The sequence below is a fragment of the Stomoxys calcitrans genome, chromosome 2 (genome assembly GCF_963082655.1).
Source record: "Stomoxys calcitrans chromosome 2, idStoCalc2.1, whole genome shotgun sequence".
NCBI lineage: Eukaryota > Metazoa > Arthropoda > Insecta > Diptera > Muscidae > Stomoxys > Stomoxys calcitrans.
Window position 1 is genome coordinate 1,770,521 of NC_081553.1, and position 252,636 is coordinate 2,023,156.

The 252,636-nt window shown below is 37.0% G+C and overlaps 8 protein-coding genes and 4 long non-coding RNA genes across 49 annotated transcripts; 5 read left to right on the plus strand and 7 right to left on the minus strand.

Annotated features, from left to right (window-relative positions):
* Nucleotides 1-13,360: 13,360 nt before the first annotated feature.
* LOC106089421 (homeobox protein bagpipe) lies at nt 13,361-14,828 on the minus strand. The gene is made up of 2 exons (XM_013255264.2): nt 14,319-14,828; nt 13,361-14,196 (listed from the first exon to the last, which is right to left on the minus strand). The coding sequence occupies exons 1-2, from the start codon at nt 14,755-14,757 to the stop codon at nt 13,361-13,363; spliced, it is 1,275 nt and encodes a 424-aa protein (XP_013110718.2). The 5' UTR covers nt 14,758-14,828.
* Nucleotides 14,829-77,405: 62,577 nt separating this feature from the next.
* On the minus strand, nt 77,406-101,567 carry LOC106083503 (muscle-specific homeobox protein tinman). Its single transcript, XM_013246580.2, has 3 exons — nt 101,352-101,567; nt 82,667-83,421; nt 77,406-78,438 (listed from the first exon to the last, which is right to left on the minus strand). Exons 1-3 carry the CDS (start codon nt 101,528-101,530, stop codon nt 78,041-78,043), a joined length of 1,332 nt encoding a protein of 443 aa, XP_013102034.2. The 5' UTR covers nt 101,531-101,567; the 3' UTR covers nt 77,406-78,040.
* Nucleotides 101,568-106,274: 4,707 nt separating this feature from the next.
* On the plus strand, nt 106,275-108,797 carry LOC106083490 (uncharacterized). Its single transcript, XR_001220660.2, has 2 exons — nt 106,275-108,286; nt 108,359-108,797. It is a non-coding gene; the product is annotated as an uncharacterized LOC106083490 (long non-coding RNA).
* Nucleotides 108,798-113,126: 4,329 nt separating this feature from the next.
* LOC106083492 (modifier of mdg4) lies at nt 113,127-218,965 on the plus strand. Of its 33 annotated transcripts, none has more exons than XM_013246559.2 (7): nt 113,130-113,330; nt 113,624-113,923; nt 113,994-114,133; nt 115,717-116,659; nt 155,621-155,673; nt 155,760-155,919; nt 155,983-156,213. In XM_013246559.2, exons 2-7 carry the CDS (start codon nt 113,710-113,712, stop codon nt 156,114-156,116), a joined length of 1,644 nt encoding a protein of 547 aa, XP_013102013.1. In that variant the 5' UTR covers nt 113,130-113,330; nt 113,624-113,709; the 3' UTR covers nt 156,117-156,213. The 33 variants fall into 33 exon arrangements, 31 of the variants coding, with proteins under 31 accessions (XP_013101994.2, XP_013101998.2, XP_013101999.2 ...); XM_013246573.2 differs by lacking the exons at nt 155,621-155,673; nt 155,760-155,919; nt 155,983-156,213 and adding exons at nt 201,941-202,077; nt 207,540-207,658; nt 207,727-207,815 and having other exon boundaries at nt 113,132-113,330; XM_013246540.2 differs by lacking the exons at nt 155,621-155,673; nt 155,760-155,919; nt 155,983-156,213 and adding exons at nt 200,137-200,301; nt 200,506-201,184 and having other exon boundaries at nt 113,127-113,330.
* LOC131995130 (uncharacterized) lies at nt 144,167-144,575 on the minus strand. Its single transcript, XM_059363155.1, has one exon. The coding sequence runs from the start codon at nt 144,573-144,575 to the stop codon at nt 144,183-144,185; it is 393 nt and encodes a 130-aa protein (XP_059219138.1). The 3' UTR covers nt 144,167-144,182.
* LOC131995132 (uncharacterized) lies at nt 144,614-145,243 on the minus strand (the record flags this gene model as incomplete). Its single annotated transcript, XM_059363162.1, has 1 exon — nt 144,614-145,243. A coding segment is annotated over one exon (447 nt), but the record flags the coding sequence as incomplete, so codon positions are not given.
* On the minus strand, nt 146,333-147,370 carry LOC106083495 (uncharacterized). The gene is made up of 4 exons (XM_059363178.1): nt 147,367-147,370; nt 147,096-147,326; nt 146,695-146,906; nt 146,333-146,448 (listed from the first exon to the last, which is right to left on the minus strand). Exons 1-4 carry the CDS (start codon nt 147,368-147,370, stop codon nt 146,422-146,424), a joined length of 474 nt encoding a protein of 157 aa, XP_059219161.1. The 3' UTR covers nt 146,333-146,421.
* LOC131995387 (uncharacterized) lies at nt 147,420-152,255 on the minus strand. Its single transcript, XR_009397451.1, has 2 exons — nt 151,902-152,255; nt 147,420-147,867 (listed from the first exon to the last, which is right to left on the minus strand). It is a non-coding gene; the product is annotated as an uncharacterized LOC131995387 (long non-coding RNA).
* On the plus strand, nt 153,370-154,361 carry LOC106083496 (uncharacterized). Its single transcript, XR_001220666.2, has 2 exons — nt 153,370-153,541; nt 153,930-154,361. It is a non-coding gene; the product is annotated as an uncharacterized LOC106083496 (long non-coding RNA).
* Nucleotides 167,975-174,955, minus strand: LOC106083494 (uncharacterized). Of its 6 annotated transcripts, none has more exons than XM_059364161.1 (5): nt 174,884-174,955; nt 174,402-174,492; nt 174,157-174,329; nt 168,554-168,985; nt 167,975-168,448 (listed from the first exon to the last, which is right to left on the minus strand). In XM_059364161.1, the coding sequence occupies exon 5, from the start codon at nt 168,435-168,437 to the stop codon at nt 168,102-168,104; it is 336 nt and encodes a 111-aa protein (XP_059220144.1). In that variant the 5' UTR covers nt 168,438-168,448; nt 168,554-168,985; nt 174,157-174,329; nt 174,402-174,492; nt 174,884-174,955; the 3' UTR covers nt 167,975-168,101. The 6 variants fall into 6 exon arrangements, with proteins under 6 accessions (XP_059220144.1, XP_059220141.1, XP_059220143.1 ...); XM_059364158.1 differs by having other exon boundaries at nt 174,724-174,927; XM_059364160.1 differs by having other exon boundaries at nt 174,717-174,927.
* Nucleotides 218,962-222,197, plus strand: LOC131995386 (uncharacterized). Its single transcript, XM_059364154.1, has 4 exons — nt 218,962-219,096; nt 219,171-219,326; nt 221,492-221,554; nt 221,770-222,197. Exons 1-4 carry the CDS (start codon nt 219,054-219,056, stop codon nt 222,075-222,077), a joined length of 570 nt encoding a protein of 189 aa, XP_059220137.1. The 5' UTR covers nt 218,962-219,053; the 3' UTR covers nt 222,078-222,197.
* A 4,597-nt stretch (nt 222,198-226,794) lies between these two features.
* LOC106091102 (uncharacterized) lies at nt 226,795-227,605 on the plus strand. The gene is made up of 2 exons (XR_001221944.2): nt 226,795-227,480; nt 227,553-227,605. It is a non-coding gene; the product is annotated as an uncharacterized LOC106091102 (long non-coding RNA).
* The last annotated feature ends 25,031 nt before the right edge of the window (nt 227,606-252,636 follow it).

Below are 252,636 nucleotides of genomic sequence, written 5' to 3' on the forward strand. Positions count from 1 at the left end.
ATTTTCCATCAATTTTCACTAAATGTCTCAAAATATACTACATATGTCGATAACTTGGACTTTTGCCTACGAGTATTAATGATTAAACAAAAATTATTCTATTATTAAAAGAAATTAAAGTATTTATTTGCTTTCCATGCGAAAATGTGTGTACGCTCTAAAATAGCGTGTACGCTATAAAATAGCGTGTACGCTCTAAAATAGCGTGTACGCTATAAAATAGCATGCTCAATTTGCACTGCAGTTTGACCACATATATTGTGGAATATTTAATATTATATGACAAAAAGTGGCAATATATTTACAATTTATATTATGCTGCCTAAATATGGTTACGTTAACCATATTTTTTTCTCTGCGTGTGCTAAAATTCAACAAAAATCTCCCACTATACTCCACTACAGGATCTTGTTCATTGGGGAAATATTCCACATCAAATTAGTTATGAGTAACCAAAAAGAAATGAAATCGTTTAATATAATTCTCAAAAGATCAGCCAACAATACAAGTACTTTAAATTTTGGTAAATTAAATATTTTTCTGAATTCATTGCATATGGTCCCCAAAATCTCCACTTTAGGATGATGATGTCCATGAAAGAAATGCTCCAAATCAAATTTCACAAAAGGTTCCCGAAGAAAAAAATCTGTATTATTGGGTTGCCCAAAAAGTAATTGCGGGTTTTTTAAAAGAAAGTAAATGCATTTTTAATAAAACTTAGAATGAACTTTAATCAAATATACTTTTTTACGCTTTTTTTCTAAAGCAAGCTAAAAGTAACAGCTGATAACTGACAGAAGAAAGAATGGAATTACAGAGTCACAAGCTGTGAAAAAATTTGTCAACGCCGACTATATGAAAATTCCGCAATTACTTTTTGGGCAACCCAATAGTAAAATATTAGAAAGAGTTTCGTCATATTCGAACAAGCGTATTTATTTCTTGGTTTAGTTGCTTTTCGAGTGTCATGCAAACTCCACCATAGAATTGACAAGGACACTCAAGCAGAAGGCGAGGACCGAAAATAATATGGAAAGAGATTTGGGAGACATTTTCTGCGCTCAGCTGGCATTGCCTACCTACATAGGCAGATATTAATAAGACATTATCTACGAGTATATGTTTTATCTTATGCCAAACTCTGTTTAACCTGATATTTAAGTTTAAGCTTTAATGTAATGTTTTGTGTTTAGCTCATTTCCATTTTCCGCACACAATTGTAATCAAATAACAGCGTTTAAGCGTTTGAACACACTTTACACATTACATACAATAAACGACAATTCTATCACAACAAAAGACACTTGACACTTCGGCCTTTGAAATGACCAGAATGTCACCGGCCACACGCTGTGCTCTAAAGGACTTCGAGAAGCAAGCAATCATTGTGAAATTTCGGATCAGTGAAGACCCAGCATGTCTTTTAATATTCCAAATAATTCTTGCACCATTCTCAGTGTCTGATAGATAGTCTGTGAACAAAGTCGCAGACTAATTTGACATATTGAAGTACAATTTGGCAGCCATTAAGTGTCTGGGGACGCGTTTGCAGCACTTCAGAGTGCAACACAAATATTGCGGAAATTGGAGAAATGTCCGCAGGTTTATTCTTGGGTGGTCCCAGTCTACGTTGACATCAGTTAAGACCATGAATGAACTATAGGGCTCTTCATGTCCAATAATTTCTCTTAACCAGTGCTGCGAATGCTACCCCATCCAATGCCTTTTATCTGCTGCCATAAGCATTCGAATTATCAATTTACTATTTGCCTCCATTGTGGCAGGCTTTGGCAATTTGATGTAGTTTCAATTGCATTTCAGCTGTTTTGTTTGAAATCTGCTAGGGCCGTCTGCTTCAGTGATGATATGATTTGCAATTATTTTTGAAATTTTCAATAAGTAATTTTCCCCTGCTCTTATTGCCATCTCCAGTGGGCTGTTGTTGTATTCGATTTTAATTTACAATTAATTGCGTGTACAAGTACTAAAGGAACCATATTCATTTCGTACATTCACTTGTGGACCAGCATCTGCCCGTTGGCTATTGCTCTGGTCTATAGTTGTATTGGTCTTCATCCATCACAAATATTAGCCAAGTGTTATGAAGCAATCGAAAAAATGGATAAATAAAATTACTAAGCAGAAGTAAGCCAAAATCGAAGCCCTATCCAAAGGAAACGAACTATCCATAGTCGTCCATATAAGATAAATGGGGTGAAATTGAAAAAATATAAGAGGTCTTAAATAAATTAAAATCAAATACGGGACAAATTTAAAACCAAGGAATTAAAAACTTTTCAAATACGGTCAGGCTAAACTTTTGATACGAATAGCCCATGTTCACTTATTCGCTCAATTTGGTATTAGTGTCGAAATATCACAGATCGTATAAAACAATCCAGTAAAAATTGGTCTAATCACGCTCTCATGGAGCGAGTAGACTATCCTCAGATTTAGGCCCCATTTCAAGCCTACATAGTGCCCGTGGTGGGTTAAATTGGCCCAAGTTCGTCTTCCTCGTGAACAAACATATTTCAGTCTTCTATGGGTTAACATTGAGACCCCTGGGTCTAGCCCAGTCATATGCCATATGCAAGACCCTTTCGGCCCTTCTGCATTGCTGGTTCGGATCCTTACCTCTTAGAAGTATTATAACATCCTCAAATCCCTCCTCAGTCAGCATCCGTAATAGCTCATTTATGATGGCGATAAAATCCTGCGATTTTATCGCCACTCCTACAATTTAATCACCTGTTCCTTATCATATGATTTATCCAGTATCTAAGGACCAGGTCTACCCGGTAGTGGTGTAAGGATTGGATCAGTATGTCGGTAGCACATTGTTAAAAGCCCCCTCGATGTCAATGCATACAGCCAGTGTGTGCGTTTTAGCATCCAAGGTTCTTCTATCTTATGCACAACCTCGTGCCGGGCAGTCCCCACCTACTATCCCTAGTCACCGACCTTCCCTTAACACATAAACTTCCGCTTTTTTACGACGTGCTCTGTTAAAAAGTCTGCAGACCTCTTTCCCAAAATTGGAAATCTCCCCGGTCATCCAGAGTTTTTTCTTGGGCTGATTTCCTTTCCAGAAGAGGACTACTGTCTTCGAAAAACCCCACCAGCGCAGTCGTAATCCTGTTGACATTTTTGTCAATGTCTTCTTTGCTTGGACAATCTAAATTATCTTACCCAAGTCTTCTTCTGCGTAGCCTTCCGAATTTTGTCCAATTGGTTTCCAACTTATTCCGGAAGCTTATCGGATACGGCGTTGGCAGTGCTATTCTTAACCTAATGTATCGATGGTCTGAGAAGGAATGCTCTATAGAGACCGATCGATTAGATTTTCCAAACATGTTGTTAAATCTAAAACCTTCTCCCTAAACCTTTTAAGAGGTGAGAGTTCGCATCGCACCCTATTAGTACCTCGTTTCCTCCCTGTCTGTCTTTCCTCACCAGCCGTTGCGACTCTGTCGTGGGTGGCGATGTCGGAGAGTCGAAAGGCATACAAAGTGATGCCAGGTATGCTTCACCGTCTCCCTGTCTCACGACTGTTGCATCCGACGTTGACAGCTCTGGGGAAAATATATAATTCAAATTTTTATGACAAATAACGCAGGTTCTCTGGCCGAGTATCAGTGTTAGCATAGAATAATTGGTAGTTAATGTGGTTCAGTTCAGATACTTTGTTCCTGGATTAAGGCAATATGAATCTTGCCCTTGCTGATTTTCTCCATCAGAGCGTGTGTAGCAGTCCCGCTCCGGTGAAGGTTTATTTGGATTATCCAATAATTGGTCCTCCAGCAAATGGGCATCTTGGGAGTGGGTGATAATCTCATCGTCTGCTCGCTGTTCGTTAGACTGCATTGACTTTCCTTTCACTGCTGTCATTTTATTAGGTTTTTTGCCTATGGTAGTCTTCCGAATCTTCATAAAGTCGGAAATGGTAGGGTCCCTGTTCGTTAGGCTGTATTGAGTTTCCATTCCCTATACTGCATAATGTTTCAATACTAGGAACTTTGCCTATCTTAATCTTCCAAATCTTTAGTAAATGGGCTTCTTGGGAGTAGGTGATGGTACCATCGTCGGCTCCCTGTTTGTTAGGCTGCATTGAGACTCCTGTCGCTGCGCTGTCTAATGTTTTAATATGAGGATCTTTAGCTATTCTCATCTTCCGAATCTTGTCAGTATTGGATCCGTCATCGGGACCCTGTTTCTAAGGCTTCTTTGGGTCTCTTATCACTGCCTGATATTTTAGTATTAGGATCTTTGCTTATCCTAGTTTCCAATATTGAGGTGGCGGTAATTGTCTCGTCGTTAACCCCCTGTTTGTTGGGCGGTATTGAGTCACCTGCCACTGCACGGCCTGATGTCTCAATATGAGGATTCCTGCCTATTCCTGCCAATCTTAAAAAAGACAGTCTTGCTCCCGTAGTGCGCCATGCCTTTAGTCTTAGCCAAACTCGTCACGGAGACTTGATCATGCAACCACAAAGAGAGTTCCTTCCTCCTTCTTGATCAATGCCAACCACAAGGAGAGTTCCTTCCTCCTTCTCTTCCCTGTGGAAGACCTCCCACTTCTCTGCGACCAAACCTTGATTTTTCTTGCCCAAGAATCCAAGTGTACGTTCCGTCGCAAATTTATTGACACATCCCTTGATGAAGGCCGTCGCTCTTTGTGAGCTGGGAGATGTCCATCTTTCTCACCAGGTCGAGTTTTGCGCCGTCCCAGGGAGCGTGGATACCTCTGACAGTTTGACGGTATCAATACATTTCGTTGCAACGTAAAGATGTCCCCTCTACACTCGTAGCTCATCATTTGTATGGGTGGACCCTCTAGAGAGTTCCACACATGTTCGAATGTTCGAAAATCCGCTCGTTAACTAGATCCTCCACTTATGATCGATGATCTGGTGGAATCCTATCGGTGCTTTTCCGTCACTCTGTCGTAAGTGGGCGGCTACTATCCATTCTCAGCGACCATTTTCCCCTTCTTCTGATGGCTGTGGCATTCTTTCGGAAGTCACAGTCCTCCATGAAGACTCAGGGGCTGTGCGCGCTTTTTTCGATCCTTTTCCGACTTTGTCTCTAGAAGCATTACTTTTTTTTCTTTGAGGAGCGAAATAAAACACATCCGCTCCACTTAACGATTACTGATTTATTTACTAAATCCCCCAAACTGTTTTTAAGATAAAAGCACATACAAGTTTTCAAAATACAAGCTCCACGTTCATTTCACTTATTACCAAGGGATCCATTAAGCTTAAGTTATTTTACCTGGAGCTTGATAATCAATAGTAAAGCATAACTAGACACCTGATTTTTTATGCAATATTCAAATTTTGTATCTAGGGTAATTTTTGGAGTAATATTAAGAAAAAACAACGTTTGGAAAATGTTTGCGACAATATTTTTTTTATTGGGGAAGTTTGCCCTTGTTCCTTAGTGGAATGTTCATGGGCAAAATTTGCATTTTTACTATTTTTTGTAGAAACAGTGAAACATTTCCCTACTCCACACTGCGAATTTGCAATTCTTTGATGTAAAATTGCTTCGTTTATGATAAAACTTCTCCGGTGACAAAGGATGGCTCTACAAAAAAGGGTATTCTGTTCAGATTTCGGAGTATTTGCGAAAAAATTTTAATGAAAGAACTTTGATTACCCACCACCTCGGGTTTGTATTTTAACCATATTATGTCACAATCCGATGAAAAATGCATAATTTATGAACCCATCTCAACTATATGCAAATTAAGACCAAAGGAGGCCATGTCGGGGGGCCTAGCATAGCTCATTGTGCCAAATTTCAGTAAAATCGGGTAATAAATCAAGATGATACTTTTGATTTGTTTATCTTTGCGTCTTCTCCATAATTTTTTGCTTAGTACAAGGAATGCAACGGAACACAAGTGGAAGTATCAGCTAGCGCCACAAAGGGGCGAACTGGGTTAATGTCACTCTCTCTCTCTCTCATCGTAAACGCGTCTTCACAATAACTACAAGTGTACAGCCCTTGATTTATAAGTACCTAACTAGAACAAACGTTCTCCCTGTGGTTGATCAAGAATATACACCATTTTAACGGCCCCGTATAAGTACTTCGATGTGTTGTCAACGAAATGCTCTTAAAACCCCCATTTAAAAGTAATGTCTTGCACGTCTCTGTGAAATATTCCGCATTTACGATGAATTAATTTAGATCAAAACACTTTAAACAATAGCCAATCTTAGAAACTTAAATTGCTGAACAATGTGCAAAATTACAAAGCTTTTCACAGCATCAAGCGGATGCAGCAACAATTCAATTCAACGTCGCTTCGGGCAAAAAAATAAATTTAATAAATCCAAAAGATCTTAAAAACGATTTATGGAGCACATCAGTTCAGAATTATTGTAGAATTGGTTTCGAAAATGCATTCCACTGCAAAATGCAGATGTCTACCCACAGCCAATGTGATTACAAAAGGCCAGAATCTAATAATGGCTAATTATGGAGCATTCTCCTCCTTAAGACGCAAATGAAACACGGCACTTAAGTATTTTTTTAGTTCTGGTTAAGTGGCTCGCCTGATCGATCCACATTGGATGGGTCAAGGCTGTTTTTCGATACTTTGTTCCTCTTGGCTCGCAACTTACCCTTCCACCATTGGAAGGCTTTATATTCTGTCTGTTCTTCGGCGAGGCTCACATGGGAAAATCCACTTTAATTCTACTTAAGTGGGGACACTTAAGAGTTTCACTTTTAAGAGGCATTGCAAAAACATTGAAGCGATTTTTCTTCTTCTTCTTTGAAAGCATTGTGCTAGGCATTTGGCCATTGGTCTGAAGATTTCTCAGAACTGTGGTGCTTTTCTTTTCGCAAGATTTTGATTAGCAAAGATACATTGTTTAAAACATATGCTGCCATTGCTGCTATGTTGTGTTGTAAATCTGGACAAACGTGAATTTTTTAGCTGTGAACTTTGGTTATTTAGCACATACTTTTTTTTTAAAGGCAAAGGGGAATTTTCCTATGAACATTCCATGGAGGAACAGCGGGAATACTTCCCTCATATCAAAAGTGCTACTGGTTGCGCTGCTATAAGCAAACATTTTATGTTTTTTTTTTTTTTAAATCTTATTATTAAAATTACAATTTTTGAAGACTATAAACTATACCTAGTGAGAGAGTCATCGTTATTTACATGGTTTACTTTATTACTGTTATGTTTACAAAAGATTTATTATTACATTTTTACTCAGTAACAGCATTTTCATTTAATGGAAAATAACTCGTCTGGTCAAGCTGGATCAAATAATGTTTTGCATCGAAAGAAAGGTGAGAATGCCCTCTTCAAACGCATATATACTTTGTACCCCTACAGAATTGTATGTTGAACACTTTTTGAATTTTAATAAAAAAAAGTCAAGGAAAAAAATTTGATTTTTTATCTGTTTATATTTATATTCATTTATAGGTAAGCTGTGTGTTGTATCTAGGCTTGCCAGGTCCTTAAAGCATGAAGTCAGGAAACTCTAGTTGATATTCGGTCTAGGCGTGAATAGCATAAAAATGCTTTACATTCATTCCATTTTATATGGGAGCTGTATCCATATCAGAACTAACATCGCGAATAGTTGGGAGTCGGAATAGCCACAGAAAGTCCAGAGTTGTATCAAATAGTTACTGATAAACGTATTTTGCCCAGTTTTTAATATTTGAAAGGCTTTATTCACAAAACTTATTGAAACCTTAAAATAGGTTTATTTTAAAGTTCTAGAAAGGAAAACTGTTAAATAAAACTAGTTCAAATCTACATTAAGTTTTGTGAATGCCGTTGAAAGTTTCATGGTAAAATCATATATAAGGTATATATATTAATATATATATTTAGAAGTGTGGTTTTTATCTCTACATAGTACGAAATTTTTATACCCTCCACCATAAGATGGGGGGTATACTAATTTCGTCATTCTGTTTGTAACTACTCGAAATATTCGTCTGAGACCCCATAAAGTATATATATTCTTGATCGTCGTGAAATTTTATGTCGATCTAGCCATGTCCGTCCGTCTGTCCGTCCGTCCGTCCGTCCGTCCGTCCGTCTGTCTGTCGAAAGCACGCTAACTTCCGAAGGAGTAAAGCTAGCCGCTTGAAATTTTGCACAAATACTTCTTATTAGTGTAGGTCGGTTGGTATTGTAAATGGGCCATATCGGTCCATGTTTTGATATAGCTGTCATATAAACCGATCTTGGGTCTTGACTTCTTGAGCCTCTAGAGTGCGCAATTCTTATCCGATTGGAATGAAATTTTGCACGACTCGTTTTGTTATGATATCCAACAACTGTGCCAAGTATGGTTCAAATCGGTCCATAACCTGATATAGCTGCCATACAAACCGATCTTGGGTCTTGACTTCTTGAGCCTCTATAGGGCGCAATTCTTATCCGATCAGAATGAAATTTTGCACGACGTGTTTTGTTATGATATCCAACAACTGTGCCAAGTATGGTTCAAATCGGTTCATAAACTGATATAGCTGCCATATAAACCGATCTTGGGTCTTGACTTCTTGAGCCTCTAGAGTGCGCAATTCTTATCCGAATGGAATGGAATTTCGCACGACGTGTTTTGTTATGATACCCAACAACCTTGCCAAGTATGGTTCAAATCGGTCCATAACCTGATATAGCTGCCATATAAACCGATCTTGGGTCTTGACTTCTTGAGCCTCTAGAGGGCACAATTCTTATCCGATTTGAATGAATTTTTGCACGACGTGTTTTGTTATGATATCCAACAACTGTGCAAAGTATGGTTGAAATCGGTCAATAACCTGATATAGCTGTCATATAAACAGATCTGGGGATTTGACTTCTTGAGCTTCTAGAGGGCGCAATTCCTATCCGATTTGGCTGAAATTTTGCATGACGTATTTTATTTTTACTTTCAACAACTGTGTCAAATAAGGTTCAAATCGGTTCACAACCTGATATAGCTGCCATATAAACCGATCTGGGACCTTGACTTCTTGACCCCAAGAGGTCGCAATTATTATCCGATATGCCTGAAATTTTGTACGATGGATCCTCTCATGACCATCAACAAACGTGTTTATTATGGTCTGAATCGGTCTATAGCCCGATACAGATCCCATATATACCGTTCTCTCTATTTTATTTCGTGAGCCCCAATGGGCGCAATTCTTATACGAATTGGCTGACATTTTACCGGACCATATCTTGATATCGTTTTAATAGCAGAGCAACTCTTTTCTTATCTCCTTTTTTGCCTAAGAAGAGATGCCGGGAAAAGAACTCGACAAATTCGATCCATGGTGGAGGGTATATAAGATTCGGCCCGGCCGAACTTAGCACGCTTTTACTTGTTTTTATTATATTTTTAAAGTAAAACAAATTTGTTTAAAGTAAAACAACATTTGTGAAAAATGTTGCGTTGGATTAGTTTAATGCAGAAAAAAGTCGGGTATTTAAAAATAGAATGAATAAATTCCAAACGCAACATATTAGAGGGCATTGTAGAATGTAGACGTGGTATTTATATTGTATATAATCCTCTGTGAGGGACAGAGGGTTGCCTTCAATCAACTTGCTCATTGCGAACCTCTGTAGGGCGACTGTGTACGCCAAGTTAAGAGGGAACGCGACTTTCATGTATGTACCACTGCGAGGCAGTGAAACTGTCGGAAAGACGACGAAAATTCTCTTCAGAGAATCGAAGTGTAGAAGTTGATGAACAATGCTTTCTGAAGCATTTCCTATACCAACGACAGGCTTTCGTGGCTAACAAATACCAACACAGGGTGTGGACCAACTAAGAGCCAGCCAGGACAGCCTGTTCTTTTTAAAATAAAATAAATTTGTGCCACAAAACGTTTTTTTTTACTTCTTCAAATGTCTTCAATTTTTAATTTGAAGTTACAGTTTGTCGCTAAGATCATTTATTTGAAGTGTGGTTGAGTTCTGTGACTTTCAATATGTGTCTTGTTATGGTCAGAAACTCTTCAAGTTCATATAAGTCGTATTGCGATGTAACCAAAAAAAACCCTGGAGGTCTCAATTTCTGTCCGTTTTGGCAACAGGCCTGCCAAGTATGGTCGGTATTAGGGCATAAGCCGCATCGCAACCGCATTATTTTTCAACGTTACAAAATACACACGGACAGACGTAGATAGTTAAATGTATGTGTAATAAAAAAATTTCCATTGATGGTACTCTTGCATTTTATGAAATTTCTTCCATAAGTATGTACGGACAATGTTTTTCCATGTTATTCGCTACTTTCTATGTGTCTCAAAATCTGCGTAAATGATATTCATAAGTTGACATAACCAAATAAAAATAACCTTAATGGTCGCTATTATAATGCTTCCGATGATACATTCCTTAACCAGTCAATTTGTCTTCCATAAATCGTCCATAAAATTCACAAATTGTCGATAGTTAATTTTAAAGATTCCTCAGAAATAATCATTAAAGTCGCACCAGATTTTTATGGGCATTCCTCTCTCTCTCTCTCTCTCTCTCTGGTATTCTTTGCTCTGGAGATTGTTTATCCAAACATCGCTTCGAACGCCAAGAACATTACAATTTATTTGCTTTGTGTTTGCATTTCATCAAATCAGCACAATTTAATTGTCCCCATAATCATCTTCGAAAATCATTCCCCTTCCCACCCATCATGTGTGTGTGCAAAGGTCTTTCCCCTTTCCGACCCTTGGATTCCCCCCATTTAAACTGAAACTCTTCATTTCATCATGAAAATTGGAGTTGAGATATGATTTGATTTGATTTACGTTCTTGGTGTTTATGGCATTATCTTTATTTTTCATTCCATTGGTTGTTTGTTGTTCTAGGCCTTATTTATCCCCATCCATCCATGGCGATTTTCCTAATCGATGATGTTGTTGTCATGATTTGAGATGGTTCCCTCAGATCAACAAAAGTAAAATCAATACGCCTCAAGGACTGCCTGCAACTGTGGCTGTATATCGGATCTGTCCGCTTATTTGTTGTTATTACGGAAAATATTTCAAACAAAATAAATGCAGATTTGGCTTCCAGTAGTTGATAAATGTATCTTAATATGTTATTATTTATGATTGGCAAAGCAAATTATGTATACAAACCACAAAATATTGAAAAAATAAAACGAACATTAGAAATCAATTATGGATGCAATCATGGCACATAGGTCAGCATTTACGCAAAATGCCTAATTCCCGATAAAAAAAACAGAAAAAAAACTTGAGAAAAATAAGCTGAAGTTAACTGTTCACCAATGCTGGTAAAAAGTACTCAGCACACTTACAATTGTGGACAATTGGAAAAAATAAAAATAAAAAAAACCTATTCCAATTAATTTTAATATAATTTAGTTAAAACTTTTTAAAACAAATTAAAATGACTATAATTTACTTCATCTTAAATCAGTGGCAAAGAGCTCATTAGATTGAAGTTGGCATATTATTTTACTAAACCAAATTTCTGTTCAGCAGTTAAAATATTCTTTTGATAGAAAATGTTTTTATTAACTTATCATTAAAATTTCGTTATTTTGAGTTTAATTCACCATAAAACCTATTTGCTGCGGATTTAATAAACATTTGGACAAAATTTGTTCAATAAATTTTTTAAAACTTTATAATTTCGTTCAACTTAAATGAACTAAGAAAAACCACTAAACCAAAAGCCAGCCAAAGCATCATTCATAACGAATACCTAGTTTTGTTTTATGGAATAATAAATTTCTTAATACAATTGTTAGAGCATGCATGCCCAACTCTTCAAAAATGCCGAATTTTGTATCGTCCAGCTGGCATATCAAAGTATATAACGATGTGCTGTATAATTATTTCTGGCATTCAATTCTGCATTTGTTCTTAATATTATAATCCAAGGGTAACATTTCGATAAAATCTCACAATAACAGATCTTCCAATTTGAGGTTTTGGGCACAGAGGGCGCATTTTTCGAAGAAGTTCGTCATAATTTAAAATTGTATGTTGTGTTTTCGCTTTTGACATCAGCGAAAAATTCGTTACAAATTGATTCTATGTTCCAATAACCCCCGATTTCTTGGTCCACAATGTATTTTGTGGCCTATAGAGAAAACCTACAGAGATTGGGAGAAATCGGTACATATTGAAATAAAACTCCATTTACAATATATACTCACACGCTTTGAACTAATATTGTAATGATATGGAGATGTTCATCCTCAAAGGCTCTGAACTAATATGGCGATAATATGAAGATTTTCAATGAAAGCTTGTTAATTTTAACTAAGCCATCACTTATTTGTAGTGTACGAAGTGATATCGCTCAGCGACAAGGTGCATAGTGGTTCAGAATCGTTTTTTAGTACTCAAAACGCTGTTACTTTTGAACCGATAGAGATATTCTAATAATATCTTAATGGAAGAGAATACACCTCAACTTTTTTTTCCAGTTTCAAGTTATTTGAAATTGGTTCAGCTGTTTTTTTAAGGACAAAGTTAAACTCTTTATTAAAAAAAGACTTAATTTGCGTCTTTTTTTAATTTCATTTTATTAACTCATAATGAGAATGACGTAAGATGACAAATAAATCGTTTTAATAAAAAAAAAAATAATTATTAATGATTGGATAACAAATGCGAGCTTTACCTTTGTTTCATAAAAACAAACTGACAGGCGGTCATGGCTAAATCAGACCAGAAAGTGATTGAGAGTCATTGACGCATCAGTGGTGCAGGATAACATACATGTTTCAACGAAAAGTGACACATTAATATGTAATAGGTGTTGAACTTGCATTTAAAAGTATCCCTTGAAACGTACCATATCCAGTTTTAGAAGTCGTGTTGAATAACACATTAACCAAAGGATGATATGTGTTCTCTATCTGCAAAAGTGTTCTTCTTTATTGCGTGGTGTGGCCAAATACAACCATGGCGGTCGGTGGTCACGGTCCCTCCTTGCTGAAATCCGTTTTTATATACTTACCCTTAATCAAAAAACCAATTTACATAAAAATTTAAAATTTTTTCTAACTATAGTTCCCGTTAAAAGACCTTCTAACCTTTAAAATTTCATGTATCAATCATAGTTTATTTCAATAAACATTCACTTTTAATGCGAATAGACTCACAGTTATCTTAGAAACTAAAACTGCATATACACTTAAAATTATGCTATCTAAAACTGCATTCGTAAAACTAATCTTTGGGGTATTAAGCTGTAGATATTGAACGATTAAGACAAAATTTTACTAAACTTAAAAATTAGTTCAAACATTAAAACTTTTTTCTATCACAAGCCACACGTTGTCTTAACAAGTGGCCTTCTTCATTCCTTCCCATCCTTATGAGCTCTTTAGTCAATTTCTACATTTTCTTCACAATCTTCGGACCCCGACTGTGTTTCACTATCCTGTTCCATAGCCAGATCATAATTGGCAGGATTACAGCGGGTCGTTCCCTGGGAGTTGGTTCCGTTGGCGGTGGGGTTGTTCGCAGGACTTGAACTCGGACTACAATGGTTGAGATGTGTTGGAGATGACGATGCTGATGACTGATTCAAATAATGACTTGCAGAATTGTTCATGGTAGGGACCTGTTGGCCGTGTCCATTGGAAGGTGGCGGTATGGGTTGAGGAATTTTTCCATTGCCCGCCGCCGCATGCGAATAGGGAAAGTAGGGAAAAGGCATTTGGGGTACCCCCACTCCATAGGCCATTTGTAACTGATGCCGGTAGATATTCAAGAGCGTGGGATCCAAGCTATGTGGGTAGCCGGCAGCATGGGGAAACATATGGGCATAAGTGGTGGTGCCATCCTCCCTTACCAGCACCTGAACAGGTACCCGTTTGCTGGCCGCCACATTCATAAGAGCTGCCTCGTGTTGCTGAATCTGCTTGCGTTTGGTTTTGTAGCGGCGGTTTTGAAACCATATTTTCACCTGGGTCTCTGTCAAACGCAATGACTTGGCCAGTTCGGAACGTTCGGGACCACTAAGATAACGTTGCTGAGCAAAACGCCGTTCCAATTCAAACACCTGAGCGTGGCTGAATGCGGCGCGGGAACGCTTTTTGCGAGCCATGCTGCCCGATTGTATGTCATCTGGCAGAGGTGACATAGAACCATCGTTGACGGGAGATGTGTAACGTCCTGATGAAGTGTTGCCAGTTGAAGGAGGTGGAGAATCGCAATCTAAAATAGAAGCGAAGGGAAAAAGCGGCTAATTAGTAAAAAAATTTTGAATATAAGGCGTTTGTTGTGGACACATGCACATTTCATTATGGATTGACCCTTCAATATTCAGTTCAACTTACCAGAATCGTTGCTGGCACAACGTCTCATATCCAATGGGCACTCGGAGCGTCCACCGGCCAATACAGCGGCTGCTGCGGCAGCACCAAAATAGCCCAATTTGTGTGATACGTAATCCGAGTGGTGATGCGCATTGGATGCCGCTGCGGCCGCTGAGGCATAGAAATGAGATCTATAGCCTCCGGACCTCAAAGACGATTCAATTTTTACATCGGATGGACTTGGATTCGAGACATTATCGGACAACGATAGATTGCACTTAAAACTTGAATCACTGCCTCTCATATTCACGGCGGACAATTCCAACTCGGAGTCGGTGCGCGATAGGCGGCGTTCGTTGGCGTGGTTGCGCGTCAATATGTCATTTATCGAGAAGGGGGTGGTGAGCACCTTACCGATACCGGATATAGCACTGTTGGCACTTTCCATATTTGTTAACATTTTTCTTCTCTTTAATTGTTCCACTTTCTTTTAGATGTTTTTTTTTTATTTTGTCTGCTACTCGTGATTCTGTGTTCCGTCACTTGTCTTTGCTTTGCAAGGAACTCTCAGCGTTTGATGGCTGTTCTCTGGCAGGGACCGCTTTAAATACTGATCGTACTCCCCAAGGAAAATTACTCAAAACGCATCGCTCTTGAGTATCATGCCATGCTAAAGGAACATTTGTCTTCCTCTCCAACTATTCGGAGGCTGTTCTATTTTTAATACCCTTTGCTCTTTAGCCTCATCTCAGTGTATCAGTGTGCCAATGCCAGACCTCCCCTTTGAGTTGTTTTCCTGAGAACAGCACGAACCACACATGTGCGCGCAATCTATGTATGCAGTCGATGGCCGACTCAACTGAGAGAGAGTCACATATTTCACATTGTGAACGGTGGTTGGCTGATTATTTTGATTGTGAAATGGCTGCAAGTCAACAAGTGTCATAGAAATTTTCTTCGATTACCTCGAAGTGATTTATTAAAACTCTGCTGAAGTAATACGATGGCATCATGCTAAAGGAAGGCAGTGTTTGTTGGTGACTATGGTTGCCAATGCATGCCCTTGATACATCAACGTACATCGCCCAAAGGATATGTGTCCTTTCTGTTGGAAAACTGTTTATATTACAAAAGAAATGTTGTTTACATTACATCAATTCGATGTCTATACTCCAATTTTTAAGTTTAGTACAGTTTCTTGATGTTTGATCTGTTATGCGATAGTACAGCAAACAATTGACGCCAGAAGCCACGCCTAAGGACATATTAATAGGGTATCTATTAAAGCTTTCAAGCTGGATACACTTGTTCCGGTTTTCGAAATCGCAAAATGTAATATTCTCTTTGCCTTAAATCTAATGAAATGATTTCAAGAAGATTGAGAAAATAAAGGCAAAACATTTTTTTGCCTGTGGTGAATTCGAAAACCGTAACAGGTCAGATAAATGCATAATTCCACGAACACTCCATAAGGCGTACTGCTCTCATATCAATTAAGGCAGTCCAATTAAAGTTGAAGATCTATGATAAAGCGTCTCCTCTTATAGGCAGAGACCGAACGGTGTGCCACACTGCGACACCACTTAGTAGAGAAGTTTTAACATGGCAGGATACATCACAAATGTCCCCAACATGAGTAAGGGGATTTCTGATGTTCACCTCTGTTCAACCTCTGCGCCACCGAGGCCTCCAATTACAACAAGACAAAATGTGGAGCTATTTGTTAATAAAGATTGCGGTAAATATGCGTCTCAACAAAAAAAAGGACACTGATTTCGACCTGTAAAAGATCTTGAAAGAGTAATTTTGATTTTTTATTTAGAGAAATTGGTTAAAAGTTGACAACTCTACATACTCGACAAAGCAAATCGTTTGATTGGTTCATTTGACATAGATCCTGTATTCTTGCAAAGAGTAGTCTAGTTATTCATCTTCTTCCACCATAAATCCATAAATTCCACCACTGACAGGCGTCAGTTACATAGCACGCAATTCAAAGATGCCATCTGAAGTCGTTAAGTTTCTGATGGAAGCAACTTCTACAGGAAAAATTACTTCAGTGTGAGTAGTGATGGTAATGCACATCACAAATGAAAGCCACAAGGATATCACAAATATTTATAAATAAAAAGAGAATAATATTTAAGCTTCGCTATATGCGAGCTTTTTCAGGTGTTTGTTATTTCGGCTCATAATAGATATATTTTTACTAATAAACAAATACATACATCATTTAAATGATTCATTATTTCAATCATTCAAATTGCCGATACTTGATGGCGTTACAACAGAAGGAAGCGGAATACTTGGCGCCTCAACTGATCGCTACATTCACACCGTGCCTAACATTTACATATCCTCACGCTCGGAAAACCACGGACTTATTATGGATAACATGCTAAAGAGTAGACCATCCAGCGAATTTCACGGATACAAGCAGCATGTCTATGTCAATGGAAGGGCTGGGAGGTTGTGCATAAAATAGAAAAGCATTCGATGCCAAGACATACACATTGGCGGTATGCATTGACAACGAGGAGACTTTTAACATTGCGAGGACCGGTAGGGATAACAATCAGATACGAAAATATATTTGGATTATGGCATTCTATCGCAATTTGTTACCATTTTGCACAGCATTGCCAGCATCAAAACAAACAGGAAATATTTAGTTGGCTTGCAGTCGCTTTTGGAGTAAAAATCAGTCGATATACATATATGACAGCTATATCAAAATCTCTGGGCCGATTTCTATGAATCATAAGAAAAAGAAAATCCTTCCTGCTCAATTTCGAGAGAATCGGTTAGAAATGACTATTTTATTGTATTATTACTGCAAATCGAACGAACATTTATATGGGAGCTATATCTAAATTTGAACCGATGTTTTCCAATTTCAATAGGCGTCGTCTCTAGGCCGAAAAACATGCCTGTACCAAATTTTAAGACGATCAGATGAAAACTGCGACCTGTAGTTTGTACACAAAATAACATGGACAGACAGACGGAGATAGCTAAACTGAATTAGAAAGTGATTCTTCTTTCTGGGTGTTAAAAACAAATGCACTATCTTATGATACTGAAACGATTGATCTCGATATCGACTCTCTTGATTCGAAAAATGTACAATTTCATGGAAAAAATCTTGAAATCGAATTCCGGCTATGCGGAATGGCCTAAAGGAAATCTGAAATCTGCCTGTTCACAAAGAAGATGAAGTTTGGCCTATTAGAAGCGCCACGTTTCCTCATCAGTAGGTAAACTATCGATGTTCGCAACATTCGATATTTCTAATAATAAATATCGATGGTATCGATACTAACGTTAATTTCCTATCAACTATATTCAAAACAAAAATGACAAATAAAAGTCAGGAGATCGGTTTATATAAAAGCAATTTCAATGCATTGACCGATTAAATCCAAATTTAGTAAAGTCAGTTGGAAATACTGAGAGAAATCATTGTATAAAATTGTAGCCTAATCGGATGAAAATTGAGCCCTCTTTACGCTCAAGATGTGAAATCGGAAGATTTAATAACGGAGCTAAAGCTGGTTATGGGTCGAGCAATACTTAAAATGCTCAAAGCAAAGGACCATTGGAAAATGTATGATTGCGATAAATTCAGGAACGAATCAATAATTATACCCTCCACCATAGGATGGGGGGGGGAGTATACCAGTTTTGTAATTCCGTTTTTAACACTTCGAAATATTGACCTGAGACCTAACAAGGTACATATATATTCTTAATCTTAAGTAGATTTAGCCCTGTCCGTCTTTCGAAAGCACGCTAACTTTCGAAGGAATAAAGCTAGGAGCTTAAAATTTTGCACTAATGCCTTCTAGTAGTGTAGGTCAGTTGGGAATGTAAATGGGCTATATCGGTCCATGTTTTGATACATCTGCCATAAAAACCGTTCCTGGATCTTGACTTCTTGAGTTTCTAGAGGGCGCAATTATTATCCGATTAGGCTAAATTTTGTTTGAGGTGTTTTGTTATGACTTCCAACTGTGCTTAGTATGGTCCAAATCGCTTCAAAACTTTATATAGCTGCCATATACACCGATTTTGGATCTTGACACCCTGAGCCGCTAGAGGGCGCAATTATTACCCGATTTGACTTCCAACAACTGCGCCAAGTATGGCCTTAATCGGTTCACAACCTGATATAGCTCCCATAAAAACCGATGTCCCGATTATACTTCTTGAGCCTCTACAGGTTGAGCCTCAGCAGATTTGGTTGACATTTTACACTGGGTCTTCCACACAATCAGGACGGTAAGACCACGAACTGTCTTGAACTGTAAAATGGAGTTTACGTCATCTCTGAGGATGGCACGAACGGCATTGTTTGGGTGCCGGGCCATAGCGGAGTCAAAGGGAAGGAAATAGTAGCCGATTTGGCCGTGGGGGCCAGAGGACTGCCGCCAGCAAACTTGATTAATCCAAAGCCTTTCGCTGCTATGCAGTCCGAGTTAATGGCATGGGCGAAGAACGCATGTAGCATTATGAAACAGGACGACGAATATACTATGGGGAAATCCGGATCGTGGGAAAACAGAAAGGAAGTAAGACGGAGTACAGTATGGATTGAGATGACATAACGAAACATACAGGACTGCTGGTGCACTTAAGCAGAATAGATGCGGCAAGTAAATAGCATATGTAGGGTATGTGGGGAAGATGATGAAACGTTCGAGCATTTCCACTGGCAACTAAGTAGAGATACAATACTAGGCTTGAACCGATTTAGGGGCGTTTAGTGTTAAGAGCGCATAACAACCCGATTACTGGCTTAGGTGATTGTCCATGGTGGCATGGGGCGGATTAATATCCACACCCCCTTTTCACAACCCTATCTAACCTGAAAAATATATATAATACATATATATAATTACAGTTGTCTACACTCTCTGCAGTGGGTTGATCTAGTAATTATAATAATTTTGATTCCATACCTTTTTCTTATAAATTATATATATATTTTTTTAATGTTAGGTTAAGAAAAGTGTTAGGTTAAAAAAAGACATATACAACAAGATGATTGTGGACTTTCGAACAACCTTTATTTTGAATACCCTAAAAGTTTTAGTCGTCTCTTAGGGTTCTCCTTTTATCAATTCTTTATACATGGGAAAGTTTAGGAATAATGGAACTGTCTGGCATGCAATTTATTTTGTTTTGATAGAGAAATTTATTTAAGTTTATTATCATACGCTATACTTTATTGACAATTTTGTCACCAAACGCATATATAATACTCGTAATATCATCTGCTGATCCAATAAATTTCAGTGTCCTATTCAATAAATCGTGTATATATTTACATAACAAGCCACAAAAAAAAACTGTGAATTTCTATTAATTCCCCCTCCTTTAAGTCAATTGAATAAATGGCGCCATTTCCACTTCACTTAGGATACTTAGTTGCTCACCACTCACATCTACACATTTTCCCCATTCAGTTTTTTTAAAAGAACTCATATTCAAGCACAAAACACTCAAACAATTCTCCTAAATTGAGAAAGGAGAGTCATTCTCCCAAACAAACAACAAGTGATTGGTGCTATTGCCACAGTCAAGAAGACCCATGATTGGATAAATAAAAACGATTTCCGAGAATCTACAAAAATGGTTGAGGGTTAAGTGGAATTTAGGCAATGAACAGCAACAACAAAATATTGGAAGCAGAATGTTCAAAGTGAGTGTGGGTGGTGGTGGAAGTGTGAGTGTGTATCTTTCTTGAGTAAAGTGTATTTGAGCACATTTGTACTGAGAACGAAAACATTGAAAATAGGTGTGAAACAGTAATGCATGATAAGTATTTGGTTGGAGACGTATATCTTGGATTATTGATACGAGTAGCAAACAGCAGCAAAATTGGCCACGATTTGATTTGGGACTTTCGAAAAGCAACAATTAATTCAAGCGATGAGAAAAAGGCAAGTGTCTACATTGCCAGATCCTACTATGAGTCCGATTGTAGTGCCAGACAAAATATCGATCTAGGAAACCTGTCAATGCTATTAATGACAACACATTTTCTGCCTAACTTTAAAAATAAGGTTTTTGTTTTTCTGTTTGTAATAGAAACAGAGAGCCCTAACGTAGCAGAGCTTTTTCGATGTTAAAGAAATTTTACATGACTTACGAAGTTAACCTGAATTATAAAGAACCAGGAATCAAACTTATGCGAGCAGCGTTGTAGGCAAACATACTAATGCAATGCACAACAATTAGGTTCTTGATTGTTGTAGCTGTGTGTTGTGTTCTTTTTTTCGTCTGCTAGATTCTGTTGAATATCCAGATCCAGGAACTCTGCGACTAAGATGGGTTGTGTCCGAAGGGAGCTGGGTCTCAGAAGAGTTGGTCTGGCTGCGTAGTTAAAAAGTTGACGTGTGTCGTGAGGTCTCTGGTCACAATCGGAACATACATTCTGCACGTTACCATCAATCGTTGCTCTGTAGGAATTCAGGCGGCTGCATCTGCTGGATCGTAATTGAGCCGGAACAACTCTGTTTTGCCGGAGAGGTCAATTTCTTCAGGTGCATTGGAAGGCGATCGTTCTCCAAGGTCCACATTCATCCGGTAGCTATTCACCGCATCTGCTACCGTTTCTGCATGAATGTTGTCTAGGCCCGCCTGATACGCCGCTTGATCTAGAGGTTCTCTATTGCAGCGCTGGACCTCTCGCTCTGTTCTTGGTATTACATATTTGTGATGTAAATCATGTTTAATATCTTCGGAAATCTCGTGTTTCGCAACCTTTCCATACATATTAAGTGTGAGTTAATCTACTTATTTGAGGAGATATTCAGCAAATCTCCTTCGAAATTCAAATGCAATACTGCGTTTTCATTGAATACCAGTTATTAAAGATAGTTTTGTTTAGCACTTTTTCTCACCGTCTGACAATTTCTTATTGCAATTATAAAATTTTGTAGTCAAATTTAAAAAATCGTTTAACCAATTAAATTGCTGACCACATTGTACGTATACGCTGAACACAAAAGAAATGGAGATCACAATAAAAAATGCTGTCAAAAACATCCCTGTTGACAAGTAGAAATCACTTGAATCGTAGTGTAAACGGGCTATGGAGATTAACTTAAATCAAGTGAATTTGGGTTATAGTGTTACCATGATTCAAGCTATATAGCTTAAAAATACGGGTTTTTGAATTCCCGAGGCAGTTACGCGTTACTTACAATACTATACAGTAATACATCGATTTACGCCGCACAGTGGGCCAAATGGCAAAAAAATTGGAAATAAGTCTACAACTTTTTATCTGTTGATTTTAGCCATACAAAATGTTCTAGACATTTGTAGAGGAGGACATAGGCTTTCAGAAAAGTGCTGTTGTTGGTCCATATCTTTAATACAGGGTGAGCTACAGGGTGTCAAAGTTGACCACTTTTGACTTCTCCAAGCTTCTGGGGGCCATAACTTTTGATCTACTCAACCGATTTACATGATTTAGGACTCTAGAGAAAGAGCTTGACAAGATCTAAAAAACTTATGCATAAAGTACCATGCCATCGTGTACTGTTAAGGAGTTATGAATTGTTTAATTTTAAAATATGAAAATTTGGCCTTGGTTTTTTTCAGTGTTTTTTAAATAACTCCGTCAATTTTAAAGCTATAAACTTCATACTTCACACAAATTATGCCAGCATATGTGTGCATAAAATACAAAAGGAATCACGTGAATATCTTTGGCGGTTTAAAAATGGCATCGTTTTCAATATGAAAAATATTTTTTTTGTCAAAAAATTGCAAAATTTTTCAAAAAAGATACTCCCATTTCCTTTAAGTTTTCGCAAACTTTGGCCGTCAAAGCATTATCATTTCTTTCCATTTTCACAAAGTCGAGGTATTAAGAAAAGTTTTAAGTGCTAATTTGGCTAATTTCGATATCAAACAACACCGTTATCTTAAGACCAAAATGGCCAATTTTTTTACTAAACTTCAAAAGTTTCTCACTGGAAAAAAAGTTCCACGGGGATTTTTTCGCTTTTTTTGAACTTAAATGAAAGCTTAAAATGTTCCCAACATTTTAAGGTATGTCTCGCCATATCCTAGCCATAAATGAGATCGTAGCGATCAAAATACTGAAAAAAGTCAATTTTCAAGTAGTGCTATATTCATTGCTAAAAAACAAGTATTACGTCACATTTTATTGCAAAGATGTTAAATAAACTTTTATTTGGTAACACTTCTTCTACAAAACACAAAAAGAATCATGGAAATATCTCTATTGTATTCCATTTTATGGAACCGGCAATAAAAAAGTCAATTTTTCAAAAAAGTCGAATTTCCCAAATTTTGTTTTTGTTGTCCTAATTGCACATGACACACTATAGCCATATTTACGCAACATACCTTATCGTAAAGGAAATTTTCATACCTTTCCAACAATGTATAAAACATTTCTCAACTCGGATTCTATCTACTCTAAAATTCATTTACACTTCATTAAACTCTATATAAAAATGTCTATTTGTGAAATGGAACCTTATATGGGGCCTACACTAAAACATTGATAGATTTGCCCAGGGTTTACAATACAAATGTGTTAGAATAAAAAAAGGTCTCCTGCCAAAGTTTAAAAAAATTGGAATAAAAATATGTGTTTTAGAGCGAAAACACTTCGCATCGGCGTGCGTTTGTATAGTACCTACATCTATTTTTAATGTAAGCTGATGATTTTTGAATAAAAAGTAACCTAGAAATATACCTGCATATATATATATATTTGTGTTAAGATTTGATGCAGACAAATGTTACCTGTTTCGCTATGTCGAATTCCCAGGAAATCCACCGTATCAATGAATGTGAAAAAACCTACCCATAAAAAATTCATTGTCATTTTTTTTAACCAAATTCGAGTCCAGGTAAATAATTATAGAAGAGTAAGTAAAAAGAGGCACTTTGGACCCCTTTTTACGATTGCGTCTGATACCTGAAATGGGTCATTAATTGTGAATATATTGCATAAATATTTGAACAAAATCCAAATTTTCTTCATTATATTTTGTAGAGGCGTAAAGGACATTTATAAGTTATGGAAGTCATACTGAAGTATTCCACTCTTTCGAAAATTGTATGGGACATCAAAAATGATTCCAAATCATACACGGAGTCATTTAAGGAACTTGTTTACACTTTGGACCACATATATGGAATAAGGCTAAATAAAGACGCTTTAGACAAACTTGAAAAATTCTACAAATCATTTGAGAGAAGGTTGCCAGAATGTTCATTCGCAAAAATCAAGTTTTTCAAAATGTATGAGAAGTGGCTGAAATCGGATCTACTTATTGAAATTAAACCGCTGATTCCCGGCCGGCCTAGCAAAGCATACGACGAAGTTACGGAGAAAACCAAAAAGAAAAAACAAGAGGAACTATTGGCGGCACATCCGCCAAATTTAATAAAAGATACGTTCAAAACAGCATTGTTAAAAACACAACCAAAAAATGTTGGACGAATTGTCGATGTTTTACCATTAGCATCTCCGAAAAGGGTAAAGAGAATGGTAGAAAGTATTCCAACTCCAAAATCGACTACAGAATTCACGGAGGAAGATGCACTGGCCCTGATTTTGAACCTAGGCCTCTCAAGAAACAAATACTCAACAATGAGGAAGGCTCTTCGTGAAAAAGGATGGGGTTGTTTACCCTCAAAACATAAATTGTACAACACCAGGACGAAAATGGTGCCATCAAATATATACGTGGACGAATTAAAAGCAAGAGTGAAACTTGCTGATCTTGTTGAAAATACAGCTGTTAGAATTATTTCTAATTTTACTGAAGAACAGTTGAACACATGTAATAATTCCGAAGTGGTTTTGATCAGCAAATGGGGTTGTGATGGATCATCTGGATTTTCCGAATATAAGCAACAAACAGAAATAGATACCAACTTCGCATCAATTTTCATGGCATCATTAGTACCATTGAGAATGAGATTGTACAAGGACCAATCTTCATCATCGAAAGAAAATGCATTTCAAGATATATGGATAAATAGAACACCTGGGTCAAAATATTTATGTCGCCCAATTCGGTTTGAGTATACAAAGGAAGACCGGAACACAACACGATCTTTGGTGAACGAAATAAAGGAAGAAATTGCTGCATTACCCATGATTGTTATAAACCAATTGGGAAGAAATATAAAAGTTTCGTTTCAACTACAACTCACTATGATCGATGGAAAGGTGGCAAACGCATTAACTGGCGTTATGTCCAATTGGAGATGCAATATTTGTGGCAAGAAGAATGGGCAATTCGAGGACAAGTCTGATGAAAATTTAGTAAACGAAAATGCGCTCAATTTCGGTATTTCGCCCCTGCACTGTAGAATTCGATTCATGGAGTATTGTTTGCATTTATCGTATGACCTTAAATATCGGACTAGCCCTGGAAACCGCGATGTCTCTGCTAGAAACAACCAAGATCTTCACAAAATGAGGCAGGAAGAGAAGAATCGAATCCAGTTGCAGTTTAAACAAAAGGGACTTATAATAGATAAACCTCTTTACGGATACGGAAGCACAAATGATGGCAACTCGGCAAGGCGGTTTTTTGAGGACCCCGTATCGACATCTAAAATAACCGGTCTTGATGAACACTTGCTAAGACGATTCAAAGTGATTTTGGCTGTAATCAATAGCAAAAAGATGATAAATTCAACCAAATTTGAAGCTTATAGTAATGACACAAAAAACATTTTATCTGATTTATATTCGTGGAAAGCTTTAACACCGACAGTACATAAAGTCTTACATCATGGCAAGGAAATTGTGGAATACAACATACTTCCGTTAGGAGAACTTACAGAAGAAGCTCAGGAATCCCGTAATAGAGATGTTAAACAGTTCCGGCTTTTCAATACCCGAAAGAGCACCAAATTTAACCAAAATTATGATTTACTTCAATATTTATTGTTATCGTCTGATCCGGTACTATACAGCATCAGAACTAAATGGCTACCAAAAATATGTGACGATATAGATAAGGACGATCCCGATGCCATTCAAATTAAAGAGCTTTTAAATTTTGATACCTTAGATTATTTGGTAGAGAATAAAATCAAATAATACAAAACTAAAATGCTTTTTTATTTTGGGAGTAGCTAATATACATATAAACGCACGCCGATGCGAAGTGTTTTCGCTCTAAAACACATATTTTTATTCCAATTTTTTTAAACTTTGGCAGGAGACCTTTTTTTATTCTAACACATTTGTATTGTAAACCCTGGGCAAATCTATCAATGTTTTAGTGTAGGCCCCATATAAGGTTCCATTTCACAAATAGACATTTTTATATAGAGTTTAATGAAGTGTAAATGAATTTTAGAGTAGATAGAATCCGAGTTGAGAAATGTTTTATACATTGTTGGAAAGGTATGAAAATTTCCTTTACGATAAGGTATGTTGCGTAAATATGGCTATAGTGTGTCATGTGCAATTAGGACAACAAAAACAAAATTTGGGAAATTCGACTTTTTTGAAAAATTGACTTTTTTATTGCCGGTTCCATAAAATGGAATACAATAGAGATATTTCCATGATTCTTTTTGTGTTTTGTAGAAGAAGTGTTACCAAATAAAAGTTTATTTAACATCTTTGCAATAAAATGTGACGTAATACTTGTTTTTTAGCAATGAATATAGCACTACTTGAAAATTGACTTTTTTCAGTATTTTGATCGCTACGATCTCATTTATGGCTAGGATATGGCGAGACATACCTTAAAATGTTGGGAACATTTTAAGCTTTCATTTAAGTTCAAAAAAAGCGAAAAAATCCCCGTGGAACTTTTTTTCCAGTGAGAAACTTTTGAAGTTTAGTAAAAAAATTGGCCATTTTGGTCTTAAGATAACGGTGTTGTTTGATATCGAAATTAGCCAAATTAGCACTTAAAACTTTTCTTAATACCTCGACTTTGTGAAAATGGAAAGAAATGATAATGCTTTGACGGCCAAAGTTTGCGAAAACTTAAAGGAAATGGGAGTATCTTTTTTGAAAAATTTTGCAATTTTTTGACAAAAAAAATATTTTTCATATTGAAAACGATGCCATTTTTAAACCGCCAAAGATATTCACGTGATTCCTTTTGTATTTTATGCACACATATGCTGGCATAATTTGTGTGAAGTATGAAGTTTATAGCTTTAAAATTGACGGAGTTATTTAAAAAACACTGAAAAAAACCAAGGCCAAATTTTCATATTTTAAAATTAAACAATTCATAACTCCTTAATAGTACACGATGGCATGGTACTTTATGCATAAGTTTTTTAGATCTTGTCAAGCTCTTTCTCTAGAGTCCTAAATCATGTAAATCGGTTGAGTAGATCAAAAGTTATGGCCCCCAGAAGCTTGGAGAAGTCAAAAGTGGTCAACTTTGACACCCTGTAGCTCACCCTGTATTAAAGATATGGACCAACAACAGCACTTTTCTGAAAGCCTATGTCCTCCTCTACAAATGTCTAGAACATTTTGTATGGCTAAAATCAACAGATAAAAAGTTGTAGACTTATTTCCAATTTTTTTGCCATTTGGCCCACTGTGCGCCGTCTTGGTTAACTTCGCACATTGGACTAAACGGAAAAAAAATTGGAAATAAGTCTACAACTTTTTATCAGTTGATTTTAGTGGTACAAAGTGTTCTAGACATTTGTAGAGGAGGACATAGGCTTTCAGGAAATTGCTGTAGGTCCATATCTTTAATATAGGGTGAGATACAGGATGTCAAAGTTGACCCGACTGACTTCCCCAACCTTCTGGGGCCACCGTAGCGCAGAGGTTAGCATGTCCCCCTATGACGCTGAATGAATGGGTTCGAATCCTGGCAAGACCATCAGAAAAAATTTTCGGCAGTGGTTTTCCGCTCCTAACTTCTTTCCAAAGATCGCAGTGCGACGTAGTGCACGCCGTTTGTACTCGGCTATAAAAAGGAGGCCCCTTATCATTGAGCTTAAATCGGACTGCATATATTAATATGTGAGAAGTTTGCTCCTGTTCCTTAGAGGAATGTTCATGGGCAAAATTTGCAATTTGCAATTTACAACATTCTGGGGGTCATAACTTTTGATCTATTGAACTGATTTGCTTGATTTCGGACTCTAGAGAAAGAGCTTGATATTGAAAAAAATATGCTATCATGTACCGTTATGTACCTCGTGTACCTCGGTATGAATTGTTTTATATTAAAATATCAATATTTTGACTTGAATTATTTCAGTGTTTTTTTTAATAACGTCGTCAATTTTTGAGCTATAAATTTCAAATTTCACACAAACTGCGCCAGTACATGCACCAAATAACTAAGAATCATGTCAGCATCTTTAGCCGTTTAAAAATGTCATCGTTTTCAATATGAAAAATATTCGTTGTCAAATGTTTGCAGCATTTTTCCAAAAAAGATACCCTCATTTCCTTCAAGTTTTCGCAAACTTTGGTCATGAAAGTATTATCATTTCTTTCCATTTTCACAAAGCAGAGGTATTGAGAAAAATTTAAGTGCTTACTTAACTCATTTTGATATCAAACCAATAATTTAACCATGAATCGTCCTACAAACGAATAACGCTTGAAAATTATTGAATTTTATCATCAAAATGGGTGCTCTCGTAAGAAAGTTCATCGCGAGCTTCTTCCGTTGAGCGACGAAGCTCTTTTTTGGCTCAATGGGTACTTAAATAAGCCGAATTGTCGATTTTGGAGTGGAGATCAGCCAGAAGCATTGCAAGAGAGTTTATGGGTTGGTGGCATCATTGGACGTACTTCTTCAAAGATGATGCAAATTGTAACGTAACTGATAATGTCCAACTTTTTTTTGTCCAAAATGTAAGAGCTTGCCTTCGGTGAACATTTTATTTCACGTTCGGGAACGGTCAATTGGCCGCCTATATCGTGCGATTTAACGATTTAAGACTATTTTTTGTGAGGCTATGTTAACGCCAAGGTTTATACAGATAAGCCAGCTTCAGATGAATCTTTACTGTAAACAACGGAAATAGCGCTCGTGTGTCCAAACGCTCTGAGTACGTATAACCTCAAAAATGCCAAGCTTTACGATGGAGCTGTCAGTTGGCGAATTGCAACACAAGGGTTGTCCAATCCCGAAATATAAAAGACAATCCTCGTACATCACAGGATGCATGTTTTAAGAAATCTTCCCTTGTTATTCAGCACAGTTTTTTATTTTATTTTTTTTTGAAGCGATAAACAGCAACAGTATTGGACTACTACTAATTGTGTGACCCATAGTTAGATTAGGTAAGGTTAGGTTTAAGTGGTAGTCTGCCATCAGACTTACTTGCGTTGGGTAACCCATGCGTAAACGTGAAAAATACGAATTTGTTCTTAGCCCATAGGTTTATTTGACAGTTCTATAGAGGAAATCTGTCATATACATCTATTTCACATCTACATTATGTTTTAGATATGTTAGAGAATTAAAAAATTTGCTGTCAAAAATTTATTTGAAAATAACGGAAATATTTTTTTACTCTGCGCTCACACTAATCTCTATTCGGATAGTGTTTACTTGATTGTTGGCCTTCTTATTCCCAAATCACCGGCAATGCTAATCAAGTTCTTTTCCCGATCCCGAAAGGACCTTAGGTGGTATTCGATAATGTGTGAAATTTGACAAATTTTTATTGTTTCGAATAGCTCCAAGCTAAATATGCTCTGCGCTTTGCTTTATTGGCATTTAAATAACTTTGTGGCAGTTGATTGTCTGCCGCGTCCCGTGGAGAGGACGTAACTTTCGTCGCCCAGGGGCATTATTAATTCATTACATTCTAGAGCGAAAAATCCTTGAATCGTTAGTATCGACCACATCAGTGAGTGGTTGGTTAGCTGACTGGTTATTTGGTTTGTTTGTTTGTGTTGCGGTCACCTTCCTAGTGTGTCTCAGTCACCATCGCCCATTGTTTCCACTGCTTTTAGTGGCTGATTGCCTGCCGCTGAAGTTGTGAGGTGAAACAAGAAAAGTGTGCCTTTTTGTTAAGTCCTAAAAAGGGGATGTTTAATAGGATTGAGTGTAACAACTTTTTTTCAAGCAGAAATTTAACCACTCGACTGTCGGCCGGCATAGTTAGCTGTTTAAACAGTTTGTACGAAACGAAGCATAAGTAGACAATGTGGTGAATTCTAGAAGCTTTTCTGAAACATACACGCAAAAAATTAAATTGGAATATCTGTTTTATTAGGTAAATTGTATTCTTATAGTAACTGTGTAACATTTTCCTCCGCGATTGAACGTTAGACGTGAGTTGCCATTTTTTGATATAAAAGTCACTTTGCTTGTAATAAAACCTTTAGAAACTTCGTCTGCGGTTAAGGGTGGCTTTTTAACTCATAAATTCAAAATTCTTCAAGCCAACAATGTTTTGTTAAACGAAAAATATTTGTTAATTTTATTTATTACTTGTTTCTCTTCCATTTGGCAGAAAGTGGAGCTCGTTAGTGTAAAACACTAGTTTTTGTTATTTTTTCATTGAGTTGTGATCAGTCAGTCAGCCTGCAGTCAGTTTTGTTTGATAATATAAAATAAATTTTTCTTCATAAGAAAATACAAAGATCCAAATGAAATATTTGTTAATTAAGCTGCCATAAACATTTTAGTTTTTCAACGTCTGAAATTGTGTTTTACAGAAAATATTTTGTATAAATATACATATTAAAAAAATTTCCAATATCCAATCATAATTTTTTCCCCAATTTCAATCGATAAAAAACCTGATTTGGTTAAAAGTGTTTATCACTTTTTAAAATCGTTAAACAAATGTGTAAAATAAAAAACTGATTTCATGGGGAACGGATTGAAAATGGCAACATTTAAAACAAAATATATTATCTCATCAAAAATTTACCAAATTTTCAAAAAGGGTCGTCTCAATCCCACCCTGTTTTTGAATACTTGGACCATAAAACATCATGCTTATGTTTTATCAAAAGATATGTATACGACTCCGGTTAATAGTTTAAAAGTTGCGTACTATTTCCACTTTTTTCGATGTTGACCAATAAAAATGATCAAAGTTTAGAGCAAAAACTTTATGTAGGGAAATTAAGTGACTTTCGTCAAGAAACCATGAGTCTAAAATGATGGCGCAAATCGTTTTCAAAATTGCTCTAATTAATTTAAAGATGTGTTGATGAAGTCGGAAATTATACTCGATCATCAACAAAATTAGCACAGACATCTCTTTTTATACCCACCACCATGGGATGGGGGTATACCAATCTAGTCATTCCGTTTGTAACACCTCGAAATATTGATCTGCGTTCGCATAAAGTATATATATTCCGGATCGTCTCCACATCTTGAGTCTATCTAGGCATGTCCGTCCGTCTTTCGAAATCACGATAGCGGTCGAAATTTTGCACAGATACTTCTTATTGATGAAGGTCGTTCGGTTAAGATTTGGATATAGCCCACATACAAACCGATCCCCCGATTTGACTTTTTGAACCCCTAGAAACCTCAAATATCGTCCAATTAGGCTAAAATTTGGAACAAGTCTTGAGTTATGACTTCCAACATCCATGCCAAGCATAATCCGAATCGGTCTATAAACAGATACAGCCCCATATAAAACGATCACCCGATTTGACTTCTTCCGCCCTTAGAATCCAAAATTTTCACCTGATTTGGCTGAAATTTGGCCCAAAACCATATCTTATGACTTATAACATCGAAATTTGGCTATTTTTCATAAAATAATCAAAATTTCCAAAAAAAATAATAACGGCCATTGGATAACAGCTATATGACAGCTCAATCTAAACTTGAGCTAATATACGGCAAATATAAGAAATTTGGTACAATTTTACGACTAACGAAATACTTTTGTTACGAAGGTTTTCTTTTATTGTAAATGTGTAACTTTCGTTCAACATATTAAAAGTTTGTTGTAATAGTAATATTATTGTACGAAACTAATTTGTTCATTGTTAAACATTTAGCAGCTTCGCCTACGGTTATAAACGGACATTTTGTTTTGTTGTAAAACGAATAACTCTTTAATGGCAAAAGGGTTTCGATAGCCGCATTAGTTTACCGGACACATATTTATTCTCTTGTGTCTCTTCTGATAGAGAGAGAGAGAGAGAGTTGATTATTTGAGCGCAGGCAAAAATACTCACATTACAGCTCATTACTGTGCACGTACGCTAGAAAATAGTCCCAAGCGGGCACATGTGCTTGCAATAACACAATTTTTTTCTTTATTTTATTGAGCAAAGCGCAGTCAGTATGTTGAAATCCTCGGTCAAGTGCGGATGGTAAACTCGGATAATGACCATTTTCGCCTTAAATGCAAAAATGCTGGTATGTCAGATGACTAAATTCATTAGATCAACACGCAAATGGCTGCCAGATACAAGAATTTCCAAGGCACATACATTGTTTGGTAATATTTACACAATAAAAAAACATCCACCCCAAAGTAGATATTTAAATAGCGCCCCAAAGATTTTTTTATTTACAATAAATCGAATAAAGCAAAAACAGAATGGATATGATAGAGGGCTTTTAATATGATTGTGTTTCAAAACATCGATAATGCCACGTTTTTGGATAACGCCACGTTAAGCGAAACAAAGACAAAAAACTTTTTTGTGGTAAGCAAAGGTGCTCTGTTTATAATGAAGTTCAAAGATTGTGTTTATGATAAAAATCGTGGATAACCAAATTTTTTAGCTATTATCTTTTTGGCAACACTGGTTTAAACAGCTCACGCACGTTTCGTGTTTTGTTTCACTATCAAACATGTTCAGTAAATAAGCAAAATTGTCAATTTCGGAGTGAAGATCAGCCAGAAGAATTGCAAGAGCTATTAATGCATCCAGAAAAAGTCAAGAATTGGGGCGGTTTATGTGCTGGTGGCATCATTGGACCGTATTTCTTCAAAGATGATGGCAATCGTAACGTAACTGTGAGTGGTAAGCCATATCGATGATATCCAACTTTTTTGCCCAAAATGCAAGAGCTTGAATTGCATGACATGGGGTATCAACAAGACGGCGCCACATGCCTCATAGCACGCATAACAACGGACTTATTGAGAGGCGAGTTCGGTGAAAATTTTATTTTAAATTCTGGACCGGTCAATCGGCCGCCTAGATCGGGCGATTAAACGCCTTTAGACTATTTTTTGTGGGGCTTTACTAAATATATTTCTATACAGACAAGCCCGCATTGAAATACAACATTGAAGCATTTATTCGTGAGATACCTGCCAAAATGTTGGAAAGAGCATGTCAAAATTGGAATAAGCGGACTGATCATTTGAGGCGCTGTCTGGTCAACATTGCATGAAATAATCTTCAAACATTAAAATATTTGGACCGTACTGTCGATTCAAAAAAGATTTCATGCATTTGTCTGTATTTTATGTGCTTTGTTTTTGAAAAACTTTCCTATAGCTCTTAAAAAATCACCCTTTATATGTTATTGTTGCCCAAATACTCCATTTTGCTCTTCTGTAGTGTGTCCCTGGTTTATATTATGCTTTTTGTTGCATTCCTTTTTCATTTGCTTTCCATAAAGAACAAAATAATTTCAGGCAAATGAAAGTACATAAACCACTTTGGTTAGAGTGACAGTCTATTTTCTAAACACACTCACTGAGAATATTTTAGCCCACTGTGATACCACAGTAGCGACTCACAAGGCCTATGGTGGGAATCGAACCCACGACCCCCGCACTGGTAATCCGAGCTCGCTACCAACTCAGCTACCATGGCGACCTGCTATTTTACTTATTTAGAAATTCAATCGTTTCTGGATTCAGTATTCTCCAGTCACGAGCTATGTCTTTTGCCCTAGTGTGTTATGATTTTGCTACGGTACATATTTTTTTTATCTCAAGCCCATTTGAAAATATAACACTCTTTCTCACACAAGCATTTTTCTACAAATACTGCTGACTGACTTTCACTCAATGGAAAAAAATTAATTTCAAGAGATTTGTAAGTTATGCTCAATTTTGACCCATGGTTTCGTGGGCAAAACTTCTTAGAATTTGTCGTAGATTATGATTTTGATAAGCTCTTATTGAGTATTTTTTGGCCCTAATAAATTGACCATCCTAGTTCCCAATTTGCACGATACTCCAGGTAAGCGCTATGGCAGGATTGTTAGCACATTTCGAAGGCGACCTATATCACTTCGATGTTAGCGCACAATCATGCTCGCATTTAACTGTTTGCTGTGGTTGTTGATGTTGTTATTATTATTTTGTTTTGTTGTAATAGGATTTGTGTGCTTGTTAATTACGTTACAATTCAGTGGCTTTCAATAATACTTGAGTAATTAGGATACGATTATTTCCATTGTATTCGTGCTAGGTTTTTGGAGGAATCGCAGACGACACCACATTTGCAATTCCTTATGTGCGAACTCTTGCAGCTCTCACTGTGACAAGATGGATTTAATGACATTTACTGCTGGTGCCTGAGAACGTTGCTGGGATGATGACTCCATCAAAAGGTTCCGCATGACTGGATGCCGACTTCAAATCTGAGTTTTTGGTGGCACTGACTGAGGTCACTTGGCTCTTGATTTAAGTTAAACAGGAAGTTTAACGTATGCGCACTCTTGAGTAGGCAAATGAATAGAATGAGAACGAAGCAGATACTCGCTTGTATCCTTTAACGCCTTGCAGAATTAGCAACCATCAACAAATCGGCTTACAAGGTAATCGTGGCATTATCGAATGTGATGCGGACGTGTGCCGAAAGTATGTCCTCTGTATGGCTTTGTGTATTCACTTCACACCGCTGACTGTCATAATACCCACGTAATCCGTATACGCACATAATGGCTCCCTTGAAAAGAGATGCCTTTGCTTACTGTATGATGCTCTTGTTGAGATTTATTTTTTTGACTTTGTCGTAGTGCTAATGCTCTTTGTTCGGCTTTGCTGTACGTATACATTCTATTGGCTTGTTTCTTGTTTGTTTGTGATATCCGGTTCCGGTTGCTTCTTAATGATGTATTATCATTTTCAATTAACGCACTTGTCTTTTACTTTAGCCAAAAAGCAAAGTAAATAAATATTTTCCCCTGGAGTGTCTCTTTCTCTTCTGTTGACTCCCCTTTTCATTTTGGCATCTGACATTCCCGTTTGGCACTTAACAAACGGTCCTCTCCCTCCCCAGCTCGTGTCGGTTCATGAGGCGCTTAATGCCCCTGTTAACATTCATTGCTTCTATTGCTTGCATTTTAGCACTGAAAACATATTTTTGGTATTTATTTTGATGAAATTTAATACCGCAAACAAAATATTCTTAGCAAACAAATCATCAATATTAACAAGTGACTCTTAGCGGTAAAAGCATACTTTATAGAGCAAGATTTTCCTCGATTCATTTTGGTAAGGTGACTTCCACCCTCGTCCAATGCTCTGTTCATAAACCATAAGTTTGTAATTTAGGGTTTCTTCGATTTATTTTCGTAGCCAAGTGATATTCATATGAAATCAATATCAAAAGGCTGACAATGCGTTCAGCTTTTGGAGTAGCGGTGACAAGTTAACACAATTGACTTAGTACCTAACCAAAAGAAATACTTTTTTTGTAACGACATGAACCTTCATTCGTATTAAAAGTTACTATTTAGTTTCTATTTCCGAGCGAGTGATAATTTTTCATTTCCATTTTAGATCTTCATTTAAGAAAAGGAACAGAGGCCGGACATAAGTGGGCGCAAACGAAATAACTTAATACATAGCTCTGGTTTTTCCGGATTAGGAGTCGAACAATTTTTAACTATGCATTCATATCCCACCACCATAAGGTGGGGGATACTAATCTGGTTATTCCATTTGTTACATCTAGAAATAATGTTGACCACCTGCGTTACTTTTGTGCAGCTCTTTAAAGATTTGACCATTTTTATTACCCTTCTCGAAATGTATGTTATGCCTGAATACCCATTCTTGTTTTATTTAATATATGTAAATGAGCTTTGAAAAATGGAAATGGTTTGTGTCAACTTTTGTCTAAAAATCCTTGTGTAGTTAAGCTTTTTTACAAGCTTGGAATACCAGTGCAAAACATTTTTACCAGAGACCCGGAAGTCTGATTTTAAATGGCCATCTTTACCTCATAACCTACCATTTTGTTTGGAAAAAAAAGTTCCCCATACTCAAATTTCCTTTAAGGTTACGCTAATCATATCTGGTCATATACGGATAAACCGATCCCATATGGAATTCTTGAGTCCCTAGAAGTCTTACTTTTTATTCGCTTGGGCAAAAATTTGGTACATAAAGCACTTAACAACCCACCCAAGGTATGGTTCTGATGCCTCCTTAAAAAATGTAGCCCTTCTATTAACCTCCTAACCGCCAAAGAGATGCAAGTGCCAAAATCATTTTATTTAATAAACCATAGCAAAGCGCAGATTGAAATGTAATTATACCCTACACCCCTACTGTGGTACAGGTATTATAACTAAGTGCATTTGTTTGTAACACCCAAAAGGAAGAGAGATAGACCCATGATAAGTATACCGATCGACTCAGAATCACTTTCTGATTCGATTTAGCTATGTCCGTCTGTCTGTCTGTTCATGTTAATTTGTTTACAAAGTACAGGTCGAAATTTTCATCCGATCGTCTTCAAATTTGCTGTGGACATGTTTTTCGGCCTAGAGACGAAGCCTATTGAAATTGGAAAAAATCGGTTCAGATTTGGATATAGCTTCAATACATATGTTCGTCCGATTTGCAGTAATAATGCAATAAAATGGTAATTTGTTAACCGATTCTCTCGATTCGACAGGAAGGATTTCCTTACGACTCTCGATGTTACTGGTGAATTTCATAAAAATCGGTTCAAATTTGGATATAGCTCCCATATATATGTTCGTCCGATTTGCAGTAATACACTAATAAAATGGCTATCTGTAAACCGATTCTTTAGCAATTTGGGAGGAAGGATATTCTTATGACTTTCGATATTACTGGTAAATTTCATAGAAATCGGTTCAGATTTGGATATAGCTCCCATATATATGTTCGTCCGATTTGCAGCAATACAGCAATAAAATGGTCATTTGTTGACCGATTCTCTGGAAATTTGGCAGGAGGGATTTTCTTATGACTCTCCATAATATGGTGAATTTCATAGAAATCGGTTCAGATTTAGATAAAGGTCTCATATATATATATCGCTCGATTTTCACTCCTAGACCCACTGCAAGCGCATTTTTTGACCAATCTTCCCAAAATTTTGTACAACGGTTTCCTCGACGACTTCCACAATATCCATAAAATTTGGTCGAAATCGGTTCAGATTTAGACACAGGTCCCATATATATGTTCGTCAGATTTGTCATTTGTCAACCGTAGTAATTACATTTTGAACATAAAGAGTGATTTGTTAAGAGCTTGATAACTTTTTTAAAAAAAAAAACGCTTAAAATTTGCAAAATCTCATCGGTTCTTTATTTGAAACGTTAGATTGGTCCACGACATTTACTTTTTGAAGATAATTTCATTTAAATGTTGACCGCGGCTGCGTCTTAGGTGGTCCATTCGGAAAGTCCAATTTTGGGCAACTTTTTCGAGCATTTCGGCCGGAATAGCCCGAATTTCTTCGGAAATGTTGTCTTCCAAAGCTGGAATAGTTGCTGGCTTATTTCTGTAGACTTTAGACTTGACGTAGCCCCACAAAAAATAGTCTAAAGGCGTCAAATCGCATGATCTTGGTGGCCAACTTACCGGTCCATTTCTTGAGATGAATTGTTCTCCGAAGTTTTCCCTCAAAATGGCCATAGAATCGCGAGCTGTGTGGCATGTAGCGCCATCTTGTTGAAACCACATGTCAACCAAGTTCAGTTCTTCCATTTTTGGCAACAAAAAGTTTGTTAGCATCGAACGATAGCGATCGCCATTCACCGTAACGTTGCGTCCAACAGCATCTTTGAAAAAATACGGTCCAATGATTCCACCAGCGTACAAACCACACCAAACAGTGCATTTTTCGGGATGCATGGGCAGTTCTTGAACGGCTTCTGGTTGCTCTTCACTCCAAATGCAGCAATTTTGCTTATTTACGTAGCCATTCAACCAGAAATGAGCCTCATCGCTGAACAAAATTTGTCGATAAAAAAAGCGGATTTTCTGCCAACTTTTCTAGGGCCCATTCAGTGAAAATTCGACGTTGTGGCAGATCGTTCGGCTTCAGTTCTTGCACGAGCTGTATTTTATACGGTTTTACACCAAGATCTTTGCGTAAAATCTTCCATGTGGTCGAATAACACAAACCCAATTGCTGCGAACGGCGACGAATCGACATTTCACGGTCTTCAGCAACACTCTCAGAAACAGACGCAATATTCTCTTCTGTACGCACTGTACGCATTCGTGTGGTTGGTTTAATGTCCAATAAAGTAAACTGAGTGCGAAACTTGGTCACAATCGCATTAATTGTTTGCTCACTTGGTCGATTATGTAGACCATAAATCGGACGTAAAGCGCGAAACACATTTCGAACCGAACACTGATTTTGGTAATAAAATTCAATGATTTGCAAGCGTTGCTCGTTAGTAAGTCTATTCATGATGAAATGTCAAAGCATACTGAGCATCTTTCCCTTTGACAACATGTCTGAAATCCCACGTGATCTGTCAAATACTAATGCATGAAAATCCTAACCTCAAAAAAATCACCCTTTATTTGCTTTGCATCAAAATTGGTTCAGAATTAGATATAGCCCCCCTTTTGTTTTTATAGGGTAGGTGTAGTGATTACTGATGTCCTTACAGATTTTTAAATATATATGCGTCACATCTTCAGCTGATGCATTTAAAGCCAAAAAATTTGCTTGCATTTAAACCGGTACTTTTGTCACTTGAATCTTTTTCGCTATCACATATTTTTTTTGATATAAATGTCTTAATTTTAAATTATTTAAAGTGAAGCGCAATTAATAGCACTGATTGAATGTGAGCTAGAAGACTTAATTTTAATCTGATTTGAATGCAATTTGGAACAGAGTCATATTACACACCTACACATTTTTGCCAACTTTTGTACATATCCGACCATATACCATATATAGCGGGCCTTACAATTAAGCGTTTGATTCCTCTGAATTTTGGAACAATCAGCTGTAATGAGCCTCCTGACGTCCGAAACGATTATGGTTCAGACTGTAGCATATTTGGATATAGGTGCCGTATAGGCCTATTTCCCAATATAGGGTCGTGGGTCCGTTGTTACAATTTCGCTGAAACTTAGAAAATAGATTTGTGTTGGGTCCACTTTGTGAATGTGCTCTAGTTTGGGATTATTTATTTATTTTTCTGTATCTGGCCTACAGAAGATCTCCAGATTAAGGTCGAAAACATAAACGCAAATTGTAATTATATATAATATATTTGAAACTGTGACTTGATTTTGCCGACTCAAAACCTAGTCCGATTTGTTCTACATCGGACCATAATGTGAAATAACGGTATATACACGCAAAAAATAAAATGTTCGAAACAAACAAAATATTGTACTTTTGTCTAAAAGTATTTATTTTATTGTAATCCTATAACATTTCCCTTCAACATATGAAACGTTAGCCATAAACGTAGCATTTTTGAACGTAACCAACTTTGTTTATTGTAAAACCTTTCACAGCTTCACCTACGACCTCACCTTCAAAGAACCTTTCTTTTGTTGTAAAACCAAAAACTCTTTGAAAGTGTTTTGATAGCCGCAAAAAAATACATGCATTGGCAAAAGTACAGCTAATAGACAGGATTGTCGAACGTGGTTAATGTGGTAATTGTATCATCGATCCGTTTTCGCAATTATTACGATTCAAATACAACATACCAACGCACGGCCCTTGAAGCCATCACACCTAATATGGTTGAAAAGTCTTCTAACCAAAAATGAAACGCGTGCCATAGTGGTTGGTGTGTGTTGCTATCTTTGGCTTTCCTTTTCTAAAGGGTGATTTTTTTGAGGTTAGGATTTTCATGCATTAGTATTTGACAGATCACGTGGGATTTCAGACATGGTGTCAAAGAGAAAGATGCTCAGTATGCTTTGACATTTCATCATGAATAGACTTACTAACGAGCAACGCTTGCAAATCATTGAATTTTATTACCAAAATCAGTGTTCGGTTCGAAATGTGTTCATTCACCGTAACGTTGCGTCCAACAGCATCTTTGAAAAAATACGGTCCAATGATTCCACCAGCGTACAAACCACACCAAACAGTGCATTTTTCGGGATGCATGGGCAGTTCTTGAACGGCTTCTGGTTGCTCTTCACTCCAAATGCGGCAATTTTGCTTATTTACGTAGCCATTCAACCAGAAATGAGCCTCATCGCTGAACGGTGAATGAACACATTCCGAACCGAACACTGATTTTGGTAATAAAATTCAATGATTTGCAAGCGTTGCTCGTTAGTAAGTCTATTCATGATGAAATGTCAAAGCATACTGAGCATCTTTCTCTTTGACACCATGTCTGAAATCCCACGTGATCTGTCAAATACTAATGCATGAAAATCCTAACCTCAAAAAAATCACCCTATATTTGCAATCTCCGATCATTGAGCTCGTCTCAAAAGAGAAACAAGCAAAAAATTGTAAAATGATCTTCGCCCTAACAGGCAAATAAAAACTTGAAAAAAGATAATTTTTTGCCGAACAATTAATTATTATCTTGTGTGTATTCTAATAGAGACAATGTGTGAGTTTTTGAGCGTTTATACCATTGATGAGCACATGCACATTACTGTGTACTTGCACCAGAAAATAATCCCAAGCAAGCCCATGGGATTGCACATATTTGCTAGTGTGTACTCGTCACTGGTATAGACACATTCTCCTTGTTCCCCTTTTTTGTTTTGACTGAGCAAAGAGTCAGTACATTGAGCAGCTCGGTGCGGAGTGCGAATGGTAAACTTGGAAGCACAATTTTTAAAGTTTCACTATAGAAACAAAAATGCCAAAAATCATTGGAGCAACGGACAAGAACTTCTAAGGCATATAAATTGTTTGGTAATATTTACGGGATAAAGGAATGTCCATCCCAAAGTAGGTATTTAAATGTGCGAAAAAAACAACTACCATTAGTAATTTTTGTTTTCTTCATAGCATAACGAATGCAGCAGATCATAATACAAAACCGTAATGGAGTTTTGCAAAAATTATATCTTTAAACATTATTGTATATCAAATTGTGTTGTGAAATAGTCAACCGAGATCTATATATAATTGGTAAAAATTTGAATTAAAATTATCTTTCACCATTAAATTGAACTTGGTATCGTTTTGAATATGCATAAGAATGACGTTTAATTAATTCATAAATAAAGAAAAACTGGTTGAAATCCCAAATAGGAGTGTTGCCTTTTATATTTCGGGATTAGACAACAAAAATAAATATTAATCATCGAAAAGCGATTTAATGTTTTTCAAATATTCCTAATTCAGATCTAGACACTTTTGCATGCGTTCGAACCAATTGTCGAAGCACTTTTGCCACTCAGCTTCTTTCCGCTTCTTCAGGTGTCGAAAAACGTTGACCTCTCATTTTATTTTTTACGTACGGGTAAAAAAAGAAGACATTCGGTGCCGAGTTAGGACTATATGGCGGATGACTCATCATATCGAGTTTTAAGAGCTCAAAAATGCCGTTTTTTTGAGCCGATTTGTGAGAGTTCGCATTGTCGTGGTAAAGAGTGATCCGTCCTCGACGGTTGGTATTCCTGATTTCTTGGAAGACAACTGGCAAACAAATGGTTGTGTACCACTCAAAATTTACTGTTCTGCTTTGTTTTAGTGGTACGATTGCGACAGATCCAGTTTTTGCGAAAAAAAACAGACGATCACTTGTTTGGTAGTGCTTCGAGCGCGAGCAACTTTTGTTAGATTTGGCTAATCTTGAAACACCCATACAGTCGACTGCGGTTTACTTCGTGCTCATACGCGTAAGTCCATGATTCATCACCTGTCACGATGTCATAGACGTATTTCGAAGCACCACGATCGTATTTTTGGAGCATTTCTTTCGACCAATCTACACTCGCTTTGTTATGAGCGATTAGCAAATTGTGTGGGATCCAACGCCAACAAATTTTTTTGGCGGTCAAATGTTCATGCAATATTGAATGTATGCTGGTCCCACTAATGCCTAAGATTGTCTCAATCTCACGATAGGTCACATGACGATCTTGTAATATTGCAATGGCGCACAGCATCAATGGTTTTTGGAACAACAACTGATTTTGGTCGACCTCCACGAAATTCGTCTTGGAGTGAACCACAATCTCAGTTGAATTCACCATACCATCGATAAACACTGCCAAATTTCGATATCACCTTTGTACTTTACTCCTATAGGCCTTTAATTTGTGCCCCAATATTTCCATTTGTCCGTATGGGGTTATTAGGGGGACCCAAATTTGAATATTAAATTCGCATTGTACTGCCAAAGACTTTCCATTTGAGTCCAACTTTGTTCCGGTCGTCCAATATGTCGTTTTGCTTGGTGTTGGGTCGCCCCTCAGACATATAGCCCAAAATTTAAACATCCGATTCGTTCTCTACATCCAAATATATAACGTTTGATTATGATTATTTACATCTTTTTTTACAGTTTTGGCTTGAGGTACTTGTGAATGTTAAAACTTCTTAAACATGTGGTGTCGCTAAACGGCAAGCCGTTCGTACTCAGTCTCAGTCAACCAAAATTAAAACGGCACTTATATCATAAATGTTTTTCTTGTGGAATCAAAACGGTTTGCACTCTCGACATAAATTTTGAAATGAAGTTGGAGTAGCAAATTATCGATTTTTTTATTTTTAACGAAAATTTCAAAATTTGGCGCTTATGTACATCTTCTTTGCGGTTGAGGGTCGATATTAAGGCTATACCAAAACATGGATAATAAAAATAATAAAAAAAAAGTTTATACTCAATCCTAAATAAAGTCAAATCTGTCCTGAGACCTCCAAACACTAAATTATAAATACCACCACATAACACTTATCAAGCAGTTCAGTTTGCAATGGGCTAAAACCAAACAAAACTTTGGTTATTAACAATTCCAAAAGTCTATGGCAATGCTTGCGTAATTGAATGAGATGTATACTAAATGCCTTACTGCCTCCAATTGCGTATTTTTAAGGTAAACGCCAAGAGATGTCCATAGCGCATTAGTCTATGAACGAACCAGTAAAAACAATCACTGTCAGATGTCGCTAGTGAGGGAAATTCCATTTTTAAAAGAATATGTGTATTAGGGCGGGTCGATGTTTATGATTGTGTTATGATAAACAAATATAATAAAACCCTTTCATATTGCTCTAAAAATTTTTGTCATTGGACGTACCTATGGCTAAGCTTTAAAAATTGTCAATTTCCGAGTTTACCATCCGCCCATCACTTTTTATCCATCACTTGTCTATACGTTTAAATACTCACCCTCTCCCTCTCACTAGTTGGAGAGGCACAAGAGAAAAATTATTGGTCCTTTGAACGAATAATCGTTCGCAGCTATCGAAAGACTTTTGCCATTACAGAGTTTTTGCGAAGATTCTAAAGGGTTTAAAATGAACAAAGTTACATTCCATAATGCTACGTTTATAGCTAGCCTAAACACATCAAGAGGCGAAACGTTAGAAAGTTGCAGAAAAACTTCCTAATAAAAATATTTTGTTTCTCGTAAAAATCTCTCAAACAAATGATTTTTTTGCGTGTAGATAGCCGATTTGTAGACATTGGTTTCTTTTAACTTGCTATTAGTTTTACCATTTCGATTTTGACCGATTATGAGGTCAATTGTGTCTTTGGGAAAACCGTTTTTATGCCAATCTATTTCTTACTTTCTTGGTGTTTTCTGCGTGGTATTCTGTAAAGTTGGCAGCAAGGACCTATTTATTTATGTTCCAGTTATTGAATTGTAAGTGCAGCATCATACCCTTTTCTTAATATTTATTTTATTATATTTTTATTATTTTCTGTTTGTCAGCGAGCTCTATCTACATTTCGATATTTTTTTAACATCTACTGCCTTGCGAAGAATAGAAACACTAGGTACGATACTGAGTTTGCATAATGATGCGTTTTGCTCAGTTTTGCTATCGAACACACGATGGAGCTGCTGTCGTGTGGTTGCTGTCTATGCTAAATTTCTGTATTATATGTTAAATTCACCACTATTTACATTCGTTGCTGTTGAATTATCTTAGTGAAATTGCTTTGTGGAACGCAATGAATTCAAGGAGTAGGAGCACTGAGCAAAAATAAGGCATGGCGTAAATGTACACTGACACTCCAAGCACGCTACTAACTCGGCCACCAAAAACTACAAAGTGCACAACGTGGAAACGATGAAAATTATAAATAGCTTTTCGCTCGAAATTCTTCGTAATTTAATTTGAAAACATTGAAAATGTAAATAAAATGTACACGCTTATTAATTAATTCTCCCCTTGTTCCGAAACGTTTTAATAAAAACAAAAAACAAGAGAAAAAATACTCAAAATAATAGTAAATAATTATTTATTTTCTAGTTGTTTTGCCTGTTAGAGCGAGGATCATTTGTTTCATAATTGTCGTTTGTTTATCTTTCAAAACGAGCTTACTGTCCGAAGATTTTTTGCAATGGAAAAAAAAAGCCAGAGACACAACACACCAACCACTGTGGGACGCGTTTCGTCCTTGGTCAGGGGGCGAAGGGGACTAGCCGTTCCTTTCCACCGCATGTGTTTTTCCTTTACCCTAATGGACTTTTTTTCCTAAGACTCCAATTGTTTCCATTGTATACACATGTTACTGTGCATCTTTTGGAAATTGTTTTGGTGGCTTCGAACGTTAGACAACGGCTCTCGCTGTTGCTTCGTGTTTACTGGTATCGATGTCGAATCGTACGCATTTTCTTCGTCTCCAGGGACTACAGGGTTGGTTAAACTTGTTAATGCTGGTGACATTTGTGAGGTATTCAGCCGTGAGTTCATTTCTTTCAAGTGGTGTCGCTCTGCGTCGCGCCGCACAGTGTTGCCTCTTCATATGCTCTGTGGACTAAAGTTAGAGTTGACAGAGTTGGAGTGTAGTATAGAAAAAAGTGGGTTATGTTTCAAATTGGTTTATAACCTGATATAGCTCCCATATTAACCGATCTCCCGATTTAACAACTTTAGTCTCCAGAGGGTGCAATTATTATCCGACTTGGCTGAAATTCTTCCCAATGACTTCCGCTATGAGTCTCACAAACTTCAGCTAGGTGTGGTCCAAATCGGTATATGACCTGATATAGCTCCTATATAAACCAATCTCTTGGTTTGAGTTCTTAACCCTATTGAAGGCGTACGACTTTATAATGTGTTTCCCGTTTTACTGATTTCCGACGTCTATGTTAAGTTTTGTGTTTTGGTGTATTCAGAGGACTGTAGTAAAATTTTCCGCCAAACATTTTCGTTGGATATTTTGATATGCTGGAATCCCATTTTAAATGAGGTTTTAAACCTCTCTTTAAAAATGTGTCAACAATTTTTTTTCTCAATTATCCAAAATATTCTTATGGTATAAGTTTGAGCTTTCTATTCAGGAAACTTCACTGAATAACACTGAAAAAGAATTAGGGTGGACCAAATATAACTTTTTTATATCCACTCTGCCGAAATTTTCAATTTTAACAGTTATGGTGTATTTTTGCATCTTGTTTAAAAGTAACGGTACTAACCGTATGTTAATTTCTGTGACGTTTCTCTTTAACGGTTGGTATTCTATAAGGCATTTCAAGTAAACAACTGTCAACCTCCATATAAAAAATAAACGTAGCGTAAGTACTCCTAAGTTTGGCATGTATCAGCATGTCTGCACTTTTGTTTTTTTAAACTCAAATAACTAAGAATATATAAAACTTTTTATTTAAAAAATGCTTATTAAAAATCAATAATACCCTCGGCTCTCCTTGTAAACAAAAATATTTGAACTGAGATTACAGATTACGGCCTACATTCGCTTTTTGTTGTGAGGATCTCCATCAACAAGTGCAAAAGTGCATTTTCTTAAGAAAAAAATTAGTGGAAGTATCGTCTTTATAAGTTAAAAGAGCGTAGATGAATGCAATATTTTTAATCACCAATAATTTTTAATGGTAAAGGACAACCAAAAGAATATTTTAGTTACAAAAATTATTTAAAAAAATATTTGTTTCTATTTTTTTAATTCGATGTTGCCTGTAAATTGAATTGATCAGCGCCGAGTAAAAAAGGGTTATTCCGCGGCCTTCAGAAATCGAATTGGCAGATCGGTTTATTAGAAAGATATATCACTATATTGACCGATGTAGCCTATCTTCGAAGTTACCCTGCCTATGGACGAAATAGTAATCTGTACTACACCGTGTACCGTGGCAAAGAGGTTACTTGTCCGCCTATGAATTTCAATATCCGGGCTCGAATCCTGGCGAGAAACTCCGAAAATATATCTCTTAACTGATATAATCACGCCATGGCCTTTTAATAATAAGAGCTGCAACTTGATAGAGATTATTTTTTTACCCAGTGTGGGGGGTTCAATTCGATTATATTTATGTCCCATTTTCGAACTACATCTTCATACAACCCCTTTGTAACCGATCACCCTGTTTACCGTCTTTAGCTCAGAAAAGGAAAATTGTTTACACAATTTGTACGAAATTACAAAAAATGTGTTAAATAAGATCTCCTTTTATTCGAAAATGGGCTATATCGTATCAGATTTTGATAAAGCTGCCACATAGATCGGTTTCGCAATTTAAGGTTTTGACCATTTAAAAGGCGAATTTTGTAGCGATTTCGCAAAATTTTGCATGAATGAGTTATAGAGAGAAAGGGGTATGATGTCCTCTATATTCACGTCGAATACCATCCATATCGCACCGTATTTGGATAAACCTTCTATATAGATATACCTCTCGATTGAGCTTCATGGCCTTTTAAATTGCTTAATTTTTAATCGATTTCCCTGATTGTTCGGACGGTCCAGAACAAATCTAAGTTAAATATTGCTTTTATATATACCTATCTCCAGATGAGAAATATGCCTATGATTGTGGATATCTAATTTTTGGCTAGGGCGAGCTTATAAATTTATTTTTGGGTTTTCCTTAAGTACGCATCGGGGGTTTTCCTTAAGTACCAAAATACTATATACCAACTTCAGGAACAGGCCATACCAAACATTGCAAAATGGTGCCGACTACGGGTAAAAAATCACTTTTTTTAAAAATATTTAAAATTTCACAAAATTAATAAAAGAAATTAGAAATTTTGGTAAATACGTCTAAAACAAAACAAAATGTTTAAATGTAAAAACCAAATATGGAAAAATTAAAAGAGCTGACTTTTGGCATATTTTTTATTTGTGTTTCTTTATTTGAAGGATCCCAATATGTATGTAAATATGCAAGAAGATGATTGCTTTTCTACAATAAACAAAGAAATGTCCAGCTAGGAACTGTAAATTGATTCCACGTGTCTTGGAGCTATTATTACAAAATGGACTAGGCCAACACGATAAAATAGCTGCATCACGGCCAATTACCAACAGCTTAGCTATGCAGGCTTATACAATAAACTCAGTGAGCTCTTCGTTATGATGTGCGCGAATTGAAATACACACTTCTAAAACTTTTACCTGGTATAATTATTTAAGGCTATACTGAACATTTACTTTTGCAAGCAAGCAAGAACAACTGATTTCGAAAACTGTAAATCCCTTCGCAGAATTTCTTTTGGGCCTATTGTTATGTCACATAGCTCTCCCTGCAATGTTGTGCGTGTCGTAGCATAGCCCCAATCCAGTCCTAGTCTCCTGAAACCCTCCTCAGTCTGCCCACCGCATCCATAGTGTCCAGAAGGGAAACTTGGCCTTATTCTGTCTCCCCGTCCGGCTCAGGGCGGTGACTGTCGACCCATCTCCTCGTTGTTAAATACCCTCTCAATATTCGACGAAGCCGCAACTATTCCCAAGGCTTAACAGAGCGTTCTCCTTCAGTCTCAACTTCTCGCATCGCTGCGTCTATGGCCGTCTTCTCCGACCTGCCTTGAGTGAAGTTCTTCGCCGTCAGATCTCAATCACCTTCAAAACTTTTTTTGTTAAAAAAATTTTTTTGTTTGAAATGTCAAATGCTAAGTTTGGTAATAAGCATAATTGGACCATTACATTTACGATACACTTGTTCTACATTTACACTACAGCATAACCAGGCTTTAAGATTGACATCGTAGTTGAGCTAACTCTTTGCTTATGTTCCGTTAGGAATTTTCAAATAATAATAAGTTGATACAACAACTAGAGGCAAAACAAATTTACTTATGGCACAAAAAATTTCATGAAATTATGTTTAAAAAAAGATTTAATATATTGTTAAAGTTTTCGCAACTATTCCGAAAGCTTAACAGAATACACTCCTTAAGATATTTTGTTTCCATTTTGTTTACATAAACAAAAATTTTAATTTTTGAAAATAAATTTGTAGCATTCATTTTGTAACCAACGAAAACATTGATTAGCTGAAGAGGCTCCTCAAATATAAATATTTCTTATTTAAGATTAGTAAATGATTTCATTTTCACCAGGGCAACACTCTGCGCCATTCGAACTCGGGAATTAAAAGGAGGTTCCTTATATTGGACCATAAACTTGAAGCGGACAACACTTATTGATAAGAGCGAAGTTTTTCCACTGTTCCTTAATGGAATATTCATGGGAAAATTTGCATCTAGTAGTACCACACCCCATGAGATGGGATACATTTTGAACGACCCACATGTTGGCAAAACACTTGAAACCAAATATAAAATACGTACTCTACTCCTTAGTGCTTGTTATTTAAATACCATACTGTCGAGATCGGCCTATGGTACATATTTATTTGGAGGGCTTTTTTTGTTACAGGGTTAGAGTTCAAATTGTTTGTTTCGCGGTCCCACAAATATTTCAACCCACATTTGGTTGTCAGATCCGTACTCTAAATAAAACGGGATTTAAAAGGGGATTTCGAATCCCGTTTATAGAAATATATCGAGAAATTATGAACCCTATTTTCTTCGGAGGACCAAACTCTGTGTGATTTCATCAAATTCGTTTCAGCCTATACGAAACAATATTCTTGGTCGACATGGCCGATTTAACCATGTCCGCTCATCTGCACATTTTAACAAATCTAAAATATTATTGCTAATTATAAGCGCCTAAAGGCTGACGGGGTTGTTGGCTTAGTGTCGTCCAGTGTAAAATACAGAGGCACTGAGTAATGCGCTTTACCCCATTCATATTTCATTCATATCAATACATATGCCTTTCATTTGAATACCAAAAGTGATTGAAGCACAAGACTGCCCGCACTGATGTGAACAATGTGATGTCTGATGAACATGGCCTGCAGTTTAACATGCGATAAATTTGAAAGCATTTCGTGCGGATGTTGTGATATTTGGCAATTTATCTTAGGGTTCAAGCAATTTTCTGCTTTTGCCAGTCTATCACATTTTTATTGCGCTCGCTCTCTTCAGCCGGCCGGGGGGATCATCTTCGGTGGCAATGCCGACACCATGGCCGCAACCACCGCCACCCATCACAATTAACCGGGGAGGCAGGCAACATCGCCAATCGTAGGCGAGGAGGCATGAAAATGCCAGAGATCACTTCCATATCAGGTCCATCCATTAGCTGCTGGAATATCGTTTTGTCTGTTGGTAGTCAGTCTGTGATCTGGCAGCGTTAAAACGTTCTACTGAAGGAGGATGGGTACATCTGCGGTGGTTAATTGCAATGAGAGTGCTTCTGTCTGTCTACCCAGTCTGTCCATCTGTCCGTCCCTCTGTGTTTTTGTTTGCGATTCAATTATAAATCAATATTATCAGAAGAAACGATCAGTTTTTATTTGAAGGAAATATTTCCTCTTTTTATTCTCATTGTCGTCGTTGTTATTCTTGTTGTTGTAGCGTTTTCATATTACTGCTCCTGTTGTTATTGAGGGCTTAATATTATTGTTGCTGCCTCGGTAATTGTTGTTTGTATAACTAAACGTTCTTGAATGGGGTGAACTTTGGTTTTTGTCTGCTACTCGCGCATTGTGATACCGAACGAAGTTGGTTGGTTGAATGGATGGATGGTGTTATTGTTGTGGTTGGTAGCTGTTCTGCCCAGATTCCACATTCTCCCTTTGGCACAGTGTGACGACATGGGGCGACAATGTGTTAATAACTCCGGATTAAATCGAGGAACAAAGCCAACATTTTATTACCAATTTTTGAATGCCATGCCTTGTGCACACAAACACACGCACTGAAGTATGTGTGTGTATGTGTGTGTGTGTGCATCAGACACCGAAGTTGATTATCAGAAGCAGATTCGTTGCAGATTAATCGAAAAATACTTCAATAAACCGCGACGCATCTTTTCTACCCTCAACCATGAGGTGCATTTATCATGAATCGCATATAAAATAAATTTAATACTCCTATGTAAACTATATCTTAACAAGGTTTGATCCCAACCAACCTACCTGCGTCGGTAATAAAGTTATATTGATTACAGAAGGCTAAGTAAACATACATTCTCCTATTTGTGGGGTTTTTTAAGTTAGCGTTACAAGAAAGTACAAGGGCGGACTGAGAAAGGCTCCGAACAAATCCTGGGTGGAATTTTGCAGCTCCGTGGAGGGCACATCTGAGGCCTCTAGGCTAAGGAAGATCTTATCCACGAAAACTATTATGTTGGGATATAGTCAGAAGTCAGAGAATTTATGCACAATGTGTGGTGAGGAAACACTAGAACTACTCATTGAAACACATTTCCCGAGAAACTCTCCAACGGACAACGTGGCGTCAGAAGAGGTTGTCCCTTAAACGCATTCGTCGGAGGCTATTTGGGGCAATTGTGTCTCAGTCGAAAATCCTTTGGACGATAAAAACTTTCGATTCCTATAAGTCGACAGGCCCTGATGATGTATCACCGGTAGAATTACATTGTCGTATATACCTGTGGGATGGAGGGACACAAAAGTTTTTCATTTTCATTCCAAAAGCAGGAAAACCTTACCAAAGATTTTAGTGTGTCATCCTTTGTGCTGAAGATACTAGATAGATTGATAGAAAGATACCTGGATACCTGTCTCGGCAACAGCATGCATATCGTAAGGTAAAGTCCTCATCAACAGCCTATCACTACCTAGTCGCCTACACAGAGAGTTCTCGTACTGTCAAGGAATATACAATGGTAGCATTTCTGGCCATTAAAGGTGTTTTCTATAATGTAAAACCGACGTCAATCATGAAATGGTTGGAGTTTTAAGGCATCAATACTACCGTAAAAAAGACAGTTTTTTATAACTTTCTTATTAATAGAAGCAATAGGCTAGCGAACTTTCATCTCATGTCATGTGGGGGCTACGGTCACTGTGTTTACCTTAACACAATGTCCGATATTCAAAGCAGTTTGTATTACAAATTGCCTGATCCGCGTTTTGATAAAAAGTACTGTATCACTATTCCGGATAGAGCAGATTGGAACTACGATATCCCTGGTAGTAGAAGTTATGTAGACTTCGAGCTTGCGAGACTAGCAACTAACTTAATCTAGACTCGAAAGGGTCAACCGCCTTGCTGTCGCTGGCTAAAACAAACGTCTCAGTCATTACAGGTCACTATCTAATTGGAAAACATGCTGACGGACAGAAGGTTGGAAGTAACTACTGTTGTAGAAGCTGTGAGGACGTTGAGGAAGCAGAAACTATAGAACATCTTCTGTGTGTGTGTCAGAAGGAGTTTTACATTAGGTTCTCATTCATTTGGGAACTTGTCTGATTTAGCGGATGTGAACATGCGCAAGTTGTTGGGCTTTTAAAGCGATCTGGGTGGTCCAACGATACACGCAGAGAAAAGTTGATACCAAATGTGCTCTTTTCAGTACCATAGGGTATTTATAGTAAATCAACACTATATTGTAACCAAAGTATTGTAATACTGCATTGTATGGATGAAATTTAAAATGAGTAGTACCGTTTGGTACTAGCTTTATTACCGAACTTCTATTGGTTTCAATACTAATCTGTTACTGGTTTTTGTACAAATCCGTTATCAGATTTAGAACCAAACCGTTATTAAATACTCCAACCGCTAGTGAACCAAAATAAAATATCATTGACATTACTTTTATTGTTATTTTATTTCGATTATTATTATGTTAAAAACTATGTATGTATTTATAGAAAAGAGTTGCGTAACTGATAGAAAGTACCAAAAAGTACGAAATGGGATCAAATTAAAAAGCGTCTCGAAAAAATTGGGGTCTGGATTAAAAAAATGGAAAATCGTACCGGTGGGAGAAAGTGGGAGAAATAGTAAGTTTAATACAGCAATTGGTACTATTTGGTACTTTCTTTGTAAATTGAACTAAAGTTCTGAATTTTGAAAATTAGGTACACTATGGCAACCTTAATTGGGTGGCTATAGTAGGTTTTGGAAATTTGTACATTTAGGTACTGAAAAAAGTACCAAAAAGTTACGAAATGGATAAACGTTGCTCAGGGCAGATAGATAGAGGAAGAATTTTGAAATTTGGTGCAAAACGATAAGGATGAAAAAAAAAATGGAAAAATAGTACTGGTAACGGGAGAAAACGTACGTTTAGTACCATTACTTTCTTTACAGATGGAGCTAAAGGTCCAAAAGTTAGCATGTTGATGCAACTAATCTATTCAAAATTCGTACATTTTGGTACCAAATTGGTACCATTTGGTACTTTCTTTACAGATGAAACTAGAAGTCTAAATTTTGTCATTCAGGTTCAACTAGGAACAATTTGATGGGTGACTATGATTTCTTTACATTTCGTACATATAGGTATCAATATTGGTACCATTTGGTACTTTGTGTGCAGATAGAGCTAATTTGCATAGTAAAAAAATTATAAATATATAATGTGGTCGCCCATTTTATATATTTATAAGTTTAATGATTTTTTCACATTTTCAACATTTAAGTCCCAAATTTGGTACTATTTTGTACTTTCTGTTCAGATGGAAATTGAGATCTGAAATTTGGTATGTAGGTCCAACTAAGAAATATATGATGGGTGGCTTAATGATCTATTCACTATTCGCACATTTCAGTACGAAAATTGGTACCATTTTGTACTTTCTTTACAAAAGGAGCTTGAGGTCTGAAATTTAGCATGTAGGTACAACAAAGAGATATATGATTGTTGACTAAATGATCTATTAGAAATTCATAGATTTTGGCACCAAAATTGGTACCATTAAGTACTTCCTTTGCAAATGGAGATAGAGGTCTGAAATTTAGCATGCAGGTACAACTAGGAAAAATATAATGGGTGACTAAATAATCTACTCACAACTCGCACATTTTGGCACCATTTGGTACATTCTTTACACATGGAGCTAGAGGTCTAAAATTTAGCATGTTGGTACAGAAGGATATATTGTATGTAGTGGGTGACTATATAATCCATTCAAAATTCGTACAGTTTGGTACCAAAAAGTGCAAAATAGTACGAAATAGCTTATCTTCGCCTACAGCGAACGATGGCTGAGAAAATAAAGCAATTTGACAAATATTTTCACAGTCTTAACAAAAATACGACAAGTGGAAGAAAACGTACTTATTGTGGTGCAATTGGTACATTGAAAGAATATATTGGGGAACTAGAAGATATTTTTTATTTGAATGTTTAGGTACTCAAACGTACAAAATGGTACTTTCTTAACGAAGTAAACTAAAGCTCTCAAAATTTGGATACAAGTACACCTTGAGGGTAAAATTTTGTGTCACTAGAAGATTATTCAAAATCGTACATTTAGTTATTAAAACGTACAAAATAGTACATATTTTACAAATTGAGCTAACGCACTCTAAATTAGGATATGATTACACCTTAACAGTACATATTGGGCGGTTAGGAGATTTGTTTTAATTCTTGCATTTGGATACTAAAAAACATAAAATTTTATTTTGTTAAGAAATTGGAATTCATTTAAACGTTGACAATATATATTAGGCGACTTAATGATTTTTCTCATGTATTGTTATTCTTGGTACTATTTGGTACTTTCTTTAGAGAAGGCGACAGATTTCTGAAATTTTATACCCAATTATTACAACACTTCATAATCTTATATACGGAGTGACTACCTTGGTTTTTGTAAGACCTACACTATAAAAGGGGTAACAAAACCGGGGGAAGCGAAGCGGATGCTAGTAAATTAAAAATTACAAAAAATAATGTTACACCGCGACCAACCTCGATTGATTTTATTCATCGACCAACCTCGATTGATCAATTCCATATCCATTTATTCCCAAAATATGTTTTTTTTTATGAAAACACCAACACAGCATCGTATAGAGTTTTTGCTACTTCTATTTTCACCACTATCTACTATTTGACCACACTTTTACGCACACAAATGGTATTAAAACATTTTATTAATTTACAACAAATATTTTATGATGGCGTCAATATTTTTAGGTACAAAGCTTAACAACACTTTTGCCGCAGTGACAAGAATACAAATGTGACGCCGTCAATTCTTAATACTGGTCTGGTATTAAATTGATATCAAATGGTTTAAAACTATTTGCCAATAACACGAATAAAATAATACCAACTGGTATTGGCAGACTGCCACTTAAACCTAACCTATAGACAACAACAAAAATTCTACAGTCTAACTTCTCTATAACGAAAACCTACTTGAACTTCCCGATTCTTTTAAAGCTCAAGTTTATATTCTCACACAAACTACCTCTCTATAACGAATTTTTGGCAAACCCTTTTTTATTCAATTTCACACAAGAATTTGTGGTTATTCATAAACTTATGTTAATTGTTTTATTTTTACACTTCAGTCAAACAAAACCAAAATTTTCTCAGTTTCTCTATAACGAAAATATGGATTTATCTCTTTGTTTAAAATATTTTTGTTGATCAATACCATGTTTATTTGGTCAAGAAACAAAATCATCGATCATTGAGCTCGTCTCGAAAGAGATATGGAAATGAAAATTATAAAATAAAATGATCTTTGCCTTAACAGGCAAACAAATTTGAGAAAAAATTAAATTCGGCGCAGCCCAGGCGAGACTCAAACCTGGACACTCGGAGCTACAGCGAGAGTCGCTGCCGTTGTCTAGCGTTCGAAGCTTTGGCCACAACTTCCGAAAGATACAAAGAAACATGTGTATGCCGTGGAAGTAATGTTGATAAATAGAAATAAAGACTGCCACTACAAACACAAACAAACAAATAGTGCACGGGGATGACCTTCCATAACCAAAAGGTCGAAATGCATTACACTATGATTGGTGTTGTTGTATCTTCTGGCTTTACTTGAGTTCGTCTCGAAACAGAAATAAAAATCAGGTGAATATTTTTTGTGTGCATTTAATCTTTGCTAAATACAGTAAAAAATTTTGGTTTAGGAACCTCCTTACATGCAAAAAATAAAACGTTTGGGAAATTTTTACGACAAACAAAATACTTTTGTCAAGAAGTTTTTCTTTTATTGTAACTGTGTAACGTTTCGCTTCAACATATCAAACGTAGTATTATTGAACGTAACTAAATTTGTTTGTTGTTAAACCTTTAGCAGTTTCGCCTATGGTGGAAGGATCTTTCTTTTGGTATAAAACCAAAAACTCTTTTATGGCAAAAGTGTTTCGATAGTCGCAAATGATTGTTCCTTTACTGGACCAATAACTATTTTCCTGTGTATCCCCCACTAGAGAGAAAGGTTGAGTATATGATCGTAAAAACCAGTGATGAGAAACATTAATCACACTATTGCCCATTACAGTATACGTACACAAGAAAATAATCTCAAGCAGGCCCTTGGGCTTGCGCATAATTGCTATTATTTGCTTGTCCGTGGCGAAGACATATTGGCACGCACAACATTTTCACTTTTTTTATTGAGTAAAGAGCAGCTGGTTTTGTTGAGAAGCTACGTTGGTGCGGATGGAAACTTCGAATTATGAAAAATTTTTAAGTTTCTCCTTAAGTAAAAAAAATTATGGTATGTTCAATGACAAAAATCAGACAAATGGTTTCAGATACAAGAAAACAAAACAAAAAATTATAAGGCGCATACATTGTTTGGTAATATTTACGAGATAAAGAAATATCCATCCCAAAATAGGAATTTTAATGTGCGAAAACACATTGCAAGAATTAATCTATAAAAAACATGTTTTTTCATCTTAAGTCCAAAGTTTTTAACAAAAAAGTTTGCTTGTTGAAAATTTCCTTTGTGTGAAACAAATTTTTTTTTGCATGTAGTCATTATATGGTAACAAAATGTAATTTTATCGCAAAATTTAGTTTATGGATAAAAATTCGGACTCTACATTTAAGTTACTGGCTTGTTGGACAAATATCCCCATTGATGTCATGAAAGTCATGTGAATGAAGTTTTTGTAAAAATTTATTTGTTCGAAAATGAAGAAAAACTTCCCATGTGGTGCGATAGTGTGCCAAAAAAAATGCCCAGGCTTTTTCTTTGAATCTATTGTGTCTAATAAAAAGCAACGATCATTGTAGGTAATAAAAAAATGCACCACAAACCGTAGAGAGGCAGGGTAGGAGAAAATAAAGCATGGATAATTGAATGGATGCTACCAAGCATGAATGAAATGCAACAACCTTTGCATTTTGTATATAAAGACATGCCGTTTTAGTGGTTATTAACTTTGGAACTGTTATAATGCGTTTAAGAACCCCTCAAAATTGAATGGAATTGAATTGATAAACACGTGATCATCACGCAAGTACAAAGTAAATGATGACAGGATTAACAAATCCCTGTGACCGGCTATGTCACACACACGCATACACGAAGTAGCAAGGACTTGTATGCAGTATATCCAGAATAGGGGATGCAGTAGACAAACTGGCACACATCTGTCAAATGAAAGCTATCGCCTTCGTGTCGTCGCCGTCGACGTCGTCGTCGTAGTTGCCGCTGTGGTCGCAAACAATGACATTTAAGTTTGCCTAGATTTACTTTACATGTGGGCCCACTTTTAAAATCCATGCACCGTGAAAGCCTTTGTAAATACAAAAAAAAACTTTCAATTGTTTCATTTTTTCGAAGAGGGAAAATTTCGATTTTGACATGCTTCATTCGCAAATAAAGCAACGACGAAGAGTAGAACTGCCTGTTTGTTTAAGCGACAGTCTCAGAAGTGTTTTTTTTTTTTAATTTTGAACATTGCAAGGAACCGGTGAAGTTATTTTATGCCGGTTGGCAACAAACTCTCGCTTTGGGACATCGCATTTACAATTTAATGAATTGTGAAATGTAAGAGAAATTCTTTGCGTTAAATGGTGTTCAAAGGTAGTCTTTTTTCTGAATATAAGGAGGTGGCCATCTGTTGGTCTGTTAAATTTTGTAATAAATATACAATACTAGCTGACCCGGGCCCGCTCCGCTGCGCCTTCTTTTACTTTATATGGAACAGTTTCCTTGGAATATCTATTTTCGACATTTAGAGATATTTTAGTGGAATACCATGCCAACTTGACTAACAGTTTAACAATATAAGTGCCTCTATCTGAATCCCATATGATCTTTATTGGTCTACGAACTTAAGTTTGGATATAAGGTGTACTCCATTCTTAAAATACTTAATTTCAGCCCGATATTCTCATGATGTCTGATTTAGTGGTGTTTTCGGGGGAGGGGTGGTCCCCCAGATACTTGGCCCTGAAAAAATATCAGCATCGTGCTCTTCTCTCAAATACCATTTATTTAAACCCCATATTGCCATTGGCTTAAGAGGATTTTAAAGAATGAGGCGTCCCCCAAACACATGGCGACAAAATAGGTTATCACATTCGTTTTCTAATCTCAAATACCTTTCATTTGAGCCATATATTGGCATGGTCGAAAATTTTTTTCGCTTTGGGGGGTGTTTTGGGAAACGGGTGATGCCCTAAATATATGGTCCTACATTTGGATATCAAAGTCGTATTCTACTCCCAAATACCTTTATTTGAGCCCCATATTGCGATGGTAACTAAAAAATTGCTGTTTGTGGGGTATTTTGGGAAAGGGGTAGACCCCCGGAAAATTGGTCCCGAAAATGGGTATCAATTCTTGCTCTACCCCCCAAAAGCTTTCATTTAAGCTCGACATCTACGTGGTCGGTCAATATGCCCGATTTAGGGGTGTTTTGGGGATCAGGGTGGTCCCCCAAACACTAAGCCCGGAAAATATATCAGCAACGTGCTCTATTCTCATATAACTATATATCATTTATTTGAACTCCATTGCCCTCAAAATTGGATATCAAATTCGTTTTCTAATCCCATTTAAACTCCTTATTGCAAACGTCAGCAAATATGTCCGGTTTGGGGTATTGGCCCTAAAAACTATGAATATTTTGTTCCCCTCTCTTTAAGAACCAAATTGTCTTGGTGAGCAAATACGTCCTATTTGGAGGTTGTTATGGTGGTGGGACGTCCGCTAGACAGTTGGCCCCTAATGTTGATACCAGATACGTAGTCTACTCCCACATACCTTTAGTTTGAGCCCCATATTTCCATTGTCGGCAAACATGACTGGCCTGGGGGTATTTTGGGGGATGGGCGGCCACTGAGTGAGTTGGCCTTGAAAATATTTATCGGATTCGTGTTCCACCTTAAAAACCCTCTTATTTGAGCCTCATATTGCAATAGTTAGAAAATACTTACTATATGGGTGGTGTTGTGGGGGTGGGGTGGGCCAATACACACTTGTCCCGAATATTAACATCAAATTCGTACTTTACTCCCAAAGACCTTTCCTTTACGCCCATATTGCTATGGTCGTAAATTTGTCCCCTTTGGGGGATGTTTTTGGGGAGAGGCGGCCCCCAAAATAATTGGTCCCATATTTGGATATCAGATTAGTATGCTACATTCAAATACCTTTTATTTAAGCCCCATATTCCCGTGGTCAGTTAATAAGTCTTGTTTGGGGGGTGTTTTGGGAAAGGATTGGACCCCCAGAAACCTGGTCCCACATTTGGATATCAGATTCGTATGCTACTCGCAAATACCTTTCATTTGAGTTCCATATTGAAATTGTCGGTAAATGTATCCTATTTAGGGGTGTTTTGGGGCTTGGGATGGTCCCCCTAGCACTTGGTCCGACAATTGGATATCATATACGTTTTCTTATCCTAAATGATTTTTATATATAAGATTAACGTCCCGAACTAGGTTGTCTGGTGCAGTAAAACCTCCTTCAGGCGTATTCTTTCTGCTTTGGACAATTATAAGAAAACGTAGCAATTGAATCTAGATTTAGGTCACATGGTGATTCTAATATGTATCAATATTAATGGAGTTGAAATGCATTTATTTTAAGTAAGCGCAAGATTAATTGTGGTTTCTCTTACGTCCAAAATGTCAATAAAATTTTCTCTTACGACAAAAATTTGAAAGAAATTACCTGCAACAAGCGAAAATAAAGCACAAACTTATGGAAAAAATCGGCCCATAATATCAAACACTAGCCCTTGGCAAAAATGTACCTTATAGGGCGCATCTCCGATTGCACTGACATTTGATATGTAGATGCGTGTTGAAGTTCTTTTTTAGAGCAAAGGCCTGTGGACCCCCTAGCGGCCGAAAACCCACTCGATGGGAAGTGCTCGACTATGCATACAAATGTCTAACGAATAAGAAAAGGCAAATTCGGGCGGTGCCAACTGTATAATAAGTACTAAGTGGGAGCTATATTTTATTCTGAACCAATTTTGAAGGACCTCGCCGGATGTTTTCAATGGGTTATAAAACAATCCGTATCACATTCCGAGCAAATATATTCAAACTGTTGTAAGTACGGTTAACAAATGACAACATTATTGCAAGTTACCAAAAAATTGATGAACTTACCTTTGGGAGCTGAACCGATTTCAAACGATGGCAGCTATATCTAAATCTGAACCCATTTCTATGAAATTCACCAGTAATATTAGGAGTCATAAAAAAAGCCATCCTGCCAAATTTCCAGAGAATCGGTTAACAAATCAGCACTTTATTGCAATATTTGATAAAATCGGGCGAACATATATGTGGGAGCTATATCTAAATTTGAACCGATTTCGACCAAATTCTACAGATATTGTAGTAGTCGTCGTGGAAAGTGGTGAACAAAATTTTTTGAAATTTTTGAACCATCCTAACCTATGCAATAGAGGTATTAAATGAAAGCGATTGACGAGTAGATTACTAATGTGATAAAGATATTGTTCCAACACAAATATGGTTTTCCATTTTTGAAAATTTATTTTTTCCTAATTCGTTCTCGATGGCGATGCTATTTCACCTCACTGTGGATTTTGGTAGATTTTTCCACGCAATGCACTAACAAAGGTTGTTTTATATTCATTGTCTCGATGGGTCTCGTTGTTGTTATTGTTGTGGTCTCATAAATGAGTTCAATTCATTCATTGCTCCCTTATTCATTCAATAAAGATAAAGTGTTTTAAATGTTTTTCATCTCTTTAGATTTTTCCGTTTATATTATTTTGTTTTGTTGTGAATAGGATAGCTCATAACCTAAACGCCCTGGAATAGCATCATAACAACAACAACAATACCAGAAAATGCAACTTTAAAACGAAAATGCGAAGAGTGCACAAACCATTCAAACATTCATAATTACCTAAATCGGGGGGCACCAGGGAGAGCACCATGAGCAAGAGGGCAAGAGGATTTCCAAAGGCCCTAAGAAGATAAAAGCAACGTTTACCTAATAACCATTTCACCTGCCCATGCAAGGTAGTAGGAGTAAAGTGACACATTCATATCCGATGTGGCAGTCTCATCAGTAAAAACAATTTTTTGAAACTTTAAAGTAGTCTCTATTAGGCGTACCTTATATCCTCCTCTAGAGGGCCCCATAAGAAAGAATAGTTTTTAATCATTTGGTGCCCGGACATGTGCGAATGTATAAAAAAGCGTAACAAAAGAGAAAAAAAGAAAACATGACGATCTTCATTCTCAAACAAACGATTAAACGATTCACATCCATATCCGCATCCCCATTCAAATTCAGCCAAGCAACCGACATTTAGACATTTCTTATGACAGCTTATTTGGAAAAAGATATTGGCGGGCCATAGTTTGTTGTTATTTGGTTTATTTAGTAGCCCGAGAACAACGAGCCCTCCGCCGAAGGGGCAGAACGAGAGGGTAAATGAGACGCAGGGACAGACAGCAGCAGCGACACTGAAAAGTAGTGCCAGAGTATGTCAGAGTGGCATATCAATTACAAAACAAACACAAATGATTGGTGATTGCGGCTGTGCTTGTGGTTGTGGTTGAGGCTAGAGGGCGGCGAAGAAGGAGTATCTGGAGGCCGACATAAGTCAGGCAGTCAGTGAGGGAGGAGGGTATCATTGGGGTGATGGTGTCAGTGGTATAATTGCTGTTCCAAAGCGATTGATATGGTTGCACTTGCTCTGCCCCCATCTTATCCATTGGGTGGGGGTGTTGCGTTGTTTGTTTGGCCCGAGTATTGAATTGCAACCGAACTGAAGCGATTTAATCCATAGATGAATGATTTGTCTTCTTCCTCTTTCCGTAGACAAGGGTGTTTTCTTTATCCAGACACTGTAACAGGCATATTATCATTAATGGACACATGAATGCGATTTGTGGCTCTTTAAATTCCTTAACTCCCTACATGTCATGTGGTGCCATACACATGGAATTTAAGTCCGGTGGCGAAAAAGGTCATTCAGTGAATTGGTCCATATGTATGTGCTTACCATGATTTTAACAATGTTCAACAAACGCCCACAGCGCCCGGCAGATATTCAAACAAAACGCCTTAAACGTCGTCTGGACGGTGGTCGGATGGTCCTTAGGCATGCTTGACTCTTAGTCCGCAACCTTCAAATATGATGCTAATGTTCATTTAATGCCTCATTTTTCAAAATCCATAACATGAAATTGTATTTGTTTTTTTTTTTCTTATTGTCAAAGTTGTTCCTGTTGTCGTGTTTTAATTGTCCAGCGTAACTTCCTTTAATGTTTCCCATATGTGTCATGGTGTCCGGGTCTCGTTTAAGGACACACATGGCAGCGCCCTCACACCCTCTCTCTGTACGCGGCGGAGATGACCGCACACACTCAGTTCTTCTTCTACATTCGTACCAAAGCATTTTTTGTTGTTGCCTCCGATTTTGTTAGTCTGCGCTTCAGATTTCATGTCGTCAATGTGGTGCGTTAAACGGCGTCCTCCGGTTAGGCCCTCAACATCCTTATTGACGACATTTACCGTTAACAACGCGACACTCGCATGCATCCCAACACTCCATATTTATTGTCTCATGGTCTTTCCTTAGCCAGAAGAACACTCTAATTGTAAAGGATGAAGTCTAGACTTGGGTTTGTCATGTGGGTTATTGGTTGCCAAGTAGACTCTCTTTTTAAGCACTCATCATTGCGCAGTGGAAGAGATTAAACCAAATATTTAGAAAAATGGTCTTATTAAGGATTACTACGAATGATATTAGGCTTTGTAAAAAGCAATTCGTAATTGTCCTTATTCAGCGATGGTCTGTCGGAAACTATGTAGTATGTGACATGCATTTCTTCCGATGCACTAAGCATGTATCAAGGGAAGCGAGTGGATGTTTTACTTTTTGCCGTCGAAGTCGAATACGTTTTGTTACTAAAAATTTAAAGAAGGCCCCACAAAAAATAATAAACAAAATTGGCATATGCACTCAGTTTTGCACTATTAGAATAATTTTAGAAAAAGCTTTGTTTTCGATACATTATTCATTAGCCACTATTTTGTTAGAATATAATTAAGTTTATATGTAAAATTTTGCTTATAACCAATTTAATATAACGTGGTTTGTTTTTATGCATAACAAAGTGATGATTCTCAATTTTCCATGAGGTTTTTGTTGGAGATAGGATCCTTTCTATCAACAGAGGTATTTTATTTACCCATTAGCCGGATTTTATCGCTTAGTTTGTATGGAAAAATGCGGCTTGGCTTATCCCCGCATAACGTCGCCGTTTGTTAAAACACGTGGTGTCATCTCTCACGCACCCAGAGAAATCTTTGTACAAATTGATATTAATGGTATATAATTTTTAATTGTCAGCACCAAAGATCGGTAATTTTCTTAGTTCAGGAATTATAACTTAAATAAAGATTTTTATAATCGATTGTTTGGTTGAGCCAACCATTTGCATAAAAAATACTTTTGTTTTGCCTGTAGTTGTTGTATCAACTACCTATTATTTGAAAATGCTTAACGAAGCATAAACAAATATTTGACACAACTACGATTTCAGTCATATGCATAGAATTTTGTTATAGTTAGTACTACAATCAATCAGTTACTTGAATCGAATGTGTTATTGTCATTTATTTTCGAAATGTTATTAAAGTTATTTCTTCTCGGTGTTAAGGGAGACAGTATTTGTTAGTGCAAAAGTCTAGTCTGGACTTATTTGTTTGTTTCTCTTTCGAGACGAGCTCAATGATCGGAGATGCAAATGGAAGAGGAAAGCCAAAGAAAGCAATATACACCAACCACTATGGCACACGTTTCGTCTTTGGTTAGAAGACTTTTCAGCCATATTAGGTGTGATGGCTTCAAGGGCCGTGCGTTGGTATGTTGTATTTGAAACGTATTAATTGCGAAAACGAATCTATGATACAATTACCACATTAACCAAGCTCGACAACCCTGCATATTAGCTGTACTTTTCCCAATGCATGTATTTTTGTGTAATGGCAGACATTCTTTCTGTGACAAATTACACTTCTTCCGTACTACACGTGATTTTGCGCATCTGTTGGAAGTTGTATTGATGGCTTCGAACGCTAAGATAACGGCAATGGCTCTCGCTGTTGGTCCGTGTGCCGAGGTTCGAATCCTGGCCGGAATTGTGCGAAAATGGAAGGTTTTTAATACAATTTTGTATCATAACATTGAAATAAATCTAAATATACTCTGAAAGAGTTGAATTACCAACTGAGATCGGCTTCGTTAAAACTTTTTTGCGTGTACGATTCTAAGAAGTCGAATAACTTCAAGATTTCGTCGAAAATAACTTCACTTGAATATTGAATAAACCCCCGACTCTGATAGAATCACATTGTTCCTGATGGAAACTTAAACAACAATGTTAACATGTCAATACAAATCCACAATTTTATTGTTAAAAGAAAAGAATAATAAAGTTTGTATCCTATTTCCAACAAAAACCTCATAGAAAATTGCGAACGGTCCATTAAATCTTCATGAAACGGTCTACGTCAAGTTAAATGGCTAACAGACAAAATTTCAGTAGTACAAATAATAAATTTCTCAAGTTTAGATATAGCTTCTATATAATTTGGCGGACATTTTACTTTTTCTTTGACATTTAACAGATGTACCAGGTACGGTCTAAATTGGTCGGTAACCTGATAAAGCTCCCAATTAAGCCCATCTCCCGATTTGACATCATGAGCCCCTGAAAACCGCAATTGTTACCCGATTTAGCTGAAACAGATATTTGGTGCTTAAAGTAAAAACATTTAATTCAACTTAGTTGATTTTGTGTAAATTTCCAGCAAAATTCATGGTGGTGGGTTCTTAAATCTATTGTATTGGAGATGTACTATTTTTATATTAATTGTGCAAAAGTTGTCTGCACCTTTGAAAGTAAGTCTCGAATTTGCCACATTTTGATGTTGAAGTGACATCGGTTATGATAAAACGTTTACCAACTTCGTTTGTGGTTAAGGATGGTTATTTTCCGTAAATATTCGAAACTTCTCGTAAGCCTCAAATGTTTCGTTTACAGCAAAAGATGAATTATTACACGAAAGGATCAGTCTCCTAGCAGTCAGTATTGAGAATTTCGCGATCGTGTGAAGATTTAAACTCTAATCGTGAAAATTTTTAAATTTACCACAAAAACAACAAAAAAAAACTCACCAAACGGTGCTTGGTTGTAGAAAACAAGAATTTCTACAGCGCATAGATTTTTTGAGAATATTTTGCGCCTTAAACAAATATCCACCCTTTGTATCGTCAAAAATGCTTGCAATTTTATTGTAAAAAAGTCCCAACGTTTTCCATAAAAGATGTTTGCAAATGCAAATTTCCCATTCACGTTCCATTAAGGAATAGGGGCAAACTTCTCACATATCAATGATTGCTGTTCGATTCAAGTTTAAGTTTAACGATAAGGGAAATGTAGACGAAATGGCTAAAGCCAGAAATTTTTCATGAGAGTAACAAATGAGTGAGAAAGAGCTGTATAGGCACGACATGTATATTTTCTACGCCACTGCAATAAATGGAACAAGAAATCTGAAATTTGGTTTACACGCGGTATTTCGTTATGGTTTCTAGCAATCATGGCAAGTGCTTTGATTCAAAGCGATTCTCAAATCGACTTTTTATACCCACCTCAATTAGATGAGGGGTATACTTGTCTAGTCTAGGTATACTAGTCTGCATGCCTAAAGGTACACTGAAAAAATGTTTGTCTTAATTTTAAAGATTCGAGCCAAACTTAGTTTAAATATGACAATTTTTCTAACTGTTTGAACAAAATTTTCCCTCGGCGATATTGTACTTGATATTAAAGATTTTTTTTATTAATAACTCCATAACTTTGATTTTTGAAGTTAGGAAATTGACCTTGGGACAAGACAACACTGTACCTTAGTTAAAGAAAAATAGTACCTTAGTTAAATTAAAAATAGCCTTAAAGACTATTCTATTAATCTTTAAATGTTTAATTTTTTTAAGTTAAGATGCTAAGGATATAATTTTTTAATTATAAGTAGACACTCATCTGTGAAATAAAGTAAGAATCAATTAGCGATCGAAATTTGAAACGGATGGTCGTATCCGTTAGTAAATGGAAATTAAATTTAAAGATAGTATATTTATCTGTTTGCGCTTTCTTTTTTTTTGGTATTCCTGCAATGGAATCTAGATAGCTTCTTTATTTTAAAGATCTTTGGCTCGTTTTTATTGCTAAAATCCTACGAATAAGGAAAAATCTTAAATATTCGGTCAACTTTTTTTCTGTGTATATTCATATATTCTTGATTGTCTTGGCATCTATCGATGTAGCAACGCCCGTCTACCTTGCGGCATAGAAATGGGTCATTAGGTTGTTACTTGAACATTGCCTCATATAAAATTATCCAGCCATAGTTATTTTTTCGCTTTGAATGAAATTGTATATGTGCATTTATGACCCGCGAAGCCAACACCAAATTCAACCATTATGGACCCCTACATAGGTAAAGCGGATATTTGACTCTTTTTTTTATTCGTTAATTTGCTCAATTATCAGTCAAATTTTCCAAGAACGAAGCGTCGGTAATTACCGATTTTCAGTCTTGTACTGGTATATGACATTATTGACTTTTTTTGGGTCTAAACAACTATTTTGCTAAATCGTTTTTAATTAAAAAAAACTATGGATACTTGATATTGACACTTCATCCACCCTCCCTCACAGTGGGCTTAAGGGTAAAAGAGCGGAAAATTGTTGTTTTCCATAATAAGGGACACTTTACCAACTCAAGTATTTAAATACTGAATTTAATAACAACAATAGAAAGTGAAATGTTTATAATACGCAAAACTTAAATAACAAATATAATTCTTGTTATATTCAAAATATCTTTGACACATCCGGTATAGGTCTGTGTCTGAAAGTAGTTACACGTGTCCTGGTCTGCTACCGAATGCCAAGCATACATCACAACCACCACCATTAGTTTATTGCTCCATTCTGTTTGTCAACAATGACAAGCGGCCGTCCATAAACCGAAAACCTAACAAAATGTTTTGTCTCAGTCCTAACCCTTAGAGAACAATAACTACGCGTACGGGCAAAGGTATTACTCGCAGTTCCATATGCAAGGAGGCAAACCTTATATGCGAGTGGCATAAACGGTTTGCCAAAGTTCGAAACTCAACTAAACAGTTCCAGTAATTTGTTTGTTTGGCATTGGCCTCAGACAAGTTTCCCATTGAGAGTGGACTTGTCACTTTAGTTATCGGCAACAATAATTCCCACTTCGATGTACCCAACATATGGGAGCAGTGGTGTTGGCATTAAAGGGATTTGTGTCAATGCCAGCAATGCGTACAAACCTTTGTACTGCTGCAAGAACCCCAAAGTTCAAGACTTAAATGAATTTAAACTTGTATGGCCAATAAATACATTTAAGTAGACCAGACCAACAGAAACTTTCCTTATACTGTAGCAGACTTTTCATTGTCGCCAGACGGAAATTGTAGGTTATTCGTTTGAGCAAATATACAAACAAATATGAATAAATGCAGATGCTCCTATTTCAGTACATATAAACCTACAGCCATGGATGTTAGGTGTGCTTGTCTGGAGAGCTTCTAAATTGGCATTTTAATATTTCTTCTTATTAAAAAGCCGGTGCCAGGTGTATCAAGACATTCTGGCCCATTGGTCTTTCCCAAATTTAAATGATTTAATTTGTCTACGGTATCTTTTTATTTGCTTCCAATACTTGTTTTATAAGTACCATATCCCATAGAATATCTACCGTAGCTTTATCTCCTCCTTATGCTGGCGGCATTTATGGGGAACTATGCCATGCCATATCCCAAAGAGGTGTCATTAGGACTCGGCTACAAAAACGAAGTCAACATGCCCGTTTGGGGCATTTCTCGATAACGATACTTATATTGTCTTGATCGGTCAATATGGGACTCATCAAAAGTCTTATTGCGTCTCATTGAATGTTGTTCGATTGGAGTTTTAACTCAATGTAAGGGGACCTTTTTTATAGCTGAGTGCGAACGGAGTTCGTTACTTGTTCGAAAGTTGGCGTACTTTCGACAACATCATTAATTCCATTTTATTATTTTTCACATTTTCATCAAAATCACATAGAAAATTTGTTGGGTTCTCCCGGTTCAAATATGTCATATACCCACAACAGAAGAGTTCCATAAGTTTTTCGGTTTTATTGACAATATACGAGCATTCTAGAAGTAGTACTAGGTTTCAAAAAATGCGATTCATATTTTAATATTCTTAGACCCATATGTTTAAAGAGTTGTCGCTGTGGCTCTCCGTTCGGAGTCGGATGCTAAAAGAGGTCCCTTATCATTTAGCTTAAAGTAGAATCGGGCGGCACTCAATGGTATGCAAGAAGTCTCTGCCTGTTCCTTAATGGAATATTCGTGGGCAATTTCTCAAAAATACTTGGCTCCCCATTTGGCAGCATTAAGTCTACAGGAGTAGGAATAAATTTATAAGTCGCTTTTCAGCACTACTATGTCCAACAGCTGTCCCAACCACCGAGAAAAGCGGCCGACGCCCTGAAATGTCGATTAGATCTCCAAGTTCTAGCTCCATAAAGTAGGATTTTAGATTTATCAGCGTATCATGAAGACCATCACAGGAGAGAAGGAGAAGCAAACCCCTATACTACACACTAAAGTATTCTGCACAAGAACGATCCGGTAGATTCAGCCACCTTAACTCCTTTTGGCAAGGGAAAACGCCAACATGCAGGATATCTGTGAGCACCACACAGGCCGGAACATTGGGCGCCGATTTGTGTGATGTTCATTGCTTTCGCGAGAAGCATAGCGGCGAGCTACCGGGTGCGTCCACAGGTTGCGGATATTGGAATGCTCCATACGGAGTAGCTGCAACGGCAGTCGTGAACAATCATCGGTGTCGAGCGGAGAGTCTCAGTGAGAGGTCGGGCAGCACCGGCTCTTGCACAAATACTGAGTGCCTATGATGCTCGGTATGACAAGGTGAGTTAATGTCGCCTTTAAATAACCAATGGCCAACTTGTTCCCGCAGCGATCGGTCCTTGGACCACATCTTTAAAAGGCCATATCGGATAAATAATTATATGGGAGTTATATCGAAAACTGTGCCAATTTTAATGACACATGCTGACTCATGAAATAGAACATCTCACGCCCTATATTGCAGAGATGTGACCAAAATTGTGGATTTTACTGCCTTAAAAGTCCATATCGGATGAAGTATACACATTGGAGTCTGAAGTATGAATTAGGATTGATTTTAATGAAATTTTGCGCACATATTGGAATGTCCATTTAAACGTCTCATGCTAATTCGGACAAAAATTGTGGATTCTACAGCCTTAAAAGGTCATATCGGAAGAACGATATATATAGGAACTATATCTAAAGCTAAACCTATTTTTATTAAATTTTGCACACATATGAGGACGTTAAATAAAACACCTCTGGCTAAATTTTGTAAAGATCGGACCATTGTGGCTTCTACAGCCCCTTTTAAGGCTGTAGAAGCCAACTCGGATGAAAGATATATATAGGAGATATATCTAAATCTGAAACGATTTTGATGAAACTTTCCAGATATGTTTAGATCAGTAACAAAACAGTCCGTGCCAAATTTTGTGCAGATCGGTTGAAAATTTTAGCTACTACGGCCATTTAAGTGCAAATCGGGCGATACATATATATGGAAAATATATCTAAATCTGAACCGATTTTTATGAAAATTTGCACACATATGTAGACCTCAAATAAAATACCCATTGCCAAATTTTGTAAAGAAAATTGTGGCTTCTACAGCCTTAAAAAGCCATATCGGATGAAAGATATATATGGGAGCTATATCTAAATCTGAACCGATTTTTTCAAAATCAATAGCGTTTGTCCTTGGGCCAAAAAAGTGGCATGTGCAAAATTTCGTGAAACTCGGACAACAAATACGACCTGCACTTTGATTACAAGAATACATGGACCCACAGACGGACATGGCTAAATCGAATCAGAAAGTGATTCTGAGTCAATCTGTATACTTATCAATGTGTCTAGCTCTTCTCCTTAGCGTTGCATACAAATGCACAAATCTATAATACCCTGTACCACAGGGGTGGTGTGGGCTATAAAAAGGATTTATAATATGCATATAGGAAGCCAATTTATTAATCATTAACTCAAACAAATACATTTTTTGATTAATGTCACTCTTCGAGTACATGAGCGATGTATTTATGTAGCCGACCTAAACTCAAAGAAGCTATAGAGCCAATTTCGGCCCTTCTCAAACATACCGCTTAGAACATACCAATCGCATGACAAAAGACCATCTCAGTATGGCGGATGCTAAATAACTTCAAAGGGACTTATTTGAACTTCATTTGAATTTTTTTTTTACAGAAACTGCCTTCTTGAATTATTTTATCGTAACAGAACTCAACATGCTAAAATTAGACCAAATCGGATAAGAAATATCCGCTGTCGAAATAATGCTTGCCAGCTTACAAATACTCCTCATAGCCATTCATAGAAAGTTTTGAAATCCTAGCTGGCTTCCTGGATTTGTTGCCTTAGAAACTGGTCATTAGGCCCATAGTACGATATAGTGTTGTAAGATATAAACACCAAAACATATCTACTTATTTTGTTATTCGCTTTCCAATACATTGCAATATCTCTTTCCGAAAATTGCAAAAACTTTTCTAAAGAGCAAATTGCCGGCAATATAGGGTTGCTATAATCCATGAATGGAGTACCAATATCAGTGACGGGACAACTGACATTAAAATAGATTTATTGGGATTTGAATCCAAAAGAAATAATTTAATTAATTTTTAAACTGGCGTCCCATAGAAAGATTATCATTGTGATGTGTTCAAGTGTGGCGGTATGAAACAAAGACTAACTCCATAATTAAATTGTAGGCAACAATCCAAGTAGATAATTAATTGGGAAATTGAAATATTCCGTTTCCGATCGTATTTCATAATATTTACTTACACCAATTGTGATAAACACACCCCCCCCCCCCCCCCCCCCCTCCCGTTCGAAAAAGAAAGAAGTAACAACAAACAAAATACGTGTGGAGAAGAAATTTTGAAATGGAAAACCCCTAAAGAAATCTGAAAAGTGCCACAAGTGCTGCCTAGGCATTAATTTATATTTAATTGTCACAAACAACTCGGATTTATTTACGAGTGAGTATCCCTTGTCGCATTTTCAGTGCGCTATTCTTTCAGCCGTTCACTCATTGGCTTGGCTCCTCAGCAATCTCCGTCTGAGATGTCAAGTGGCGCAAAAACAAGTGAATGACAAAGGCCGAAACACGCTCCAAAATGAAACAAAACAGAAAGCCAGAGCAGAAGTCTGAGACGCAACGCAAATACCAAACGAAAACGAAATTTCCAAGTGAAATTGTCAATTGGAATGCCACCAACGAAAAGTTCCCACATCAAAATCAAATAAAATTCAATCTCAAACTGATGGACTGGATTAAAGCAAACCCCCCCACACCAGCAAATGTCAGCGCGGATCAATAAAAGTCCCATGGCAGGGCGAACGCGGCCAAATAAGAAACGCACTCCCCCCACTCCTTGGGTATACTCAAGTGTCAGCTGGGGAAAAATCATGAAAATTGAAATACTGAGTAATAAACATCCATTCCTCTGGTCGAGTTGAATTGCGGCGTTGATTAAAACCATTTGAACTTTGCCATCGGTTGCAGTGCAATATGATAAAATTTAAAAATGCATTAAATTTTGGGTCACATTCCACATACATACATATGAATGGCAATTCGAAATCTAGACCTTGTTGCTGGTAATTTGCTTATTTACAAAATGACATTTGAACTAGAACGCAATCCTGTGCGAACCCTCTTTAACGTTTGGCGCTTCACACCCTCAAAACCCCATAAGATAATTAAGGAAACGTTTAATGGAGGCAGTGAAATACAAAGGATGGATTGAGATGGCAAGTAACAAGGACATCGCCACAAATGACAAATCGCGGGACACGGCTTTTGGCTCTTTGATCCTTTAGCACAATTACCCACAAATATTTCTTCGTCTGATGCCATTTCCTTGTCTGCAGCCAATGCCGCGGCGGCGCTTCGACAAAGGATTTTTTGTCATATTTGTTGGTTGTGTTGTGTGTTGTGTGTGTGTTTTTTTTTACTTCAACTAATCGACAGAAAGTAGGAGGAAGTTTGTATCGACAAACCAAGCGCCATTTGTTAATTCAAGGGCTTCGTTCGATCCAATGCCTGGTGGCGACGGTATCTATGCCATTGGAATGAAACTATTTCTTCGGCAATGATTGTTGCATGACTCCACACTCCACTGGCAACTGTGCACGTAGGTAGATGGGCGAACATGTAGCAGGGCCATGAAGAGGAGCTGCGCCATAACCAGACTCGAAATCGGAGCAATGCCATCGTCAGCCATGTATGTAAGACGGAGACCACTTGAGTCGTGGAATTGTTCATTCACCGGCATTACTCAATGACAATTTGTTTAGCGATTGCCCGTGGAAGACCCACTAACAACAACAACATCAACAGCAGCAGCAACAGCCCACCTCGTTGGAGATAGTGAGAGATCATTTAAAGTGAATTGTAATAATGAAAGTCAAGTTTGGGACGACACACTCGCATGTATTTATATGGAGCATAGATAAATGTATGGACATGGCTATGCCACAACATATGCATATTCATAATTTCTGTTGAATTTTTACATTAAAAAAAAACGTAAACACTTATCGTAAAATAAGACAACATTTAACATAGGTTGTATGTATATACAAACATTCCTTTTTCCCATCCCACTACATAGTACAGAAAAGCGTAGAAATGAACCCCTACATCAAAGGGTTACTCAATTTCAAGCAAATTTCGATCGAAATTTAGACTTAGTTTTACATCACTTCAATTTTTAAATGTAAACTTAAATAATTTAACACTTAATTGAGTTTAAAGACAATTAAATTAGATAATTAAGTCCGGTTCGATCCCAAAATTTTGTTATTGCATTTTTATAATAAAGAGCAAACTAATGAGAACACCGTCTCGAACTTTGGATACCCACCTACCCTATATTCACGCTTCGAAATTTCAGTGGAATTAGGTAAAATGCGCTCATGTTAAAAGCATCAATTGAGAGGTCAATCCATATGGCACATATACCTGAATATGCTCCAATTTGAACCGTATTTGTGAAGAGTATTAATGGGTCTCGTACAAATGACAGTTGGATGAAAGAAGTTTTCCACCCCGTCATATTCCAAATGGCCAAAATTGCAGTTTATTGGATTGGAAAAATTGTCGGAGGCTATCGTTGGACAGTGTTTAGTCAGCATGTCCGCCTATTGCGCTGAACCCCTGGGTCCGATCATGGTGAGAACTTTACTTTATTTTAATTTGCTATGGCAGAACATTTGTCCCATTATCCGAAAGTAGAATAGCTTTCCAAGCGCCTCGATCTTCTGCGCTTATTCTTAAATCTCTGGGACCAAGTTTCGAGGTGTCTAACACCACTTGATCTTTCCATTAGGCTTTTGGTCGTCCCGGTTTGCATGTACCACCGTGATTGCCTTCAAAAGACTTCTTTGCTGGAGCTTCTTTATCCATTCTGCCAACATGACCTAACTATGCTGTCTCATCATACAGCTCGAGATTCATACGTCGCCTATATTCTCCATTAACCCAAACTTGTCCATATATTTTACGACCAATCTTACTCTCAAATACTCCGAGCGCTGCCTCTTTCGCTTCCACAAGTACCCATGCCTCGGAACCATATAACAACACGTATAGTATCTGTATTATCTTCGTATATCGAGAGGGGGCCTTGTTTCTAAACTACCTACTTAATCCAAATTAGAATCTGTTTGCCAACATTATTCTTTGCTTTATTTCAAAACTGGTGTTGTTCGTTGCGGTTACGGCGGTACCGAGGTACATAAAGTTTCTGACATCTCTTAGCTGTGGTTCCCAACTTTCTCGTTTGGTATTGAATGGTTCGGCGATATTCTTTCCATGGCTTGAAATACCTTTGAATGTATAGGACTATCAAAAGCGGCTTTTTAGTCAACAAAGAGATGGTAGGCGTTGGTTTGTCCTTCTAGGTGCTTTTCCAGGACTTGGAAAAGAACCGGTTCTTTTCCAGACCAGATAGTGTGACTATCTGGTCTATGGTGGATTTACTATGTCTAAAGCCACATTGTTAGGGCCCAATTATCCTATTGACTTTAGGTTTTAATCTTTCACACAGTACACTCAAGAGTATCTTGTATGCGATGAGGAGGAGACTTATTCCTCTGTAATTGGCACATTCCGTCTTGTCTCTTTTCTCATGTACGGGACATAGTATGCTGAACTTCCATTCATCGGGTATGCGTTCTACTAGCCAGATAGCGCAGAAAAGCTGATGCATACGCCTTATCATCGTGTCTCCTCCGGTGTTACAGTTCAGTGGGTAACTCGTCTGCTCCTGCTGCCATGTTGTTCTTCAGTCGGGTCACAGCTACTTGTACCCTATTCTGACTAGGAGGTAAACCATATTCGATACCATAACCAGGGATTGGTTCTACGGTATCTTCTTCGCCGCCAACGTCGAACAATAGCAGTTAGATAAAATGTTCTTTCCATATCTCCAGCACACTATATGTGTCAGTTACCTGATTTCCTTCTTCCTGCAGACAGGAGGAAGTCCATGCACCAACGCCATCGGTTTGATGTTTGGTGGAATTTCCGGACTTCATTCTAACTACTGAACATTTCAATTCGCTCACACTCAGGCCTTTCCATTTTTTTATTCTTTCTGCAAAATAGACGTGTCTCCTCCCTTCTTTGCTCCCTATACCACGCCTTCATCTGGCGCCTTCGCGTTCTTGGCTTCAGTGGCATTTGGACACTCTTGGTCGTACCAAGGTTTCTTTGGCTTCCTGTACTCAAGTACATATTTCGCCGCATTTTCCATGGAGTGGGCAAAGGATTGCCACTGCGCCGTTATATCATCAGGTGAAGATGTGCTTCCATCAAGCAGTTGGATCAGTTGAGTGGAGTATGCTGTCGCCATCTGCTGTGTTTGCAGCTTTTCAATGTCCAGCTTCTGATCGTACGTTTCTCGCCACTCTAGGACGGGTGCGAACCTTTGCTGCAACATGGTAATGATCCTAATCGAATCCTGGCGAGAACGCCAGAAAAAAACGGTCGGTGGTGGTTTTTCCCTCCTAATGCTGGCGACATTCGTGAGGTACTATGTCATGCATAGAAGCCACATAAAGACTTCTCCCCCAAAAAGGTGTTAGGTGTTGGAATTTGCATACCCAACGTGGACCGATGTAACCCATTTGCTATACCGAGGATCCCCGGTATCCTCATACACAATCTAAATTGAAACATTAACAGATGTGGTTCTTTTTAATACCAAGGACTTGTAATATAAATGTCTCCGTCAAATTTCGAAGCATAAAATATTGAGGACCCTTTATCTTCATAAAACATTATGGGCCTAGGAATACCAAAGTCTCTTTGGCTTTGCTCTACGCACCATAACGCGGACCATATTTCTCAATGGAAAGGCAGATAAACATACTTAAGATATTTAATTTGTGCAATTGTTGCAAACAAACAAAAATTAGTTCACATAAAAGGCATTTTCGCTACGTAAACTTTTTTTCTGAAAAACATTAGACTTTGTTTACGATGTGACAACATATAGAACATGTTACTCGGGGCTTTATCTAGTTTTTTTTTTCATACATAAATTAATTTGACGTCGTGCTTATGAACATGTATATTCTTTTTAAATTCAAATTAGATTGTGCATGAATGCCAAGTTCAATTTAATGTTTAACATAATTCAAACTCAAATTTTTACCAATCTTAAGCAGATCTTAGTCGATAATTCAAATTCTTTCAAAGTTTATTTGGAATTAATTCGATGTTATGATACACAATTGTTGTTTTCGCACATTTGAGATGGATGATTCTTTATCTCGTATATATTACCAAACAATGTAAGTGCCCTAGAAGCTCCACATATTGACTGTTCTATGCTCAGTCAAAATAAAGGAAAAAATGTTGTGTTTGAGAATATGTATATACCAGTGACGATCATACAATTGTAGTTATATGCAAGCCCATGGGCTTCCTTGGGATTATTTTCTTAAGTACATACACCGCAATGTGCAATTAGGTCAGCATTTTTCCCGTCTCTGGTCTCAAAAAATGGCTGTTTCTCTCCAGTAAGAGAGGCAAAAGATAATAATTATTGGTTCGGTGAACGAATAATAGTTTGCGTCTATCGAAACACTTTTGCCATTAAAGAATTTTTGGCTAATAGAAAACGAAAGGTCCTTTTGCCGTAGGCGAAGTTGCTAAAGGGTTTACAATAAACAATGTTAGTTGCCTTCAATAATTTAGATTCGATTGCAGGATATTGTCCGGCTATAGAGCGTTCAATGCTTTTTATTCAATGAATAGCACAGCAAAGGTCTTTCAAAAGTTAGGCAAAATGTGTGATGTTGCTTAAAAGAATTTGACCGGCTGCGTTTATCGCGATTTATGTTTCGCCAGAAAGTTTTGTTCAGTGGGAATTTATGAAGTCGCGTAAACGTCATTCCTTTGCCATAAAAAAGTGGTTTTTACACCAACAAGTGGCAAGTTCACAACTAGCATTCAACGGTGTTTGTAGCACAGATATTCAAAAAGTTATAGGGATCGATTAGGGTTCAACTAGGGTTGCGTTGTCAGAAGATAAAATCATGAAATAAAACTTTGTATTAGGTTGGAAATTTTTATCAGTTTCATTCAATATCAGTGTTTTGAACGTTCAGCTATTAAGTAAATTGTAAAAAATTATGCAATTCAATACAGAAATTAAAATTTCTTTAACAAATTCGTCCGTTGGCAACTCAACTAACGTGGGGCTGCAATCCATAATCGAAAGAGTAATGTAGAGATCCACTTTTCAAATTCATTAAAATAATACATTCCGCAATAACGACAGCCAGAGAGAGCTATCAGCCTTTTAAAAAGTTTTTGCTTTTTCAAATGAAAGCCGCACGCAATTAATCTGAAGCTATTTTCATAAAATTCTCTTGAGAATTCTTCGAGTCAAATTGAACCGATTTCTTTCAGTTTCAAAATGATTCGCCTCTATGTCTATGTCAAATCTGAAGATGATCGGATGAAGATTGCGGCAGACGGTTCGTATACTTATCTGACAAACAAATTCATAAAACCGTCGACCACAGTAGTCCTGTAGGGTATAAATACCACAAAATTGGTGTAGGGGTATAAGCGCCACAGTAGTGGTGAAAGACTTAACTGAAGCCATTCATTCGCGAACGAATCCAAGCATGTTCTGTTGCATCCCTTGTGTCACAAGTCACAAGAGATAAAAAAATCAAACGAATCATTTTAACAAGGCGTGTTTTAGGGTAAACAAAACATTTTTGGCTCAAAAAAATTTGGAATTTTCTCATAATAGAACCAGCGTTTTTCACAGCGGTTTTACCATAAACCAACAGTGAAAACGCTAAACGGTTTGGTAAGTAATAAAAATATTCCAAACGTTTTAATTTTTTGCATGTAAAAACACCAAATGGGCTAAATGGTTGGACAATACCAAGTTACAGCTACATTTTTTAAATCAGTTTCAAATGAACTCAGTTTTGCATACTGAAATTGCGAGACATTTCATTACTCATAAACACTGTGCGGGAAATTATACACTGTGCGTTCCTTTACACTCGTACAAGTCAGTTCAATTGATCCACAATATTGAGAAGGCACGTTGCTGTTGACAGCAATTAAATGTCCTCACTCATTTCCAAATGTGTAACAAAGGTTAAATCGCACACATTCTCAGAAGGGCTGTGAGACTGCAATTTCTTCTTATCCGAAAATCCTAAAAGTCAAATAGTTTCAAATCGTTCCGCAACATATGCCAAAGAAATGTTGGTATTTAAATTTACAAGATCAGCGATAACATTTGGAACGTAAACTCAATTCGTAATTGCTAAAGATGAGATCTCGCTATACAACAATCCAAGGGAACCAAGCAACCAACAAGGACATTAGCCAGCTGCTGCTGCTGTTGAGAAGCATCCTTTGTTGCATGTGTAAGCAATGCAAGGCGGAAAAGTGGAAATGGATTGGGCTGCTTTTAATTGCTCCTAATCTGAAGTGGCATTGTTTTTGGGTAAATGAAAATTCAATAATGCAGTAGTTGTTGTTTCTTATCAAATTTATTTGTTTTTTTTCGTTCTTTATTCAATGACTGAGTCGCTTCAGCATCTATAAGAGCGTTTGTGTGTATGTACAATAACAAATTGCATTAAGATTTAATAATACACATGTAGTATGACTAATGTATGGCTAAGGATCTATGCTAAACGCCGGCCCAGACCCATGGGACCAACCGGCTTCCTAATAATAGTTTTAACATATTTAGGCACAATTTGTTTATGACTTACAATGGTAATAATACAATTACACTTATTAGATAGGTAGCTAGTAAGTATGTATATCGATTGAATTATAATTTATTACAGCTAAGTCCATTGCTACAAAAATAATTTGTTTAAATTCTTGAGAGGTACACACGATTCGCATTGTGGGCGTATGCGAAGGAGTTGCTTATTGGCTATTGGCTCCTCCTTACCTTAGAATGCTACGAAAAATGACTAAATTGTTGTTGCTTCTGCTACTTGTGCTTGGTGGACCACACATGTCCCCTTCTGGCTTGCCATTAAACTAACACTGAACATTCGAAAATAAATAGAAGACTAATTTTGTAAAAGCAAAAAAAAAAAATTATCAAAAAGATAAATAAAATAAGTAACACGCCAGAATGCCTCTGCTTCACATTGGATGCTGCACCAGGTGATGGGGATGTGCGTGATGCGCCGTCGTCTGCTGCATTAGATGATTTGCCGCCTGGGCGGCATGACCCCACATAGAAATGTTCTGCGGTGGTAGTTCGGCGACTTTGTGCTTAAGAGATGCCGGTTCCTCAATTTCTCCGCGTTTCGATTTATAACGGCGATTTTGAAACCAAATTTTTACTTGTGTAGGCGAGAGGTTCAGCTTTTGTGCTATGGCCTCCCGTTCGGCCCCTGTTAGATATTTCTTCATGCGAAATCTACACTCAAGCTCAAGGACCTGGGCCTGAGAAAAGAGTACGCGTGGTTTACGTTTCGAACGGGGCTTTCCGTTTTTCCTTAACTCCGATTTTGAGGATGTGACTTGAGAAATATCTTCTGAAAGCAAAAGAAGAGGAGAACAGGTAAAAAGGATGCTTATTTATACAAAAATATATATATTTTTTTATAAAAATCAGAACTAGGATTCTGACAGTAACTGCACAACGTTTCCGTCAAAAAATTTTGAAAACAGACAAAACAAGTAAAAACGTGTTAAGTTCGGGCGGGCCGACTTGTTGAAACACACCACCATGGATTCTTCGTTAAATGTACACAAAATTAAATTTGTTGAAAGGCATAATTTTACTTTACATACCAAATTTCTGCCAAACCAGGCCAAGCTTCTAGGAACCGAACAAGGATAATCGAGAGATCGGGTTATATGGGAGCTACATCAGATTAAAGATCGATTTGGACCGTACTTGACACAGAACTCGGAGAAATCAGACAAAAATTACGGGGCACAAGATGTCATCAATAAGATGTATCTGTGCAATATTGTAGGCGGCTAGCTTATATGTTGAACCGCTATTGTGCTTCGCGGACGGACGCACATGGCTAGATAGACTCAAAATGTCCAGACGATGAAGAATATATAAGAACATTATGGGGTCGCAGATCAATATTTCGAGTTTTTACAAACGGGATAACTAGGTTAGTATACCCCCATCCTATAGTGGTGGATATAAAAATCGGACTGCTTTTAAAAGGCAACAAAAATAAAGTCAAACATTACATCGGGAGATCGATATATATGGCACCTATATCCAAATATATACCGATCTAGGCTATATTGAAGAACCTTATACGAACAACCTATTTCCTATAAAGCTAGCGATCTGAAATTTGCACTACAGGCTTCTAGTAGGTAAAAAACTCTATCACAGAATTATCGTGAACATTGTTCCATGTTTAGGTATAGCCCCCATATAGCGAGTTCACCTATTTTGAAGAGTTTGGCCGTATTTTTCAAACGAATGCTTCTGTAATTTGGCATTTTGGCTTTTCAGAGAACAAAAAATATGTGAACCAAATGTTATCAAGATAGGCCTATGTTTTGTTATAGCCCACATTAAGCGCTACCACTCGATTTCACCCATTTCGCAAGATATGACCGCATTTTTCTTAAAATTATCGCTATAAAGTGGCATTTTGGCTTCTCAGAGAGCAAAAAATATGCCAACCAAAAATTATCCAAATAAATAGGTTTATGTTTTGATATAGCCCACATTTAGCGGTACCACTTGATTGCACCTATTTTGAAGGGTTCGGCAGTGTTTAGAAAAAAATGTTACAACAATGCCTTCCGATTTGGAACATTTTTAATAGTTTGTATTCTTTAAAGAAATTTGAATGTTTAACTGGTAAACAAACGGGTGAATTAAGCAAATTTAATGAAATTTTCAACAGGGACGATAGGGACAGGAAACGATGCCATATTTTTTTCCGCTCTTTTGACATTTCTCTTCAGTAAGTTTAGCCATTTCATGATGGAAATATTTACGAGCCAACAACCAGTGGACATTGTTATAATTTACTATAGAAATTCGGAGTCAGTGGCCTCAACGTTAAGAGCGCAACGTCCAATTAATGGTCGTCATAATTGTCCTACCAGATCAATAATTAAGCGGCTAGTGGAAAAATTGTAATCCACAGGCCCAGTACAAAATATATAATATGCGTTATTGGGCAGACAGCAATCAACACGTACTCCCGAACAAATTACGGTTTGGTGCGATTTATATTATACAAATTGACGGATATGGCTAAATCGACTCGAATGTCAAGACAATCGAGAATATATATACTTTATGGGGTCTCAGATCAACATTTCGATCTGAGCCCTATCCTATGGTGGTGAATTGAAAATAAGCAGCAAAATTACAAAATAATACAGTCAAAATTTAATTTTTTCTAGGAAAAGCATTTATCGAAATACTGTTTTTAGAGAAAATTTATAAAAGGACAACATATATTTCAGGCGTTTCGGAGACATTTGGTAACTCCAACATTTACAACAAGGACTGGCTCTAAAAAGCGGCAATACCGTCAATAGCCTATTTAGCAAGACTAACACCTGGATAAGGAAAGAGGAAAAATCTAACGTGGTGTACTCGATAAGCTGCGATGGGGACAAGTCCAATTTATGTCCAATGGCATATCTTGGCACTACAAAAACATAACTAACACCCCAACTGAATGGGGTGAACCACACAAAACGGATACAGACCATTGTGCACCAATGTATAGAAACTCAATACAAAAATATAAGCAATAGACAAATATAAGCAATAAACAATAAGCTTCAGTCATTCTTGTGTGGTGTAAGAAATAAGTTCATCTGTTTTAAAATGTAATTTCTGTTTCAAAAGTTACATTTTAATCAAATTTATATTTTTGTTTCGGTAAATGCAAATGCAAATTTCGCCCATGAACATTCCATTAAGGAACAGGGGCTAACTTCACACATATCAATGAGTGCAGTCCGATTTAAGTTTAAGCTCAATGATAAGGGGCCTCCTTTTTTATAGCCGAGTCCGAACGGCGTGCCGCAGTGCGACACCTCTTCGGAGAAAAGTTTTACATGGCATAGTACCTCACGAATGTTGCCAGCATTAGGAGGGGAAAACCGCCGCTGAACATTTTTTCTGATGGTCTCGCCAGGATTCGAACCCAGGCGTTCAGCGTCATAGGCGGACATGCTAACCTCTGCGCTACGGTGGCCTGTGCTTTTGTTAAATTCTGTTTTATGTTACTATTTATAATCTTTTTAGTTATCCATTCCCTGATGAAGATTGCCTATGGTAATCGAAATACAGGATAAATTTTAAATAAAACAATTGATAAAAAAAGCAACGATATCTGTTTTTAGTAATTGTAATGGCCTCAAGCCGAACTATCCACGAAATTATAATAAAAAGGTCAACAATACGCAATATAATAACAAAATGTTTTTGTTGTGTTGTCTTTAAAGAATCTTTCAATAATATTTTCACAAAACTATCCTTGAAATTTAAAAAAAAATAGAAAATTTAACAAAAGTTTTGTCTTAAAAAAATCATTAAAATGTTGTCTTAAGAAAAAATGTCATAAAATTTTGTCTGTCTTTTTTAAAATTGCATAGAAATTCTGTTTTTGAAATAATTGTATTCAAATCTTGTCAATATGTAGAATTTCGACCAAAAGCCATACATATTTTAGGAGTCATAGAGGAGATATACGTTCAAAATTTTTAGAAGATCGGTTGATAAATGCTCTTGAGTAGGCTCTAGAAGTGAAAATTAAATTCTCTGGTGATCAGAAGAGTCATAAGAGAAACCTTTGTGCTTAGTAGCACGAGGATCGGTTGACAAATGACGATATAATAGCAGTATTAATCTAAATAAGACGAACATATATGTAAAATGGGAGCTATATCCAAATACGGACCGATTTCTTCTAATTTCAAAAGAGACAGATGGAGTAGGCTCTAGAAGTGAAAATTAAATTCTCTGGTGATCAGAAGAGTCATAAGAGAAACCTTCGTGCTTAGTAGCACGAGGATCGGTTGACAAATGACGATATAATAGCAGTATTAATCTAAATAAGACGAACATATATGTAAAATGGGAGCTATATCCAAATACGGACCGATTTCTTCTAATTTCAAAAGAGACAGATGGACAGACCGACAAACTAACTAACGGACCCATAGACAGTAAGTAAAAATTAAAACCTCATCTAAACTGTAAGTATCGACAAGGCTTCGAGCATCTACAAACTCTATGTTAGAACAAGCGCACAAGTCCAAAGGGCATTAAGAAAAATATTTCTGATTTTAAAAATAAATTATAACAGTCGTATATTTATAAATAGATCTAATGTGCAATTGACAAAGATATCGCAATTTAAAAAAGTCCGACAAAAATGCATTTGATCTTAAACAAATAAAAACGTGCTAAGTTCGGTCGGGCCCAATCTTATAAACCCTCCACCATGGGTCGCATTTGAGCTATATCGTGTTTTGAAAAGATTTGGGCCAAACTTGGCTTGGATGTTGGTGCCCATAGTGAATGCCATTGCGCAAAACTTCAACCAAATCGGATAAGATTGCGCCCTAAAGGGACTCAAGAGGTAACATCGGGAGATCGGTTTTATGAGAGCTATGTATTTATATCAGGTTATGGACTGATTCAGACCATATTAGACAAGTATGTTAGAGGTCATAAAAATGCCATCTATGGCCGCGCACACTTTCATATGGAAAAGTTATCGCTGCCAATTAACATTTTAAGCAAATACTCACTTTTTCGACTTAAATCCGCTGTTCTCGCTACCAATGATGCCTGATCGTATAGGGGGCCACCTGTAAGGCCTGCCGAAATATTTCGCAACGAATTTGAATTGTTGGCCGTTTCCATTAGAGAGTGTAACGAGGTGGGTGCAGGATTGACTGGAGACTTCTTTTGACCCGATGAGGGAGTATTCAAATCCACCTCAGTCGAACTGTTGAGATCCAGTGTGGGCGAGGGCGTCACATAGGGCGTGGGGACATATTCACTTTTCACACTATTTGACTGCGTCAAATCGATGTGGGCCATGTGCGGAGGTAGCGAAGTTGAGAGATTCTGTGTTCCATTGTGACTGGGGAAAGGTTCAGCTCCGTAACCGGGATACTGATGATATATGGACTGGGCGTTTTGGGCGGCAGGATAACCAGGTGGCTGATATGTGGCAGTGGGGGGAACATAATATTGGTGGGCGGCCGCAGCGGCTGCAACAGCTGCCGTGTTGTAGCCCTGATAGCTTTGATGGTGATGTGTTGAGGAAGCAGCGATTGCGGCAACAGCCGTAGCGGCAGTCTGATGCGTATGAGGAGCATGTGTTATGAGGGGCGTTGTGTTGTAGTCCTGATAGCTGGGATAAAACTGGGCCGGTGAGTGGCCGCTACTCGCAGGCGGTAGGTGGTGACCATGTGGCACCATGGGTGACAATGTGTGGGCAGGATCGTAGCCACGGGTATCGTAGTCGTTCGAGTAACCAGAGTTGGCCTGTAAAGGGCTAAAAAAACAAGACAAGAACAATTTAAACAAATATTGAATGGGAAATCTGTAACAAAATGTTTTCCCAGTTTCCTGGGAAATTTTATAATTTAACCCGCTGAGAACACATGGTGATTGGCCAAGCGCCCACACATGTCCAACAGCACGCACAACCGCACCATAGGCACCAAAATAAGAAAGTCTTGCGAAAATGTTGTCACTTTTGTCGCACGGTTTTGGGCAATTGTTTGATAGATGCTTACTCGAACATCGTTTCACGCTTAATCATGGCTTTTTGTTTGTGAATGACATTCCATCACTCACAACCGCCTATTTAGAAAACAACAGAGCGACAATGAAAGTTGGGAAAAGTAACAGCAACCAGGGCGCAGGCGCACAAGAAGCAACGCACCAACATGTGCCTATGAATGGGCTGCTGCTGCTGGAGAGTGATCGTTCAATACTAACCGTCCGTCTTTGGTCGCAACAACAACCAAACTGGTCATCTCCGGCCAAAAAACCTCGTCGACTACCTTCGTTCGGTGATCAATGTTATTTCTAGTGTGATCTACCCATGCATATGTGTGGCTGGGCTCACTCACTGCCTGACTGGCTTAGTGTCCGTCTCTTCGTCGGTCCGTCCGGCACTCTCTGAGGGTGTATGAGATGTCTACTCGCATATACGTGCATGTGCGGCTGTGTATTTGTATATTATTTTTATTATTATTATTTTTTTTTGTGTTTCTTCCAAAAGATCAGCAGAAACAAAAATTATTATAATTCTCCCATAATGATTTGACAAAAATTAAAAGTAAACATTCATAAAACCCAAAAACCAAAAATAAACGTTTATGGCACAAAATGATTTTGGACGTCTGTTGTCGTTGCCGTTGCCATTGCCATTGTCGTCACATTCTCAGTCTTCGATGTTGATGTATCTTTTCTTCCATCCGATTCTTTGCAGCGTTTTCTGTTGCTGGCTACGTTTGACTGACGTCCTTTCTCCTGCTCGTTAGCATACTGTCATAGTACAGTGGTACGGAGGAGGCAAGGCAACAAAGCATTGATATACTCTCAGGTGAAGCTTCGGGGTAAGTTAAACCTTCACAGTGCATATATTCATATCTACAGTTCCGCGAATTAGTGTTCGCATGGAAGTTCATATAGGGCTACTTTTTGTGCGATTTTTGAAAGTAGTTATTACTTGCGTCGCTTTTTTACTCTTCCCTAAATGATTGACAAATATATTCAAAAAATATTTTTCGCATTATTTTGGATAATATTTTTGGCTGTGGAGCTTTCTGAGCACGAAGGCCCCTGGACCTCCCTGGGATCAAAAATGCCCTTTTGAGGGGAAGTTCTCCAACCTTGGCCCCGTAGGTCATTCCCGAGTCCATGTTTTTGAATATTCCTAATCGACTCGCCAATACGTTTCATTCTCACATATCAATGAGTGCTGCCCGATTCAAGTTTTTACATGGTAACTATGACCATATAAGTGTGAGCCAGGCGATACATCATTTTGGGGCTAATATATTAATTTTAATCTTAAGTGTTCTTAGCTAATTTTCCCAATTACATTTTTCAATCACGAAAATATCAATCACAGATTTTAAAAAGGTGATTTAAAATTTTTGGAATAAAAAAATTGCTTATTAAAATTTTTTGAAATGTTCAATTAATTTTTTAATTGATGCAATTAAAAAGTTATTGAAATTTCCGAAAGAAAATTTAATTGGATCTATTTAGAAATTAATAATAGAAATAGGTAAATGATATGTTCAAATTTTTGCGAAAAGCACGCTGTATATGACGCATTCTCGGTTTCGGTGGAACTTGGTACACATACTCGTATGTTAACCACGAATTTGAGTTTTATGTTTGGGTCCATGAGCACTCCTAAGACAAAAAACAACCCCGAGGGATTTTCCATAAATTCCGGATGTCGGGAATGTGTTGATATAAATTTCGCCGATATGTAGGACTACCGTAGGAGTACCGGTCTTCAATATACCCTTCCAATTATATGTTATATGATGCTTAAAATAAAACAAACGTGCTAACTTCGGCTGGGCCGAATCTTAGGAACCAATTACCATGGATTCTGCTTAAATCAAAAAAAAAAAACTGAAAAAAAGTTCATAATTATACTTTACGTAGAAAATTTCTGCCAAACCAGGCAAAATGGAAGCTTCTAGGAGATGTTGAAAGCTGATCGGCTGATGGATTCATATGGGAGACCATAGACTGATTTGGCCAATATTTAACATGGATGTTGGAAATCGTAACAGAACATCACGTGCAAAATTTCAAATTTCCCAATCGGATAAAAATTGAGGTTTCTAGAGGCTCAAGATGTCATATCTGGAGACCAGTTAAATGATTTGCACCATACTTAACATTCTGGTTGAAAGTCGTAACGGAATACTACGTGCAAAATTTCAGCCCAATCAGATAATAATTGCAGCTTCTAGGGGCTCAATAAGTCAAACCGGGGGATCGGTTATATGGGGAGCTATATCCAAATCTGAATTATGTGTGCAAAATTTCAAGCGGATATCTTTATTCGTTCGACCGCTATCGTGATTTTCACAGACGAACCGGCAGACGCTAGATCGACTTAGAATGTATACATTTTATAGGCTCCCAGACTATTATTTCAATGTGTTTCGAACAGAATGACTTGATTAGTATACCCCCATGCTATCATGGTGAGGTTACATTGTCTATATTTAGCGAAAAATATGTTACCACGATTTATACTGGCAATAAATAATATGTTATAGCATTGATATGCATACTTTTTATATGTAGATAGGATTGCGCCTAGAGATTTAATAATCTAATCGAAAAAGTGTTTATATTGAAGCTTTATCTTATACACTCAACCAAATTTGTTATTCAAAACAGCAGGAGCCATTTTCAATAGGATGGACGATCTAGCCATCAAATCACGCTGCAGTCTTTAAAAAGAGAGATATTAAGCTCAAACTTTGCACATATTCTTTTTTGTCATCCGACATCCTTCATTAAATTTGGCCTCGATCGGTCCAGATTTGAATATAGCGGCCATATAGACCGATCTCTCGATTTAAAGTCTTGGCGGCATAAAAGACGCATTTATAATCCGATTTCGCCGAAATTTGACACAGTGACTTATGTAAAGCTTTTCGACATCCATGTCGTATACGGTTCAGATCAATCTACATTTCGATATAGCTACCAAAAAGACCAATAATTTGCTCTACAAAACTGAACAATAACTTGTACTTATTAGACTACAATGTCCGTGCCGAATTTGGTCCAAATCGGACCATATTTCGATATAGCTGCTATAGGGGCATATATTATGCATTTTCACCGGATTATGACAAGACGTGGTTTACCCGAGGTGGTGGGAATCCAAAGTTCGGCCCGGCTGAACTTTGGATACCCACCAATTTTTTGTTTAATTAAAAATTGCTTTTATTGTTTAATTAAAAATTGACGAAATCTCAATCATGAATGCTGCAGGTTAAACGTTATTTATTATTACATTAAAGCGGAGTTCGCTAAACGGGTAAATACATTACATCAAAATTCACTTAAGTTTTAAATCCAATCTGAAAAAATTCAATTAGAATCGGGATTGAAATTTTTTTATTTTTCAATCAAAAAATTAATTGAATAAATATTTTTTTTATTGAATCTGAAAGTTTTATCAATCACAATCATGTTGGAAAACTTTGCCATTTTCAATTAAAAAATTAATTGATTAGATATATTTTTTTCTGAATCTCAAAACATTTTTATTAAAAGAAGTGACTGAAAATGTTATCTTCTCCACTTAAAAATGTATTGCTTCAATCATTTTTTTATTTAAATCGAAACACCATACCAACACGTCGTGTTTTGTCATTATCTTCTAATTTTGGAAGCATTTTCTTCTTGGGAAACTACTGCGAAACAGTTATGTACTCAAAAGAAAATAAATCACAGCTATTGTACATTTTTAGGGGCATTTTCTCCTTAGAAAACCACTGTGTAACAGTTATATACTCATTTAATGTAGCAACGATACCAGTTAGGAGCACAATGCCAAGTACCAGATATTCAACACACACGATGATGAGGTAGAAGACGGGGAAGCAAAAGAAGATGCATATGATAGTTGGCCTGTCATCATGTTTTTATAGGATTTCTCATCATTCGGGTTATTTTGAATATTTATTCAAGAAAAAAAAACGTATTTGTCAGTTTGCGTACGGGGTATGGTGTCCGTCTGTCTGTCTGTCCGTCTGTCTGGTCCAGTATAGTGTGGTTTGGTGTAAAGCAAATATTATTTTCTTAGGAATTATTCGTGTTGTTCAACCGTTTGTTCAAGCAGCAGCAGCACCACCACCAGCACCAACAGCGATGATCACTCGATCCAACTGTCCGTCCAACTGTCTAATGTCGTTTGTTAATACACGTTAGAAAAGGCGTTATTATTATATTATGGGTAAATAATGGTGCTGTGTTAGATAGACGAATGGATAGATAGGTGGACGGCAAACCACAACAACAACACTATACGCACACAAAACAGAAAGTAACAAGATCATCTGGATTTGGTTCCAAAAACGAAACGAAACGTAACTATTGCTGACCACAACGACCATGGTGGTGTTACTTACTACTTCAGTCACTACCATGTTTTGCTGCCGCTTCTTGGCTGCTGCTGGCTTACCATTGGATAAATATTAACTTTTCGACAAGATTTATGATGAAAAAACAATGATGATCGGCCAGTCCGTTGGAGGGATAGATGGATGGGTGATGGGCTCACAGGCTGTCCACTCTTAATTTTTTTTTCCTTTTGTTTTCCAATAATTTCTGGGAGGTAGTTTGTTAAATGTTTTATATACATATATAATTATTATGTGCATGCTTACATACTTATAGCCAAATTTGAGCGATGCACACACAGAGCTACAGATGATATACCTACATCGAAACTAACATTTAAATACCCACAAATAATGGTGGCGATGATGATGACGATGGAGATGGCGATGATATGCCGACATTGTATGCAGACAATGGCGTCTTGTCATCATGGCCTTTTTTATTCGTAAGGCATTGTGACGCAGAAATGTCAGTATAAATTTCCTAGAAACCTTTTGTATTTGTTTTCCCTCCGTATCCCCCCTTGTGTACCTCACCAGCATGGGTTGAAAGTATACTCTGGACCATTTTTTTGTCTCAAAAAAACTTGTGTTATGTTAATACGTTCTATACGAATGTATGGAAAAACAAATTGGATAATTATGAAAATATTGATCTATACACGCTTGCAACAAATAACCTTCCTCCCATCCCATCTGTTCCATGGAAGCATGAGTTTTAGTCCCAAAATTCCCCAAAAACTACGAACGTTTAAAATCAAGATGTGTGTACATAGATTTAAATTTTTTGTACCCATCACCAAAGAATGGGATGGTCACACTAATTAAGTCGTTCCGTTTGTAACAATTCGAAATACAAATCTGCGATTCCATAAAGCATGTAGTATATAGTCTGGATCATACTAGACATTATAAGTCGATCTAGCTATATCCGCCCATCCGTCTATTGAAATCTGTACATATATTTTTACCGGTGCCGTTTGGGTTATAGTGCCCATATAAACTTGTCCTTTGATTTTACTTCTTGAGTTCCGTGAAGCGTTTAATACCTTCCGAACTTCATATATTAAACCTATCCTCCTATACACCCTCGTCAAATCCCGTCTAAACAGGGCCATAAATAGACAAATCGATCCCCTCATAAAAAGTAAAAAAATATATAATTTCCCCAAATTCATTTCCCCACATAGCATTGGTGTGCGACATGAAAAAAAAAATATTTTTTCGGACGAGAAAAATTTAAACTTGGTTGGTCCGTATAGTTAAAACTTTTAGTTCCACGGTATTCGCAAGGAAGAAAATTGTAAAATTGTACTACGAAACTTTTGACCTAGTCATACAATGTACCACTAACATGACAAGGTACGGCATAGACTAACGGCCTCATTCACAAAATTTTGTGAAGCGTTAAGATGGGTTTTTGACAGTTCTATAAAGGAATTTTATCAAATAATTATATTTCAAATCTACGTTAAAGCTATGTTCAGATTTATCAAAAAAAAAATTTACCAAATTTTATTTTATTATTTTTGCCCAAAATTTGTCGTATTCAAACATTCTTGATTTTGTATTCACATTAGACACATATTGTTTGTCCAAAATCAAATCAAAAAGTGTTAACCTTTAGATCAAAAAAAGACTTTAAATTTTCCCTACAATCGATTGCATATAAAACTTATGTTTTCTTGTTTGATCTCACAAAAAATTTTAAAATCAAACAATGAAACACAAATTTTACATGCAATCGAATGTAGGGCCAATGAAAAGTCTTTTTTGATTTAATGTTTACCGCTTTTTTATTTGTCTTTTGACAAACAAAAGAAAATGTGTCTAATGTGAATACAAAATCAAGAAGGTTCGAATTTGACATGCTTCGGGCAAAAATGATAAAACAAGTTGGGTCAAATATTTGACTAATCTGAACGTACCCTAAGTTTTGTGAATAAGGCCGAATAATGTTCAGTATAAGGGAATTGAAGGAATGCCAATGAAATGGGCAGAAAATTTATTTCCGACCCAATTCGGGTCATTGTCATATAGACCGATCCCCAATTTAGGGTCTTGAGCCTATATACGGCGCACCATGTTATTTGAGGACATCGGCGGCCTCTTGCTACTTAGTATTCAGAATTTCACTGCAGTATTCCTTTTAAACCCAATCATATGAATGTTTTTTGTCCTCTGCACCAAAGAACGATATCACAACGGAATCAAATGCATGAGCCTACGATAGTCTTGCTTTTAATAAGCCAGTTCGTAATAATTCAGTTCGTATTTGAATTATTCTACAGCATTCAAATCGGAAATTCCTCGCGGGAGCTATGGTCTCAAGCAGTCATATCGGTATTTAAGGGGCCTTTATCAGTATATAGAACAATTCGGATCATGGTCTGGATGCTGGAAGTCATCGCAGGTGTCTTTAGGAGAAATTTCAGCCAAATTAGGTGAAAACTGAGGCTTCTAGGAGACCAACAAGTTAAATCCGGGGATTGGTTTATATGGCATGAATGTTGGAAGACATAGCAGACCTCCAAATTTCAGTCAGTTTATTGAACGATTTGGATCATAATGGGGGCTAAATCCAAATCTGAACCGATATAGTCCATTTGGAAGCTTCAACTACCTATGTACATTGATATGAAAAATTTCATAATTACATACAAAATTACATAATTACATAGAGATATCTTTATTCGTTGGAACGGTATTGAAGTTCAGAAATTCCATTTGAAATTCAGAAATTCCATTTGAAATTTAGAAATTCCATTTGAAATTCAGAAATTTCATTTGAAATTCAGAAATTCCATTTGAAGTTCAAAATATTTCATTTAAAATTCAGAATATTTCATGTGAAATTCAAAATATTTCATTTGAAATTCAGAATATTTTAATTGAAATTCAGAATATTTTAATTGAAATTTTGAATATTACAGAATTTCTAACCACATGTTATATTGGATCAGGAAGCTGAAGAAATACTAACGCGGATGGAAGCGGAAACCAACATTACCTTAAAATTCATCAAGGAAAAAATACTGGCTCATTTAAAAATTTAGCTATTTCCACCATATCCAACAGAATCCACGGGAAAGTGATCGGCATCAAGCGGGTGCACCATCAACCGGAGTCTGTGAATTCCCAGATAAACAAACAAAAGATGTCTGAATTTGTGCAAAAACTTAACGAACTTATTCGTGAGGGGAAGCAAGTGGTCTATGTGAAGGACACAAATTTCAACCCGCTCTTCAGAAAAAATACGGATGATCTCGTAGGGGTACCAAAGCTGTACAGACTCCAACAAAAGAAGTGGTTCCAGTCAGTTTTCTCAAAGTGGGTGGACATGGGGAACCAGTTGTCAGAACTTGTTTTAGTTGTTGACAACACTCCATGTCACAATGCATAGATTGGAGAGATTGAATGGAGCGCCATACAACATTCTTTAACATTCCAGGAAAAAGCCTAATCTCTGCAAGATATACCTGTTGGACGTTTGTCATTTTCTTTTTAATTTCTTCTTCCAAAAATTTATTGTTCATATTTTTATTATTCTTGTTGATGTCTTAATTTTAATTTATTATTGTTAATTGTATTCATTTTTCTTCATTTTTTTGTTTCATGGAATTACTTGTAATCTTAGAAAATAAATATAAATACATATGTATGTTGATCACATGAGCAAAAAACTTCTTAATTATTTCATACTTCATAGTTTTTATACCCTCCACCATAGGATGGGAGTATACTAATTTCGTCATTCTGTTTGTAACTCCTCGAAATATTCGTCTCAGACCCCATGAAGTATATATATTTTTGATCGTCATGACATTTCATGTCGATCTAGCCATGTATGTCCGACTGTCAATCAAAAGCACGCAAACTTTCGAAGCTTGAAGCTAGCCGCTTGAAATTTTGTAAAAATACTTCTTATAGGTGTAGGTCCGTTGGGATTGTAAATGGGCCATATCGGTCCATGTTTTGATATAGCTGCCATATAAACCGATCGTGGATCTTGACTGCGCCTCTACAGGGCGCAATTTTTATCCGATTCGGCTGAAATTTTGCAATATGTGTTTTGTTATGATTACCAACAACTGTGCTAAGTGTGGTTGAAATCGGTTCATAACCTGATATAGCTGCCATATAAACCAATATTGGATCTTGACTTCTTGAGCCACCAGAGTTGCGTCCTCTATTGGCTCAATCCTTATCCGATTTGGCTGAAATTTTGCACGAAGTGTTTTGTATGATTTCCAACAACTGTGCCAAGTATGGGTGAAATCGGTGCATAACCTGATATAGCTGCCTTATAAACCGATCTGGGGTTTTGACTTCTTGAGCCTTTAGAGGGCACAAATCCTATCCGATTTCGTTGGAATTTTGCATGACGTGTTTCGTTATGACTTTCAACAACTGTGCAAAGTAGGGTTCAAATCGGTCCATAATCTGATATAGCTGCCATATAAACCGATCTGGGATCTTGATTTCTCGAGCCTCTATAGGGCGCAATTATTATCTGATTTGGGTGAAATTTTGTTCAACAGATTCTCCCATGACCTTCAACATAAGTGTCTATAAAACGATCTCCCTAAAGAGGGGCTCAAAAAGTAAATTAGTTTTGGCTGAAATTTTACACAATGACATCTACTGTGAAATGAAATATATCCATACTTTGTAAATGGCGAAGTTTGTATACACGAATTCTATGGCGTGGGTACAGAAACGTAGCATTTTAAGTGCTCTGAGTCGACTCCGGAGTCGGTTTATTGGTCTAGCAGTTTTCCTAGAGTCGGAGTCGCAGTCGAGTCAAAGTCGCTCAACTCCGCATCCCTGGTAACATCAATTTTTTTCTGATTTTACAAACAAAATTTCTTTGAGTGTAGCCTATTTTGAAAAAATTTGTCATAACTGTGCTGGAAACCGACATTCCGATATGAGTTCCCGGATTCGATTGTACTTCTTAAGCACTTCAGGGCACATCTCTTATACCATGTTCAGACCAAAGCTTTTTTGAGCAAACGACTCGTTTTCCCTTTATAATGTTCTGTTTATATTCCTTTATAATTTATTAGGTAAAAACGAGTCATTCAAAACATGTGACCCAAATAAATGCCTAAATTGTGATAAATAAACACAGCCTGAATAATGTAAAAAAACCGGTGCAAGATTTAGTATTAGTATACGCTACACCATTATAGTGGTACAGGGAAGAGATATAGACCCATCAATAAACATACCAATCTACTCACAATCACTTTCTGATTCGATCTAGTTATGTTCGTCTGTTCTTCTCACAATTTTTACGTGTCTGTATTTCTTTCTGTCCACTTTTAATTGTGTACAAAGTACAGGCCGCAATTTCACAATTTCACACCATCGCCTTCAAATTTAGTACAGTCATCTTTTTTGGCATAGAGACGAAGCCTTTCGAAATTGGAAGAAATCGGTTCATATTTGGATATAGCTCCCATATACGTTTTCGTCTGATTTGGACTACTACTGCAATAATATGGTCTTTAGCGAACTGATTCTCACGAAATTTGGAACAAATGATTCTCTTTCGACTCTGCTGTTGAATTTCATAGAAATCGGATAAGATTTAGATATAGCTTCCCTACATATGTGTTCGCCTTTTTTAGTGTATTTCGTAACAGATTTTTTCAAAATTTCTCTATGACTCCTAATGAATGAACTGATTTCGATCGAAATTCTACATTTCAAATTACAATATATCTAATTTCTACGAAATAGACTGTATTATTATTTGTTAAATGCGAAAAAACGGGAAGAATACATTTTTCACTAAAAACAAGAAAAATTTGTTATTCTGAAAGATAAGACATTAATTAAATTAAAAAAAAAAATTTAAGTTTCTTTAAGACAATAAGACATCAATAAAATTTTCTACACAAACAAAATTTCGATAAAAGTTTCTCCTAGAAAAATTTTCCAGGATACGATATGATATATTTAAATGAGAAACAAAACACGATTTTCATATACGAAATATCAATAAATAATTTAGAATTGCTCGACTCCGCAGCCCTGGATGTAACCACAGAAAATCTGCTGAAAATGGAGCAGCATTAATTTTAGCTAAAACAGTAAAAACTCTCTGCTGTTTTCAGAAAATAAAATGTTAAACGCAGCCTAAGCAAGTCCAAATTTGCCCATGAACATCCGCAGTGCGACACCTCTTTGGGAAGAAGTTTTTACATGGCATAATACATCACAAATGTAGCCAGCATTAGGAGTGAATAACCAGCGTGAACATTTTTTTAATGTTCTCGCCAGAATTCGAACCCGGCGTTCAGCGTCTTAGGCGGACATGATTACCTCTGCGCTACGGTGGTCTCCTGCAGCCTAAGAATTATACTTATACATAAAATAGCTGTATATCTTATCTCCTAATTATGGAATATGGGGTAAATAGCGTGAAATTTTTAAAATTATCTACAAGTTGATCACTTTCTAACTATTTCAAATAACAGCAAACAAAATATCTACATTCATAAGTTGGGACTGCTTCATAAATTTTGAGAGATTTATTCATGATTTTTATACTTGAGTTTTATTCAAGATTTGCAGATATTGTTTGCTGACATCAGCAGTCTTTATATTCTGGATATAAGAATTAAGTCGTCCAGATGGTAAAGAAAAATGGGAGATCAGAAGAGATAAACCATGTACTTAATATAAACAGTTAAGTTTAAAAATTATCTTAACGTGTGACCCAATTTAGTGTAGAATAACTCTACAAACTTGGCAGTAAAGAACCGCCACTCATTAATTACCTTCCACCATAGGATAGGGAGTACCAACTTCGTTATACAACCACAACACAAGGCGTCAAAATGTTGATCTGAGATCCTACAAGGCATGTAGATTATCATGATGCTACGTCGTTTTGACTTCTTGAGCATCTGGAGGTTGCAATTTTTAGCCCATTTGGCAATACAAACATAGGGATATTTACTTTTCAACCCTGGGAATTCCGATTTTTTTCCCGTTGTAGTTGTAATGCTTATCATATCGATATTTGAATGCATGTTGTAGTTAGATGTCAATACAGCACGGGGAACACGGCGATTGACCATTTTCTCGAGTAAAGCGCGTATTAGGTACAGGAAAATAAGTTATTCGTTTTGCGATTAGTAAACTACAAATTGGGGATATCTCATATTTACAATGGCATTCCGCAATGGCAATCCTCATTTTAACCGATTGCCCGATTGACATCCCTTATTTTGATTAGATTTGGCTAAAATGGCGTCTCCTATCCAAAAGGGTAGAAAGGGCTCTGGCGGTGGGCTATGCACCCCCCAGAAAAGTTTTAAAAAACAATATAAAATTGCACTCGTTTAAGTTTCTGCCGTAGTGGAGGGTATATTCGATTCGACAAGGCCGAAATGAACGCTCTTTTACTTGTCTAATAATCATATGCTGTAGTGCGAAAATGGCAAAACCGTAATTGCAGTGCTCATATTTCTTGCCCGTACTCAGACTGTGACTGTTGTCTTTGAGTTGGAGATGAGCATATTTGCCTTTGCACCACAACGTTTCCTGCTTCTAATACATAATATGTACAACATTTCACAAACGAAATCCAATAAAAATGCAAACGAGTTCGCCATCTCCCCTTTGAGGAGGAGACCAGCGACCAATTGGAAATTGGTTATAAATGCGAAACTGAAGTACAGCACTTGAAACATGTTTTGACATTTGAAAAAAGTACTTGAGTGAACCAAACTGTGGTTTATGAAATAACTCGAGTTTCGATCAGTCCGTCCAACGTCTGTTACAGCCACAGTAGGAAGAAATATTGGCATATTTCGTTCACTTGGCATTTGGGCTTGTTTCTCTTACTTGATGGGAAATATTCTCATGGAGGCCACTATTGGAGGTTTGAAAGTAAAAGTGAAGTAAAACAAATATTTTTAGCCATCACAAAATGAGGTTTCTTCTTTCGATAATTGGGGTAGTTTTGTGAGATTAATCTAAGCATTGTTCTAATCCGAGAGTAATATTTATGTATGTATGTTAGGGTGAAGACTTTTTGAGTTTCTTTCTCAAAAGGAAATAATCCTGGTGCCCGTATGAGATAACTTTTGTCTATCAATGACGTAAATTAAAATGTATTTTGTTCTACTAGTGAAAAAAGTCACGCACAAACCACTTTGAAAAAAAAACATTTTGTGAAATTTTCTAAATCATTTTGTGCGTGGGGTTTTTATGATCAAAATATGATGCGGGGATATGAGGTTGTAAAAAAATCATAACCCCCTAATGTTTGTATGTACAAGAAAAGCAATTATTCCAAATAAAATATTATGTCAAAAATCACATAACATAACAACATGATAATTCAAGTTACTCAGGTTCGTTTCTATGTCTTAAAATAAATCAACAATAGCCCAGAAAAAATTGGTTAGCACATGACATAATTTTTGACATGTAAAATAATAAATAATTCATTATCCTTAGATAGACTAGCTGCTAAAACATAACATAAACACAAAAGCATAACCATTTTTGATGAAAAAGAATTAAAGTTTCCTTTTGTGTTGTTAGCAGATATTGAAAGGGGAAAATAGTGCCTCATTCAAACAATAGTAATGTGTATGAACGCGTAGAGCTGACATCATGTTCTCTATCGCCCAGTTGCTGTGAATAAGAGTTATTTTAGTAATTTTGTAATTTTGATTTACAATATAAAGGTCTCGAATCCGAATCTCGGAACAACAAAATAATTTTAAAATTTTTTATAACTTCAAAATTACACCCCACAAACAAAAAATTTAATATTTTTTATCTTAAATAACGCCACAGTCTTTCCCATTAGGTAATAAAAATTAAAAAATGTGAAATAAATATGACGCTGAGCGACGTGAACATGAGAAAAATTTTCATCTGTGGTTATCCCCTCCTAGTGACTACTAGAACTACTAAGTGTCTTTGCAAGCATGTTTAATAAACCAACTGAACATTTGCTGCTGTTTTCAGGTTGAAAGTAGCCTACATTTTCAAAAAAAATACTTTAAAAATGTGTATGTTGCATCTTATCATTTATTTTTAGAGGTATATATGGTACATTTAGTTTTAATTTCTTACAATTTGATAATTTTTTAACGATTTAAAAGACAAAATATCTACTGAAAATCATAATTATGCGATTCGAGAAGAGTATTTCCCTAAAATGACCCAAAATGTACATTGACATATAGGAAATGCCCAAAATTTTAGCTAGTTTCCTTCACCTGATCAACAGCTTCTTCGTACACATGACATCGCACCCATTAGTATACATTTCAAAAGGTGTCTGAATATGCTCACAATTTTTTTGCTTTTGCCTATGTGTACATGACTTTGCCAATAAGCATAGACTAAGACACACATTTCCATTTGCCTACTGGTCAGCTTCTCAGCCATGAAACTTCCTTAAATCTACTTCTGCCCGCACTTATTCTTCTCTATGCTGCATTGACCGCAATTTCCACTGGGACACACATCTCCATTTGCTTTCTGATAAATTCATTAAACTTCATTAAATCTGCCTGTGCCAACATTTATTCCATTTTTTGCCTATCTATGTTAGTTTGAGAAATACATTGATTTCCACAACATCATATCTCCCTGATTTATTATGCATTGCTGACAGTAAGCACAACAACAACATCATCATATCACTTGTATGCAAGGCATCAACAAAAGTCTATCTTCTTTCTATGTATTCAACCTTTCTATGTATGTATCCAATGTTATCAACCGATCTTGGCAAATTGTTGCATGACGCTTTTCGCTACGACTACCACAACATGTCCGAATTTTGGTCAGATTTCGATATAGCCCCCATATACATATACTAGCATCCCGATGGTCCGCTTCTCCCCTTTTTTAATTCTCCCTTTTTAGTGTAAGACTTCCAAAAACCTTCGTAGGTACTCAGTTTATAAGATTATGAAGTTTTGTAATAATTGCGTATAAAATTTCAGAAATCTGTCCCCTTCTGTAAAGAAAGTACCAAATAGTACCAAGAATAACAATACATCGGAAAAACCACTATATATTGTCAAGGTATAGACGAATCCCAACTTTGAGCGCTTTAGCTCAATTCGTTAAAAAAGGACCGTTTTGTATGATTAAGTACCTAAATGTACGATTTTGGAAAATAAAGTCTTTTCATCGTCCATAATTTATAGTCAAAGTGTAGCTGAGAGCTTAAGATCACTCCGCTTTGTATGTGTTTCTATAATAGATCATTTAGTTCAATTACATATTATTTCGTACATGACAAATTTCGGACCTATAGCTCCATCTATAAAGAAAGTACCAAATGGTACCAATTTTGGTACCAAAATATACGAATTGTAAAAGGATCATAGTCAGCCAACATATTTTTCGCAGTTGTACCTGCATGCCTAATTTCATACCTCTAGCTTCATCTGTAAAGAAAGTTCCAAATGGTACCACAATGTATGAATTTTGAATTGGTTATTTAGCCACCTATAATATATTTTCTAGTTGTACCTACATGCCACATTTCAGACCTCTATCTCCAATTGTAAAGAAAGTATCAAATGGTACCAATTGCGGTACTAAACGTACGTTTTCCCCCGTTACCAGTACATTTATTTCATTTTTTCTTTTCACTCGCATCCTTTTGCCCCAGATGTCTTTTAAGTAAAATTTCAAACTTTATCCATCCACCCTGTACAACGTTCACTCATTTCGTACTTTTTGGCACTTTTTTAGTACCTAAATGTACAAGTTTCCTAAAGCTCTTATAGTCACCCAATTAAGTTTTCCATAGTGTACCTAAGTTTAAAAATTCAGAGCTAAAGAAACTATCAAATAGTACCATTTGTAGTACTAAACGTACTATTTCTCCAATTTTTTTTACCAAACCTTATTTTTTCTAGACGCTCTTTAATTTGAGTCCAAGAATATTTTTCAAGTACATTCCGTTCGCGCTGGGGAAATATGTACCATTTCGTAATTTGTAGTACCTAAACGTACGAATATCACCAAATCCATCCTTTATGCACGTTTTCTCCCGTTACCAGTACATTTATTTTATTTTTCTTTTCACTCTCATCCTTTTGCACCAGATGTCTTTTAAGTCAAATTTCGAAACCATCCTTATCCCGTGCCTATGAGCACCCAAGACCAACATTCGTGCAAAATTTCATGATTCTAATTTTAGCCGTTTTGGGTGGGCGATGATCAGGCAGTCAGCAGTCAGTTTCGTTTGTTTATTAAGTGTAACACCAGCACAACAAGATCATATCTTATAAGTTAATGTGCTGGTTCACAATTGCGTACATAATATGTATGTACATTAATTCTTATTTTCATATTTAATATTAAATAATTTTAACAACTTTAACAACTAGCAGTTAATACGTACGGCCTTATTCACAAAACTTAATGTTGATTTGATATGGCTTTATTTGACATATTTCTTTTATAGAACTGTACTCAACCAAATTTGTTATTCAAAACAGCAAATATGTTTCATAAAACAGCACTTTTGTCTGCTGAAAATGGGAAAGCAGATATTACTGCTGTTTTAGCAAACATAGGGTTGCTGTATTAGCGTTTCGGTCATCTACAAGCAAAGTTTTTTTACATCTAAATATAAAGAAAACTGATTATGGGAAGTATAAATTCAGTGGTGATTATAAACATCCACTGAGACACATATTTACATTTGTATTTAATTTTTCTTCTAACATCCCTCTCCATAATTAAGCAGCAGTCATTTTCAGCAAACAACAGACCTTTCAGCAGTAACCCTGCTGCTCTTAAATTGCAGAACTACTGCTGTAATAGCAGAACCACTGCTACAATAGCAGCAAAATTAACTACTAATATTCAGCAGACAGTGTTTGCAACTTTTAGCAAACTTTTTTCTATGGGTGTGTCAAATAAACCTATTTCAAGGCTTCATAAAGTTTTGTAAATAAGGACGTTAAGATATACATATATCGCAAGTTAATTTGTTCCCTGGTGCAAATTACCTTGTGCAGCTGGAGTATGCATTTAACTTTCAGTAAGTTTGTAAATGATATGTTAAATATTTGGTATGCAAAATGTGATATGTGTTCTTGTCGATTTTTGTTAAAACAAGTCAGTCACTCAACACTTTTATATACATAGATGTATTCCCCGATTTTTACCTTTGTCAGAGCATAATCAACCGATCTTCTCAAAAGTGTTTGCAATGTATTTTTCTATGTGTATGGATTTTGATCGAAATCGGTTCAGATATAAATATACATAGTTCCCCTATTGTTTTGAATAGTATTGCAATAATGTGGTAATTTTTCAACCGATGTTATTTTGAATCACCTGGTATGGTCCTGTAGGCGTGGTTGGGGTGACAATTTGGCTGATGTTCGTTTACATAAAACGCGTACCTTCCACTTTTTGGACACCCTAAATTAGGCAATGTGGATATGTAATAAAAATGGAAAAAAATCAAAAATTGTTTATCCGCGTTCCTGCACTCATTTAGTAAAACAACATGTTTTCTGCAACAACAGGCAGTGTGATGAAAATGTAACGGCCGTTATTTTTGCTAAAGCAGCAAACATTTACTGCTATTTTCAGATGATGGTATAAAGTTATATGAGCTTAAAACTGTCAGAAGATCTTAAAACATTTTTATTACAAATTTGACCATGATCATTAAGGAACAGGGGCAAATTTCCTACATATGAATGAGTGGTGGTGAGAGAGTTTGTATGATTTTATTAAAAAGTTGAAAAAGAAAGCGCAAAGAGACAAATATGAAAATGTTTAACTTTATATCTGCAGAGTGTGTTTGCTATATCAGTGGACTAATATGTCTGGGTGTGGGGTCAACTCACATCTACATACCAAATTTCATGCGAAATCGGAGGTGCGCCCTATAAAGTATTATAAATTTTTTCCCACTAGTAATTTTGTTATCAAATAGAGATTTGTAAAAAGTCTTTAGTGCAACAGAAAAAATAATTAATAAAATTGCTCAGTTCTTTGTCTGGCACCCGCTCCATGGCAATGTCACATATCACATTCATGTCCCGGTCAACATTTTTCATATAACTTCTAGCCCAAGTTTTCCAGATAATTCGTTAAGGAAGTTATTTGAAATACCTACGATTTGCTGAAACCATACACTGCCTGTTTCTTGCAATGTTACAAACTTTAAATTCTTCTCGTATAATGATGAGAGCGTTTTGAATATTTAAGATTTCTATTCGAAATGCGCCGATGTGGTTGTTGCTTCAACGTTTGGCGAAATCAATTGCGTTGAACTTACCTTTCCATAGTGCCGTAAGATTCGTAGTCCTCGTTTTGATTGACCATGTTCAAAATATCCTTAACTGAGAATGGCGTATTGTTGAGCGAGTCTGCGTTGGTGATACTTCCAGGACTTGGTTGGTTGTAATCATAGTAACCTTGAGCCACTTGCGATGTTTGCTGTTGGTGCTGCAGCATTCTGTGTCTTGAAGGGCTTTTTTGCAATTTTCAATTATTTTTTGTATTTTTCTTTATTTCTGTCTTAACACTTTTCACACACTTGGGCTCTTCTTGGTTTACTCGTGTTTTGTTTTATTTCGATACTTTTCTTTTTTTTTTTTTTTTGTTTTTGCATTCGGGTTATAGGTAATAAAACTAATGATTACAAAAGAAAAACACTTGAGTTGAAATCACTTAAGACCGGGGCCAACTGCGGCCACTTTAATTCGTGTTACGACTTTATTGTTTTGTTTTTTTTTTTTTTTGTTGCTTTGTTTTTGCACTTGCGCGATATATTCAATTGCTTAGCTTAGTCCAATTGTCAACTGGGAAAAATTATCAAAAGCGAAAAAATAACGTGAATAAAATGTGAGGGGGGAAAACAAAAAGAAAGGAAACGCATCCGTTGTTAAGTGTGGAGCGCCGCGTGCGTGTGTGTGCAATTTGTCAGCACATCTAAACAACTGATTGAAATTCCACAGCAGACGAACGCTTACTTAATTAACTGTAAAAGGCAGACACCAACGAAACCACCACCAGCATCCATCCATCTCTACGACGACACCATCCACCCTCTCGCACGAACCAACAGACGAATAAGATCTCTGGCATGTGTTTCTCGTTTTTGTACCGGTCGTTCGGCCGCTGTTTCGTTTGTTCAGTGCCAGCCATGTGTATGGGAACAAACTGGTTTGAACTGTTTAAAAAATGGCGCCCTTTCACAAACACATTTGTGCAAATCTGAAACTTGGGGAATTTTATGATGATCAAGAACCTAAAAATGTTCATGGTGTGCACTGAGGGACTATTTTAAACGTTCAAACCAGCTATGGTAGTAGAGGGAAAACTCACAGACGAATCAATCAACAACAGCTGGCTCCTCCCCTTGTAATGTCTGTTGAAATGTTTTACACTTCTTGTCGCATGAGTAAAAAATGGCAGCAGCAACCAGTGACCAATGAGAGATTAGTTTCATGTTCAAAGAGTTCCGTGCACATTAGTTGCGTTTTTCTTCTCATAATCATATGTCATTAAATTTATTATATATTGTACTATTATAAAACAAAATGATAACATTGCTATTGTTATTTTCGCTTTTTTTGGCTGGCTTTCATCATCTCCCATACTAATCAAATTACTCGAGTGAACAAATTCTCAACAAAATTATTGTACAAGATAGCAAAAGGTTTCTTTGGGTGTACATTGTATTTCGCGATTTGACCCCGTTTTGCATCTTTCTTTTGGATTGTTAAAGAAAAAGGCTACGTCAATAATTTGTAAGTTAAAAGATAATTCAAAAGCACAAAGTCAGTGAGGGTAAATGAACCATTGAATAGCTTTGCAGCCAGATCAAAAATGCAACTTATCTAACCATTAGCTAAAAGATGAATGCTATGTTTTATTTCACCACTATAGGAGGGGGGTGAGGGGTTCCAACCTAGTATGGTATCGGTATCAAATGAAAGACCTACGGGGAAGGGTAGGATTTTTAACCGCCGTTAACTCTAGGCAATATGGGTATCATATGAAAGGTATTAAGAAGTAGATTATGAAAAGGCAAAAAAACAAATAAATTACTCTCATTAGCGGCGCTTTTTCCCATTTTCATATTTATATAAAATTAAGTACGAAAAAGAATAGGATGGTGGTGAGTATGAAGACATTAAATCGTCAATGTAAAGGGAGCCTACGTTAGATATAATGCTGAGGGCATTAACGACAACAATTGGGTGCGCATCCCACCCTCAAGGGGGTTTTTTTTGGTCCCTAGAGGGGTTCAGGGTCATTTGCCCTAGAAACGGACTTCAAATTCATGTTGCTTGTCTCAAAACTATAGAGTGTATTTTTCCCCAAATCTCGTCATTTCGTTTGTAACACCTCGAAATATTTATATTTGACCTTACAGGTTATAAATATTCACTATCGTCTGTATATTCTAAGTTAATGTAGCCATATCTGCCCATCCGTTCAACAGGTAGTCGAAATTACGATACTATCGGAACGTATAGTGCCCCATATTGGCCATATTGGGTTCGATTGATTTAAATTTGTACAAAAAACATGCAAGGAGAGGGGAATCCTGCGCCTTCACTAAAAATGGAAATTGGGAACTATATCTAATTCTGAACCGATTATGATGGACTTCAACGAAGGTTTTCAGATGGGTTATAAAACAATCAGTTTCAAGAAGGCCGCGTAGCCAAGACGTATTGAAAGAAGGGTACATTACCATGTTAAATAGTTGAAAACATATAACCGAGAACCCATACAAACCGTTGATGACATTTTCATATAGTTGTCGAGAAATCATGCATGACATTTTAAGTAACATTGTGAACGAACATGTCATCATGTCTCATGACAGTTCAATAGACATGTCTGGTACGATGTCCTTAAGAGAGCGCCCGTTTTTCAAAGAAAAAAAAACATTTCAGATTTAACATGGTCATGCACCCTTCTTTTAAGACGTCTTGACGACGAGGCCTGCTGTACAGAAAAAAATAAAAAAACTATGTTAAATTAAGAAATGTTTACATTTAATTAAAAATAACGCTGAAATCGGTCCTATAAAAGAATTTGTGTTACTGCTTAACGATTTTGCAATTTGGATTTATGATAAGCTCAAAAATCCAATTAACGTGGTTTAACTCCATAAACCAATTAATTAAAAGTTGCCCTTTCTTTTAAGCAAATAAAAATAAGTAATTGATATTTTTTACATGAATAAAAAACTTTTTATTTCATTGGATTAAATTGCGTATATGGCATGAAATATACTTTTTATTTATTTTCGGAAAAAAGAAGAAAAATTATTGTTTCCATTACGAACCTCTCTTCATTGACGGGGACATGGTCTGTAAAGACTATAATAAACAAATTAATTTATATACATTTTTAAAATAAATCGTAATAATTACCAATCTTAGCATTTTGTGGCCTCAAATAATGGCATGAGATTCCGTTGCGTTAAATGCGGACAGGACCATGGCCTCGGGAAATGCACGGTAGCGAACAAGGAATCTTATACGGAGGGGAACATCACGACTGATCTCGTGACGGGACAAGTGGTACGCAGAATTTTTGTGTCAACTGAAAGGCACGTGGCAAGTTCCAAGAGGATCGATTTATTAGAGAAGATTCGGGAAAAGCGTTCTACGAGACGTGTAGAGACCAGAATGCCGGCGGTGGTCCCTTCCCCGATAATTCACAGCACATCGTGCGCGACTTATGCGTAGAAAGCGCATGTCCCGGGACTAGGAGCTAATGTTATGCCTACGACATGTACAGGTATGGCCGCGAAAGTTGACAAGAATATGCGCACGTTCGATAGGGAATGAGAAAACTCCTGGGAGGAGATAGTGCCAATACCAGTGGCAGAGTCCTGATGGATTTGCAGAGCCAATCTTCTGCCACCACTGGTATTGACACTAGTCCCCCGCCCCCACCTGCCCTTAGACCCACCGTGAGATCCCCTAGGAAATCTATGATTTCAAAAATTTAAGGGTTCCGGAATTTAATAACACCTTGGCCGGATAACTGGATGGAAATGGCCTATCTGTGGACAGGTGAACCGATTGACCGAGACTTTTGGTAAAGCGATGAAGAGATCCATAAGGAGGATTAAACCGATAGGGGGTCTTATGAAGGATCTTCTGCACGACATCCTTCATCTGACCCAACAAAAGAAGAATCTTCGGCGGCGGAGACACAGAATATTGGATGGACAAAGAGCCCAAACACTTGCGGCGGATATAAGGGATTTGGATAGGATAATCCCGGAGCGCATAGCGGACTTCAAGATCGAGTCCTACATCAACACGATCAAAGCAATTCTACCGGGGCGCAATATGTTCAGGGACCTTAAAAACCTTTGCGGCTCAGCGAAGCGGAAGGATATGGCTGACCTTAAAGACACAGGGTAGGATTGTCACTAATATGGAGACGAAGGCAGAGTTCATTGTGCTGGCCGAGCAATGGGAACCTACGAACCAATTATGGAAATAAATCGCCGAAAACTGCCGATGGCATGCACAGCAGTATTGCGTTGCTGGAAGCTGAGGATATTGAATTTTTACTGCGGAGACTGAATGGCAAGAAGAGAAGCCGGGACGATGGCTGTATTAACTAAAACAATTAAAATTTGAAAAATGGAACAAAATGTGAAAAAATTAAAATGGAAACAAAGCATTTGACCAAGGTGGATTTTTTTGCATTCTCTTTGTTGTTGTCTTCTTTTCCGCATATTCTCTGCTCATGTACGCACACGTATACCCACACTCACACAAATTTCTTTGTGTGTGCTAGCAAGGATGCCATGGCGAAACAATTAAAGGTGGTCTCATTTGTACAACAACCACAAATTATATGGTGCAATCCGCCATCTTGCCATCAAGCTGATAGAAATTTTGCCAACACACACATAAAAAAATTTGTGTGAGTGTGTGTATACGTGTGCGTACATGAGCAAAGTATATGGGAGAAAGAAGATAACAAAAATGTGACATATTAATACCGTCAAACCTGGCCGGCTGTTAACAGCTGTTTGCGTGAAACCACCTTTTTAAATCCGCCTTGATCCAAACCAAGCATTTGAAGTTCTAGTGGGCCTTGGATACAACTCTGGAATAGGGCAATTCCATCAGCTGTGCAAGTGAGACAACCGTCTCAATTTAACCATGCATTGGACGTTTTAGTAGGATTTGGATACAACTCTGGAATTACAAAATTGCATCAGCTGTGGTAGTGAATTTGCCAAGTTAATTCTTTCATACCGGGTTATCAATTCCTGTGAAGGAATAAATCAATACCAAGACAAAAACAACCTTTTTTGGCCGGTGACGCGTAGATTCCGTGGCTTCATGATATGGCATTGGAGATCTATCAGATTATGGACTTGGACCATACTTAGTTCGTATGTTGAAGACAAACCATAGTTGAAGTCAATGTGCATAATTTCGCCCCAAGTGCAGTTTACTGGCCCCTCTTCGATACCTGTGAAAATGACTGTTTAGCGTGCTGATTCTAACTATATAAAAAATTCCTGGTGGCGGATTTGGATCTTGAGAAATAGACTTCGAAGGGGTCAGTCAAAACGATCAAAAAACTCGAAAGTTTTCCAACAGTTTTTTTTTACAAATTTCACGTCCTTAGAAGGCTTGTTTCAATAGCTTTCGGACGAACACATTTCATTTGAATAGCCAGCAGCAACGGACTATGCCAATTAATTCGACTTCCACCAACACTACAGGCGTCCACCATAATTACAAGAGCTTTTAAACAAACAAAAATGTGACACCAGTACAGGCGTCCACCAAAATTACAAGAGCTTTTGAACAGGTCAGGCCACAAATTTCGTCACACTACCAGCGCCAATACAAAAACATTTAAAACCAAAAAATCAAAACGCCAAGATAAAACAAGTTGGGATGGGATGGGATGCATTTGCAATACATGCATCTTGTAAGAAGCTACGAAAAACACAGCAAATGAAATCGGCGAACTCTCCGACCTCAAGTAGAACAATGGCTTCCACCAGGACGACAATAACTACCGCACCCACACCTCCAGTTGCGGCGAGTATGATAGTAACGCCGAATAACATTAGCAGTGTATTGGTTTCGGCTAGTGCAAGGATTACAGCCAGCAATGGGACCACCGGCACAAATGGATCCATTAAGAAGCCCCAATAAAAATCAATCGCTTCAAGAGGATGCAAAGGGTCAACCAAAAGGTCTTTCCAGAAATCTGCGGGCAAAAAATGACTAGTCGCTCATCATGCTCCCACATGTGAGCCCCCTGATTTGAGCGCTGTAAAGAATGCTGCTAAACTAGCATCCTTTAAACACGAACTCGATGATTAATTACTTTCTGCTCTTTCAGGAGAAAAGTTCTGAAGATCAAAAAACCGTATTACTTCAATATTTTCAGATGGAAAGCGCTGAGGGAAATTTAAAATTCTTCCTCAGATGTTAATAGACACAGTTATCCAACAGTACCAGTTCAGTCAATGTCCTCGACACTGACGTCGACACAATTATATGTAAACATGTCTACCACAATGCCAGCAACAAGAAGGCAAATGTTAGCAATGATGAATGTGAATGCCGATGGACTCGTCGGTTGTTGGAACTGCCCAAGCGTCTCTAGAACACACAATACTCATGTATCTACAGCAGCAGCAACAATAACAAAATCACTCAATTGTAAGCCAACCAAATTGGCAACAACCGCTGCAGCCTCAACCACCTACAAAGGTTTCCTATGAAAGTAAAGTTAATTTGAATGCCTCGACTTCATCGGACATCAATGCGACAAGGAAAAACTATAGCATTCTGTCCATACCGCCAAACTTAAATACAGCGTCCTCGTCCTCGGTTATTATTGCCTATATTACTGGCTTCTTTGCCAGTCTCAATTTTAATCGCTTGTTAACGAAACAGCAGTCTCTCAATTACAATTACAAAATCATTCGAGTTCTGTTTTAGGTGATCAAAATTCCTTTAGAACTCGTCGTCGTTTGTGTAGAACTAAGGCTTAAAAAATCACTGTGCAACAATTGCACAATGAATGAGGGCAATGTGATGAACAACGCGATCACGTTCCGTGCCCTTGTCACAATTGCATCGCTCACACTCACCCACTTTTAATCGAGCACTTCAAATGGCCATTGGCGGAGGCACCTCCAGACACCCGTACTCTCTGGGCGCCCATACGTGATGGTTTCGACAATATAACGTAAGCTAAGAGTTCAGAATTCGTATTTTTCTCAGTAATGACGAAATGTTTTTTTTAATTTTTCCCCAATAGGTTGGAAATTACATTTAAACCTTATGGCTTGCAGCGAGTGACATTGTGTACCGAATATCAAAAGATTGCTACAGAGTCTGACACCACATTACACACTCTATTGATGTAAAGATCCATTCGATGGCATTGGTTTGTACCGGGTGACAACTTCTACAGGTATCAACTAGTACATTTACTGTTGAACCTAGATTAAATCGACGACACATAAATATGTCGTACCATTAACGATTGATTCTCTTGCCAGATTTTAACGAAATTTCATTATATTAACGTGTTACATCGGTATTCGCAGAACCTAAAGCAGCTTAGAAAAGATTTATTTCGAAAGCTGCCAAATAAACCGGTAGACTACTACCCACCTACTCGTGTTAGCATTAGCGCATCCAGTCCAGCTTTCTGTTGAAACACTTCGAATAGCAATAAAATTAGCAAAAACCAATGATATTTTAAAATTCTGGAGGGTGCTACAACTTTTCTGGGGGATGGGGTGCTTAGCCCACCCCGCAAAGGCCTTTCTACGTTTGTAGGTGTTAGACTTTTTTTCTATTTTTCGAAAGCAAATTAAATTAAAAATAAAAAATAAAAAAATTATGCAAAAAAAAAATATATATTGTTTAAGTTTTATAACCATTTAACGTCATATCGCCATTTTTTTAATATGGAAAATATTACTGCGCCTGAAACTAAAACGGTTTCTTACTCCCAAAATTTTCTGAACAATTTATATGCACGATTTTATATGACGAGAAACATTTATTCCAATTATTTTCATTCGTTTACTTTATGGCAGTGAAACCCGAATTGGTTTTTTACATTCCCACCGCAGCGCAGAGGTTAGCATGGCCGCATATGACGCTGGACGTCTGGGTTCTATTCCAAGCGAATCCCTGCCTTTAGAGGAATTTTTCTTGAGAGAGCGGCCATTCCTCCATTCATCTGAACTGCTGAAACAATGAATTAATAAATTTATCGATTTATTGATTTAAGCCTTTGTACGGTAATGGAGAGGAAATTCGGCCGGGCCGAATCTTACATACTCTCCACCATGGATCGCATATGTCAAGATCTTTGCCCGGTATCTCTATATAGGCAAAGAAAGGATAATGGATAAAAATTGCCATGATATTGGAGCTATATTAGGTTATGGACTGATTTGTACCATACTTAGTTTGGATGTTAGAAACCATAACATATCAATGATTGCTGTCCGATTCAAGTTTAAGCTCAATGATAAGGGGCCTCCTTTTTATACCCGAGTCCGAACAGCGCACTGTGGGGTATTTGACCTACAACTATAAGTCATATGACCTTGAAACTTGAACTCATTTTCTTGAAATTTACTTAAAAGGCGTTGAACTAATTTTTTATATTCTGCTTCAGTGAAAATCGTAGCCATCATCGTACAATCGTCCGCGTTCTCTAGCCGTCTGTAGGCCGTGGATTGGAGCATAAGTAGAGGTTAAACAATGCCAGAGATATCACCCCGCTTTGGGGAACTCCCTGTTTCACTTTACGGTGCTTCGACTTCTTATGGAGGGACGTGTTGTTCTCAAATAGTTTGCATGTCGAATGCCTTCAATAGGTCCAGTGCCACAAGGACCGTCCTATCACATGGCCTGGGCTGATTGAAGCCACGGCAAATGTGTGCGGTGATGGCATGCAAAGCTGTTGTTGTGCTATGCAGTCTTCGAAATACATGTTGATTCTCGGCGAATGAAAATTCTCCTACGAGGCTCGGGAGGAGCAATGCCTCAAGCACCTTTGCCACTGGTGAGAGAAGGGAGGTCGGTCTGTACGACTCCCCCAAACTCGGGTCCTTTCCAAGTTTCAGTAACGGGATCACTTTGCTCATTTTCCAGACATCGGGAACTATAAGTTTGTCAAAGACAAGTTGAGGACAGTGGTTAGGTACTCAACTCTAGGTAAATCCAGATTCTTTGACATCAATTTAGAGATTCTGTCGGGGTCCAACGCCTTGGATGATTTGGCGCCACGGATGACATTTTTAACTTCGCCCACGGTAAATTGTGGTGGTTGTCCATGGGCTCGGAGACCACGGATACGACGAATGGCTCTCCTCCTTGCCCTGTCACTTTCGGGATGCACAATAAAAAGACGATTGAACAACCTGGCGTATCTCTTCGGATCAGTCACGGTTACTTCGCCCAAAGTGATTGAGGTCCTGTCATCCCGTCTACCGGGGTTCGAGAGTGACTTAACAGTATATCACAGCTTGCCTAAACCGGTGCCTAAGTTACATAGCTCCAAGTGTTCCAGCCTCAAATTGCGCCTATGTTTGTTGCCTACCCTGTATATGTCCAGATTCAGCTCGCCAATTCTGAGGCTAGTGTGGTCCGTACAACGAATCCCATCATGACAGCATGCCAGGATAAGTCAATCAGGAGATCAGGGGATGCAATGGAAATTTCTGGCGAGCTGCTGCACCTCCTTGTAATCCTGGTGGGGGCATTCTCATTCACCATGCAACGTTACCTAGGGGAGAATACCATGAAATGTGATGCGCATTAAAGTCCCCTAGAACCAGACGATTATGTCTAGCACCGTCAATCCGGTGCGTTCAACCGGCTGCCATGGGATTTTCTTTGGGATATACCAACATCTGTGGTATATTTCGACCCAATCTGTCCTAATTCTAATATATACCCGAACAATGTACAAATTTGAAGCGATTTTTTGGAAAATCTCCACACATGTTCTCATACGTGTCGACAATGTTTCAATAAATTTCGGCCAAATTGGTTGTTTAATATTGATGTTGTATGACTTCTAAGGAATATCATAAATAGTATATATATATCGGAGCTGTACACAAATCTGAACCGATTTTCTGGAAATTCGCTATATATGTTCTCCTAGGCATTGGCAACATCTGCGAAAATTTCGCCCAATCGATTGTTGTTGGTAGGTTTAATAACATTAAAAAGAAATACCCCAAAACATATGTTTATCGGATATATATCCAAATTTAAACAGATTTTTTTGGTATTCGCCAAAAATCTTCTTTTCACCTTCCTTACATCCTGTGCTGAAATTTAATTAAATCGGAACATAAATCAAAGGGCTACCAACAAATAGTGTAAACATTACATATAACGGATATATATAAATCTGAGCCGATTTATTCAAACTTAGCCAGTTTTGCCGAGTATCTTGAAGATCGACCTGCCCGTTGATTTAAACGACCCATTTGAGGACAAATTCCCCTCTGTGCGGCGTGCCGCAGTGCTACATATCTATGGGGAGACGTTTTTACGTGGCTGCCAAACCATTTGTCGCTTTTTCAAATTGCTTCACTAATTTCGCCAGCATATGTTCACGCCAGGATTCGAACCCAGTTGTTCAGCCTCATAGGCGGACATGCTAACCTCTGCGCTACGGGGGCCACCTAGTAGCGCAGAGATTAGTAGTAGAAGTAATTGTGCAAACTTTCAGCCAAATCGGATAAAAATTGCGCCCTAAACCTGCTGAAGAATTAAAATCGGGAGACCGGTTTATATGGAAGCTATATCAGGTTACAGACCGATTCAGAAAATATTTCGCTATATGTTGAAGGTCATACCTGTTATTGTAAAAAATTTCCAACAAACCGGATAAGGATTGCCCCCTTCAGTCGCTCAAAAAGTATTATTGGGAGATCGGTTTTTATGGGAGCTTTATCAGGTTATGAACCGACTTGAAGCATACTATGCACAGTTGTTGGAAATCAAAACAAAATGCTTCATTCAAAATTTTAGCCAAATCGGATCATAATAGAGCCGCCTAGAGGCTCAAGAGGTCAAAATCTAAGATCAGTTTATATGGCCATTTAAAATCCTAACCGACCTACGCTAATAGGAAGTATTTGTGCAAAATGTCAAACGCCTAGCTTTATCCCTTCAAAAGTTAGCGTGCTTTCGACGGACGGACGGACACGGCTAAATCGACTTGGAATGTAAAGACGATCAAGAATGTATACCTTGTTGGGTCTGAGATGTATATTTCGATGTGTTATGAAGTTAGTATACCCCCATATGGTGGAGGGTATAAAAAGCAATTTAGCGAAATACTAAGAGAACTAAACGGCAATGAGCCATTGTTTTTTAAAAAAGCAAATAGCTGGCTCTTAACTTCCTTATTGATTCAATGTCCTGAGCCTTATAGGGTCTAGTCTCGTCCCACGTAAAGTTTTGAACTAGCTTGTTTGAGTTCTAGACATAAAAACACCGATATTTGAAAAGCGTTTATTGGTTTATTTTAACAGATTTTCTTTATAGAACTGTTTTTCGTTTTATATGTCTTGTTCATGGGCAATGTTGAGTGTTTATGTGTTTTATTCTTAAGCCATCCAACCAAATTCTGAAACAAATCATAACAGAGAAAACGAGAAAACTGTACCTTATAATCATACTTCCGTCCTTTTCTGCAAATGCAAAAATTCTATTAAAATTTACACAAAGTCACTCGCCCAGCTGATACAATTTTCCAATTTCAGAGTTGTATCCAAATCCAACTATAACGTCAAATACCTTGTTAGTGTCTTTTTTCACATTGTTATTGTTTAAATTTACAATATAAACGTTGTAATGGCGAAGATTTTAATATTGTAGCTGCTACACATAATAATGCAAATAAAAACTTGCATGCCAATTTGACAGTGTAAATAAATTTGACAGCCCTGGCAGCCAGTTGGCTGTCAGGGTTGTATCATTAATTTCATTGCTGTTTGGCTTGTGGTTTTACCTATCAAATGAAATTTTCAGCAGCTAACCAAAGTGACTCGATTGGGCTGTATAGTCATATCTCAACCATTCAACCATCTAGGTCGGTCGGCTGTCTCACAGTCCACAAGCTCTCACAAGGGGTAGAGAGGAAAAGAGAAAGAAAGAAAGCAGTAAAAAGTGGCTTCGATATACATACACAATTTTTTCATCTAAAAGCAGCCCTACAGACAAATTAAATAAAAGTTCTTAAGGTAAGTTATTTCTTCTTTTTTTAACATAATCATGCACAAAAATTATGAGTTTATTGCAAATCACACATGGATCTTTTTCTAATTTACATATACACACGCGAAAAGTTCTCTGCATATACACACATACAATTTTTTCATATAATTTCTGGCCTTTTAAAGTTTATATGCCGCATTGTTTAGAAGATGTGTGATTAGTTAATATATTTTGCAACTTCCAATATTTCGGTTTCCTTTTTTTTTTTATTACAAATCACCATTTTAATCGATTTATGTTGCATTTTTTTTCCTTCCAGTAGTCGTTATACATAATTTAATCGATTTTGGTTTCGTCGCAACTTCGGCCAAAGGTACGCTACAGTGACTAGCGCTACCTTTCAATATGGCGGACGACGAGCAGTTCTCGTTGTGCTGGAACAATTTTAATAGTAATTTATCAGCGGGTTTCCATGAGTCGCTTTGCAGAGGTGACCTGGTGGATGTGACGCTGGCGGCAGAGGGGCAATTTGTCAAGGCTCATCGTCTTGTTTTGTCCGTCTGTTCGCCCTATTTTCGTAAAATGTTCACTCAAATGCCAGCCAATCAACATGCCTTTGGTAAGTGTAATTGTCCGCGTATATTATGGACTGTATTGCGAATTATGTTCTATTTACGTTTTGTTTTTAGTATTTCTGAAGGATGTAAGTCATACCGCTTTGAAAGATCTCATCCAGTTTATGTACTGCGGCGAGGTGAACGTCAAGCAGGAGGCGCTACCAGCTTTCATAAGTACAGCAGAGGCTCTACAAATTAAAGGCTTAACAGATGTAAGTACCTTATACGAGTTTTGGGGTTTGTTTTTATTTGAATTTTGTTTTGGCTTGGGGTTTTCGTGTCGAAGCATAGTCGGTGTGATTCAGTTATGATGTGTGTGTATTGACCGAAACGTGTACATTTGCCAGTGTGCGAGAACACTTTTTATTTTGTTGATATTTTTGCGCCGAAGCGTAACTGTACTCGTCGAAGACTTGTCGAACCAATTTGTTTCTTCATATGGATTTTGACTATGTCATACAAATAACATGCCCTATAGACTGAAGTAAATATACTAAATAAAATGTATAATAGTTTGACAAATTCCGGTCTAAGATATTTTTTACGTTTTGGAAAGCCAATTCAACTCTTCATCCCCATTAGGTGTTTTGGTGAGAGCTTTTCTCTCAAATTATAAATTAGGTGTAAAAAAAGCGCCCTTTAAAATTTCGTTGAGTTGTTGGAAATTTTGTTTATAGGCCGTTAACATTTGATTTTTTTACTGCCCACACACTGTTAAGAGCAGTGTTTTGCAACAGAATGTTGCTACAGTTGAAGCTCGTTTATTCGTTCGATATGCTCATGACGCCGCTTAACAAGAATAATCGAAAAGACGGTATTCTTCGCTGGTATTGATACTGCATGCCGGTTAATAGAGTCCCAGCTACTCGAGGTTCAACTTTTTAAATTTATTTGCTTTTTAACAGTTTTATTGGCCAAAAATACACTGATTATAGTGAGGAAAATGGCAAAAAAAATCAAAGTGACAACACTTGATCACATTACCGGCATCATGTATGTTTTGTATGTTTTATTGGTTTCAATGTTCCGTTTTTCTTTATTAAATTGAAAAAGAAATTAAGAAATTGCAAAGTGCTTTTGCTTTTGCTTCTACATAAGTGTAAGCACAACCTGATGTAAATGTTCTGATCTCTGAAAAACTTACATGCTTAAAAAAAACATGCTTACAAACTAACTAAAATAACAAATATTACAAGCGCAAAAACAAATAACCTTGCATAAGTTCTTTGCTAAAGCTTCTATATACCAATTTATATGAAATCGCAGAAACTCTAAATAATGAAATTTAAGACAAAAAAAAACCTCCATTACCCGTCCACCCTTACAAGGGTTTACAAGGTGTTTCTTTAAAAATGGTTGCAATTTGAACTTAACAGTGTATGCTGGCAAGTAAACACAATGACATCCGGCAGTTGAAAGGTAGCTGTCCTTCGAAAAAAAAAATTACATTATCCAAATTTAGCACAAATATTTGTTTATGATTTTGAGCGTTAAAAAAAACTACCGCATTTATTTCGTCACCTAAGACTTTGGCGGCAATATCCTAATTGGTCTATTTTAACTTTTCTGTTGTTGTTGTAGTAGCAGTGTGTGGTACACTGAGGCGGCAGCCCTTACCGATGAAGGAATTCATCGGGTCAATCCGGTACATACAACCGGCTGCCATGGGATTGTTAACTTTTCTGTGGTATACCATAGCTGTGTGTTGCATGAATATTTTTAGGTGTTTTATTCAATTGAAGCAACTTTCTCAAAAACCTTTCAATTTAAGTAATACAATTTAATTTTGTTACAGAGTGATCCTCCACAATCTCAAACGCCGCCTGAACCTTCTACACCCACGCCACAAATTCAATCACAACAAATACAAGCGTCACCGCGAGTGCGGCATCGTACGTCGACGGGTCGCTCATACAAAATAGAAACTGTTGATGATTCCGGCGATGACACGAAACAAACGACGCAGATTGTTATACAAACTACGGCGCCATCCCACCCACCACAGGCCACAATTACCACACAAGCACCTCAGCAGCAACACCACCACCACCATCATCATCAGCAGCAACAACAGCATCAGCCTCCTCAACAACATATAGCGCAACAGCCTATCCAAACGCAAACACATCAACTTGCCGGTGTTAGTTTACCTACTTCAACGGCAACAACAGCTGTGGTAACCCATAAAAGACCCGCCCAACGTACAAACCTTGGTAGTGTGCCGCACATCAAGCGATCAAAGAGCACAATTGATCCCCTAGAGGCTTCAGATGCAACCGTTGCCACACAACAACTTAATGTACAAACAACCGTAGTGACGTCGGATGTGACCAAGTCCCAAAGTCAACAGCACCATCACCACCAACAGCAGCAACAAACGCAATCGCATCACCACCAATCACAGCCACAACAGACCAATGAACCTGAGTACATCGACATGCCCATGGAATTGCCAACAAAGTCAGAACCAGACTACGTTGAGGATGCTGGCGAAGTTGATCAGGGTGAACAAGACGGAACATATGTGGAAGACGAATCGTACGGTGATATGCGCTATGATGAAAGTTACTTCACTGAGGGCGAAGAAGCCGGAGGAGCGGCAGGAAACGCAGCAACAGGAGGAGCCACAAGTACAAGTGCCACAGCGACCACATCAAAAGCTATTGTAAAGTCGCAGCCGCTATCGGATTCGGCGTACATGGATAGTACAGGAGATCAAGCCAATAGTGACGCACAAGGTTGGTTGACACTATTTACAAACACACAAAACAAGTATTTTCCAACCAAACACTTGAGCGCCAGACGCCAGTGATTTGTATGGAAAATACTATTGATTTGTGAAACATTTTTACACAAACAAGTAATTTAGTATTTATTAAGAGTTGAAGAAAGGGCAGAGCTGGAAGATTGTTTAAGGAAACTCCGAGCGATCGTTGTATTTTCAAAACGAACATCACTTTGGGTTTCTGCATTCTTCCCATGGTTTCTTAAACTTAATCTAGCCGAAGAGATAACACTTTATTCAGCGTAGAGCTTTCCTTAAATACCTATGTACATTGAAAAAGTGCTTTTTGTTCTCTTGCTAGGTAAGTTTAAAAGACTCAGATGAAGGAAATAGATATAGACGGCACTCCTTAAAAAAATTTTGCGTCTTTGTTAAAAGTATACGTGCGGGAAAATACTTTTAAGTACGCGGAAGAGACAATTTAACAGCGACAAGTTTATGTTTTTAAGACCCGAATCCATTTCAAATTACCCATGTCATTCGAAATTTTATTTGCTTCAAATTGTCTCGTTCGTGAACTTCTCTATTTCTAGCTGCTACTGCTCTGTAGGCCTTAAGCAAAAGAGCATAAGAATACTAGGATTTTATTATTGTTCAACTTTTGCTGTTCACAGAATGGACCTTTCTGCGAATTTCAATATATTTGAACAATAATTTAACCTATTTGCTTCCTACTTTTGTTAACCATTCGTGGCGGTCGGAAGAGCATTCCTAATCAGCTAGACTCATTTTAAGATCACAGAGAGACATATTCTCGCCAAAATGTCTTGTGATTATTTCTCAACAAAGTGTTAAAAAAAAGAAAATTTAATGAATGAGCAGGTAAGTAGATGCGCATATTCATGATTTTACATGCGCTCACATATGCACTGTTTGCGGCGGGTGGTAAGTAATAACATTATCATTTGTGCATAAATGCAAGTTGACAACATTACATTGAGAGAATTAAAAATAATTTTAAATGGGGGGATTTTTTAGCGGCATTGTATTATTAATAATTACAAATGAAATAAATAAAACACTTTTTAAAACAAAGGATTCAAAGAAAACACTTACAGACAATAACAACTATTCGAGTGTAATATAAAGGCAAGCAAAAAAAAATTGTATATTTTTCACAACTACCTATTCTGAAAGCACAACAGAGTATCCTGCTTTAGGGAGAAAATCATGTGTGAATTAAGTCCTAAGTCCATGTTCGTAATGAAAGTTCGATCATGCTCCCATTTTGTATAACTTTACTACTTAGTGTTTCAGTTCATTATATCCACCACAATAGGAGTGGGCCTAATAATATAGTCATCGCTTTTTATAACACGTTGAAATATTGATAAAGCATATAAATTCTTGATCGTCTTGATATTCTAAGTCGATCTAGCTATATTCGTCCATCTGTCGAAATTGCGAATAGGCTATATTCAAATTTTAACAAAGCTCCCATATAAATGATCATTCGACTTGTCTTCGTTAGCCTCTTGAAGACGCAATTATTCGATTTGTTTGAAATTTCGCTGGTAGTGATTTGCTATATTATTTCAATTATCAGAAAGTATTGTCTAAATTGGTCCCCATGTTATAACTTCCATCATCCATGGTAAGTATTGTCCAAATCGGTATATAACCTGGTATATCTCCCGATTAGTCTTCTACGGCGCACAGAAGTTTATATTTTTGGTTGATTTGCAGAAATTTGGTACATAAAGTACTCATGTTTTTCAACTTGGTTTATTTGTTTACAAAATTATTGCAGCCTTTTAGTAGATTTCTTAACAGATTACTTTTGCAAAACGTCAAATAAAACTTCTTTAATGCTTCATAAAGTTTTGTGTAACCCAAATCCACTAGGCATATACATGTAGATGTATTTATTTTTTTAACTCGAGATTTAAACTAAAAACTTGTAGTAGGGTGAAGGTTAAAAAACAAACAACAATGGAAATTTGAGATGTCTTTTAAAACCAATATGAATTAGGAATTTAGCATTTTGTTAAATTGGCTCTTATTCCCCCTTATTCCGGTTGTCAAAGGCGTGGTCGAATTTCAACACTTACAAAACTATTGTGCTTGTCGAAGACAAGCCATCTATTACATATTTGGTATTACGTACAGATACGGTCAAAATAATAGCAGCGCAAAATAATAATTTTATTCTATAACGTGGACTTCCTTCCAAACCGACTGCCTTATATATCTTTTTTTATACGTCAGTACAACACTAAATAAGCCATAATAATGGTATTGGTACAACGTGTTGGAGTAATTATAACTATTTAAAAAAGTAAAATTTAGGCAGTCAAAATAATAGCAGTAGACTATATCGAATCCACAGGGCAATACGTTCAAGAAATGTTACACTTTTGAGAAAAAACAACACAGTTTGTAAATGGACCATTCGATTAATAGAGAAACACTGCGATTGGATGAACCAAAAATTGTGTAGAACTTAACAAAAATGTTTTGACAGATGGTTTAGAGTCCTGAAAATTTGTGAAACGTTTATAGAAATTAATAAAGGTCCTCGATATACAACTAAAATGGAGAAACATGGTGAATCAAACGTATTGGTTTGAGGGTGTCTCTCATATAAAGGTGTAGGTCGTATATATTGGGTCCGCAACATCGTGGATGCATCCCAGCATATTGAAATAATCCAAAATATGGTTCCATATGCGCAAATTTAAATGACTTATCATGTAAATTTGAAGAAGGTAGTGACCAGAAGAACAGGGCTATTTTAGCAATTAGGCGGTTTTAAGGAAATAACGGCCTTATGGAGTGACTTGCATAGCCGTCGGATCTTAGTCCAATAGAAAACTTGTGCGATATCGAAAATAAGATGGACACATCAAAACCCAATAATAAGTTTTGACATGTTATTCAAAGGGGCCGGGAAATACACAAGAATACAGTAGGTGCACTGAAACGACTTTTTGGAGAAGATTTACGTAGCATACATTGTCCAATTAAGATAATTTATACTAATTATTTTATTTTGGAGACATTCGTAAAAAAATTTAGGTAGAATAAGTTATCTGAATTTTATGTTATGTTATGCTACTATCTTGACCGCCCTTGTTGTAGAAATAGTCTCTTTTAGGACTTTATTTAGAAATCTTTCCTAAAAAAATATAAATTTTTAGTTAAAATTGTTTGCTATTCTGCGTTGCTATTTTTTTTTTTGATCGCAAATGTATGTCGAATTCGACATTAAATTTATTTATTTTATTCACTCAGAACATGTTACAAAAATGGCCAAAACTGTCGTTCGGAATTTCCATTAGTTTCAAAAAGAGCATATTGCCTACTTCAAATCATACAGTGGCGGTAGTAATTAACATGAGATAATGCCACTGGCCTCATTTCTTTCAAATAAACAAGAACGACTATTGATTTGAATTGTACAATTATAAATGGTTGTCTATTCTATACAAGGGGAAGGCAGTTATAAATTTCATTTCATTTCATTTATTAACCAAATATGTAATATAAAGCCAATAAGGCCCATAAAATAATTACATACATACAAACATTTCAGTAACCTGAGTATAACAGATAATTAAATTCATTTCTTAACATAATGAGGTACTTTATTATATTTACCTAATATTCGGCTCCCCAGCCATTAAAAATAAAGAATATAAAAGAAATCCAAATGGAAGAGAGCGATAAATAGAAAGTGGTCCAACAAAGTGCACAAGAATTAAAAAAAGCGCAGCTATTTTTAAAAATAGTGCAGCTTTGAAAATCCGATGTAAGAATAGAACAAGGAGAAAAAAATTAACCATCAGCAAAAGAGTTATAAAAATCAAAAGAGTTATAAAAATCAAAAAGTTTTAAACGGAAAACGTTGTTGGAATGGGAAAAGATGCGTAATTCATGAGGCAGTCGGTTCCAGCATCTTGCTACTCTAACAGCATATGATCTCGCATATATGTTTCTTCTAATTCTAGGAATAAATAATTGCGGGTTTCTAGTAGACCGAGAGAATACAAAAATCCTCCTTAGAGGAACAGGTCTAATATTAGCAAAAGCGTTATGAAAAAGTAGTAAATTCCTACACTCAACAAACCTTTTAAATGAGCAATTAAGAAAACGTTTTACGAAGCAAGATATACGATCTCGTCTTCGGACATTGTAGACAAACCGCACAACGGAATTTACAATTCGCCTCAATTTTGTAAAGTTAGCCTGAATAGTACCTGAAAAAACCTCCAAACCGTAAAGTATCTGAGACATTAACAGAGAATAAGCCAGAAGCTTTCTCACCTTGAAAGGTAGGTAAACAATAGAAGAATACATTTTACGAAGGCAAGACCAAACCTTCCCTGACAAGGCATCAATATGGTACCTAAAAGATAACTCAGTGTCAACAATAACACCCAAACATCTATGTCGGTCGATAAACTCAATCTCCGAATTTCCAACAAAAATGTTAAGAGATGTGGTAGTAAAGTTTCCAAACATTAGAGCCTTGGATTTAGAGGGATTAATCCTTAAAGCATTGGCAGAAGCCCAGTTAACAACCCTGCCCAAAACCGAATTTATATCATTCTCAAGAATATCAGGTGTTGTAGAACTGCCATTAAAAAGCAAGAAAATGTCATCAGCAAACATAAACGCCTCACAACTCCTACAAGAAGTAAAACGATGCAAATCATTCACGTAAAGTATAAATAAAAGTGTACCCAAGATGGAACCTTGTGGTACACCAGAATGAAGAGAAAGCATGCTTGAGTTTGCACCGCTCAGAACCACAAACTGAGATCTCTTACTTAAGTAAGAAAGTATCAGTTTGCAGGCAGATGTAGAAAAATTGAAAAAATCACGCAATTTAGTAAGTAATCGAACAAAATTAATAGAATTGAAGGCTTTTGACAAGTCAAGAGAAACCATCACACTGCGTTTTCCGTTATTGGCATTCACTCGGATGGAATCAGTTAGCTTAAGCAGCAAATGAGTGGTGTTGAGTCCTTGGCGAAAGGCCAAAAGGTAAAAAAGGCATTTTATGAGGCTATAAAGTTCATTCGGAAAATCGATCTTGGTGGCATCTATCCAACTCTAATCCGATGTTAACCGAATTTAGCATAAATGTTGAAGGTTCCAATCCAAGTTATAAAACTAAATTTCAGTAATATCGTATGAAAGATGTTTATTTTATGACAACAATGAGGTCGCTCTATAAGAGACTAAATCAATGTTTATTTCTAACATATAGAGCCCAACTTTGAAATTAAGCAATGGGTAAAAAAAAATAATCTAAACTAGCAAATTTGACACTTTTTTGATGATGCCACCTGTGTGCCACTTTTCTATTTTGATACTAAATGCCATACTTTATCATTTTTGGACCACTTAAAAAAACAACTATATAGCGATTATGTATTGTTTGTTGTCCAACAACTCGCATGTAAATGTTAATAATTTTTTGAGCTAAACGAGATTAATTGGACAAATCAAAAAAACAAGTTATTTATATTTGTGAAATATATAACTTGAGCATTTAAATACCCACCATCGCGTCTCGTCTAAACATTTTATTGTAAAACCTAGTCCGTCTAAATTTGATTTTTTTTTATTTTATATAAAAAGCAGAAGGTTTATTGTACGCTTTTGTTTACAAAAAAAAAAATGTGCCACTTTTTTTTACAAATTACACTTTGTGTGTACATGAGCAGAGAATCTGCGAGAGAGAAGATAACAAAGAGAATGCAAACAAAAATCGGACTTCTTAATACCGTCAAACCTGACCGGCTGAACAAATCTCGTTGACAGATATTGCACTTCGCGAGAAAAAATTGTAATCAGCTGTTTACGTTACACTACCTGGTAATTATGTCATGCTACGAGCTCACTTATGCAAAATCGGTGTGGCATGTGGCGAAAATGATGAGACATTGGAACATAGTCCAGCTTTCGCGGCCAATAGACACCGAAAAGTTATCGATTCTAAACAATATGCAATTGTTTTTTTAACGATATAATACTATTTTTACACTCGGGTATGACGTTGGTTTCGTTTCGCAGACTAATGTGAAATATTTGTGACTTGAGGTGACCCGTATGATAGATTTCACCAAAAAAAATTAAACCATTTCACTACAAATTTTATGGTGAAAGCAATGTGATTTGCTCCTTAAGGCTGGTACTACCTTCTTTTTGTGGAAAATTTTCCGAAAATCGTTCTTTCGGTAGTTTGACAAGGGTATTACTTTTGTTTATTTTTTTTGGTTTCTTGGCCAAAATTTTGCCATTTATATATAAAAATTAATATGGCATCAAACAATTTATCAGCTGCTAACCTGCATGTGTACACACAAATGTGAGTGTTTGGGTCGTACTAAAATTCATGTATGTGTTGTAATTTCAACCAAAACGCACCCCTTCGTAATTAATAAATAATGAAACACAAAACAATTTAAAAAGAGACAAATACAGCATTTATTAATAACAATAATTAGATTTTGCAGTGTTTTCACTATTATTATTTAAACAAGCGCAACTTTCCAAAAGCCTTTGTCAGCATCTTCCACTTTTATGCAAATATTGATATTGTATTGCAGACCAAAAGCACAACACATTCTTTCACAGACCTTTTTATTTCATACAGATTGATCAAGTTGCTTCTTGTGAAAGAAATATGTATTTCTCTTTCGAGTATATTTATGTTTTAAAAGTACTTTCTTTTTTATGCCTCCACAAACACTTTATATTTTTCCACCCAGAGTAAATACATGTGAGCAACATCGCTAACAAACACTCAGTTACAATTAAAAGTTTCGAGATCGCGTTTATTTTGAATAAGAAAATTACTTGTTGCAAAGCGACAGTGGTTGTGTTTTCAATGGGCGTCCCGAAATGTAAATTTTCCCTTGATGACAAAATAAGTTATTACGAAACGAACATATTTCGGCAAATTTTTCCGTTTTGTTTATTTTTATATGAAGTTTTAACTCGAAAACCTTTATACTGAAAATACACCTTAAAATGACAAAGCAACTTTTGGGCTGTTTTTTATTTGTTTCATTAAATTTTGGGTTAAAAAATCACTTCAGTGTGCGCTAAATTGAGATTTAAAATAACATTAACAAGGAAGCCCCAGGCATTTCGAAATTTGCAAAAATTTTAAAACAAATTACAAGTCCAAGTTTTTCTTCTTTCTATCTTTTGTTAACCTTTGTTTCTGTAAATTTTTTTAACTGTGACTTCGAAAAAATTTATTCGCGTGAATTGGCGGTCACCTAAATATTTATTTGGTGAAATGATTGTGTAAGGGAAAACTGTTTTTGGCGAAACCAAAGTCACACCGGACTACAAATTGTTGAAATTGGAAAATTCTATCAGCTGGGCTAGTAACTTTAACTTGTTTAAATTTGTTTAGGATAAATGTGTTTGAAATAGTTTTTCGGTTGAAAAGGCGAAAACAGTTGACAATGGAAATTGCACGAAAGCAGAATCAACTCGTACATAACACGAATTCAATACGATTTGTACTCGCAAACTTCTGTGAATATCAGAACAGGCCTGATAATTTGAAGATGTTGCTTTTTTGCAACGGCAGTTATGCCGAATCTTATCACATATGTTCGCGCGCCCTCAGCCTGTACGTAGCTTTTTTTTGTTGCCTTAAGAAATGCATTGACATATCCTTAAGATGGCATCCCACAATACGTATTGTCATGTGTTTTCAAAGATAAACGTGAAGTTACATAACATGCGCGCACACTAAAAATGCAACTCTGCAAACAAAACCCCAAGGTGGATCAAGACATGACAGAATTACCAGGTCTGTCGTGGTTCATAACTTTAATGCTCACACACAACTAAAACACATTAAGAGAAAGTGCACTTCGCGAGAAAAAATTGTATTCAGTTGTTTACGGTACATTACCTTGTAATTGTGTCATGAATGAAACCATGACATAACTAGCGTACCGTTAACAGCTGAGTACAATTTTTTCTCTCGAAGTGCACTATCTGTCAACCAGTATTGGTTATGTGTGTGTATTATAATTAAGAACCAAGTACATACACACAACAAAAAATGGCGAGAGCTATAAACATACACAAAATCTGATTTTGACACAGAGTGCACTTAATATTTTGTTGTTGGGCAACTTTTACACCTGAAAATAAATATATCTTGAAAGAAACCACCTTCAATTACTTCGCCTGACAAAACCGACGCGCAAGATTAAGAATTTTCAACTTTGGTGATTCAACTCGTCCGAAAGAGTCTGTTGGATTTCGCAATAACTTTATAGGCATTTTCGCTGTGAATGACGTCGGTACTAGGCTTTATATAGAAATGGCGACGAAGAAATGGTGCTGAGTCCTATAAGCAAAATATTAGCGACATGTTGCTGCGACAATACAAATTTCGCTTCAATTAATTGCCAATGTAGTAAAATGGGCACAAATCAACACGGTTACAATCATAACATAATTACAAGGTGGTGTACCGTAAACAGCTGAGTACAATTTTTTCTCGCGAAGTGCACTATCTGTCAACGAGTTTTGGTTGTGTGTGTGTATTATAGGTAGAAACCATGCAACACATAAACAACAAAAGATGGCGCGAACTAGCAATATACACAAAATCTGAGTTGAATTAATCAGTGATTTTGACAGATAGGGCTCTCAATATTTTGTGGTTTGGCAACTGCCGCTTACTGTAAATGAACATATTTTGGTTACAATCATGACATAATTATCCTGTAGTGTAACTTAAGCAGCTGAGTAAAATTTTTCTCGCGAAGTGCACTATATGTCAACGAGTTTTGGTTGTGTGTGTGCATTCTAGTTAAGAACCATACACACACAAACAACGAAAAATGGCGCGAACTAGTAACATACTCAAAATTAGAGTTCCTCTAATCACTGATTTTGACAGATAGTGCACCCAATATTTTGTTGTTGGGCAACTGCCAGTACCTGTAAATAAATATATCTTGGTTACAATGATGTTGGCTTTGTAGTATCAAGGCGGATTTAAAAAGGTTGTCTCACGCGAACAGCTATTAGCAGTCGGCCAGCTTTGACGGTATTTAGATGACAGATTTTTGTTTGCATTCTCTCGCATATTCTCTGCTCATGTACGCACACGTACATATTTTCCTTGTTATTGGGCTAGTGACTTTACCTTGTATAAATTTGCCTCTTGGTACAATTGGAAGGTAAAGCCATAAGCCCAGCTGATCAAATTCTTGAATTTCAGAGTTGTATCCAAATTCCACTAGAACGTGAAAAGCTTTGTTTGGATTTAAAAGGTTTTTAACATTTTGTTTTTTTGTTCACATTTTTATCGTTTGAATTTATAATTTACATGTTTATCATCATAACTCTTTTGATCTTTGATATACATGATAATGCAAATAAAAACTAGAATGTCAATTTGACATTGTACAGAAATTTGACAGCATATTGGGAATTTGAGCCACGATATCCACAGGGTTGTATCGTTGTTGTTGGGCTCATGACATTACCTTCTAATTGTACCAAGATAGTTTACATGACAGATAAAATCATTCTGCGTCTATATTTAAGTCTCACATTGTTTGACAGTTCGGGAAAAGTACAGACATTTTATTTATTGTCAAGCTGAACATAACATTTTGTTATGCTCATAAAAGAAAAGTTGTATATTGGATATGTGAATAATTATGTGATGGATATTGTAAACATATATTTGAATTTGTGTATTTGTTAAAAAGTGATTTAATAATGCATTCAACCAAAAAAAAAAAATAATTAAAAAGAGTATGATGGTCACTGTCTAGCTGGAAACGGATTGTATTTGTCTAGCTAAAGCATATCGGAACAGTAGTTCAAGAATTCCATTTATGTTGCTTATACTTCGCAAATAAAAACTTCTCACATATCAATGAGTGCCGACCAATTGAAGTTAAAGCTCAATAATAAAGGTCCTCATTTTTAAAGCTGAGGCGGAACGGCATGCTGCAGTGGGATACCTCTTTGGGGAGAAGTTTTTGCATAGCATATTACCTCGCAAATATCGCCAGCATTAGGTGGAGATAACCATCACCATTCTCGCCATGATATCAGCTTCATAGGAACTGATGATTTTATCGCAGACATTCAGGTAATAGAAATATGGTAACTTTCTGCAAATTATGGAACCTTCTTTGCATGGACGCACCAGAACGGAGATCGCAGACCAACAACTCTTCTAGAGAACCAATATTCCCAGCAGAAAAAATACCCATCGCCTGGACTTTCGTAAAAGGCACTATGTTGTTGTAGCTATATTTTCAGCGATCCTCGTCAAGCTTTTGAAGGTAAGCAATCTCGTTCCGGTCCATTGGACCGTGACGGCTATTGGTTATTTAAAGGCACCAATAACTGGCTAACTTGTTTTAACGAGCATCATATGTACTCAGTATTTAAGCAAGAGCCGGGCCGCTCGGCCTCTCACTGAGACACTCAATACTGCCGGTGGTCCGTGACTGCAATTACAATTACTCTGTATGGAGCATTTCACTATCCGGTGGCTCCTAACCAAGTCTCTTAGGTCACTATGCACTATCATAGTGCATAGTACCTTGTGGTACTATGTACTATCAATCCCATAGCACCGGTTTTACGTATCGGATTGACCCGATGGAGTCCATCATCGGCAAGGGTTGCCGCCTCAGTGTGAAACACTATGCTGCTCCATTCTGGCTCCATTTTGGTTCTTTTTCAATCATTCGCTGTCATTGCATTATGATCAGATTAGATATCGCAAATTTATAAAACGTTCTCAAAACTCTGACCCTGTTGATGTTTTGTTCTTGGCTACTATGTTTAAAAAGAAATGTTCTGTAGGTAAGGATTAAAAAATAGGGTCACCCAGATACTTCCTTGTAGTCTTAAGGCCAATGCATTGTTTGGATAGAATTCTAAGGTTTGTGGTATAATATCTCTTCTAGTTCTGTTTAAATATACTACGAAAATAATAGAATAGTTTTAGTCATTTATTTTGGAATAATCCAAATATAAAGAGGTACTAACATCCCTCATACCTAATAAAACCTCATTGGGCATTTTTGCTAAATGCAAAACCTTTACTTTCTTTCTTACGACCAAGATCAGTGTTGTTGTAACCACATTTTCATGTGAAGGTGGCGATCCTCGTTAAGCTCCCGTAGGTGAGCATGCTCGTTCCGGTCCAAAGGACCGATCGCCGCGGGAAAAGAGTGACCATTGGTTATATAAAGGCGCCAATAACTCGCCCTGCCATATCGAGCATCATAAGAGCCAGTGCCACCCGACCTCTCACTGAGACTCTCCGCTCGATACCGCTGATTGTCCGCGACTGTCGTTGCAGCTCCTCCGTATGCAACATTCCACTATTCGCAACCTGTGAACGCGTCCGGTAGCTCGCAGCTAAGCTTCTCGTTGCAGCAAAGAACACCACATAGATCGGACCTCAAAGTTCGAGCTTGTGTGGTGCACACAGCTATCTCGTGCCGGGACCAAGAGTTGTGTATTGTAATTTGTTTATACTGGTCTGCGATATATGTACATATGCAGCCCAAAAAAGTTACAAGTGTAACGTTAAAACATTTACGGTGGAAAGTTTTCTAATATTATATTATGACCAACGAAGATGTAAGTACTTATGTATATAAGAACTTAAAAAGTACTCTGTATGAAGTTAGGAAATAAATAAAATACCTCAAAAAGAAAATAGCCCCAGTGTTTGATTTATGGAAGCTGCTTTAGTGGGTGGATTTAAAATATAATATATTTTTTGCGACATCAGGCTTTCTTAATATATAACAATATATTTTTGCAATATTTCAGGTTTTGTTAAATTCATTAGAAGCCAAAAGAAAAATGCGCAGCTGGTTTACAACGGGTTTATATACAACAAAAAGCTTACACAAGCTAATGGACACACAACTTGGCGATGCATCGACGTGCTGAAGATGAGATGCAAAGCTGTGGTTATCACAAAGAAAAACGAACTTGTCATAGCCCGCAGAGAACACAATCATGAAGATCACATGCAGAGAATTAACCAAAGACCTCTATACAATGAGGAAGAGGATTTAGGCGATTATATTGAGCTGAAGCCGGATAGTGCAAATATCAATGAATTCCTATCAATGACCCACATCGATATATTGCCACACAAAAGTGGCAAAGAGTTAAAATTATTTGTGCCAGCTTCGTGTCCGGGTCTAGATATGAAAGCACAAATAATGAAACAAGATAACGTGTAAATCATCAATACAAACAAAAAATAGTATGAAATAAATTAATTTCGGTTTTCTTCTCTACACCTTGTTCCCATGACGTTGAAATAAAGTTTGAAATAAATATATGAACGCGTTTAACTTTACCGTTTGTGTGTTTGGCGGTGGACAAATCTAAAGCTTAAAAATACCTTGATAAACTGCATTATTTCCTTACTAATTCCGTGTGTTTTTGTTTTTCTTTTTATTACTTTTCGCTATTTGCAGACACCAAACTTCTATTCATAGAGAGCCCTTGGTCTACGCCCTGCTTGGTACTTAACGACTTCATGTACAATTGCCATAGCCGCAAGAATAACAAAGAATATTGGCGATGTCATAACTATTCCAAGAAAATCCAGTCGGAGAGATGCCGATCTCGTTGTGTTTTGGAAAATGGCAGACTTAAATGCTTGTCTGGCGGAGAGCACAACCACCCGCCCCATACTGAGAAAATAAGTAAAATGATAGATCGTAATCGCTCGACAGCCCACCACAATAGTGCAACGATGCCTCTCATCAAATTTCATAGACGTGCAGTTTCTGTAGACTGTCGCAAAGAAGCTCTGCCCACCCCATCATCTCACCAACCGCAGCAAAGCAGACATTTGTCAGCGGCCGAACAACATATTTTATCGCATTCAACCTTAATGTTAATTAGCGACGATTGAATACAAACAGATTAACTCGATAAACATGCGCAAGGCCTAGGTGTATGCGAACAAGATATTATTTATTTTACATGTGTAAATGTATTTTTAGTTTTTGCAATTTATTCGTAATAAATCTATAAAGTTGTAAGAAATGTTTGAATCGACACACTATACAGTGCTTGAAGCACAAAATACTTTCTTTTAGTTATAGGTAAATATTTGTACAAGTACACTGCAATTATTACCATTAACGTATATGTTTTTACGATTTTAGGCTTCGACATCCCTATCACAGATCAAAATCGCGTTAAATATCGATCATCACTCAAAGGTTCATATCAATTAGTGTTGGATGGTTTTCCCTATACACGGCATAGAGTGAGAGGTGGAACTATATACTGGCGTTGTGTACAATTTCGTCCCTTAAGGTGTGTATAAGAACTTTATTTTGCAAAAAATTATTTAGTTGCACAAGCTTTACGGTGGCTGAGTGCCTAGGTTACTATTGCGTAGGTCGTGAATTCGGTTGTCTCCAGACGCATTGGTTTTTATTGGTCGCTAGTGTAGTATACCCAAATATGAGTCAGTACCTTACTGCTTATCTTAAATATCCTGATCCATTAGTTTGTATCCCCTTCTTGTATTTTCTTAAATAAAATGCCAATGTTGTTATTACTACATTTTTCGCGATCCATAAGAATCTTAATTATAAAATCTAATGCGAAAAGCCTTTAGTTGGCATCCCTGGTGACTTAGATTTTGCAGCGCTTAAAGCCATATATTCGTCTTCTGCTCATGACACAGTATTTCCGTATACTTAAAATATGAAGACGCTGACTGATTTTCTGTCGTTCAAATCGGATGCCCAATCTGGATCTCCTTATCCAACAAATGCTTCAGAGTCTTCACTTCTTTCAAATTTTGTTTTTAGATTCATTGTACCTTTGATGTATCTCAGAATCCTCTTCAATGCAATGTATTTCTTGTGGAGCTTTCTGGAATCCTGTCGTATATCAGATATGAAAGCAAATGTCAATGCGAACACATTACATATTGTACATTAAGCATCCCAACAGTTCTCTATATGGAAAGTTGCATGGTTCAAATTCAGGAAATAAGAAAATCTTTCCAAAGGTTAATTAACAGTTTTGCATTTGTCCATACATAACTTTTTCAAAATGTTTTGAGTGTTGCTTGCTGGAGACAATTCCATAGTACCATTCTCATAATTGTAATTCATTTTAAATTTTAATTAATTTAATTTGCTCATTTATTAGTCAAGTCGATAGACTATATATGACACTTCTTGAATGCCCAAAAGAACTTGAGACTTCCGCAGTAGGATATTTCGAATTGATTGAATAGTTTGAGTGTTAATCCCTTCTTAATTTTAACTTGCAATAAGCAAATCATATACATACATAAAGAAGGAGATAAGTGTTATCCAATGTTTTCTTTCTAACGTGTAAACAATATTCATGTTTGTATCTATTTACCCCAATATTTAACAAAAATAGATTTATCAGCTTCAACCCGTATAAAGACTTATCTAATTAGATACATTTTTTTTTAATTCGCCAGGGAGAAGGTCAGTTTTGACATCCATTTGATAAAGCCGTTCTTAAAGTTGTTGGCTTCGCCACTGGTACAAAGTTGTTTTCGTTATTTATGCCGTATTTTTGTAAAAAACCCAGCTTTGCCTTGTATGTCAACAAATCCCCATTCTCATCCTTTTTATTCGAAATACCCATCAGGTTTATCAAGTACTTGCCGTACATTTTTGAATTTCATTGCCCTAATTTCTTTAATCCATTTTTCGCAATCACCAATTTCTTGGTTTGGGCTTACGTCTCCAAGAAATCGTCTGTTTGCCTTTCTGCATTATAGCCCGTTAAATGTTCACTTAATACGAGTACTTCTTCTCAATGATGGCAAGTTTGCTTCATTGTCTTTTTCGGACTCTTCCACAGTCATCATCATCATCATTGTTTTTCAGAAACTTCAATGAAATAAGTTATTTCGAATTTATTTTTATCCGGCTCGAGATTTTTTTTACACTATCCTCATTTTCGTTTCCATTCATTCTTGTAGTTACGACACTACCAACATCACTCTCTTGCTCACTACTGCACGTGGTCATTACACGAATTTTGCCCTTCCCTATTCGATTAACGAAATGAATATGAAATTTTCGTGAAACCTTAAATCACGGGCTGTTATTACCTTTCTGGTCTTTTTATTACAAATTATATATCCATTATTTGATCATTGGTCTGATCATGTATCCGAACATGGGCTTTGCATCCAAAAATTCTCTATTTCTTCACATCTGGTTTATATCCGTACCATAATTCGGCCATACTTTTCATTTCTTTAATGCTTCTATTTAACCAAAAACAGATATTAAAGCAGCTTCTCCCCACATTTCCTTTGGACCATTCGATTCTACCAGCATTGTGCGCATTTTTTCTACCAATGTTCTGTTGAATCGCAACTATATTTTCTTTTGCTGCGGTGTATAAGCTATTGTATCTTCTTCTTGGATACCTCTCTCTTTGTAATTGCGCATTATCAATAGATTCATACTCTTTAAATTTCTCAAACATCTCAGATTTGGTTTGCATGAGAAATGAGAGTATTTGTCTCTAAACGAGACAAAGTATTTGAATCCATGGTGACTACGAGCATGGTGGCCATTAAATGGTTCACGTCATTGTTTATCTTAAAGGCAAATTTCACATAGACAAACAGATTTTCCAACCCAGACACCTTTTCATTCTCGACCATCAGCTCAAGGCTTTGCTGACTTATGTGTTCTAATCTACAATACTATGCTAAAGTTTGGACTCATCACGGTATCAACTATACGAATAATTAAAAAATTCTAGCAAATTCTAACTATTTTTTTTATAATGAAAGTTTTTTCTAATTGTAGAAACGCTTTATTCGGTTTTTTAACTGACAATAGATCCCCCCGAAGACCCGGAACGTACGGCACATTTTTGAGAATAACTTGCTTCAGTGTAGGCGGAAATATACCCCATTTCTGTTGCAATCAAAATTGCGTCTTCCTTGGCTACGTTGATTTTCACAGGCTTTAGCGTCTTTAACATCGATTTGAAGAGGCAACAATCATTTGTTTTTGAGCCCGAATCCAATATGAAATCCTTATCGAAACTGTTTCTAAACTGCCTACTTAATCCAAAGTAGCATCTATTTGTCAGTATTATTCTTCGCTTTATTTCAAAACTGGTGTCGTTCGTTTAGGTTACGGCGGTGCCGAGGTAGATAAAGTTACTGAATATCACAAAGTTGTGCTTCCCAACTTTCTCCATTATCTTTATCTGGTCGGTTGTACAAGGCGTTTTCGGGAGTTGAAACCATCCATTTCGTCTTATCTCCATTTACTGCCAGATCCATTTTCACTGACTCTCTTTCGATTCATTTCAAGGGCTGCAGTTACTACTTCCGGTGACCGACCTATTATGTCGATGTCGTCGGCATAGGCAAGTACCATGTGTTCTCTTGTGAGAAGTGTGCCCTATCTTTTCAAATCAGGGGTTAAAGGGATCGCACAATAAGCTGTCTCCTTGCCTGAAACCTCGTTTGGTATTGAAAGCTGTGTTAGGCCTTTCATCGCCAGCCTTGAGTATGGTTTCGATTGGGCCATATTTTGACATAGCTGCCATATACGACAATCTCCCGATGTCAGGAACTTCACCCATTAATTGCGAATTTTGTACCCTATTTTCTTTTATTAATTTGGTCAAATGTTGGACAGCTCTAAGACCTTTTTTGATTTTGCTGAAATTTAGTACGGTGAGTTGCATTAGACACTCGACGGCTTGCTGGGTTGGGCTTAGATTACTTAGATAACAACTTAACCTAACCTATAGTTTGTAATTCGGTGGGATTAAATGAGGGCTTACAACATAAAACAATCATATTTCTAAGCTTTTTGACAAAAAATAAACAAACAAACAGTCAAAATAATTGCTCCACATATAACGAATTGGCCAAAAATCATATTGATACAAACGAGATAGGACCCAATTGGGGTTTTCAATTAAAGTTTGGGACAAGAAAAAATGTTTGATATTTGGTTACGTGTCCCCCGTTTTTAACGACAGCAAAGCTACGTTTTCCAATTGAATTGACAAAATAATTGAACAAAATAAAGCTCCAGATATACGGTATTACATTTAAATGCTTTTATTTCTTGTTGGCTCTCTTACATACTCTCTTTCCTTTATTTCTGTAACCAAATTTTCAATCGAATTTAAATTAGCCGATTTTTTGGCCACTTTATGACACTTATTGAATTGACCGCAAACCATATTTTAGGTTTCTGATAGTGTGTCCTCTTGAAAGACCCAAACCAGAGCCATTTACAGGAATCATATGGTAGCACAATTTCCTCAACCATATTGACATGATGGTTTGCACCCATAGTATCACTAATGCATGCACTAATGAGCCATCACATTGGTACGGAAACCTATGCCATGCCATTATACTGCAACCCTATTCTTTTACGATTTTGTTGTTAACTCCGTTACGTTTTTTGTTTGGAGATCACAAGTTTGAGCTTATCCGTGCAATGAACATTTCGACATTTTTTATGGATCCACTCTTCTTCTTGATGTGTTTAGCGGAAAGAAGAGGCAACATTATTGGACCATACGAGTACGCATCAGAGAAGGGAGACCCAAAATTTGGCACTTTGGCCAAAGCAATTGTGTGTTACGCATGCCACTTAAAAACAAAGTTAGTTAGAAACACACGCACATATAAAATATAGGGAGAAATGGCCGAACGTTTTAGTAATCGTTCGGGGGATGTTTTTTTCAATTTGGTCGACGGACATCGTGTATTGTTTGCGAACGAGCAAACCTTTGCGAGCCAAAGCACGCAAAGGATTGAGACATCAAGTGTTGTTGATCGGCATAGATATATTCTGTTGTTTTTGCACTTGTTTTTTTTTTTTTTTTATAAGAATTGCTTATATGAGTGAGAAATCTGTAAGCGTGCTGTTCGCTTTATGTTTATCGTGTGCACTTATTTTTAATGTGGCTTGGTATATTAAGTTTATTTTTCTTTCTGGTATATTAAGTTTATTTTTCTTTCTGGTATATTAAGTTTATTTTTCTTGGTTCCTCAAACGATCTTTTATCTAATGTGTGATAATTTATTTTCGACCACATGATTTCGGTTTAAACTTCAACAAATGAGCGTTTATAATCATCAATGAACTTCCTTATTTCGAAGTAAGAATTTCCATCAAATACCAGATTTTGGGTTTTCAGTTGATATTGGCTCCAAAATAGAATATCGCATAGAACACGTTAACAAATTCAATAAGCTGGATAAATGCACGTTTCTTAGAGATGATACATTTATCTAAATTCCCTATAATACTGAAAGCAGCAAAAAGAGTTTGAATGTGTATATTGTAGACCAGTCTGCAGGTAATCCTAATGGTGCTATTATTTTGACCGGCACTGTATATACCTTAGGTGGTGGTTATCCACAGTTCGGCTCGTCTAAACTTAACGACTTGTTATTTGTTTATATTGCATATATTTATGATCTAATTGAATTGCAAATTGATTTGAGTATTTATATCTATCAATGTATAGCCTGAGAGGGCGAATTTTGTTTATTTTATACAACATGTTGCAAATAAATAAATTGATGCCATAAAATAACAGGTAAATTAAATCTTCAGCAATTTTTCTGTTGTGGTTATCTCCTTGTTAATGCTGACGGTGAGGCTTCAAGCCATTTGAAACCTTTCCCAGTGCCACACCAATTGGAGAAAGGTTTCTCCACTGTTTCTTAATGAAAAATTTGCCATTTGCATATCTCTTTAGACTTATTTACTTGCTACAATGTGAAAATCGATATGAATGATTAAAACAGTAGAGTTCAGAAAGTCCTACAAGACAGACATAAAGAGAATATTAAGTGTTGTTACACCACCAACAATATCTGGTTTAGTACGAACCAAGAATATATTGAAGCTGGAAAACAAGACAGCCAAGTGAATCATTGAAATTACTAAAAATAGATGCGATATTGTAATTGATGAAATATTTTTCCTAATAATTAATTAAAATGCCTCTATATATATTTATTCCTGCCTGTTTTTTGTGTTTCTTCCAGCTGCAAAGCACGAGTTCGGACAAATCCGTCGGGGGATCGGGTTTCTATTGTCGATGAGGATCATAATCACGGTATTTTGAAAGAAAGACGAAAAAAGGGCTCCCTTAAATATGTCTACGAGCAAAGAAAGTTGGCGAAAGAGCAGAAAAATTGAGAATGTTTTAACAAAAATTAATAAAACTTATCGTTAACGCAAAAAAGATTGTGATTTTCTAGAAATAATGTAATAATACATACATATTTATAATAGAATGTAAATTTAATACTCAAAACTAATAAATTTGAATTTTCCTCGCAGAAGCAATTGAAAATACCTTCACATACAACTACCGAGGACATCTAATATTTAAGGGTTATACCTATACCAGTTACCGCATCACAGCTGCATGCGTGGTTCACTGGCGCTGCACACAGTACAATAAACAAAAATGCCCTGCCCAATTGACGACGAAAAACAAAAAGTTGCTTACCTTAAAGGATAATCATAACCATGGAGCAAAGAAACAAAAATCATTTGTACCTCAAGTTTATCAATAAAAAGAGAAAACAACGCTTAACGACTTTTGCAACAATAGCAATATTTATTTTACTCTGGTAACTTGATATTTATACTAATACTGTATATCTTTATAATTACAGCCGTTCCGGGAAGAAAACAAGCAGGCCGAGGTGTGCCATACTTAATCAATAAAAAGGCAAATTTGGCAACCAAACCCACCAAGAATGACAAGGCGACAACCTCGAAAGGGCTTGAGACATTAAAGACTGCTACGAAGAACAGCGAAAATGTAAGACAAAAATTTTCAAATTTCGGAAAATTGGTATTGGAGCCTCTGGACAAAAGTAAAGTCGAAGAACAATTAAACAGCCCTAAATCGGTTGTGAAACAAGCCACTGGTGGCCACAGCTTGAATATTATAAATCGCAAGCGATGCCTGGGGCTGTGTGTATATTGTTTAAGGAAGCCTGGAGTTGAAAAGCAACGACTGAGCAAAATAACAACCTACTGCACTGCTTGTCCGGGTGGGTGTTGGATGTGTGAGTCGTGTTTTGATGAATTGCATGCATTATAAGTTTATCTTAAGAAAATTTGTCAAATCGAACATTCTCACATCACACGGAAAGTAACCACAAAGTAATATCGTCAAGATTAAAAAAATAATTATTATCAAATGCCTGCATTTGGATTTTTTGGAATTAAGTTGCAATAGATTAAATTTCTCATAATTTCCAAATAATCTGGGAAAAAATAGCTAACAATTTAAATTATTCAAGTCTACCGCTCATTACTGCAACTCTAAAGAATCCAATTTGAACTGGAAATCTAAGTAGTTTTTCGACATACATACATATAATTGCAATAAAATTTAGAAAATAGTTTCTATTAACGCTGTCTATTTTACTAGAAAAAGAGAGTTCTAAATTTGTAGCAGATATAATTATATCTGGCCCCATAGCCAATTATATCTACTTCCAGATATTGTTATATATGACATCAGATATAATTATATATAATTGGATCCAATTAGATCCAACTATCATATCTGAGATATATTTGACCATTAAAATAGTTTCACTCGGTTATGGACATAATGTAAATTAAAGATTTTCAGGATTATCTCAGTCTACTTAAATTAACTAGGGGTTTGAGAAGAACAAAAAAGATAGTAGGTTTGGTTCACTAGGTTTGGCTCAATAAAATATGATTGAGAAAATGTATTAAACGAAGAATCTGAATAAAGCACCTGAAAAAAATTAAATGTGGTATTCAAATGGTATTCGTGATAATCTGGCTTTTCTCATAACGAAGAACTCCGTCATATAGAGACAAACCATCGACGGCAGAAGTTCATTGGCACGCATTCAATCACAAAGGCGAAAGAAATCAGAACTAACCTTTGGAGATTAGTACATATAAACTTTGTAAAGCCTAATCAACTTTCTAAAGCTCACAACGCTGTTAAAAGAGCAAAACAAAAACGGTTCACAAAGGGCGTTTTATGCTCATAACGCTTGCAGGAATATAATTTGTGCACAACTATGTTAGGCATTATAAGTGCATGGACTGGATCCGTGCTATGCAACGCTCGAAGCGCTAGGTTTATAGAAGAAACAACACTATCAATATTGAATTCAAGGGGCAACTTATCATCATTTAAAACACCTAGACATCTCATACAGTTAACAAATTCAATATTATCTCTATCATGCGATAAATTAAGTCAATAATCGCTCCGAGTGGAAAGTTAAGAGTGGTTTAACTTATTCCCTCAGATTCGATTTTAAAACAATTGAAGCACGTAGCACACACCATTCCGTAGTATGTAACTCCACCTCTAGTCTTTAAAACTTTTACACTTAACTTACTGCAGTTCATCGAAGACAATATAGAATATGGCGATAATCTCCTTTAAAAAAAGTTGGCCATCGTCTGCATATGCATAGGGCACTCGCCAACCATTGACCTCAACGAACAAGTCAATTTGAAAGCATGATTCTAAACCAGAACCCTGTGGAATATCAATTTTCACAGACAAAACAATAAGCCACCATTAAACCAAAATTGGATTGCGAAAAATGAAATTTGCAAAACAACTGATGTGAATAGTATTAAAAAAAAAACGATTTTTTTCAAAAAAAAAAAAATGTTATAAAATAAACAAAACTTTACAGATAAAACTTAAAAAAATAAGTCTTAACAATAGTGAATCATAATATTTATGTTGGAGTGTGAAAAAAATGCAATTTTAAAAACATTTTATTTAGTGTAAATTGTTGATATGTTTTTCAAAACGACAATGGCGAAACGTGTCAATGTGTCTACTAGCATAGATAAAGATTAACTTTAAAAACTTGTGCGGAAATCCTTCAGTACACAAAAGAAATGAAAAACAAGGTTCAATTAAGAAATTTGTATTTGTATAGGACCTTTAAACGAATTTGTATTATTGATTAATAAATTTGTAATTTGGATTTATGACAAGCTCGAAAATTCAATTAAAGCAGTTAATAACTGTATAAACCCATTTATTTGTATGTTGTCCCTGCTCTCAAATAACAATTTTACCAATTTAATAAAAGAAAATAATTGATATTTTTTGCATTAATAAAAAGAGCCGTTGCCGTTGTCTAGCGTTCGAAGCCTTCAATACTACTTCCAACAGATGCACAGAATCATGTGTACTATGGAAGCTGTGTAATTAACACAGGAAAGAAGTCTGTCATTACACAAAAACACATGTAATGGGAAAAAGAACAGTTAACGGACAGGGGTGTCGAGTGTGGTTAATGTGGTAATTGCATCATAGATGCGTTTTCGCAATTAATACGATTCAAATACAACATATTAACGCACGGCCCTTAAAGCTATCACACCTAATATGGTTGAAGAGTCTTCAAACCAAAGACGAAATGCGTCCCATTGTGGTTGTTGTGTGTTGCTATCTTTTGCTTTCCTTTTCCATTTGCAATCCCCGATCACTGAGCTCGTCTCGAAAGAGAAACAAACAAAAAAATGTATTTTATTCGATTAAATTGCTGATAAAACATGTAATGTATTGCTTCAAAATATTTACCTTTCCTTTATTAGCCTCTCTTCAAAAAAGTATAATGAAATGAATCGTAACTTACTTTCTGTCTGTATATCAGAGAAGCGAGACATATATTTGGCTCATTCTCACTACTTTTCGTATTGTATATGTGTGAAAGGAAACTATTAAATAACAATTTAATTTGTACAATTAAAAATATGTTCAACAGTTCAAGACATTGCCGCTGGCAGCAGTTCGTCGCACTCGTCTCAGTTGGCCGATCGGAAACCTCTTCCATTCCTTCCAGGGTTTCTATCGTCGCTTCGATTATACCGCGATGGTATGAGCTGCTCCTATCCACAATCCATTCTTCCATCGCCTTAAGTTTCATAGACGTAGTGGCTGCCTCGCACTTAATCTGTATGTCTGTGGGTCTGTGGGATATCTAGAATAGTCTCTAGTGCTCTAGTGAGCGTGGTCCTCACCGCTACGCCCATGCCAAGACAACGTGTTCTGTGAACCTGTTGTATTATCCTTATCAAATTTAAGCCTATATTTTTACTGTGAAAATTTTTGAAATTTCCAATTATTTTTTTAATTGCTTCAATCAAAAAAAAAAAAAAAGATTTAAATTTTCGAAATTTCCGGTTAATTTTTTAATTGGCGCAATTAAAAATTTTATTGAAAATAACTTGGTTCACATAGTTTAAGTTCCTGGAACACAAATTTGCGAATATTTATATAAAATATATAAAATTTATATAAAATATCTATAATAAAGTAGTCGAAAGACTGTTTGCTGGAAAATTTTATCGTATATATAGAAAGTATTTTTCGAAATATTGTGAGCGGCTAGACTTCAAAAACCTAAGGTCATAACAGTGCTGTTGTGTCTAAAGGTAAAATTACCAATCACAATTAATATTTAACACTAGAAAGATTCAATTAAAAAAATTATTGATTCCATTAATTTTTTAAATGAAAATGCAAAAATTCCAATCACGATCATAAATGAAAAAAGTTCAGTTTCATTACAAAATTATTGAATCAGTTAATGTTTTGATGAATTACTTTTTTATCTTTAAAATTGGCACTGTGGAAAATAAAATTGTTTTATAGAAATTAAATCGCCAAATAAATGAGGCTCAAAAGTTGAAAATGGGTCATTCAAGCTTCTTTGAGTGTTGACTTAGACAATTTTACGTTCATTGTGATACCACAGTAGTGACAGACCAAGGCATTTGGCGGGAATCGAACACACAGCCCCCGCACTGGCAATTCGAGCACGCTACCAACTCGTGTATTGGCAAGCTATTGTTTTCACTTACTTACTTAAATTTAAATGACCAAAAACGAGGCCACTCAAATAACTGCAAATGCAAATTTGCCCATGAACATGGTAAACTTCTCACATTAATGTGTGTGTAAGTTCAATGAAAGGGACCATGATTTTACAACCGAGCCCGAACGCCAAGCCGTGAGGAGAAGTTTTTACATGGCATATCATCGCCAGCATTAGAAGGAGATAACCACCACTAAAAATATGCTCTCTCCAGGATTCGAACCCAATTACCGTTATAATTTTATTTTTACTTAGCAAAATTTCCATTTCTGTTTTACAGTGCATACTTTTTTATACCCTCCACCAAAGGATGGGGGTATACTAATTTCCTCATTCCCTTTGTAACGCCTCGAAATATAAGACCCCATAAAGTATATATATATTCTTGAACGTCATGACATTTTAAGACGATCTAGCCATGTCCGTCCGTCTGTCGAAAGCACTATATCTTTCGAAGGCTAGGCGCTTGAAATTTTACACAAATACTTCTTATTAGTATAGGTCGGTTGGGATTGTAAATGGGCCAAATCGGTCCATGTTTTGTTATAACATATAAACCGATCTTGGGTCTTGACTTCTTGAGCTTCCAAGCGGCGCAATTCTTATCCGATTTGACTGAAATTTTGGATGTGGTGTTTTGTTTGTTACTTCTAATAACTGTGCCAAGTATGGTCCAAACCGATTGATAACCTGATATAGCTGCCATATTAACCGACCTTGGGTCTTGACTTCTAGAGATCGCAATTCTTATCCAATTGACTGAAATTTAGCTTGAAGTGTTCTGGTATGTCTCCCAACAACTGTGCCAAGTATAGTCTAAATCAGTCCATATACTGATATAGTCGCCACATAAACCGTTCTCCCGATTAGACATCTTGAGCCTCTAGAGGGGGCAATTCCTATCCGATTTGGATGAAATGAGGTGTTTTATTATGATTTCCAAGAACTGTGGCAGGTATGGTTAAAATCGGTCCATAACCTGATATAGCTGTTATAAAAACAGATCTTGGATCTTGAACTTCTAGCGGGCGCAATTCTTATCCGATTTGGCTGAAATTTTGCATGAGGTATTTTATTATGACTTCCAACAACTGTGCTAAGTACGGTTAAAATCGCTCTATAACCTGATATAGCTGCCATATTAACCGATTGAGTCTTGAATGCTTGAGCTTCTGGAGGGCGCAATTCTTATTTGGCCAAAAAACGGCTGTGTCAAGTATGGTCTAAATTAGACCATATACTGATATAGCGGCCATATATACCGATCTTCTGGAGGGCGCAATTCTTATTTGGCCAAAAAACGGCTGTGTCAAGTATGGTCTAAATTAGACCATATACTGATATAGCGGCCATATATACCGATCTCCTGACTAGACTTCTTGGACTTCTAGAGGGCGCAACTCTTATCCAATATTGTTGAAATTTTGCTTATGTCGTTTAGGTATGACTTCCAACAACTTTTCCCAGTATGGTCTAAATCGGTATATAACCCGATATAGCTGCCATATAAACCGATCTCCCAGTTTGACTTTTGAGCCTCTGAAGGGTGCAATTATTACTCGATTTGCCTGAAATTTTGGAGGTGGCGTTTTTCTATGGCTGGTGTGTTTTTATTTGAAAAAGTCATTCAAAGAACTTGACAAATTCGATCCATGGTGGAGCGTACAAAATATTCGGCCCGGCCGAACTTAGCACGCTCTTGCTTGTTACAATTTACTTAGTATATTAACGTTTAACGCACTGATACCGAATAAAACTAACAACAATTTCCAATTTTATAATAATTTTTATTTCATGGTTCTTTTTCCTTATGTGGTTGTTGTTGTTGTAGCAATATTTTCATGTGGAGGTGGCGATAATCGCAAAGCTCCTGTAAGTGGGCAAGCTCATTCCGGTCCAAATGGCCGATCGGCCCGGTAACAGAGTAGTCATTGATTATTTAAAGGCGCCAATAATTCGCCTTGTCATATCGAGCATCATGGGCACTCAGTATTTATGCAAGAACCGGTACCGCCCGGCCTCTCATTAAGACTCTCAGTTCGATACCGCTGATTGTCCGCGACTACCGTTGCAGCTACTCCGCATGGAGCATTCCACTATCCGCAACCTATGGACGCCCGGTAGCTCGCAGCTAAGCTTCTCATGACAGCAATGAACACCACACAAATTTGAGCTCAATGTTCCAGCCTGAGTGGTCCTCACAGCTATCCCGTGCCGCGTCTATTTCCATGCAACTATGTTAACTCTTAGTATAAGGAGCCCACTAAATGCATACACATTTTGGCACGTTTGGATCTCATCATTCAATAAATACAGCACCAGTAAGCAAGACAATCTAAATCGTTGTGTAATAATTTGAATTGATTGGAGTCACTACAGAAAAAGAATAGTTCACGTTATTTGCATACATTATGATCTCTGAACTCCTGATAGCATCATTCATAGATAGAGGAGCCCAAAATGACTACCTTGAGAAGAAACCCTAAAACGACACTGCCTCTATGATATTTCTCCCAATGGGGGGTGAGTCGAGCTAATCTGACCATGAGAATAAGTATGACCAGAAAATTAAGGATTTTATTGATTACTGAAAAGAAATTGCCACACAACAGATGGATATGATCATAGACAACACGGCAACGGTATATGTTTCTAGCGCGGCTAATGCTATCATCTATGCCATAGTGTTGCTCTTTAACCAGGGATGATCGAATGTGGGATTTCGTTCCTCGGTGTGTGCGCCTACCCAGGTATGAAATCCATTGTACAAGAGAACATTCACTAAATCAATCCAGTTTATATATAAGCAACTTCTTGGTAATAGCCTTATTGGAATCTGTATAAACAAGTCAGAACAAACTGACTAATAACATGGGAAGCGAATGAAGTTAGTCGAATTGGGAACTAACCAGATGTACAGGTCTGTTCCGGTTTTCGAAAACGCAAAACGAAAGATTTTCTTTGCCTTAATTCTTGTTAACCTTTCCACATAAAAGTTTGAATGCACAATTTAATCACATTTCTATTTAGTCAGAGAAAACTCAAGTGATTTCGAACCTTTCGAACACCGGTATTCACAAAACTTAATGTAGATTTGAAATAGGTTCATTTGGCAGATTTCCTTTATAGAACTGCAAAATAAACCTATTCTATTTGTGAATAAGGCTGTGAAAGCATAAGGTTTGAAAAATATACGCAAAGCTACTTTTTGCGTGTTGTGAATTCGAAAACCAGAACAGGGGCCAAATTACCGCAACGTGAACAAATAAAATTGTTCGAAATCGCTCTATTGTGAATTATGGATTTCTTAGCTGTAACAGATTTTTTGAAATTCCAGAAGTCGAATGTTTACGTCGATCTTAATTTACAACAAATTTGACATGAAAATGTGCTTAAAAGTGGAGTACGAATGTGATCGAAAGCGCTCTCAATCACGTATGCGGTAGTTCGACCCCTGGCCTGGTAACCATGAGTAAATTTGATGTTTAAACGTTCTGTATGGGTTTGTAATGTTTGTTTAAATGTATGGTGTCATTTTTGTTTAATTTTATTCGATATTTTGTTTTACATCTGAGATAGAACTATTTCTAGATTTGCCTTCGAATTTATACTTTGATTGTTTCAAACTGTGGTTATGCTCAGCAAACAGAACCTCCAACTTCGAGTCTTTTGTGGTGCGCACTCGTGCTCTGCACTTTGTTGATGAACGCGTGGCACAGATCCATTTTGTACCCCTGGAGTTCTGCATAAACTTAACAAAATTATAGCCGTTGTAAACCAATTTAACGGACGATCGTTGGCCGGTAGTGAAATAAAAGTTATTAAAAGTACACGCTAAAAAAAAAAAAAAAATTTGGTGGTGATGGGGGAAGAAAAAGAAGAATGAAACATATTCGGTTAGATGGATTTTAATCAGGACAAGAATTTTACCTACATACATACAAATTACATTGCAATACATACATAGAAAACAATACATTGCAAATGTATGTCGCTTTTTTGTTTTTATAAGATAGTTTATTTATAATAAAACTTAAAACATGTACGACAATAATAATAAGCAAGACAATGATAGATTAGAATGCTTTTGCAGCAAATACGCTCATATTTCGAATATCATTGATGAGTTTGTGTGAGTGTGTGTGTGTGTGTTGCAATTGTCTACTTTTTGGCCATTACTATAGATGGTGACTCAACCATATCTGTGACATCTGCTACTATCTCTTCGTACTTTAAGTGCATTCCTATAGAGGCAGAATCTAAAGTTGCCGATGCACTGGCTGTTGTCTCAGCACCATGGGTTTTAGAGTTTGTCTTGTCCAAAGTCTGACCAGGGCCGGCGACATTCTTGCGCACTCTCTTCTTACGCCTTACTATCTCTTCGTGAGTATGATAGCGATTAAGAGGGAGGACCATATCGTTGATGGTGCAAACACGAGACCGGCATTTCTGGTTCCACCATTGATTGCAGCGCCAATATTTCTTCTCCTCATTGGTTGGCAGTTTGATTTTCTTTTCAAAAATGAATGGCTGTCCACCATAAATCAATTGTATCCTTCCACGTGATGTTGCCGAGTATACTGCCACGGTTGGTTCATCTAAATTGTTTTAGGAAAACGAAAGAAAAATGCAGCATTTCTTAGTTACAATTCTTGGAGAAAGTTTCATAGATCTTAGAGGCAAGCAAAATGAAACGCCATATTAGAATATAATATTTTCTCGTCAGTTTTAAAATAATTTTTGTTTCTTTATTACACTGTTCTAAAACTAATGATAAGAATCCTGTTCCTGTTTTGGCTTCGCTTTTCTCGTCAGTCGCGTAGAAGGTGGATGACTGTGATGGGGCTTGGTTAGGCATACGTTGTATAGGCCATTCGGCCTTAAGAATGTTGTTACTCGAGCGTTGCACGATACACCATTTCGAACTGTGCGGCACTTCCAGTAGATGGTTGGACCAGTGCCATTATTTTTCGAATACGTATAGTTTTGATAGAGCAATAGGTTTTTGCCCCTTTGCCCTGGTATAAATACTAAGTCTTGATTTGTATGCATTGCTGCGGCGAATGGGGGAGGGTTTGCTTCAAATTTTCCCATAGGCAATACATCTTTTTTCTCCCTTTTCACACACAGTATATAGTCGTCTGCAAATAAAAGATAACAGTGATTTCCAATTGTTATTTCGTATATCTAGCAAAGCTCTCCAATATACATTCCTTCTCCTAATGTGTGAATAAAATCATCATCAACGAAGGATCGAAACTGTTTTTATTTCCATCTACATATATTATATATGTGACGTCTTTATACAAAAAGTCAAAAGATCAAATCTTATTCTAGTGATATTAAACATACATTGTACAATCTTTTTGTTTTTGCGTTAAGGGAATGTAACTTTAAACGGACCAGATGGATATTTAAGGGAAAACAACTTATAAGAATAAAAATTAAAAAATATCGAAACTGAGTGAGAAGTGTGATGCTAATCAACGAGAAATGATGGATGATGTTACTCACTGTGGTTGCCTTTGCTTAGTCCCGCAAACACATCTAATAACACTCCTTTAGTTTTCCCAGCCCGGGAAACATGGGCGGATGGGAGTGTATAGCACATGTAACGTGTATAATATCGCCTGAAGGCGTAAACTTCGTTACTAGGCGAGCCTTACATTTGGCTTTGTGGTACATGGAACATTTCCAGTCTCGCTTTCTTGATTCAGGTTTAAGTTTTGAGTTCGGGGTATATGTGTTGTGTCTGAAGAGCACCAATTGCGTCCCACGTCTAGACACTATGTAACGGGCGGGCACCGGATGACCTGTGAAACCATAAGCAATAAAGTCAACATTAGCAGAAGCGTTAAAGAGAATATTTCTTTTGGCTGGTATGGCTTCGTCAAATGAAGAGAGGAAACAAGTGTGTGTGTGTGTGTGTGTGTGTATTGATCATGAAACATGGAGTTTTATTATGATATATTCAATGGCAAAAGAAACTATTTATTTAAACTGATGGAAGGACGTTTGTGGTATCTATTCGTAAAATAATCATCGTTTTCAATCTTTACGTTGGGTTCGATCGCCTGCACATGTCGCGGATGGTTGTGATTGGCATCTTTCAATTGGACCTTTAACGTATCCCTACGTATGACGGCACGGGCTCGACAGGATTTCCGAAAGTTGGCACATTTTAGGTAGAATGCGCTTGCTGATTTGGAGCTTTTAACAAAGCGATAATTGTCTATAACCGTATAGTTCTCAAAACGGTTACGCTTGATCACTGAAAGAGAAAAGGGAAAACTATATCAATGAGTGATATATACACAACTCGTATTACTGCATAGAAAACTAAAAGCCAGCCACCAACCATATAAAGATAGTCTTAGCAACACTTGGTTTCATTAGTAGTTAGATTTATTATTAGATTCGTATTGTAACACCATCACCGTATCATGGTTATGTTGCTTACGTCCAAGTTTAATTGTGTTTTGCCCAGCTGTTACACATCTAGCCGGACATCGTAACGATGTATTGCTATTCTTATTGCACACCCAGTTTACGGTTGCATTGTATCTCCTCTCGGCTGTGTACAAATATCCATGATATATTAAATTAAGACCGCCGCGACGATTGCGGGCAAATGTGTATTTATCTTCAAGCCAAACCCCGTATTTTGCTGTGTTGATCGCCTTTCTTTGATCTGCAAAAGGTGAAGCGTTTTCAATTTCTAATGTCCCAACACATTTGTATTATTCTAGGTGTTTCGAAAACAAGTAAATACGCTAGAGCTTAATTAGACGATAAAAGGAGATACATAGCTGTCTGTATTTTTGAAAAATTTACTATATACCTATTACACTAAGCACTAAACAATCATTGCGGCAACCTTTCTGTGATGGTTAGCGGCATACATTAAACAATTTAGTGTATTCATACAAATGAACATGATTAGTTGGCTTCTTACGATCTAATGGATTAGTTATGATTGTGATGACCTCTTAAAGAAGCAATTCGATTAAACTTTGTTATGACACGAGCTGTACATTTGGTGTATTTACAACGCACTTTCACACATTCCCAATAGCAGACGTCTTTTATTCGACGGTTCAGAGTATAGTTTTTACCGTTTATCGTTAAAAGGTTATTGCCGCGCACACTTCGGATAAAACTTACATTCAGATGGTCATAGTTCGATTTCTTATTGTGTTGTTCGAACTTGAAGACATGTCGCAGAGAATAGTCTGAAAGTAAAGTAAGTAAGAACATGTTAGGCACTGGTGTTATTCTTGTTTATCGTATGTAATGCCAAAATCCCAAGTGATCATTAAATTCGTTTTTATTTTTGTAAATTACTCCAAGTGCCCATTTGATTCTTTCAACAAGGCATATAAAGCAACCCCATTCATTTCATTCACGTTTATTTATTCATACAGAAATAACGGTAAATAAAAGTTATTACAAATTATGCAAGTTTCTATCTTTTGCATTCGGTTCTAAGTTATATCGATGGTATTTGTTGCCGTAATCATTGAATTGCTCAGACGTTAGTAAATGAATGTTAATTTGTATAAACGAATTAGGTGCATGCTTTCCGGCTTACCCTTTCACCCTTTGAAACCACTTTTTACTATAGCGTCGATGTAAATAAAGTGAAAAAATTTCATAAATGTTCATCATACGATTTTATATAAAAAAGTTGTTCATCACAAGAAATTAATTTCTGTCTTTTGTTTACGTGATAATCCCCCTTATTCCGGTTGGCGATGGCGTGGTCGAAATTTGTACAAAACGGTATTACGGTTGTCGACGATGCAAGTCGATGCATACTCAAGTCGAATTCGACTGTCAGAAAGGCAGAAGTTGTTTTTTCCTAACTAATTGAGATTTTTTATTCGAAAAAGAAATACACATATGAAACATTGCTTAGTTTTGAGCATATCAGAAATTGTGTTAATGAAACTTCTCTATCAATATATGCTACTAACTGCTAAAAATAAGCTATTACACATGAACATTTTGCATTCACCAATATTAATTCACTTTCCTTTATGCCATTAAAGGTATATTATTAAACCACTGAGAGGAATATATGGGACAGAACCTTTACCTTTTATTTTGCTTTAATATTATTTTTCAAATAAAAGTAGTTATAGAGCAGTCTTATTGAATGAACCAACCTTTGGATTGCATTAAATGATTTGCAAGAAAAACGTTTTCTATAAATGCAGTACTTATATTTAATAGGCAAGGTTAGGCTATATAGAGACAGAATTAAATCGGAATCACTTAAATCAATTTTTGAACAGTATGATAAAATAGACGCCACAAACCTAGAGCCTTTAGTGGGAATCGAACCTACGACACACACACTGGTAATCCTAACCCGTTGCCGGAACGCTCCTTGTACAGGGTGCGCCAGAGACACTTGCATTCTTGAAAAAACCCCCCGAACAGTAGGGGCGCATCTGGAGGAGGAAGTTCCCAAATTTGTTTCTCTCTTCAGTCGGTTGCCACCATGCTGCGGTCTAGGGAGTAGTGGGACTTCGCCCTCGAGATCTCGAAAAGTAGCTCTCGAGGGCGAAGTCCCGGTCGCTCACTTGTTGCTTTTAATGGGGAGATTGGAAATTCTTGGTTTATGTCAATCGACCACGGACCATAGCACACTTCGAGATTAACATTAGCGACGCCATCGCCAACTACCGAATGATATACTGCAAATAGCGGACACGAATTTCAAAACTTCAAAAAAGCCAAACTATTTGGGGACATCGCCAACACGTCCCTCCAGCCTGGCCTGAAACGTTGGGTCGCGAATTACCTCTGTGGTCGCCCGTCATTTGTGGAATATAGAGATAAGAAGTCGAAGCATCGTAGAGTGAAACAGGCAGTTCCCCAAGGTGGGGTGATATCTCCGGCAATGTTTAACCTCTATCTTTCCTCCATTCCACCTCCTCCAGACGGCATAGAGGTCGTATCATATGCGGACGATTGTACGATCATGGCAGCAGGCCTCCCACCCATTGTTGACATCTGCGATAGCTTGAACGTTTACATCAACTGTTTAAGTAATATCTTTTTGGCTCTTACCGCAGAGACCATCCAAATCATCATCTTGTGGATAGATATCCACCGCCCAGAAGCCTTAAGGTAGATCTAAACGATCTAGAGCGTGAGGTTTAGCGCTACCAGAGAGAACCTCTAGATCAAGCGGGTCTAGACAACATTTATGCAGACACGGTAGAAATGAAGAAATTGAATCTCCCCCGGCAAAACAGAGTAGTTTTGGCTCAATTACGTTCCGGCAGATGCAGCCGCCTCAACTCCTACAGAGCAAGGATTGATGCCGACGTGCAAGATGTATGTCCCGATTGTAACCAGAGACCACACGATACACGTCACCTGTTTCTAAAACCCATCTTATTTAAAAGGAAGTAATTAAGTGGAATAAGGCATCTTAGAAAAACATTCAAAATGCAATATTTGATATCGAATTCAAATCCTAGCATCAACTGCCAGCTAAGCAAGCGACTACTTGTGGTAGTAAGAAAATAATTTACAGTGAGATTTAACCGAACCATCTATTTCTTTTTCTTCGATCACATAGCAATCCGGCCTTTGTCATTAAAAAAAAATACCATGCAAAGAGACAGACATGTCTGGGTGTAACACAGTAGTTTAGATTTTTCATGCCGTAAACGCATAATGGAAGAGTTCATTAGAGGACGACTTGCTTTTTCTTTCCATTAATTGCTATTGCATTGAAGTGATCATTGATTGTATTTGGGAACATTTTGAGAGAGTGGAAGTACTTTTCAATATGATGATACGTTTTGTCTATGGTCTTGGCCCATTTGCTCTTCAATTTTTTACGAGCTCCATTCAAGATTTTTCTTCGGTAGCGCCATTTGCTTCTTTTCAGAGAGAGTCATTAATTTTTCCAGTTCTTCTCGAAACGTTTTTAATATACCATTTTCGCCTATTTGTGGTCAGTGTAGCCCAAAATTGAAGTGAAGATAATTTTCTCAACCTCTCCATATTTTTGCGGGACGATATTTGGAATATGCCATATATCAAGTTGATATTTTCATATTGTACGTGGTTAGATGAACTTTATTGTTCTTTGGACTGCTACAAAGTTCTATGAATAGGTATAGTCAATCCCATGGCAACCCGTACAAACGTATTGACCCGATGGAATCATTCATCGCTAGGTTGGACTTAATATGATTGAGAAAGCAGAACGAGGTATCTAGTTATTATAAAATTGTAAATGGTTTTTATTATGAGCAGGAGTGAAATAATGGTTGTTGCTTCCAGGCTTGTCGTAGGTTACTTTAGTGTGGCACTTAGACATTTTTTGTTCATTGCACTACCACAGTAGCGACGGAGTAAAACCGAATGGGAATCAAACACCGACCCCCGCACTGTAAACGCCAACTTTGCTACAGGGGCGCTTACAAACTTATCTTAAGATGCTGCCAATTATAAAACTATTCCTTTAAAATATACATTCGCACTAAACAACACCTTAAGACGTCTTATGGGATACTTCATTTAAGAACTCAAAGTGTAACAATACAAATTCGACAAACTACCTATACAAAAGCGTTTATGACAAGGAATCGATTTTAAGATTTAATTCGCATTTTAAAGCGGTTAATATGACCGCAAAAAAAACCTAAAATATTCGGCATCAGTTTTTACTTACGAGAAAAGCTAATATCATATTAGGTTTCATTCATTGTTAACTATTCCTTGCAAACATAAACGTACACATTTTATTGTATGAGCAGGGTTGTGTGGATCAAATCAAAGGCAAAGGTGAGTAAGGTGCATCCTTTGATCACTGAGTCAGGCTGTGGTTCCGCACTATTTAACCAATATTTGACCACTTTTACCAATATATTCAGTTTTGAGTACCACACACGAAAAGGTTCTATTTTGTTTATTTTGGTGGTGTTTGGTGTTCGACTATAAGATCGCATTGAAAAAAAATTATATTACATATACATCGTTGCAAATTTGCGAGTAAGGATAAAAGGATATAAGTGTAAAAAAGGCATCTACAATAAAACTCAGCATGCAAAGCAAATTCTTATCTTACATTTTATTAATGTTTTTCACATATATACAGAGTATGTACAATATTTGTTGTCGCCTCCTCTCTGGAAATGGTATGAGCCATTACACTTAATATTTGTCATGGAAATTTTGTTATATGAGCTATATGGGTATTTTATGTGAAATTACTCGATGAATTTGTCAAATATCTTACTTGGAGTGCTCGTCGTCCAGGGCAGGGGTCCAGCAAAGCACACTTACAAATTATATTCCTCTGATCACATTCACATATTAATTTCACATATTAATGGGCAACATTAATTAGTTTGATTTTGCAGTTAAAAATTGTCAACAAATCTTAACTCTAACAGAAATTGTAAAAGAAGTCAAAAATTGCAAACAAGAAGAGAAATAGGAAAAGTAAAAAACAATTTGACAGGCAACAAAGCAAAGCCTTCACGCTGTGACTTTAATTGACGCGCACAACCAATGATGCCTGACTTCTGATGGAGGGATGCTTGGTACAATTAGAAGGGCTGGCCAAAGCCCAGCTGATAAAAATTTCCAATTTAAGAGTTGTATCCAAATCCCACTAGGACCACAAATGATGTTTGGATATAAAGTGTTTTTTACACTTTATTTCTTTTTTCACATTTTTATCGATTGAATTATAATTTATACATTTATAATCATAACTCTTTTGATCTTGTGGCTGCTACACATGATAATGCAAATAAAAATTTGAATGCCAATTTGGTAGTATACAGAAGTTTGACAGCCTAGTCGTAATTTGCGCCACTATCCACACAGGGTTGTATTGTTGATTTCGCTGGTTTGCAGTATACAGAAGTTTGACAGCCTAGTCGTAATTTGCGCCACTATCCACACAGGGTTGTATTGTTGATTTCGCTGGTTTACAGGTAGAGGCAATTACCCAACAACAAAGTATTGATAATGCACTATCTGTCAAAATCAGTTATTAGTGCAACTCTGATTTTGTGTATGTTACTAGTTGGCATCATTTTCGTTGTTTGTGTATGTTATAGTTCTTTAATACAATACACACATACAACCACAATTCGTTGAAAGATAGTGCACATAGCGAGAAAAAATTGTACTCAGCTGTTTACGGTACACTACGTGGTAATTATGTCATGGTTGTATTCAAGATATATTCATATACAGGTAATTGCAGTTGCCCAACAACAAAATATTGAGTGCACTATCCATCGTACAAGAACTTAAATGTATGGCCATGAAAACAGCTGAGTACAATATTTTTCATGGCACTATCTGCCAAAATCAATGATTAGTGCAATTCTGATTTTAAGTATGTTACTAGTTGGCGCCATTTTTCGTTGTTTGTGTGTGTTATCGTTCTTAACTATAATACACACAAACAACCAAAACTCGTTGACAGATAGTACACTTCGCGAGAAAAAATTGTACTCAGCTGTTTACGGTACACTACCATGGCGAAACAAATAAAGGTGGTCTAATTTGTGCAACAACTACAAATCATATTGTTTCGCCATGGTACCCCACCTGGTAAATATGTCATGGTTGATTTCGTTGTTGTTGGGCAAGTGACGCTACCTTCTATAATTGTATAATGATTGTACCATGAGTGGCACTAAAATAAATATATCTATAATCAAAATTCCTAATACAACTGTGTGCAACTCTGGTAGTTGGGTAGTTGAAATAAATAAAACTGATCCGACGTGGACCCTAATTTCGGTCCTATCTATAATTTAATTAGATTTTTATATTATTGCAATTGACGGGGCGACAGAAATACGAATTCTTAAACAATTTACTATGCGAAAACGAAACAAAAATAATAATAAAAAAGTAAGTGCTACAAAGTTTTTTTTTGATTAGTTCGATTTTGCGGCGTAGGATTGCATAGCTTTATACAAACGCCATGATGGTAGGACACATTTTTACTAAGTTCAGCTTAGCTCTTTCGGAGATACGATAATTACGGCAACCAACAAATGAATTGGCGGTGCATTGTGTATATATTGGATGGGACATTGTTGGAGTCTTTATTTCTAGGTTTCCCTATCTCGCCCTGAACGAAATTATCATTAAAAATTTGTTAAAAAAAAACAAAGGCTCTCTCCCCTCAAGGAATTAATTTTGGCTTTTGTATGTAATAACAAATAGTTTCTAGGGAAAAGCGAAACCCAGGACGCACCAGTAAATTGGCCATTAATGGGATTATTCATCATTTCAGAAAAAGTGAAAATGCGTTTAGGAGACAAATCACACCACAACTGGAATGCAAATAAGTATGCACCTTTTTGTTTCTGAAGCCCCCGTATGTGTATCGCTGGTCATTGTGTGTTTCCTGAAAAGTGCACAACGTAACTAACGCACCATCTATTCAAAAAGGCATTTGAACAAATTTTAGCGAATTGAAATCATGAACCAGCTCTAATTCTCGGAGCTACCCTTAGGGAAACGAGCATGCAATGTTCTACAACAAGCTACAATGTAAACGCATCTAATGAAATGTAAGAAAAAGCTATGAATTTACCTCAGCTGCAGACTTTATTTAAATTGAATACAATTGTTTTTACTTTTACCAGTTTTATTTATGTATTGTATATGCAATTTACAATATGAAAGGAACATCTATCTTTGTTTACTTGTTTTTCATTTTGTAGATATTATTTTTTTTCTTTTAGTTACCATTTCTATACTTTATTTATTAGATTTCTGAACGTTTCACTTCTCCTCGAAAAAGGACTATAAAGACGCCCTCAGGAAAGCGTCAATATTTCTCAGCAAAAAAAAAAAAATACTTTGCATCAGATCCGCATGGAATGTTTTGAATGATTCATTAAAATAAATAAACGGATACTTTTAATTTTTTATTGTTGTTTTATTTTATTTAATACATTTTATTACAATTGTAGCAATTGTTTTGTTGTTTTTTTTTTTTTGTTTCCATTGTCACTAACGTGTTTTTGTATTATTTTATAATCTTTTTGAAACAGCAACCCCAGACAATGACGCCCTACTTAAGCGTATTTCACCAAACAAAGCTCGAGGCCGCCCAAGAAAGAACTTATCCGATGGCGGTGCTGCAGGAGGCAGAACAGGACCTAAGCTGGTCAATAAAATTATAGAATCGATTAACAATAATCCTGGCCAGCCAATCCTATATGCCTCAACTACAAAGGGCACTATGAAATTGGTTGTGGATGGACATCATTTCCGATACATATTTAGAAAAGGATCATATAGTATATTCCAATGTTGTTATAAGGAAAACAAGGAGGAATGTGCCGTTCGTGTAGTCACTGATCAAAAATTAGTGTATCCATTGGATGGAGAACATGTTCATTTCATACAGGCAACAGATAAAAGTGTGACTGCGGTGAAATTTACACCTGGTCAAGAATCTGATGTAGAGCAAACGGAACAATCACCCCCGGAAGCAGAACATACTGCCGAAGTAGAAAATATGGTGGCGGAAGATGTAACAACGCATGTTAACATGGACAACGATCTGCCCCAGCAGAAAGACATCGACGTTAAATTAGAGCGGGGCCCACCCCAAGACCAGATGGAGTTTACGTCTACAACTCCACCACAAACCCAATTTTCACCAATTCAAACCTCGGGCGCAACTGAAGATCCCAATATATTTAGGGAAAAGATTAAAAAGCGTTTGCAGAAGGCCCTGCTGGGCAAAAAGAAGTGAAGATTGTGAAAATGCCCAAGTTTTTATTTTCCCCTAAAATTTGTAGCTTTAAGCAATTTCGTATTTCATATTTACTATCGGACAATAAATATTAATATTGAATAAGACCATACTTACTTTCATAAACTTAGCACATAGTGACAAGTTCTTCGAGCGTCTTCATATTGAGCTCATTTAACACATTGTTGTCTCCATCCTCTTTTCAATATTTACAGTCATGCAACATATTCGCAATTGTGGCGAACAGCTTTTCATAATAAGCAGAAAGGTAATAATTATTGAAAGTTTGTGTTTTTTTGTCTTGATATGCAAATAAATTTAAATACGCTTACCTTAAATTCTTGTCCATTTAAGGGCGGCACGCTGTTAGCCATTAATGATTTCATCTACCGATCGAATCTCAAGAGGTTTGGCCCAAAAAACGATAAGGTCTACTGGGAGTGCATTCATAACCGTTCTAAAAAATGCAGAAGCCGACTTAAAACCATTGGAGATGATTTGTATGTCACGAATGGTATGACACGACATATGATTTGTAGTTTGCTAATTTTTAAATGTATGATTATGCATCTTTCAGATATGCATAACCACGCAGGGGATCATCAACGCATAGAGCTAGCAAGTAAATCCGGCATTTTGATTCGCAAAAAATTTAGCGCTGTGGGCTTACCACCATCCGGCACATATAATAAAATTAATTACTTTCAATGAATTACTATGATTACTCTGGACAAACTGAAATTATGCGCATATAAGTCTGAATATAAGTGTTCTTGTGGTATGTTTTGTTAGGCCACTAGCCGCTTCACTCGTAGATCTTGTGTGTGATGGATGCAGATAGAGGCGCACAATAGTACGGTGCAGCGGGGAAATGTATGAAAATAGGAAGGGAACCTGCGATCCTCACTTTGGTTGAGTTTACGCACCCCGATTGATCCTAGATCATTCCTTACCAAGGACTGCTCCCCCTCAGCAAATCTGTGGGTACAACAACAAATGCAAACGAAACGATACGACAAAGACTTTTCCTCTTCGAGCCTCTGACACATCAGAGGTTGGGCAAGTATGACAACACACACTTTTGCACATTACTGTGTAAGTACCCAGCTAACAATATGATCCGACTTTGTCTGACGTCCGACATGGCTGCACATAGTCGGACGAAACATACGACAATTCTAACCAAATCCGGAAAGAAAATGGTTCGACAAGTCTGAGGGATTTTTTTGTTTGTGTTCCAACATTTAGGAACGAAATCGTAACCATTTCTGTACTGCGTGTCGGAGGAATGTCTTGTTTGGTTAATTTTTATTTTTGCAAGCAACATTTCGTTACAACGTGTGTTTTGTGTTGTTTGGAATTGCCTATGGTGCCGTTAACTGTTGCCATGGAATTTTTATTTTGTTTGATCAGTTGTAAGACATTTGTCAAGAAATCGGTACGAAGTCGGGCCGATTCGTCGGTAAAATCGTCTGCATTGTGTAAGACATTCGTTAAGAAATCGGACCGAAATCGTCTACGAATGGCGGTAAATCAGCCGTGTCGTTCCGACAACATGACAACCACTTCTCTCATTTTTCGTTACGATGTCGGTAAGACATCGGATCCGATATCGGATGATTCATTCGATTTTTGGACCGAAATCGGAGAATGTTGTTATCTGGGTAATTGGAAATTTTGTTGAAAAACTTGGGTTCTATTTAATAACTCTTATAAGACTTTAAAAACAAGACAGACTGTCCGAAACATCATTTGCTTTGAATGGCTCGGAAAGGTGATTTCATATTTAAAACGATGAGCGAGTGTCAGTAGCCGTTAATCTGCAAAGTCTACAGTAAAGTAGAAGGTGGAAGAAGAAAGCGTTGTGTGCACAATAGGTCGATGGTCTTTTGTCAGGTTTTGCCAATGTTCCGAATAATGGGTTCAATGGTTGATGTCAAACGGTAAAATTAAAATGTTAACGATCAACTTGAGTTATTAGAGTGCGGATTAGATAGGATTAATTCCGTTTTTAAGAAGAAAATGTTTATGAAGATGTACGATTCAGATAATTGGATCAAGTGTCCTGAGATCAGTTTTCACCAATCAATGGCGGATTGGGCTTATAAAGGTCTTCTTCGAGATGGGAGTAATGAAAACTTGAGCACATATTGGAAATTGCGGCACCGCGCTAAGTGAAAAGAGGATTAAGAAGAATGTGCATCGTTCTCTAGTTTATAGTTGTAGAACTTCTAGGGTTTTGTGGAAAGTCATTAGAAATAATGGACTTCTCAAGGCCAGTTCCTCAGTTACTACTGGCAGCAATATTCCGGATTTGCTGCGTTTCGTTGCTAGTGAAGGCTTTTTTCTGGCAACGTTACCCCAGATGAATTGTTTGAGGATTTCATGTCAGTTAAATCTAATGTGGCTGGGTATGACGGGTTCCCAATGAAGATTTATTCATTCATTTCAATATAATGCAAAAGTCTTGCGGCCAAACAACTGTTTCACAAGGCAAGCTACCTGAGTAAAATTATCTATACGATATGAAGTAAAAAATAAAATCTAAATAAAAATTTGTATGTAGCAAAATTGGCCCAGCCGTAATACACAAAAAATATATGTACATACGAGTAAAAAAAGTTTATATGGTCAGAACCAATCCGAAAAATGGTTTTATATAATTGGATCTAATTTTGTCCAATTAGATCTAGGTAACCGCCAATTTATATGGCGGCGAAAAATTAAAACATATGTTTTGTTGGCAAATTTATACACTTTGCAGAAACAAAGGTAAACCAAAGATAGAAAGAAGAATTAAACCTTGCACTTGTTATTTGTTTTAAAATTGTTGGAAATTTCAAAATGCCAGCAGCTTTCTTGTTGGTTGTCCAGGCAGTAAGACATAAAATAATTTTCCGAACAACGCATCAGGAGACATGTGCTCCAGACGGGACCAAATTTGGATATGGCTGCAATACAGACCGATCTTCCGAAATTGAGTATTGAGCCCATAAAAGAAAAAATTTTCATCCGATATCGATGACATTTGAAACTGAGTTTTTGTAGACCTCTATACTACATTGTTTAATGTGGTCCGAGCCGGACAATATTTAGATATAGCTGCAATATAGACCGATCCCTCGAAATAGAGTTTATAAAATAAGTATTTTTTATCCGATTTCGATGAAATTTGAAATAGTGAAAGCGTTGGGCAACATCTGCTGTTCCTTTTGAATCTCATAATGAATTTTTAGCAAAAGGCGTACATGGCAAAGAATGAATTTGGACGAGAAGCAATGAACAACCTCAAATTGGTAGAATGAGCAGATGCAATTAAAAATATTTTTAATATTTTACATTCTGTAACCATATTACATTTAGAAAATAAAAAAAAAATACCAATTGTTACCACCAACAATCATATATTGATCAAATTTGAAAAAAAATTACAAAATACCTCACTCAGAATGGGAAACTTTATTAGTAAAATGCCTAATACTTTATGATAACTACAATCGCAAAAAACAATCCCATGGCAGCCGGTTGTACGTACCGGATGAAGTCCTTCATCGGCAACAACAACTTATGTGATTATATTATTTGCTATATAACTTAAAATAAAATATAATCATTTCTACGTGTAAACCACTGAAAGAACAAAACTAAGTTATTTGTAGCGCACGATATAATTATATCTAAGGCCAGATATAATTATACGCAAAGCCAGATTTAGTTATATACAGCATATCCCTTTGGATATGATTATGTATAGCACATATATTGAGATTCCGTTGCAGTATATTGCCCGGCTTTAGACCATTGTTTAATGCTTTCTATTCAGAGAATAGCATATCAACAAACATTTAAGTCAGCAATAGTGTGTTGTTGTTCCAAGCATTTAATTGGCTATCCGTATCGCGGTTTCAATTTCGACCATGAAATATTATCAGCGGACGATGTCAAATGGATCATGGTGCTTTACATACCATCCCAACTAGAGTAGGTTGTAAAGCACATATCTGAATTTTGAACAGGGCTCTTTCTTCCCTTATTCAAATCCAACAATGCCGGCGATCGCCCAACGGTTGATGCCGCCAGTGCTGTTTTGTGTATAGGCAGTGATACCTACTTTCTTTTTCTTGGTCCTAAAATCTTATTGAGATTCCATTGCAGGACATTGTCCGGCTTAAGACTATTGCTTAGTGCATTCTATTCAAAGAATAGCATAGCAAAAAACATTTAAAAGTCAGATATAATTATATCTGGTCCCATATCCAATTACATCTTTTGTTTTTTCATGTAACCAACACGCAGGGGATGTCCCCTATATATGCAGTAAATTGCATTGGCAATTAGGAAAGTTAAGATTGGAGGCGGGAAAGAGGGAGTAGTGTTTATTGATATTAGTCTTACATTTCTGAACGTCAATGTCGGTGGGAAAGACATTAGCCGAAAGTCGTTTCCAAATACGAATGGTTCGGGCGAAAAATTAATTTTCTTGGTAATGCATGGTTCGGTCGACTTTCCAATCAATTACAAACGGTTATGAGTTCCTAGCAAGTCTTGTATTCCTGGTGAACATCCTAACATGAGGGTCAAGGAGACGAATATCCCTGGAACACACGCAATGAAAATAACGATAGAGCAGTACAACGCTACCCACGTTCCGTCGATGTTCAAGGGAAGCAATGGAGTTGGATACCCTACTGTCCCCAATCAACACCATTTCTCTCCATTGAACCCGGTCAAGTAGCTCCAAGGATGATTTTGGAGCTCCTGCCCATATATGAGAGTTATATTTCATCCTCGGTCTGATGTAGGTAGTATAGATATTGAGAAGCTCAGAACAGGTGAACTATTTCTTGTACCGCTTAAGAAAGCCCAAACAATTGAATGCTTCTTTCGACATTTCGAATAAGTGTTTTGACCAACGGACATCACATGGCATCTTCATGCCCAGTCGATAGATATCGACGATTGAAGTGGGTCAGTGAATCGCTTGTGAGACCAGAAACGGCACTGCGTCTTCTGTGCGTTAAAGTCTACTCTGTTCATTCTGCCCCACTCGGAAATAGCCAACAAATCCTGGGAAAGCGTCGTCTCATCCATAATGCGCCTCCTGTCCACAATTTCTTGAGGACTGGGTCTATGGTCGAATGATATTTTTTGGATCTGACCAGATCAATTTTTTCTACACGGGTTGCTATTATTTTTTCATAAAATTTTCAAAACCCTATTACTTCGATTACATGTGCATATCTGTTGCAAGTAGGTATATGGACAAATCAATTAATGTTAGTATGGTCAGGTCATGCAAACTTCTTCCGTATACAGTAAAAGATTTCTCGTTGTAAAACAGCGCGCGTACATATAGTGAAAACTTGTCAACTTGAGCAAAATTTCTGAAAACTGAAAATTAAAACATGTTCCTTTGTTATTAATACTCTTGTAAGGTTTTATAGCGTTGATCCTACTGTGTCTTTTTATTATTTCGGCATAAAATAACTTTAAATTTCATATGTGATAAAATAAAAACTATTTTGAACACCTGTCCCCAATATCCATAGCACACTTTATGTATCTGTTGCTAAATTCCCATCTAATTTTTAAAGCAAGACATGCCTGTACCAAAGCGACTTAAACGAAACGATGGATGAATATTTGTAATAAAATTTATTTGATGAAATTTTGATATTTTTATCAACGTTTTTTCCATTATTCGGTCGATTGATCGTTGTCAGAGAAGCAATGCGTTTTATAAAAATTACTTAGAATAATTTACCTTGATCAGTTTCGAATGTTTAATGTGTGTGGTATGGATGGGTTATGCGATATCTGATATCGTCGCCTATTTGTTTTGTGCATGCCCTGGCTTTGCACAAATACTTGACGTACATGGAACACCTCCAGCTGGAGACATAGGCAGATTTGTTCTTTGGCTTAGTATCACAAACAAATGTGAAATTCTCAATCATAAGTAAAGGTCGTGATTTTTTCGATAAGCCAAATTTTGCACACAATTGAAAATTTCCCGATATCATATCGGCTGAGTGACAGTTAAATGCCTTGGGTGCCTTTTTAGCTGTAAGTAGAAGAGGGTAAAGCTAATTTAGTAAAACAGCGCAAAACGAGAACTCAAGCAATTAAAGAAAGTTACAAACTTAAGAAATAATTAAACATACAAAGTTCAATAATTTCTTGCATAGTTCACATTGGTATTATTTTATAATAAACTCGTAAAATATTAAATTAAAACACTTTTAGTAGTTTGGCTGTGTCGATAATTTCAGCTTAATGAATTATACATACATTTATTCATAAATGTTTTCTTTCCCTCTTTTATCGGGTAGGGAATCCAAATGTTGCAAATTTTTTATTTTGTCTTTTAAATTGTTTTCTTTAATAACTATTCAAATAATAATATTAAATACTGGTGTAGTTCATATGGTGATGTTAGTTTTTAATATATTTTCTATATTAAACATGATAAATAGTTCTTTGTAACTTATTTCAATTGAGCACTTCAAATATTATAAAGAAAGAATTTAAAAATAATCAAGTCTTCATTTGAAAATTCTTGTAACTTATGTTTTCTTCTGCCTGCTACTGCTACTGCTAGTGCTTAGTTACTAGCGTGGCAGAATAAATAAAGTAAAACAATACTTGAGCATTGGGTCTGAAGTTTTCCCACTAACTTCTCTTTCTTCTTAACGGATAAAACAGTTGAGTTTTATATAAACTATGTCTCCTATCTGGGTTTATCTCTTGTAAATGTAGTACAAAATGGAAATAAATAAATAATGTTTATGTTGTCAGATTGGCATTTGAATTTAGTACAATTTATATTCATTCATTTTTTTTATTAATCAAACATCGCCCACCCGGGCTTTACATTGATAGATTGGAACATTTTCAGGTTTTTATAATACAAAAATCAATATTAAAATCTAATATAATACTATCACCAAAATAAATAACTAACAAATTTATTGAATGTAAAAAAAATTGTTTTTTTTTTTAGTTAGTAACATAGTCTAACGCACAATTATCCGTTCAAACACCAAGAAAAAGCAGCAAATGTGAGATATTATCAGTGATGAAAATGAATTCAATTGAGTTGCCTGTAAGAAATGTTGAATTACCTTAGACTCAAAAGTTTGTTGACATACTGAGATGTTTTTAAGACTAATAGGAAGTGTATTCCATAGCCTAGACAAGCGAATTACAAATGATCTTTCACATACAACATGATTGAAACTTTCAATACGAATTTGAGAGTTCCGGGTTGAATGCAAGAATTGAAAGTAAAAAAGAAGGTAACTGGGTTCTCGGTACTTAAGGATTTTGAAGAAAAAGCAGAGGCATCTAATATTGAGAAAGTGCTCAAAAGAACATCCAAGTAATTGTTACGCAAAGTATTCGTAGTCTCGTCTACAACGACGACCGTAAACAAAGCGTAGTATGCTGTGGAAACACTTCTGAAGCCTAAGTAGATTAGTCTTATTGGATCCGGAATATACCGCAGCACCATACAATATATTCGATTGGGAATAAATAAATACAACGCATCCAACTTTTGAAATTGCAATACATGATTAACAAATACAACACAACACCTTGTACTTAACACTAGAAAGATCAAGTTTATTTCACAAATTTTGCCTAGCTGGTCGAAATTACAGGTTAAATGAAAATACGCTGTTTCAATAACTAAAAAAATAAAACAAAAATAATGTTATTGAATATAAAAAATTATAAAAAATTTTCAATTTTAAAATCTTACCAGTCGTCTTACTGGTTTAGTCTTTTTTATATATTATATATAGTTTATATATTTAAAAGTTTGTTACAAACGACATTATTTTATTGATGTAGGGTGCGAAACACTAACGAAAAGCTTGTAGCTCTTTACGCACCACCGCTAGTCCCAACATAACATGGGCTTTTCCTAGGAAGGGGACGATTGAATCCTCGCTGCTATACCTGTTGCCACCTTAAAGGTCACCCAGCCAGTTCTACATTTGAAATAGCGGGCGGTGGTGCTAGTCCTCCCAAGCTGATTTATAGATAATGGCACTTGGTCACTCTCTTTATTGGGCTGTCCAATTTCATTGAATTCTTTCAATCCATTTTAGACAAGTGTAGCGTTTTCGCATCAGTGACTTTACATGCATGTATTGGCTGTATATAAATAATGGCCCAGCTTCAGTTGCGTTGCCATCGGCCAAATTTGTTACACAAATTTTCATTTTTGTATTGAATTACGTAATTTTTTACAAATTTCTTTGTAGCTGAACTTTAAAAATTCTGATATTTTTTACTTCGTGGATTTGTCTCCTGGCAACCCAACGGTAGTCGAGTTGCAATCCAAAACCGCAATTACTTTTTGGGCAACCCAATATATAGTGTTTACCTTGAATTTTTTTTTCGAACCCCGATTTCACGGTGGTTGTTGTTGTTGAAGCTACATTTTCATGTGGAGGTGGCGATGCTCGTCAAGCTCCTGTAGGTGAGCAAGCTCGTTTCGATCCATAGGAGCGATCGCCGCAGGAACAGGGTGGCCGTGGCCGATTTTACGGTTACTACCTACCTATACAACATAAAAAAAAACATCAGGAAACCCAAAGCTACTTATACATAAAATTTTAAAGCGATTGCATAACAAAAAGGTGTAGTGGTCTAAAATGGGGTTCAAATCTTTCCCGTTCTGTTTTTACTAATCTTCTTAAACTTCGCCTCCTCATATTTACCGACGCTCACTGTGTCAAATATAAAAAAACTCGAATGAATCAATTTTTCTGCGCAGATGCTTCGATTCGATGATAATTCGATTTTGTTTTTGCATGCGTAACGGCTTTATCCACACATGATCCACAAGAAAAATTTCGTTGTTCACTTTCATTGCGATAGGGAAATTGGGTACTAAAGGGGCATAGGAAAACAGTGACCAATGGACTAAATTATATGGAATAGAAGTTTACAGGATTGTGAAAAAAAACTTTATTATAGGAAAAAGTTTACACTTCCAGAACAATGCAATGGGGAATTGGTTAACGCATAAGGGATACCAATGTCAACCAGAGGTTAAGCAAAGAGGTAGGAATCGCATAGCACACCACAGTGCTATGAAATAGTCGACACTTTCGCCCATTCTTTGTGGCAATGGATTATTTGTGTGCCACTGGGTATTTGTGCAAATAGTATAAAAGAATATTGTAACGTTGTAGACTTGACTAATCATTTGTCCGGCGCGGAGTACACAAATGGCATCAGCATTAGCATTAGCATGTCCTCTTATGTCACTGAACGGCTGGGTTCGAATCCGGGCGGGAACATAAGAAAAATGTTCAGCGGTGGTTATCCCCTCCTAATGCTGGCGAAATTTGTGATGTACTTTGCCATTTAAAAACTTCTCCCCAAAGAGATGTCGCTCTGCGGCACGCAGTTCAGACTCGGCTATAAAAAGGAGGTCCCTTCTCATTGAGCTTAAAATTGAACCGGACAGCACTCATTGATTTGTGAGAAGTTTGCCCCAGTTCCCTAATGGAATATTCATGGGCAAATTTGCATTCTTTAGTAATATTTTATGAAATGTTATCAATTTTGTAGTATTATAGTCCGATTGCTTGATGTAAAAAGAAAAATTGTTAAATCAAATCGATAAATTTGCAAACAACGGATTTAAAACGATTTCAAAAAAGGCTAAAGTCAAAGGAACAAAAAATATATTTAGCGTTTTTGTTTTGTTTTATCTATTCTGGAAGACAAATGTCAGTTGCAACTTGCCTCAAAAAATAAACCATTTTAAAAAAGACCTATGTCAAAGGTTTTCCCTCTTTTGTAAAGTGTCGAGTTAAGCCCTCAAGCCATCGATATGTTTTAAGTCATGTGCAAGATAAAATAAATAAAAAGTTTATTTCTAATCTTTTTGCCTGTTACGGCGAGGATGTGCAAATTTATCTTTCGAGAAGAGCTTAATAATCGAAAATTTTATACAATGGAAATTTGAAAGCCACAGGAGATACACTACACCAGCCATGATTTGAAGTACATTGGTAGGTTGTATTTCTTGAAGAATTACAATAATACACCACGCATCGCAAAAATGCCATAGCCAGTAGGACAAAGTGGCAAGCTTAGTTAGTGGTGTATGCATTTCATTGAGGTTCTTTCGTTGTTGGTGTTGTTGTAGCAGTGTTTTGTACACTGAGGCGGCAGCCCTTGGCGATGAAGGACCGATAAAGGATCTCAACGGGTCAATCCGGTACGTACAACCTGCTGCCATGGGACTTTGCAATTTCTTCGAGATAAATACAACCTACCAATGTAGACCTTTGAAACCCTCACCACGAGAGATGATAAGCTCATCTCGAAAGAAAAAATAATTTTAATTTTCTCCATGTGACCTCGACGCCAACCAACTCCAAATACTTCCAAATAAATCAAATTTAAAACATATTTACTACTATATGCCTAATGTGTGTGATAGGGATAAGCTATTCGATATCTTGTGTCTTCGCCAATTTGTGTGGTGCATGCTCTTGCTTTGCACAAATACTTAACATACATCAAACATCTCCATTTTGAGATATAGGGAGACTGTGTTTTTCACTCAGTTCGCCGTCGTGGAACATAGGTGTTCCACTTGGTATTTACCTAACACACTTACTATATGCCTAATGTGTGTGATAAATATAAGTTATTCGATATCTTATGTCTTTACCAATTTGTGTGGTGCATGCCCTTGCTTTGCACGAATACTTAACATACATCGAACATCTCCACCTGGAGACATAAGCAGACTGTTTTTTTTTCGCTCAGTTTCACATCGGGTCAGAAACAAACGTGTACTTCTCGACCATAAGCAGAGTCCGTGATTTTTGTGATAAGCCGAATTTGGCACATAACTCAAAGTTTTCCGAGATCGTATGGGGTGAGTGGCAACTAAATGGCCTGAAGTGTTTTTCATCTGTAAGTAAAAGAAGTTTTAGTGGCCACATCGAATCAACAATCAACTCAAATATTCGAATATGTATAAGTAAAAAAGTAACTTTTAAGATTAATATATTTGCAAGGATGTTTAAAATACGATTTTATTCAACCTATGAATGAACGATACGAGTTACAGGTATAATAAAATTTATATAGGTTAGTAGATAAAGCATTGTTGCTTTTTTATAATTACTTTTTTTTTTTGTTTTGCTTGGAAATACACATAAACATAAATTACCATAATTTGTAGGGCTGATACTGGAAGTGATTCTTGGTATGTAATTAGAGGCAGATTTGACGTCAGGCCATATCAAGGTATGTACGCAAATGTTCAGAAACTGAAATCTTTTGTTGTTGTTGTGAAAATAGGCTATTTTAGAAATCGTTAAACAAAAAAATAAACTATTAACACAATATCATAATTAAGTGTCCAAGACCTTGGCCGATGTTGTACTAGCTAGACTGTGTTAGACTGGCAAACTTGTAGAACTTTTCTCTTTCAAATCGAAAACACTTTGCCTATTATTTAAAATAGCAAACTCACACCTCTTATTGGGTTCTGTGAAAACAAGTCACTTGTCTAAGCAACTATTCCTTCCCAAGAAAACGAATCCAAAATATTGCATGGCGCTTAGGAAATAAATGCTATAAAACAAAAAATAAGCATAGCTTATGTTGGACACTTTCTATGTTTACTTGTTCTGTGAGGGAGGGAAAAAACGCGTTCCCATTGTTCTTCAAGTGAGTAAGCCTAGGGCAGAAAAACAATACAGAAGAACAATTTTAAACTTTATCAACATGTAGGCGGATATGAAAATATTTAATTACATTTATGGCTTAATTTCTATTTTACTTATATTGGGCAAAGTTGTCATGATTTTGTTAAGGGTTCCTTTAAGGGATTTAAAATGTACGAATGTTTGGGACACGGTTATAATGTCATGAATGGTGATAAGACTGGTATAAAGAACTCAGAGGGTTGTTCTTAGACCTGAGGTGATGATTGCCCATTTTCAGAATTATTCGAAGCGCTGCGTACATAAGTGGGCATTGTCGTTGTTATAACATTTCTGACGGTTGTCGTCAAGGGCGCCGCTGTTTCAGTCTTGATATCCTTCATATTTGCCGAATAGGACAAAATAATTGGCGTCGAGGATGATGCTATGTTGACCGGAAATGGCGGGAATTTGATGTCAGCCTGATTAAAGCAACTAAGACTCTTCGAAGAACAATACAATTGGCATGTGGGTAAAATGTCTTTATGGCGTCGCTTGATGTGGCTCAAAAAGTTTCCAGTCGACTTGGTCGTTCCCGAAATAATGCCGGAGCACGTTGTGCATGTCGCTTGAATACCTCCTGGTGTTTTTGGATGGGGCTGTATGTTGTTGTAGAACCTTCCATCTAAAATTTTAGGTAGATTTTGTGGCTTACGAAATTCCTCGCTGCTGGCCATGGATGCTGCTGCCGCTGCATGTATTGTTTTGGCTTGCTTTGCTGCAATAAGAAATGTAATGCAAGATTAGTATAGAGCTGAGTAAAGCTTTATAGAAATTTAAATCTATTGACATTGAAATGCTAGTTGCGTTTTTTCGTGGTATGGTTTTGTTAATTTCGTTGCACGTTTTTATTTATAATTTCATACATTTGCTCTAACATCTTAAAACTCTAAACAACAGGATTCGACCCCTTGATTCGGGGATTACGGACCGAAGCTGTGGCCTTTCACTTCATGTCGCCCAACAAACCCACCATCGAACGCATATATCCCACTTTAGTATCCTCCAGAAAGTCTGATGAAATTTCCAAATTATCCGCCTTCATTTCAGGCTCGTGGGTATGAGGCGACCCTGCAACTCTTATAGATACGTCATCATTGATTTTAGATGTTACGACTGTGGCGCGACATCCGTATTTGACATAGCGCGAGCAACGCCAGAATATATTTTTATGAGATTGCCGGTTTTCTACATAACGATAACCATTGTATATCAGCATCACTCGGCCTCTTTGTGTGGTCGAATACTGGATATAGGTAGCAGTATTTCTGTCCTCAAACATGTATTTGATGTCTGGAAGGAGATACAAGGAATTGGCATTAGTGAGAAGTCTCCTATTTCTTTTAACATGCAGCACATGGAATGATGCTATCAAAGTAAATGAAAATATGTATTTACAAAGATTATTGGCATTTATTGAGTTTTAAAACACACGTAAAAATAATTAACTTTGTCATTCAAAGCATAAAAATAATTTATTTATTTATATAAAAATGCGCTGATCGAGCACACAATGCTATGGACACAATCATCACATTAATGCTATTTTTTTTTAGTTTGCTCAATTGATGGTGACATTATGGCAATGTATATAAAAAAAAAACATTATTCAGATATAAAACCTTAAAGTTACGAAAACAAGACAAAAATCAACTATCTGAGCTATATTTTGGAACACAATGTTATGAACGCATTCATCACATTAATGCTATTTTTCAGCCGCTCACTTTGATGATGACATGTTTGCAATTTTCTGCTCAATGAAACGCAATACCGTCGACTCGTCCACCTCCGTTTCTCCTACCTTGGAAAACACTTGCACGATGTGAGCTAGAATATTAACAAAATGAAATATTGTTGAAATTATTTTGAAACAAAAATTGCTAGATTAAAATATGGTAAAAAAATATTTATTTAAGAAAATAAATGAAAATCTCTTCATAAAAAAGGGATTTTCATTGTAGACGGTCTGTAAATTCTGTATTCTAACGGAAGCGCGACGCAAGGGAACTATTTGAAATGATACATATTAAAAGCTATGCAGTTGCACATAATAAAAGCGTAAGGATTTATACTACCCGGGACGGGGTAACCTTGAGCTCCCACCTATGTGGTGGTCATCGTCACGATGCAAAGCTCATCCGCTACCTGCGGAAGCGATAGTAGATGCAGGATTCGCATCGTGCTTCATATGGAGTTGCTGTAAATGCAGTCGCGGACAATAAGCGGTATCGAGTGGAGCTTCTTTGTGACAGGTCAGCACCGCCTCTTGCTTAAATGCTGAGTGCCTATGAAGCTGGATATGACAAGGCAAGCTATTAAGCTATTGGCGCTTTTAAATTACCAATGGTCATCTTGTTCCCGGGGTGATCGGTCGTATAGACCGGAACGAGCTTGCTTGCCCACAGGAGATTGGCAAATTTGTGGCTACTACAACAACACAATAAAAATAAAAAACAATATTGCTCTTATAGATACTCCATCCCTTATGAAGTCCATTAAAAATAAACCTTAATTTTGTGGCAAGTGCACACTGCAAGATTTCATCCGTAGCATCAAACTGAATATAGAAAAATAATATCTGCAGGAAAGTCGAAAGAACACATCCTGTACAAATGTTTTGCCCATGAGGTTCCTTGCATGGAATCTATTGAATTTCTTAAGCGATTTGTTATTCTCGGTTTATGTCTAGAATATCTAACATTTTTGGGTATGTGTACCCAAAAGGTATTTACCCATTTATAACCAAAATGTGGATATTTAAATTTTGCACATATCTTGGGTATAAAAACGTTTCCCAAACAACAATTTTTGATGATTTCATATTCTTTCTATATAAACCTGACCTCATATAATCGGATTTTAGTTATATATAGCCGCTATACAAACCGACTTCCAGACTTAAAGTCTTAAGGCAATAAATTGGTCATTTTTCAGATCGGACCATATTTGGATGTAGCTGCCATATAGACCGATATCCCGATATAGAGTATTGAGCTCATAAAAGAAGCATTTTTCATCCAAATCGGTTGAAAAATGCTCCTTTTATGAGCTTAATGCTCTATATCGGGAGATCGATCTATATGGCAGCTATATCCAAATATGGTCCGATCTGGACGATGTTAAACAAAATGGATTAGACGGATGCCAAAACGCACTGTTTCAACATTCATCAAAATCTGAGGAAAAATGCTCCTTTTTTTAGGTCAACACTCTATATCGGGGGATCGGTCTATATGCCAACTATATCTAAATTGGTCCCATTTGGACGATATTCAACAACGAAAAATGATCCTTTTAAAGGCTCATTACTCTGTATCAAGAGGTCGGTCTATATGACGGCTGTAATAGAGCAGGTTGTAAAGCACACACCTGACTTTGAGCAGGGCTCGTAAAGAGATCTTGCTTCCCTTATTCAAATCCAAGATATCCAACAATGCCTATAGCAACAAAAAAAACATTATTTTGCCGAACTTAGTAGTTCTCTGCTTTTGAGATCAGCGGTCGGGTGATGTTGTGTCAGTGCTGGTTTGTTTATATTCTTTGAATAGAAAGCATTGAACAAAATGGTCTATAGCTGGAAAATATCCTGCAATGGAAACTTAAAAAGATTTTAAGACCAAGAAAAGAAAGCGTGAACAGTCAAACTAATTTTTAATTTTTTAGAAATAGGAACTTAGATGCATTGATTCACATCCAGCGCATATAGGGAAAGTGCATGCTAAACAAAATTGTTCATTAACATTTTTCATGTCAAAAATCAAGCAAAAAGTTTGAAAGTTGACGGGCAGGTTTTCTTCTTAGATGAGCTATAATTTGAAATATAATAGGGAGGCCACTATAGCGCAGAGATTAGATGAGTTATAATTTGAAATACAATAGGGAGGCCACCATAGCGCAGACGCTGAACACCAGAGTTCGAATCCTGCCGAGAACATAAGAAAAAAAATGTTATCGGTGGTTATCCTCCCCTTTAAAAAAAATTGGAAAAATTGGATATCGTAATAGGGCGAAGGCGACTATACGCAGAGAACGTAGAAGGCTTTATACAATACTCTACGGTAGTATGTCTAACTCTCAGATTTGGATTTCCGGAAGCGCGAATGGCTATTCTTGTAGTGGACCGAACATGTCTGGTATGGATCATTTCGGTCCGTATCCTTCGGTTGCCGGTTCATTTTTTCTTATTTATCTTGTCATTGTTACAGTTTGTTTCGTTTAATGGTATTACCTCGAATACGCGAGACATTAATAGTGGCGTTTCCCATGGCTCCATTTCGGACACTCTCTTATTTAATTTTTATTTAAATGATTTATCTAAACAGGTTGATAAGGCAGTTTGCTACGCTTTTTTGCATGCTGACGATAGACACCTATTCCTTCACAATTTGCATTAGCAATGGTTAATTAATTCATGGCTTAGATCCAATAATTTCGTTGTGAAAACTACGAATAGCAAGCTTTGTACTAATGTGGTATTAGACATACACATCCATAGTACTGGAATATATATATTCGATAAAATGAAAAGATCAAGTTTTCATGCCATATGGATTCTTTATTTCCACGGTAGTTTGGTGTCAACCCATTAGCAATTGACCCTTGATTACCTTGGGATTTTGATGACATTTTATATATTCATGGCATAACGTGTCCCATATGGTTGGTGTGTGTCGTAATCGTTCAAAACCTCTGTTCATTAAAACTCGTCTCGGAAGAGAAACAAAAGAAAAATTGTTTAATTAAAATGATCTTCGCCCTAACAGGCAAAAAAAAATTTTAAAAAATGGTAATTATCTACATTGGCCATTTTTGTGGCTTTTTGTTACATGTTCTGAATGAAAAAATTAATAAATAAAACATTAAAATAATTTTTAACAATTATTAAAATTTTTTTTTTTGGATTGGTATGCCAAGCACCATGATCCATTTGAAAATTTTCTGCTGATGATGATTTTGGCTAATCAGAAATCGCGATGCAAATGCTTTTGAGCAACATCGCATATTTCGCTTTAATTTTCAAAGTTCTTTGCTGTGCTATTATTGTATTTGAATAGAAACCATTGAACGAAATGATCTATAGCCGGACAATATCCTGCAATGGGATCTAAATATTTTTTTTTGCCTGTAGATCATTAAATTTTACAATTTTTGTTTGTTTCTCTTTCGAGACAATTATCGGAAATTGTAAATGGAAAAGGAAAGTGTTGCTATCTTTGGCTTTCCTTTTGCATTTGCAATCTCCGATCATTGCGCTCGTCTCAAAAAAAGAGAAACAATTTTTTTTTATTTTCTAAGCCACAAAAGAGCAAAAATCATTTTCTTAATATTTTATGACCATTTGACGAAAAAGTAGATTTTAAATACTTCGACATGAAATCGCACTTGAAGTCAAATATAGCAGACTTATCGCAATTGCTTTAATATAGAAACCCTCAAAACGGTTTCCAGAAATTTTTTGTTCGTTTTTTTAAGGTATAAAAAATTGTCGACTCTCGACAAAATATGATCTTATATAAAGGGACATTTTTTTAATAGTTTCATTCGCCTTCTTAAGGCCAAACCAAATTTATAAGGACACCTCTTTCCTATCTAGAACTAAAAATTTTCTGATATAACTCTAATCTTGGGTATTTTTCTACACATTCTTCGTCAATGAGTTAATGTTTATTTGCCATAATTTATAATATGGCGATTTGTTTTTTCCAACCCAGTGCCCACTATCCATTATATTTATATTATGCCCTGCACCAAGTTCAACTTGATATGTTATAGCCGTATCATATCAAGTTGAACTTGGTGCAGTGTACTTGATTGATCGATCTGGTCTGGTGTTTAATTGTTTGTACTGTGCAGAATTCTCTCCTAGTAATTTGATGAGTTGTCTAAACTGGTTAAGTAGCTTTAAAATGTACTATCCTAGTTTTGTAAAAATACTGTGGTTAAGTTGGTGTTTTTACTTTTTTCAACTTAAGAGCCATTCTCAATTATTTTTAACTATTTATTATCTTGTATTTCAATTGTTTTTATTATATTGAATTGTTAATAATAGTTGTAGTAGTATACATTTAAATTTGGTCGCGGATTGCATATCTAAAATAAAATAAATAAAATCCCATATCAAATAGTAATTTTACCATAGTAAATTATAACTCTAATTTTTTAAAGATTTTACTGAATTAGCGGCTATAAACATTTGCTTTTTTGTTAAAACTTGTCTATTTTAAGAAACGAACCATTCAAAGCAAAAACCCTTGTTGGGAGGAATGAATAAATGGTGGAGAAGGTACAGTACCTCACAAATGTCGCCAGCATAAGGAGGGGATAACCACCGATGAAAATTTGTTTATGATGGTCTCGCCAAGATTGGAAAACAGGCGTTAAGCGTCATAGGTGGTCATGCTAACCTCTGCGCTAAGGTTAGGAGGCCACGTGATTCATACTTCCAAAAAATTAATTTTTGTTCTTATAATATGGTGGATGGAGTCGAGCAAATTTTTTCGAATCCAATCCCAGCAAAATTCACAGACTCCACACACCTGAGTCATGAATTTTAGCAAAATCATACTATTGTATTTTTGAGAAAAAAATTATTCAAAGGTAACTGCATGGTATTGTCTTCGCCAAAAAAGTGCCAAAACTCAGTTTGAAGGACCAAGTGTAAATTGAAACCATGGCAATATTGGATATAAATTCCCAAAATAATAACCTGACAAGTCAAGACAATCGCCTTTAGCTAATATACTTCTCTCATGTCTATGAGTGCTATCCGATACAGAATTCAGCTCATTGAAAAGGGATCTACTTTTTATAGCTGTTTCCAAACGGATTGCCGCAGAGCGACAATACCTAGCAGTAGTAACTTGGGTAAGAAAAAACTTGATTCTGTACTCTAGAGTCGAAAGAAAATTTCGACTTTGGAGTCAGAGCGCTGGCAACAACGCAACATGCTATTTTAAATAAATATCCCCAATCAGGACAATATAAACTTGATAACTTACTTTTAATAGACTTTAGCAGTTCATCGTCGAGAAGTCGCAAATGGTCCTTTGCTGCAGCCTTGGAAACATTTTTTAGAGTTTCCAAGCCAAACACCAGTTCACTCAATCGCGACGTATATATGCAAGCATTGGGAATATATATTCTCATCAAATCACTTTTAGAAACATACACTCTGAAATTAAAGATAACCATTAAGCAAACCATTCTTGGCTGTTTTGCTAGAAGTCGAAATTTTTAAACTCACTTGCTGCCAAGATGGAGTGGAACTTTGTCAGTGCCCCGTTTTGTTCTCTTGGTGGAAGCAGTTGTTGCAGCTGCGGTTAGGGTCGTTGTGACTAAAGCGAAAAAGAAAATTTATAAAAGTTTTTAGTTTACAACGCGGCAAGTATGTATAACTTGTAATAATCTCAAATAAAAAGAAAACACATTCGCCCGCTTCATAAATAACGCAAAACATTTATTAATAACTATAAACATTGGTAATTATAACATTTTAGTATAAATAACTATATCCAGAGAAGATTGTTTATTATGGTAGCTACTTCCTAATGGTGTGTACGTATTACTTATTGCTGCTCTCCAGCTAAAATCATATTTTATTCATTCATTAGTAGTTTCTTGCTTATTCACTTTAGAGTACTTGTAAATCATAGATGAAAGTAAAGGAAAATCTAAAAATCCAGATACACTATCACTTAGCCATCTAATATTAAGGAAAAAAGTTACCAAATACTGAAACTGACGGCCCAACGCGAAGCACATTCCTCTTCTTTCTCTTTTAATCACTGTAGAATGTCGACATTCTTTGAATGAAATATGTGTGTTCACGTACTTTTCCCATGCAATTTTATACAAGGTAAAGTCATTAGCCCAGCTGATAAAATTTTGTAAGTCAAGAGTTGTATGCAAATCCCACTAGAACGTCAAATGCCAAGGCGGAATTTTTGTTTGCATTCTCTTTGTTGTCATCTTCTTTCTCGCATATTCTCTGCTCATTAACATACACATATACACACACTCACACAAATTTCTTTGTGTGTGTTGGCAACCGTCGATCAGCTTGATGACAAAATGGTGGATTGCACCATATGATTTGTGGGTGTTGTACAAATGAGACCACCTTTAATTGTTTCGCCATGGTCAAATGCTTTGTTTGGATTTTAAAATTCTTTCACATTTTGTTCCTTTTTTACATTTTAATTTTTTTAATTTATAATTTAAACGTTTTTAACCATAAATCTATTTATCTTGTGGTTGCTACATATGATAGTGCAAATAAAAACTATAATGTCAATTAAACACTTCTACACTTCTCATTAAATACAGATTTAAGGCTCTCGTCAGCTGATTTTTTAGGGGAAAACAGATAATGGAGCCATTAAATCCAGATTTAAGGAGCAGTCTAAACAGGGTTTTAGGAAGTGTCCAAAAATTTGACAATCTAGTGGTATTGTGCGCCACCATCACCACAGGGTTATATAGTTGATTTCGTAGTTGTTTGGCAAGTGAGCCAACCTAGGTAATTCAACCATGGAGGGCACCAAGACCAGGCACAAGGAGGGCACTCATAAGCATGGCATAATTTCCAAATAGTGACCCGTAAACAGCTGTGTACAATTTTTTCTCGCGAAGTGCACTATCTGTCAACGAATTTTGGTTGTGTGTGTGTATTATATTTAAGAAACATAACACACACAAACAACGAAAAATGGCGAGAACTAGTAACATAAACAAAATCAGATTGACAGATAGTGCACTCAATATTTTGTTGTTGGGCACTTTGACGATTGCATTTGCGGCATTAGTCAATCAAGGTAGTTTCTTTGGGGGTAGATTTAATTGTTATATGGGAGGGCACTCTGTGAAAAACTATTGGGCTTGTTCTGTTTGCAACTAACTAAAGGTGGTCTCATTTTTGCAACAACCACAAATCTTATGGTGCAATCAGCCATCTTGTTATCAAGTTGATCGTCGTTCTGCCAACACACACAAAGAAATTTGTGTGTGCAAATGAGCTGAAGAAGATAACAACTAAGAGAATGCAAACAAAAACCAGACATCTTAATACTGTCAAAACTGGCCAGCTGTTAACAGCTGTTAGCGTGAGACCACCTTTTTAAATCCGCCTTAATACCCACATTTAGAAGGTTGGCTCATTTGGCCAGCTGATGGAATTGTCCAACTCCAGAGTTATTTCCAAATCCCACTAGAACATCAAATGCTTGGTTTGGATTTCAAAATGTCTTCACATTTTGTTCCTTTTTTCACGATTTTAATTGGTTTAATTTATAATTTACACGTTTTTAATCATAAATCTTTTGATCTTGAGGTTGCTACACATGATAATGCAAATAAAGACTCAATTGTCAATTAGGAAGTGTCCAGATATATGAATATTTTTGCAATCTTTGCGCCACCATTACCACAGGGTTGTATAGTCGATTTCGTTGTTGTTGGGCAAGTGAGCCAATCGTGTTAATTCAAGCATGTACCTTTAAATTGTATAAATTTGCCTAGAGGTTGTAGAGCGCACAGGGTTGTATATTTGATTTTCATTCTTGGGTTGTGACTTAACCTTCTTAATTGAACCATGTATTTGACAATAAGTTTTTGATGTACTAGTACAATGCTATCTTTGTACAACCCTGTAACGCCATATTTGTTACTAATGTATTACAAAAAGTTGTTTGGACCGATAGAAATAGAAAAGTTTTTCTTTTAAAAAGAATTTCTTCAAATATTTATTTACTTTTTTTTCCATTTCGCGGGTGAATTGAATAAGAACATTTCTGCGAAGAGGGAAAAGCGTGTAAATAGTTCTGAGTGATTTCAAAAGTGCATGGCAAGACGTGGGTTGTGATACAGTAATGCCAAAATATTGAGAATATATTCTTAACAAGAATGAGAAACAATTCTAAGTTCGCACAATTTTAGTGCATAAAATTTTTATTAAGCAAGTTCCTAGAAAATATGTGTGCTGTGTTTTTTTATTCTTGATGGGGGAAAGCAAATTTACCAGATGCACAGATGTATGTTTGTGGGCTGTGAGTGATGCAAAAACAAAAATGCTGCATGTAAGTTAACCTACTCGAGAAACTGTGTTTATTAATTCATTCATTCAACAATATTGGTTGTTTATTACATTGGCCAGCCATAATTTCTTACCATAGCAGGAATCATAAACACAGGTAAATTCATTTTCGTTTTGATGTTATGGCTGTATCGAACTAAAGGTTGGTACTATGTTCGATTTTCGTGATTACTTTGTTTTAAAGCTAATACTATATTCGTGAAAACACGTTTTTTTCGCCGCTTCTTTTTTGAAAAACTGAAAATCTCAATAACATAATACTTTTATGAAAAATTGTTCATAAGTAAAGGGTGGTACTATATTCGCTTTTACCGAAATTTTTTCAGAATAAAATTCAGTGTAAATTATGGCCATATCTTTTTAGATATAATTATATAAAGCTGATATAATTATGCATCTATCTATAGTGCAAGATTAAGTTATATCTAGTACCATATATAATTATATTTAGCACCATATATAGTTGTAAAATCTATGATGATCTAATTAGTTGGATCAGATATAATCAGATCTAACCATATCAACTTGTTTTGCGGGGTAACTTTAAAAAATAAGTTTTTTGTTGTTCTATTTGTAATAGAAACGGAGAATCCTACGTCCTGCACCCGATACATTTTCTAATTAAGCTTAGCCTTTTATTCGAACCTTTAAAAGAACCGGGTAAAAAAAATGATATCGTCAGATTCAATTATATCTGCCATCTGATATAAGCGACGTTGAAGGCATTTAACAGTACGTGTATGAGATCCAAAGTCGTGGGCCGCTGTCGGGAGTTACTGATGCGTCTACAGGAATACCATACTTTATATAGAGGGAAATGAAAAGGCCGATGTACTTGATAAGTCCGAAGTGAATCTCCCCCTTGTGTTGGTTATGGATGTGTATCCTCCTCCATTGCAAACGTTTTATTATCGAGCGCTACAAAGAAGTTGCTTGAATGCATGCAAAGGCTGTAAGCAAACAAAGCTGTGGGACGAACGTTTGAAGTAGAACATTGACGCTCTATTGTCAATGGAGAAGATGCACTTAAGTATGGTCATTGGAATCATGAATGCACACAATAAACTAATTAAATACAAGTCTCGCATATGTATGCTGCTGATGTCACGATATAGACGCTACAGAGGACAGTTTTCATTTCCTATGCCAATGCCCTGCACTACACCATAGTAGAAATAGGATGGTTGGTTCTTCTTTCTACGGGGCACAAGATGATCTAAAAAGCGTTAACCCAGTAAAATACAAACGTGTCTTCCAGGCAGGTCTTATTGTAGAGAGAAGAGGAATGCTTCATGGTCTTCGTGGATGCTAAGACAAAAATCTTGGCGTCATTTTCTTTCATCCATCCAAGCGGACCTAACTTAAGTAATATCTATACAATTTTCGATTGTTGTTCAGAAAATAAATATTATCTGAATTTCATTCGATTGATAATGTTGAGGCGAATGTAACTCTTGGCTTGCGCCAGCTTTATAGCACTGATTTAGTGTTACCTCTATGTATTAAGCAACGTTTATTTCATGCTCTTATAATGCTTAATTTACTGTACTGCCTTGAGGTACAATCTGTAGCCACTGCAAGTAACATGCATAAGATAAAACTTGCAGGTTATTCGATCATATTTCCACGTTTGCTAGAAGCTTTATTGGTTGTTCCTTCATTGATTTTGTTATATGTAGAAATCTGATTATGTTCTACAAAATCGATAAATCCGGTAATACCCTATTTCTAGTGAAAATTTTTTCACTTTCTCACTCTATTCCAGTTAGTTAAATACTCATACTAAGAGTTCTACCCCATATGGATGGGATGTTTCTATAAGAGTAGCTCGTCAATTTAATTTACTTCCTAATTCATTTCGTGTTTTCAATTATGCCACTGATACATATCAAAAAAAACTCCTTCGACACTTTGACGAATGCAATAGTATGATTTTTTTTTTTAATATTTTCCCACATTTTTGATGTTTCTCTCTTTGATATCGTAATTTTCATTTATTAAAAAAATTTAAATATAATAATAATAATCGTTGTTGAAAATTAGTAGATTTGATAGAAATTTACACACTACGAATTATCTTATCGTTTAGCTTAAGTTACAAATTTTATATTTCATATAATTGATTTGATGGGGCTTTAAAATTACAAAATTCAGAAATAAAATAAAAATGAAAAATAAATAAATTTCCATTAGCAATTCAGATATTCTTTATATAGTTCAGAAATTCCATTTGATAGTTAGTTATTCCATTTGTCTTTTAGAATATTTCGTTTGAAGTTCGGAAGTTTCGGGGCAATGTCCTACTGAAGTATCTCTTGGTTCTTAATGGAATGTTCGGGGAAATTTGGTTTAGTAGTCCTGCTGAATGAAATCAGCAAGTTTATATGTTGTTAATTCATTTGTAGTTTATTCCAGACTGACTGGTAAATTTGAATATGAGTACAATGTAATAGCGAATACAATAAAGAATGAAATATCAAAAAGGAATAGTAAAAACTAATATACACAAAAGGGAATAGAGAACACAGTGTTGCAATACAAATAATGGTTGTGACTACTTCGTACTTTCCAACACCTCCCCTCGAAGTAGGACGTCCTCTATAGAATCTCGGCCACGCCCAGTTCTCGAATATGTTGTTGATGCTTACTGGAACCAAGGCCCTTCGTGAGTACGTCAGCTGTCATATCTTCGGTCCTCTTGTACTCCAATTTAATATAACCAGAATTTCGGTACTGTTGCAAAAACTGATGTCGGACGTCGATATGCTTGGTACGAGAGTGGTATCCGACGCTTTGTATCAATTTCTGGGCACTCTGACTGTCGTTGAAGATCGTAATGCAGTTTTTCGGCAGTCTGATTTCCTCAAAGATTCGTCGAAGATACAAGGCCTCCTTTGAAGCCTCTGTAATAGCAAGGAGCTCTGCTTCTGTGCTCGATAAAGCCACGGTCCTCTGTTTTCGAGCTTCCCAACTGATTGCTCCGGAAGACATTATGAAGGCAAATCCTGAGTAGGAGCGTCTATCGGAGAGATTGGAACCCCAATCAGCGTCCACAACCGCATACAATTGAATGTTGCCTTTGGTATACTTTAGTCCATGATCGATCGTCCCTTTAAGATAGCGTAATACCCTCTTGGCGGCCTTCCAATGTTCAGTATTGTAATTCGAATTAAACTGGCTTAAGAAATTTACGGCGTACGCTATATCAGGCCGAGTGCTGACTGCTAAATACATAAGGGCACCGATCAAGCTTTGGTAGGGATGTTTTCGCATTATTGTCGCATCAGGTTCTAAAGGCTTATCCAATTTACATTGTTGTTCTAAAGGTGTCACAACCGGTTTGCAATTTTGCATGTTGAAACGTGCAAGAACGGATTCGGTATATTCCTTCTGCTTTAATGACATTTGACCATTCTCCAAATCCTGGTCAAATTCTATGCCCAAACATCTGCTGACCCTCCCAAGGTCCTTCATCTCAAAGGATTCTGCCAAAGACTTCTTTATGTGGCATAGCTGTTCCTTATCGTCCGTGGCTATTAATAAATCATCAACGTAAACAGTGACTAGCGTGATCTTCTCACCTTTCCTGTTTATGAATAAGCAAGGGTCCTGTTTCGATGGTATTAATCCAAGTTGTTGTAATCTGTGACTCAGTTTCTGGTACCACAGTAGGCCTGATTGTCGTAGACCATATATTGCCTTGACGAGTCTGCATACTGGATTTTTATATTTCTTCAAATTCCTGAGCCACGCTTCCGCAATTTCAACGGCTTTCTGATTCTTCTCCTTGCTTGTTCCAACCGTTTCTCCTCGTGACAATTTGTGCAAGACTTCCTCCAAATAATCAGGTACATGCATGAAGACTCTTTCCTTAAGATCTCCATTCAGGTATGCTGTCACAAAATCCATCTGATGGATTTCCAGGTCATTTTCGACAGCTACAGCAGACATTAGTCGAATGGTCGACGATCGAACGACGGGTGAGTAGGTGTCCGAAAAATCCTCCCCTGGCCGTTGGGAGCACCCTTTTGCGACTAGACGAGCTTTCTTCTTATCGTCCATTTTAGTGCGAAAAACGAATCTATTGGCAATCACCTTCTTGTCATCTGGTTGTTCGGTAATTTCCCAAGTACCATTTAATATCTGTGCTAAAAATTCGTCTTCAATTGCCAGTCGCCATTTGAGACCATCTGGGGAATTCATCGCCTCGCCACAGGTAGTAGGTTCGTCGTTAAAAACGGCATTAATGAATTCGCAATCTTCAAACCCCTCGAAATCATCCATGTCCTCTTCACTATCCTCTATGGCGTCAGCATTTGTGTTCTGGGTCTGAAATGTATCATTCGCGTTTTGAGATGATGTCTGGGACTGTCGTTCTCGCTGTTCCGGGTACTCCTGTTCTCCTATTGGCATTTCATACTCGTATTGTGGCTCCAAGTCTTCTCTGATTATTGGCTCAAACGCTTCTCCATAAAAGTCTTCTGTAAACTTGACGTCACGGCTAATAATTACATGACGTTTCTTTGGCGACCACAAACGATATGCTTTCGCCTCTTCAGAGTAACCCACCAAAATACATTCATCAGAACGCGAATCCAATTTCCCATTCGTCTTATCCTTGATCAAAACGTATGCCCGGGTGCCAAAAGTCCTCAAGTGTTTAATCGATGGAGTCTTACCTGTCCAAATTTTTATTGGTAATTTTCCATTCAATGATCTAGTGGGACATCGATTTCTTAAATAATTAGCGGTGTTTACGGCCTCCGCCCAAAATACCGGAGGTACTCCTGCCTGTTTCATCATGCACCTAGCCATCTCTAGCAACGTCCGGTTTTTCCTCTCCGACACGCCATTTTGTTGCGGCGTATGAGGTGCCGTCAACCTTCGTCTAATGCCGGCCTTTTCCAGGTAATCATTGAATTCTTTATTTAGATATTCGGTGCCGTTATCCGATTGGAGAAATTTAATCTTTTTGCCAGTTAATAGTTCCGATGAACTCTTAAATTTCTTAAAAGCACCCAGCACGTCAGATTTCTGCTTCAAGAAATGGACTTCACAGTATCGAGAATAGTCGTCGATGAAAGTGACAAAGTACCTTGCGTTCGAATGTGAATTAACTCTCATGGGGCCACAGACATCACTATGAACCACTTCCAATAATTCACTGGTACGATTATCACCTCGACTGCTGAAACTATTTCGTGTCTGTTTCTCACTCAAGCACACCGCACATGTTGACAATCGTTGGCCTTTCTTGATTTCAATCCCATGTGCGCCCTTAGTATCGGCAAGCAATTTCAAATCATGTTCATTAAGATGGCCTAATTTCTGGTGCCACAGGTCGATCTCACCTATTTTCTCTTCAGCTGAATTAACAGAGTCAATCGAGTTTATAAAGTAAAGATTACCTTTACGAGTTGCTCTGCAAACTTCATTTTTACCGTCCATTATAAAGGCTTCATCCCTATGGAAGTGCACCTGGTATCCCTTATTCGTCAGTTTTGAGATGGACAGCAAATTGGTGCGTAAATCTTTAACATACATTACGTCTCTTATTATAAAAGGTTGCATTTGCCCTTTGTTAGCAACTTTTATTTTGACGTCACCAATACCAGATATTTCGCTCATCTCACCGTTTGCCAAACATAAGCTTTTCCTTATGCTTTTCATTTTAACAAACCCTTCTTTGTATGCGCTCATATGAGAGGTGCAGCCGCTATCCAAACACCATTCGCTAGAGATGTCAAAACAATTTAATGTCACATCAACACAATTAAACAGCGACTTCTCTTTTCTGCCCTCGCTCTCCTCAGCATGGTTTGCGTTTGATCTGCAGTTTCTGGCATAATGCCCAAATCTTCCACATTTGAAACAACCCTGTTTTTGCCTTTGCTTTTGTGCCTTTGCATTTTCGACTTTATCCTCTCTCGCTACTCTTTCAAATTTTCCGTTGACGTTGTTTTTCTTTGGCCTTACATACATTGCATTTTGCTCATCTCGTTCTGTTTTTGCTTTACGTGATTGGTCCTCTTCGAGTATTTTCACTCTCAACACATCGGGCGTTGGCAGTGCATCCCTTGTCTCCAATGCACATCGAAATGTCTCGAACGAGTCTGGCAAGCTGTACAGAAGCAAAATGGCCAGTAAATCATCTCCGATGGTTACATTGATTTCTTTGAGTTTGGTCACTGCGTCGAAGAATTCGTTCATATGATCGCGAGCACTCTCACCCTCCTTCATACGTGCCAAAGCAACACGCTTTAGTAACGTTGCCTTCCTGGCAGGCCCCTTCGACTGGAATGTGGACTCCAATTTCAGCCATATATCCCTAGATGTTTTACACTCGGATATGAGCCCCAATTCCGATGGTGCCATTGATAACAAAATATCCGCGCTAGCTTTCTGGTCGGCGATCTTCCATTTCTCGATTTCGGCAGCTTCAGCTAACGGGCATTGTGATGCGCCACTGACATATGCCCACAAGTCATTTTTTATAAGAATTGCACGAATTTGCAATTTCCATGTATCGTAATTCTGGGAATTTAAAGGCTCAATCCGTATTACGTTGCCCGACATATTTATTTTTCATAACCGTACTCTTCGCAAATAAAAATCGATTTAATTCTTTACGCGTCTTCTTGAAAACGGAGCCTGGGCCCATAACCTGTTGTTAATTCATTTGTAGTTTATTCCAGACTGACTGGTAAATTTGAATATGAGTACAATGTAATAGCGAATACAATAAAGAATGAAATATCAAAAAGGAATAGTAAAAACTAATATACACAAAAGGGAATAGAGAACACAGTGTTGCAATACAAATAATGGTTGTGACTACTTCGTACTTTCCAACATTATATGCTTCAAAATCTTTTATCTTTAATAGGGATATTGGACAGCACGGGTGCAGCCACCAAAATGTATAGTGAACACTAAGGCGGCACACCTTGCCGATGAACAACTTCATCGCGTCAATCCGGTACGCACAACCGGCTGCAATGGGATTGTCCCGCGGCTCTTCTAATGTTGTAGTCGTCGCTGCCGCTGGTAATTGATGTTAGCAAGATTTAGTTATCCAAATCAAAATGTACATAGATTTTGTTTATTCAATATTGTTTCAATAGTGTCCATTTGAGGTAAATATTAGGCCAATCTTAAAAAGAGATGCACAAGACAGCCAAATAAATGAAATGAAAACATCTCTTACAGTCTGAATTGTTTTCAACAATTCAAACTAGTTCTAAAAACTCGTTCCCCAAATCCACCCACATTGAGAAAACCTATTGGACAGACCCACCGCTTTGCCTCAGCTCTTCTGAAGGCCCCACGCCGTCTATCCATTTTAATGACACTTCACATCCCTATTACTCCAATAAAGTGTATATTTGGTTCTCGCCATATTTATAGAGTCTGAACTTCTCTAGTACCGGGAATGCGTCGGATCATCTACTTTTTTACTTTATCAAATGAAATTTCATCTCGTATTTAAGAGATCTTATACCATTTTATACACATTCTGATGTAATTTATAAATTTGTTTTATAAATTTCGATAGATATTTATATACGTGTCCTTAAATTTCAAAAATTTTCTTTCAATAAGAAATACATTATTCACAGTAGAGAGAAATTTCAAACAACTTTTCTCGTTTTCCCGTATGCGGTAATTCGACCCCTAATCTTCTCTGTTTGTTACAAACTGTTGAATCACGCACATGAAAGCAGTTTTATGCGTAATACTCAGAGATTCTACCAGCTCCCTCCAGTCGGCTCATTTGCCATGTTTACTATGTATAAATTTAATATACATAGAGCGCCCGGCAGTATATAACGGCTTATATTACGTTGTACAGTGCTGTAGTGGGCGTAATGTGTTATTCAATGCTGGGGAACCATTCGCTTTCGCCAAAGCAATCCCATGACAGCCGGTTGTACGTACCGGATTGACCCGATGAAGTCCTTCATCGGCAAGGGCTGCCTCCTCAGTGTACAAAACATTGCTACAACAACAACCAACATTTTTAATAATTACCCCTAAATTCCTCAGAATAATTGCGTGCTCCAGTTTTGGCGTTCCACTTGTTTTTCTTTTAGCGAAGAATCCATCGAGATGAAAAAAAAGTTAAAACAGTATATACCGTATTTTGCGTTTTACGAGGCAGAAATATTGGCTCCAATATACATTTTGCCCGCTTTGGATTGGAATGGACTATTTTTGTTCCTTTTTTATAGCCGATGAGTTTTATAGAAGACCCTTGTGATTTATATATTGTTTCCAAATATAGACATGTTCGCCCGATTTTCACCTATAAGCCTATAGCATTAAGCAACCAATCTTTCCAAAAATTTTGCACATTCTTTTTTACCACTATGTGTGTTGAATTTAGAATAAATCGGTTCATATTTAGATATTACACAGCTGTTATATATATGTATCGCTTAATTTGCACTTATTGATCTTTACCTCGCAAAATTGCAGAGCGATTATCATGAAATTTGCACTACTGAAAAATATCAGCTCAAAATTTCAAGTACATAGCTTACTCCACTTTCCTTTTGCGCGATATCGTAAAATAGACGTTAGTTACAAATCGAGATATTAAGATGAAATATGGCAGAAATTTATATTTTTCCACACGCAGATTATGTTTTTGAACGGCCTTAAACGTATCATATTTGGATTTAGCTGCTGTACAAACCCATCCGAACCGAGAACATTTATGAATTTTGTAATTTTAAAGCCATATAAGAGGCCAGTCAATAAAATTACAATAAATACTACTCTCAAATATGAAACTTCTCAAATCATTTATATGCATTAAAAAATTGGTTATTTACGCTAAATTATAAGATAATTTGTAGTGTGTAAATTTCTATCAATTCTACTATTGAAAAAATTCACGAAAGGAAAAAACGAAAAAAAAAAAAAAATCATACTTTTATATCTCTTCAAAGTGTGGAAGAAATTTTTTCGATATGTATCATTGGCATAATTGAAAATACGAAAGGAGTCAGGAAGTGAAATAAGTTGATGTGCTATTCTTACAGAAAAAATCCCATCCATGTGGGGTAGAACTCTTGCTATGAGTATTTGATTAACTAGAATAGAATGAGAAAATGCAAACAAATTTACTAGGAATTGTGGATTACGGGATTTATAGATTTTGTAAAAAATAATCACATATCTACATTCAACAACATCGTTGAAAGAACAATCAGGAAATATTCTAACAAACGAGGATATATGATCGAATAACGTACGGATGCCAGCATAGCTCAGAGGTTAGCATGTCCGCCTATGACGCTGAACGCATGGGTTCGAATCCAGGCAGAAATATCAGAACATTTACAGTGGTGGTTATCCCCTCCTAATGCTGGCGACATTTTTGAGGTACTTTTCCATGTAAAAACTTCTCCCCAAAGAGGTGTCGGTCTGCGCCACGCCGTTCGGACTCGGCTATAAAAAGGAGATCCCTTATCATTGAGCTTAGTATTGAATCTGACAGCACTCAATGAAATGTCAGAACTTAGCTCCAGTTTCTTAATGGAATGTTCATGGGCAAATTTCCATTTGCAATGTACAAAAAAAAATGTAACGTAGTTCTATATTTAAAGCAAGTTTAAACATGTTACTTGCAATGGCGCAAGAATATTCCTCAAGGCAGTACAATAAATGTGGCATTATAGGAGCATGGAGCAATCGTTCTTAATATATCGAGGTAATACTAAGTCAGTACAATAAAGCTGGCGCAAGCCACTAGTTATCTAGGCCACAACATTATCAATGTGTAAATCGAATGACATCTAAAGTATACTCAAGCACTGAATATTATGGACAAATCATATTTCATCCCCGTTATATACCAGTCTCATATCTGGAATATCACTTGCCCCGAAGAAAATAGCCCTAGTCTTAGCCACATACATACATGAAGCCAAGCAAGGCATTGCTTAATTAATCTTTGATTGAAGAACGTTCAAAGAGCGACGGTTATTAATATAATATGGGGTACACCAATAACTTATGGACTCAAATAAGTCTTCCAAAAACAAAAAAAAAAAAAATAGAAGGGAACCGAGCACAGATCCCACTTTTAACCTTCAGTGTAGATGAAGTTATATCACCTATCTAAACAAATTGCTGTCCATCAACCAAATAGGAAAAAAAAAGTTTACACGGAAAACAAGTTTACATCTACTAAGACAGTAAACGGTGGATAGATGGAAAGCCTTTTCTAGATCAGAACAGAGTAAAATACAGATATTGTTATTTTTCACGCGGTTCCAAATAAGGTTGGTAAGACCTCAAAGCAAGATGGATGTCCCTCTACCCTTCCTGAATCCCCATTGACAATCATGTATAAGCGAACTTCGGTTAATGTAGGCCACATAAACTTTTTCTTTAAAACGTGCTCCACTACATTCGAGAAGAGTTTTAGAACAATGAATTCTATTAGATCCTCGATCTCCGTTTTGATTGTGGTCCAGATCGTACCTTATTTGGATATAGCGGCCGTATACGAACTTATTTGAGAGAATTTTTGCTAGCATCCTTAAGGTAAACCAAAAAATCAAGAAGCCGTGGAACGCCGCAACCCAAACTGTCGTTCACAGATTCGGACAATATTTGGCTCAAATGAAGTGTATTTTAGAACTTAATACGAATCTGGGATTCAGTTTTTGAACCAATAAAGCTATATGGATATAACAGCCATATAGACCGATTTGCCGATTTAGGGTTCTGAATCCACAACAGACGCATTTATTGTGTAATCTCGCTGAAATTATAAATATTAAAGCGGTGAGTTGTAGTAGAACTCTTTAAATCCTTGCCGAATTTGGCTCAAGCCGAATCATCTTTGTATATAGACATCCCAATTTTAATATTATATACCGACAAACGTAGAATTTTGACAATTTTGATATTGAACAATAATACAATATTGCAATAATGAATACAGAAACTTAATAGCATCCCATAGTGGTTGGTGTGTTTTGATTTCTGGATTTTGTTTTTCCATTGCAAAAATCTTCGATTATAAAGCTCGTCTCAACAGAGAATCAAACGAAACTACAGAGGTTTTCTATCGAATACCTGAGACAAAACTTGTGGTCGAGTGCGAGGCACTGCTGCCAGCGGCCCAATCTTGGATTGTTGGGACCGTGATATTTCCATCTGAAAGATCATGCTAAACAGTTGGATCAAAGCTAGAGGACAGAGTGAAAGTCCAGAGGACTGCCGTTAATAAACTTGGTTAACCCGAAACCTTTCGCGTCGACGCAGTTGGATTTAAGGGCTTGCGCTATGAATGCGCATTCCGCAAAGGGGAACAGGGAAACAGATTGTCAGAAGGAGCTCAGTATAGCTTTCGGTTGTATAACGGGACACATAGAACTACGAGATTACTTATGCAAAATCGCTGCGGCAAGCAATAGCAAGCGTAGGGCTTGTGGGGACGAAGATGAAGTGTTGGAGCATTTCCTATGTCGTTGTCCGGCTTTCGCGGCTAACAGCCATCGGTACTTAGGTGGAACAGATTACAGATTACCATTACGTGGTATGGAGAACGATAAGGATTTTGGAAGCAGCACGGAGGTTACTTTTTAGGATTTAGATCGCACAACAAGCTAAGTACTGGCTCAGGTATATGTCCATAGTGGCATGGAGCGGATTAATATCCGCATACTCTTTTCAACAAACCCTTTAAAAAACTGCATTGGACCGCAAAAATTATGTTTATACAAAATTCCAAAAATGATAAAAACAATTTGGAAATGGAACAAAACAGCAAACAATTATTTTTAGAAAATGGATCTGAAGGCAAAGCTTTGAAATATTTTAATTATTTATTTATTTATCAGGAAAGGAAAAGCTATATTTATTTATTTATTTGTAATTAATCAATCAAATTCCCTTAGTGGAATATATATTGATAGGACGGAAGTTTCATTACACAAAATAAAAAAAATATATATAAATATTTAGAATTTAAACACAAGAATATGCAATCGAACTGGCGATTAAATAATTTTTCAAAAATAAACATCCAAATTTAAAACTTAACATTTAAAAACTAAAACAAAAAATCTTAAACATAGAAAAAGTAAAAAAAAAATCTAAAGCACTTTTCCCTACGTTAAAAAAAAATAATAAAAAGCCTATTTTCAGGGAAATTCGAAATGAAAGATTTTAAAATATGACCAAATAAAATATATTGCAGTAAAATAGAGCAACAGTGATTCTAGCTGCTTAAAGAACGGAAATAAAGAAATAAATTTCTTTTGAATGCCGAATGGCTTACCGCAAAACTTTTTTTGCAAGGAATTCTACAGACTCAAAACCCGATTATGGTATAATCTTTCAAGAATAGTACTATTATAACATTTAATGAGTATCTGGGAGTTTCTTCTACTGGTTTTAAAGTTTATAGTGTTAAACAAATAACATGGCTGTTCATATTTAATAAAGGAGAAGAGATAAAATAGACACCTAACGTTTATACAATGCTCGAATGAGCATCCAAGAAATTCAATAGTAGAACGTTGGTAATCGCTGCGGCAGTGATTACCATCGACGCAACATAAAATTCTATGGAAACAGGATAAGAACTTACGGTGATTATAGGAATTTGCTCCTGAAACTTTATACTTAAAAAACTCTACAATTTGAATGTTATTTTACCCACACAAATAGCAATATTTCGAATCCGATAGGACTAATCTGCGTAAGATTCAAAAGTGTTTCCATAACATATTACGGTTCGTTTATGGTCCTCGTCGTTGTAGACGAGACTACAAATACTTTGTAAAACAATTATGAGCACTTATGAGCACTTTCTGAATATTAGATGCCACTGCTTATTCTTCAACATTCTTAAGTATGGTGAACCCAGTTACCTTCTTCCTTACTTTTAATTATTGAATTCAACCCGGAATTCTCAAATTCTTATTGAAAGTTTCAGTCCTGTTGTATTTGAAAGGTCATTCCTACTAGTCTCAAAAACATCTCAGTATGTCAAAACACTTAAGTCTTAGCAAATCCAACATTTCTTATAGGCAATTCAATTGAATTCGTTTTCATCACTGAATTGTGCATTAGACTATGTTATAATTTTTTAGAAACAATTTTTTTTTTACATCAATAAATTTATTAGTTATTTCTGTTAGTGATAGTAGTATATTATATTTTAAATTTTTGATAGAACTAAATTATACTTTAAATATGAAAACTTGAAATTTCTTAAATCTATCAATGTTAAGCCCGGTGGGCAATGTTTGATTAATAGAAGAGAATAATTTCTAAGCCATATAAATTATGTGGAATTATATATGTTTATTTGACAGAGTTCCTTTGTAGAAATGTCAAATGAACCTATTTAAAAAATATCTCAATCTGGGCCGCTATTCCCATTTAATAATACTTTGTTAATCGCGCATTGTTCTTATGGACTTTGGAATTAGAAGTCACTTTCTATCATTTCTTCATTCTGATATCCTAGGCCCAAAAAAAAGCCAGAGAAGAAACCGAAACATATTAAAGAATTCTAATCAATAACTTTGGAACCATATATATTTAAATTATATTTTTCAGTAAGTAGTCAAATTAATAGTTTACTTTCTTTGGTTAGTATTTTTTAGGAATTCAACTAAAAAGCTGTATTTCAATTTGTATTTGAAAAACAATACAAAAAACATTGAAATATTTTATATAATATTTTTAAGAGAGTAGTGTAATATAAATGAGTAGTTCTATTGTAATTTTATAAATGGACTTATCAGGGTTCAAATGCTGGCGAGAAAAATTATAAGCGGTGGTTTAGCCCTCCTAATGCTGGTGAAATTTGTGAGGTACTGTTCCATTTGGTATGGCAGCCATGTAAAAACTTCTCCCCTTGAAATCGGATGAAAAATGCTCCTTTTATAGGCTCATTACACTATATCGGCAGGTCTGTCTGTATGGCAGCCATATCCAAATAGGGTCCGATCTACACCACATTTCACAGAAATGGGTAGGGGTCTACCAGAACACACTGTGCCAAATTTCATCCAATTCGGGTAAAAATGGATCTTTTATGGCCTCAATACTATATACCGGGAGATCGGGTGGTCGGTTTAAGGGCAGCTACATCCAAATATAGTACGATCTGAACCGCACTCCACAGAAATGGGTAGGGGTCTACCAGAACTCACTGTGCCAAATTTTATCGAAATCGGATGAAAAATTACCAATTTATTGCCTCAAGACTTTAAGTGTGGAGATCGGCCTATATAGCTGGTTTATGAGATCAGGAAGATCAGATCAAAAAATACGAAATCATCAAAAATTGTTTGGAAAATATTTTTATTTCCAAGATATTGGCAAAATTAGAAATAAACAAAAAAGGCATTTACCCAATAAATACCCAAGCGTTGGGTATTTACCCGGTTCTATTCATGGGCAAATTTGCATTTGTAGTGGAAGATCCAGATACAACTTTAGCAGAGGTTGTAAACACTATGAACCAGAATTTTGTTGACAGTCAGATAGATCGCACTGGAGATGTACACCACTGGCAGCCGGTTGTACGTACCGGATTGGCCCGAAGGAGTCGTTCATCAGCAAGTACAGCCGCCTCAGTGTACAACGCAATGCTACAAAAAAAAACAAATAAAAAACACTCGAAGCAATTCTGTTTGGATTCAGTGCCATCTTTCTTACAGAGCTTTATAGATCATTTGCCTCAAGAAAATTTAATGCTGCTGGTGATGACGGTATCCCGTACAAATTTTTGAAGCTAGTCTTCCCTTATGTGTCCATATCAGGAAGAAATGTTGTAACAGTACATCTGTCAATTTTAGGCCCATTGCTTTACTTCCCGTACTGTCGAAAGTTGTTGAGCATGCTCTGAAATTTCAAATACTTAGCCATTTGGATAGTCGGGGATTATTAAATGATGCTCAATTTAGTTTATGCTGCAGGAGAAGTAAGATCATGTCTATCCAATCATCAATCTTATGTACTTATTTTGTTGGATCTTGAGAAGGCATTTGATAGGGTGGACTATTTCAACGCTATTGTAAAATTATCGAATTTATATGGATTGGGTAACAGTGTGTGTAAGTTGTTGTACTCCTTTCCAGCTAATAGGAGTCAGTATGACAGGCCACCGTAGCGCAGAGGTTAGCATGTCCGCCTATGGCGTTGAACGTCTGGGCTCGAATCCTGGCGAGACCATCAGAAAAAATTTTCAGCGGTGGTTTTTCCCCTCCTAATGCTGGCAACATTTTGAGGTACTGTGCCATGTAAAACTTCTCTTCAAAGAGGTGTGGCACTTCGGCACGCCGTTCGGACTCGGCTATAAAAAGGAGGCCCCTTATCATTGAGCTTAAATTTGAATCGGACTGTACTCATTGATATGTGAGAAGTTTGCCCCTGTTCTTTAGTGGAATGTTCATGGGCAAAATTTGCAATTTGCAATGACAGTGTTAGCGGATGAATTTGATGTCTTGGATGAATTCCAACAAGTTAAGTGTAAATGTTTCAAAGACGGAGGGAGTAATGTTTTCCACTCGGAATTTTCATGGATGGTAGGATGAATACGATAGATGGTAGGATGAATACGATAGATGGTAGGATGGAGCCAATATTGAACTTGTTAGCCGTATGCATTATTTAGGTGTTTTAATTGATGATAACTTGTCAATATAGATAGTGTTGATTCTGGTACAAACTTGGTCGAGTGTTGTATAACACGCATCTGGTGTTACCTCGGCCAATCAAGAAGCGTTTAGTCCATGCACTTGTAATGCCTACCATTTTATTCGGGTTCCACCAATGCTAACATGACAAAAGTTAGTTTTAGTTTTAAACAATTTAGTGTACTATTTTTGAACTTTGTGAACTTTTTTTGGTTTGCCCCTTTAGGAACGTTGTGAGCTTTAGAATGTTGGTTATGTTTCACAAATTTTATAAGTACCAGTCTCCAACGTTTGTTTCTAAATCCTTTCGCTATTGTCATTCAACGCGTGTCAATCAACTTCTACTGCCAATGATTGGTCCACATATGACGGAGTCCTTTGCAGTTAGAATAGCCAGGTTGTTGAACAGGCTTCCTATAACTCGAGCCACACTTACTGCAATTTATTTTTCTTATTACTGATTATCATGAATACCTTTTTCTTTTGGCCAGATTTTAATTTTTTTTAATCAGATAATTCGTTCACTACTTTTTTTTCAACGATATTTTATTGAGTCTGAACTGTAATAATTTTAATTTTGTTACGTTATCTAATTAAAGTTACCTGAGATTCTTCTGCTTTAAAAACTTGTCGAATTTATGTTAAATTTAAAGTTTTATTTAAATAAAAATGTAATGTAATGAATTATGTGTAGCTATAATTTTGTATATACGTTGAAACTGTTAAGTTTTTTATTATTGGGAGTATTAATAATCTCATTGTAAGTTAAAATTGTTATTCTTAAATGGAGCGAATGGCTTCGATTACATTAGATTTGAACAAATAAATGTAAATCTGAAATCTAATCAATTCTTCTATATCCCAATGTATTTCAACGAAACAGACTCCGTATTAAACATGTTGTTTGCCATCGTTACTAGAGCGTCTTGCTTTATTTTTCTATAGTCCTACAACAATATTACTCTGGTAATACGATAAACTATAATTCATGGGTTACTGAACTAAGAAATCCTGAGCAGTGGCTGCCCTTTAAAGTGGTGACAAATATTTTTGCGTTCAGTAATACAAAATTCTTTTTTTTTTTCATAAATTTGTAAAAGTCAGAACATTGAAATTAATTTGTAATATAGTAATTGCTGTATTTACATGTTTATTCATAATTAATAATATAATTTGATTTATAATTTATAATGTTCTAATTAATATATATGTAGGTATGTACAATAAATGTGAATATATGGAACTAAATAAAATTATTTTATAAAACATAAAACTTTTTTTTGAATAGATTTATTCTATATTTGGCCAATAGAATATTTCAACACAATCTTAGGTGCTACATCACCGTCTTTTTTATGCTTTTACAGATTTAAAGCTGGAGTATTTGGTCACCCATAGTGGTCGCAAGCGAATTATTCTCAATGACTATCTATTCACCAAAGAACGTAGTAAATATTTGCGTTGCCTGCGGTCTAAGCGATTTTGTAAGGCCCGCCTCATCGTAACCGAAGACAATGCTGGGAATGAAATCATTGAAAGAATCATTGGAACGCACAACCACGATAAAGAGTATGAAGAAATTCTCAGGGCCAAACAATATAACAAATTACCAACTAAAGATGTCGTGAAGCGAATGCAAATTCAAAAAATTCAACGAGATCCCCTCAGCGACAATTATACGCGTTATTCCTTTTAAATATTCTATTGTAATAATCATTTCATAAATCTAACAGTGGCACATAATAAAGCTAATAGGCCTTTTTGTATGCACATCTATCTATTGGGTTGCCCAAAAAGTAATTGCGGATTTTTTAAAAGAAAGTAAATGCATTTTTAATAAAAATTAGAATGAACTTTAATAAGATATACTTTTTTTACACTTTTTTTCTAAAGCAAGCTAAAAGTAACAGCTGATAGCTGACAGAAGAAAGAATGCAATTACCGAGTCACAAGCTGTGAAAAAATTTGTCAACGCCGACTATATGAAAATCCGCAATAACTTTTTGGGCAACCCAATATGTATAAGGATAAAGGACAGTTTAACTCCAAATATGCTTTCCATTTACAAGATCGTTTCTTTGCACTTGCTGTATATTTTGAATACTCTATGGGAATACATACAATTGCTCTTAAAACGTTTTCCAACAACAATAAATATCGTCAATTCTGGGCGGAATTATAAATGTGCTAGAATAATAATTTGTTGTAACAACTTTACTTTACTTTAATACAAATATTCTATATCTTATCAGTCGTACTGTAAAACTACAGTGTACTCTCGTAACGTGTTTTCCAACTATGGCTAATGTTCCATCATTCTTTCAATACTACTTCCAGTTGCTGAGCTGGAATTTATTTACAGTCAACGTGGTCACCCTCTTATTGTGTCTGGTGATTATTTGTATCGCAAAAACCGAGGTAAATATTGGCGTTGTGTAAGAGCCGCCCAATTCAAATGCACAGCCCGACTCATTGTGACCAATGGCAGAATATCAAGCTCTCAAGGCACTCATGTGCACGGCAACGAGCGTTCAAAGATCCAAAAAGGCTTGGAATACAAGAAGGCTATCGCCAACGGTGAAGCGCTTTTGAAAGGAAGGACAAAAATAAAAAATAAAGCCAACTTCAATGCGGTAAATCGCCCAGAAAGCCCAGACAAATGCGAATGGCAAAACCATGGTTATATGAAGACTATAACGGGACACAACGATCAAATTGCCACTGGTGCAATTGTGGGAACGTTAGCCGATGGGGAAGTGCATGTTAAAAACGAAATAATGGAGGAAGATATTATTGGTTTTTAAATAAATTAAAGTTACTAACATTTTAGAGTTGACTACCAAAAAAAAAAAATGAAAAAAAAACCCAAAAGAATGTTCTCAATAAATGCGAATCAATATTCATAATATAATCATTTAATAAGAAACTTTTGGAAATGGAGCTTTTGACTTGGAACCCCCATTGATTCATCCTATACCTAAACTATTATTTGTCCGCCTCTTATTTCTTCCTATCTTCATCGTCTTCAGGTGGAGTTACATACTATGCACGCTCATTAAAAATGCAACTCTGCAAACAAATCCCACAAAAGCAATGCGCAAAAGTTACACAATTTTTAACTTTGACGATTGAATTCGTTCCTAGTTTTGTGTTCATATAAGTGAAGTATTGTATTTAGGCACCAAAGTTAAAAATTGTTTAACTTTTGCGCATTGCTATTGTGGGATTTGTTAGCAGAGTTGTTTTTTAAACCGCGCGCATAGTGTGTAACTGCACCTTTAGGGCCGGCCATGCCTATGCTATTTCAAGAACTTCAAGAGTAGTTATATGGAATTTCTGGAATTCTAAATTTCATCATATGATTTGTTTATATGTAATATATTACGTTTGTGTTCTTGAGCATACTATGCATAAGTGAGAGTGGTGTAAACAATATTTGCCATATTATTGATGTTGTTGTAACAGTGTGTTTTACACTGAGGCGGCAGCCTTTGCCGATTAAGGACTTCTTCGGGTCAATCAGGTACGTACAACCGGCTGCCTTGGGTTTGGTTGTTTTTCGCTATGTAATTTGTTAAATGTTTCACGTTCGGTGTCACTTAAAATTAGTAGTTTCTACCGCAGAAGTTAGAGTGAATTGAGTCACTCATTTGAATGGCACAGAATTGGAAAACTGGCTATAAGTACACCTACGGATCAGATACTTTAACAATACCCAACACGGAAAATAAAAATGCAACTAATAACTTTAATCACAGTCTTTTCTATATGATGGTCCTCTCTTGATAAAGTAAATAGATGAAGGCCTAAGTAGCCAATGCTGCATCATTTACGGTAAATGTAATGTCTAGTCGCCTGAACTTCCAATATGTGTATTCTAACTGTAGACATTTTTTCACTTAAAGATTCTCGCAATCCATTATCATACATTGAAATCTGGATACATCACAAATGTATACATTCCAACTGAAGACATTTTTTCACTTAAAGATTCTTGCAATCCATTATCATACATTGAAATCTGGATACATCACAAATGTCGCCAGCATTGTTAGGGGATAACAACAGTTGAAAAAATGTGAAATGCTAGCTTATGCGCCACGGTGGTCGTATTACAGTAATTTGGTGAAGAACCTTACGACTGACCTTCCAAATCAGTGACCTAGTTATCATTGTGCTTGTATTGCACTAGATTGCACAGATAAAGGACATAGTAGAAGTAATATGTAGATAAATTGGTTTGCTGGTAAAATGGTTCTTTGCTTATAATCGTTGTTTTGCAAATAAAAAATTTTGTTTAATCCATATATCAACATGGAACGATGATCCTCATTGTGATCGGAGGCCACCGTGGCACAGAGTTTAGCATATCCGCTAATGACGCCGAACGCCAGGGTTCAAATCCCGGCCTGAACATCAGACTAATTTTCAGCGTGGTTTACTTTTGTGAGGTATCCTGCACATGTTAAAACTTCTCTAGCAAGTGGTACCATGCGGCACGCCGTTCGGACTCGGCATGTTATTCAGCTTAAACTTTAATCGGACTGCACTCATTCATATGAAAGAAGTATGCACTGTTCCTTATTGTAATTTTATGCGAGTTTTAATTTTTTTTTTAGATTAAGTATTTATAATTGTGGTTAACAAAATGAGTTTGTCTAATTACAAGCCATAGACGTATTGGAAGTTTAAGAACATAATTAAAAAAACTAATTTAATATCCACCATGGCACCATGAATTGTGCAGAACTATTGAAATCGAAATGTGTAGTCATTGACAAATGATTGCATCATTCGAAGAATTTATTTAAGAGTATTGGATTGTTATGCAGATTTGCTCCACTATTTGCTTCATTGTTAATTTTATCATTTTGTGATTTTTACTCTATTACTCTCATACAAATTTGTAATGCAAATTTTTAAATGGGATGGTACACAATGAACATGTTTGATACATATAATGATCTTTTTCGAAAATTGATATACAATGCAATCTTCATGCCTAGTATGATGTTATTTTGTGCCCCTGGGAATGTATTGCTGTTACATCTTCATCATCTTTTTTATGCTTTTGCAGATTTAAATCTGGAGTACTTAGTCAATCATCGGGGTCAGACGCGAATTGTTTTAAACGACTATCTGTACACCAAAAATCGCAGTAAATATTGGCGCTGTCTGCGTGCTAAGCGATGTGATTGCAAGGCGCGTCTGATTGTATCCCAAGACAAGGGTGGATCAATCGATAAAATCATCGGAATGCATAACCACAATAATGAATATGAGGAAATTTTAAGGGTTAGGCAATACAACCAAAGTAGTGCAAAGACTGAACAGAGCCCACTTAGGAGAAATACCGCAAAGGAAAATACTTACGACGATGTCATGGTGCAACAACAAATTCAAATAAAAACCGAACGCATTGACGATGATTATGATCTGATCTCCCCAGACTAGTATTCACAACATTTAAACACAGATCTATAAAAAAACCTATACAAATATTCATAAATTTTTGTCACACTGCCGGACTCCGGAATTAAAGTTCACATTACACAATAGAAATTTTAATAAATACATAATTTTTCTTAAATTAACATACAAACATAGACTTATAGCTGTATTTAAAAAAATTGCACAAGGCGTATATATATTTTATAAAGCTTTCCTCAATGCTCATCATATTTCATTTATACTTTACTCAATTACAGCTTTGGAATACATCTATAGTTCACGCGGTACACCTCTGTTGGTGTTGGACAATTTTTTGTATCGCAAAAACCGTGAAAGATACTGGCGTTGTTTGCGTTTCGATAAACACCATTGCACTGCTCGCTTGAGGATCTCCAAAAATGGATGCGTTCGGCTGGCCGGTGTGCACACTCATGGCCGGGAGCAAGAAAGAATTTATCAAGGAAGAAAACAGGAGAAGAAGTTGTCAAACCCAAAAGATTTGCCAACCACATTTTACGCTTCGAGCATTCGTCAAACATACTTTGATGCTATTCACAAGCAAGCAATGACCCGTGATTTTTGTACAAGCATTACAAATGTTTCGAATGTTGGAATTAAGAATGGACCATAGTATTGAATGTGTTGAAGGACATCATGCCGAGTATAGAAATTGGTAATGTCAATAATTGTAATAAAACTTAAGTTACCACATCTATGTACAATTCATACACCATATGAGGAGTCTTCCCCCATTGACCCTTATCTTAGTGTACTTAGACTTAGTGTGCAATAGACTAAGCCATATAGTATGAATGTATTTGGAAAAAAAACATTGTGTTGCTTAATAAATTCAAATGATAAAACAAAGATGTTTTTACTTTGGGATCTGTTCAAACTTTTTCATTTTACTAACTCCATGTGGTCTTTTTTTACAGGGTCTGCAGCCACTCCAATGTCCTCCAAGCATAATGAATATAGACCGGTGTCTGAAGTGTACTTTTTGGGCCTGCCAACCGGAGTGTGGTTAGAAAATGAAGTTTACCATTATATGCGTAATCAAAAACAGGGCCTTAACTTAATTTTCCGAGGTTACATGTACAAGAAGGAGGCGAGTTTTAGATCAACCATCAATTGGATATGTTCGAATGGCAATGGCAAGCGAGTGTCGGAGAATAAATGCACTGCTCGATGCATTACAAAAGTGGAGGGCGGTCTAAAGTTGGGCAAAAATCCCCACAATCATCCGCCCAAGTTTACGCCCGACTCGATGCCCGCCAATCTCATAAGCGGCGACAATAAAAGGCACATGACAAAATGTGAATTTTAATTAACGATAAGCAAAACGAATAGGGCTGCTTCAGGGGCTGGTTCTCTCCATAAACAATCACCACTGAAAAATGTGAGAAAAAGATTGAAATGTTATCTGTAGGCTAAGAACTTAAAAGGACAATTATTAAACGCAGGGTTGTTTTGAAAAGTAATAATCAGAGATAATAAAGATAGTTGCTTTAAAGATTTTTATAACTAGTCCCCAAGCTGAGCAGAGCACCCTGCTAGAGTGAATAATTGTCTTCAGTCTTTTTATCAAATTCTAATTATAAATTAATTTAAATTTGCAATAAATCACATTGTCTTTTAGTATGTTTAATATACATAAAAAATTAGAGAGTGTTTCTTTTTTTTTAATTTTTTTTGCTTTACGTATGTGTTGGTCTTTATTTTTTAATGACACTTTTTTGTTTTCTTTTTATCACAATTAGAAATCAAAATATTAAAATTAGGAACTGTGGAGTATATTCTTCATAACGGCGCCAAATATCAGAAGACGCGTGCCACTCCCTATCGAAGTTATTGGTTTTGTTTGACCTTGGACTGCCCAGCCTACCTAGTATTGAATGACTTGAAAGGAGGCCAACTAATGAAATGTAAAACCCATTCTGCCAAATGTTCTGCAAAAGAAAGAAAGAGAATGCCACATTAAAAAAAAAAAAAACAAAATTCAGAAAAATTACAAAAAAAAACACGAGTTTCATTTTCATATTCGAGTAAAAGCAGAGACAGTGTCTTCCCTATTAATAAATTCCGTTTTAATGTTTTCTCCAACATTTTCGACCAACATCTATTTTCAGATCAAAGGCATTATTTTAATGAGGTAATACTGGAAACGGCCGCCCATGCACAGAATCTCAAACACGACCTTGTGATGGACGTTACTGTGCCACCACCGCCACCGTCAACATATCCGCCGCCCCATCAACGAATCTCCTCGTCTACACTGCGCAGCAGCAACAATGGTCCCGTCTTTGTGGTCAGTAAATATGGAACCAAGCAGTTGCTGTTGAAACAGCACACCTTCAACCGGCATGTGATACGGGAGGATGTGATCTATTGGCGATGCAGTCAGTTTGCCGTTTTGCGTTGCAAGGCTCGCATCAAGACCAAAGGCCAGACATTGACGGTACTTAACAGTGACCACAACCACGAGGTCATTACGCAGGCCCGCAAATATGGTTCGCTGAAGAATATTAAAGCGGACCGTCTCTCTCTGGAAAAAAAGGATGACGAAAGTTGTTCAAACAAAAAGATGCAAATCTAATGGGCACCACAACTGTAATGAGAAAACTATTAACACATTTATTGGCCCTGTACACAAAGGTGTATGGGATTTTAATTTATATATGTACGTAGTCTTAGTTGTAGGTATAAGGGTTGGCAACTCTGTAATTACACTTAAGCTTTTTCCGGAACAACCACAAATATTTGTTAACTCTAAAAGTCTTGCATTCAAAATAAACACTTTACCAAACATCCACATAAATACTCAAATTGATTAGGAGAAACGAATGCTAGCCGATGTTCCTCCCCCTCTCAATGAGGGTTTATTAAAAGGTCTAGGCGTTATATGACGCCCCCTTCCTTGCACATGCTATACAACACTTTTATTAACGAATATTCTGTTGTTCTCTTTTTATATTTCTTTTTGGGCCATACACGAATGAACATTTCCATCCAGTGGGCAGCTATTTCATAACGTACATCACCGGTTTCAGAGGTAGCCGCAAACTTAAAATTGGCGACTACACTTTCACGCGCAACAAGGCGTCCGGCAACAAAACCTATTGGTCTTGTGCGCGCGCTGGCATACACAAGTGTAAGGCTCGAGCTGTGACCATCGATGAGGATTACAGGCATGATGTGGTCTTGAAGTGTGGCAAGCATAACCATCCGCCCTTCTAAACAGCAGGGCTCCCTGACATTGTGTGCTTCATCAGGTTTTTTTGTTGCCATACGTCTATTTTGTCTATCTATGTTCTTCATTTACTAGTTTTCTGCAACTTTTTTTTTTTTATTTATAAAAATATTTGAAGTAAAAGTTTGTCTCGTTTAGAATAACACCCCTTGTTCGAGAACAAAAAATGTAATAAAAAATTTTTTGGAATTATTGTTATAAGATCGATTTTAATTTTCACTGTAGGGTTTTTTAAACTTCGCCATTGTATGGCTGGAGATCTCTGGATTATCTCTTTTTTTATTAATTCGTACATTTGTTGTTTTCTTTTCTAGGCGTCACCAAGATTGAAAGTGGTGACTTTCATTTTATCGTGGGCCAGAGGAACTGTAAGTTATTGGCCTACAAAGGTTATAGTTTTGTAAAGAACCGTAAGAGCGGCGTGAAAACCTACTGGATATGTGCCAAAAAGGTGAGTTGAAAGCTTTCAGTTATCATCAACATAGTTTGGGCAATTTGCTTAAGTACAACTATAGGAGAAGCTCTTTACCTGAATAACTGGCATGTACTGAAGGACAATGTGTAACATAAAATTATAACGGTTTGCTTTATTGGAAATAGGCATTCGATCATTTTGCCACTTTTGTCATTTCCGTGGTTTGTTGGTTCTCTTTGTACTGGATAACATATTTAATTTCGAGCTTCTCCTTCGTATAGATAAAACAATGAAAAACATTTTTATTTTATGCTTCTTAAATCTCGGTAAAGTTTAGTCTAAATCACCAAATGATAGGGGGAAATTTTGTAGGATATTCTACAGTTACCCGACAAGGTACATTTTCGTACAACAACAATTTGGCAGAAAAAGTCGTCAACTCTAGTGGTAATCACTCCTCGGTACCGGTTGTACGTACCGGATTGACCCGATGGAGTTCTTCATCGGCAGGGGCTGCCGCCTCAGTATAAAGCACCCTGCTACAACAACAACAACCTCTCGGTAATGAAAATTCTCCACTTAAACTGCAGCAACCAGAATTCCATTCTTTATCGATAATATGTGAATAAATCTTTTTTACATCGGTTGTCGTCGTTGTTCGACGTAGAAGCCAAATGGCTACAAAAGGGGCTGGTAGCTATTCTTGATAATTTTTTAACTCATTTTAGATCACTATCCCTTCTTGAAGGGCAATCGCTTTGAAACATTACATGTAAGAAGCTTTCGGTTCCATGATAAATAAAAGGTACACTCGGTTGTTGTTGTTATAGCAGTGTGCTGTACACTGAGTCGGCAGCCCTTGCCGATGAACGACTTCATCAGGTCAATCCGGTACGTACACCCGGCTGCCATGAGATTGTGTAGCATAGCTCCCGAGAAAACTGGATTGAAAAAAAGCACCGACACTAAATTTAATATCAAAAATAAAGCTGAATATACATATATTCAGTATTTCCTATTTTTTTTTAATTTTTCTCCGTTTTTTTTTATCATATATAAATGATGTAAAAAAATTTTAAATTTTTCTTTGTCTTATTTTATAAATAAATTATAATAAAAATACCACAGGCATATTTTTAGAAAATTATTATTTGCCTTATTGCGCTTCCTTTTTCCGGTCTTAAAATCTTATTCAGATTCCAAATATTATTTCTATGTATTTTTCTGTAGGGTCAGAGCAATCCGTAAAAAATGTTTTTTCAATATATGTTAGTAGCAAACAGCCATTACACACATTTAAATGTTCGCCAAGTCACTGATGCGAAAACCCAACACCTGTCCAAAATGGATTAAGGTGAACTGGATCGTCCTGGGGCATAAAACCGATACATGGGGACGACACCGGTTGCCAAATCTCAACTGTATCTGTTCAGATTTGAATATAACTAACATATCAAATGGTCCTTCGACTTGGAAGTTTTGATCCCCTGGAAATCTCAATTTGTGTCCTATCAATACCCACCCCAAATACCTTCCTTATTAGTCCACAAAAAGATATAGGCCCATATCAACCCATCCCCTGATTTGAGTTTTTGAGTCCTTAGAAGTCTTTATTTAGATTTGCACATAGGTCTACCCGATTTGATTTTTCCCAAATTAAAAAACCTTATGCAAACTGATCCCTATATGTAAACTTATCCCCTTTGCTGGCGAAATTTTTGGGGTACTATGCCATGTTAAAACTTCTCCCCAAAGAGGTGTCGCACTGGTTCGGATCTTTCGGACTCGGCTACAAAAAGTAGGCGCTTATAATTGAGCTTAAAATTTGAATCGGACAGCACTCAGTGATTGATATGTGAAAAGTTTGCCCCAGTTCCTTAGTGAAATATTCATGGGCAAATTTGCTTTTGCAAACTGAGTTGAGTTAATAAAATTTTTAGCAGAATTCTTGTAAGTGGGTACACAAAATTCGACCAAGTCGAACTTAGCTCGATTTCATTTGTCTCTTTTTTGTTTGGACAAGATTGTCGCACGCACAAGCAAACAAAGTGGTTGGTACATTTTAATTCATAGAGATCTATTATTTCCGAATTAGCTTGAGTTGCGTGCGAAAAGCCTCATATACTTCAAATCGTGGTTTGCTTTGTGTACCAACGGCGGTCGGTGAATTAGAGTTCTTCATAAGACATTTTGAGTAGCCAAGAGGACTTGCCCAGTTCTTCCCCAAATATTTAATCTGGAGTCATGAAAATGATTCTTTCAAGACTTTGTTTCGAAAGTTATAGCAAAAGTCACTTGAGATGTGCTATGGCCATTGGTTATTTGCAAATGCAAATTTTGGCCATGAACACTTCACTAAGAAACAGGGGAAAACTTCTCCCATATCAATGAGTGCAGTCCGATTTAAGTTTAAGCTCAATGATAAGGGACCTCCTTTTTTATAGCCGAGTCCGAACGGCGTGCCGTAGTGCGACACCTTTTTGGGAGATGTTTTACGTGGCATAGTACCTCCCAAATGTTGGCAGCATTAGGAGGGTAAAACCATCGCTGAAAACTTTTCTGATGGTCTCGCCAGGACTCAAAACCAGGCGTTCAGCGTCTTAGGCGGAAATGCTACCCTCTGAGCTACGGTGGCTTCCGGTTGGTTATTTGGTTATTTAAAGGCGTCAATAACTCGGCCGTGCACCGTGCCGGAACAACATTTGTGTGCGATATTAGTGTATATGTTTGCAACAGTAAAGTATACGAATCGACTGGGGGACACGTACAAGTCCATCTAGCCATGCCCACCTTTCTGCTATACACGTTACAACCAGTGTTGCCATTTTTGATAGGTTCCTACCAAAACTGATAGGTTTTTATTCTCTTGGTAGGTTGGTAGGCTGACCTCATATTTTGGCAGGTTTTTCCAACATATAAATACCAACTCAATTACTGAAAAAATCGTCGGGGATAACTTAAAATTATTTCAGTTCTTATCGATTTCATTTCGTAGACTGCAGAATAAAACCATGGATGTCGAGGGGTCTCACTGTTTCAAATTTCAGAGAAATGATAAAGTTTCATTATTGACTATAATTGGTTCGATTGCGGCTTTTGTGCGTTCAATGCCTTCAATAGGAAAAGTGGCCTGTATGGCATCTGATCCATATTCAGATGTCGAGGGGACCATGCAAATTACTGCTATTTATGTATGTTCTCAATCGGAACAAAAAATGATTTTTATGCATTCAAGAATTCTTATCGGAAAATCGGTGTAAAAGGTGTCATATCAAGATTCAGCCTATCTTTGAACTACAACTGTAGAACTGTAGAGTTACAGACGGACAAACATTGCTGGATCTAGTATTTATACTTTGGAAGGTTGAAAATAAATAATTTGGTGTGTTGCAAATGGAATGACAGACAAAATTACCAACTCTTCAGTGGTGGGTATAAATAAAAACATATCCCCCATTTTTGGCTGCCAGAATATTTGGTAGGTTTTGGTCGGGTTTGGTAGGAAATAATTTTCTTGAGTGGCAACTCTGGTTACTACATAGATCTCAATTCCCATTGGACCGGCTTGAAATTTGCCATAGACATGGTTATTGTGCCTATTGTAATAGTTAGAATCGATTCAGATTTAAATGTTGGCATCTACTATTCTCTTATGACTGATGTTACCAATTGTTGTTGTAGCCACATTTTCATGTGGAGGTTCCGATTCTCGTCACGCTCTTGTAGGTGAGCAAGCGCGATCCGGTGCAGAGGACCGGTCGTCGCGGGAACAGGGTGGCCATTGTTTATTTAAAGGCGCCAGTAACTCGCCTTGTCATATCGAGCATCATAGGCATTCAGTATTTGTGCAAGAGCCGGTGCCGTCCGGCCTCTCACTGACACTCTCCACTCAATACCGCCGATTGTCCGCGACTGCCGTTGCAGCTACTCCGTATGGAGCGTTCCTCTATCCGCAACCTGCGGACGCGCCCGGTAGCTCGCAGCTAAGCTTCTTGCGACAGCAATGAACACCACACAAATTGGAGCTAAATGTTCCAGCTATCCCGTGCTCATAGCTATCCTATTTGATACCCGTGAATTTCATTGCTCTTTGCTATCCCAGTGATATTTGATACCAGCGAATTTCATTAAAATTGGTTCAGATTTCAATATAGGAGTAGATTCCATATACGAGTAGATTCCTTATAATTTTTATAATCACATTACAAAATTGGCCACGAACATTCTAATTGGGAACAGGAATATTTGTTTGGGTGGAAGTTTTTACTTGGCATAGCACCTGATATAGGATTCGAACCAGGCGTTCAGCGTTATAGACGGACATGATAATCTCTGCGCTACGGTGGCTCGCCTTTTTTATTATCACATACAGTGTTTGTTTATTTACATATCTGCTCAAGTTTTTGCAACAGATTTTTTCGCCATGCTCGAAATCGGTTCAGATTCGGATATACCATACAAGTATTCGCTAAGACTATCCATATAAATTATCATGATTTAAAGGGACACTACTCCTAACATAAAATTTGACACCATTCGTTAATGCAAATCAGCTGTTTCCCCTTTATTATAAAGTCAGTCTATTTCGATAATTCATCGAACGAATTAATGGCCCGGGCTTTTTCGGTTCGGTAACTTTTCGATTATTTCCCAAATATTTTCTAGTAATTTTTCATGGAAAACACTTTTATATTCTCCACCATACGATGAGGGCTTAAAATTTTTGGCATTTATTTGTAACATATCGAAATCTTTTTCTTCTTGACATTCAATGTCGATTTTCCGGTTAGCTTTTAAGAACAAAGTTATATATGCATTGCGTCCAATGTACTTTTGTACAATGTAGAGAGTCTGAAGGGAGTCCACAACCTGATATGTCTGTCATATTAATCAATCTTCCGATTCGAATGTATTAATCCATAATACGAAGTTTCTGTCAAACTCCCATCATTTTATTTTGATTTCTGTCTACAAAAGGATATCGTCCAGGCGCCTGATGCACTCGATCTATGGTGGAGGTTACATAAAATTCGATCCGTTCTATTGTGCTTTAAGCCGTTAAAAAATATTTTTCTTTTTTATATTTTGCCTTTTCCAGGGTAGTCTAAAGTGTAATGCTCGTGTGGTGACCGATGTCATAAATGGAATGACTCAGATCGTTTTGGAATCATGCCCGCACAATCATGAGCAGTTAGTGGCACGGAAAAAACGCAAATCGACTGCTGCTCCTTTGGCGAAGGCTATACCGGTGAAGCTAAAGCGAGAAGAGAGCTTTTAACACCTATGCATATTTAGAATACATACACGATTTCTATGAATACAATAAATCCTCGTAATTTTTGAAATAAATGCATTGAGAAGAGAATCGAACATATTACCATGTAATATTTTGCAATTGAATTTTTTTTTGCACACGCGTACTTGTACGCCTGCATTTAGGTTGATTCCCGCATGTTTGCACAACTACTCATGTTTGCGAATGTTATCTTTCTTTGCAGAAGAACGGGCTGTCTTGTCGGTGGGCCAAAGGGGATGCACTGTGCTCTTGTACAACAATGAGAAATTTGTGAGAAACAGACGCTCCAGCACCAGAACGTATTGGATATGCTCCAGAAAGGTGTGTAAACACATTGTGGTATTATGCGATTTGGGGCGCCATATTAATGACAGTCTCTTTCGTTGCAGGATATCACCATTTGTAGGGCTCGAATTGTTACAGCTCTGAATGAAAATGGACACGAAATTATCGTCCAACGCTCCTTTGAGCATAATCACACGCGCAAATTCCCAGCACGCAAATCCTCCAAGGCAAAGACGGAGGCAAAAGAGATTGAATCGCTGATTGTGTCCTCAAATAGAAATTCCGGATTGCCTATAAAGATCAAACTCACAAAGCCTTCATTTTAAAACAAGTATACATCGCTTTAACACCTTATGGTATATGTCTAAGTTGATTGTTTAAATGCAAAGCGATCTTAAACACATGTTATCTATAGTAACGCAATGTTATTTCCCCATCGTTGGCACGATGCTTGAGAAAGTTATTTTTGATACAAATAAATAAGCAACACACCTTGTATTCAGTTTGTAAATACAATATATGTACGCGTACATTCAGTTTGTAAGCATGCATTTTCAGATTTCTATTGGTAGAGCATAAGTGTAGCATTCAGGAACATTGCAGCTGAGCTGTAGCCCTCTTCATCGCGGCCTGATCGGCTATGCTTATGACCGATTGATTACTTAAAGATTGGCTTTTGATTTTGTAAGCAGTGTGAGGTGACAAGGTTGGACATATTTTTAGAGTTGTATGTAAGTGATGTTACCTTACAGAAAATAACCAACTAGATCTTGACGTCCTTACCACATTTAACAAACCCTAAAGGCGTATTTTGTTTCAGCTATATCAACAAACCCAAATCCTTTTTTTTGTACCATTCCCGTGTGGATTTTATTGACATTTTACTTTCCGTTTTATTCCATTGCAGATAGTGTGCGTACTTTCCAATATAGCGTGGCCAATGTTAAACTGGAGGTCTCAGCTGAAAACGAATCCTTCCTTCACAATACCTACTTGAATCGTCACAATATTCCGGTGGCCACTGCTGGTGGCGTTGCCTCCCTAAAAACGGGCCTGTCCAAACGCAAGCCCATATTTTTGAATGCACGTACTTTAGACGATTGGGGCAATATCAAGTACTCGGATACGGCAAGGGGCAACAAGCTGTTGTTCTTCGAAGGTCATCGTTTCATTAAGAACAACATCTACGGTTCCAATATTTATTGGAAATGCTCCAAATGGCACAGTAACTGTAAGGCAAGAGCCATAACGTCATTAGAGGTCCCCTCCAAGTGTATTATCAAAGGTGTTCACAATCATCCCCTAGCGATCGACGACTAAGGCATCATACACATCATAGCCACCCACAAGTTTCACAAGAGAAAAAATCCAAATAAATTTGAGTTCAAATAAAAAAAATGTCAAACGCTTCAAAATTATTATTATTATTATTATTATTTTTATTTTATGCTACATGGTTCTTTGTTTTATGTTTATATCGCAAGTGCTCGTTGATTTGGTGTTTATTGACTGTCTTCTTTTTCGTTTGCCTCCTTCGTTTCGTTTCAGGTTTTCGCATTGACTTTATCGACTCGAAGAAGAATGGGGGTAAATTGCTGGTTATCAACGGTTTTCGATTTTTCCGCAACAAAAAGCACGGCAGTCGCCAGTACTGGAAATGTAGCAATTATTATAAGGAGAAATGCCCGGCAATAGCCATCTATGACGAAATCACTTTAAATCTCCGCCTGTGTCATCAGCATCGCCATGTCTCGAGCAATGATATTGAGATAAAACCATTTGCGGACAAGGAGCACAACATGATGGGCCAACCAGCACTGGTGGCATTCAAACAATAGCCTGTACCAAATGGTGGTGGTTGGGTGAGCAAAAGCGAATGTGCCCTCACAATGTAAGCTAAACACCAAATACTGACTGGATCGTATTCGGCAAACGTAGCATTCTGTACATTTTGTTAATTGAGTTGTAAATATAATATTTATTGCAATTATAGATCAGTTTCACAAATATTTATCTTGCAAACGAAACGCCATCTACATCAAATTGCGTTGCAACGAATACAATGTTGAGGATTTGGTCATCGAAAATATTCTTGAAGGAAATTTATGCTCAAGAAATCGGTACTTGACACACATTTGTAAATGGTAAAATTTTTTGCTATTACAAAAATAACGATTGAGGATCGATCACGTCTGATAGAAAATAGAAAAGTTTTGAATAATCGAATTAAAAACAATAACAGGATTTATTTAATCCTACGCAGGAGGGCACCGTAGCGCAGAGGTTAGCATGTCCGCCTATGGAGCTGAACGCCTGGGTTCGAATCCTGGCGAGACCATCAGAAAAAACTTTCAGCGGTGGTTTTCCCCTACTAATGCTGGCCACATTTGTGAGGTACTATGCCATGTAAAATTTCTCTCCAAAGAGGTGTCGCACTGCGGCACGCCGTTCGGACTCGACTATAAAAAGGAGGCCCCTTATCATTGAGCTTAAACTTGAATTGATATGTGAGAAGTGGAATGTTCATGGGCAAAATTTGCAATTTGCATATGCGGTGAACTGACCCTATGCGGAGCTATCAGGGGTTGACATGTCCTTTTCTAATTATCCTAATTAAATGTTAGATATAATTTGTTCCAATTATATCCCATGATAGATATAATTGTCGGGTATGTTGTTTTAAAATTTCTAAACAGTTCCGTACCATGCATGGGCATAGCCAGCTATCCTAAAGAAGCTGATCAAGAACTGCCACTCCCACTCGAATATTCACAGTTGCAATGGAGATAGTTCTGACATCTCTTTAGACCTTATAACAGATGTTTGGCCATCGAATTTTTTGTTAACCAAATGAAATTGTGTTCTACAATTTTCTATCGAATTTCGGTATTCTTAAAAGGTATGTAGATCTCCATTTTTTCTTAAATCAAACATTTATAATTCATTACAAAACTTATAATTTGCACCATTAAGATGCGTACGCAGCTCTAGCGGACCATTCGTAGTCTTTGACATCTACAGATGTTCTTTGGTTCATAATCTGTTGTATTGCAATTAAGTAAAGTTGCCTAAAGTGAGTCGATTTTAAAAACGATGGCTTTTAAATGGCTTCAAGTTCAATTTATTTCAGAAATACATAGCCCAAGCTATATTCCCTTGACCTTCCAGGGTCGCATAGTAAAAGTTTGAGGACAATTCATTCTCAATATATATACGAATAAGGATTATTACAACAACTGGCTTCTTTCTAGACGAACAAATGCAAAAATGTGTCTTAATGTTTGCTTTTCCACAACACGCCTTAAGATGGTGACCTTCAATATGTCCCCTAAGATGTTTGGTCTCATTCATATAAGAGAAGCCCGAATTATCAATGCTTCGAAACACTATTCATGTGTAAGTTATGTGTTCAGAATTGCTTAAGTTATTTTTATATTTTTGTATCGCACCTTGTTATGAAATCTGGAACCTTTTTGAATTATGGTTGGTTTTTAAGTTTTCTAAAGTGAAAAGTATTGAGCGCTGCAGAGAGGCACAAGAAAACCGTGTGGTTAATGATGTATGTAAATATATATATATATATATAGATAGGCGTATGATATGTGTAAATATTTTACGTTTAGATCCTTTGTATGATAACGTTTTATATGTGACTTTTTGACAAATTCAAATATAAATAAAGAGAAGTCAATTGTATTTTTTTAAATCGTGTTCATAGCTGAGCGATTAGAATTGACCAAAGTCTTTCTTGTGTTCTGACTCGTTTCTTTGTTTTTTATTAATAATCGGTTCTTGTTCTCTTTTTCCAATGTATTTAAGGTCTGTATCCAGGCGCTGAGGCACCGCATGGTCAATACAAAGGCCAAAACCCAAAAATTCAATTCTCGGTATCGAAACGAGGCGGTCAGCTACTATGGTTGGATGGCCTCAAGTACTTTCGCAACAACGAAAACCGCACGAATTTTTTCTGGCGCTGCCACTGGTACTATAGACGGGTCCGATGTCCCGTCTTGATATGCATGAATAAATATGACATTTCGGATTTTCGACAAATCCACAACCATTGTCATGTCAAATCGGGAACCAAATTAAAGAGAAAACTGATGGCCACGCCCGCAGCGATATCCGGTGGAGCAACTGAAGAACGGCACGATGATACCGGAGAGCCAGAGGAGTCACCGCCCAATTGCTAAAATAGCAGTCAGCTGCAACGAGTTTGAGTGTGTGTTTACTACTTTTATTAATTCCAATGGAATTTTTCAAGCAATTTGTGAATAGTAATTTCAGATTTGACTGCTGCAATGCTAAATGTTTAGCAATGTGATGTTTATAAAATTTAAAAACCAATTTATCTCATCGATAGCAATATTTTTAAAATGTTGAAACATTTTGTTTTAAGTTTTAATGTGTGCAATAAAAATTGGATGATATCTTTTAAGATTTTCCCATTTAGTAGCCCCCTAGCCTAACCAATTTGCACAGCGTTCTACAAATCTGTCCTCGACTTTAGGAAGCAAAAGAAGCAAATTGTGTAGAACTTTATACGCTTTTGTGTGTGTGTGTGTGTTTTTTTTTTGTATAAATTTTAAAATAAATAATATGCAATAAGATGTATTCATTTTATGGTTTTTGTTATTTTTTCATTTAAGTGAAAGTATTCTTTTTTTCTATTGGAAATAAGATTTTTTTCATGTTCTGGTAAACAAATTGAAAAAAAAAGACAAAATCGGAAAAATTCCACACGTTTTTCAGAATCCCAGGTCCCCGATATAAAGGGATGTGTTCTTTTGGAAAATGGAAAAAACTATTATGTTAGCTTGAAGAAAGTCATTAGCCATGTTTTGCATATTCAAAGCAAAGGAAACACTACCATCTTTATTAGAATGAAAGGTACCTAAAAATAGAGCATGATAAATCAACACTTATTAATTATAGAATATCATGTACTGTAAAAAATTGTTATATTAAGGAAATTTTCTTCTTCTTAAATAAAATAAATGAAACTCCAACAAAGTGTTATCGGCAACTTTAAGAAATATTTATAACATTTGTTTTGTAATTTTACTAATATTTTTGTTTTCATTTTTCCCTTTATATTTCTAAACAGTGGTTTTGGCCAACGAAGTCGTTCCCAATCCTGAAGACGTTTTGGTGTTTTTTACACAGTCGCTACGTGGTCGGCCCGCGATTATGGCCAATGGAGTGCGCTTCCTCATTATGAGCGAGAACAAAAAGAAAATCTTATGGCGTTGCTCTTCAATGGCTACCAAGAAAATCAAATGCCCCGCCCGCATTACCATGCTGAAGGAGACGCCGCCGAAATTTATCATCAACAAAGCGGAACACGTGCACGCCGAATTGAAACGCAATAAGTACGGCTCCACCAAACACCAGGTGTTAACAGTGGCGGCGACAAAACTCAAAAGCGACTCCATTGAATACGACGGCACCATAAACTACCAAGTTATTAGTGCAGCGGCACCTGCCGAGGATCAGCAAGAGGAGCCGGCGCCACAGCAACCCCAGCATCATTCACATCACCAGCATCATCAACATCATCAACAACAGCAGGAGCAGCAATAGACTTAAGGATATTCAGCCGGTGGTTTTCCAACCATTATGACATTAGAAAACTACAATAATTGATGTTATTTTCGGGTAAATGTGTGTAATTTTGAGAACCACGTTCGTACGTTAGGATAAATGTTGTCTTTACAGCTTCAAACTTCTTACGTTTTGTGTGGGTACGTATACGAATTTTATTTGTTTGGTAATACTAGACCTGATTCCTTGAGATATCTGAGATTGTGATTCCATATCTAATTTGTTCCCCAAATGTTGTAAAATTAAGCAAAAAGTTATTTTCGAAAATTTAAGTTTTAAGTACGGTGTTGTCCAGACGGCAGTTAATGTTGGCACATGCAAGGCGATGCACAAGTTCATATATATGTACTGATATGGCTAACCAAGAAAAAAAAAAAACACTATCCCAAGAAGACATTTTAAATAAAAAAGGCTCAACTTGGCAAGATAACATGAATTGGTTGTACTTCCACCATAGGATGGGGGGTATACTAATCTCTTCAATCCCTTTGTAGACCCTTGAAGTATCGATCTTCGAAAACTGAATTTGAATGACAGATGTCTACTTTCCACAATAACATACGAGGATTTGTGACATTTATAGACATCTGTATCAAATCCTACATAATTGTAACCTCTACCCTTTTTTTCGTCGTCTTGACATTATAAATCAGTTGTGGGTACTCTAATACATATGGTTCCTTATTCCAAGCTAATGGGCTTATGTTCTTGCGTACGTACACAATATGTGTATTTGACCACCACTGTTCTAAATTCATGTCATGTTCGAGTGTTCGCTCGTCTGTGACAATTCCAATGGCATTCGAAGTAATTGATCATCCTCCCGAAAATTCGTACAGATACTTTTATTTATAATTAAAAAAATCCGACAACAAAATAAAACAATCGCATGGCAGGCGGTTGTACGTATCCGATTGGCTCGATGCAGTCCTTCATCTGCAAGGGTTGCCTTCTCGCTGTACAACACACTGCTACAAGAACAACAATCAAATTAAAAAGAAATGACGCGGTTCATTGAACAATTATGTCAGCTTCTACATGTTCCAATCCTCCAAGGACATTTCCGAAAGCGGAAAGATAGTTGGAATTTTTTAGATTTTTACATCAATCTGTTACCAAAGACGTGAGAGACGAGTTAATGTCGACATAAATATTGAAATTTCGGTTGCTACCACCAAAGTTAATTCTCTTAGTCGTTGTAAATATTTGGGTGTGTCAATCCAATTGTGTGTGATATCCAATGTTTTTTGTTGTTGGCTGGTAGCATATGTTTTTTAGCTTCCATTGTTACCTAGAACTTACAATGAACTTGCCCATTTGTTGTGAGTGTTTAGCGGTCATAATATGTAAATATGTAACCATTACGGTGCTCCCAGGGTTGTCGTTGTTGTAGCTGAAGCCACATTTGCATGTGTAGGTAGCGATCCTGGTCAACTCCTATAGGCGATCAAGCTCGTTTCGATCCGTAAGACCGATCGCTGCGGAAATGTGATGGCCATTGGCTCTTTAAAGGCGCTAATAACTCGCTTTGTCATATCGAGCATCATATTTTAGTAAGAGCTGGTGGCGCCCGGTCTCTCATTAAGACTCCACTCGATACCGCTGATTGTCCGCGGCTGCAATCACATTTATTCCGTATGGAGAATTCCAGGCTGTGATTCCACACTGGCGACAGAGCAGAGCATCTAGTGGGATTTAAGACCACGGCACTGGTAATACATTCCCATTTCAGATGTGTTTATCCTCTCCCTAAATTAGTCGTGACTTGATAGACATATCGCTTGGCTGTGTTTAGCAAGAACCACATCTCACACATTGTGTGCGTCATGGCGGCTCATTTTCTTATTAACAATCCCTGCAAAAGCCGTTAATACGTTGACTGCCAGGCTAAAAGAGTTAAATTTTAGGTTTTCATTTCTTTGAAGGCTTTTCGGAATTGGCCTATTCGTATGTTATAGGATTTTAACGCCTTACTATATCGAGCATCATAGGGACTCAGTATTACCAAAGAGCCGGTACCGCCCGGCATCTCACTGAGACTCTCCACTCGATATTGCGTTGTGGTTGATTAAGGAAGCTTGCCCCGCCGTTTGTGAAAATACGCAGTCGAAAGCGCTCCACTTTATTTCAAATCGAAATTAATGTCCAGTACTATTTGAATTGCTAATTATCTGATGGAATGCAGGGTGATGTGTTTCGCAGTCTCGTTTTGGGGGAGCTTCAAAAAAACCAAGTCAAGTTATTTTCTTATCTGTCTGATTATGGACAGATAGCCACTTTGTTTTCTGAAGTAGGTGCTTTGGGTCATAGAAACAGTTAAGTGTGAGAGAGAGAGAGGGAGAGACAGAGAGAGAGAGGGTGAGAGAGAGGGATGGAGAGAGAGAGAGGAAGGGAGAGAGAGAAAGGTACACCTGAACGACTTTTTGGTATAGATGGAATTTAATTCAGTACGTTTTAAAATGTTTTAAATTTTTTTAAATGTTTTAAATTTTATTTCAACATCTCTGTGGATTGAGTGTAAAATAAGTTAAGTCGATTTTTTGTAATATAAAAACGTCTTATAGTATACATATATATATATATATATATGTATGTATGTACATATAAATAAAATACAGCAATAAAATAATTCAAAGTTTTAAATTCTTTCTTTGAATGTTTTGCCGGTGTTGTGATAGTCAAATCAATTAGTTTTGTTCTTGTTGTTGTTGTTGTTTTTTATCTAATATGTTCTCTCAATTTTCTTCCATTTAGGATATGCATCGCTAAATGGGGAGGGAGCTTCTTTGTGCGATCCTATGGATGGTATACAATATGTCACCTCCCAGAAAGGACGCGTTCAATTGTTGTGGAGAGGATTCTACTATGTGAGAGAGAAGAAAATTCGTGATAAGGTGTATTGGCGTTGCACCCAATACACTACCTGGCTGCATTGTTCGGGTCGTTTGCACACCGAAAATGGCAGAATTGTGCATAAGAGCATACACAATCACGTTTCGACGCTGGATGGCGGAAAACCCAATATGCGAAATACCCGACCAAAAAACCTCTTTTTCAGAGAAGATCCCCACGCGAGTTTTAGGAAAATGTTACCACCAATAGCAAACTACCAAATACCACCAGCCATGATGCACCATCAGGTGGGACGTTTCTCAAGCCCCACCATGCTGCCATCAACAAGGCCGATGGCGACAACGCCCCCCACCGTGTCACCCTTAAAGGAGATGTTTAATTTAAAACAATTTTAGCTTGTGGCCATTTTGATTTTAGTAAATTTTCAATAAACCTCGTAATGTTGCACACATTTTGAACCATGCCAACAATTTGAATTGTTTTTTTCGTACTCTTGTTTTTTTCCACCATCACCATCATTCTTAACTAACACGCTCACATATTGTTCTTTCTCTTTTTTTCCTTTTTGCCAGATGATGAGACAAATGTGGCGCATTTCAGCAATACCAAGAAGAAAAATCGAAAACTAATCATTCATGGCTATGCCTTTGTCGTCGATCGCCAGCTAAAAACGAGCACCAACTGGAGATGTTCTCGCTACAAGAGTGCCCGGTGCAGGGCTCGCGCAACCACTCGTGTCAACTCCTTGGGTGTTGAGATTTATTTCCTTCGCCACTCCCAACACACTCACCCCTAGTTAGTAGTTATTTGTACTCGACAACAGCTAAAAGTCTTAAAAATGCACAAGCATTTTCGTTTACCATCATCCATCGTTGCACAGCTTTTGGCTTTGGCTTTTCATATGACTTTTGCATCCCAATAGTTTATGTTTAATATCTGTAAAGAGTATTTTAATGTGTCCAGTTGTTTTTTCTTTATTACATACTTTGAGTTAGAGTTAAGCTATTTAGGTAACATTTATGATGAGGTTTTAAAAGGTACTTGTTTAAACTTTTCGATATTTTATACATGTATGTAACGTTTGCTCTAAAATGTATGTACCATTATTCTATTATTGATCATAACGTTGATTTTCCGGAAACTCTCAGATCTTAACCACATATATGTTGGTCATTGAATTAACTATTTTTTTTTCAAACCCATGTAAAACTATTGCCAGTCTTTCTAAAGTTGCTAAGCAATCATGATTGTGTGAACCATTTGTTGTACATTCTGTTTCTACTTGCTCGTCTAATGCTAGGAAGGAAAGGAATATGTTTGGCCTCGCAATTTGTTAGCAACGTAGGATAGGAATCGTCAATAATGGCGTTCGTTGATCAGATAACGTTTATAAAAAAAACTTTGTGGTGCGTTTTGATTTATTTTTGCATGTGGAATTTTTCCGATCGCTTTGACATTTCAGTCAATTCATTCAATGCCCGTCTGTCTATCGGTTCACGCTTGGCTACAATTTCCGACCTTTCGATATATTTTTGTGAAAAATGTTGCATGGTACGAAAATGGATCGATTATAGACGACACTTGAGTTGGCGAAACTCCAATAAAAATTAAAAGTATGTCAATCACTGCCGATAATGAGGTTTCTGCATCAAAAATAATGCAAATAAACCAAGATTTAAAAGTATAGAGAGCAAACATTAAAGAAGGGCACAGTCTTCATACGCTATCGAAAGTCAGATGTCGCACAAATTGTTCTCATTGGTTACCTTCATTATTTTTTTTACCCATTAAGCGGATTTTCTCGCTTAGTTGCTGGAGAAAATTTTCTTACTAAGCCGCTTGACTTATCCTCACATGGCGTACCCATTCAATGGGAATGTCCAAACTAAAAGAGGAAGAACGCAACATTTTTTATTTAATGAATAAACTTTCTGGAATGCAAAATTGCTTAGAATTTTAATAAAATCCTATTTATGAACACCGAGAAACATTTATTTCAAATTGAAATATGTGTTGACCAACGAACTTTGGGCCATTAGGCTGTCCTTCTCAGCCCCCCATCAAGTACACACATATTTCAATTGTCCTTCTTGGGAATTTTGAATGTACGGAGATATCTATGCTATTTTTTTATTTTAAAACTCCCTTATCGACGCTCAAATCTTAGCAGATTAAATTCCTTATCAAAAGAACTACTTATAAAACTATTTTTGTTTTTAAATGTATTTTAAGAGCAAATCCATATTTTTGTTTATAAAAAAAATACCACGATAGTTGGGTTGCAAAAGTGACCATAGATAGTTAAGTGAAGTGTGAAAAGTAAAATTTTTTCTAAGCACCCAATTGTTTGGTTCATTTCGAATTGCCTATGTACGAAAATAGTATTAAGGATTGTATTTTGTATTTTTTGTTTTTTTTTTTGTTTTTATTAATAAACATCATTGATGCATCAGTATTTTAACATACAGGTGTTCTTAGTCGCTTAGCTGTAGGCTACTTCCATAACCAGCTGTTGCAAATCGACTAATGCTTAAACATTTTGTGTTTTTCCCCCTTTGGTCTCCTTGTTTAGGTGGTGGCAACATTTTCTACATTCCCGGCCAGAGAGGGAAATTGAAATTGGTGGTCAATGGATTTTCGTATATCAAAAATAAAACTACCACGGACAAACTCTATTGGAATTGTGCCTTGACGAAGAAGAAGAGGTGTAGGGCTCGCATTGCTATGCCAAAAGATGCCGACTTACCATCGTTAAAATGCAATTATACCAAACACAACCATTCGCCCGATGTAGTATCGAAGGCTCGCCTAAAAAGGCTTATCGAATATAATTTGAAATCTTCAATTGACAGACCAATGACATTCTCTTAGCGTTGAAATAATCTAAAGCATGATTCAAAACCAAATAAAATAAGCCAGTTTTCTTGCAGAATTCGCAGCAATAATAAAGACTAAAAAAAAAACCACAAGAACAATGGCAAAATATATTTCTTTATGTCTGTCGATAGTTGTTTTTAGTTGGTAATTAGTTGCGTGTTGATTTTGAAATATTTGCCTCTAATTGCACACTTTTTGACCACTTTTCTTACAGATCTGGAATCGATTGCGAAGACGGGTATTACGATAACCCGAGGATCCAAGGGGAAACCGAAACTAATGCTGGCCGGATTTGCTTACTTTCGCAATAATGTAAAAGGTTCAAAGACTTATTGGTTGTGCGCCATGAATCGGTCGAATCGCTGTAAAGGTATCTTGAAATTACTTGCATTTAATTAACAACCCGAATAAACCCTTAATCTAAATAGGCTCGGATGTATTCCAAAGAATTGGAAGCCTACTGACTACTTTGACCGCAATTTACGATTACAACCTAAGTATACAATACCTATGTCCGGGCCAGGGCTGCGTAGTCGAGTTTTTGAGGTCGGAGTCGGACTATTGAGCCGTAGTCGAAGTTTGGTTCGGAGTTGAGCACGGCTTAATACTCCGATTTAGACCCCGACCCGGTGTCGGAGTCGAGGGCTAGATTCCGCAGCCCTGGTCCGGGAAAACATTAAAGGATAAGGTAGTTGGCAACCCACTTCCACGATACTTCGGCCTGCATGGGATATCTATGAGCAGCATATAGGCTGAGAAGCTCGGCTGAGAGCTTCCGGACGCGACCATAGGTTGCGGAAAGTGGAATGCTCCATACGGAGTAGCTGCAATTGCAGTCGCAGACAATCAGTGGTATTGAATGAAAAGTCTCAGTCTCAGTGAGTCTTGCTCACCTATAGAGGTTGAATTTAAGGATTTTTCCGCAGGAAAAATTGAAACTCCACAAAAAATGTACTATGGTGCTAAACAAGTTCTGAATTTGGCTCTAAACTCTCATTATAACCGAGGTCAAGAAAGCAGGTAGAGGATTTGGTTATTGAAACCCGTAAAAGATTCGGATAAGAGACTATCCTATAGAACGACTTCCACGCTCACGCTAGTGGCCCAGACACTTGACTATGAACAATATAATATTTAACTATGGTATGATTAAGGTTCCCATCCGATTACCAGCAGCATTTTGGAATGCTGGCAAACGCAGGCGTGCCGGGAGTCAGTTTAGTCAAATAAACGACACGCATCGGAAATTGCAGACTTGTTAGAACGCTGCTGCAGGAACAGGGAAAGGGGTCTTCTTCATATCAAATATCTGGGATCCTTTGTGGGTGCGCAGTTATAAGAATGCCTAGAGGATAGGTTGGTACTAAACGGTCAGGTCAGGTTGCCTCCGAAACGAGGGGTTTAGATGTAAAACAGAGCATTTGAAGGTTGCGGGTTACAGAGTTGCGACAGCAGAAGCCTTGAACGGCCCACCCAGTGAATAACATTATTCGAGGGCCTTTCATGACAATATAGTCGCTAAGACTCTCTTTTGGTATTTAAGCTGTGCCTTTAAACACTCTTTAACAATTTTGAAAAAGAGCTCATTTTATATCTTTTGAGTCTGCCTTAGACTCACTTGGACCTTTTCGAAGGAAGATGCCTTCTAGCTCCTACCGCTGAACCATCCAGAACGCTTTAAAAAGCCCAACAACCTGCGAACGTTCACATTCGCTAAATCATACAAGTTCTCAAGTCCGGTACTTGCACAAATACTGAGTGCCTATGACAAGGCGAGTTATTGGCGCATTTAAATAAACAATGTTATTTAAAGGCGCCCTCTTCCGGCGGCGATGGGTCCTTTGGACCGGAACGAGCTTGCTCACCTACAGGACCTTGACGAGGATCGCCACCTCCACATGAAAACGTGGTTACAGCAACAACAACGGCTTACCTTTTAGCAAAAAGCTTTGAGCCTTACTTACATTTACCCTTGGAAAACCTGAAAAATTCCTCTTAAAGTCGAAGTTCTGAAGTTTTGGCTGATGGGTTTCGATTCTAGAGAACTATCTATAAACGACCATGATGCTGAACGACTGAATTTCAATTTTGGCTATTAAACACATTTTCAGCATTGGAGCTTCTCCCACCAACTGCTGGCGACATTTTTTAACCGTTCGCCACCAAGCGATGTGTCTGTGAGCCGTGGACTAAAAGCTTAAATAGGACAACTCTCATTGATTTACGAGAAGTCTTCTCACAGCTCCTGAATGTGCTGAGAAGTATTTGCATATTCAATTTGAATACACAGTGACAGATACTTAAGAAAAGTTGGCACAGACTAGTTTTGTATAATTTTGATAAGTGTTGAGCCCTCGAATGTTCTCTTGTGGGAGACAACACAAATTTCATCGCAGATAGTCGATTTAAAATTAAATTTAAATATTTTAGCGTATGTATGTCTGTATGTAGTAATTATGCTCCTTATAATTATAATATTTTGACAACAAATAAACAGTGTTTGTGTGTGTGTGTGTTTTTTTTTCTTATTTCTAGGTCGATTGATTACTTGCTCCTCTAGCGGTGAATTGGTGATAAAAAATCAGGCACATAATCATGGTCCGTTCATCAAACAGGAGAAAGACTACTGAGTTTTTGCTATAAAGTTTTCAATAAAAATGGTTAATCCAAACATGAACAAATAAATCTCTTTAAATTCGTTTAAAATGAATTTTCTTTGAATTCATAGTAGTTTTCTTTTATTTATTCTGCCCTTTTTTTAGACGATTTTTACTCAAAAATTTTCGTTGTTATTTTTTTTTTTTAAATTTCAGATTTATTTCTTTTGAACTATTTGGCAGGCAATAAGATTTTCGAGTCCATCAATTACGTAAAGGGTCAGCGTGGTTCCCGCAAAATGGTCTGCGGCGGCTTCTCCTACATATGTGCCAAGATTAAGAAAGGTCGCAAATATTGGGTGTGCTCCAAGCAGCGCAGTAGAAATTGCAAGGCACGCATCATTACCGATCTGGAGGAGGCCGAGTTCTATACTCGCAACTTAACCCACAACCATGGCGAAGACAACAGTCTATCCAAGGATAGTTCCTATGAGTTCCACCAATCATTTCGGAGTAACGATTGATAAAAACAAATGAAGTAAAAAAAAATATACATAAAATGAAACAATTGCTACGCCTTTCTTTTGTAGTTTGCACTACTAGAAGCTGTGTGAAAATGATTTTCCAGATATTTTGGCAATCAAAAAAAAAAAAAAACATTGGAACAAAATTTTTTCAATTTATTATTATTTTTTTTTTTGTTAGAACTGACTTTGTGATGTCGTGACTTTGTATATAGCTTCTACCTAAACCGATCTCTCGAGGCCATGAAAATCGCGTTTGTTTCTCGATTTCGTTGTAATAATCGTAAAAGTGAGTGCTCTCGGCTAGGGAAACACGATCATTTTGGGAGTTTACGAATTGCTCAATTGGCAAATTTTTCTCGTCAGAGAAGACAATGTTCGGAAATTCGTGAAAAATGTATTGAATTGTTTAAATTTTTAAACTAAAAATTGGAATATCAATAAGAAATTGAGTCATCTGTAAAGACAAAAGAATCAGTGAGTATATAGTGACTTAAATTTGAAGACTGCTTTGTTACTTTGAAGTGCTGCTGAAGTGCAATAGTTGTTGTTGTCGCAGTTTGTTGTGATCTATCTTTCGGCTGCTTGCTTCTGTTGAGTGTCCAGATGCAGGAACTCTGCGGCTAAGATGGGGTACGTCCGGTGGGAACAGGTGACGTGTATCGTGTGGTCCCAGGTCATAATCGGAACATCCATCTTGCACGTCGGCATCAATCCTTGCTCTGTAGGAGTGAGGTGGCTGCATCTATCGGAACGTAATTGAGCCAGAACTACTCTGGTTTGCCGGGGAAGGTCAATTTCTTCAAGTGCAATGGGAGGCGGTCGTTCTCCAAGGACTTCATTCACCCGGTAGCTATTTGCCGCTATGCTACCGTGTCTGCATCAATGTTGTGTGGACCTGCTTTATATGCCGCTTGATCTAGAGGTTCTCTCTTGTTGCCCTGAACCTCACGTTCTAGATCATGTAGATCCACCTTAAGGCTTCTGAGCGGTGGATATCTATCTACAAGATGTTGATTTGGATGGTCTCTGCGATAACGACCCAAAAGGTATTGCTTAGACAGCATGTAGTTATGTCTTTGCGGTGGTAGGATCTTTGTTTCCCGATGGAGGTAGTCCATATGAGAACTGAGGAGACAGCCCGTCGCAGTTCGAAGGGCGGCATTCTGGTAGATCTGAATATTATTCCACTGCGTATCACAGAGCTGACGAGACCACACAGGCGTAGCATAACTCACCACAGACCGTTCAATTGCTATTTCTTTGTCTGCATCTCGGCCGGCAAGTGACTTGAGGACCTTGTTTCTAATTTTGACTTGTTGTGGCATGTAGGGAGAATGTGTAAGAGCTGTCAAATGTGACGCCAAGTATTTTGGGACACTTGGTGGTCGAAATAATTTCTCCATTGACCATCACAGTCAGCTCGGCATTCACCTCACGCGTATTTGTAGTGAATAATGTGGCTGAAGATTTGGTGGCAGATATCTTCAGATTTCTTGCGGCGAATTATGAGGCAAGTTTGTTGAGGTAGATGTTCAACCTATCGCAGATGTCAACAATGGGTGGGGGCCTGTTGCCTTGTCGTGCGCATATGATACGATCTCTATGCTGTTGGGAGGGGGTGGAATGGAGGATAGGTAGAGGTTAAACCGTGCCGGAGATATCATCCCGCCTTGGGGAACTCCCTGTTTCACTCTACGCTGCTTCGACTTCTTATCCCTAAAATCCACAAATGACTGGCGACCACACAGATAATTCGCGACCCTGCGTTTCAGGCCTGGCTGGAGGGACGTGTTGGCGATGCGCTCAAATAGTTTGGCATGGTTGACCGTGTCGAATGCCTTCGATAGGTCCAGTGCCACGAGGACCGTACTATCATATGGCCTAGGCTGATTGAAGCCACGGAAATGTGCATGCCACGGTGATGGCATGCAAAGCTGTTGTTATGCTATGCAGACTTCCGAATCCATGTTGATGCTCGGTGCTCGAATGGAAATTCTCCTACGAGGATCGGAAGGAGTAATGCATCGAACGTCTTTGCTACTGGTGAGAGAAGGAAGATCGGTCTGTACGACTCCCCCCAAACTCGAGTCCTTTCCAGGCTTCAGTGGAGGGATCACTGTGCCCCTTTTCCAGACATCGGGAACTATAAGATTGTTCAAAAACAGGTTGAGGACAGTAGCAAGCTACTCAACTCCAGGTAAATCCAGACTTTTTAGCATCAGTGCTGATGAGTTATTTTAACCAAACGACGAAATGCGTCGTTGGTGTGGTGTGTGTGCGGTTTTCCTTTCCCATTCAAAAAAAAAAAAAAAAATTCAATTGAATTCTTCTCGAAAGCGGAACAAACGAAAATCGTAAAATTAAAATGATCTTCGCCCTAACAGGTAAAAAAACTCGAAAATAAAAATTATTTAGTTTTCTTGCCAAAATTGATTCGATTCGGAATTTAGTTGACTCATAGCAAAATTTGATAAGAAAAATTTTGTTTTTCACTTTATCCACATAAAATTAAGTATTTTGGTTGAATTCGGCACTAAATTAAAAAAGTGCTATATTAACCGTAAAATGTAATTTCAATATAAATTGATTTATGGGTTTTGGTGCATTCAGCAGGTGCGATAAATGCCAAAGTCGTTAAATACACTTTCCTCGCTAACTGGTCATAAAATATTAAGAAAAAAGATTTTTTTTCTTTAATTTTTATAGCCTCCACCATAGGATGGGGGTATGCTAATTTCGTCATTCTGTTTGTAACTCCTCGAAATATGCGTCTGAGACCGTCATGTCATTTTAAATCGATCTAGCCATGTCCATCCGTCCGTCTGTCTGTCGAAAGCACACTAACTTTCCAAGGAGTTAAGCTACCCGCTTAAAATTTTGCACAAACACTTTTTATTAGTGTAGGACCGTTGGGATTGTAAATGGGCCAAATCGGTCCATGTTTTGATATAGCTGCCATATAAACCGATCTTGCGTCTTGACTTTTTGAGCCTCTAGAGGGCGCAGTTCTCGTCCGATTTGACTGAAATTTTGCACGTGGTGTTTTGATATGATTTCCAACAACTGTGCTAAGTATGGTTCAAATCGGTTCATAATCTCGTATAGCTTCTATATAAACCGATCTTGGATCTTGACTTCTTGAGCCAATAGAGCGCGCAATTCTCATCCGATATGGCTGAAATTTTGCATGAAGTGTTTTGTATTGACTTCCAATAACTGTGCTAAGTATGGCGCAAATCGGAACATAACCTGATAAAACTAAGCATCAACCACACACACCGAAGTTGTGCAGCAAAACAAGCACATGTGTGATTGGTAAAGTAGTTTTGTTTTTTGCTTTTGAATAATGCTGTTGTTAAATATTTAGTTGCAGGAAAATCAACAAATTTCGTCGTCGATTTTGCGACAAAAGTTGTTGGTTTTCAAAATTATTTTTATCTGTGTAGAACCGAATACCAGCCCATAATGACCGCACTTGCGCCTTTATACACAGCGGCTACATCCATTATTGAGTAATTGCTAAAACTAAAGTTAACTCTACACGGCAGAATTGAAAATATTGATTTAATTAAAAAATTTGTATATTCAATTGAAAATTTTTCTAAAATCGGGCCTATAAACAAATTTGTATTATTAATAAACCATTTTCAGGTGTGTTTCGTCTATTTATATATTCAAATTCTCGATTTGTCTGTTTTCCACTCTTTCAATTCACACTCTAAATTTATTTAATTTAAAAATGATTGAATTTTATGAAGCGTTAAAAAATTTTTTCACATTCTAGATATTTTTTTGCCAAATTTTTTTTTGTGTAGCCACGCTTTTAGTTGCCTTTCCTTTAATTACATCAGGAATGAAATATGACTGAGTGGGAGAGAAGCAAGAACCATATAAAGGGTGATTTTTTTGAGGTTAGGATTTTCATGCATTAGTATTTGACAGATCACGTGGGATTTCAGACATGGTGTCAAAGAGAAAGATGCTCAGTATGCTTTGACATTTCATCATGAATAGACTTACTAACGAGCAACGCTTGCAAATCATTGAATTTTATTACCAAAATCAGTGTTCGGTTCGAAATGTGTTCATTCACCGTAACGTTGCGTCCAACAGCATCTTTGAAAAAATACGGTCCAATGATTCCACCAGCGTACAAACCACACCAAACAGTGCATTTTTCGGGATGCATGGGCAGTTCTTGAACGGCTTCTGGTTGCTCTTCACTCCAAATGCGGCAATTTTGCTTATTTACGTAGCCATTCAACCAGAAATGAGCCTCATCGCTGAACAAAATTTGTCAAAATTTGAACACATTTCGAACCGAACATTGATTTTGGTAATAAAATTCAATGATTTGCAAGCGTTGCTCGTTAGTAAGTCTATTCATGATGAAATGCAAAGCATACTGAGCATCTTTCTCTTTGACACCATGTCTGAAATCCCACGTGATCTGTCAAATACTAATGCATGAAAATCCTAACCTCAAAAAAATCACCCTTTATTTGGCTCATTTGCACTACTATTACCATTTCATGTGTGTGAAAGAGTACACAATGCCATTTTGCTTTTTGTAGAAACAGATACATACCGTTTATGTTATTAAACAACAATTTTAGTTGGTGCAATTAAAATGTCATGATTCCATGGCAAATGGAATTTCAATGTCAACAATTTAACAAAAAAATTAATTAATTAATTTGTCAAAAATATTTATTTAAAGCCATACCATGTTAAATTGGTAAAATTTAAGTCAATACATTTTCTGTGTACCACAACTTTCCGATTTACTTTTTTACAATGTGGTGGTGGAATTTTAAAAAACATTAAGGCCATATTGTGGTTACCAGTCTCATACGAATTCTTCAAGAAACGTCTCCAAGATTTCATACATCCTAAAAGCTTTTCAAACATGAATACTGAGGACTCGGTGGCTTTGTCTTCACTACCTTCGTACCATTACGGTGCGCTTTACCCATCAACATCCATCCACCAGCCACCACAAAACAATGTCAACAATCGAATTCCACGAACTTTATCTCAATGGAGCTGTAGAAATATATTTGCAATGAATGGCAAAAAGGCAGCAGCTATGGTACGTTGAGTCGGTCAGGCGGGTAAACACGGTAGAGCGGTAAAGCGGACAGAGCCTCAGTTATTGCTAATGTTTGGCGAGAGGGTGGTGGCCACAGAGTCGGAAGAAATACAATGATGACATTTAACTCTGCTACCACCAGCACAACAAAAGGCCTGACTCAGACTAAAGAGAATAGAGGAACGGGTGAAGCAGAAGCAGTAGAAGTGGCTACAGCTAAGCAAATAAACAAATAAAGAAAATCTGACCCAACTTTCGGCTTTCAGCAATTAGCAAAAAACATTGCACAGCGGAGGAAATAATAATGAGTAAGCAAATGATGACTGATAACTGCGACATTTCAGATAGACATTCATTCTACTTTATTTTTTGCACAATAGGGATGTTAAATTCATGTCAATAAAACAACAAAAATACGTTGAAGCAATCACAAGTTGAAAACGCGAGTTTCGCTCGTCTTACCTTGTTAGGTTGAAGGGAGGGTTCGGTCTTATTTCGACCTATGTATGTTTCTATGAACATACGCCCCAGTTGTCAAGAGTTTGTATCAGTATAATACTACAATTCCCTAGTTTAGGTTAGGTTTAAAAGAGAGTACGGATATTAATCCGCACCATGCGAAAGCAACCTTTTTCGGGGTTTTTCAATTGTTTTCCATGCCACACCAGGCCCATGCCTGGTACTGTGTCTATTAGCCGCGAAAGCCGACCAATGACATAGGAAATGCTCAATCGTCTCATCATCCTCCCCACATGTCCTACACATGCTATCACTTGCCACACCGATTTTGCATAAGTGAGCTCGTAGTCCTATGTATCCCGTTAAGGTACCGATAGTAATAGCTTCGTCTTCTCATGATCCGCGTCTCCCCACAGGATTTTCGTCGTCCTGCAGACGGTTTCGCTGTTCCATGCTCTTAACTTGGACTGCGTCGATTCTATACACAGAAAAAATTTAAATCTCGCTTGAATTAAGACATTTGTATATTCAATTAAAATTTTTGCTGAAATCGGGAAGCTGAATAATTCAATTAAAGTGGTTATTAACTCAATAAAACAATTTATTGAAAATCGTTTATTCTTTCAAAAAATCGTTTAACTGACTTAATTCAAGTAAATAATTGATGTCTTCCCATAGATAATAATTTGTTTACTGCAGTCGATTAATTGGGAGTGTAAAACTAAATACGTTGCATTAAAATATTTTATCTTTTAATTGTAAACAAAATTGTCATGTAATGAATTTTCACAAAAGAAGAGGATCTTAATGGTACAACAAAGGATAACCATATGAATCTCAATACTCAGCAGCCGAGTTTATATATATTGTTGGGTGGGTACTGTCTTTATGTCGAGTTTTTCAACCGTTTTTGTTGTTGTAGCCACATTTTCATATGGAGGTGGCGATCCTGTAGGTAAGCAAGCTCGTTCCGGTCCAAAGGACGGATTGCCGCTGAAACAGGGTATAGATGAATATGTAAACTGTTCAGTGTGAATATAGTGCATCAACAAGCTCTCTCAAACTCTGTCGTTGGCCAAAGGCTTGGCTTGATTACACGATATATGGGTTGATTCCAACGCTATTATCATACAGCGGATCCATGAGTTTTTCGGGCGCCCCCTAGAACATTTCTCGTTATATCATCACGCGGTTGGCGTAGGATATGACCCAATCAAGTCCATTTTCTTTTCCGGACTTCTACCGTTTTCGAAGTATTTGTCGTGGGCAACGATTTATGAAAACTTGGAATTTGCGGGTCAAGACTTTGTGTCAAGCTCCAAGTTGTACAACCATATAATAAAATAGATTTCATACTACTATTGAAGATATTTACTTTTGTATTATGTGAGATGACACTGCATCTACAAACTTTGTTGAGTTTAAGAAAGGCGCTTCTAACCTTATTGATATATACGCGTACGTCTGCCTCTGATCCACAGTCATTTGTTATTTTGCTGCCAAGATAGGAGAAGTTGTCAACGTCTTCAATGACATGGTCGTTTGTAGAGGGCGGTGTCAGATTTGATATTCGAATTCTCATCAAGTTGGTCTTTGCTATGTATATCCTCAGGCCTACTTTGTCAGCATTTTCATTCAATTGTTCCTGTTTCCCCTTAATGTGCTCCGCGTAGTCGTGTCTCCGAGAAAGTCGTTAATACCCTAGGGTATGCCATAGGGTGTATATATTTATGGGTTTCTTGCGCAGAAATCAAACTATCTGTCGCCATTCATTCCTGGTATCGCTAAGTTCTTGCCTTTTCATGATTGATTGTAAATTATTGTTGTTATTGCCCACTTCGGCATTAAAATCTCCCTTAAAAAGTTTAATGTGTTCTTTTGGTAAAGAGTTGGGAATAGAATTGGTCCTTTGTTTCGTCATTATCGGGTTCGGTTGGCGCATTGCCTTGTACAATGGATATTTTGCGGAATTTTGAATTTAATCTTGCCGTCATGATGCGCTCAGATATAACATTGTATTGGGTTGCCCAAAAAGTAATTGTCGGTAATATATTGGGTTGCCCAAAAAGTAATTGTGGATTTTTCATTAGTCGGCGTTGACAAATTTTTTCAACGGCTTGTGACTCTGTAATTGCATTCTTTCTTCTGTCAGTTATCAGCTGTTACTTTTAGCTTGCTTAAGAAAAATAGTGCGCGAAATTTTGTTTACATTTGTTTGTTTGGCGTCAATTTTAATATGGGTACCACATGTATTGAAAGAAATTCATTTAACAAACCGAATCAACGCTTGTGATATGCACCTTAAACGCAATGAATTCGATCCGTTTTCAAAACGATCATAACTGGAGATGAAAAATGGATTGTTTACAACAACGTTAGTCGAAAACGATCATGGTCCAAGCATGGTGAACCAGCTCAAACCACTTCAAAGGCTGATATCCAACAAAAGAAGGTTATGCTGTCTGTTTGATGGGATTGGAAGGGTGTGGTATATTTTGAGCTGCTTCCAAGGAACCAAACGATTAATTCGGATGTTTACCATCAAGGAGAAGCGACCAGAATTGGTCAATCGTAAAGGTGTCATATTCCACCAGGACAACGCTAGACCGCACACATCTTTGGTCACTCGCCAAAAACTGAGTGAGCTTGGCTGGGAACTTTTGATGCATCCACCATATAGCCCTGACCTTGCACCATCAGACTACCATTAATTTCGATCTTTGCAGAACTCCTTAAATGGTAAAACTTTCGGCAATGATGGGGCTATAAAATCGCACTTGGTTCAGTTTTTTGCAGATAAAGGCCAGAAGTTCTATGAGCGTGGAATACTAAATTTGCCAGGAAGATGGCAAAAGGTTATCGAACAAAATGGCAATTATATATTTGATTTTAAGTTTTATTAAAAATGCATTTACTTTCTTTTAAAAAATCCGCAATTACTTTTTAGGCAACCCAATATGATAGAAGAGCTCGATTTGCTTACGGCGACAGCAAAAGACCGACCCCATTTATTCGGTGGATTTCATTGCTTGAAAAAATGAAGTGGTAGCCACCTTGAAGATCCATAGTTCCGGATTTCGGCCATCGTAATTCACATAAACTGAGGATGTCTAGGTTGTATATTGGCATTTCTTTCTGGACTTAGTAAAGTCTCGATGCTTCTGAGAGAGTTCTAATGTTACATGTTCCGTCATCGGGGGGTTGTCAGTTCTATTATTTCTTGTTGATGTTTCGTGATTTTTTATAATAATTGGTGGATTGGGCCATCGCAGAGGTACCTAGTGCTGGGGCTGCCAGCGACCTTTAGGCCGGGCTTTCTTAATGGTGAATCTTCTAAAGACACGCGAGCGCCACCGTTGGTGATTTCCTCTGGCTCATCCGCTGCTGACCCTTTTGCACCACCTGGGGAGGCGTCCGTTGGGAGAAGTAGCATGGAACTCCACACGGACATAGGCTGGCCATTGGATATTTAACCCGCCTCGTCATATCGAGCATCATAGGTACTCAGTATTTGTGCAAGAGCCGGTGCCTACCGGCCTCGCACTGAGACTCTCCGCTCGATACCGCTGATTGTCTGCGACAGCCGTTGCAGCCATTCTGTATGGAGCATTCCACTATCCACAACCTGTGGACGTGCCCGGTAGGTCGTAGCTAAGGTTCTCGTGACAGCAATGAACAGAACGCAGATCGGACCTCAATGTTCCAGGCTGTGTGGTGCTCACAGCTATCCCGTGCCAGGATTGCCTTTTGTCTTACTGCGGCCAACAACAACTTTTTGAAAATGTGGCTTCAAATCAAAGACAATAAAAGAACATTGTGCAAAGGTATTTCCTTCCTCTACGCTTCATACATTTGTCGTGTCTGTAAAGTCGCTAATGAAGAAATTAGTTTTATATGAAAATAAATTGTAATTGATATCAACCTCATCATCTCGAAGTATTGATCCACATGAATAGATGTGGATATTTCGTAATATCCACATCAAGCTCCAAACAAATGCCAATTTAGCAAATGAGTTGCGTAGCCATATAAATTTTTAAAACTTGATGAATCGATTTATATGGTATGTGACTTTAGTGTTGTTAAAATGAGGTTTTCCTCTTATTCTGAAAGGTTTGCACAGAAGCTAGATCTTAACTTATCCTTAAAATTGTCTCTCGTTTGATTATAAAATTTGCTTTAATTCCGATTATTTCTATGTAATCATCGCACTCTAAGAGAAACGAATTTGTTTTTTTATACCCTCCACCATTGGATGGGGGTATACAAATTTCGTCATTATGTTTGTAACACCTCAAAAAATTCCTCTGAGACCCCATTAAAAATACATATTTTTTATCGACATGTCGATCATGTCCGTCCGTCCGTCTGTCTGTCGAAAGCACGCTAACTTTAGAAGAAGTAAAGCTATCCGCTTGAAATTTTGCACGAATACTTCTTATTAGTGTAGGTTGTAAATGAGCCATACCGGTCCATGTTTTGATATAGCAGCCCTATAAACCGATCTTGGATCTTGTCTTCTTGAGTCAATTCTTATCCGAAATTTAGCATGACGTGTTTGAAATTTTGCATGAGGTGTTTTGTTATGACTTCCAACAACTGTCCTAAGTACGGTTCATATCGGTCCATAACCTGATATAGCTGCCATATAAACCGATCTGGGATCTTGACTTAGATGCTCAAAAAGTCAAGATCCCAGATCGGTTTATAGGTTTATAGAGGACGCAAAAAAGCCTTGCACAACCGAGCAGATAAAGAAAATGGAGAAAGTTGGGAACCACAACTTTGAGACAGTCCGTAACTTTATCTACCTCGGCACCGCCGTAACCGAAACGAATGACACCAGTTTTGAGATTAAGCGAAGAATAATACTGGCAAACAGATGCTACTTTGGACTAAGTAAGCAGTTTAGAAACAAGGCCACATCTCGACAGACGAAGATTACACTATACAAGACACTGATACTACCCGTGCTGTTATATGGTTCTGAAGCATGGGTACTTGTGAAAGCAGATGAGGCAGTGCTTGGAGTATTTGAGAGAAAGATTCTTCATAAAATATATGGACCAGTTTGCGTTAACGGAGAATATAGGCGACGCATGAACCACGAGCTGTATGACGACGATAGCATAGTTACACGTATCAAAATACAACGGCTGCGTTGGCTAGGTCATGTTGTCAGAATGGATGAAGAAGCTCTAGCAAAGATGTCTTTTGAAGGCAAACACGGTGGTACACGCAAACCGGGAAGACCAAAAGCCCGACGGAAAGATCAAGTTGTGGGAGACACCTCGTAACTTGGTGTCAGAGATTTTAGAATGAGCGCAGAAGAACGAGGCGCTTGTCGTAGCCAATTAAAATAAAGTAAAGAGGTCACAATTATTATCCGATTTGGCTGAAATTTTGTACAACGACTTCTCTCATGACCTTCATCATACGTGCCAATTTTGGTCTGAATCGGTCTATAGCCTGATACAGCTCCCATATAAACCGATCTCCCTATTTTGCTTCTTGAGCCCCTTAAGGGCGCAATTTTTATTCGAATTGGCTGAAATTTTACACAATGACTTCTCCTATGGTCTCCAACCCTAATTCAATTATGGTCCGAGTCGGACCATAGCTTGATGAAGCTCCAATAGCATAGCAATTATTTTCTTTTATCCTTTGTTTGCCTAAAAAGATATGCCGGGAGAAGTACTCGTCAAATGCGATCCATGGTGGTTGTGATTCTGAATCACAAATTTAAATGGATATAAATGTCAGATCCTTCACTTATGGTTCACCGTTAGCTACTAAAGTAGTTGATGGTGCCAACACTGGTTACTGGCTGGACAACTGGGATGTGATGGTGAAGATATGAGTATGCGAATGATCTGACATGCTTTAAATTACGGCCAATACGCTCTTCCACTCTATTAATTAAAGTTAATTTGCGCTAATTATTTGATGGACATTAAACAAAGGAAGCTGATTATATAACCATAGCAAATTCCATTAGGCAATTACCATATGAAATTCCGTCTCATGAGAGGAATTTTGTTCCCCTGTAATGCTTCACATATTACGAACTCTCTCATAATATAATCTAAGTTAATGTGTCCCTTGGCACATTGTCACAGAAATGGCCCCGCTGTGGGGTGCTGTCGAAAAGACTTACTCAACAACATATTTTATAAGAAAATAATGTAAATATTGTCCGTAAGGACCGGCCAGGGGGTAGTCCCCAAATCTGACCAACCATATTTAATTACAAATTCCAAATTTGATCTTTTCCATACTAGCGACAATAACAAGCGTAATCTACCATGAGTACACATAAAACGAGGGATGGGATGCAGTCCTCCCATCCCGGCCTGCACGCCTTGCCAAGTGTCTTTTGTGTAGCGATGTCCTTTTTTGCTTTGTTTGTGTGAGCTGTTCAATGGAACTCGGGCATATTTTCTGGATGCGTATCTCGTAAATTGCCTCATATGTCCCATATTTATGTGCATGGACGAATGTTTAAACGCTTGCTTGTGGCGATTGGCAAAAAACAAACAAATTTCATTCACAGGCTTGTAGACATGTCTATTCGTCGTTTGCTGCCTGGAATGGTTATTGTTGCTGCTGGTGGTGGCTTCGTTTATGGGAAATTGTTAAATGACATGGAGGGGCGAGCACACACACACACACAGTCCACTAAATTAAAAGAAGGTCTAATTCACAGGAAGATTTAATTTAACCTTTACATTTGAATAAATAGTGAAGGTGCATACCCAGCTTAAATCGGAAAACACTTTGGGCTCTTAGGGGAACAAGAAACCATTTCGTCCATTATGATACCACTGGAACAGGAGAAGGAAGATGCGTTTTAGTTCCTACCATTGAACCACTTTAAAAAGCCCAACATATTGTGAATGTCACAACCGCTAAATTAGACAACTTCTCAAAGAAATAAAATAAAACTTAAAGAAGAAGTCCTTTTGACTGACAGAGCGTTTTACAGTCTCTTCTTCCTCGACGTCCTCACAGCTTCTGCAGAAGCCGTTTCTTGCAACCTTTAGTCTGTCGGCATGCTTTTCCGATCATGACTGAGACGTCTGTTCAAGTCAGCAACAGCAGAGCGGTAGACCTCTTCTAGTGTTGATTAGGCCACTTGACCAAATAGAAAGTTTCCTTTGCCTCACAGCAGTGGTCGCAGAAATTTGTCTAGCCATAATGTCCAGAGTCATTAGATGTGTAGCATTAAATACAGTCCATCAGATGGCGTTGTCCTCAGTACGGCTGTGTTGCACAAACAAGTCATCCTTTGGATGTGGCTGAGTATTGAACAAAGGGTGAACTTTTGAAGCGCCGGCCACCAGACCAGGTAGGTCTGCAGCATATACCCAGTTTTTCACACGCATTTTCAACCCTCCAACTTTTGCCAATAGCGCTCTAGCAGATATATAGGGCAAGGGTTGTCTTTCTTGTCCTTTCCAAAATGTTTGAAGTTTAATTTCCTGTCCAGCAAAACACGCAGGTATTTTGCGCTTTCAGTAAATGGAACATTCTATCCTTCCTAGGAGTCAGGTGCTACTGTAGGTGTTGAAGCTAGTTCAACAATTAGTATAAGGATTTATTGAATTAAGCCTAACTAGATTGTATAGTAGGTAAATTGTTTTTCCTGGTAATAGAAGAAAAAAAAAGAATCATTGGCTCTTAATTATCAAAAAAGATTGGGATTGGAGCAGCTAAAGAAAACCATTGAGAAGAGCAGCAAACGGCGACATAAAATTATAATATATGTTTCTATCAACCTCTTTAGAATTTTAGGCATAACGGTATAAATCTTTCGCCTTCGTGTGGTAAGGTTTTCCAGCTTTCGGAATGAAAATGCGCTTTGTGTCCCTCCATCCTACAGGTATATACGACATGCTGATACAAGCAGAGAATATGTCCCTAAGCCAAGGAACCAGTCTATCGGACACTGCTTGTAATTCAACCTGTTCTACATCATCAGGGCCTCATCATAAGCCAAATCCGAATTGACCCTTAGATGCCGCACATCTTATCCGATTTAGCTTAACTTGCTCACAAAGACTTCTGTTGTGACTTTCAATCCATAAAACCCGATCTCTAGATTTGACTTGTTCAGAAACTTCATTGACCTTGAATGAGCCTTTAATTTCAGCTTAAAAATATATTAGTACAAAGAACATGACAAATGCAACCCTTGTTGGGAGTTATTTACATAAGATTCCGATTTTACTTCAATGAAATATTTGTTCTAATACAAAATGAGATTTTGGTATATATGCAAATTTTGCCCATGAACATTCTTCTCACATATCAATGAGTGCAGTCCGATTCAAGTTTAAGCTCAATGATAAGGGGCTTCCTTTTTATAGCCGAATCCGAACGGCGTGCCGCAGTGCGACACCTCTTTGGAGAGAAGTTTTACATGGCAAAGTACCTCACAAATGTTGCCGGCATTAGGAGGGGAAAACCACCGGGCATTCAGCGTAATAGGCGGACACGCTAACCTCAGCGCTTGGTATATATGTTCAAATTAATATCAATTTTGGTGCAGGAAAATGATGCTAAATACGCCATCCGTCCTAACGATCTGCAAATCGGACGAAGTTGCTGTAAAGCCCGATCTTCCAATTAAGGGTGTTAGTCCCATGAAAAGCAGAACGGCATGACCGAACTTATTGCGTTTTTACTTGCAAAGTTTAAGATATTTAAGGTATTTCCGTGTCTTTGACTTAGGTTAGGCACTCTGTTCATCTTTTTACATGAACATCTGTCGGAAGTCCTTATAAAGAAATTATTGATGAAAAATATGTGAAAAACGATTTTTTACGCAATGGACATATATAAAGGACTTTGGATTCCCACCAGAGCCCTGGACTGTCGTTGCTGTGGTATCACAATCGACTAAGAGAGTCTGTAAAAAAAGATTGTCGCTCTTACCTAACCAACATTCTTGGCAAGGCTATCGCCACACCAATTGCTACCCCTACATTTGGTCAAAGATTTGTCAAAGCATTTGTCCATATTTAGGTCATTCGCAGTGTACGATTCAAATCAATAAACAATAAAATGCTGAGACGAGAAGTCTGATGTTTTTATTCTGACAACTGATATGTAGTCTCCCCATGGAGCATGGCGGAGGTGGGGATAACGATATTCGCTTTCCCCCCGCGGCTGCACGACGTTCGTTTGTTTATAAACAGCAGCAACAAAATTCAAATAAAACTGAAATTGAAGAAAAGCAAGGCATCCAACTAGCTGGCCAGCCACTGTCGAAAACCGACACCGACGATGAGAAAAATAGTGATTAAGTGGCGGTCAAAAGGCACACAGACTATTTATTTATAATGTCCTGTTGTGTAGCAGCGTTCTCATTTGTTCGTTTGGTTCTTTGTTTGGACTGACCCACCATAAACGATGCGCAGTGTAAATTTAAGGCCGACTGTCAAATTGCTTCAAAATTAAAATGAATGAATGAATTTAAAGAAGAAGCAAAAACAAATCAAAGACGTCACAAATGCAAGAGCTCGCATTTACACTCATACTCCCGCAAAACGCTGTACTCAGAGAAGACGGTGAAGCCCAACCGATTAAAAGAAACTGAATCTCACAGATACTCTGTTGCGGTTTGTGTGGTTATTGTTGTTGCTTGCCGTTGGTTTGGCTGCTGGGGCGGCCGTGTGCGGTGCTTTTATTGAACAAACAAACAAACAAGCACACGTACAGACCGACAGGCAAGCAGGCTAGCGGGCCCTCACTCACACACACACACACACACAACAATAATGTTGTTTGTAATGATGAGCATAACATCATTCTTCGCATTATTCTGATGGTGATGATGACGACGTTGTCGCTATTGTCCAACCGAGTCATCTTTTTGTTTTGCTGATATCCCCCTCCCCAAAGCCAACAACTTCCCCTCAGCAGTTTGCTTTAAATGTGCTTTTGTGGGCATAAATCGGAATTCTTTGTTGGTGCTGATGTTGAGAATTTGTGGTTGATGATTTCTCACAAAGGCTTCTTCAGCTTCTCAGAACGGAGACTCTGAGGTGAAAAGTGAAATTGTGTGAATTAAAACAAATAAAAGCAGCGTTTTCACATTTTATGGAGCTTCTAATGAATGTTTGCCACACTAACGCACTCGCATCTGTGAGCACATGGGTTGGGTCGGTCGCACAGTGCTGTTTCACATAATTCATGTTAATTTCTTTGATTGGAATCAACATTTTGTATCCTAGCTTTCAATTTGATTATACTAAAAACAAAACTAATATTTACACATGTTGAACTTTCCAATTTGTCGAGGAAAATGGGTCCAAGATGATTTACAGATGACCGTATATCTGTCCGTCCGTTTGGCATACAGTGTAATTAGGGTGCACATTTATTAGTATTTTCGGATTATTCAGTTTAAATGATGAATCGTACTACACCAAAAAAGGCTGTCGATTAATCGAATACCATATGAAATGCTCCTTCGACTTGACTTCTTGAGCCCTTAGAAGATGAAATTTTCATCCGATTGTAATGAAATTGTGAACAGAATGTTTTATTATAACTTCCAATATTTGTGGCAATTATGGTCCGAATCGGTGTGTAAGCTGACCAGTGTTGCCATTCATGAAAATTATTTCCTTGTAAAATTTAAGACGAATCCTACCAAACCCTTCAAAAACCTACCAAATGATCTTCAAGCCAAAAATGCGATATATTTTTTTGTCATTCCATGTTTTATAAATGTACACGTTTTCACCCATACAAAGTATACATACTAGATAGTCGCATAGACGATCTAGGCATGTCCGTCTGTCTTCTTGCTGAAATATCTCTACAGCCTAAAATTCAAAAATGGTCTTTTTATCACCCGATAAGAAATCTTATGTTCACAAAAGTCGTATTTTTGCCCGGACAACAGTGCCAAGATTGGATAAAGCGATCTCCCGATATAAGTCTTGAGCCCAGAAATGCCCTTTCACAACTCATTTTCATCGTTCAGTTGCATGGACCCCTTAATATCTGAGTAGGGAGCAGATCTAATCATATTTGTTTGTAGCTGCCATATAGCCTTGTTTTGTGATTGAAGCCATTGAATGCACAAAAGACAGTTATATCAGGTTATGTACCGATTTGCGCCATACTTAGCACAGTTGTTGGAAGTCATAACAAAACATCACGAGCAAAATTGCACCCAAATTGGATAAGAATTGCGCCCTCTGAAAGCTGAAGAAGTCAGACAATATCGGTTTATATGTCAGCTATATCAGGTTATGAACCGATTCGTACCATACTTAGCACAAATGTTGGAACTGATACCAAAATACTACGTGCAAAAACAGTCACATAGGACGAGAATTGCGCCCTCTGGAGGCTCAAGAAGTCAAGACCCAAGATCGGTTTATATGGCAGCTATATCAAAACATGGACCGATTTGGCCCATTTATAATCCCAACTGACCTACACTACTAAAAAGTATTTGTGCAAAATTTCAAGTGCCTAGCTTTACTTCTTCGAACGTTAGCGTGCTTCACTCGAGTCACTCGGGTGAGTATTGGTAAGGCGATGGTTAAGTAAGAAAAGTTTGGCGAATAGCTTAGAATCTTTCATTTCTACATGGTCGAATTGAAACTACTATCGCAGTTTGAGAATGATTTTCCATATTTATACATTAATTCGATTTCACCGGAATTTCAAATAGTGGTGTCGAATATATGTACATAGTTCAGATCGGACCAATCAGCTTTTGCTTCCCAAAAAGATCGATTTTGCGATTGAATTTTAAAGCTCTACAATGGCATATGTTTTACCACATATCGATTCGTTTGATGTGGGTATAGCCAACAGTTTACAATTGTCAATGTGTAGAAATATTTATTGGGTGGACCGAACACAACGCGTTTTTTATTTATTTTAGTTTATGGCAAACTTATTGCTCTTTACATATTTTAATCAAGCACCTGTATTTGGAGTGGTTTGTAATGTCTTTCGAGTTTATGTGAGTTCGTAGTACTGTAAGCGAAGATGAATCTTTATTACCTCATGCGTGAGTTTTTTTTTTGCTTGACCAACAGCTGCCACCAATTCCCCCCAAACATAGCACCACTTCCCCGAAAATTTCAACCGAGTGGCTCAACTACTATCACTGCTACAAAAAACCCACCATCAGTTTTGTTTACCTTTTTCCTCGGGCGTTTTTGTGTTCTGGGTGCACTTTATTAAAGACACACACACACACAGGCACAGAGCTACCAACACTGCAACATATTAAGACCACTGGTACATATTAAGACCAACTTCCAGCTTGATCTGCCGCTCTGGCCCCCGTTCGACTAAGTCAAGTTGAATATGGAATGCGGTGGTTGAGCTAGTATGGTGCCACCATAGCGATGAGCAATGGCACGATAAAAACAAAAAGAAAATTCCTAGCCAAAGACAAAAAAGTTATTCATTCTTCCTTCTCTCTTGCCGAAATGTCATCAACTTGTCTCGGCTTGGTCGGTTGGTCGACTTGGATGGAGCTGGTTGGATGAGTGACTGGCTGGAAGCCTCAGCGGTGCTGTTGGTTAAATCATAAATTCATTTCTGTTTGTACGAACGAGTGAGTGAGTGGGTCCCCGTCTGTCGACCTGTCTATTGATCCGGTCCACTACTCTATGCTCTGAAATAGTCTATTCTGCCTCCCAACTACCCAGCAAAGTACACGTATGCTACATTTATGTGATGCGATATATATGTGTATGTAGTTGTGTTTGTTGACCAACAACGTCGTCGTTGTCAGTAATCAAATGCATGATTGTCAGTCATATTCCTTGAGGGCATAAATAATGCTCTGGCGAATTTTTCCACAAGACCGACATCAGCAGCATCACTCAGGCGATGCTGGAATGGAAAATGGAAGCCGATTTGACATTCCAGATAACAAACTACTTACTAGTAGATATTTTGTATCCCCGCACATACATGCTCATACATATGGACATAATATATCTATGTATTGTATATATGTAGGGCCACGTATGAACTTCGTCCGTGGCGCAAGTTCAAACGTGTGTATGCGTGAGTGTGTGTGTGCGTGAGTGAGTATGTCTTTTGAACTTCGACGTTAATCTCTTCGATGCTCGAGGTGTGATTTTGGATTTCGTCAATTGTCAATGTCGAAAATAATCAAAATAAATGGCGATATGACATTTCAATTTGTCACTCACTCACTCACGCACCACACATCAAAGTGACAGTACGCCAAGTTCTTTGCCATTTAATTTTATTATTATTCTTAAATAAAATGAACTCACCTACTTACTGCTTGAACATGTTAACAAAGTCAATTAAGTTCTCATTGCATTAACCTGGGCGCAGTTTCGATCTTTGCCGCCAACCGCATTTATTTTCTCCCAACCATATAACTTTTGCTGTCATTTATGTAAGCGTGTTTGAGCCAAAAGTAACCTCGAAAAAGAACATTTAAGTCGGGAATTCCGTGTCGCTAACAAAATTAGGATTTTTGAAAGCAGCACGGAAGTCCTGAGTTTTTTTTTTTAGTATTTAGAGCGCACAACAAGCCGACTATTGGCTTAGGTGTATGTCCATAGTGACATGGGGCGGATTTATATCCTAATCTAAGCCTGTTTCAGGCCGGTCATGTGTATGACTACTTAATGATTTCGGATGTTTAGTTTCAAATTTATCCAAAATCTTCCACTTTAGGAGCATAGTATCAAAGGACAAAATATTGCAAACCCAAATTAACTAAAGGGTGATTTTTTTGAGGTTAGGATTTTCATGCATTAGTATTTGACAGATCACGTGGGATTTCAGACATGGTGTCAAAGAGAAAGATGCTCAGTATGCTTTGACATTTCATCATGAATAGACTTACTAACGAGCAACGCTTGCAAATCATTGAATTTTATTACCAAAATCAGTGTTCGGTTCGAAATGTGTTCATTCACCATAACGTTGCGTCCAACAGCATCTTTGAAGAAATACGGTCCAATGATTCCACCAGCGTACAAACCACACCAAACAGTGCATTTTTCGGGATGCATGGGCAGTTCTTGAACGGCTTCTGGTTGCTCTTCACTCCAAATGCGGCAATTTTGCTTATTTACGTAGCCATTCAACCAGAAATGAGCCTCATCGCTGAACAAAATTTGTCAAAATTTGAACACATTTCGAACCGAACACTGATTTTGGTAATAAAATTCAATGATTTGCAAGCGTTGCTCGTTAGTAAGTCTATTCATGATGAAATGTCAAAGCATACTGAGCATCTTTCTCTTTGACACCATGTCTGAAATCCCACGTGATCTGTCAAATACTAATGCATGAAAATCCTAACCTCAAAAAAATCACCCTTTATGAGTCACCAATAAAATGAAATCTATCAGTATATGTATGGGGTGTTTCTAAATAATCATAGAATTTTATGGCGACCATAATTTTGTACATAATGGCGTCTAAATACATTACTACAGACTTCTTCTCTTCGGGAACCCACAGTGTAATATAATTTGACACATTTCTTACATTGTCATCATTCTCCTAAAGAGGAGAATTTGGCGGCACTATGCAACGAATTCAGAAAAATACGAAATTTACCAAAATTTGAGGTGCTTGTTTTTTATGCATACATTGTTGGTGATTTATCCGACCAGGGCTGCGGAGTCGAGCAATTTTAAATCGACTCCGACTCCAAAGTTCGCTTGACTCCGACTCCGGAGTTGACTTTGAGCACTTAAATTATTAAATTTTTTAAATTTTGTTTTTGTTTTATGCGCTATTTTCTATTGTAAAAATTTTTAAGAAAAACTTAAAAAGCATTTTTTTTTTCCTAAGCCACTATGCTTTTATAACAAAATAAATGAATTTCTTAATATTTTATGACCATTTAGCGAAGAAAAGTGCATATTAATGACTTTGACATAAAACCGCACGTGTTGTCAAAATTAGATGGCTTATCTCCATCAATTGATTGTACCCTACACCACCACTGTGGTACAGGGTATTAATACTTAGTTCATTTGTTTGTAACATCCAGAAGGAAAAAGAGACAGTATCACGTAAACCGACTCAGGATCACTTGATTTGATTTAGCTACGTCTGCGTGTCTGTCCATCTGTCCATGTTAATCTGTGTACAAAGTACAGTTCGTAATTTTCATCCAATCGTCTTCAAATTTTGCCAGCAGTATTTTCTTGGGTCTATATTGGCCCGGGTTGGACTAAAATTGCATTTATATCGTCATTTGTAAACTGATTCTCACTAAATTTTGCACGAGGCATTCTCTTATTAGTCTCGACATTATTTGGTTCAGATTTCGATATAGCTCCCATATGTATGTTCGTCCGATTTGGACTAGTATTGTAATAATTTGGTTATTTGTTAACCGATTCATGCAAATTGGCTCAAAGAATTCCCTTATGACTCAATAATTAGTAATTTGTTAATCGATCTTCATAAAATTTGCCACGAAATTCTCTTATAACTCTTCTGATGACTGATGAATGTCATACAAATTTGTTCAGTTTTAGATATATTGTAGCTCCCTTATATACGCATCTCCCTATTTTCACTTTAAAGGCCTTTGCTAACCATCAATCGATCTCCTCAAAAATTTGCACAACGTTTTACTCTATGGGCCCTACAATATGTAGGGATTTTGATCGATATTCTACATATCAAATTTAAGCAAATTTTAAATTCGACGACTTAGCCTACAAACCCAATGTGGTGTGGGGTATCAAAAGGTCGGTTTCGCCCGACTTTAGCCCGTCCTTACTTGTTTTTTTAACAATGTTTAATTTAGTTTCCAGAAATCTCACTCCTAAGAATTGTAAGAAATTTTTTTATGTTTTTAAGCTATAAAAAATTGCCTGTCTTCGACAAGATCTTATATGACGAACCAATTTGTTCAATCTAGTTTCATTCATCCATTTTACGCCAATGCGTAACCCTTGTCTAACTCGAGCTAGAATTTTTCTATGAAAGCTCTATTCTTGGGTATATTTCTACCCATTTGTCGGTAATGGGTTAAGTCCGTCTACCCATATTCGTCCGCTCGTTCATCAGATAGCCGAAATCACTACAGCGTTCGAACAAATGAAAATTTTCATAGACACTTCTTCGGTGCCGTTGGATTTTTACTTCAAGAGCATTTATAACCAACCTTCTCAAAATTTTGCACAATTATTTCCTTTATGACTCCCAAAATATGTACGGATTTTGGTCGAAATTCTACATAAAGACAACATTTGAATAAAATTTTTCCCAAACAAAATATTTCGTAAGACAAAATTTCAATAAAATTTTTTAAAACCCAAAATTGTAATATTTTTTTTTTTCAAACAAAAAATTTCAATGAATTTTTCTTCAACAAAATTTTAATAAAAATTTTTCTAAACACAAAATTTCAAGGACAAAAAAATTCAAAAATTTTTTAGACTATATTTTATTTATATTTTTTATTTCCAAAAGACAAAATTTTAATGAGACTTTTTTTAAAGACAATATTTTAATAATATGTTTAAAATTATTGACGGATTGTTTAAAGACAGCACATCAATAAAATTTTCTCTAAAAACAATATTTCGATGAAAGCTTCATTGAAATTTTGACTGTTTAATTTTTAATTTTGCTGTTTTCTAGTTCAAGCTCTTTCTTTTTTTGTGCCCTCCACCATCGGATGGGTGTATACTTATTTCGTTATTTCGTTGGTAACAGACATTGATATATTGATCTGAGACCCAAAAATTTATACCTTCTCGATCGTCTTCACATTCATGGTCGATTTCGCCATGCCCGCCCGTCTGTCCGTTAGTGTGGGTCGGTTGTCTTATTAGTGTAAGCCAAGCCAAGCCAGTAATAGCCTTGTCTTCTCACGATCCGGATCACCCCATAGGATTTTTGCCGTCCTACCGTTCGTCGCCCTTAACTCGGAGGGCTTCGGGTTAACCAAATTTATTGACGACAGTCCTCCGGCCTTTACTGCAAAATTTTCTGCCCTATCATTCCCCCTTACTCTATTATGGCCCGGCAACCAAACGATGCCATCATCGGAGAAGGCGTTACTCTCCTTCTTACATTCCAAGACTGTTTGTGACCTTCCTGGTTGTTATTGCCCTTGTGGCCATTTTTAGTGTCCGTAGAGATGTTTATACTCGTCGTCCTCGCCACACAACACCACACCACCTGACGCATACCGTGATTCTCAATGTATGTAGATCCCCAGGCTCATCCTGTCCTCTAGCTTTGATCCATCCGTGTAACATGATCTACCAGATGTCAATACTAGGGTTCCGTCAGTCCTAGGCATTGTTGACGGTGGCACTTGCACTCAAGTGTCGTCTCAGGTATGCGATCGGAAACCTCTTGTCATCCTTCCAGGTTTCCTGTCGTCGCCTCCATTATACCGCTATGGTATGAGCTGCTCCCTTCCTTAATGCATTTTTCCATCGCCTTAAGTCTCATAGCCGCTGTGGATGTCTCACAATTTCTCACCTCACAATGGGTCGGCTGCCTCACCTCACAATGGGTTGGACATTTAGAAAAGTCTCCAATACCCTAGTGGACGTGGTCTTCATCGCTCCGCCTATGCCAAGACAACCTGTTGTATGGTCCTTACGTTGCACTTTTTCTCCATAGCAGTCCACCAATCTACTGAGGCGTAGGCGTCGGATTCAGGCCCCATTTCGAGCCTCCGGCCCATCTACATAGTGCCCACCATCTGTGAGCCTTCTCAGTACGTTCCAGAATGTGATACTTCCAATTCAGTTTCCTACCCAAGATCCCTCATTAGTATTTGACCTTATTATCGAACTATAGATATCGAAATCGTTTTATTGAGGAAACGTGGTGGGTCTAATTGGTCCATCTTCGTCTTTCTCATGAACAAGAAGATTTCGGTCTTTTCCGGTTTAACGTTGAGACCCCTGGGTCTAGCCCAGTCGTATGCCATCTGCAGGACCCTTTTGGCCCTTTTGCATAGCTTGTTTGGATCCTTACCTCTTAGAAATGTTATAACATCGTCTGCATAGCAGAAGGGTTCAAATCCCTCCTCAGTCAGCATCCGTAATAGGTGGAGTGGCAATAAAATCCCCCCTGTGGCGTGCTTTGTGTCACTTTCTCCCTTATATTTATGTCATGGTTCATCCAGTCTCTAAGGACCCGGTCCACCCTTAACTGTTCTATGGATGAGATCAATGTGTCGGTACGCACATGCTAAACGCCGCCTCGATGTCAATGCAGACAACCAATGGGTACGTCTTAGCATCGAAGGATTCTTCTATTTTATGCAAAACCTCGTGCAGGGCAGTCTCCACCGATCTTCCGATCCTTGACAAAGGCATGCTGTTTGTATTTCAGTAGTTCGCTGAATGTCCTACTCTTGATCATGGTACAATACGTTCTCCGTCCGTCTGTCTGTCGAAAGCACGCTAACTTTCGAAGGAGTAAAGCTAGCCACTAGAAATTTTGCACAGATACTTCTCATTAGTGTACATCGATTGGGATTGAAAATGGGTCATATCGGTCCATGTTTTGATAAAGCTGCAATATAAACCGATATTGGATCTTGACTTTTTGAGCCACTAGAGGGCGCAATTCTTTTCCGATTTGGGTGAGGTGTTTTGTTATGGTTTCCAACAACTGTGCTAAGTGTGCTTGAAATCGGTCCATAACCGGATATAGCTGTCATATAAACCTATCTGGCGTCTTGACTTCTTGAGCCTATATTACTATCCAATTTGGCTGAAATTTTGCATGACGTGTTTTATTATGACTGCCAACAACCTAAATAAGGGTTAAATCGGTCCATAACCTAATATAGCTGCCATATCAACCAAACTGGGATTTGACTTCTTGAGTCTCTAGGGGGCGCAATTATTATCCGATTCGGATGAAATTTGGAACAACGGCTACCCCTATGGCTTTCAACATACGTGTCAAATATGGTCTGAATAGGTCCAGAGCCTCATATAAACCGATCTCCCTATTTTACTCTTTAAGCCCCTCAAGGGCGCAATTCTTCGAATTGGCTGAAACTTTACACAATGACTTTAACTATGGTCTCCAACATTCAATTCTATTATGGTCCGAATCGAACCAGAACTTGATATAACTCCAATAGCATAGCAATTATTTTCTTTTATCCTTTGTTGTCCTAAAAAGAGATGCCGGGAAAATACCTCGACAAATGCGACCCATGGTGGATGATATATAAGATTCAGCTCGGCCGCTTTGCCCTATAGATATGTCCGTCCGTCTGTCTGTCTGTCCATGTATTCTTGTAATCAAGGTACGGGACGCATTTGTTGTCCGATTTTCATAAAATTTTGCACAAGTCACTTTTTTGGTCCAAGGACAAACGCCATCGGTCCAGATTTCGATATAGCTACCATATATAGCCACAATTTTTGTCCGATCTTTACCGAATTTGACACGAAATGTTTTTTTTTAACGACCTAATATGTGTGCAAAATGTCATTAAAATCGGTTCAGATTTAGATATAGCTTCCATATTTATTTTTCATCCGATATGGCCTTTCAGGCTGTAGTAGCCACAATTTTGGTCCGATTTTTGCACAATTTTGCATGAGAGGTTTCATTTGACGTCTTAATAAGTGTGCTAAATTTCATTAAAGTCGGTCCAGATTTATATATATCTCCGATATGGTCCTTAAAGTCTGTAGTAGCGACCATTTCTATTCTATCGAAAAAAATCTAACAAGGTTCAATTCAGTTTTTAGTTATACAAAATTTAAGTTTGACTGGATTTCAACTGGAGGCCACCGTAGAGCAGCGGTTAGCATGTCCGCCTATGACGGGTTCGAATCCTGGCGAGACCATCAGAAAAAATTTTCAGCGGTGGTTTTCCCCTCCTAATGCTGGCAACATTTGTGAGGTATTATGTCATGTAAAACTTCTCTCCAAAGAGGTGTCGCACTGCGGCCCGCCGTTCGGATTCGGCTATAAAAAGGAGGCCCCTTATCGTTGAGCTTAAACTTGAATCGGACAGCACTCATTGATATGTGAGAAGTTTGCCCCTGTTCTTTAGTGGAATGTTCATGGGCAAAATTTGCAATTGGATTTCAACATAGGTTTCATGTATTGAAAGAAGTATGTATGTTGACTCGGTGGTGTAGGGTATTAAATTGTCGGTTCCGCCCGACTTTTGCCTTTCCTTACTGTTTTAACTAATTATTTAATTTTAACACCAAAATCTCTCGTTTTTAAAACGAATCATAACTGGAGATGAAAAATGGATTGTTTACAACAACGTTAGTCGAAAACGATCATGGTCCAAGCATGGTGAACCAGCTCAAACCACTTCAAGGGAAGGTTATGCTGTCTGTTTGGTGGGATTGGAAGGGTGTGGTATATTTTGAGCTGCTTCCAAGGAACCAAACGATTAATTCGGATGTTTACCATCAAGGAGAAGCGACCAGAATTGGTCAATCGTAAAGGTGTCATATTCCACCAGGACAATGCTAGACCGCACACATCTTTGGTCACTCGCCAAAAACTGAGTGATCTTGGCTGGGAACTTTTGATGCATCAGACTACCATTTATTTCGATCTTTGCAGAACTCCTTAATTGGTAAAACTTTCAGCAATGATGAGGCTATAAAATCGCACTTGGTTCAGTTTTTTGCAGATAAAGGCCAGAAGTTCTATGAGCGTGGAATACTAAATTTGCCAGGAAGATGGCAAAAAGTTATCGAACAAAATGGCAATTATATATTTGATTAAAGTTCATTCTAAGTTTTATTAAAAATGCATTTACTTTCTTTTAAAAAATCCGCAATTACTTTTTAGGCAACCCAATATATAAATTAGAGAAAATAATAAGGTCAGATAGAGAAACCTATTTTGGTATGGAACGAAAACATTTGATTGCTGTCAAATTTCGTTCGCGAAACAATTAAAAATTTCCACTACTATTCCGAAAGCAGAATAGAATAACAACTCGTAGAGGCGACAAATGCTGAGGCAACCTATGGCATTCGGTGGGGTGTAAACGACTTTCTCGGAGACATCGACTACAAAAGTCAGAATTTCCGACAGTAGTGTGAAATCTATTTTATTAAATGGCTGTACAACTTGGAGCTCCACACAATTATTTTCCAGTATCCTTTGATTGCCTAAAAAGAGATACCGTGCAATGAACTTGACAAATGCGATCTATGGTGGTGGGTATATAAGATTCGGCCTGGACCAACTAAGCACGCTTTTACTTGTTTTATTTAATTTATTTATCAATATTTCAATGGAACGCATTTTCAAGATGTGATATGTCAAAATGAAAAACAAAACACGAATTATCGAAAAAGAAAAATTGAAAAAAAAAACAAATAGACCCCGTGCTTGAATTTAATACAACAGTCTCCTATAAATATACCAACATTTTATGTTTTTATTCTAAAAATTTATTAGATTTTAATTTTTGTTTTGTTGGCGTATTTTTTACTACTTTGTCCGGAGTTGGAGTGGAGATTATTTTCTTGACTCCAACTCCAAGACTCCGACTCCGTAGCCATGGCTCCGAAAAAATAAAAATAAACTCTTAAATACATTGTAATACCCAGAAGGAAGAGATATAGACCCATTGATAAGCACACAGTCACTTTCTGATTCGATTAAGGTATGTCCGTCTGTCTCTCAGCCCATATTAATTTTCATCCCATCGTCTTCAAATTCGGTTCAAGCTTCTTTTTAGACTAAGAGCAGAGGTGGACACATATTTTGGATATGTGTGCGTGAGTTAAACGAAACAATGTTTGCTGGCAAATTAAGCATTTGAATTTACAAAAATTCGTTTCTGAAAAGAAACATGGATTTTCATTAATTCAACATTATATGTCTTTATATATACGCAAATGCCCATTTCGAAACAATTAAAGGTGGTCTCATATATACAACAACCACAAATCATATGGTGCAATCTGCCATCTTGTCATCAAGCTGATCGTACTTTTGCCAACACATGCAAAGAAATTTGTGTGCGGGTGTGTATAGGTGTACGTACATGGGCAGAGAATATGCGAGAAAGAAGGTAACAACAAAGAGAATGCAAACAAAAATCTGTCATCTCAAAACCGTCAAACCTGGCCAGCTGTTAACGGCTGTTCGCGTGAGACCACCACCACCACCACCTCGAACTATTGCCTCAGCTGATTTGAATAATGTTCGTGCTTTGCTTTCATTTCTGCTTGTGTTAAGATACACACTCATACGCACCAAAAGAGCAAAAGCTGCTGAGCAACAAAGCATGCTGCATGTGTTCGCCCGATTTGAATTAATATTGCAATAATGTAGCCATTTGTAAACCGATTCTCACAAAAACTGCAAGAAGGATTTTCTTATGTCTTTTAACATTTCTGTTGCATGCAATCGGTTATTGTTCGGCTGCAGACTGTGGGGTTCTATGTTTCTAATACAAATAGAAAAACAAAAAATCCTATTTTGAAATTCAGGCAGAAAGTGTGTTTTGATTTGTAATAGCATTTGACTGGTTTCCTAGATCGCGATTTCGTTTGGCACCACATCAATCTCATCGGCAGGATGTGTCAAACAGGTATGGCTTCTAGGCTGAAACTACACTCTTAAGAGTATTTCCTTTTGTAGCGCAGCAAGAAATAAATTAACTCCACTTCATATATTTCTATCAAATGAAGACATCCAACTATGTATTGGTAAAAAATAAAAAAGTAATTGCGGGTTTTTTAAAAGAAAGTAAGTGCATTTTTAATAAAACTTAGAATGAACTTTAATCAAATATACTTTTTTTACACTTTTTTCTAAAGCAAGCTAAAAGTAACAGCTGATAACTGACAGAAGAAAGAATGCAATTGCAGAGTCACAAGCTGTGAAAAAATTTGTCAACGCCGACTATATGAAAAATCCGCAATTACTTTTTAGGCAACCCAATATTATAACAAAACACACTTGGCCAACTGCTACTCTAAACCATAAACTGCTACTCTTGCCTTAAAGTAAGTTTTCCAATGTATGCATATTGCAGCCTACACTGGTTGTGGCGTGCCGTTCCTTTCATTCACATGTTTTGCTCTTAATTTTTTCTGTCTTGAAATAAGAAATAATTCATTCAATCGGATATCGTCCGGCTCGGAACGTAGGGTTCTATGTTTCTATTACCAATAGAAAAACAAACAAGTAAATGCGTGCTATGTTCGGCCGGGCCGAATCTTATAAACCCTCCACCATGGATCGCATTTGTTGAGTTCTTTTCCCGGTATCTCTTTTTTGGCAAACATATGATAAAAGAAAATAATTGCTATGATATGGGAGCTACAATATAATATCAAGTTATCGTCCGATTCGGACCATAATTGAATTGAATGTTGGAGACAATAGTAGAAGTCGTTGTGTAAAATTTAAGTCAATTCGAATAAAAATTGCGCCCTTTTAAGGTCTCAAGAATTTAAGATCCCAGATCGGTTTATATGGCTGTTATATCAGCTTATGGACCAACTAAAACCATATTTGACACAGTTATTGGAAGTCATAACAAACCACTTCTCGCAAAATTTCAACCAAATCGGATAAGATTTGGGCGCTCTGGTGGCTCAAGAAGTCAAGATTCAAGATCGGTTTATATGGCAGCTATATCAGGTTATGGACTGATTTGAACCATATTTAGCATAGTTGTTGGTAGTCATAACAAAACACCTCGTGCAAAGTTTCAGCCAAATCGGATAGAAATTGCGCCCTCTAGAGGCTGAAGAAGTCAAGACCTCAGATCGGTTCACATGACAGCTGTATCAGGTTATGAACCGATTTGAACCACACTTAAGACACTTGTTGCAAATCAGAACAAAACACCTCATGCAAAATTTTAGCCAAATCCGATAAGAATTGCGCCCTCTAGAGGTTCAAGAAGTCAAGATCCAAGATCGGTTTATACGGCAGCTATATCAAAACATGGACCGATTTGGCCCATTTACAATCCCAATCGACCTGCAATTATAAGAAGTATTTATGCAAAATTTCAAGCGGCTAGCTTATGTCCTTCGAAAGTTGGCGTGCTTTCGACAGACATACGGAAAAACGGACAGACCGGCGGACATGGCTAGATCGACTTAAAATGACATGACGATCAAGAATATATATACTTTATGGGATCTCAGATGCATATTTCGAGGTGTTACAAACAGAATGACGAAATAAGGATACCCCCATCTTATGGTGGAGGGTATAAAAAAACCCATTCGTCTTATCTGGACACAATTCCAATAAGAAAATCAATCTTTTTCTATATAAAGATAAAATTTCAATAAAGTTTTTTTTTTAAACAACATTTTAATGAAATTTTTTTAAAAAACAAAATTCCAATAGAATTTTCGATAGACAAAAATAAAATAATTTTTTTTTGAAAATATCAGTAAAATTTTTTCCTTTCAATGAAACATTGCCTAAAACCAAAATGTTGCTCCATCCTGAGAATATTTTTTCTAAAAGAAAGATGCCAATAAAAGCTTTTTAAATGACAAAATTTTCCTTACATATTATCTAAAGGCAAATTATAATGTAATTTTTTCAAAAGATACAATTTTTGAGATTGTTTCGAATAAAAAATGTTTAAAATTTTCTTTTCCCCAAATCTTTTCAATAAAAATTGTTTCGAAAATTTACAAAAATGTTTCTAAAATATAATTCTATATGAATTTTCTCCTTATTCTTGATTTATTATTTTAATTGAAATTGTATCTGTTGAAGAAATATTGGTTAAAAATTGACTTAAAAAAATGTATGTTGCTTGTTAGACTGAAAAACTTGAGTTAATGCTAGCTAAAGACCCAAAATCATTTTCCGAGTTTTAATAGGAATTCTGTCTGCATTGTAGTAATGATGATGTATGGAGTAGTCTGGAAATAAAATTGCACTTTAACGAATGGTGAGACGCACACACACACACCCCTTTGCGTGTAAATACGACCTGTTTGCATCGCAGTTGTATCACCACATTTGCCCTACGCTGTAGCTGGAAGCAAA

Coding starts and splice junctions, on each gene's coding strand:
- LOC106089421 (XM_013255264.2), bottom strand. CDS start 14,757: ATGTTAACAAATATGGAAAGTGCCAACAGTGCTATATCCGGTATCGGT. Junction 14,197..14,318: donor TTGTGCCAGCAACGATTCTG/GTAAGTTGAACT, acceptor CTTCTATTTTAG/ATTGCGATTCTCCACCTCCT.
- LOC106083495 (XM_059363178.1), bottom strand. Junction 146,907..147,095: donor AAACACAATTAAACTTGGAC/GTAAGCAACATA, acceptor TTTCTCTTTCAG/TGATCAAGCGTAACCGTTTT. Junction 146,449..146,694: donor TGCAGGCGATCGAACCCAAC/GTAAAGATTGAA, acceptor ATGGTTTCACAG/GTCATCCGGTGCCCGCCCGT.
- LOC106083503 (XM_013246580.2), bottom strand. CDS start 101,530: ATGCTGCAGCACCAACAGCAAACATCGCAAGTGGCTCAAGGTTACTAT. Junction 83,422..101,351: donor TCTTACGGCACTATGGAAAG/GTAAGTTCAACG, acceptor TTGTTTTTTTAG/CCCTTTACAGGCCAACTCTG. Junction 78,439..82,666: donor AGCGGATTTAAGTCGAAAAA/GTGAGTATTTGC, acceptor TTTTGCTTTCAG/AAGATATTTCTCAAGTCACA.
- LOC131995386 (XM_059364154.1), top strand. CDS start 219,054: ATGGCAAAATATATTTCTTTATGTCTGTCGATAGTTGTTTTTA. Junction 219,097..219,170: donor TCTGTCGATAGTTGTTTTTA/GTTGGTAATTAG, acceptor CTTTTCTTACAG/ATCTGGAATCGATTGCGAAG. Junction 219,327..221,491: donor TCGGTCGAATCGCTGTAAAG/GTATCTTGAAAT, acceptor TCTTATTTCTAG/GTCGATTGATTACTTGCTCC.
- LOC106083494 (XM_059364161.1), bottom strand. CDS start 168,437: ATGTTTGAGGACAGAAATACTGCTACCTATATCCAGTATTCGACCACA.
- LOC131995130 (XM_059363155.1), bottom strand. CDS start 144,575: ATGTATGTAGGTAAAATTCTTGTCCTGATTAAAATCCATCTAACCGAA.
- LOC106083492 (XM_013246539.2), top strand. CDS start 113,710: ATGGCGGACGACGAGCAGTTCTCGTTGTGCTGGAACAATTTTAATAGT. Junction 113,924..113,993: donor AGCCAATCAACATGCCTTTG/GTAAGTGTAATT, acceptor TTTTGTTTTTAG/TATTTCTGAAGGATGTAAGT. Junction 114,134..115,716: donor AAATTAAAGGCTTAACAGAT/GTAAGTACCTTA, acceptor ATTTTGTTACAG/AGTGATCCTCCACAATCTCA.